Source organism: Lithobates pipiens, unplaced genomic scaffold (assembly GCF_037356315.1).
Source record: "Lithobates pipiens isolate NorthernLeopardFrog02 unplaced genomic scaffold, aLitPip1_a1.2 Scaffold_19, whole genome shotgun sequence".
NCBI lineage: Eukaryota > Metazoa > Chordata > Amphibia > Anura > Ranidae > Lithobates > Lithobates pipiens.
Window position 1 is genome coordinate 13,465,184 of NW_027507764.1, and position 232,800 is coordinate 13,697,983.

General features: G+C 52.0%; 98 non-coding genes across 98 annotated transcripts; all 98 read left to right on the forward strand.

The window, feature by feature from the left end:
- Positions 1 to 30,767: 30,767 nt before the first annotated feature.
- On the forward strand, positions 30,768 to 30,886 carry LOC143999475 (5S ribosomal RNA). The gene has a single exon (XR_013278017.1). It is a non-coding gene; the product is annotated as a 5S ribosomal RNA (ribosomal RNA).
- Positions 30,887 to 40,186: 9,300 nt separating this feature from the next.
- On the forward strand, positions 40,187 to 40,305 carry LOC143999557 (5S ribosomal RNA). Its single transcript, XR_013278028.1, has one exon. It is a non-coding gene; the product is annotated as a 5S ribosomal RNA (ribosomal RNA).
- A 9,076-nt stretch (positions 40,306 to 49,381) lies between these two features.
- LOC143999638 (5S ribosomal RNA) lies at positions 49,382 to 49,500 on the forward strand. Its single transcript, XR_013278101.1, has one exon. It is a non-coding gene; the product is annotated as a 5S ribosomal RNA (ribosomal RNA).
- Positions 49,501 to 51,695: 2,195 nt separating this feature from the next.
- LOC143999570 (5S ribosomal RNA) lies at positions 51,696 to 51,814 on the forward strand. Its single transcript, XR_013278040.1, has one exon. It is a non-coding gene; the product is annotated as a 5S ribosomal RNA (ribosomal RNA).
- A 1,697-nt stretch (positions 51,815 to 53,511) lies between these two features.
- LOC143999582 (5S ribosomal RNA) lies at positions 53,512 to 53,630 on the forward strand. The gene has a single exon (XR_013278051.1). It is a non-coding gene; the product is annotated as a 5S ribosomal RNA (ribosomal RNA).
- A 1,699-nt stretch (positions 53,631 to 55,329) lies between these two features.
- LOC143999595 (5S ribosomal RNA) lies at positions 55,330 to 55,448 on the forward strand. The gene has a single exon (XR_013278062.1). It is a non-coding gene; the product is annotated as a 5S ribosomal RNA (ribosomal RNA).
- A 1,693-nt stretch (positions 55,449 to 57,141) lies between these two features.
- Positions 57,142 to 57,260, forward strand: LOC143999608 (5S ribosomal RNA). The gene has a single exon (XR_013278073.1). It is a non-coding gene; the product is annotated as a 5S ribosomal RNA (ribosomal RNA).
- A 1,698-nt stretch (positions 57,261 to 58,958) lies between these two features.
- LOC143999573 (5S ribosomal RNA) lies at positions 58,959 to 59,077 on the forward strand. Its single transcript, XR_013278042.1, has one exon. It is a non-coding gene; the product is annotated as a 5S ribosomal RNA (ribosomal RNA).
- A 1,694-nt stretch (positions 59,078 to 60,771) lies between these two features.
- On the forward strand, positions 60,772 to 60,890 carry LOC143999620 (5S ribosomal RNA). Its single transcript, XR_013278084.1, has one exon. It is a non-coding gene; the product is annotated as a 5S ribosomal RNA (ribosomal RNA).
- Positions 60,891 to 62,581: 1,691 nt separating this feature from the next.
- Positions 62,582 to 62,700, forward strand: LOC143999632 (5S ribosomal RNA). Its single transcript, XR_013278095.1, has one exon. It is a non-coding gene; the product is annotated as a 5S ribosomal RNA (ribosomal RNA).
- A 1,694-nt stretch (positions 62,701 to 64,394) lies between these two features.
- LOC143999644 (5S ribosomal RNA) lies at positions 64,395 to 64,513 on the forward strand. The gene has a single exon (XR_013278106.1). It is a non-coding gene; the product is annotated as a 5S ribosomal RNA (ribosomal RNA).
- A 1,694-nt stretch (positions 64,514 to 66,207) lies between these two features.
- On the forward strand, positions 66,208 to 66,326 carry LOC143999656 (5S ribosomal RNA). Its single transcript, XR_013278117.1, has one exon. It is a non-coding gene; the product is annotated as a 5S ribosomal RNA (ribosomal RNA).
- A 1,691-nt stretch (positions 66,327 to 68,017) lies between these two features.
- On the forward strand, positions 68,018 to 68,136 carry LOC143999668 (5S ribosomal RNA). The gene has a single exon (XR_013278124.1). It is a non-coding gene; the product is annotated as a 5S ribosomal RNA (ribosomal RNA).
- Positions 68,137 to 69,830: 1,694 nt separating this feature from the next.
- On the forward strand, positions 69,831 to 69,949 carry LOC143999680 (5S ribosomal RNA). Its single transcript, XR_013278125.1, has one exon. It is a non-coding gene; the product is annotated as a 5S ribosomal RNA (ribosomal RNA).
- Positions 69,950 to 71,643: 1,694 nt separating this feature from the next.
- LOC143999693 (5S ribosomal RNA) lies at positions 71,644 to 71,762 on the forward strand. The gene has a single exon (XR_013278127.1). It is a non-coding gene; the product is annotated as a 5S ribosomal RNA (ribosomal RNA).
- A 1,694-nt stretch (positions 71,763 to 73,456) lies between these two features.
- LOC143999627 (5S ribosomal RNA) lies at positions 73,457 to 73,575 on the forward strand. The gene has a single exon (XR_013278091.1). It is a non-coding gene; the product is annotated as a 5S ribosomal RNA (ribosomal RNA).
- A 1,694-nt stretch (positions 73,576 to 75,269) lies between these two features.
- Positions 75,270 to 75,388, forward strand: LOC143999629 (5S ribosomal RNA). Its single transcript, XR_013278092.1, has one exon. It is a non-coding gene; the product is annotated as a 5S ribosomal RNA (ribosomal RNA).
- A 1,688-nt stretch (positions 75,389 to 77,076) lies between these two features.
- LOC143999580 (5S ribosomal RNA) lies at positions 77,077 to 77,195 on the forward strand. Its single transcript, XR_013278049.1, has one exon. It is a non-coding gene; the product is annotated as a 5S ribosomal RNA (ribosomal RNA).
- A 1,697-nt stretch (positions 77,196 to 78,892) lies between these two features.
- On the forward strand, positions 78,893 to 79,011 carry LOC143999577 (5S ribosomal RNA). Its single transcript, XR_013278046.1, has one exon. It is a non-coding gene; the product is annotated as a 5S ribosomal RNA (ribosomal RNA).
- Positions 79,012 to 80,755: 1,744 nt separating this feature from the next.
- On the forward strand, positions 80,756 to 80,874 carry LOC143999706 (5S ribosomal RNA). The gene has a single exon (XR_013278128.1). It is a non-coding gene; the product is annotated as a 5S ribosomal RNA (ribosomal RNA).
- A 1,691-nt stretch (positions 80,875 to 82,565) lies between these two features.
- LOC143999755 (5S ribosomal RNA) lies at positions 82,566 to 82,684 on the forward strand. The gene has a single exon (XR_013278134.1). It is a non-coding gene; the product is annotated as a 5S ribosomal RNA (ribosomal RNA).
- A 1,694-nt stretch (positions 82,685 to 84,378) lies between these two features.
- On the forward strand, positions 84,379 to 84,497 carry LOC143999872 (5S ribosomal RNA). Its single transcript, XR_013278187.1, has one exon. It is a non-coding gene; the product is annotated as a 5S ribosomal RNA (ribosomal RNA).
- Positions 84,498 to 86,185: 1,688 nt separating this feature from the next.
- On the forward strand, positions 86,186 to 86,304 carry LOC143999885 (5S ribosomal RNA). Its single transcript, XR_013278188.1, has one exon. It is a non-coding gene; the product is annotated as a 5S ribosomal RNA (ribosomal RNA).
- A 1,697-nt stretch (positions 86,305 to 88,001) lies between these two features.
- On the forward strand, positions 88,002 to 88,120 carry LOC143999897 (5S ribosomal RNA). Its single transcript, XR_013278189.1, has one exon. It is a non-coding gene; the product is annotated as a 5S ribosomal RNA (ribosomal RNA).
- A 1,744-nt stretch (positions 88,121 to 89,864) lies between these two features.
- Positions 89,865 to 89,983, forward strand: LOC143999909 (5S ribosomal RNA). The gene has a single exon (XR_013278190.1). It is a non-coding gene; the product is annotated as a 5S ribosomal RNA (ribosomal RNA).
- A 1,688-nt stretch (positions 89,984 to 91,671) lies between these two features.
- On the forward strand, positions 91,672 to 91,790 carry LOC143999921 (5S ribosomal RNA). The gene has a single exon (XR_013278191.1). It is a non-coding gene; the product is annotated as a 5S ribosomal RNA (ribosomal RNA).
- Positions 91,791 to 93,487: 1,697 nt separating this feature from the next.
- On the forward strand, positions 93,488 to 93,606 carry LOC143999933 (5S ribosomal RNA). Its single transcript, XR_013278192.1, has one exon. It is a non-coding gene; the product is annotated as a 5S ribosomal RNA (ribosomal RNA).
- Positions 93,607 to 95,350: 1,744 nt separating this feature from the next.
- Positions 95,351 to 95,469, forward strand: LOC143999945 (5S ribosomal RNA). Its single transcript, XR_013278193.1, has one exon. It is a non-coding gene; the product is annotated as a 5S ribosomal RNA (ribosomal RNA).
- Positions 95,470 to 97,160: 1,691 nt separating this feature from the next.
- On the forward strand, positions 97,161 to 97,279 carry LOC143999958 (5S ribosomal RNA). The gene has a single exon (XR_013278195.1). It is a non-coding gene; the product is annotated as a 5S ribosomal RNA (ribosomal RNA).
- Positions 97,280 to 98,973: 1,694 nt separating this feature from the next.
- LOC143999970 (5S ribosomal RNA) lies at positions 98,974 to 99,092 on the forward strand. The gene has a single exon (XR_013278196.1). It is a non-coding gene; the product is annotated as a 5S ribosomal RNA (ribosomal RNA).
- Positions 99,093 to 100,786: 1,694 nt separating this feature from the next.
- LOC143999983 (5S ribosomal RNA) lies at positions 100,787 to 100,905 on the forward strand. Its single transcript, XR_013278197.1, has one exon. It is a non-coding gene; the product is annotated as a 5S ribosomal RNA (ribosomal RNA).
- A 1,694-nt stretch (positions 100,906 to 102,599) lies between these two features.
- LOC143999995 (5S ribosomal RNA) lies at positions 102,600 to 102,718 on the forward strand. Its single transcript, XR_013278198.1, has one exon. It is a non-coding gene; the product is annotated as a 5S ribosomal RNA (ribosomal RNA).
- A 1,694-nt stretch (positions 102,719 to 104,412) lies between these two features.
- On the forward strand, positions 104,413 to 104,531 carry LOC143999633 (5S ribosomal RNA). The gene has a single exon (XR_013278096.1). It is a non-coding gene; the product is annotated as a 5S ribosomal RNA (ribosomal RNA).
- A 1,694-nt stretch (positions 104,532 to 106,225) lies between these two features.
- LOC144000007 (5S ribosomal RNA) lies at positions 106,226 to 106,344 on the forward strand. Its single transcript, XR_013278199.1, has one exon. It is a non-coding gene; the product is annotated as a 5S ribosomal RNA (ribosomal RNA).
- A 1,694-nt stretch (positions 106,345 to 108,038) lies between these two features.
- Positions 108,039 to 108,157, forward strand: LOC143999634 (5S ribosomal RNA). The gene has a single exon (XR_013278097.1). It is a non-coding gene; the product is annotated as a 5S ribosomal RNA (ribosomal RNA).
- Positions 108,158 to 109,845: 1,688 nt separating this feature from the next.
- Positions 109,846 to 109,964, forward strand: LOC144000019 (5S ribosomal RNA). The gene has a single exon (XR_013278200.1). It is a non-coding gene; the product is annotated as a 5S ribosomal RNA (ribosomal RNA).
- Positions 109,965 to 111,658: 1,694 nt separating this feature from the next.
- Positions 111,659 to 111,777, forward strand: LOC144000031 (5S ribosomal RNA). Its single transcript, XR_013278201.1, has one exon. It is a non-coding gene; the product is annotated as a 5S ribosomal RNA (ribosomal RNA).
- Positions 111,778 to 113,472: 1,695 nt separating this feature from the next.
- LOC144000043 (5S ribosomal RNA) lies at positions 113,473 to 113,591 on the forward strand. Its single transcript, XR_013278202.1, has one exon. It is a non-coding gene; the product is annotated as a 5S ribosomal RNA (ribosomal RNA).
- Positions 113,592 to 115,288: 1,697 nt separating this feature from the next.
- On the forward strand, positions 115,289 to 115,407 carry LOC143999687 (5S ribosomal RNA). The gene has a single exon (XR_013278126.1). It is a non-coding gene; the product is annotated as a 5S ribosomal RNA (ribosomal RNA).
- A 1,698-nt stretch (positions 115,408 to 117,105) lies between these two features.
- On the forward strand, positions 117,106 to 117,224 carry LOC143999574 (5S ribosomal RNA). The gene has a single exon (XR_013278043.1). It is a non-coding gene; the product is annotated as a 5S ribosomal RNA (ribosomal RNA).
- A 1,694-nt stretch (positions 117,225 to 118,918) lies between these two features.
- On the forward strand, positions 118,919 to 119,037 carry LOC144000056 (5S ribosomal RNA). The gene has a single exon (XR_013278203.1). It is a non-coding gene; the product is annotated as a 5S ribosomal RNA (ribosomal RNA).
- Positions 119,038 to 120,728: 1,691 nt separating this feature from the next.
- LOC143998492 (5S ribosomal RNA) lies at positions 120,729 to 120,847 on the forward strand. Its single transcript, XR_013277928.1, has one exon. It is a non-coding gene; the product is annotated as a 5S ribosomal RNA (ribosomal RNA).
- Positions 120,848 to 122,541: 1,694 nt separating this feature from the next.
- LOC144000068 (5S ribosomal RNA) lies at positions 122,542 to 122,660 on the forward strand. The gene has a single exon (XR_013278204.1). It is a non-coding gene; the product is annotated as a 5S ribosomal RNA (ribosomal RNA).
- A 1,694-nt stretch (positions 122,661 to 124,354) lies between these two features.
- LOC144000081 (5S ribosomal RNA) lies at positions 124,355 to 124,473 on the forward strand. The gene has a single exon (XR_013278206.1). It is a non-coding gene; the product is annotated as a 5S ribosomal RNA (ribosomal RNA).
- Positions 124,474 to 126,164: 1,691 nt separating this feature from the next.
- Positions 126,165 to 126,283, forward strand: LOC144000094 (5S ribosomal RNA). The gene has a single exon (XR_013278207.1). It is a non-coding gene; the product is annotated as a 5S ribosomal RNA (ribosomal RNA).
- Positions 126,284 to 127,977: 1,694 nt separating this feature from the next.
- On the forward strand, positions 127,978 to 128,096 carry LOC143999581 (5S ribosomal RNA). The gene has a single exon (XR_013278050.1). It is a non-coding gene; the product is annotated as a 5S ribosomal RNA (ribosomal RNA).
- A 1,694-nt stretch (positions 128,097 to 129,790) lies between these two features.
- On the forward strand, positions 129,791 to 129,909 carry LOC144000106 (5S ribosomal RNA). Its single transcript, XR_013278208.1, has one exon. It is a non-coding gene; the product is annotated as a 5S ribosomal RNA (ribosomal RNA).
- Positions 129,910 to 131,603: 1,694 nt separating this feature from the next.
- LOC144000118 (5S ribosomal RNA) lies at positions 131,604 to 131,722 on the forward strand. Its single transcript, XR_013278209.1, has one exon. It is a non-coding gene; the product is annotated as a 5S ribosomal RNA (ribosomal RNA).
- Positions 131,723 to 133,416: 1,694 nt separating this feature from the next.
- On the forward strand, positions 133,417 to 133,535 carry LOC143999630 (5S ribosomal RNA). Its single transcript, XR_013278093.1, has one exon. It is a non-coding gene; the product is annotated as a 5S ribosomal RNA (ribosomal RNA).
- A 1,694-nt stretch (positions 133,536 to 135,229) lies between these two features.
- LOC143999631 (5S ribosomal RNA) lies at positions 135,230 to 135,348 on the forward strand. Its single transcript, XR_013278094.1, has one exon. It is a non-coding gene; the product is annotated as a 5S ribosomal RNA (ribosomal RNA).
- Positions 135,349 to 137,036: 1,688 nt separating this feature from the next.
- On the forward strand, positions 137,037 to 137,155 carry LOC143999584 (5S ribosomal RNA). The gene has a single exon (XR_013278052.1). It is a non-coding gene; the product is annotated as a 5S ribosomal RNA (ribosomal RNA).
- Positions 137,156 to 138,852: 1,697 nt separating this feature from the next.
- On the forward strand, positions 138,853 to 138,971 carry LOC143999578 (5S ribosomal RNA). The gene has a single exon (XR_013278047.1). It is a non-coding gene; the product is annotated as a 5S ribosomal RNA (ribosomal RNA).
- Positions 138,972 to 140,715: 1,744 nt separating this feature from the next.
- On the forward strand, positions 140,716 to 140,834 carry LOC144000130 (5S ribosomal RNA). The gene has a single exon (XR_013278210.1). It is a non-coding gene; the product is annotated as a 5S ribosomal RNA (ribosomal RNA).
- Positions 140,835 to 142,525: 1,691 nt separating this feature from the next.
- LOC143998437 (5S ribosomal RNA) lies at positions 142,526 to 142,644 on the forward strand. The gene has a single exon (XR_013277923.1). It is a non-coding gene; the product is annotated as a 5S ribosomal RNA (ribosomal RNA).
- A 1,694-nt stretch (positions 142,645 to 144,338) lies between these two features.
- LOC143998449 (5S ribosomal RNA) lies at positions 144,339 to 144,457 on the forward strand. Its single transcript, XR_013277924.1, has one exon. It is a non-coding gene; the product is annotated as a 5S ribosomal RNA (ribosomal RNA).
- A 1,691-nt stretch (positions 144,458 to 146,148) lies between these two features.
- Positions 146,149 to 146,267, forward strand: LOC143998461 (5S ribosomal RNA). Its single transcript, XR_013277925.1, has one exon. It is a non-coding gene; the product is annotated as a 5S ribosomal RNA (ribosomal RNA).
- A 1,694-nt stretch (positions 146,268 to 147,961) lies between these two features.
- On the forward strand, positions 147,962 to 148,080 carry LOC143998473 (5S ribosomal RNA). Its single transcript, XR_013277926.1, has one exon. It is a non-coding gene; the product is annotated as a 5S ribosomal RNA (ribosomal RNA).
- Positions 148,081 to 149,768: 1,688 nt separating this feature from the next.
- On the forward strand, positions 149,769 to 149,887 carry LOC143998485 (5S ribosomal RNA). The gene has a single exon (XR_013277927.1). It is a non-coding gene; the product is annotated as a 5S ribosomal RNA (ribosomal RNA).
- A 1,697-nt stretch (positions 149,888 to 151,584) lies between these two features.
- On the forward strand, positions 151,585 to 151,703 carry LOC143998498 (5S ribosomal RNA). The gene has a single exon (XR_013277929.1). It is a non-coding gene; the product is annotated as a 5S ribosomal RNA (ribosomal RNA).
- Positions 151,704 to 153,447: 1,744 nt separating this feature from the next.
- Positions 153,448 to 153,566, forward strand: LOC143998511 (5S ribosomal RNA). Its single transcript, XR_013277930.1, has one exon. It is a non-coding gene; the product is annotated as a 5S ribosomal RNA (ribosomal RNA).
- Positions 153,567 to 155,257: 1,691 nt separating this feature from the next.
- Positions 155,258 to 155,376, forward strand: LOC143998523 (5S ribosomal RNA). The gene has a single exon (XR_013277931.1). It is a non-coding gene; the product is annotated as a 5S ribosomal RNA (ribosomal RNA).
- Positions 155,377 to 157,070: 1,694 nt separating this feature from the next.
- Positions 157,071 to 157,189, forward strand: LOC143998535 (5S ribosomal RNA). The gene has a single exon (XR_013277932.1). It is a non-coding gene; the product is annotated as a 5S ribosomal RNA (ribosomal RNA).
- A 1,694-nt stretch (positions 157,190 to 158,883) lies between these two features.
- LOC143998547 (5S ribosomal RNA) lies at positions 158,884 to 159,002 on the forward strand. The gene has a single exon (XR_013277933.1). It is a non-coding gene; the product is annotated as a 5S ribosomal RNA (ribosomal RNA).
- Positions 159,003 to 160,696: 1,694 nt separating this feature from the next.
- On the forward strand, positions 160,697 to 160,815 carry LOC143998559 (5S ribosomal RNA). Its single transcript, XR_013277934.1, has one exon. It is a non-coding gene; the product is annotated as a 5S ribosomal RNA (ribosomal RNA).
- A 1,694-nt stretch (positions 160,816 to 162,509) lies between these two features.
- LOC143999635 (5S ribosomal RNA) lies at positions 162,510 to 162,628 on the forward strand. Its single transcript, XR_013278098.1, has one exon. It is a non-coding gene; the product is annotated as a 5S ribosomal RNA (ribosomal RNA).
- Positions 162,629 to 164,316: 1,688 nt separating this feature from the next.
- On the forward strand, positions 164,317 to 164,435 carry LOC143998571 (5S ribosomal RNA). Its single transcript, XR_013277935.1, has one exon. It is a non-coding gene; the product is annotated as a 5S ribosomal RNA (ribosomal RNA).
- Positions 164,436 to 166,129: 1,694 nt separating this feature from the next.
- LOC143998583 (5S ribosomal RNA) lies at positions 166,130 to 166,248 on the forward strand. Its single transcript, XR_013277936.1, has one exon. It is a non-coding gene; the product is annotated as a 5S ribosomal RNA (ribosomal RNA).
- A 1,694-nt stretch (positions 166,249 to 167,942) lies between these two features.
- On the forward strand, positions 167,943 to 168,061 carry LOC143999597 (5S ribosomal RNA). Its single transcript, XR_013278064.1, has one exon. It is a non-coding gene; the product is annotated as a 5S ribosomal RNA (ribosomal RNA).
- A 1,697-nt stretch (positions 168,062 to 169,758) lies between these two features.
- Positions 169,759 to 169,877, forward strand: LOC143999952 (5S ribosomal RNA). Its single transcript, XR_013278194.1, has one exon. It is a non-coding gene; the product is annotated as a 5S ribosomal RNA (ribosomal RNA).
- Positions 169,878 to 171,565: 1,688 nt separating this feature from the next.
- LOC143998595 (5S ribosomal RNA) lies at positions 171,566 to 171,684 on the forward strand. Its single transcript, XR_013277937.1, has one exon. It is a non-coding gene; the product is annotated as a 5S ribosomal RNA (ribosomal RNA).
- A 1,697-nt stretch (positions 171,685 to 173,381) lies between these two features.
- On the forward strand, positions 173,382 to 173,500 carry LOC143998607 (5S ribosomal RNA). The gene has a single exon (XR_013277938.1). It is a non-coding gene; the product is annotated as a 5S ribosomal RNA (ribosomal RNA).
- Positions 173,501 to 175,194: 1,694 nt separating this feature from the next.
- Positions 175,195 to 175,313, forward strand: LOC143999598 (5S ribosomal RNA). Its single transcript, XR_013278065.1, has one exon. It is a non-coding gene; the product is annotated as a 5S ribosomal RNA (ribosomal RNA).
- A 1,697-nt stretch (positions 175,314 to 177,010) lies between these two features.
- On the forward strand, positions 177,011 to 177,129 carry LOC144000075 (5S ribosomal RNA). Its single transcript, XR_013278205.1, has one exon. It is a non-coding gene; the product is annotated as a 5S ribosomal RNA (ribosomal RNA).
- Positions 177,130 to 178,817: 1,688 nt separating this feature from the next.
- LOC143998621 (5S ribosomal RNA) lies at positions 178,818 to 178,936 on the forward strand. Its single transcript, XR_013277940.1, has one exon. It is a non-coding gene; the product is annotated as a 5S ribosomal RNA (ribosomal RNA).
- A 1,697-nt stretch (positions 178,937 to 180,633) lies between these two features.
- LOC143998633 (5S ribosomal RNA) lies at positions 180,634 to 180,752 on the forward strand. The gene has a single exon (XR_013277941.1). It is a non-coding gene; the product is annotated as a 5S ribosomal RNA (ribosomal RNA).
- Positions 180,753 to 182,440: 1,688 nt separating this feature from the next.
- LOC143998645 (5S ribosomal RNA) lies at positions 182,441 to 182,559 on the forward strand. The gene has a single exon (XR_013277942.1). It is a non-coding gene; the product is annotated as a 5S ribosomal RNA (ribosomal RNA).
- Positions 182,560 to 184,256: 1,697 nt separating this feature from the next.
- Positions 184,257 to 184,375, forward strand: LOC143999599 (5S ribosomal RNA). Its single transcript, XR_013278066.1, has one exon. It is a non-coding gene; the product is annotated as a 5S ribosomal RNA (ribosomal RNA).
- Positions 184,376 to 186,059: 1,684 nt separating this feature from the next.
- LOC143999585 (5S ribosomal RNA) lies at positions 186,060 to 186,178 on the forward strand. Its single transcript, XR_013278053.1, has one exon. It is a non-coding gene; the product is annotated as a 5S ribosomal RNA (ribosomal RNA).
- Positions 186,179 to 187,866: 1,688 nt separating this feature from the next.
- On the forward strand, positions 187,867 to 187,985 carry LOC143998657 (5S ribosomal RNA). The gene has a single exon (XR_013277943.1). It is a non-coding gene; the product is annotated as a 5S ribosomal RNA (ribosomal RNA).
- Positions 187,986 to 189,682: 1,697 nt separating this feature from the next.
- Positions 189,683 to 189,801, forward strand: LOC143999600 (5S ribosomal RNA). Its single transcript, XR_013278067.1, has one exon. It is a non-coding gene; the product is annotated as a 5S ribosomal RNA (ribosomal RNA).
- A 1,684-nt stretch (positions 189,802 to 191,485) lies between these two features.
- On the forward strand, positions 191,486 to 191,604 carry LOC143999586 (5S ribosomal RNA). The gene has a single exon (XR_013278054.1). It is a non-coding gene; the product is annotated as a 5S ribosomal RNA (ribosomal RNA).
- A 1,688-nt stretch (positions 191,605 to 193,292) lies between these two features.
- Positions 193,293 to 193,411, forward strand: LOC143999587 (5S ribosomal RNA). The gene has a single exon (XR_013278055.1). It is a non-coding gene; the product is annotated as a 5S ribosomal RNA (ribosomal RNA).
- A 1,744-nt stretch (positions 193,412 to 195,155) lies between these two features.
- On the forward strand, positions 195,156 to 195,274 carry LOC143998670 (5S ribosomal RNA). The gene has a single exon (XR_013277944.1). It is a non-coding gene; the product is annotated as a 5S ribosomal RNA (ribosomal RNA).
- A 1,694-nt stretch (positions 195,275 to 196,968) lies between these two features.
- Positions 196,969 to 197,087, forward strand: LOC143998682 (5S ribosomal RNA). Its single transcript, XR_013277945.1, has one exon. It is a non-coding gene; the product is annotated as a 5S ribosomal RNA (ribosomal RNA).
- Positions 197,088 to 198,782: 1,695 nt separating this feature from the next.
- LOC143998694 (5S ribosomal RNA) lies at positions 198,783 to 198,901 on the forward strand. The gene has a single exon (XR_013277946.1). It is a non-coding gene; the product is annotated as a 5S ribosomal RNA (ribosomal RNA).
- A 1,694-nt stretch (positions 198,902 to 200,595) lies between these two features.
- On the forward strand, positions 200,596 to 200,714 carry LOC143999622 (5S ribosomal RNA). The gene has a single exon (XR_013278086.1). It is a non-coding gene; the product is annotated as a 5S ribosomal RNA (ribosomal RNA).
- A 1,691-nt stretch (positions 200,715 to 202,405) lies between these two features.
- LOC143998706 (5S ribosomal RNA) lies at positions 202,406 to 202,524 on the forward strand. Its single transcript, XR_013277947.1, has one exon. It is a non-coding gene; the product is annotated as a 5S ribosomal RNA (ribosomal RNA).
- Positions 202,525 to 204,218: 1,694 nt separating this feature from the next.
- LOC143998718 (5S ribosomal RNA) lies at positions 204,219 to 204,337 on the forward strand. Its single transcript, XR_013277948.1, has one exon. It is a non-coding gene; the product is annotated as a 5S ribosomal RNA (ribosomal RNA).
- A 1,714-nt stretch (positions 204,338 to 206,051) lies between these two features.
- LOC143999601 (5S ribosomal RNA) lies at positions 206,052 to 206,170 on the forward strand. Its single transcript, XR_013278068.1, has one exon. It is a non-coding gene; the product is annotated as a 5S ribosomal RNA (ribosomal RNA).
- A 1,694-nt stretch (positions 206,171 to 207,864) lies between these two features.
- Positions 207,865 to 207,983, forward strand: LOC143998730 (5S ribosomal RNA). Its single transcript, XR_013277949.1, has one exon. It is a non-coding gene; the product is annotated as a 5S ribosomal RNA (ribosomal RNA).
- A 1,694-nt stretch (positions 207,984 to 209,677) lies between these two features.
- Positions 209,678 to 209,796, forward strand: LOC143998744 (5S ribosomal RNA). Its single transcript, XR_013277951.1, has one exon. It is a non-coding gene; the product is annotated as a 5S ribosomal RNA (ribosomal RNA).
- A 1,694-nt stretch (positions 209,797 to 211,490) lies between these two features.
- LOC143999228 (5S ribosomal RNA) lies at positions 211,491 to 211,609 on the forward strand. Its single transcript, XR_013277995.1, has one exon. It is a non-coding gene; the product is annotated as a 5S ribosomal RNA (ribosomal RNA).
- Positions 211,610 to 213,303: 1,694 nt separating this feature from the next.
- LOC143999623 (5S ribosomal RNA) lies at positions 213,304 to 213,422 on the forward strand. Its single transcript, XR_013278087.1, has one exon. It is a non-coding gene; the product is annotated as a 5S ribosomal RNA (ribosomal RNA).
- Positions 213,423 to 215,116: 1,694 nt separating this feature from the next.
- LOC143999352 (5S ribosomal RNA) lies at positions 215,117 to 215,235 on the forward strand. The gene has a single exon (XR_013278006.1). It is a non-coding gene; the product is annotated as a 5S ribosomal RNA (ribosomal RNA).
- Positions 215,236 to 216,929: 1,694 nt separating this feature from the next.
- Positions 216,930 to 217,048, forward strand: LOC143999624 (5S ribosomal RNA). Its single transcript, XR_013278088.1, has one exon. It is a non-coding gene; the product is annotated as a 5S ribosomal RNA (ribosomal RNA).
- Positions 217,049 to 218,739: 1,691 nt separating this feature from the next.
- Positions 218,740 to 218,858, forward strand: LOC143998756 (5S ribosomal RNA). The gene has a single exon (XR_013277952.1). It is a non-coding gene; the product is annotated as a 5S ribosomal RNA (ribosomal RNA).
- A 1,694-nt stretch (positions 218,859 to 220,552) lies between these two features.
- Positions 220,553 to 220,671, forward strand: LOC143999636 (5S ribosomal RNA). Its single transcript, XR_013278099.1, has one exon. It is a non-coding gene; the product is annotated as a 5S ribosomal RNA (ribosomal RNA).
- A 1,694-nt stretch (positions 220,672 to 222,365) lies between these two features.
- Positions 222,366 to 222,484, forward strand: LOC143998768 (5S ribosomal RNA). Its single transcript, XR_013277953.1, has one exon. It is a non-coding gene; the product is annotated as a 5S ribosomal RNA (ribosomal RNA).
- The last annotated feature ends 10,316 nt before the right edge of the window (positions 222,485 to 232,800 follow it).

Below are 232,800 nucleotides of genomic sequence, written 5' to 3' on the forward strand. Positions count from 1 at the left end.
TTGGTGATTCTTCACAAAAAATTAAAATTTTATATCTTTATGTTTGAAGCCTGAAATGTGGCAAAAGGTTGAAAAGTTCAAGGGGGCCGAATACTTTCGCAAGGCACTGTATCTTTTGTGGTTCCCGATTCTTGGGAATTTGTTGGGGGCCACAAAAGATGTACATGTCAAAATTACCAGGCAGGCCGTCCGAAACTGGAACGCGGGCTGCAATTGGCCCGTGGGCCCGACTTTGGACATGCCTGCACTAGAGGGATCATTAGAGGCAGATTTGTGTTGAGGGGGAATTTGGGGAGAAGATTATTTGTGCTAGGAGGGGGGATTTGGAGGGCGAGCATTAGTTCTGGCGAGGGGGATTTGGGGGTATGAGATGATTTGTGCTTGTGAGGCAGGATTTGTGCTAGCAGGGGGGAATTTAGGGGAGGAGGATCTGTTATAAGAAAAATTGAATGCCACACACATGATCGGAATTTTGGTTGGAAAAAACTGAGGGTTTTCCCGACGGAATTCTTGCATACACACGGTCACACCAAATTCCGTCCGCCAAGAACGCGGTGACGTACAGCACGTACGATGGGACTAGAAAAGGAAGTTAAATACCCAGTAGCCAATAGCTTCCATCTCCTAGTTGAATCTGAGCATGCGTGAGTTTTTGAGCGTCGGAATTGCACACACACGAGCGGAATTTCGGTCAGGAAAATTGAGAACCTGCTCTCAAATTTTTGCTGGCGGGAATTCGGCCAGCTAAATTTCGATGGAGCATACACACGGTCGCATTTTCCGATGAAAAGCTCTCATCGGTCTTTTGCTGGCCGAAATTCCGATCGTGTGTACATGGCATAAGGGGAATATTATTTGCATAGCTCCCAATTGTCCCTGATTTGGAGCAATGTCCCTCTGTCCCTCTTTCCTCCTCACTTGTCCCTCATTTTGGTCTGATCTATATAGTTGTATATAAAATGCACTTTTTAGCTTTCAAAAACAGTTTCGCAGCGCTAAACCTTTCATCTGATTTCTAAATTGCCGCATTTGTACATTAGGAATAGTAGTGGTAAAGAAAAATCCTTGTGGATTGAGTTAACCTTTTTTTTGGTTAATTATCCTTTAAGGGGGTGTGGCAGGGGGCGTGTCCTATGCCTACATACGTTTTTTAGTAGGTGTCCCTCATTCCCATCTCAAAATGTTGGGAGGTGTGGTGTTGTGCGAAGGAAGGTGGTGGGAGAAGTTAGGAGGGGAGAGGATTTGTGCTAGGGAGTTGGAATTTGGGGGGGCGGGGGAGAGGATTTGTTCCAAGAGGGGCAATTTAGTGGGGGGGGGGGGGGGCTTGAGCTAGGAGCTGAAATGCGTGTGCGGGAGGATTTGTGCTAGGAGGTGGAAACTTGGTACCCCCTTTGTCCTGGCCCTGGCACATTTTAAGATTTAAGGTGGCACAAACTATTAAGAAGTTGGAAAAGGCTGTAAATATCAAATGCCTGCAGGGTAAAGATTAAGGCACATTCATACAAGACAAGTTTCCATGGTATGAAACAAACAAGATACAATATCCGAAGAACTACAAATGGTTGTGGGTGACTCAAATGTTGACTTCAGTTATTGAGAAGGAAGTAAAGGTAAACGTTATAGCCGTGGGCCCACATCCAAGTCAGCTTACAGAATTTTCCCTCTTATTACTAGTGATGGCCGAACGGTTCGCCCGGCGGTCGTTTCGCGGCGAATTTCCGACTTTCGCCGTCCGCGGGTTCGAACGCCTTTTTCCGTCGTTCGCCCCGGCGGACTTACGTGTTTAATGTATACAAGAACTTTAACCTTTCGTGACACGTTTATCATGTGTTACAGGACAACCAATTGAGACATGACAGCTCATGGACACTTGGACATTCCCCCTAACCTATAAATACACCCGATCCGGTGGCCATTTTACATTCTTTCTTCTGTCACTGTAGGGAAAGGATCCTGTGTGGAGTAGGGACAGAGAAAACGCTAGCTATTTGGTACACAAAAGTTCTTTTCAGGACTGGTATAGGTGTTAGGTCAGCAGCCTGAGTTTCTTTTGTCAGTTTAGATAAAGGGACAGAGCGCTGTATGCTGCTATTTTAGGGACAGCTCAGCCAGATTAGTCTTTCTTCATCATCATCATCATCATCATCATTAGCTGTTACTATCAGGTCCACAAAAGAGCTGTTCCAGCTAATCGTTCCAGCCTACTCTTTTTTGCCAATTTGTATAGGGACAGGCAGGAAGCAGTGTGTCAGGCAGTGAGGATAATTTTAAAGACTTGCTGTTACTATTAGTTCCACAAAGGTTCTTTTCAGGACTGGTATCAGTGGTACGGTAATAGGCTTGTACACGTATAATATTCTTTCTTCCAAATATAGAAAGAATATTATACTTGACTGCTGCCCTTCTGCTGCAGTCTGCTAATCATTCACAACTCACTTGTTCCACAAAGCTCTTTATCAGGACTGGTAACTTGGTCTGTCTAGGGTGCTACGGTACATAGGCTTGGGTGCGGTACAGTCTGCTGTTCTGTAAGGACCGCTATCGGTCCACAATACATAGGGTTGCCGTGCACTACTGCTGACCGCTGCCCTATACTGCAGCAGTCCTTCATTGGTATAGGGACTGACGTACAGTCTGCTAATCACTAACACACAACCTGCTTGGTCCACAAAAGTTCTTATAAGGACTGGTAACTTGGTATAGGGTGCTACGGTACATAGGCCTGAGTGCGTTACAGTCTGCTGTTCTGTAAGGACCGCTATCGGTCCACAATACATAGGGTTGCCGTGCACTACTGCTGACCGCTGCCCTATACTGCAGCAGTCCTTCAGCGGTATAGGGACTGACGCACAGTCTGCTAAACACTAACACACAACCTGCTTGGTCCACAAAAGTTTTTATAAGGACTGGTAACTTGGTATAGGGTGCTACGGTACATAGGCCTGAGTGCAGTACAGTCTGCTGTTCTGTAAGGACCGCTATCGGTCCACAATACATAGGGTTGCCGTGCACTACTGCTGACCGCTGCCCTATACTGCAGCAGTCCTTCATTGGTATAGGGACTGACGTACAGTCTGCTAATCACTAACACACAACCTGCTTGGTCCACAAAAGTTCTTATAAGGACTGGTAACTTGGTATAGGGTGCTACGGTACATAGGCCTGAGTGCGTTACAGTCTGCTGTTCTGTAAGGACCGCTATCGGTCCACAATACATAGGGTTGCCGTGCACTACTGCTGACCGCTGCCCTATACTGCAGCAGTCCTTCATTGGTATAGGGACTGACGTACAGTCTGCTAATCACTAACACACAACCTGCTTGTTCCACAAAAGTTCTTATAAGGACTGGTAACTTGGTATAGGGTGCTACGGTACATAGGCCTGAGTGCGTTACAGTCTGCTGTTCTGTAAGGACCGCTATCGGTCCACAATACATAGGGTTGCCGTGCACTACTGCTGACCGCTGCCCTATACTGCAGCAGTCCTTCATTGGTATAGGGACTGACGTACAGTCTGCTAATCACTAACACACAACCTGCTTGGTCCACAAAAGTTCTTATAAGGACTGGTAACTTGGTATAGGGTGCTACGGTACATAGGCCTGAGTGCGTTACAGTCTGCTGTTCTGTAAGGACCGCTATCGGTCCACAATACATAGGGTTGCCGTGCACTACTGCTGACCGCTGCCCTATACTGCAGCAGTCCTTCAGCGGTATAGGGACTGACGCACAGTCTGCTAAACACTAACACACAACCTGCTTGGTCCACAAAAGTTTTTATAAGGACTGGTAACTTGGTATAGGGTGCTACGGTACATAGGCCTGAGTGCGTTACAGTCTGCTGTTCTGTAAGGACCGCTATCGGTCCACAATACATAGGGTTGCCGTGCACTACTGCTGACCGCTGCCCTATACTGCAGCAGTCCTTCATTGGTATAGGGACTGACGTACAGTCTGCTAATCACTAACACACAACCTGCTTGTTCCACAAAAGTTCTTATAAGGACTGGTAACTTGGTATAGGGTGCTACGGTACATAGGCCTGAGTGCGTTACAGTCTGCTGTTCTGTAAGGACCGCTATCGGTCCACAATACATAGGGTTGCCGTGCACTACTGCTGACCGCTGCCCTATACTGCAGCAGTCCTTCATTGGTATAGGGACTGACGTACAGTCTGCTAATCACTAACACACAACCTGCTTGTTCCACAAAAGTTCTTATAAGGACTGGTAACTTGGTATAGGGTGCTACGGTACATAGGCTTGAGTGCGGTACAGTCTGCTGTTCTGTAAGGACCGCTATCGGTCCACAATAGATAGGGTTGACGTGCACCACTGCTGACCGCTGCCCTATACTGCAGCAGTCCTTCAGCGGTATAGGGACTGACGTACAGTCTGCTAAACACTAATACACAACCTGCTTGGTCCACAAAAGTTCTTATAAGGACTGGTAACTTGGTATAGGGTGCTACGGTACATAGGCTTGAGTGCGGTACAGTCTGCTGTTCTGTAAGGACCGCTATCGGTCCACAATAGATAGGGTTGACGTGCACCACTGCTGACCGCTGCCCTATACTGCAGCAGTCCTTCAGCGGTATAGGGACTGACGCACAGTCTGCTAAACACTAACACACAACCTGCTTGGTCCACAAAAGTTTTTATAAGGACTGGTAACTTGGTATAGGGTGCTACGGTACATAGGCCTGAGTGCGTTACAGTCTGCTGTTCTGTAAGGACCGCTATCGGTCCACAATACATAGGGTTGCCGTGCACTACTGCTGACCGCTGCCCTATACTGCAGCAGTCCTTCATTGGTATAGGGACTGACGTACAGTCTGCTAATCACTAACACACAACCTGCTTGGTCCACAAAAGTTCTTATAAGGACTGGTAACTTGGTATAGGGTGCTACGGTACATAGGCTTGAGTGCGGTACAGTCTGCTGTTCTGTAAGGACCGCTATCGGTCCACAATAGATAGGGTTGACGTGCACCACTGCTGACCGCTGCCCTATACTGCAGCAGTCCTTCAGCGGTATAGGGACTGACGTACAGTCTGCTAAACACTAATACACAACCTGCTTGGTCCACAAAAGTTCTTATAAGGACTGGTAACTTGGTATAGGGTGCTACGGTACATAGGCTTGAGTGCGGTACAGTCTGCTGTTCTGTAAGGACCGCTATAGGTCCACAATAGATAGGGTTGACGTGCACCACTGCTGACCGCTCACCTATACTGCAGCAGTCCTTCAGCGGTATAGGGACTAAGAGTTTTGTCACAGGGTCATTTAAAAAATGACATGCAGAGGAAGAGGCAGGCCCTTCCGCAGGGGTGGTAGGGGTAGGGCAGGAGCAACAGGCTTGAGCCAAAGTGGGAAGTTGCAGAAGGTGCGTTCAATTACTTTAAAGGATGCACCAGACTTGGTTGAGTGGCTCGCTCAGCCTTACTCTTCTGCACCCTCCTCATCCTCTCGATCTGCACCCTCTTCTTCACTCTCTGCTATGTGCACCCCCAAAGACACTACCACCAACAACACGACCACCACCACCACCACCACATACCTTCCGCTTGAGTCACTGGAATTATTTTCCGATCCATATCAAGAGGACATTTCTGATGCGCAGCCACTCTTGGTATTGGATCAGGAAGAGGAGGTAGCAACAAGCGCTACTCAGCAGTCTGACGCCAGTACCCAGATCAGCCCAAGGAGGAGGTTGGTCCCCGGTGTTGCTGCCTACTCTACTTATAGCGGTGGGGAAGGTGACGTTGATGATGACGTGTCTAGTGATGTCACGTGGGTGCCCACAAGAGAGGAAGAGGAGGGGAGTTCAGAGGGAGATATGGACCAGCAGATAGGGAGGAGAAGCAGCAATGACTTACATTGCACAGCAGGGACAAAGCAGACTGCAAATGTATCAGGAGCGAGTCATCGACCATGTACGGTCACATCTGGCGCTCCCAGGACACCGGCACATGGCTCCGCAGTGTGGGCTTTTTTTAACGTGTCCGCTGCTGACAATAGCGTTGCCATCTGCAATCTTTGCAGTCAACGCGTTAGTCGCGGTAAGCCCAATACTCACCTAGGGACGACCGCCTTAAGAAGGCACATGAGCAGCCATCACCGAGCCCAGTGGGAGCAACGGAACACACAAAGCCACACTGCAGGCTCTCACCGTCCAGCCTCGTCTTCTACTTCTCCTTCTCCTCTCTCCTCACAATTGTCCTCCACTCCACCTTCCATCACGCCAAGCTCACATTTTTCTGCAAAAAGGCAGGCTTCCGTGGGCCTAATGTTTGAGCGTAAAAAAATGATGACGCCGGATAACCCTCTTGCCCAACGGTTGGCGGCTGGCTTGTCAGAACTCATAGCCCGCCAACTACTGCCATATAAACTGGTGGACTCGGAGGCCTTTCGCAAATTTGTGGCCATTGGAACACCACAATGGAAGGTCCCAGGAAGGAAGTATTTCTCAGAGAAGGGCATCCCAGAGCTATATGGCCATGTTCAGCGGCAAGTGAATGTATCTCTGGCACACAGTGTCGGTGCCAAGATACATCTGACCACAGACACGTGGTCTAGCAAACACGGGCAGGGAAGGTATATCAGTTTTACTGCCCACTGGGTGAACCTTCTGACGGCCGTCAAGCATGTAACCCGTGGCACCCGTGTAGATTTGGTTTTACCGCCACGGATTGCATGCAGGCCTGACTCTTCTTCTCCTCCTCCTACTCCATCCTCCTCCCTCTCCTCCTCAGCTGCCTCCTCCTTTTCCGCTGCTAGCGTCTCTTCCACTGCACCGCCCAAGCTCCCCAGAACCTATTCCACATGCCAGGTGAGACGTTGCCATGCCGTGCTGCGTCTGTTGTGCCTGGAAGCAAAGAGCCACACTGGCCCGGCACTCCTTTCAGCTTTGCGTTCACAGGCAGATGAGTGGCTAACACCGCTCAATTTGACAGTTGGTAAAGTGGTGTGTGACAACGGTGCCAATCTGCTTAGCGCATTGAAACAGGGCAAAATCACGCACGTGCCGTGCATGGCACACGTCTTAAACTTGGTCGTGCAGCGATTCCTTGTCAAATACCCTGGGGTCCAGGACATCTTGCGGCAGGCAAGGAAAATCTCGGCCCATTTCAGAAGATCTTACACGGCCATGGCTCGCCTTGCTGACATTCAGCGGCGACACCATCTGCCGGTCAGACGTCTTATTTGCGATTGCCCGACGCGATGGAACTCAACCTTCTATATGCTTGATAGGCTGCTCCAGCAGAAACGTGCAGTTAACGTCTACCTGTATGAACTCTGCGAAAGAAACGGTTCTGGGGAGCTGGGTTTTTTTTCACCGCGCCAGTGGCTGCTCATGCGCGACACATGCAGACTTCTGCGGCCATTTGAGGAGATCACCAAACTGGTCAGTCGCAGCCATGGCGCCATCAGTGACATGGTACCTTATGCCTTCTTTCTGGAGCGTGCATTGCGTCGTGTCATTGATCAGGCTGTGGAGGAGCAGGAGCGGGAAGATGAGGAAGTCGCAATGCTGGATGAATTCCCAGGGGGGGCTACTCTATCTGAGACAAGTCAACAACAGGAGTCTGATGAGGAGTCAGAGGAGGATGGTGCCGGGGCGGATGAGCAGGAGCAAGAAGAGCATGCTTTAAACCTTTCTGGGATCCCTGTTGTGCGAGGATGGGGAGAGGAGAATGAAGAGGACGACATTATCCTGGATGATGAGCAGGAGCCAGGCCACCACACCGCTTCCACTTTAGTGCAAATGGGGGCCTTCATGCTCCAGTGTTTTAATAGGGACCCCCGTATAAAAAGCATGAGGGTCAAGGACCAGTACTGGGTGGCAACGTACTTAGACCCCCGGTACAAACACAAAATGGCGGAAATGTTACCGCCGTCGCAGAGGGCTGTCAGAATGCAGCACTTCCAGGCCTTGCTTCGAGAAATGCTGCATTCTGCTTTTGCGTGCGCTGGCAGAGGAGCAATTCCCACTCCCAGAGAAGGATTTGCGGGTACCAATCCAACAGCGCCTGCAAGAAGAGGCCGGTTTGAAGATGTGTTGGTGACTTCGGATATGAGGTCATTCTTTCAGCCGACCCATCGACAGGTGTCATCCGGATCCAGCATCAGGGAACGCCTAGACCGTCAGGTGTCCGACTACATTGGGTTAACGGCCGATGTGGACGCTCTGAGGAGTGATGAACCCCTAGACTACTGGGTGGGCAGGCTTGACCTCTGGCCAGAGCTTGCCCAATTTGCAATCGAACTGTTGGCTTGCCCCTCATCCAGTGTCCTGTCCGAAAGGACGTTCAGCGCAGCAGGGGGGATTGTGACCGATAAGCGTACTCGCCTAGCTCACCACAGTGTTAACTACCTCACATTTCTAAAAATGAATGAGGCATGGATCTCGGAGGAATTCAACACATGTGATCAGTAGACCATGTATATGTCTATAAACAATTTTTGGAATCAAGCACACAGACCTTCTTAATTCATTTGGCTCACTTCCCTGACCCAAAAAAGCACACCGTACTATATGCCCCTACCCTCCTCTTTGAAGAGGTTGAGCGGTGTCATATTTCTACTGGGGCTGCTTATTATGAGGGGTTCCCACCATCCCTGTGCTGTGCTGACTTCCTCCTGGGTGTTCTTATTATGAGGGGCTCCCACCATCCCTGTGCTGTGCTGACTTCCTCCTGGGGGTTCTTATTATGAGGGGATCACACCATCCCTGTGCTGTGCTGACTTCCTCCTGGGGCTGCTTACGGTGCTGCTGTCAGCGCTGTATGTCACGGAGCTGCTGTCAGCGCTGTATGTCACGGAGCTGCTGTCAGCGCTGTATGTCACGGAGCTGCTGTCAGCGCTGTATGTCACGGAGCTGCTGTCAGCGCTGTATGTCACGGAGCTGCTGTCAGCGCTGTATGTCACGGAGCTGCTGTCAGCGCTGTATGTCACGGAGCTGCTGTCAGCGCTGTATGTCACGGAGCTGCTGTCAGCGCTGTATGTCACGGAGCTGCTGTCAGCGCTGTATGTCACGGAGCTGCTGTCAGCGCTGTATGTCACGGTGCTGCTGTCAGCGCTGTATGTCACGGAGCTGCTGTCAGCGCTGTATGTCACGGAGCTGCTGTCAGTGCTGTATGTCACGGAGCTGCTGTCAGCGCTGTATGTCACGGAGCTGCTGTCAGCGCTGTATGTCACGGAGCTGCTGTCAGCGCTGTATGTCACGGTGCTGCTGTCAGCGCTGTATGTCACGGAGCTGCTGTCAGCGCTGTATGTCACGGAGCTGCTGTCAGCGCTGTATGTCACGGAGCTGCTGTCAGCGCTGTATGTCACGGAGCTGCTGTCAGCGCTGTATGTCACGGAGCTGCTGTCAGCGCTGTATGTCACGGTGCTGATGTCAGTGCTCTGTATTACGGTGCTGCTGTCAGTGCTCTGTATCTCCTGCACCCTCTTGTTTGCCTACCCTGGTCCCTGACCTTCCCTCTCCTCCATTGCCTTCATTAGCTCCATAGTCCTGAATTGTCAGAACAATTTCCCAAATAAAAAAAAAATGCTTGTAGTTATCGATCCCAAATTCACCTCATACATGTATTATGCTATTGTCCAGGTGGTGGGACTACGTGCTACCCCCTAATAATTACCCCGTGGCCGCAAATTCGACCTAAAGGTTTGCGAAATTCGCCTCCCATTGAAGTCAATGGAGCCCGCGGCGAACGGTCGTTTTCGCGAACGTTTGTGTCCGTTCGCGTTTCGCGTTCGCGAAACGTCCCGTCGGAAGTTCGTCCATCACTACTTATTACCTGCCGAAAATTCCACGGATGAAGCACAAAAGAAACATTTGCATAATACGTGGATTAATGTTATCTAGTCATCTAGCGGAACGAATCATGGCTATGGTATTAACTGTACCGGCTATACCAATAACCCCACCCTTCCATCTAATGACCACACAAAACTGAAATGCAGTAAACTGGCCATAGCAACCGTTTTATTAACCAAATATGGATCTCAAATAAATTACCATAATAATTAGCATAATAATCTTTTCAAACATAACATCCAGTTTATTCACTAAAATGGAGCACAAGGTCCCAATAGGCATAAACCAGAACTGTACCTGCTAGTCACTTCTCAGGCCTCCAGTCGCGAAACCAACCGACTCAGAGACAACTAGCAGGTACCCATATACCAACTGGGAGCCGTACCTTAGACGAGTCCCTACACCAGGCTTTCTCAACCTTTTAAGCCTAGAGGAATCCAAAAATAATTTTCAGGTCTTGAGGAACCCTTACTAAAACCAATTTATCAGGGGTCAATAGAACAATGCCTCTTATACTGGTGGTCAATAGGAAGAATGTTCCCCTTAAAATAGTGCTCAGACTGCCACCCTTAACCACTTACAGACCGGACCATTTTGCTGGTCAAAGACCAGACCACTTTTTGCGATTCGGCACTGCGTCGCTTTAACTGACAATTGCGCGGTCGTGCGACGTGGCTCCCAAACAAAATTGACGTCCTTTTTTTCCCACAAATAGAGCTTTCTTTTGGTGGTATTTGATCACCCCTGCGGTTTTTATTTTTTGCGCTATAAACAAAAATAGAGCGACAATTTTGAAAAAAACGCATTATTTTTTACTTTTTGTTATAATAAATATCCCCCAAAAATATATAAAAAAAAAATTTTTCCCTCAGTTTAGGCCGATACGTATTCTTCTACATATTTTTGGTAAAAAAAAACGCAATAAGCGATTATTGATTGGTTTGCGCAAAAGTTATAGCGTTTACAAAATAGGGATAGTTTTATAGCATTTTTATTAATAATTTTTTATTTTTATTTTTTTACTAGTAATGGCGGCGATCAGCGATTTTTATTGTGACTGTGACATTGTGGGGGACCCATCGGACATTTTTGACACATTTTTGGGACCATTGTCATTTATACAGTAATCAGTGCTATATAAATGCAGTGATTCCTGTGTAAATGACACTGGCAGTGAAGGGGTTAACCAGTGGGTGGCAGTGTAGGGGTTAAGTGTTCCTAGGGGTGTTTTACTAACTTTGTGGGGGTTGGGCTTTCATTTAGTGAACACTGATCTCTGCTCCAATCACACCATTCAGCCGTCCCATGAGACGATCGCGGGTATGCCCGCAGCGATCGAGTCCGCGGGTCCCGCGACCGGACTCACGGGGGTCCCGACCAGCGCGGGAGCGCGCCGCCGCCGGCGCGCTCCCGATGGCAGGGTGACATTGAAGATGTACGCCAATATGCCTGCCCGTGCCATTCTGTCGACGTACATCGGCGTGCGCTGGTTGGGAAGTGGTTAACCAAGACTTTACAATGGCTTTAAACCATAACCACACTTCCCCCTCAGTGACCTCCAAACTTGAGGTATCTGCCATATCTTGGTGGATATCTTACTTCAATAATATTTTGGTGCTGATTTAATACCAGTTTTGGGTTTGAATGCCACAAACTTGTAGGGGTGGTACCAAGAAGTACGAGTCTGTATAAATGTATACAGGTTTACACAGCATTTCCTCCATTCAGCCGTCCCGTGAGACGATTGCGGGAATGCCCGCGGCGATCGAGTCCGCGGGTCCCGCGACCAGACTCACGCGGCGGCGCGCTCCCGATGGCAGGGCGGCATTGAATATTGGACGTACCTGTACGCCAATATGCCTGCCCGTGCCATTCTGTCGACGTACATCATCGTGCGCTGGTCGGAAACCGGTTAAAGACAGCTAAAAATATACTTTGTGTCACGCTGCTGGCTTTGCTAAGTGATGCTGAACCTTGAACTCTGTAGGCACCATCAAAAAGGTGGCTCATTAGCCACAGCTCAAGTAACCCCTAGCAACCTCTGGAGGAACCCCAGGGTTTCACGGAACCCTGGTTGAGAATGGTTGCCCTACACCATACCTTTTCGACGTGCCCATATGACCTAAAAGGACCTGGCACCCCGCCACCACCACTGAAACCTGAAACTTTAGGTTTGAGAGGACCTCCACACCCTCAGGGTCCTCTGGATACCCTCCTCCAAACCAAGACACCACATTTCGACCCTAACGGCATTCAAATGAACACCGTCCCCACGTAAATATCTCCACGGTTCAACCTCCAACTCGTGGCGTCGCACTGTCAAACTTCCATTGTGCATTAGGAATCTCGCCACCTCCCGATTCGCCTTAACCCTTGCCTTACTGATGCCTGCCACTGAACTAGCCAACCTCCATTGTGTACGAGCCACCATGTATGACCACACTATCAACAAGTGCAGGTAATCTATTTAAAGCCTCAGGAAATTAAATTAAACATCCCATAAGAGCTCCCTCATGGACCGCAGCCCTAAATCATTCACTCCAGCAAGCACCACTAACACATCGGGGGCTCTATCCAGCCGAGCATAGCGCTCAAACTCAGGAACTACGCTAATCCACAATAGACCAGGCATCCCAATCCAGCAGACAACTGCCTCCTCCCTGGGAATGCCCAATTGACGTCCGTCAGGCCAAACATCAGCTCTTCTTGCTCCGCAGTGGACATAGGAGTGGCCCAATATCCAGATCAAGCAGCAGCCCATCTCTGTAAAGAAAAAACAACAACGACACACAGAGAAGCAAGAACACCAAGCCAGCCTCCCCCTTAAGAAAATAGAGGGGACAGACAGGTCATCATACAGTCATAAACCCCACATCAATTAGCTTACTCATAACAACCGAGGATGAACATACGGGCAATAGGGTTCCCACCTACCAATTCGCCACAATGCCCCCTCACTCAAACCCCAGTGTGCAGCTTCCATTGCGGCCCCCAATGCAAAAGGAATGAGAAGCAAAGTCTAACGGACAAAGACCCAACACCCCAAACACCTCCTAAACAATGCCATGAATTGATACTGAGACAAAGCTGAACCATTCGTATGCAATGGTAGGGGTCCAACACTGCCTGGGCGCAACTCCAAAAAGCGGGAAACAAGCCGGCGGCCCGGTAACACCAAACAATTCCACCCGAACCCCCTGCCTGACTTGGTCGGTTTTGGACCTTCCTATCCAAAAAATCCCAGAACTACTGCTGCATTGCCAATGAAAAAGCCGTCTGAAACAAAAGGACCTAATATGACGATAAGCACACTTCCGGCAGCACCTGGAACAATGAGCCCAACAAGTCAAATGACACCGGACGGCGACCATCCACTGGCCGACACCCCTTGCGGTAACCCTTTACTGCTTGCCACACCAAAAAATCCTTAATCCCTGCGGCCCAACAACTTGAACACAAAAGCCTATTCAATACCTACACCAAAACTCCTGTCTCCACATTCCTACCTATGAAATACAACACCAAGAACCCCTCATCACTTTCACTTACTGTGCCTCCCACACCATGAAGCAGACAACCACTCCTCCCAGGTTTTTGAATACACCGACCAGGTAGCCTCACTAACCGATCGCCGAATCAGCGACCATCATGCAATCTGCCACAGCTGTGCTGGACAAGGTACTCCCAGTTGCGCTGCTCCCGGGGCCAACAATCAAAACTTGTCCCACTGAAACCGAGAAAGAGCATCAGCCAAGGAATTAGTGCACCCTGGACATGAACAGCATATACAAAAGCATTGCAACACAAACAAGCCAACACCAAATGCCTCAACAAACGCACAACCAGTGGTGATGACGCTGACACGCTATTAATAGCCTGCACGACAGACATATTATCGCAATTAAAATTAATTTTCTTGTTGCAGAACTGAGAACCTCAAAGCTCCACCATGGGCGTAAATAAGGGGGGGTCAAGGGTGTTCAAACCCCCCAGAGCATCCTAGCAAAAAGACAGGGTCCCTGCTGTTTAGCCTCAGAATCAGCACAGTAGAAGCAATCAGAGTTTCAGAGTGCAGCAGCCAGCCCCCCCTCTATTGTGTCCAATCCCCTCAGTTTAATAAGGGGTCCCCTGAAAAGTATTAAATTACTGCGAGGTCTCAGATGCCGGTGTTGTGACATATACAGTCCGGCCATCTAAAAGTGTCCGCCCCGTACTGCGCAGGTGCAGCGCTTGTGCAGTACGGAACAGGAGATTCTGAAAATCTCCGAAAATGAACAGCGCCTGCGCCGTGAGTGGAGGTGCAAGCCCCACCATCCAAGTGGACATAGGGCTGCACATATTAGAGGGCCCCTCGTGGGCTCGCTTCGCTCTCCACATTTCGTGCACAGCCTCGCTTCGCTCGGCTCTTTTTATTCTAACTCTATGTCCACTTGGATGGTGGGGCTAGAACCTGGACTCACGGGGCAGGCGCCGTTCATCTTCGGCTATTTTTGGAATCTGCTTGTCCTGTGTACTGCGCATGCGCAGTACACAGTGGATACTATCCGACGGGGGACACTATCCGACAGGACACCGGCAATTGACAGTGTATGGTTGAGGGAACTCCTACACTCTTCCTCAAGGTATCATATGACACAGCCGATGGGAGACTGGGGATGCAGAAGTTTTCCTGGCTCTGTGCCGTGTTGAATCTGAGGTCTGGTAAGTGGGGAGGCATATATTTTCTGTTTTGGGAAGGAGGAAGTGAGAATTCCAGCAAGGTGAGGGGTTAAGGAAAGGAGGGTGTGTTTGCTTTTGGAGAAGGGGGGAGTTTCTTGTAGAGAAGTTTACAAGGGGTGGTTAATGGCAGGGTTTTGTTTCTGGGAGGAGAGTTTGATTGGATGATGGGAGATTTTCTTCATAATTAGAAATCTCTGCTGGGGGCGAGGGTGTTGAATGACGGAGATATTTTTGCTTTGGGGAGTCGGTTTAGAGACAGAGGGTTTAAAGGGGTTGTAAAGCCTCGTGTTTTTTCACCTTAATGCATCCCCCCCAGCCTCCCCGTTTTACTTACCTGAGCCCTGAATTTCCTTTGGTGCGTCCCTGCCGTCCCTATCTCCATGTGTTCCTGGCTCTTGATTGGATAGATTGATAGCAGCGCAGCCATTGGCTCCCGCTGCTGTCAACAAATCCAATGACGCGGTCGCCGGAGGGGGTGGGGCCGGGTCCGGCATTCGTGTCTGAGGATGCAAATGCTGGACTCGGGAGCACCCCCGCAAGGTAACCCCCTCGGGAGAGTGATTCTCCAAGGGGATTATCTAATGCGGGGGGGAGCCACAAGAGCCGCCGAGGGACCCCAGAAATGGGTGTTCGGGGCCACTCTGTGCAAAACGAGCTGCAAGGCGGAGGTAAGTATAACATTTATAAAACATTATAAAAATAAAAAACGATCCTTTAGTATCACTTTAATTTTTGGGGGGATATTTGAGGGAGGGAGATATTTTACAACAATACTCAGTCATTAGTAGTACATACATTGTGATGACAAGTTGACAAGTGCCCCTTGACTTGATCATAAGTATTTCTGGGGGGGGGGGGGGGAGGTTTTTCGTACCCCATCATTGGTGTTCCAGGGGGGGTGGGTGGAATATTGCCCCATCATTGGTTTTCCTAGGGGGGAGGAATAGTGTCCCATTGGTGTTGCTGGGAGGGGGAGGATAGTGCCCCATTGATGTTCCTGGAGGCAGAGGGGGAAATAGTGGCCCATCATTGGTGTTCCCGGGAGGAATAGTGCTCCATCACTGGTGTTCCCAGGAATAATAGTGCTGCCCCATCATTTTCATTATTACTTTAAATAAACAAAAAAATTGCATATTATTTTTTTTTATGATTTTATCCAATTAATCCATTAATCAAAACAACAATCAGACAGTTCTTGGCACCAGTCCTCATGTACTGGAAATGGAGCGACTACAAAGAAGGGCAACAAAGCTAATAAAGAGTCTGGAGGATATTAGTTATGAGGAAAGGTTGAGCGCTGAACGTATTCTCTCTGGAGAAGAGACACTTGACTGGTGACCCCACAATATATAAATACCAGACTGGTGACCCCACAATAGGGAGAAAACTTTTTCGCAGAAGGAAGTTTAACAAGACTTATGACCACTCATTAAAATTCGAAGAAAAGAAGTTTAGCCTTAAACTTCATAAAGGATTCTTTACTGTAAGAGCAGCAAGGATGTGGAATTCCCTTCCACAGGCGGTGGTCTCAGCGGGGGGCATTGATCGTTTCAAGAAACTATTAGATAAGCACCTGAACGACCACAACATATAGGGATATACAATGTAATACTGACATATAATCACACACATAGGTTGGACTTGATGGACTTGTGTCTTTTTTTCAACTTCACCTACTATGTAACTAATTGATTATGAAAATAATCGCTAGTTGCAGCCCTAGTATGGAGTTTGCAGAGTTGGAGCGGTGAAGCAATTCTGATATTCCCTTTCACTTTTCTTTTCTTTTTGGCCAAAATCACATGCTGTCTGTCAATCTGGGCAACACTGACATCTATTGGCAATTTAGCATACTGCGGTTGCTCCTAATACTATATCTCCTGGGATGTTTAAAGTGGTTGTAAACCCTAATGCCCCATACACACGGTTGGACATTCCGACCACAAAATCTGTTTTTTCCAATGGATTTTGGCTGAAACTAGTCTTGCATACACACGGTCGCACAAAGTTGTCGGAAAATCTGATCGTTCGGAAAGTGGTGACGTACAAAACGTACGACGGGACTACGTAGAAGGTCAGTAGCCAAACGCTTTCGTCTCCAAATTTTTTCTGAGCACGCGTACCACTTTGTGCGTCGGAATTCTCTACGCACGATCGGAAAAAGTCTGATTGGATTTTGTTGTTGGAAAAAAATTTAGATCCAGCTCTTAAACTTTTTCCGTCCGAAATTCCGACGGAAACAGTCCAATAGAGCCCACACACGATCAGATCTTCCGACAATATAATCCGATCGGACTTTTTCCATCGGAATTTCCGACCGCGTGTACAGACCACTTTTCACTACAGGTAATAATATATAATAAGGGTGACCTGTAGCTACCGTGGATAGCTCTTAAATCTGTTCAGTTTAGGAGACACCCCCTGTATCACTATGTGCCGACGTCATCGGCACATGCACACTGAAGCCTCGGCTCGTTTGTGCTGTTGCTTCAGCTGATGCGCCGCTATCGGCAGCTCCCGCGCGCATGTGCAGGAGTGACGTCACCGCGGCTCCGGCCAATCACAGAGCCAGATCCCACGATACCCAGTGAAACAACTTTGGGAAACAAGTCACCGGGCAGAGCTGTGTACTAGGACCGCTGTGGGGGCTTCGATCTAAGGTGAGTATTTCATAATGAGCTAGTATGCGATGCACACTAGCTCATTGGGCCTTTGTCTTGCAGTTTTTTTTTTTTACAACCACTTTAAAGAGTAACTCCACTTTTGTTGAGAAAAAAAAAAATATTCCCCTCTGGGTGATCTATGTACATTGCAAGGATAATAACAACCTTTGTTGCAGATTCCGACCTATTGTTATTCTGAAGTAACCCCTGTGTGTTCCTCTGTGCCTCTGTGATGAGTGGGTCTAATGGGAGTGGTTTCATAATTATCTATCAGGTGTGCACCTGCAGGACACTGATGAGGAAAGCTGCTGGGCCTGCATCCCTTTAGACGTGTTCTTACTGGGAGTGAAATGAAATTTTTGTTGCAGGGGATGCCTGAAATCTGACTTGTATCTTAAGGCAGACTTCTGGGAAAATTGGCGAGCCAATCACACAAGCAGGAAATGATGTTTCTGGGGAGTGGTCAGTACACATTCTGTGTACAGAACAACTCCAGGTAGCCATATTGCAGTCTCAGAAAATTACAGCGGCTGCAGATTTAAAGGGGAAAAGTAATTTTTTAACAACATTTAATTACAATATGACTTGTATCGCAATTGTACACGCTATGCTATTTTTTCTTTATTTGCTATTCCCCCCCCCCCCCCCACAAAAGTGGAGTTACCCTTTAACCCTTTAACCTTTGACTTCCAGAAGATTTGTCCCCCTTCATGACCAGGCCATTTTTTTTTGCAATACGGCACTGGCGTTACTTTAATTGACAATTGCGCGGTCATGCATCTCTGTACCCAAATAAAATGTACTTTTTTTTTTTGCGCGATAAACCAAAAAGACAGACAATTTCGATTTTTTTTATTTATTTATTTATTTTTCTTTCTGCTATAAAACATATCCAATATAAAAAAATGTAGGCCAATATGTATTCTGCTAAATATTTTTTGGTAAAAAAAAAAAAAAAAGACAAGACGTGTATATTGATTGGCTTGCGCAGGTCAGTGGTGGAGCAGGACATGGTGTCTGTTATCCCACCAATGGTGTCACTGGCGGGTGCGCAGACGACCGCACATGATTTGGACATCGCGGTTTCCGGTTTTCCATCTACAGAGAGAAAACAAATGGAACAATCTTTAAACTTTAATATATTATCTTTCCTTGATGAAACCCGGAACCAGGACTATGTGACCTCTTAAAGCTTGAAGGAAATGCCGGTTATCGGCTCTCCTCACACTGACAGCGTATAATGAGAGGAGAGCCGATCAGCGGCATTTCCTCACAGGGGAGATCTGCACAGATGATCAGAGCAGCCCCAACAGTGCCCATCAGTGATGTCTATTAGTGCTTATCAGTGCCACCCATCAGTTCCACCCATCATTGCTCATCAGTGCCATCTATCAGTGTCATCAATCAGTGCCCATCAGTGCCGCCCATCAGTGCCGCCAATCAGTGCCCATCAGTGATGCCTATTAGTGCTTATCAGTGCCACCCATCAGTGCGGCCCACCATTGCTCATCAGTGCCGTCTATCAATGTCACCAATCAGTGCTCATCAGTGATGCCTGTTAGTGCTTATCAGTGCCACCCATCAGTGCCACCCATCATTGCTCATCAGTGCCGTCTATCAGTGTCACCAATCAGCACTCATCAGTGATGCCTATTAGTGCTTATCAGTGCCACCCATCAGTGCCGCCCATCATTGCTCATCAGTGCCATCTATCAGTGTCACCAATCAGTGCTAATCAGTGATGCTTATTAGTGCTTATCAGTGCCGCCCATCATTGCTCATCAGTGCCATCAATGCCGCCAATCAGTGCCCATCAGTGATGCCTATTAGTGCTTATCAGTGCCACCCATCATTGCTCATCAATGCCGTCTATCAGTGTCACCAATCAGTGCCCATCAGTGTCACCAATCAGCGCTCATCAGTGATGCTTATTAGTGCTTATCAGTGCCACCCTTCAGTGCCGCCCATCATTGCTCATCGGTGCCGTCTATCAGTGTCACCAATCAGTGCCCATGAGTGCCGCCAATCAGCGCTCAGTGATGCCTGTTAGTGCTTATCAGTGCCACCCATCGTTGTTCATCAGCGCGTCTATCAGTGTAGAAAATCAGTGCTCATCAGTGCCGCCAATCAGAGCCCATCAATGCTGCCAATCAGTGCCTATCAGTGATGCCAGCCAGTGTTGCATTTGAGTGCCTGCTCATTAGTGCAGCCTATCAGTGATATAGAGCATATGATCAACTGCAACTCCATTTTGTAATTTCCTCATCATTTTATAGTTCTTGCTTTTAAGGAATGTAAGTGCCTTATCTTACACTTCTTTCTTGTTAAAGTTTATTGGACTTTTTGCTTTAGCTAAGGTTTAATTAAAAAACCCCTCCACAGTATGAGTCACTGTAGATCCTCAGAAAGGCATCCTATGTCCTTGCAGATAGGTTATCTTTGTAAATTCCTTTCAGCTGCCTAAACTCACCATAAAAAATCTCTCTGTAGAAGCCTGGTTAACCCTTAGAGACTTAAGCCCCGTACACACGAGAGGACTTATGTCCGACAGACTTCCAAAGGAGTTCCGCCGGAGTTCCGCCGGAGTTCTGACAGACTTTTCGGCCGAACGGACTTGGCCACACACGATCACACTAAACTCCGACGGATTCGAACGTGATGACGTACGACCCGACTCGAATAAGGAAGTTCATAGCCAGTAGCCAATAGCTGCCCTAGCGTCGGTTTTAGTCCGTCGGAGTAGCATACACACGAGCGGATTTTTCGAAGGGGACCGGGTCCGGCGGAGTTCCGTCGGGAAAATTTGAAGCATGCTTCATTTCTAAAGTCCGTCAGACTTTTGCGAAGCTAAAGTCCGTTGCAGCCCACACACGATCGGATAGTCTGACGAACTCGGTCTGACGGACTTTGGATGTTGAAAAGTCCGCTCGTGTGTACGGGTCTTTAGGAGCAAGCTTACCCCTCCCCTCTTGTGTTGTAACTCACATATAATGTATAGTATCATTCTTAATAAAGAATTCAGGCTCACTTTGAACACGAAAGCTGCCTGTTGTGTGTGTGTCATTGGGTCTCCAGGATTCTGAAGGATCTCGTGGGCTACCAAGGAACAAAAGGGTGGTTGGCTGTCCAGTAATCTATCCTTTCAATCAGTGCCGCCCATCAGTGCCGCCCATCAGTGTTGCACAGCAGTGTTGCACAGCAGTGTTGCACAGCAGTGTTGCCCATCAGTTCTGTCAGTCAGTGCTGCCTTCAGGGCCTGCTCATCAGTGCAACCTATGAGTGCTCATCAGTGTGGCCCATCATTGCTGCCTATTTGTGCAGCCTATCATTGTACATAAGTACCGTCTATCTGTGCCCATGAGTGCCACCGATAAGTGTTCATCAGTGCCCATTGGTGCGGCCCATCAGTGCTGCCTATCTGTGCAACCTATCCGTGCACATAAGTGTCGTCTATATGTGCCCATGAGTGCCACCTATGAGTGCCCATCATTGCTGCCCATCAGTGCCCATTGGTGCGGCCCACCAGTGCTACCTATCTGTGCAGCCTATCCACGCACATAAGTGTCATCTATCTGTGCCCATGAGTGCCACCTATCAGTGCCCATTGGTGTCACCTATCAGTGCCCATCAGTGCTACATGCTAGGGACACGTGATCACCCTACTGGCCAATGCCACCAGACTTTTATGGGCCAATGTAAGGTGCTTTTTACATCAGTCTTAGATGCTTCTGAGGTCATTTAGAATTCACTGACAGGTGCATTGGACCTGCAGTTGACCTGCTTCAGCTGCATTTGCCTTCTCATAAGCTTGTATAGGGCAGTATTTTTCAGCCAGGGTGCTGCGGTGCACCTAAAAATTGGGCAAAAATTGTCAACAAGCCAGCTGGTTGATCAAACCTGTCCTTTTTTTTTTTTTTGCTACACAAAGCCACCGGTATTTTTTTCTGCAGCATTAAAACCTTGGTCACCTTGTGGGCGCCCCCCCCCTTTTTTCCCCTCCCAGTCAGCAGTGGAATCACGCTGGTTGCAAGAGGCAGATGAACCGAGAGAGAAGAGAAACGCTGGAATACCAGACAGTACCAGTGAGCAGGCATGTACTGGCCATTGGGACTACCGGGAGTTTCCCGGTGGGCCGATGGCTCAGTGGGCCACTCTGATGTAAGGGGGCTGCTGATTGGACACTCTGATGTAAGGGGGCTGGTAATGGGACACTCTGATGTAAGGGGGCTGGTAATGGGGCACTCTGATGTAAGGAGGTGCTGATGGGACACTCTGGTGTAAGGGGATTGCTGATGGGACACTCTGATGTAAGAGGGCTGCTGATGGGACACTCTGATGTACGGGGGGTGCTGATGGGACACTCTGATGTAAGGGGGCTGGTAATGGGACACTCTGATGTAAGGGGGCTGGTAATGGGACACTCTGATGTAAGGGAGCTGGTAATGGGACACTCTGATGTAAGGGGGTGCTGATGGGACACTCTGATGTAAGGGGGTGCTGATGGGACACTCTGATGTTAGGGGGTGCTGATGGGACACTCTGATGTAAGGGGGTGCTGATGGGACACTCTGATGTAAGGGGGTGCTGATGGGACACTCTGATGTAAGGGGGTGCTGATGGGACACTCTGATGTAAGGGGGTGCTGATGGGACACTCTGATGTAAGGGGGTGCTGATGGGACACTCTGATGTTAGGGGGTGCTGATGGGACACTCTGATGTTAAGGGGTGCTGATGGGACACTCTGATGTTAGGGGGTGCTGATGGGACACTCTGATGTTAGGGGGTGCTGATGGGACACTCTGATGTTAGGGGGTGCTGATGGGACACTCTGATGTTAGGGGGTGCTGATGGGACACTCTGATGTAAGGGGACTGATAATGGGACACTCTGATGTAAGGGGACTGATAATGGGACACTCTGATGTTAGGGGGTGCTGATGGGACACTCTGATGTAAGGGGACTGATAATGGGACACTCTGATGTAAGGGGACTGATAATGGGACACTCTGATGTTAAGGGGTGCTGATGGGACACTCAAAATGTAAGTGGGCCGGTCTGGATGAAATCCAGGGCCAAATTTCTGTCCCAGTCCAGCCCTGCCAGTGAGCAAAGGTGTATTTGCTTTGTAAAAAAAATAACTCACCTCTGATGTTGGGTGTCCTAGGTGTGTCAATGCTGCTGCGTAAAACTGTTTTTTTGCTTTATTTTTTAAAATTTTAGAATGGGGTGCAGAACTTTCAGGCTCCTTTCACACTTCCGTGTTTTGTAGTTGGATGCTAGACGCTCCAAAATGGTGGAGGACTGAAAAAAATCAATTATTCTCTATGGAGACGGTTCACCTGAAGCTCAAAAAGGTTCTGGAGCTCTTTTTGTACCGGATTTGCATGTTTTTGCTACGTTTTAATTCCCAGAGAAATTAATGAAAAACGCTGATTTATGTGTTTTTATGCGCATTTGGTCACACATGTTTGTGCAATATTGATATATTGGGATTGTTCGTCACATAATTTCAGCTAAACTGGTATGTGATACCATGAAAACCAACATCCTTTATGGTGTGTGATACCATGAAAACCAACATCCTTTATGGTGTGTGATACCATGAAAACCAACATCCTTTATGGTGTGTGATACCATGAAAACCAACATCCTTTATGGTGTGTGATACCATGAAAACCAACATTCTTTATGGTGTGTGATACCATGAAAACCAGCATCCTTCATGGTGTGTGATACCATGAAAACCAGCATCCTTTATGGTGTGTGATACCATGAAAACCAGCATCCTTTATGGTGTGTGATACCATGAAAACCAACATCCTTTATGGTGTGTGATATCATGAAAACCAACATCCTTTATGGTGTGTGATACCATGAAAACCAACATCCTTTATGGTGTGTGATACCATGAAAACCAACATCCTTCATGGTGTGTGATACCATGAAAACCAACATCCTTTATGGTGTGTGATATCATGAAAACCAACATCCTTTATGGTGTGTGATACCATGAAAACCAACATCCTTTATGGTGTGTGATACCATGAAAACCAACATCCATAGTTGCCAACAGTCCAGATTTTCCTGGGACAATCCCGATTTTTGGACCCTTGTCCCGATTTAAGCTTGTCCCGATTATTTTCCCGGGATTTTGCTTTTGTCCCAGGAAAATCGGGAATGTTTTGGTCTAAATTATATAAAAATCTCATCCAGCATAGACACCATAAGGTTCAGTAAGTGGTTTGTAGAACTACAAGAACCAGCATGACTTGTTTGCTCTATAACGACATTGCATCACCCAGCATGGTCTGGTCTCTAGTAGTGATGGGAAGTCCGGATCTTTAAAGTGAATCGGTTCATTTTGAACTGCTCACTGAAATGAAGCGATTCAATGAATCGATTCTTCGGGTCACTTGCTGAGTCTACTGACAAGCAAGTGAAGCGAAGCTCTGATTCAACCATTTTAAATGATTAGAATCAGAAGAGTGATTCACACAGAAGGTTGGCGGGTCCAGTGGGGAGGTTTACTTTGATTTAGTTGATTGGCGCAGAGCACAAGTCTATTGTTGTCAGATTAGCTCGGTGTCATGAATTTTGGTAACACACAAACAGCTGTGTTAGGCTGGGTTCACACTTGTGCGATGCGGGAACCCTGCGATTCCAATACGAGTTCCTGCATCGCACCCGACTCGCACAACAGTTCACAACGACATATGCGAACTGCTGGGGGGTGTCATACAATGTTAATGACACCCCCATTTCAGCTCGCATGTCGCACTGCAAAGTGTCAGTTTGGACATGAATCAGATCGCATGGGTGCCATGCGATCTGATTCTGGTGCGGACCAAAAAAAGGGTCCTGTGCAAGTTTAGTCCAAATGCGATACGATTTCAGCCATACTTATCTGTATGGCTGAAATCGCATTGCACGGACATCGCCTGTGATTTGCACTGCAGTGCAAATCGCATGCGATTTTGCACTATGCAGCAGTGTGAACTGGCCCTGAGCCTAGGTTTCCACAAAATTTGATGGATAGCAATGTTACCTTTGAAGTTGCCCCAGAATGCAGTTCACATGCACACAAACCCCGCTTTTCATTGAGGCTCTGTTTCCACTTGTGCAACTTGTCCTGCGACTTGGGACTGCAAAGTTGCATGACAAGAAGTACCCGATTTCCAATGAGTACCATTCATGTCTGTGCGACTTAAAGCGGGATTCCACCCTAAAGTGGAACCTCCGCTGATCGGATCCCTCCCCCCCTCCGGTGTCACAATTGGCACCTTTCAGGGGGGAGGGGGGTGGAGATACCTGTCAAAGACAGGTATTTACACCCACTTCCGGGCATAGACTCCCGTGGGAGTCTACGCCATTTCCTGTCCTGCCGCGCTGTCTGCTGGGACACACACGGGTCCCAGTGACAGCGCGGAGATTTCCTATTGCGCTGCGCGACTCGCGCATGCGCAGTAGGGAACTAGGAAGTAAAGCCGATTCGCTTCACTTCCTGATTCCCTCACCTAGAATGGTGACGGCAGCAGCCGAGAGCCGAGCGATCCAGCGATGTCGGCTGCCGGCATCGCTGGAACCCGGGACAGGTGAGTGTCCATTTATTAAAAGTCAGCAGCTGTAGTATTTATAGCTGCTGGCTTTTAATATTTTTTTTGTAGGTGGAATCCCTCTTTAAGGCTATTTTCACACTTGTGCGACTTGAAAGTCAAGTGCTTTTGCCATGATTTTTGCCACGACTTGAAGCAATGTCTGTGTAATCTTGAGGTCTCTGCCACAAGTCGCATCAAAGTCGGACAAAAGTAGTGCAAAAACTACTTTGAAGTCGCACAGATATGAACTGAACTCGTTGGAAATCATGGGGTGTGACTTGTCATGTGACTTTGCAGTCTCAAGTCGCAGGACAAGTCGCACGAGTGTGAAAGGGCCTTAGGCTGTCCGTACCACCTGATCACTGCTGCTACCTCATTGGCTAAGTGTATTGTTTTTACTGGTGGTGACTTGTGGTTCTTTCAGTGTAGTGTGTTCTAAAAACTGTTATGATTCTTTAACTCGGTAACTTGTATGATTCTTTAACTCGGTGTACTGTGTACTCCTGGCTCTTGTTTTAAAGTGGTTCTGCACCTAAAAAAAAAAAATATTAAAAGCCAGCAGCTACTACTAATATTGAAGCTGCTGACTTTTAATAAAATCACACTTACCTGTCCCAGGGTCCAGCGATGTCGGCGGCAGATGACGAGCGATCGCTCGTCTCTCTTCTGCCCCCGCCGCCATCCTCTGTCAGGGAATCGGGAAGTGAAGCATTGCGGCTTCACTGCCCGGTTCCCTACTGCGCATGCGCGAGTCGCGCTGCGCGTCTCTGCTGGTCCCCGCTGTGTCCTGGGAACTGTGTGTTTCCCTGAACACAAGGGGGAGGCGGGGCGTCTGCGGGGGTCTGTGGCGGTCTGCCCGGAAGTGGGTGCAGATACCTGGATTATTCAGGTAACTGCACCCCCCTCCCCCCTGAAAGGTGCCGATTGTGGCACCGGAGGGGGGGAGGGAACATATTAGCGGATCTTCCCCTTTAGGGTGAAGAACCGCTTTAAGTTTGTATCCAGTTCCTGGGTGTCGCTGTGCTTTGAGTCAGCTGATTGGTTGCAGGGAGGGGCGGAGCTCTCTCACTCTAGGATCATATTACCAGGCCTGCTCTGCTATGTACTGAGGTCATAGTGAAATGTTTCAAACGAATCAGTTCACTCAGATGAATCGATTCATCCAGAATATTGTTCTCTGAAACATTGCATTGCATTTTCTGGCTAAACGGATAGCTGCAGGATTGAAGGAAGATGGGTCCTGCTGTAGCTAAGAAAGAAGCCCACCCCTAACAACAAAAACAATGAAAGACAGGATTGGATAGCTACCCAGGAGAGCTCTGATTGGGGGGGGAGAGAGGAGGACACAGGAGGAGAGACAGGCTGGCATGGTGGCAGGCAGACAGAAAAAAAGTATCCCATGTGTTTATCTCTTGAGCACTTCCAGAGCCTGTGACTCTCCTAAGGAAGGTGCACACTTGAGAGGGGAGTTTGCAGTGTGTTATTCTGCCTGATTACTGAAGATGTGATAACAGTGCAGAGAAATCTAGAGACCAATTTCAGTGCTACAGCAATCATCATCATTATCCTGTTTGGTGGTTTCTGTGGCCTGTGTTGCTCCCATCACCGTCCAGTCAACTGAGACAGCAATCAATCTACCAATTGCTGGAAGGAAGATATATCAAGTGCATCTAATGGTGAGAGATCTTCTGCCATCCTTGTGTATGTGGATCTAGCTGCTAGGTCCTATTTACTGTTAATGCAGCTTTATCTGAAGGTGGATCTCCACATCTGTTAATCTTTGTGACACTTTGTGAAGATACCCCTTTCCATTCTGTGGATTACAAATATTACTTCACAAAAGTCTGAGTATTTAAACACAGGATTTAAGGGCGTGGCCTGAGCATGGAAGGGTAGAGACGTGCATCGCCTGAGCTCCCGGCCGTCTCTCACCTTAACGGACTACACTACAGCTGAATCGCACTATGCCCACCTCAAAAAAGAAGACCTCACAAAAACTCAGCAGAGCTACCCGACCGCCGTCCCCTGCATCGCTTTCGGGTGATATTGGGAGACTTTTTCATACCTCTCAACACCGCTCCTCAGGCCCCAATATGGCGGCGGAGCGCGCCCACGTGGACGCTGACCGGGCTACCTGCTCCTCGCCGGACCTCGACTCGGTGACCTCTCAGGCTTCCCTGCCTGCTCCGCAAATGGGGACACCCCTGGCGACCCACGGTCTGGCCCGGGACACTATGGAGACCCCCCGTTCAGCGCAGCCGGTTGATGCGGACCTCCGCCTGCTGCTGCAAGCTCTCCCCATGAGAGCAGACATCACCGCCTTGATAGATATGGTGGAAGAAGCTCACCGCCAGGAGATGGCTCTCGTCAGGGGGAAAGTGAAAGACCTGGCGAATAGGGTTGCTGGCGGCGAACATTCTCTGTCGGCCCTGGAGTTGCGGATGGAAGCCTCACAAGAAGCTCATATGGACATGCTCCTCACGCAGCAATTGAGGTTGGAGGAGATGGAAGACCGCAGCCGCAGAAACGACCTGCAGCTGCGGGGGTTGCCTGAAGCGACGGGAGCAGAGGATCTGGCGGACACGGTTGCTGCGATCTTCCGCAGTATCCTGGAAGTGGAACTACCGTCTCGACTGGAGTTTGACCGAGTGCACCGTGCTCTGGGCCCCAGGTCTGCAGACTTGACTCGGCCACGGGACGTAGTTTGTCGGCTGCACCATTATGGCCTTAAAGAGGAGGTTCTGCGGAAGTCCTGGGAGGCCCCTACCTTGGAATTTGACGGCGCAGAGGTGAAGATCCTCCCGGACATCTCCCGTGCCACCCTCCAGCGGCGTGCTTTACTGAAGCCCCTGCTGGACCTTGCACGCCGTTGTGGAGCTACATATCTTTGGGGCTACCCGCTTTCGGTGACGTTCCGCAAGGACCAGAGGACCTTCACTCTTCGTGCTGTGGAATCACTACCCGCTCTGTTCGGTTTCCTGGACGTGGAGCCCATCGTTGTCCCGAACTGGCTAGCGTCTCTGCCTCGTCCGCAAGGACAAGACCCAACCCGGGGGCGACGGAATGACTTTCCGCCCAGACAACAGCGACAACGCCGTAGACCCAGGGCACCCTCGGGGGAGGACTCCCGCAAACTTTAAGGTATCTTTTTCTTATTGATCTCTGGTCTGCTGCCCCCCCCCCTTCTCCTTCTCTGGCCATCACGTTGTCCTCACCACCGCCTCCGTCCTGTGTGATATACCGCTGTCCTACGTTGCGGCTGTGGCCTTTGTGGATGACCCCCCCCCCTTTTAGCTCCCTCTCAGCTACTTCCCTGGCCTCCCCTCCCCACCGTTGAGCCGTTGCTGGAGTCGCCTCATTGACTACCTACCTGGGAGGATGTTCTTCGTGCGACGGTTCGTCTCTCCACACCGGGTCGCAGGTTGGGTCAGGAATCACCACTTCTGTGCCACCTGAGAGGTGATGATCCCTCATACTGACGACCCTTCGTTAGGGAACATTACTTTTAACTGGCCCTGGGTTGGCACAGAGTAGGACTGCCTGCTAGACTCCGCTGCTGTATCGGCACTCCTCTACGTGCGGACTGGCTCCCCAATGCGATGTCCGACGGGTTCTCTATACCCTTTGGCAGGACCGCCTAAACTTTGTACACGAACGCTGCTGGGGTGTTACGCCGACCGGGCCGCCCGTGTGACCCGATCGGACGGGACCTGTCTTTGCACGACCGGTACTTGGAGCTCAGACGATCGGATGTACGCTAGCCCTTATATCTGCTGACTGACTATGGGACCTGCTTGCAATGTTCTCCGGGAGGAGGGAGGTGGGTTGTTCTTTGGAAACTCTTTATGGCTTGGGGTGGATGCATTGGGTCCGGTACCCCGGCGGGCGGCACACGCTGCTCATGCTGGGTGGGAGGTGTCCGGGGATGGGGGGGTTGGGGGACTGGGGGGGGGGGCGGCGGGTTGTATGTGCCCGGGTGGGCCTCTGGTTGCCCTACCCAGCTGCGGTATGACCTGTTGACCGCCTTCCCTGGGTTGCTGCTCCGTATTCTGTCCTTCGGCTCTGTTTGTAAGATTTATTTGCACTGTTGATTTTTGGTTTGGTTATTTATTTTTTATATTTCTGTTTTAAACTTTTGAGGTGTTCTGCATAGTGCCTTTGTGATCTACCAGAGGTGGGAGGCGGGCCTGTGGAGCTGGCTGCCTGGTTCCCTGTCAGTCTCGTCCCCATCATTAGGCTGGCATATTTCACCGGGGGGTACGGTTTGTTCCCCCGGGGAGACTATATGCTCTTATTTCTATTTTTAGGGAGTCAGGGGCACTAGGCCCACTCCCGTGTTACGGTTTCTCTGTTCTTCTTTTTCTCTCCTCCACTCAATTCTCCCCTCTTTTTTCCTATCTCTCTCTCTACCAGCATCTGTCTTCGGACTTTCTGGTCTCCATCTCTCCTTTCTTTCTCTCTGCTTATTCTCATCACATCCCTTCTTCTGATCCCTTTCCTTCTCCCCCCCCTCCCTGCCCCTCCCCCATCCCCACCCTCACCCCGCTCTGATCCCCCCTGAACCCTCCCTCCCTTCCTATTAGCCCCGTCTGCCCAAACCCGGTGTTCCCCCCCCCCTTTCTCTCCGATTTGGTGGTTACCCCCAATTTGACCATGTCGGTGTCACATGTGAAAGTTCTCTCCCTCAACGCGAAGGGCCTTAATACGCCCAAAAAGCGTCGCATTCTTTTAGCTGAACTAAGAAGGTTCCATGCAGATATTGCCTTTATCCAAGAGACACATTTTAAACCGACTGCACTACCATACCTACACAATAGACACTACCCGTGGACGTATCATTCGACCAACCCGCTAGCTAAATCCAAAGGGGTCTCCATACTCCTCTCTGGTAAACTCCCGTGGCGGTGCCAGGGGTCCCTGTTAGACCCCTCAGGCCGATATGTATTCCTTAAGGGGCTTCTTGGCCACGTACAGGTAACTTTGGCGGCTGTATACGCCCCTAACGAACTCCAAGCCACTTTTCTAGAGAGGACCATGGAAAAATTGCAGGAATTTAAAGTTGGGCAGTTGTTGCTGGGGGGTGACTTTAATGCCCCGCTGGTCCCGTCTGTGGACACTTCGTCTGGTCAGACCTCCATGCCGGTTGCACAGCTTAAACGCATTGCAAGGACGCTACATAACTCACAACTCATAGATATCTGGAGACTCCAACATTCGGGCGAGCGAGATTACACGTTTTACTCCCCCATGCACAAGCTCTATACCAGAATTGATTACTTCCTGATCCCCCACTCCCAACTGCATGCGGTTGAAAGCTCTTCCATAGGTGACAGGATGGTCTATATGGTTTAGGAGATATTTGCCCGAAAATGGGCACCGCTGTCTACGGCGCATGCGCCGTAGACAGCGACGCGCAGGCGCACTAAATGCGGCAAATCCAAGAATGGATTTGCCAAATTTGTCGACTCCCGTGCGCATGCGCGGGAGTGACGTCATCGCGGCTTCGCCGTATGGCAGCGGCGGAGCTGCGAGACGCGACTCCCGTGCGCATGCGCGGGAGTGACGTCATCGCGGTTGCGCCGCTGTGATTCGTCGGAGCTGCGAGACGCCACAAGCAACATGGATGCGGCGGACTACAGGGGACAGCGGCGACTTCGCTGGCTCCTGTGTCAGGTAAGTGACACATAATGAGCTACTATGCGATGCATAGTAGTCCATTATGCTTTACCTTTGCAGGGAAAGAGGAAGTAAACCCATCAGGGTTTACTTCCTCTTTAAAGAGGGAGGAAAGCAGCAGGAGGCAGGGACGGGCTTGAGGAGAGCAAGCGAGAGGAGAGACGACACGACAAAGTGCGGTGTGCTGCCATGCTTGTGAAAAGGCACAGCTGATTGTAGTAAAGTCAAGGAAAGGCGGAGCCAGGCTGCCGGTGACAAGTACAAGAAGCTTGAAAGAGACCATGAGCCTTGCCTACGGCCACACCACCCTGAATGCGCCCGCTCTCGTCTGATCTCGGAAGCTAAGCAGGGTCGGGCCTGGTTAGTACTTGGATGGGAGACCGCCTGGGAATACCAGGTGCTGTAGGCTTTTGCTTTTCTTCCACCAGGGGTCAGTCACTCTCCCATAATGCCTCTTTTTACATTCACTTTTACCCAAAGCGCTCTCCCTCTCTGCAAGCCCTCCTGCACACCTAGCTCCTACAAAATCACCCCTGCCCAACCAAGCCTACACTTTTTACAAGCCCACTTTCACAATCTTAGCCCTACTTTCAAAAATACACTTTCTTCTTTCTACCTCCCTCCCTCAGGAGATTGCCACGCATCCACTCCCTATGGCAGCAAGACAACGGCCAGACGCAACCCCCACCTAGCTAGCCCCCATCCTACATCCTGCTTAGGCTCCACGGCCCAGCCATTTTCCAGCACTCTCCTGAGACCTTTTGGTGCCATCACTCCTGCTCTTTAGTCGCCCTTGCGCCAACACATTCCACAGCGATCTCCAGGCTGGGGGACAGCACGGGAAACACGCACGCCGACTGCCAAAGCCAGAGAGAAGCCACAGAGCCGACCCCTCGTCAAACCGGCACCCTGAAGCGGCTAAGGTGTAGGCAGCAGGTTGCCTACAGGAGCGCGGTTTTAGTTAGCGGCTGCCCCAGGCTTGGAGGGAAAGAGGTAATGCGTGCGCTGCTGGTTTTTTTGGATCTAGCCTACCCACCGGTCATATAAATATAGGGGAAGGCTGCGTTTCGGGTGATCAGGCAGCACTTGCACGAGGCCAACTAGGGTTGCCACCTCATCCCTTTAAACCCAAACACATCTGAATTACACAGGTTCTGAGGCTAATTAAATGCAGATAAGGCAACAAGTGAGTTTAATTACCACCTTAATCAGCCAAAGAATCTGTGCAATTCAGATGCGTTTGGATTTATTTTTAAATATTTTTTATTGAAATTTTTAAGAATAGGTACAAAAATAGTAGTTGAATAGCAAAATAAAATATAAAGGAAAGTAGACATTTCGGTCGCCTCACACGTATATATAACTCAAACAATGCAATCATACAACTACTGCTGATTCCACACGTATGTTCCACAAAGAAACAGAAAATCACATAGGATTCATTACGTCAATCATAAATCAACATAAACATTAGCATAGCTAAGAGCTCTATTATTTTCAATAAACATACATTTTCAGAAACGGAAATCTGAAATAAATGAAAACACTCACTTTGCAGAATAAGGCCTGAACATGACTTATACATTAAACTTAGGCAGTTTTACCATATTTATCCCAAAGGGACCACTGGTCAAGGGCCCTCCTGTGATTGCCCTCCTTCCATGCCATTGTTTTTTCATATGCACATGAGTCTGTGACCAATTGTAAAACCTCTCTGATCATGGGGGGGGGATGTTGATTTCCAATGACGGGCAATAACCAACCGTGCAGCACATAATATATGCATGACTATAAATCGGCAGCTTCCTGGATAAATGTCGAGACCAACACTTAAAAGGGCTTGTGCGGCGGTCAGTTTGTTTAGTATACCTGTTACACCAGCTATCAGGTTTGATATTACCGCCCAGAAACTTCTTAAAGATAAACAAGACCAAACCATATGCTCCAGGTTACCTACTAAACCACACCCTCTCCAACAAAGATTATTCTGTTTTTTGTCGAATTTTGCAATTATATACGGAGTTTTGTACCACCTAAGCATTAGTTTTTGTGTTGTTTCTTTATAGTTTGCGCACTTTGTAAGTTTATTGTTGTATCTTATGGCTTGAAGCCATTGTTCTCGCGAGATGTTGGTTTTCAGGTCTGACTCCCATTGTTGAAACTGTCTAGGTATTTCTAAATATTTTTTACTATTGAGCAGGGTGTAAAAGCAGGAGATGCCTTTTTTCCTAAGGGGACCAGCTGCCCAAAGTTTGTGTATTTCCCAAGGAATATTAGTTACAGCAGAAGAAGACGTTCTCAGAGTATGTGAGATTCTAGCGAATGTCAAAAACTCTGCGGGCGGCAAAAAATATTCAGCTTGTAGGTGAGTAAAAGATTTTAGTGTCTGCTTATCATAAAGATCTGCTACAAAGAGAATCCCTGCCTTTTCCCAATTGTGGAGGTTCAAGTCTGTCATACTTAAAAGCAAAGAGCTGATGTGAATCTGTGGTGGAACATGTTTGACATAGGGATTTTTAACTTTCAAGAAGTAGACCCATGCGTTATGAGTAGCCTGAATCAAGGGGTGACTAACACAGTTAGGTAAGTGTGATATTGTTGTGGACCCCATGAGATTATGTATTGTCCCCTTCTGTACATAAGTTTGTTCAGCTCTGCACCAATGCATTGGGTCAGAAGAGTCATACCATGCCGCGGCTTGCGAAAGGATAGCCGCCGCATGGTAGTCCTTTAATAATGGGACTCCCATACCTCCTGCTTCCCTATGTTTTGTAAGTAAATTACGATGACATCTAGCCTTTTTACCGTCCCACAGGAAGTGAGACAAAGCAGTTTGCATTTTAGAATAAAATGAGGCTGGCACTTGGATAGGTGGATAAGTGTTCTAAAATAATATAATAATTTAGGAAGTAAAATCATCTTATATGTCGCTAATCTTCCTGACCAAGATAGGTAGAAATGTTTTAATTTCTCCATTTCTTGCGTGAATTCTGCAATTAAGGGTTCAAAATTGGCAAGGTAAAGTTGGGAAATATGTTTTGTAATGGAGATGCCCAAGTAAGGAAAGGAGTTCTCCACCCACGTAAATGGAAGAGAATTTTTCAATGCGAGTTCCATCTCCGGGGGCAAAGCCAAACCCAAAATATTGGATTTAGATTCGTTTACTTTGTAGTAGGAAATCGCATGAAATTGAGAAAGCATGTCTTGGATATATGTGAGTGACTGAGTAGGATTGGATAATGAGAGTATAATATCGTCCGCAAATAATGTGATAGTATGTTCTTCCCTTCCTATAGATATACCGCTAATTTGTGGATGTTGTCTAATTGCTTCCGCTAACGGTTCCATCATGAGCACAAAAATTAAAGGCGACAAGGGGCAACCTTGGCGCGTGCCGTTAGTTAATGGAAATGATTCAGAAAAAACACCCTCTGTGTATACCATGGCTGACGGATTCGAGTATAGTGCAGTGATGGCAGATTTGATTTGCCCCTTAACACCAAATTTATCGAGCACATTTGACATATAACCCCAGTGAATCCTGTCAAATGCCTTTTCGGCGTCTAATGACAGGAGAACAGAGGGTTGACTGGAAACGTTTGCACTGTGTATAATATTAAGAATACGTCTCGTAGCATCTGTGGACTGTCTGCCTTCTACAAATCCCACCTGATCCTGTTTGATAAGATGAGGGAGAACCTTTGCCATTCTATTTGCGATAAGTTTTGCATATAGCTTAACATCCGTATTTAATAGTGATATGGGTCTAAAATTTTGGGCACAGTTTGGTTCCTTTCCTGGTTTTGGTAGAGTAATAATTGTGGCTTGCAACATTTCTTCAGGAAAGGAGGCTAAGGAGGCAGCGTCCTGGAAGACCCTCTGAAGGTATGGGACCAATGTATCTTTGAATTGTTTATAATATTCGGGGGAATATCCATCTGGTCCTGGCGATTTGCCATTGGGAAGTCTAGCTATAGCGTCTTTAATCTCAAGCTCAGTAAATGGGGAATTTAGTATGTCCAAATCCTCAGGCTGAACCACCGGGAGTACGATATCCGTCAAGAAGGAATTAATTGAGGTCAGAGACGGTTGAACAACACTAGGGTCTTTTCCAATGTTGTATAAGGCCTCGTAATAATCTTTAAAAGTGTCAGCTTTGTCTTTAGGGTTAATGTATTTAATCTTGGTCTTGTGATGGGTTACAAATGGAATTTTTTGTCTGATAATTTTATCCTTCAGTTGGTTAGCTAATAGTTTGCCTGCTTTGTTACCGTGCATGTAAAAATTTGCTTTAAGTTTGTGTAAAGTTCTGGTATGTTGGGAAATTAGTAAGTTTCTGAGCTCCTCTCTCGCTTTATAGAGCTTGGAGCTGGTGTCCGCAGAAGGTGACAGCTTGTTTAAAGAGTCTAAACGATTAATTTCGTTCAGTAATTCTTCCAGACTATGCCTCCTTTTCCTCCGCAGGTCTGCACTATGTTTCAGCAAGATTCCCCTCATAAATGCCTTGTGAGATAACCATAGGGTGAATGGATTCACATCAGGTTTATCGTTAAAGTGAAAAAACTCCTTGATGGAGTTTTCCAAGTCCGATACAAGCGCTGGATCTGCAAACAGCAGGGTGTCATTACGCCATCTGTTTGCTCTAGTGGTAAACTGTTGAGTGCCCACCGTCACAGATACCGGCGCATGATCGGACCAGGAGATTTGACCTATGTCTGAACATGATATTTTTTGCAATAGGAACTTGTCCACTAAAAAAGTGTCTATTCTAGAGTATGACAAATGAACTTTCGAATAAAAGGAAAAATCTCTTTCATTAGAGTGCTGACATCTCCAGACATCAAACAGGTCATTTTTACACATAAAGTCGTTTAAGGAAGATCTAACCGCCCCTCCGCCCCCAGATCTAGACACATCCATCTGGGGGTCGGCAACGACGTTCAGATCCCCACAGAGTATCAGATGACCATACAAATGTAGTTTCACTTTTTTCCACAATTTGTGCAAAAAAGCTATCTGATGGCAGTTAGGTACATATGCATTGACAATAGTATAGGCGACTCCCCCTATCTCACACAACAAAATAATATACAGTGGTGTGAAAAAGTGTTTGCCCCCTTCCTCATTTCCTGTTCCTTTGCATGTTTGTCACACTTAAGTGTTTCGGAACATCAAACCAATTTAAACAATAGTCAAGGACAACACAAGTAAACACAAAATGCAATTTGTAAATGAAGGTGTTTATTATTAAAGGTGAAAAAAAATCCAAACCATCATGGCCCTGTGTGAAAAAGTGATTGCCCCCTAAACCTAATAACTGGTTGGGCCACCCTTAGCAGCAACAACTGCAACCAAGCGTTTGCGATAACGTGCAATGAGGCTTTTACAGCGTCCTGGAGGAATTTTGGCCCACTCATCTTTGCAGAATTGTCCTAATTCAGTTACATTAGAGGGTTTTCGAGCATGAACGGCCTTTTTAAGGTCATACCACAACATCTCAATAGGATTCAGGTCAGGACTTTGGCTAGGCCACTCCAAAGTCTTCATTTTGTTTTTCTTCAGCCATTCGGTGGTGGACTTGCTGGTGTGTTTAGGATCATTGTCCTGCTGCAGAACCCAAGTTGGTTTCAGCTTGAGTACACGAACAGATGGTCGGACATTCTCCTTCAGGATCTCTTGGTAGACAGCAGAATTCATAGTTCCTTTTATCACGGCAAGTCTTCCAGGTCCTGAAGCAGCAAAACAGCCCCAGACCATCACACTACCACCACCATATTTTACTGTTGGTATAATGTTCTTTTTCTGAAATGCAGTGTTCCTTCTACGCCAGATATACTTGGACACACACCTTCCAAAGAGTTCCACTTTTGTCTCATCGGTCCACAGAATGTTGTCCCAAAAGTCTTGGGGATCATCAAGATGTGTTGTGGAGAAATTGAGAGGAGCTTTGATGTTCTTTTTGCTCAGCAGTGGTTTTCTCCTTGGAACTCTGCCATGCAGGCCATTTTTGCCCAGTCTTTTCCTGATGGTGGAGGCATGAACGCTGACCTTAACTGAGGCAAGTGAGGCCTGCAGTTCCTTGGACGTTGTTGTGGGGTCTTTTGTGACCTCTTGGATGAGTCGTCGCTGCGCTCTTGGGGTAATTTTGGGCGGCCGGCCACTCCTGGGAAGGTTCACCACTGTTCCATGTCTTCGCCATTTGTGGATAATGGCTCTCACTGTGGTTCGCTGGATTCCCAAAGCTTTGGAAATGGCTTTATAACCCTTTCCAGACTGATAGATCTCAATTACTTTCTTTCTCAATTGTTCCTGAATTTCTTTGGGTCTCGGCATGATGTGTAGCTTTTAAGGATCTTCTGGTGGACCTTACTGTGTCAAGCAGCTCCTATTTAAGTGATGCCTTGATTGTGAACAGGTGTGGCAATAATCAGGCCTGGGTGTGGCTAGAGAAATTGAACTCAGGTGTGGACAACCACAGTTATAGTATGTTTTAACAAGGGGGGCAATCACTTTTTCACACAGGGCCATGATGGTTTGGATTTTTTTTCACCTTTAATAATAAACACCTTCATTTACAAATTGCATTTTGTGTTTACTTGTGTTGTCCTTGACTATTGTTTAAATTGGTTTGATGTTCCGAAACACTTAAGTGTGACAAACATGCAAAGGAACAGGAAATGAGGAAGGGGGCAAACACTTTTTCACACCACTGTACCTGCCCTCTTCATCACTGTAATGAGCTTTATATTTAAATTCTACTGACTGTTTGATTAAAATAGCTACTCCTTTTGATTTCGATTTTGCACAGGCTAGATAACAATTGGGAAATTGACTGTGAGACAGGAGAGGATGCCCTTTTTCTTTAAAATGAGTCTCTTGAAGACATAATATATCACACTTTTGAATCCTAGCTTCTTTCCACAGCATATGCCGTTTAAAGGGGATATTTAATCCATTAACATTCAGGGACGTGATTTTAAACGCCATTTTCTTACACAGGGCAGCAAAGCAAGCAAGAAAGCGGGTCTCTTGAATCTCAGGAAGGAAATATTAGGATTATCGTGAATCCAGTAATACCTTAGATGAAGCGAAAAAGAACAATATTAGTAGTAACAACAATGAGTCTTATCACCCTACTAGGAGGAGTGGCAAACCCAGGGGTACAATGTACCTACTCACGGTAATATTAAAATTTTGCCTTATGAGTATTCCGTCAGAAATGTCTTAGTAGACCAAAAAAGCACGATCCAGAAATGTTTGAAAAGGTAAAAGATGCGAAACAAAAGAAAAACTGAAGAACAGATTAAACACACAAATGTGCCTTAGCACTCAGAATAAAAAGATGCGATTTCTAACGAAATCTGAACAGGTATACTTCTGCTTTTCTCGGGGAAACGATGAACTTGACCATAACGCCGGTACAGCCCTCCGGAGCAGGAAAATGAGACAAAATTATGGGCACCAACTTGAAGCAAGTTCAGGTGTGGCGATCAGGGGTACGCTTACCGTCCATTACCTCTTGTTGAGTTTCGTTCTGACGAGGAACGATGTTCCACTTTTCTAACAACTGAATGGCTTCTTCCAGATTCGTGATCGTGTAGTCACGGTCTCCTCTCATCACCACCAATTTCGCCGGGTATCTCCAACGGTATGGAATTTTGTGATTCCTTAAAGGTTTAGTGATCGTCACCAAATTGTGTCTGCGCTGCATTGTATGAGCTGAAAGATCTGCAAAAAAAGAAAGTCCTTGCATGGTGTCGGGCATTTGAGTTGCATTTCTGGTCGCTGCCATAAATTTTTCTTTAACATGGAAATAATGGATACGGGCTATAGTATCTCTTGGAAGTTGTTCAGGAATGTGGCGGGGTTTCGGTAGCCTATGGATCCTGTCTATTATCAGCTCTTCTTCGGTTAACTCTGGCAGTGCATCTTTCATCACTTTGCATAAGAAGGATACCAGCTCCTGCGGCTTAACTGTTTCGGGGATCCCCCTTATCTTTACATTATTCCTTCTGGAGCGGTCCTCGAGGTCCGCGACCTTTGACTTCAGCCATAATGCCTCTTTTTACATTCACTTTTACCCAAAGCGCTCTCCCTCTCTGCAAGCTCTCCTGCACACCTAGCTCCTACAAAATCACCCCTGCCCAACCAAGCCTACACTTTTTACAAGCCCACTTATACAATCTCACCCCTTCTTTCAAAAATACACTTTCTTCTCTCTACCTCCCTCCCTCAGGAGATTGCCACGCATCCAGTCCCCTATAGCAGCAAAACAACGGCCAGGCGCAACCCCCACCTAGCTAGCCCCCATCCTACATCCTGCTTAGGCTCCACGGCCCAGCCATTTTCCAGCACTCTCCTGAGACCTTTTGGTGCCATCACTCCTGCTCTTTAGTCACCCTTGCGCCAACACATTCCACAGCGATCTCCAGGCTGGGGGACAGCACGGGAAACACGCACGCCGACTGCCAAAGCCAGAGAGAAGCCACAGAGCCGACCCCTCGTCAAACCGGCACCCTGAAGCGGCTAAGGTGTAGGCAGCAGGTTGCCTACAGGAGCGCGGTTTTAGTTAGCGGCTGCCCCAGGCTTGGAGGGAAAGAGGTAATGCGTGCGCTGCTGGTTTTTTTGGATCTAGCCTACCCACCGGTCATATAAATATAGGGGAAGGCTGCGTTTCGGGTGATCAGGCAGCACTTGCACGAGGCCAACTAGGGTTGCCACCTCATCCCTTTAAACCCAAACACATCTGAATTACACAGGTTCTGAGGCTAATTAAATGCAGATAAGGCAACAAGTGAGTTTAATTACCACCTTAATCAGCCAAAGAATCTGTGCAATTCAGATGCGTTTGGATTTAAAGGGATGAGATGGCAACTCAAAGGCCAATATGAACTGCTACCTTGTAGAGGTAATCCTGGGAAGCCAATCAGTGGTCGTTTGGGTCAGGATATGACCATTGTTCACGTTGAACTGTAATGGGCCAGACTTCTCAGTCAAGTTGCATCAAGTGTTCTAAGCCTTCTCTGAAGTCCTTGAAAGGGGTGTATCATGCATGTTGGTCTCCAGGCCTATTGAAAAGAAGTTGGGTGAGTAAGGCGGCACATGTGGGGTATGGAGCAACTCTACAGGAAAAGGTCTACCTAGTGGGCAAGTCAAGCAGTTGCTTGACTGCAGCCACTGGTGAGGCATGGTGCCTGGTATAGGTGAGGGGTCCTCCGGTAGCCAGGGGGGTAGATGTACTGGCTTCCTCCCCAGCAGTCAGCTTCCAGTAGCCAACGGAACAGAAGGCAGGTTCTGGAGATCCATGGGCTGGCCACCTGCTAGGAGAGCGAAGGCGTAAACAAGTGCAGGCATAAGGCCCCGCGCTACATGCAACCTGCTGCTCTTCTTCTTCCTGTGGTGCAAAGCCTTGTCAGCGAAAAGGGTTAAAGTCAGGCCAGGGGAAGCCAGAAAGGAGCCGTGGAAGCAAGGCTGAGGATGTGTGTGCATGAGAAGGTGCAGGCAGGAAGAGGTTAAAGAGGGAGCAAAGCAGCAGGAGGCAGGGACGGGCTTGAGGAGAGCAAGCGAGAGGAGAGACGAGACGACACGACAAAGTGGGGTGTGCTGCCATGCTTGTGAAAAGGCACAGCTGATTGTAGTAAAGTCAAGGAAAGGCGGAGCCAGGCTGCCGGTGACAAGTACAAGAAGCTTGAAAGAGACCATGAGCTTTGCCTACGGCCACACCACCCTGAATGCGCCCGCTCTCGTCTGATCTCGGAAGCTAAGCAGGGTCGGGCCTGGTTAGTACTTGGATGGGAGACCGCCTGGGAATACCAGGTGCTGTAGGCTTTTGCTTTTCTTCCACCAGGGGTCACTCTCCCATAATGCCTCTTTTTACATTCACTTTTGCCCAAAGCGCTCTCCCTCTCTGCAAGCCCTCCTGCACACCTACATCCTACAAAATCACCCCTGCACAACCAAGCCTACACTTTTTACAAGCCCACTTATACAATCTCACCCCTTCTTTCAAAAATACACTTTCTTCTCTCTACCTCCCTCCCTCAGGAGATTGCCACCCATCCAGTCCCCTATAGCAGCAAGACAACGGCCAGGCGCAACCCCCACCTAGCTAGCCCCCATCCTACATCCTGCTTAGGCTCCACGGCCCAGCCATTTTCCAGCACTCTCCTGAGACCTTTTGGTGCCATCACTCCTGCTCTTTAGTCGCCCTTGCGCCAACACATTCCACAGCGATCTCCAGGCTGGGGGACAGCACGGGAAACATGCACGCCGACTGCCAAAGCCAGAGAGAAGCCACAGAGCCGACCCCTCGTCAAACCGGCACCCTGAAGCGGCTAAGGTGTAGGCAGCAGGTTGCCTACAGGAGCGCGGTTTTAGTTAGCGGCTGCCCCAGGCTTGGAGGGAAAGAGGTAATGCGTGCGCTGCTGGTTTTTTTGGATCTAGCCTACCCACCGGTCATATAAATATAGGGGAAGGCTGCGTTTCGGGTGATCAGGCAGCACTTGCACGAGGCCAACTAGGGTTGCCACCTCATCCCTTTAAACCCAAACACATCTGAATTACACAGGTTCTGAGGCTAATTAAATGCAGATAAGGCAACAAGTGAGTTTAATTACCACCTTAATCAGCCAAAGAATCTGTGCAATTCAGATGCGTTTGGATTTAAAGGGATGAGATGGCAACTCAAAGGCCAACATGAACTGCTACCTTGTAGAGGTAATCCTGGGAAGCCAATCAGTGGTCGTTTGGGTCAGGATATGACCATTGTTCACGTTGAACTGTAATGGGCCAGACTTCTCAGTCAAGTTGCATCAAGTGTTCTAAGCCTTCTCTGAAGTCCTTGAAAGGGGTGCATCATGCATGTTGGTCTCCAGGCCTATTGAAAAGAAGTTGGGTGAGTAAGGCGGCACATGTGGGGTATGGAGCAACTCTACAGGAAAAGGTCTACCTAGTGGGCAAGTCAAGCAGTTGCTTGACTGCAGCCACTGGTGAGGCATGGTGCCTGGTATAGGTGAGGGGTCCTCCGGTAGCCAGGGGGGTAGATGTACTGGCTTCCTCCCCAGCAGTCAGCTTCCAGTAGCCAACGGAACAGAAGGCAGGTTCTGGAGATCCATGGGCTGGCCACCTGCTAGGAGAGCGAAGGCGTAAACAAGTGCAGGCATAAGGCCCCGCGCTACATGCAACCTGCTGCTCTTCTTCTTCCTGTGGTGCAAAGCCTTGTCAGCGGAAAGGGTTAAAGTCAGGCCAGGGGAAGCCAGAAAGGAGCCGTGGAAGCAAGGCTGAGGATGTGTGTGCGTGAGAAGGTGCAGGCAGGAAGAGGTTAAAGAGGGAGCAAAGCAGCAGGAGGCAGGGACGGGCTTGAGGAGAGCAAGCGAGAGGAGAGACGAGACGACACGACACGACAAAGTGGGGTGTTGTGAGGATCAAGGTATAAGAAAACCAAGATGGTTGACAGTATGTTTTACTAAATGCTTATCTTGTCTGTTTCATTCTCAGTATCTTAAAGACACATCATCCTTAAGTCCGGGTGGGTGCAGTCACGTACACATAAGAGGAAACCTTATCTTAAGGACCATCTGCCACATCAGCTCTAAAAGCAGAAGACGCCTAGAGAATTGCCTTTTATGGAAATTGTTGTTGTGTTTCAACATTCCTGAAGCCTGTCTTTTGTGTATATAAGAGACCTGTGTTAATAAAGAGTCTCAGAGTTGGGTGCAGTCTTCTGAGCAGAAATACTGAGAACTTCTTTCCGTGTCTCTTTGCTTAGATAAGAACTCTAATAATAATTGGGAAACGGTAACATAACTTGATGAGTAGGTGACTTGCTGTAGTCACACCTAACATTTTTGGCGCCCGAACAGGGACTCGCTGAAGAAACTACAAGAGGCGAACGAACATAAAGACGGAACGAAGAGGTCGGGCACATCAGGAACCACAGACAAAACCTGCGCAGGTAAGAAAAGCTTTATTTTCTTATAAACTCTGTGCTTCTTAGATTTGTGCCCACCTGATCTGTCTGAATTGTTCTTCAGGTAAAACCAACCTCTGTAGTAAGCGAGTCTTGAATTTAATATTTGACTTATGTTACCGTTGTTTCTTGTCTGTCTCCTTGTCATCTGTCTGTTGTGACTGAGATAAGCCCTGTTTGTATGGTGTGAATTGAAACATATATCATCCCAATGAGTAACGGAATGCGCCTTTAACTCGTAAGAGTACTTTGGGGGTCCGACACTTAAGTTTGATATACGCTTTTTGATTCATGAGCCTAAAAACGGGTTGAAAGTATAAGTCCTGACTACCTCGATAAAGCAGGAATAAGAAACGAATGCTGAGAGATTCCATGGTAATGGGAAGGGAATAAGGTCTCCACAAAGTCCGGAGATCTAGTTATATGTGTTTGGCCACCAAAAGGAATGCTTGTATATGTTGTAGCCATCAGTCTGGTCATAATATTTGTCAGTTGGCTAGCATATAAAGTAATTCGATTTCAGAAATCTCATCCAGGAGAGGTTTTTAGTATTTTGGCACCCTAGGAGGAGAAGGCAACGAGACACTTAGTAAGTGATCCAAACGTCACCTAGGCAAGACTGTCAAAATGGGCCAGACACATGGTAAACCCCAGGAGGAATCTCAGAAATGTTATGCTGTTAAAGACATAATTACAATGTTGTATGGGAAGGACAAGGCACAGGGCACGAATAGAGTTCTCAAGAAATTTGGAATGGATGGAGAAAATGGGCTAAGTGTAGAAGGTTGGGAGAATATAAAGAGAGACAGACAGGGAGAGGTCCTGCAGAACAGATGGGTATCACAAATACAATGTTTAATTAAGGTTTCCAACAGGGCTAAAGAGGAGGGATGGAAGTATTGTCATGAACAGGGTGGATGGGATATGAAGGTCCGACGCAAGAGTCTCCCTTCAGCTCCCGAGGATGGAGTAGAAACGGAAGGTACTCCACCTCCTTATAGCACTACCAAACCGGGTAATGAAAGACCAAAACTTTATCCTTCCTTAAGAGGAAGAGGATGGGTATGCCGAGTATGCGGTACCCAGAATACAGCCTGGGCACAGGAATGTGTACATTGCGGAGCTCAAAGACCAGAGCCCGTAGCTCCAGTCCACAGTCGGACTAGGGTAATACAAGTAAATAATCCAAATGCGGGTCAAGCAGGACAGCCACCTACAGTGACTCGACAAGTCGTTCTGAGGACATGGACACCTTGGTCGGCTGACACTCTTATGGCATTAATACAGAATGCTCCTGATCCCGTAGCAAAACCTGCCGCATTCTGTAGATTCGTGACACAATTACTAGACACACATGAAGCAGCTTGGCAAGATGGGGAAGATTTGTGTAGACATAAAATGACACTGACGATGTTTAATCAATTTATGAATGAAATTGCTCCACATAGACCACAAGGGGATCCAGCGGCAGATCCACCAGGAATACACCCCCGTCACATAGACTCTAGACCCCTGTTTATTAATCAGTTACGAGAATTTTGCCAAGGGAAACAGCAGGAAAGGGGTTCGACAGCGCCCATAAAACAGGCCCCAGGTCAGACTGTTACAGAATTTTACCTCAACATGGAAAGCATGATGGCTGACTAAGGTCTAGATTTAGCCTTACCCGTCACCATTAGGGCTTTCAATCGACAGTTTATGGAAGGACTAGTACCCCAAATAGGTGACAAATTGAAGGCATGTACTCCCGAATGGAGAGCCATATGGGACAGAGGAACATTGTTGCAGAAAGCACAAGGCATAGAGGCTGATTTAGCAGAAGCTAAACACAGAAGGACACCGGGAGTTAACACTGTTGCCCGGGTCAATGAAGGAGGGAATTCCTCCCGTAAACCTCTTACCTGTTATTACTGCAACAAGGTGGGACATATAAGAAGAAACTGTAGGAAAAGAATAAAGGACGAACAGGAAGGAAATACGGACAGAGACACGAGGGACAACAGACAGAGGCGTACCAACGATAGGGACGATCCGACAGCATGACTTGCCCCAGTCCTAGCTGAATCAGAGAATAAAATGCTCCACATGTTGATGAAGGTGGAAGGTAAACATATTCCTTGTTTAGTTGACACAGGAGCATCACGGAGCTTATTATCTGATTCAGTAGTCCCTCCACACATGACCTCCCGTGACACCATACCCATAAGTGGTTATGACGGTCTTTTGTCCGATGCCCCACTGACTAAACCTTTAAAAGTAAAAATAGGGAATGGCAACCACCTGACACTTGTGTATTGTTGCAATATGTAGATGACCTATTGTTATGTTGTCCGGATAACGATACTTGTTTAAAAGCCACTCTATCATTGTTACAATTCCTGGCTGAAAAAGGGTGCAAAGTGAATAGAACTAAGTTACAGGTATGCCAGAAAAAGGTTGTCTTTTTGGGCCACTGTATATCCCAGGGGACTCGACACCTCACTGAAGAACGAGTCCAGGCCATAAGACAAATGAATGTCCCACGCAACTTTAAGCAACTTCGTATGTTTCTGGGAATGGTATCATATTGTAGACAATGGATACCACATGCCAGTTCTCTGATGCAGCCATTATATGATTGCTTGAAAAATAGTACCCTATGTACTCACAGAAGCAGGTCATAAATCTTTTAGCACCTTAAAAAAGTTACTAATTTCGGCACCTGCGATCGGGATTCCTGACTATACCAAAACATTTCATTTGTACATTGCTGAAATCACGGGACACGCAACAGGGGTGTTGACACAACAACACATCAAACAAAGGCCGGTAGCATACTTCTCAGCGGCTCTCGATCCTGTCTCTAGAGGATCACCGTCCTGTGTACGAGCAGTCGCAGCAGTGTCAATTATCATTGACAAATCCTCAGAAATTGTCTTAGACAATCCTGTAGTGGTACATACCACACATGACATACACGCCATCTTGTCACAGGTTCAGCCAAAACACATATCAATGGAAAGGCAGCTGCGTCTGCAATGCACCTTGCTCCTACCTCCCAATGTTACCTTCCAGCGATGCACTTCTTTTAACTTAGCACAACTTTTACCCTTACAGACAGATTTGACAGGGGGGAGTAATGATGATAATGGTGAAGGCACAGCACAAGAAACTCAGGATTCTGACACACTTTCATTTCATGACATAACATCTGATGAACACGATTGTTTTCAACTCATGGAACAAGAGACCACGGGGTTCCCACATGTCACAGACACACCCATTGCAAATGCAGAACACACACTGTACATAGATGGTAGTAGATTTGCCGATGACAAAGGTAAATATCACACAGGTTATGCTGTGGTAACGGACACACAGGTAATTGAGGCAAAATCACTACCAGCACACATGTCTGCACAAGAAGCGGAACTAACAGCTTTAGAAAAAGCCTTAGAACACTTAGAGGAACAAGAAGGGAACGTTTACACTGATTCTGCATATGCCTACGGTGTGGCACATGATTATGGCCACATATGGAAAGCTAGAGGTTACCTTACAGCAGCAGGCACACCTGTTAAACATGGTGAAGGAATCAAAAGAGTCCTGAACAATCTTCAAAAAGTTAAAAGAGTAGCCATTATAAAGATAGCGGCACACACGAGCGCAAAAACAACTGAGGCAAAAGGAAACGCATTTGCAGATTTAGCTGCAAAGAAGGCAGCTCTAGGGGAAGTAAGCCCTGAGACCTTAGCCACGGTACAGGTGAGTATGCCCGAAACCACATGGCAGCAGCTGATCGAACTACAGGAACAAGCAGGGACTACTGAGAAGGACCGTTGGGTTAAGGAGGGAGCTGCACCAGGCCTTGACAATGTATGGAGAGAGGGAGAAAAAAATATGTCTACCCGCTTCTCTATACCCCGCAATGGCAGCGGCTGTCCACTTGCCCACTCATGTCAGCTCCAATTCTATGTATAGGATTGTAAGCCAAGGATGGCTAGCCCCTGGATTCAGTAGTACTGCAAGGAACTACTGTGCTGCATGCCAAATCTGTCTGTTAAATAACCCAGGACAGAGAGTGAAAACCCCACGTAAACATCAGGTCCGGGCCCAATATCCCTTTCAGAGACTGCAAATTGACTACATACAAATGCCCAAGAGCGGCCCTTTTGAATTTGTTCTCGTGTGCATCTGCCTATTTTCAGGCTGGCCAGAAAGTTATCCTGTGAAATCAGCTACGGCAAAAGCCACCGCCAAGAAACTGATTACTGAGCTGATACCTAGGTTTGGTCTCCCAGAAACAATAGAATCAGATAGGGGGACACATTTCACGGGAGAAATAATGCAAAATGTGATGGCAATGTTAGGGGTTCAACAAAGTTTTCACACCCCTTACCACCCACAGAGTTCAGGATCAGTAGAAAGAGTAAATGGGACAATAAAGCTAAAAATACAAAAAGCCATGCAAGAGTTAAATAAACCATGGCCTGAGTGTCTACCCTTAGCTTTGTTCTCTATTAGGTACACTCCAACAGGAAAAACCGGGTTATCCCCATATGAAATACTTTTTGGGAGTGTACCCAGATTAGGTTTATATTTTCCTCAAAGTATGCAATTGCAATGTGATAGTTTAACTACATATGTGATACAATTGCAACAGCGTCTAACTAAAATCCACAAGAGTGTGTATTCTTCTCTTCCAGACCCTAATTCTGTCACAGGTACTCACGACTTACAACCGGGAGACTATGTGTATGTAAAGAAACATACCAGGAAGACACTGGAACCAAGGTTCGAGGGTCCTTTCCAGGTGCTATTGACTACAGCAACCTCAGTGAAATTGGAAGGGAAACCTACCTGGATCCACGCTTCACACTGTAAAAAGGAGCCAGTTGGCAAATGACAACATGTATCTTTTTATTCTTTTTGTTTCAGTAATCCTGGCCAATAGTTTGGTTGCCTCACAGAATGAAATTCGCAAGGATGAAGGATTTTCTAAAAAAATGTTATTACTGAAGTTTAAATATGCTTATGCTCGGAAGTCAGGATATGAGAAATGTTGGGTTTGCAGTAAATTACACCCCAGCACGGCTAAAATACCACTGATGGCAGTTCCTATAAATTATACTGATCTTGCTAACAGTAGCATTAACATAATTGGAACAAATACCAGCAAGACAGTAATGTTTAAATCGAATGGCCTCGCCTTTCCCCCTGATTGGTGTTTCAACCTAGGGAACACAACGGGAGGAAATAGAGAATGCCAAGACAGCAAGTTTAACTTGTCCATTGTCGTATTAAATGGAAGCTTCTACCCCAGTAATACCAGTACACACCAGACATTATCTGACTTCCTCACTAACATTGTGGATAATAAGGTTAGGTGGTTAGTGTCCAACCTTTCCCTCTATGGATACACCTCTCGTTATAGAAATGATATCAGTTCAAGTCCAGTAGCCTTAGGAAACAATATATACATCTGTTGTGGGGATAAGTGTTATACCTGGATACCTAGAAGGGCTCAGGGATGGTGCTACCTCGCAAGTTTGGTACCAGTAATGGGAGTAGTGGGTGATGAACGAGGTGATCACCTACTAGAAGCTAGTATGCACCCCAGATATCCCCTCAGATATCGTAGCAAAAGAGAAATATTTTTAGAGCAGGACATGGCATGGGCTTGGTTCCCGTCCTGGACAGGATGGGGTATAGACTTAATGAAGCGACTAAATAACTATACTGGAATAATTAATGATATTTTGGAGAAAAACTCTGATGACATTACTAAGTTAAATCTAGAGACCAGAGCCATCACAAAACAAATAGAATTACATGAGTTAGCGATTGAAAGTATGAGTGCAGCATTAACAGGACTCTGTGAGACCACAGAAGACTATGAATGTTGTACTTGGATACATAACACCAGCATCGAAGTACCCGATTATTATGACATCATTGCACAACACCGCACAGAAGTAAAGGATCTACAGGAGAAGGCCCGTAATATTGGCCGTGACTGGGATCCTTTTGGTGGAACTTTTAGTTTCTCAGGGTTATTTTCTTGGTTCAAGAAGGCAGCAATGACGATTATAGTAGTGCTTATATTCATATTTCTCATTTATTTGTGTTTTAAGTTGTTTATGTGTTTTTGCAAGAAAGCCAAGGTAAATGCTGTAGAAAAGATGGAACTTTTGTAAGTTGATAAGTTGGATAAGATAGATGGATTTAGTTTCTTGACATCACCCATCTTTCAGAAAGGCCACTCTTCCTGAATTTTAGATGTTGGTACTATCCAGGGGGATGGGTGTATACCCCTCTGACAACTCGCGGTCAGGGAGAGTACTTTGGACATAGGCCGACTAGAACTTGTTCAGGTGGACCCAGGGTAAGAGGGAAGGGTGATGTCAAAGGGGGAAATTGTGAGGATCAAGGTATAAGAAAACCAAGATGGTTGACAGTATGTTTTACTAAATGCTTATCTTGTCTGTTTCATTCTCAGTATCTTAAAGACACATCATCCTTAAGTCCGGGTGGGTGCAGTCACGTACACATAAGAGGAAACCTTATCTTAAGGACCATCTGCCACATCAGCTCTAAAAGCAGAAGACGCCTAGAGAATTGCCTTTTATGGAAATTGTTGTTGTGTTTCAACATTCCTGAAGCCTGTCTTTTGTGTATATAAGAGACCTGTGTTAATAAAGAGTCTCAGAGTTGGGTGCAGTCTTCTGAGCAGAAATACTGAGAACTTCTTTCCGTGTCTCTTTGCTTAGATAAGAACTCTAATAATAATTGGGAAACGGTAACATAACTTGATGAGTAGGTGACTTGCTGTAGTCACACCTAACAGTGTGCTGCCATGCTTGTGAAAAGGCACAGCTGATTGTAGTAAAGTCAAGGAAAGGCGGAGCCAGGCTGCCGGTGACAAGTACAAGAAGCTTGAAAGAGACCATGAGCTTCGCCTACGGCCACACCACCCTGAATGAGCCCGCTCTCGTCTGATCTCGGAAGCTAAGCAGGGTCGGGCCTGGTTAGTACTTGGATGGGAGACCGCCTGGGAATACCAGGTGCTGTAGGCTTTTGCTTTTCTTCCACCAGGGGTCAGTCACTCTCCCATAATGCCTCTTTTTACATTCACTTTTACCCAAAGCGCTCTCCCTCTCTGCAAGCCCTCCTGCACACCTAGCTCCTACAAAATCACCCCTGCCCAACCAAGCCTACACTTTTTACAAGCCCACTTATACAATCTCACCCCTTCTTTCAAAATTACACTTTCTTCTCTCTACCTCCCTCCCTCAGGAGATTGCCACGCATCCAGTCCCCTATAGCAGCAAAACAACGGCCAGGCGCAACCCCCACCTAGCTAGCCCCCATCCTACATCCTGCTTAGGCTCCACGGCCCAGCCATTTTCCAGCACTCTCCTGAGACCTTTTGGTGCCATCACTCCTGCTCTTTAGTCGCCCTTGCGCCAACACATTCCACAGCGATCTCCAGGCTGGGGGACAGCACGGGAAACACGCACGCCGACTGCCAAAGCCAGAGAGAAGCCACAGAGCCGACCCCTCGTCAAACCGGCACCCTGAAGCGGCTAAGTTGTAGGCAGCAGGTTGCCTACAGGAGCGCGGTTTTAGTTAGCGGCTGCCCCAGGCTTGGAGGGAAAGAGGTAATGCGTGCGCTGCTGTTTTTTTTGGATCTAGCCTACCCACCGGTCATATAAATATAGGGGAAGGCTGCGTTTCGGGTGATCAGGCAGCACTTGCACGAGGCCAACTAGGGTTGCCACCTCATCCCTTTAAACCCAAACACATCTGAATTACACAGGTTCTGAGGCTAATTAAATGCAGATAAGGCAACAAGTGAGTTTAATTACCACCTTAATCAGCCAAAGAATCTGTGCAATTCAGATGCGTTTGGATTTAAAGGGATGAGATGGCAACTCAAAGGCCAATATGAACTGCTACCTTGTAGAGGTAATCCTGGGAAGCCAATCAGTGGTCGTTTGGGTCAGGATATGACCATTGTTCACGTTGAACTGTAATGGGCCAGACTTCTCAGTCAAGTTGCATCAAGTGTTCTAAGCCTTCTCTGAAGTCCTTGAAAGGGGTGCATCATGCATGTTGGTCTCCAGGCCTATTGAAAAGAAGTTGGGTGAGTAAGGCGGCACATGTGGGGTATGGAGCAACTCTAGAGGAAAAGGTCTACCTAGTGGGCAAGTCAAGCAGTTGCTTGACTGCAGCCACTGGTGAGGCATGGTGCCTGGTATAGGTGAGGGGTCCTCCGGTAGCCAGGGGGGTAGATGTACTGGCTTCCTCCCCAGCAGTCAGCTTCCAGTAGCCAACGGAACAGAAGGCAGGTTCTGGAGATCCATGGGCTGGCCACCTGCTAGGAGAGCGAAGGCGTAAACAAGTGCAGGCATAAGGCCCCTCGCTACATGCAACCTGCTGCTCTTCTTCTTCCTGTGGTGCAAAGCCTTGTCAGCGGAAAGGGTTAAAGTCAGGCCAGGGGAAGCCAGAAAGGAGCCGTGGAAGCAAGGCTGAGGATGTGGTGTGTGCGTGAGAAGGTGCAGGCAGGAAGAGGTTAAAGAGGGAGCAAAGCAGCAGGAGGCAGGGACGGGCTTGAGGAGAGCAAGCGAGAGGAGAGACGACACGACAAAGTGCGGTGTGCTGCCATGCTTGTGAAAAGGCACAGCTGATTGTAGTAAAGTCAAGGAAAGGCGGAGCCAGGCTGCCGGTGACAAGTACAAGAAGCTTGAAAGAGACTTCTTTTCAATAGGCCTGGAGACCAACATGCATGATGCACCCCTTTCAAGGACTTCAGAGAAGGCTTAGAACACTTGATGCAACTTGACTGAGAAGTCTGGCCCATTACAGTTCAACGTGAACAGGAGATTGCCACGCATCCAGTCCCCTATAGCAGCAAAACAACGGCCAGGCGCTACATGCAACCTGCTGCTCTTCTTCTTCCTGTGGTGCAAAGCCTTGTCAGCGAAAAGGGTTAAAGTCAGGCCAGGGGAAGCCAGAAAGGAGCCGTGGAAGCAAGGCTGAGGATGTGTGTGCGTGAGAAGGTGCCGGCAGGAAGAGGTTAAAGAGGGAGCAAAGAAGCAGGAGGCAGGGACGGGCTTGAGGAGAGCAAGCGAGAGGAGAGACGACACGACAAAGTGCGGTGTGTTGCCAGGCTTGTGAAAAGGCACAGCTGATTGTAGTAAAGTCAAGGAAAGGCGGAGCCAGGCTGCCGGTGACAAGTACAAGAAGCTTGAAAGAGACTATGAGCTTTGCCTACGGCCACACCACCCTGAATGCGCCCGCTCTCGTCTGATCTCGGAAGCTAAGCAGGGTCGGGCCTGGTTAGTACTTGGATGGGAGACCGCCTGGGAATACCAGGTGCTGTAGGCTTTTGCTTTTCTTCCACCAGGGGTCAGTCACTCTCCCATAATGCCTCTTTTTACATTCACTTTTACCCAAAGCGCTCTCCCTCTCTGCAAGCCCTCCTGCACACCTAGCTCCTACAAAATCACCCCTGCCCAACCAAGCCTACACTTTTTACAAGCCCACTTACACAATCTCACCCCTTCTTTCAAAAATACACTTTCTTCTCTCTACCTCCCTCCCTCAGGAGATTGCCACGCATCCAGTCCCCTATAGCAGCAAAACAACGGCCAGGCGCAACCCCCACCTAGCTAGCCCCCATCCTACATCCTGCTTAGGCTCCACGGCCCAGCCATTTTCCAGCACTCTCCTGAGACCTTTTGGTGCCATCACTCCTGCTCTTTAGTCGCCCTTGCGCCAACACATTCCACAGCGATCTCCAGGCTGGGGGACAGCACGGGAAACACGCACGCCGACTGCCAAAGCCAGAGAGAAGCCACAGAGCCGACCCCTCGTCAAACCGGCACCCTGAAGCGGCTAAGGTGTAGGCAGCAGGTTGCCTACAGGAGCGCGGTTTTAGTTAGCGGCTGCCCCAGGCTTGGAGGGAAAGAGGTAATGCGTGCGCTGCTGGTTTTTTTGGATCTAGCCTACCCACCGGTCATATAAATATAGGGGAAGGCTGCGTTTCGGGTGATCAGGCAGCACTTGCACGAGGCCAACTAGGGTTGCCACCTCATCCCTTTAAACCCAAACACATCTGAATTACACAGGTTCTGAGGCTAATTAAATGCAGATAAGGCAACAAGTGAGTTTAATTACCACCTTAATCGGCCAAAGAATCTGTGCAATTCAGATGCGTTTGGATTTAAAGGGATGAGATGGCAACTCAAAGGCCAACATGAACTGCTACCTTGTAGAGGTAATCCTGGGAAGCCAATCAGTGGTCGTTTGGGTCAGGATATGACCATTGTTCACGTTGAACTGTAATGGGCCAGACTTCTCAGTCAAGTTGCATCAAGTGTTCTAAGCCTTCTCTGAAGTCCTTGAAAGGGGTGCATCATGCATGTTGGTCTCCAGGCCTATTGAAAAGAAGTTGGGTGAGTAAGGCGGCACATGTGGGGTATGGAGCAACTCTAGAGGAAAAGGTCTACCTAGTGGGCAAGTCAAGCAGTTGCTTGACTGCAGCCACTGGTGAGGCATGGTGCCTGGTATAGGTGAGGGGTCCTCCGGTAGCCAGCGGGGTAGATGTACTGGCTTCCTCCCCAGCAGTCAGCTTCCAGTAGCCAACGGAACAGAAGGCAGGTTCTGGAGATCCATGGGCTGGCCACCTGCTAGGAGAGCGAAGGCGTAAACAAGTGCAGGCATAAGGCCCCGCGCTACATGCAACCTGCTGCTCTTCTTCTTCTTCTTCCTGTGGTGCAAAGCCTTGTCAGCGAAAAGGGTTAAAGTCAGGCCAGGGGAAGCCAGAAAGGAGCCGTGGAAGCAAGGCTGAGGATGTGGTGTGTGCGTGAGAAGGTGCAGGCAGGAAGAGGTTAAAGAGGGAGCAAAGCAGCAGGAGGCAGGGACGGGCTTGAGGAGAGCAAGCGAGAGGAGAGACGACACGACAAAGTGCCGTGTGCTGCCAGGCTTGTGAAAAGGCACAGCTGATTGCAGTAAAGTCAAGGAAAGGCGGAGCCAGGCTGCCGGTGACAAGTACAAGAAGCTTGAAAGAGACCATGAGCTTTGCCTACGGCCACACCACCCTGAATGCGCCCGCTCTCGTCTGATCTCGGAAGCTAAGCAGGGTCGGGCCTGGTTAGTACTTGGATGGGAGACCGCCTGGGAATACCAGGTGCTGTAGGCTTTTGCTTTTCTTCCACCAGGGGTCAGTCACTCTCCCATAATGCCTCTTTTTACATTCACTTTTACCCAAAGCGCTCTCCCTCTCTGCAAGCCCTCCTGCACACCTAGCTCCTACAAAATCACCCCTGCCCAACCAAGCCTACACTTTTTACAAGCCCACTTACACAATCTCACCCCTTCTTTCAAAAATACACTTTCTTCTCTCTACCTCCCTCCCTCCCTCAGGAGATTGCCACGCATCCAGTCCCCTATAGCAGCAAAACAACGGCCAGGCGCAACCCCCACCTAGCTAGCCCCCATCCTACATCCTGCTTAGGCTCCACGGCCCAGCCATTTTCCAGCACTCTCCTGAGACCTTTTGGTGCCATCACTCCTGCTCTTTAGTCGCCCTTGCGCCAACACATTCCACAGCGATCTCCAGGCTGGGGGACAGCACGGGAAACACGCACGCCGACTGCCAAAGCCAGAGAGAAGCCACAGAGCCGACCCCTCGTCAAACCGGCACCCTGAAGCGGCTAAGGTGTAGGCAGCAGGTTGCCTACAGGAGCGCGGTTTTAGTTAGCGGCTGCCCCAGGCTTGGAGGGAAAGAGGTAATGCGTGCGCTGCTGGTTTTTTTGGATCTAGCCTACCCACCGGTCATATAAATATAGGGGAAGGCTGGGTTTCGGGTGATCAGGCAGCACTTGCACGAGGCCAACTAGGGTTGCCACCTCATCCCTTTAAACCCAAACACATCTGAATTACACAGGTTCTGAGGCTAATTAAATGCAGATAAGGCAACAAGTGAGTTTAATTACCACCTTAATCAGCCAAAGAATCTGTGCAATTCAGATGCGTTTGGATTTAAAGGGATGAGATGGCAACTCAAAGGCCAACATGAACTGCTACCTTGTAGAGGTAATCCTGGGAAGCCAATCAGTGGTCGTTTGGGTCAGGATATGACCATTGTTCACGTTGAACTGTAATGGGCCAGACTTCTCAGTCAAGTTGCATCAAGTGTTCTAAGCCTTCTCTGAAGTCCTTGAAAGGGGTGCATCATGCATGTTGGTCTCCAGGCCTATTGAAAAGAAGTTGGGTGAGTAAGTCGGCACATGTGGGGTATGGAGCAACTCTACAGGAAAAGGTCTACCTAGTGGGCAAGTCAAGCAGTTGCTTGACTGCAGCCACTGGTGAGGCATGGTGCCTGGTATAGGTGAGGGGTCCTCCGGTAGCCAGGGGGGTAGATGTACTGGCTTCCTCCCCAGCAGTCAGCTTCCAGTAGCCAACGGAACAGAAGGCAGGTTCTGGAGATCCATGGGCTGGCCACCTGCTAGGAGAGCGAAGGCGTAAACAAGTGCAGGCATAAGGCCCCCGCGCTACATGCAACCTGCTGCTCTTCTTCTTCTTCCTGTGGTGCAAAGCCTTGTCAGCGAAAAGGGTTAAAGTCAGGCCAGGGGAAGCCAGAAAGGAGCCGTGGAAGCAAGGCTGAGGATGTGGTGTGTGCGTGAGAAGGTGCAGGCAGGAAGAGGTTAAAGAGGGAGCAAAGCAGCAGGAGGCAGGGACGGGCTTGAGGAGAGCAAGCGAGAGGAGAGACGACACGACAAAGTGCCGTGTGCTGCCAGGCTTGTGAAAAGGCACAGCTGATTGCAGTAAAGTCAAGGAAAGGCGGAGCCAGGCTGCCGGTGACAAGTACAAGAAGCTTGAAAGAGACCATGAGCTTTGCCTACGGCCACACCACCCTGAATGCGCCCGCTCTCGTCTGATCTCGGAAGCTAAGCAGGGTCGGGCCTGGTTAGTACTTGGATGGGAGACCGCCTGGGAATACCAGGTGCTGTAGGCTTTTGCTTTTCTTCCACCAGGGGTCAGTCACTCTCCCATAATGCCTCTTTTTACATTCACTTTTACCCAAAGCGCTCTCCCTCTCTGCAAGCCCTCCTGCACACCTAGCTCCTACAAAATCACCCCTGCCCAACCAAGCCTACACTTTTTACAAGCCCACTTACACAATCTCACCCCTTCTTTCAAAAATACACTTTCTTCTCTCTACCTCCCTCCCTCAGGAGATTGCCACGCATCCAGTCCCCTATAGCAGCAAAACAACGGCCAGGCGCAACCCCCACCTAGCTAGCCCCCATCCTACATCCTGCTTAGGCTCCACGGCCCAGCCATTTTCCAGCACTCTCCTGAGACCTTTTGGTGCCATCACTCCTGCTCTTTAGTCGCCCTTGCGCCAACACATTCCACAGCGATCTCCAGGCTGGGGGACAGCACGGGAAACACGCACGCCGACTGCCAAAGCCAGAGAGAAGCCACAGAGCCGACCCCTCGTCAAACCGGCACCCTGAAGCGGCTAAGGTGTAGGCAGCAGGTTGCCTACAGGAGCGCGGTTTTAGTTAGCGGCTGCCCCAGGCTTGGAGGGAAAGAGGTAATGCGTGCGCTGCTGGTTTTTTTGGATCTAGCCTACCCACCGGTCATATAAATATAGGGGAAGGCTGGGTTTCGGGTGATCAGGCAGCACTTGCACGAGGCCAACTAGGGTTGCCACCTCATCCCTTTAAACCCAAACACATCTGAATTACACAGGTTCTGAGGCTAATTAAATGCAGATAAGGCAACAAGTGAGTTTAATTACCACCTTAATCAGCCAAAGAATCTGTGCAATTCAGATGCGTTTGGATTTAAAGGGATGAGATGGCAACTCAAAGGCCAACATGAACTGCTACCTTGTAGAGGTAATCCTGGGAAGCCAATCAGTGGTCGTTTGGGTCAGGATATGACCATTGTTCACGTTGAACTGTAATGGGCCAGACTTCTCAGTCAAGTTGCATCAAGTGTTCTAAGCCTTCTCTGAAGTCCTTGAAAGGGGTGCATCATGCATGTTGGTCTCCAGGCCTATTGAAAAGAAGTTGGGTGAGTAAGGCGGCACATGTGGGGTATGGAGCAACTCTAGAGGAAAAGGTCTACCTAGTGGGCAAGTCAAGCAGTTGCTTGACTGCAGCCACTGGTGAGGCATGGTGCCTGGTATAGGTGAGGGGTCCTCCGGTAGCCAGGGGGTAGATGTACTGGCTTCCTCCCCAGCAGTCAGCTTCCAGTAGCCAACGGAACAGAAGGCAGGTTCTGGAGATCCATGGGCTGGCCACCTGCTAGGAGAGCGAAGGCGTAAACAAGTGCAGGCATAAGGCCCCGCGCTACATGCAACCTGCTGCTCTTCTTCTTCTTCCTGTGGTGCAAAGCCTTGTCAGCGAAAAGGGTTAAAGTCAGGCCAGGGGAAGCCAGAAAGGAGCCGTGGAAGCAAGGCTGAGGATGTGGTGTGTGCGTGAGAAGGTGCAGGCAGGAAGAGGTTAAAGAGGGAGCAAAGCAGCAGGAGGCAGGGACGGGCTTGAGGAGAGCAAGCGAGAGGAGAGACGACACGACAAAGTGCGGTCTGCTGCCATGCTTGTGAAAAGGCACAGCTGATTGTAGTAAAGTCAAGGAAAGGCGGAGCCAGGCTGCCGGTGACAAGTACAAGAAGCTTGAAAGAGACCATGAGCTTTGCCTACGGCCACACCACCCTGAATGCGCCCGCTCTCGTCTGATCTCGGAAGCTAAGCAGGGTCGGGCCTGGTTAGTACTTGGATGGGAGACCGCCTGGGAATACCAGGTGCTGTAGGCTTTTGCTTTTCTTCCACCAGGGGTCAGTCACTCTCCCATAATGCCTCTTTTTACATTCACTTTTACCCAAAGCGCTCTCCCTCTCTGCAAGCCCTCCTGCACACCTAGCTCCTACAAAATCACCCCTGCCCAACCAAGCCTACACTTTTTACAAGCCCACTTACACAATCTCACCCCTTCTTTCAAAAATACACTTTCTTCTCTCTACCTCCCTCCCTCCCTCAGGAGATTGCCACGCATCCAGTCCCCTATAGCAGCAAAACAACGGCCAGGCGCAACCCCCACCTAGCTAGCCCCCATCCTACATCCTGCTTAGGCTCCACGGCCCAGCCATTTTCCAGCACTCTCCTGAGACCTTTTGGTGCCATCACTCCTGCTCTTTAGTCGCCCTTGCGCCAACACATTCCACAGCGATCTCCAGGCTGGGGGACAGCACGGGAAACACGCACGCCGACTGCCAAAGCCAGAGAGAAGCCACAGAGCCGACCCCTCGTCAAACCGGCACCCTGAAGCGGCTAAGGTGTAGGCAGCAGGTTGCCTACAGGAGCGCGGTTTTAGTTAGCGGCTGCCCCAGGCTTGGAGGGAAAGAGGTAATGCGTGCGCTGCTGGTTTTTTTGGATCTAGCCTACCCACCGGTCATATAAATATAGGGGAAGGCTGCGTTTCGGGTGATCAGGCAGCACTTGCACGAGGCCAACTAGGGTTGCCACCTCATCCCTTTAAACCCAAACACATCTGAATTACACAGGTTCTGAGGCTAATTAAATGCAGATAAGGCAACAAGTGAGTTTAATTACCACCTTAATCAGCCAAAGAATCTGTGCAATTCAGATGCGTTTGGATTTAAAGGGATGAGATGGCAACTCAAAGGCCAACATGAACTGCTACCTTGTAGAGGTAATCCTGGGAAGCCAATCAGTGGTCGTTTGGGTCAGGATATGACCATTGTTCACGTTGAACTGTAATGGGCCAGACTTCTCAGTCAAGTTGCATCAAGTGTTCTAAGCCTTCTCTGAAGTCCTTGAAAGGGGTGCATCATGCATGTTGGTCTCCAGGCCTATTGAAAAGAAGTTGGGTGAGTAAGGCGGCACATGTGGGGTATGGAGCAGCTCTACAGGAAAAGGTCTACCTAGTGGGCAAGTCAAGCAGTTGCTTGACTGCAGCCACTGGTGAGGCATGGTGCCTGGTATAGGTGAGGGGTCCTCCGGTAGCCAGGGGGGTAGATGTACTGGCTTCCTCCCCAGCAGTCAGCTTCCAGTAGCCAACGGAACAGAAGGCAGGTTCTGGAGATCCATGGGCTGGCCACCTGCTAGGAGAGCGAAGGCGTAAACAAGTGCAGGCATAAGGCCCCGCGCTACATGCAACCTGCTGCTCTTCTTCTTCTTCCTGTGGTGCAAAGCCTTGTCAGCGAAAAGGGTTAAAGTCAGGCCAGGGGAAGCCAGAAAGGAGCCGTGGAAGCAAGGCTGAGGATGTGGTGTGTGCGTGAGAAGGTGCAGGCAGGAAGAGGTTAAAGAGGGAGCAAAGCAGCAGGAGGCAGGGACGGGCTTAAGGAGAGCAAGCGAGAGGAGAGACGACACGACAAAGTGCCGTGTGCTGCCATGCTTGTGAAAAGGCACAGCTGATTGTAGTAAAGTCAAGGAAAGGCGGAGCCAGGCTGCCGGTGACAAGTACAAGAAGCTTGAAAGAGACCATGAGCTTCGCCTACGGTCACACCACCCTGAATGCGCCCGCTCTCGTCTGATCTCGGAAGCTAAGCAGGGTCGGGCCTGGTTAGTACTTGGATGGGAGACCGCCTGGGAATACCAGGTGCTGTAGGCTTTTGCTTTTCTTCCACCAGGGGTCAGTCACTCTCCCATAACGCCTCTTTTTACATTCACTTTTACCCAAAGCGCTCTCCCTCTCTGCAAGCCCTCCTGCACACCTAGCTCCTACAAAATCACCCCTGCCCAACCAAGCCTACACTTTTTACAAGCCCACTTATACAATCTCACCCCTTCTTTCAAAAATACACTTTCTTCTCTCTACCTCCCTCCCTCAGGAGATTGCCACGCATCCAGTCCCCTATAGCAGCAAAACAACGGCCAGGCGCAACCCCCACCTAGCTAGCCCCCATCCTACATCCTGCTTAGGCTCCACGGCCCAGCCATTTTCCAGCACTCTCCTGAGACCTTTTGGTGCCATCACTCCTGCTCTTTAGTCGCCCTTGCGCCAACACATTCCACAGCGATCTCCAGGCTGGGGGACAGCACGGGAAACACGCACGCCGACTGCCAAAGCCAGAGAGAAGCCACAGAGCCGACCCCTCGTCAAACCGGCACCCTGAAGCGGCTAAGGTGTAGGCAGCAGGTTGCCTACAGGAGCGCGGTTTTAGTTAGCGGCTGCCCCAGGCTTGGAGGGAAAGAGGTAATGCGTGCGCTGCTGGTTTTTTTGGATCTAGCCTACCCACCGGTCATATAAATATAGGGGAAGGCTGGGTTTCGGGTGATCAGGCAGAACTTGCACGAGGCCAACTAGGGTTGCCACCTCATCCCTTTAAACCCAAACACATCTGAATTACACAGGTTCTGAGGCTAATTAAATGCAGATAAGGCAACAAGTGAGTTTAATTACCACCTTAATCAGCCAAAGAATCTGTGCAATTCAGATGCGTTTGGATTTAAAGGGATGAGATGGCAACTCAAAGGCCAATATGAACTGCTACCTTGTAGAGGTAATCCTGGGAAGCCAATCAGTGGTCGTTTGGGTCAGGATATGACCATTGTTCACGTTGAACTGTAATGGGCCAGACTTCTCAGTCAAGTTGCATCAAGTGTTCTAAGCCTTCTCTGAAGTCCTTGAAAGGGGTGCATCATGCATGTTGGTCTCCAGGCCTATTGAAAAGAAGTTGGGTGAGTAAGGCGGCACATGTGGGGTATGGAGCAACTCTAGAGGAAAAGGTCTACCTAGTGGGCAAGTCAAGCAGTTGCTTGACTGCAGCCACTGGTGAGGCATGGTGCCTGGTATAGGTGAGGGGTCCTCCGGTAGCCAGGGGGGTAGATGTACTGGCTTCCTCCCCAGCAGTCAGCTTCCAGTAGCCAACGGAACAGAAGGCAGGTTCTGGAGATCCATGGGCTGGCCACCTGCTAGGAGAGCGAAGGCGTAAACAAGTGCAGGCATAAGGCCCCGCGCTACATGCAACCTGCTGCTCTTCTTCTTCTTCCTGTGGTGCAAAGCCTTGTCAGCGAAAAGGGTTAAAGTCAGGCCAGGGGAAGCCAGAAAGGAGCCGTGGAAGCAAGGCTGAGGATGTGGTGTGTGCGTGAGAAGGTGCAGGCAGGAAGAGGTTAAAGAGGGAGCAAAGCAGCAGGAGGCAGGGACGGGCTTGAGGAGAGCAAGCGAGAGGAGAGACGACACGACAAAGTGCCGTGTGCTGCCATGCTTGTGAAAAGGCACAGCTGATTGTAGTAAAGTCAAGGAAAGGCGGAGCCAGGCTGCCGGTGACAAGTACAAGAAGCTTGAAAGAGACCATGAGCTTCGCCTACGGCCACACCACCCTGAATGCGCCCGCTCTCGTCTGATCTCGGAAGCTAAGCAGGGTCGGGCCTGGTTAGTACTTGGATGGGAGACCGCCTGGGAATACCAGGTGCTGTAGGCTTTTGCTTTTCTTCCACCAGGGGTCAGTCACTCTCCCATAACGCCTCTTTTTACATTCACTTTTACCCAAAGCGCTCTCCCTCTCTGCAAGCCCTCCTGCACACCTAGCTCCTACAAAATCACCCCTGCCCAACCAAGCCTACACTTTTTACAAGCCCACTTATACAATCTCACCCCTTCTTTCAAAAATACACTTTCTTCTCTCTACCTCCCTCCCTCAGGAGATTGCCACGCATCCAGTCCCCTATAGCAGCAAAACAACGGCCAGGCGCAACCCCCACCTAGCTAGCCCCCATCCTACATCCTGCTTAGGCTCCACGGCCCAGCCATTTTCCAGCACTCTCCTGAAACCTTTTGGTGCCATCACTCCTGCTCTTTAGTCGCCCTTGCGCCAACACATTCCACAGCGATCTCCAGGCTGGGGGACAGCACGGGAAACACGCACGCCGACTGCCAAAGCCAGAGAGAAGCCACAGAGCCGACCCCTCGTCAAACCGGCACCCTGAAGCGGCTAAGGTGTAGGCAGCAGGTTGCCTACAGGAGCGCGGTTTTAGTTAGCGGCTGCCCCAGGCTTGGAGGGAAAGAGGTAATGCGTGCGCTGCTGGTTTTTTTGGATCTAGCCTACCCACCGGTCATATAAATATAGGGGAAGGCTGCGTTTCGGGTGATCAGGCAGCATTTGCACGAGGCCAACTAGGGTTGCCACCTCATCCCTTTAAACCCAAACACATCTGAATTACACAGGTTCTGAGGCTAATTAAATGCAGATAAGGCAACAAGTGAGTTTAATTACCACCTTAATCAGCCAAAGAATCTGTGCAATTCAGATGCGTTTGGATTTAAAGGGATGAGATGGCAACTCAAAGGCCAATATGAACTGCTACCTTGTAGAGGTAATCCTGGGAAGCCAATCAGTGGCCGTTTGGGTCAGGATATGACCATTGTTCACGTTGAACTGTAATGGGCCAGACTTCTCAGTCAAGTTGCATCAAGTGTTCTAAGCCTTCTCTGAAGTCCTTGAAAGGGGTGCATCATGCATGTTGGTCTCCAGGCCTATTGAAAAGAAGTTGGGTGAGTAAGGCGGCACATGTGGGGTATGGAGCAGCTCTGCAGGAAAAGGTCTACCTAGTGGGCAAGTCAAGCAGTTGCTTGACTGCAGCCACTGGTGAGGCATGGTGCCTGGTATAGGTGAGGGGTCCTCCGGTAGCCAGGGGGGTAGATGTACTGGCTTCCTCCCCAGCAGTCAGCTTCCAGTAGCCAACGGAACAGAAGGCAGGTTCTGGAGATCCATGGGCTGGCCACCTGCTAGGAGAGCGAAGGCGTAAACAAGTGCAGGCATAAGGCCCCGCACTACATGCAACCTGCTGCTCTTCTTCTTCTTCCTGTGGTGCAAAGCCTTGTCAGCGAAAAGGGTTAAAGTCAGGCCAGGGGAAGCCAGAAAGGAGCCGTGGAAGCAAGGCTGAGGATGTGTGTGCGTGAGAAGGTGCAGGCAGGAAGAGGTTAAAGAGAGAGCAAAGCAGCAGGAGGCAGGGACGGGCTTGAGGAGAGCAAGCGAGAGGAGAGACGACACGACAAAGTGCCGTGTGCTGCCATGCTTGTGAAAAGGCACAGCTGATTGTAGTAAAGTCAAGGAAAGGCGGAGCCAGGCTGCCGGTGACAAGTACAAGAAGCTTGAAAGAGACCATGAGCTTTGCCTACGGCCACACCACCCTGAATGCGCCCGCTCTCGTCTGATCTCGGAAGCTAAGCAGGGTCGGGCCTGGTTAGTACTTGGATGGGAGACCGCCTGGGAATACCAGGTGCTGTAGGCTTTTGCTTTTCTTCCACCAGGGGTCAGTCACTCTCCCATAATGCCTCTTTTTACATTCACTTTTACCCAAAGCGCTCTCCCTCTCTGCAAGCCCTCCTGCACACCTAGCTCCTACAAAATCACCCCTGCCCAACCAAGCCTACACTTTTTACAAGCCCACTTACACAATCTCACCCCTTCTTTCAAAAATACACTTTCTTCTCTCTACCTCCCTCCCTCAGGAGATTGCCACGCATCCAGTCCCCTATAGCAGCAAAACAACGGCCAGGCGCAACCCCCACCTAGCTAGCCCCCATCCTACATCCTGCTTAGGCTCCACGGCCCAGCCATTTTCCAGCACTCTCCTGAGACCTTTTGGTGCCATCACTCCTGCTCTTTAGTCGCCCTTGCGCCAACACATTCCACAGCGATCTCCAGGCTGGGGGACAGCACGGGAAACACGCACGCCGACTGCCAAAGCCAGAGAGAAGCCACAGAGCCGACCCCTCGTCAAACCGGCACCCTGAAGCGGCTAAGGTGTAGGCAGCAGGTTGCCTACAGGAGCGCGGTTTTAGTTAGCGGCTGCCCCAGGCTTGGAGGGAAAGAGGTAATGCGTGCGCTGCTGGTTTTTTTGGATCTAGCCTACCCACCGGTCATATAAATATAGGGGAAGGCTGCGTTTCGGGTGATCAGGCAGCACTTGCACAAGGCCAACTAGGGTTGCCACCTCATCCCTTTAAACCCAAACACATCTGAATTACACAGGTTCTGAGGCTAATTAAATGCAGATAAGGCAACAAGTGAGTTTAATTACCACCTTAATCAGCCAAAGAATCTGTGCAATTCAGATGCGTTTGGATTTAAAGGGATGAGATGGCAACTCAAAGGCCAACATGAACTGCTACCTTGTAGAGGTAATCCTGGGAAGCCAATCAGTGGTCGTTTGGGTCAGGATATGACCATTGTTCACGTTGAACTGTAATGGGCCAGACTTCTCAGTCAAGTTGCATCAAGTGTTCTAAGCCTTCTCTGAAGTCCTTGAAAGGGGTGCATCATGCATGTTGGTCTCCAGGCCTATTGAAAAGAAGTTGGGTGAGTAAGGCGGCACATGTGGGGTATGGAGCAGCTCTACAGGAAAAGGTCTACCTAGTGGGCAAGTCAAGCAGTTGCTTGACTGCAGCCACTGGTGAGGCATGGTGCCTGGTATAGGTGAGGGGTCCTCCGGTAGCCAGGGGGGTAGATGTACTGGCTTCCTCCCCAGCAGTCAGCTTCCAGTAGCCAACGGAACAGAAGGCAGGTTCTGGAGATCCATGGGCTGGCCACCTGCTAGGAGAGCGAAGGCGTAAACAAGTGCAGGCATAAGGCCCCGCGCTACATGCAACCTGCTGCTCTTCTTCTTCTTCCTGTGGTGCAAAGCCTTGTCAGCGAAAAGGGTTAAAGTCAGGCCAGGGGAAGCCAGAAAGGAGCCGTGGAAGCAAGGCTGAGGATGTGGTGTGTGCGTGAGAAGGTGCAGGCAGGAAGAGGTTAAAGAGGGAGCAAAGCAGCAGGAGGCAGGGACGGGCTTGAGGAGAGCAAGCGAGAGGAGAGACGACACGACAAAGTGCCGTGTGCTGCCATGCTTGTGAAAAGGCACAGCTGATTGTAGTAAAGTCAAGGAAAGGCGGAGCCAGGCTGCCGGTGACAAGTACAAGAAGCTTGAAAGAGACCATGAGCTTTGCCTACGGCCACACCACCCTGAATGCGCCCGCTCTCGTCTGATCTCGGAAGCTAAGCAGGGTCGGGCCTGGTTAGTACTTGGATGGGAGACCGCCTGGGAATACCAGGTGCTGTAGGCTTTTGCTTTTCTTCCACCAGGGGTCAGTCACTCTCCCATAACGCCTCTTTTTACATTCACTTTTACCCAAAGCGCTCTCCCTCTCTGCAAGCCCTCCTGCACACCTAGCTCCTACAAAATCACCCCTGCCCAACCAAGCCTACACTTTTTACAAGCCCACTTATACAATCTCACCCCTTCTTTCAAAAATACACTTTCTTCTCTCTACCTCCCTCCCTCAGGAGATTGCCACGCATCCAGTCCCCTATAGCAGCAAAACAACGGCCAGGCGCAACCCCCACCTAGCTAGCCCCCATCCTACATCCTGCTTAGGCTCCACGGCCCAGCCATTTTCCAGCACTCTCCTGAGACCTTTTGGTGCCATCACTCCTGCTCTTTAGTCGCCCTTGCGCCAACACATTCCACAGCGATCTCCAGGCTGGGGGACAGCACGGGAAACACGCACGCCGACTGCCAAAGCCAGAGAGAAGCCACAGAGCCGACCCCTCGTCAAACCGGCACCCTGAAGCGGCTAAGGTGTAGGCAGCAGGTTGCCTACAGGAGCGCGGTTTTAGTTAGCGGCTGCCCCAGGCTTGGAGGGAAAGAGGTAATGCGTGCGCTGCTGGTTTTTTTGGATCTAGCCTACCCACCGGTCATATAAATATAGGGGAAGGCTGGGTTTCGGGTGATCAGGCAGAACTTGCACGAGGCCAACTAGGGTTGCCACCTCATCCCTTTAAACCCAAACACATCTGAATTACACAGGTTCTGAGGCTAATTAAATGCAGATAAGGCAACAAGTGAGTTTAATTACCACCTTAATCAGCCAAAGAATCTGTGCAATTCAGATGCGTTTGGATTTAAAGGGATGAGATGGCAACTCAAAGGCCAATATGAACTGCTACCTTGTAGAGGTAATCCTGGGAAGCCAATCAGTGGTCGTTTGGGTCAGGATATGACCATTGTTCACGTTGAACTGTAATGGGCCAGACTTCTCAGTCAAGTTGCATCAAGTGTTCTAAGCCTTCTCTGAAGTCCTTGAAAGGGGTGCATCATGCATGTTGGTCTCCAGGCCTATTGAAAAGAAGTTGGGTGAGTAAGGCGGCACATGTGGGGTATGGAGCAACTCTAGAGGAAAAGGTCTACCTAGTGGGCAAGTCAAGCAGTTGCTTGACTGCAGCCACTGGTGAGGCATGGTGCCTGGTATAGGTGAGGGGTCCTCCGGTAGCCAGGGGGGTAGATGTACTGGCTTCCTCCCCAGCAGTCAGCTTCCAGTAGCCAACGGAACAGAAGGCAGGTTCTGGAGATCCATGGGCTGGCCACCTGCTAGGAGAGCGAAGGCGTAAACAAGTGCAGGCATAAGGCCCCGCGCTACATGCAACCTGCTGCTCTTCTTCTTCTTCCTGTGGTGCAAAGCCTTGTCAGCGAAAAGGGTTAAAGTCAGGCCAGGGGAAGCCAGAAAGGAGCCGTGGAAGCAAGGCTGAGGATGTGGTGTGTGCGTGAGAAGGTGCAGGCAGGAAGAGGTTAAAGAGGGAGCAAAGCAGCAGGAGGCAGGGACGGGCTTGAGGAGAGCAAGCGAGAGGAGAGACGACACGACAAAGTGCCGTGTGCTGCCATGCTTGTGAAAAGGCACAGCTGATTGTAGTAAAGTCAAGGAAAGGCGGAGCCAGGCTGCCGGTGACAAGTACAAGAAGCTTGAAAGAGACCATGAGCTTCGCCTACGGCCACACCACCCTGAATGCGCCCGCTCTCGTCTGATCTCGGAAGCTAAGCAGGGTCGGGCCTGGTTAGTACTTGGATGGGAGACCGCCTGGGAATACCAGGTGCTGTAGGCTTTTGCTTTTCTTCCACCAGGGGTCAGTCACTCTCCCATAACGCCTCTTTTTACATTCACTTTTACCCAAAGCGCTCTCCCTCTCTGCAAGCCCTCCTGCACACCTAGCTCCTACAAAATCACCCCTGCCCAACCAAGCCTACACTTTTTACAAGCCCACTTATACAATCTCACCCCTTCTTTCAAAAATACACTTTCTTCTCTCTACCTCCCTCCCTCAGGAGATTGCCACGCATCCAGTCCCCTATAGCAGCAAAACAACGGCCAGGCGCAACCCCCACCTAGCTAGCCCCCATCCTACATCCTGCTTAGGCTCCACGGCCCAGCCATTTTCCAGCACTCTCCTGAAACCTTTTGGTGCCATCACTCCTGCTCTTTAGTCGCCCTTGCGCCAACACATTCCACAGCGATCTCCAGGCTGGGGGACAGCACGGGAAACACGCACGCCGACTGCCAAAGCCAGAGAGAAGCCACAGAGCCGACCCCTCGTCAAACCGGCACCCTGAAGCGGCTAAGGTGTAGGCAGCAGGTTGCCTACAGGAGCGCGGTTTTAGTTAGCGGCTGCCCCAGGCTTGGAGGGAAAGAGGTAATGCGTGCGCTGCTGGTTTTTTTGGATCTAGCCTACCCACCGGTCATATAAATATAGGGGAAGGCTGCGTTTCGGGTGATCAGGCAGCATTTGCACGAGGCCAACTAGGGTTGCCACCTCATCCCTTTAAACCCAAACACATCTGAATTACACAGGTTCTGAGGCTAATTAAATGCAGATAAGGCAACAAGTGAGTTTAATTACCACCTTAATCAGCCAAAGAATCTGTGCAATTCAGATGCGTTTGGATTTAAAGGGATGAGATGGCAACTCAAAGGCCAATATGAACTGCTACCTTGTAGAGGTAATCCTGGGAAGCCAATCAGTGGCCGTTTGGGTCAGGATATGACCATTGTTCACGTTGAACTGTAATGGGCCAGACTTCTCAGTCAAGTTGCATCAAGTGTTCTAAGCCTTCTCTGAAGTCCTTGAAAGGGGTGCATCATGCATGTTGGTCTCCAGGCCTATTGAAAAGAAGTTGGGTGAGTAAGGCGGCACATGTGGGGTATGGAGCAGCTCTACAGGAAAAGGTCTACCTAGTGGGCAAGTCAAGCAGTTGCTTGACTGCAGCCACTGGTGAGGCATGGTGCCTGGTATAGGTGAGGGGTCCTCCGGTAGCCAGGGGGGTAGATGTACTGGCTTCCTCCCCAGCAGTCAGCTTCCAGTAGCCAACGGAACAGAAGGCAGGTTCTGGAGATCCATGGGCTGGCCACCTGCTAGGAGAGCGAAGGCGTAAACAAGTGCAGGCATAAGGCCCCGCGCTACATGCAACCTGCTGCTCTTCTTCTTCTTCCTGTGGTGCAAAGCCTTGTCAGCGAAAAGGGTTAAAGTCAGGCCAGGGGAAGCCAGAAAGGAGCCGTGGAAGCAAGGCTGAGGATGTGTGTGCGTGAGAAGGTGCAGGCAGGAAGAGGTTAAAGAGAGAGCAAAGCAGCAGGAGGCAGGGACGGGCTTGAGGAGAGCAAGCGAGAGGAGAGACGACACGACAAAGTGCCGTGTGCTGCCATGCTTGTGAAAAGGCACAGCTGATTGTAGTAAAGTCAAGGAAAGGCGGAGCCAGGCTGCCGGTGACAAGTACAAGAAGCTTGAAAGAGACCATGAGCTTTGCCTACGGCCACACCACCCTGAATGCGCCCGCTCTCGTCTGATCTCGGAAGCTAAGCAGGGTCGGGCCTGGTTAGTACTTGGATGGGAGACCGCCTGGGAATACCAGGTGCTGTAGGCTTTTGCTTTTCTTCCACCAGGGGTCAGTCACTCTCCCATAATGCCTCTTTTTACATTCACTTTTACCCAAAGCGCTCTCCCTCTCTGCAAGCCCTCCTGCACACCTAGCTCCTACAAAATCACCCCTGCCCAACCAAGCCTACACTTTTTACAAGCCCACTTACACAATCTCACCCCTTCTTTCAAAAATACACTTTCTTCTCTCTACCTCCCTCCCTCAGGAGATTGCCACGCATCCAGTCCCCTATAGCAGCAAAACAACGGCCAGGCGCAACCCCCACCTAGCTAGCCCCCATCCTACATCCTGCTTAGGCTCCACGGCCCAGCCATTTTCCAGCACTCTCCTGAGACCTTTTGGTGCCATCACTCCTGCTCTTTAGTCGCCCTTGCGCCAACACATTCCACAGCGATCTCCAGGCTGGGGGACAGCACGGGAAACACGCACGCCGACTGCCAAAGCCAGAGAGAAGCCACAGAGCCGACCCCTCGTCAAACCGGCACCCTGAAGCGGCTAAGGTGTAGGCAGCAGGTTGCCTACAGGAGCGCGGTTTTAGTTAGCGGCTGCCCCAGGCTTGGAGGGAAAGAGGTAATGCGTGCGCTGCTGGTTTTTTTGGATCTAGCCTACCCACCGGTCATATAAATATAGGGGAAGGCTGCGTTTCGGGTGATCAGGCAGCACTTGCACGAGGCCAACTAGGGTTGCCACCTCATCCCTTTAAACCCAAACACATCTGAATTACACAGGTTCTGAGGCTAATTAAATGCAGATAAGGCAACAAGTGAGTTTAATTACCACCTTAATCAGCCAAAGAATCTGTGCAATTCAGATGCGTTTGGATTTAAAGGGATGAGATGGCAACTCAAAGGCCAACATGAACTGCTACCTTGTAGAGGTAATCCTGGGAAGCCAATCAGTGGTCGTTTGGGTCAGGATATGACCATTGTTCACGTTGAACTGTAATGGGCCAGACTTCTCAGTCAAGTTGCATCAAGTGTTCTAAGCCTTCTCTGAAGTCCTTGAAAGGGGTGCATCATGCATGTTGGTCTCCAGGCCTATTGAAAAGAAGTTGGGTGAGTAAGGCGGCACATGTGGGGTATGGAGCAGCTCTACAGGAAAAGGTCTACCTAGTGGGCAAGTCAAGCAGTTGCTTGACTGCAGCCACTGGTGAGGCATGGTGCCTGGTATAGGTGAGGGGTCCTCCGGTAGCCAGGGGGGTAGATGTACTGGCTTCCTCCCCAGCAGTCAGCTTCCAGTAGCCAACGGAACAGAAGGCAGGTTCTGGAGATCCATGGGCTGGCCACCTGCTAGGAGAGCGAAGGCGTAAACAAGTGCAGGCATAAGGCCCCGCGCTACATGCAACCTGCTGCTCTTCTTCTTCTTCCTGTGGTGCAAAGCCTTGTCAGCGAAAAGGGTTAAAGTCAGGCCAGGGGAAGCCAGAAAGGAGCCGTGGAAGCAAGGCTGAGGATGTGGTGTGTGCGTGAGAAGGTGCAGGCAGGAAGAGGTTAAAGAGGGAGCAAAGCAGCAGGAGGCAGGGACGGGCTTGAGGAGAGCAAGCGAGAGGAGAGACGACACGACAAAGTGCCGTGTGCTGCCATGCTTGTGAAAAGGCACAGCTGATTGTAGTAAAGTCAAGGAAAGGCGGAGCCAGGCTGCCGGTGACAAGTACAAGAAGCTTGAAAGAGACCATGAGCTTCGCCTACGGCCACACCACCCTGAATGCGCCCGCTCTCGTCTGATCTCGGAAGCTAAGCAGGGTCGGGCCTGGTTAGTACTTGGATGGGAGACCGCCTGGGAATACCAGGTGCTGTAGGCTTTTGCTTTTCTTCCACCAGGGGTCAGTCACTCTCCCATAACGCCTCTTTTTACATTCACTTTTACCCAAAGCGCTCTCCCTCTCTGCAAGCCCTCCTGCACACCTAGCTCCTACAAAATCACCCCTGCCCAACCAAGCCTACACTTTTTACAAGCCCACTTATACAATCTCACCCCTTCTTTCAAAAATACACTTTCTTCTCTCTACCTCCCTCCCTCAGGAGATTGCCACGCATCCAGTCCCCTATAGCAGCAAAACAACGGCCAGGCGCAACCCCCACCTAGCTAGCCCCCATCCTACATCCTGCTTAGGCTCCACGGCCCAGCCATTTTCCAGCACTCTCCTGAGACCTTTTGGTGCCATCACTCCTGCTCTTTAGTCGCCCTTGCGCCAACACATTCCACAGCGATCTCCAGGCTGGGGGACAGCACGGGAAACACGCACGCCGACTGCCAAAGCCAGAGAGAAGCCACAGAGCCGACCCCTCGTCAAACCGGCACCCTGAAGCGGCTAAGGTGTAGGCAGCAGGTTGCCTACAGGAGCGCGGTTTTAGTTAGCGGCTGCCCCAGGCTTGGAGGGAAAGAGGTAATGCGTGCGCTGCTGGTTTTTTTGGATCTAGCCTACCCACCGGTCATATAAATATAGGGGAAGGCTGCGTTTCGGGTGATCAGGCAGCATTTGCACGAGGCCAACTAGGGTTGCCACCTCATCCCTTTAAACCCAAACACATCTGAATTACACAGGTTCTGAGGCTAATTAAATGCAGATAAGGCAACAAGTGAGTTTAATTACCACCTTAATCAGCCAAAGAATCTGTGCAATTCAGATGCGTTTGGATTTAAAGGGATGAGATGGCAACTCAAAGGCCAATATGAACTGCTACCTTGTAGAGGTAATCCTGGGAAGCCAATCAGTGGTCGTTTGGGTCAGGATATGACCATTGTTCACGTTGAACTGTAATGGGCCAGACTTCTCAGTCAAGTTGCATCAAGTGTTCTAAGCCTTCTCTGAAGTCCTTGAAAGGGGTGCATCATGCATGTTGGTCTCCAGGCCTATTGAAAAGAAGTTGGGTGAGTAAGGCGGCACATGTGGGGTATGGAGCAGCTCTACAGGAAAAGGTCTACCTAGTGGGCAAGTCAAGCAGTTGCTTGACTGCAGCCACTGGTGAGGCATGGTGCCTGGTATAGGTGAGGGGTCCTCCGGTAGCCAGGGGGGTAGATGTACTGGCTTCCTCCCCAGCAGTCAGCTTCCAGTAGCCAACGGAACAGAAGGCAGGTTCTGGAGATCCATGGGCTGGCCACCTGCTAGGAGAGCGAAGGCGTAAACAAGTGCAGGCATAAGGCCCCGCGCTACATGCAACCTGCTGCTCTTCTTCTTCTTCCTGTGGTGCAAAGCCTTGTCAGCGAAAAGGGTTAAAGTCAGGCCAGGGGAAGCCAGAAAGGAGCCGTGGAAGCAAGGCTGAGGATGTGGTGTGTGCGTGAGAAGGTGCAGGCAGGAAGAGGTTAAAGAGGGAGCAAAGCAGCAGGAGGCAGGGACGGGCTTGAGGAGAGCAAGCGAGAGGAGAGACGACACGACAAAGTGCGGTGTGCTGCCATGCTTGTGAAAATGCACAGCTGATTGTAGTAAAGTCAAGGAAAGGCGGAGCCAGGCTGCCGGTGACAAGTACAAGAAGCTTGAAAGACACCATGAGCTTCGCCTACGGCCACACCACCCTGAATGCGCCCGCTCTCGTCTGATCTCGGAAGCTAAGCAGGGTCGGGCCTGGTTAGTACTTGGATGGGAGACCGCCTGGGAATACCAGGTGCTGTAGGCTTTTGCTTTTCTTCCACCAGGGGTCAGTCACTCTCCCATAACGCCTCTTTTTACATTCACTTTTACCCAAAGCGCTCTCCCTCTCTGCAAGCCCTCCTGCACACCTAGCTCCTACAAAATCACCCCTGCCCAACCAAGCCTACACTTTTTACAAGCCCACTTATACAATCTCACCCCTTCTTTCAAAAATACACTTTCTTCTCTCTACCTCCCTCCCTCAGGAGATTGCCACGCATCCAGTCCCCTATAGCAGCAAAACAACGGCCAGGCGCAACCCCCACCTAGCTAGCCCCCATCCTACATCCTGCTTAGGCTCCACGGCCCAGCCATTTTCCAGCACTCTCCTGAAACCTTTTGGTGCCATCACTCCTGCTCTTTAGTCGCCCTTGCGCCAACACATTCCACAGCGATCTCCAGGCTGGGGGACAGCACGGGAAACACGCACGCCGACTGCCAAAGCCAGAGAGAAGCCACAGAGCCGACCCCTCGTCAAACCGGCACCCTGAAGCGGCTAAGGTGTAGGCAGCAGGTTGCCTACAGGAGCGCGGTTTTAGTTAGCGGCTGCCCCAGGCTTGGAGGGAAAGAGGTAATGCGTGCGCTGCTGGTTTTTTTGGATCTAGCCTACCCACCGGTCATATAAATATAGGGGAAGGCTGGGTTTCGGGTGATCAGGCAGCATTTGCACGAGGCCAACTAGGGTTGCCACCTCATCCCTTTAAACCCAAACACATCTGAATTACACAGGTTCTGAGGCTAATTAAATGCAGATAAGGCAACAAGTGAGTTTAATTACCACCTTAATCAGCCAAAGAATCTGTGCAATTCAGATGCGTTTGGATTTAAAGGGATGAGATGGCAACTCAAAGGCCAATATGAACTGCTACCTTGTAGAGGTAATCCTGGGAAGCCAATCAGTGGTCGTTTGGGTCAGGATATGACCATTGTTCACGTTGAACTGTAATGGGCCAGACTTCTCAGTCAAGTTGCATCAAGTGTTCTAAGCCTTCTCTGAAGTCCTTGAAAGGGGTGCATCATGCATGTTGGTCTCCAGGCCTATTGAAAAGAAGTTGGGTGAGTAAGGCGGCACATGTGGGGTATGGAGCAACTCTAGAGGAAAAGGTCTACCTAGTGGGCAAGTCAAGCAGTTGCTTGACTGCAGCCACTGGTGAGGCATGGTGCCTGGTATAGGTGAGGGGTCCTCCGGTAGCCAGGGGGGTAGATGTACTGGCTTCCTCCCCAGCAGTCAGCTTCCAGTAGCCAACGGAACAGAAGGCAGGTTCTGGAGATCCATGGGCTGGCCACCTGCTAGGAGAGCGAAGGCGTAAACAAGTGCAGGCATAAGGCCCCGCGCTACATGCAACCTGCTGCTCTTCTTCTTCTTCCTGTGGTGCAAAGCCTTGTCAGCGAAAAGGGTTAAAGTCAGGCCAGGGGAAGCCAGAAAGGAGCCGTGGAAGCAAGGCTGAGGATGTGGTGTGTGCGTGAGAAGGTGCAGGCAGGAAGAGGTTAAAGAGGGAGCAAAGCAGCAGGAGGCAGGGACGGGCTTGAGGAGAGCAAGCGAGAGGAGAGACGACACGACAAAGTGCCGTGTGCTGCCATGCTTGTGAAAAGGCACAGCTGATTGTAGTAAAGTCAAGGAAAGGCGGAGCCAGGCTGCCGGTGACAAGTACAAGAAGCTTGAAAGAGACCATGAGCTTCGCCTACGGCCACACCACCCTGAATGCGCCCGCTCTCGTCTGATCTCGGAAGCTAAGCACGGTCGGGCCTGGTTAGTACTTGGATGGGAGACCGCCTGGGAATACCAGGTGCTGTAGGCTTTTGCTTTTCTTCCACCAGGGGTCAGTCACTCTCCCATAACGCCTCTTTTTACATTCACTTTTACCCAAAGCGCTCTCCCTCTCTGCAAGCCCTCCTGCACACCTAGCTCCTACAAAATCACCCCTGCCCAACCAAGCCTACACTTTTTACAAGCCCACTTATACAATCTCACCCCTTCTTTCAAAAATACACTTTCTTCTCTCTACCTCCCTCCCTCAGGAGATTGCCACGCATCCAGTCCCCTATAGCAGCAAAACAACGGCCAGGCGCAACCCCCACCTAGCTAGCCCCCATCCTACATCCTGCTTAGGCTCCACGGCCCAGCCATTTTCCAGCACTCTCCTGAGACCTTTTGGTGCCATCACTCCTGCTCTTTAGTCGCCCTTGCGCCAACACATTCCACAGCGATCTCCAGGCTGGGGGACAGCACGGGAAACACGCACGCCGACTGCCAAAGCCAGAGAGAAGCCACAGAGCCGACCCCTCGTCAAACCGGCACCCTGAAGCGGCTAAGGTGTAGGCAGCAGGTTGCCTACAGGAGCGCGGTTTTAGTTAGCGGCTGCCCCAGGCTTGGAGGGAAAGAGGTAATGCGTGCGCTGCTGGTTTTTTTGGATCTAGCCTACCCACCGGTCATATAAATATAGGGGAAGGCTGGGTTTCGGGTGATCAGGCAGAACTTGCACGAGGCCAACTAGGGTTGCCACCTCATCCCTTTAAACCCAAACACATCTGAATTACACAGGTTCTGAGGCTAATTAAATGCAGATAAGGCAACAAGTGAGTTTAATTACCACCTTAATCAGCCAAAGAATCTGTGCAATTCAGATGCGTTTGGATTTAAAGGGATGAGATGGCAACTCAAAGGCCAATATGAACTGCTACCTTGTAGAGGTAATCCTGGGAAGCCAATCAGTGGTCGTTTGGGTCAGGATATGACCATTGTTCACGTTGAACTGTAATGGGCCAGACTTCTCAGTCAAGTTGCATCAAGTGTTCTAAGCCTTCTCTGAAGTCCTTGAAAGGGGTGCATCATGCATGTTGGTCTCCAGGCCTATTGAAAAGAAGTTGGGTGAGTAAGGCGGCACATGTGGGGTATGGAGCAACTCTAGAGGAAAAGGTCTACCTAGTGGGCAAGTCAAGCAGTTGCTTGACTGCAGCCACTGGTGAGGCATGGTGCCTGGTATAGGTGAGGGGTCCTCCGGTAGCCAGGGGGGTAGATGTACTGGCTTCCTCCCCAGCAGTCAGCTTCCAGTAGCCAACGGAACAGAAGGCAGGTTCTGGAGATCCATGGGCTGGCCACCTGCTAGGAGAGCGAAGGCGTAAACAAGTGCAGGCATAAGGCCCCGCGCTACATGCAACCTGCTGCTCTTCTTCTTCTTCCTGTGGTGCAAAGCCTTGTCAGCGAAAAGGGTTAAAGTCAGGCCAGGGGAAGCCAGAAAGGAGCCGTGGAAGCAAGGCTGAGGATGTGGTGTGTGCGTGAGAAGGTGCAGGCAGGAAGAGGTTAAAGAGGGAGCAAAGCAGCAGGAGGCAGGGACGGGCTTGAGGAGAGCAAGCGAGAGGAGAGACGACACGACAAAGTGCCGTGTGCTGCCATGCTTGTGAAAAGGCACAGCTGATTGTAGTAAAGTCAAGGAAAGGCGGAGCCAGGCTGCCGGTGACGAGTACAAGAAGCTTGAAAGAGACCATGAGCTTTGCCTACGGCCACACCACCCTGAATGCGCCCGCTCTCGTCTGATCTCGGAAGCTAAGCACGGTCGGGCCTGGTTAGTACTTGGATGGGAGACCGCCTGGGAATACCAGGTGCTGTAGGCTTTTGCTTTTCTTCCACCAGGGGTCAGTCACTCTCCCATAACGCCTCTTTTTACATTCACTTTTACCCAAAGCGCTCTCCCTCTCTGCAAGCCCTCCTGCACACCTAGCTCCTACAAAATCACCCCTGCCCAACCAAGCCTACACTTTTTACAAGCCCACTTATACAATCTCACCCCTTCTTTCAAAAATACACTTTCTTCTCTCTACCTCCCTCCCTCAGGAGATTGCCACGCATCCAGTCCCCTATAGCAGCAAAACAACGGCCAGGCGCAACCCCCACCTAGCTAGCCCCCATCCTACATCCTGCTTAGGCTCCACGGCCCAGCCATTTTCCAGCACTCTCCTGAGACCTTTTGGTGCCATCACTCCTGCTCTTTAGTCGCCCTTGCGCCAACACATTCCACAGCGATCTCCAGGCTGGGGGACAGCACGGGAAACACGCACGCCGACTGCCAAAGCCAGAGAGAAGCCACAGAGCCGACCCCTCGTCAAACCGGCACCCTGAAGCGGCTAAGGTGTAGGCAGCAGGTTGCCTACAGGAGCGCGGTTTTAGTTAGCGGCTGCCCCAGGCTTGGAGGGAAAGAGGTAATGCGTGCGCTGCTGGTTTTTTTGGATCTAGCCTACCCACCGGTCATATAAATATAGGGGAAGGCTGGGTTTCGGGTGATCAGGCAGCACTTGCACGAGGCCAACTAGGGTTGCCACCTCATCCCTTTAAACCCAAACACATCTGAATTACACAGGTTCTGAGGCTAATTAAATGCAGATAAGGCAACAAGTGAGTTTAATTACCACCTTAATCAGCCAAAGAATCTGTGCAAGTCAGATGCGTTTGGATTTAAAGGGATGAGATGGCAACTCAAAGGCCAATATGAACTGCTACCTTGTAGAGGTAATCCTGGGAAGCCAATCAGTGGTCGTTTGGGTCAGGATATGACCATTGTTCACGTTGAACTGTAATGGGCCAGACTTCTCAGTCAAGTTGCATCAAGTGTTCTAAGCCTTCTCTGAAGTCCTTGAAAGGGGTGCATCATGCATGTTGGTCTCCAGGCCTATTGAAAAGAAGTTGGGTGAGTAAGGCGGCACATGTGGGGTATGGAGCAACTCTAGAGGAAAAGGTCTACCTAGTGGGCAAGTCAAGCAGTTGCTTGACTGCAGCCACTGGTGAGGCATGGTGCCTGGTATAGGTGAGGGGTCCTCCGGTAGCCAGGGGGGTAGATGTACTGGCTTCCTCCCCAGCAGTCAGCTTCCAGTAGCCAACGGAACAGAAGGCAGGTTCTGGAGATCCATGGGCTGGCCACCTGCTAGGAGAGCGAAGGCGTAAACAAGTGCAGGCATAAGGCCCCGCGCTACATGCAACCTGCTGCTCTTCTTCTTCCTGTGGTGCAAAGCCTTGTCAGCGAAAAGGGTTAAAGTCAGGCCAGGGGAAGCCAGAAAGGAGCCGTGGAAGCAAGGCTGAGGATGTGTGTGTGTGAGAAGGTGCAGGCAGGAAGAGGTTAAAGAGGGAGCAAAGCAGCAGGAGGCAGGGACGGGCTTGAGGAGAGCAAGCGAGAGGAGAGACGACACGACAAAGTGCGGTGTGCTGCCAGGCTTGTGAAAAGGCACAGCTGATTGTAGTAAAGTCAAGGAAAGGCGGAGCCAGGCTGCCGGTGACAAGTACAAGAAGCTTGAAAGAGACCATGAGATTTGCCTATGGCCACACCACCCTGAATGCGCCCGCTCTCGTCTGATCTCGGAAGCTAAGCAGGGTCGGGCCTGGTTAGTACTTGGATGGGAGACCGCCTGGGAATACCAGGTGCTGTAGGCTTTTGCTTTTCTTCCACCAGGGGTCAGTCACTCTCCCATAATGCCTCTTTTTACATTCACTTTTACCCAAAGCGCTCTCCCTCTCTGCAAGCCCTCCTGCACACCTAGCTCCTACAAAATCACCCCTGCCCAACCAAGCCTACACTTTTTACAAGCCCACTTACACAATCTCACCCCTTCTTTCAAAAATACACTTTCTTCTCTCTACCTCCCTCCCTCAGGAGATTGCCACGCATCCAGTCCCCTATAGCAGCAAAACAACGGCCAGGCGCAACCCCCACCTAGCTAGCCCCCATCCTACATCCTGCTTAGGCTCCACGGCCCAGCCATTTTCCAGCACTCTCCTGAGACCTTTTGGTGCCATCACTCCTGCTCTTTAGTCGCCCTTGCGCCAACACATTCCACAGCGATCTCCAGGCTGGGGGACAGCACGGGAAACACGCACGCCGACTGCCAAAGCCAGAGAGAAGCCACAGAGCCGATCCCTCGTCAAACCGGCACCCTGAAGCGGCTAAGGTGTAGGCAGCAGGTTGCCTACAGGAGCGCGGTTTTAGTTAGCGGCTGCCCCAGGCTTGGAGGGAAAGAGGTAATGCGTGCGCTGCTGGTTTTTTTGGATCTAGCCTACCCACCGGTCATATAAATATAGGGGAAGGCTGCGTTTCGGGTGATCAGACAGCACTTGCACGAGGCCAACTAGGGTTGCCACCTCATCCCTTTAAACCCAAACACATCTGAATTACACAGGTTCTGAGGCTAATTAAATGCAGATAAGGCAACAAGTGAGTTTAATTACCACCTTAATCAGCCAAAGAATCTGTGCAAGTCAGATGCGTTTGGATTTAAAGGGATGAGATGGCAACTCAAAGGCCAATATGAACTGCTACCTTGTAGAGGTAATCCTGGGAAGCCAATCAGTGGTCGTTTGGGTCAGGATATGACCATTGTTCACGTTGAACTGTAATGGGCCAGACTTCTCAGTCAAGTTGCATCAAGTGTTCTAAGCCTTCTCTGAAGTCCTTGAAAGGGGTGCATCATGCATGTTGGTCTCCAGGCCTATTGAAAAGAAGTTGGGTGAGTAAGGCGGCACATGTGGGGTATGGAGCAACTCTAGAGGAAAAGGTCTACCTAGTGGGCAAGTCAAGCAGTTGCTTGACTGCAGCCACTGGTGAGGCATGGTGCCTGGTATAGGTGAGGGGTCCTCCGGTAGCCAGCGGGGTAGATGTACTGGCTTCCTCCCCAGCAGTCAGCTTCCAGTAGCCAACGGAAAAGAAGGCAGGTTCTGGAGATCCATGGGCTGGCCACCTGCTAGGAGAGCGAAGGCGTAAACAAGTGCAGGCATAAGGCCCCGCGCTACATGCAACCTGCTGCTCTTCTTCTTCTTCTTCCTGTGGTGCAAAGCCTTGTCAGCGAAAAGGGTTAAAGTCGGGCCAGGGGAAGCCAGAAAGGAGCCGTGGAAGCAAGGCTGAGGATGTGGTGTGTGCGTGAGAAGGTGCAGGCAGGAAGAGGTTAAAGAGGGAGCAAAGCAGCAGGAGGCAGGGACGGGCTTGAGGAGAGCAAGCGAGAGGAGAGACGACACGACAAAGTGCGGTGTGCTGCCAGGCTTGTGAAAAGGCACAGCTGATTGTAGTAAAGTCAAGGAAAGGCGGAGCCAGGCTGCCGGTGACAAGTACAAGAAGCTTGAACGAGACCATGAGCTTTGTCTACGGCCACACCACCCTGAATGCGCCCGCTCTCGTCTGATCTCGGAAGCTAAGCAGGGTCGGGCCTGGTTAGTACTTGGATGGGAGACCGCCTGGGAATACCAGGTGCTGTAGGCTTTTGCTTTTCTTCCACCAGGGGTCAGTCACTCTCCCATAATGCCTCTTTTTACATTCACTTTTACCCAAAGCGCTCTCCCTCTCTGCAAGCCCTCCTGCACACCTACATCCTACAAAATCACCCCTGCCCAACCAACCCTCCTGCACACCTAGCTCCTACAAAATCACCCCTGCCCAACCAAACCTACACTTTTTACAAGCCCACTTACACAATCTCACCCCTTCTTTCAAAAATACACTTTCTTCTCTCTACCTCCCTCCCTCCCTCAGGAGATTGCCACGCATCCAGTCCCCTATAGCAGCAAAACAACGGCCAGGCGCAACCCCCACCTAGCTAGCCCCCATCCTACATCCTGCTTAGGCTCCACGGCCCAGCCATTTTCCAGCACTCTCCTGAGACCTTTTGGTGCCATCACTCCTGCTCTTTAGTCGCCCTTGCGCCAACACATTCCACAGCGATCTCCAGGCTGGGGGACAGCACGGGAAACACGCACGCCGACTGCCAAAGCCAGAGAGAAGCCACAGAGCCGACCCCTCGTCAAACCGGCACCCTGAAGCGGCTAAGGTGTAGGCAGCAGGTTGCCTACAGGAGCGCGGTTTTAGTTAGCGGCTGCCCCAGGCTTGGAGGGAAAGAGGTAATGCGTGCGCTGCTGGTTTTTTTGGATCTAGCCTACCCACCGGTCATATAAATATAGGGGAAGGCTGGGTTTCGGGTGATCAGGCAGAACTTGCACGAGGCCAACTAGGGTTGCCACCTCATCCCTTTAAACCCAAACACATCTGAATTACACAGGTTCTGAGGCTAATTAAATGCAGATAAGGCAACAAGTGAGTTTAATTACCACCTTAATCAGCCAAAGAATCTGTGCAATTCAGATGCGTTTGGATTTAAAGGGATGAGATGGCAACTCAAAGGCCAATATGAACTGCTACCTTGTAGAGGTAATCCTGGGAAGCCAATCAGTGGTCGTTTGGGTCAGGATATGACCATTGTTCACGTTGAACTGTAATGGGCCAGACTTCTCAGTCAAGTTGCATCAAGTGTTCTAAGCCTTCTCTGAAGTCCTTGAAAGGGGTGCATCATGCATGTTGGTCTCCAGGCCTATTGAAAAGAAGTTGGGTGAGTAAGGCGGCACATGTGGGGTATGGAGCAACTCTAGAGGAAAAGGTCTACCTAGTGGGCAAGTCAAGCAGTTGCTTGACTGCAGCCACTGGTGAGGCATGGTGCCTGGTATAGGTGAGGGGTCCTCCGGTAGCCAGCGGGGTAGATGTACTGGCTTCCTCCCCAGCAGTCAGCTTCCAGTAGCCAACGGAAAAGAAGGCAGGTTCTGGAGATCCATGGGCTGGCCACCTGCTAGGAGAGCGAAGGCGTAAACAAGTGCAGGCATAAGGCCCCGCGCTACATGCAACCTGCTGCTCTTCTTCTTCTTCCTGTGGTGCAAAGCCTTGTCAGCGAAAAGGGTTAAAGTCAGGCCAGGGGAAGCCAGAAAGGAGCCGTGGAAGCAAGGCTGAGGATGTGGTGTGTGCGTGAGAAGGTGCAGGCAGGAAGAGGTTAAAGAGGGAGCAAAGCAGCAGGAGGCAGGGACGGGCTTGAGGAGAGCAAGCGAGAGGAGAGACGACACGACAAAGTGCCGTGTGCTGCCATGCTTGTGAAAAGGCACAGCTGATTGTAGTAAAGTCAAGGAAAGGCGGAGCCAGGCTGCCGGTGACAAGTACAAGAAGCTTGAAAGAGACCATGAGCTTTGCCTACGGCCACACCACCCTGAATGCGCCCGCTCTCGTCTGATCTCGGAAGCTAAGCAGGGTCGGGCCTGGTTAGTACTTGGATGGGAGACCGCCTGGGAATACCAGGTGCTGTAGGCTTTTGCTTTTCTTCCACCAGGGGTCAGTCACTCTCCCATAACGCCTCTTTTTACATTCACTTTTACCCAAAGCGCTCTCCCTCTCTGCAAGCCCTCCTGCACACCTAGCTCCTACAAAATCACCCCTGCCCAACCAAGCCTACACTTTTTACAAGCCCACTTATACAATCTCACCCCTTCTTTCAAAAATACACTTTCTTCTCTCTACCTCCCTCCCTCAGGAGATTGCCACGCATCCAGTCCCCTATAGCAGCAAAACAACGGCCAGGCGCAACCCCCACCTAGCTAGCCCCCATCCTACATCCTGCTTAGGCTCCACGGCCCAGCCATTTTCCAGCACTCTCCTGAAACCTTTTGGTGCCATCACTCCTGCTCTTTAGTCGCCCTTGCGCCAACACATTCCACAGCGATCTCCAGGCTGGGGGACAGCACGGGAAACACGCACGCCGACTGCCAAAGCCAGAGAGAAGCCACAGAGCCGACCCCTCGTCAAACCGGCACCCTGAAGCGGCTAAGGTGTAGGCAGCAGGTTGCCTACAGGAGCGCGGTTTTAGTTAGCGGCTGCCCCAGGCTTGGAGGGAAAGAGGTAATGCGTGCGCTGCTGGTTTTTTTGGATCTAGCCTACCCACCGGTCATATAAATATAGGGGAAGGCTGCGTTTCGGGTGATCAGGCAGCATTTGCACGAGGCCAACTAGGGTTGCCACCTCATCCCTTTAAACCCAAACACATCTGAATTACACAGGTTCTGAGGCTAATTAAATGCAGATAAGGCAACAAGTGAGTTTAATTACCACCTTAATCAGCCAAAGAATCTGTGCAATTCAGATGCGTTTGGATTTAAAGGGATGAGATGGCAACTCAAAGGCCAATATGAACTGCTACCTTGTAGAGGTAATCCTGGGAAGCCAATCAGTGGCCGTTTGGGTCAGGATATGACCATTGTTCACGTTGAACTGTAATGGGCCAGACTTCTCAGTCAAGTTGCATCAAGTGTTCTAAGCCTTCTCTGAAGTCCTTGAAAGGGGTGCATCATGCATGTTGGTCTCCAGGCCTATTGAAAAGAAGTTGGGTGAGTAAGGCGGCACATGTGGGGTATGGAGCAGCTCTACAGGAAAAGGTCTACCTAGTGGGCAAGTCAAGCAGTTGCTTGACTGCAGCCACTGGTGAGGCATGGTGCCTGGTATAGGTGAGGGGTCCTCCGGTAGCCAGGGGGGTAGATGTACTGGCTTCCTCCCCAGCAGTCAGCTTCCAGTAGCCAACGGAACAGAAGGCAGGTTCTGGAGATCCATGGGCTGGCCACCTGCTAGGAGAGCGAAGGCGTAAACAAGTGCAGGCATAAGGCCCCGCGCTACATGCAACCTGCTGCTCTTCTTCTTCTTCCTGTGGTGCAAAGCCTTGTCAGCGAAAAGGGTTAAAGTCAGGCCAGGGGAAGCCAGAAAGGAGCCGTGGAAGCAAGGCTGAGGATGTGTGTGCGTGAGAAGGTGCAGGCAGGAAGAGGTTAAAGAGAGAGCAAAGCAGCAGGAGGCAGGGACGGGCTTGAGGAGAGCAAGCGAGAGGAGAGACGACACGACAAAGTGCGGTGTGCTGCCATGCTTGTGAAAAGGCACAGCTGATTGTAGTAAAGTCAAGGAAAGGCGGAGCCAGGCTGCCGGTGACAAGTACAAGAAGCTTGAAAGAGACCATGAGCTTTGCCTACGGCCACACCACCCTGAATGCGCCCGCTCTCGTCTGATCTCGGAAGCTAAGCAGGGTCGGGCCTGGTTAGTACTTGGATGGGAGACCGCCTGGGAATACCAGGTGCTGTAGGCTTTTGCTTTTCTTCCACCAGGGGTCAGTCACTCTCCCATAATGCCTCTTTTTACATTCACTTTTACCCAAAGCGCTCTCCCTCTCTGCAAGCCCTCCTGCACACCTAGCTCCTACAAAATCACCCCTGCCCAACCAAGCCTACACTTTTTACAAGCCCACTTACACAATCTCACCCCTTCTTTCAAAAATACACTTTCTTCTCTCTACCTCCCTCCCTCAGGAGATTGCCACGCATCCAGTCCCCTATAGCAGCAAAACAACGGCCAGGCGCAACCCCCACCTAGCTAGCCCCCATCCTACATCCTGCTTAGGCTCCACGGCCCAGCCATTTTCCAGCACTCTCCTGAGACCTTTTGGTGCCATCACTCCTGCTCTTTAGTCGCCCTTGCGCCAACACATTCCACAGCGATCTCCAGGCTGGGGGACAGCACGGGAAACACGCACGCCGACTGCCAAAGCCAGAGAGAAGCCACAGAGCCGACCCCTCGTCAAACCGGCACCCTGAAGCGGCTAAGGTGTAGGCAGCAGGTTGCCTACAGGAGCGCGGTTTTAGTTAGCGGCTGCCCCAGGCTTGGAGGGAAAGAGGTAATGCGTGCGCTGCTGGTTTTTTTGGATCTAGCCTACCCACCGGTCATATAAATATAGGGGAAGGCTGCGTTTCGGGTGATCAGGCAGCACTTGCACGAGGCCAACTAGGGTTGCCACCTCATCCCTTTAAACCCAAACACATCTGAATTACACAGGTTCTGAGGCTAATTAAATGCAGATAAGGCAACAAGTGAGTTTAATTACCACCTTAATCAGCCAAAGAATCTGTGCAATTCAGATGCGTTTGGATTTAAAGGGATGAGATGGCAACTCAAAGGCCAACATGAACTGCTACCTTGTAGAGGTAATCCTGGGAAGCCAATCAGTGGTCGTTTGGGTCAGGATATGACCATTGTTCACGTTGAACTGTAATGGGCCAGACTTCTCAGTCAAGTTGCATCAAGTGTTCTAAGCCTTCTCTGAAGTCCTTGAAAGGGGTGCATCATGCATGTTGGTCTCCAGGCCTATTGAAAAGAAGTTGGGTGAGTAAGGCGGCACATGTGGGGTATGGAGCAGCTCTACAGGAAAAGGTCTACCTAGTGGGCAAGTCAAGCAGTTGCTTGACTGCAGCCACTGGTGAGGCATGGTGCCTGGTATAGGTGAGGGGTCCTCCGGTAGCCAGGGGGGTAGATGTACTGGCTTCCTCCCCAGCAGTCAGCTTCCAGTAGCCAACGGAACAGAAGGCAGGTTCTGGAGATCCATGGGCTGGCCACCTGCTAGGAGAGCGAAGGCGTAAACAAGTGCAGGCATAAGGCCCCGCGCTACATGCAACCTGCTGCTCTTCTTCTTCTTCCTGTGGTGCAAAGCCTTGTCAGCGAAAAGGGTTAAAGTCAGGCCAGGGGAAGCCAGAAAGGAGCCGTGGAAGCAAGGCTGAGGATGTGGTGTGTGCGTGAGAAGGTGCAGGCAGGAAGAGGTTAAAGAGGGAGCAAAGCAGCAGGAGGCAGGGACGGGCTTGAGGAGAGCAAGCGAGAGGAGAGACGACACGACAAAGTGCGGTATGCTGCCATGCTTGTGAAAAGGCACAGCTGATTGTAGTAAAGTCAAGGAAAGGTGGAGCCAGGCTGCCGGTGACAAGTACAAGAAGCTTGAAAGAGACCATGAGCTTCGCCTACGGCCACACCACCCTGAATGCGCCCGCTCTCGTCTGATCTCGGAAGCTAAGCAGGGTCGGGCCTGGTTAGTACTTGGATGGGAGACCGCCTGGGAATACCAGGTGCTGTAGGCTTTTGCTTTTCTTCCACCAGGGGTCAGTCACTCTCCCATAACGCCTCTTTTTACATTCACTTTTACCCAAAGCGCTCTCCCTCTCTGCAAGCCCTCCTGCACACCTAGCTCCTACAAAATCACCCCTGCCCAACCAAGCCTACACTTTTTACAAGCCCACTTATACAATCTCACCCCTTCTTTCAAAAATACACTTTCTTCTCTCTACCTCCCTCCCTCAGGAGATTGCCACGCATCCAGTCCCCTATAGCAGCAAAACAACGGCCAGGCGCAACCCCCACCTAGCTAGCCCCCATCCTACATCCTGCTTAGGCTCCACGGCCCAGCCATTTTCCAGCACTCTCCTGAAACCTTTTGGTGCCATCACTCCTGCTCTTTAGTCGCCCTTGCGCCAACACATTCCACAGCGATCTCCAGGCTGGGGGACAGCACGGGAAACACGCACGCCGACTGCCAAAGCCAGAGAGAAGCCACAGAGCCGACCCCTCGTCAAACCGGCACCCTGAAGCGGCTAAGGTGTAGGCAGCAGGTTGCCTACAGGAGCGCGGTTTTAGTTAGCGGCTGCCCCAGGCTTGGAGGGAAAGAGGTAATGCGTGCGCTGCTGGTTTTTTTGGATCTAGCCTACCCACCGGTCATATAAATATAGGGGAAGGCTGCGTTTCGGGTGATCAGGCAGCATTTGCACGAGGCCAACTAGGGTTGCCACCTCATCCCTTTAAACCCAAACACATCTGAATTACACAGGTTCTGAGGCTAATTAAATGCAGATAAGGCAACAAGTGAGTTTAATTACCACCTTAATCAGCCAAAGAATCTGTGCAATTCAGATGCGTTTGGATTTAAAGGGATGAGATGGCAACTCAAAGGCCAATATGAACTGCTACCTTGTAGAGGTAATCCTGGGAAGCCAATCAGTGGCCGTTTGGGTCAGGATATGACCATTGTTCACGTTGAACTGTAATGGGCCAGACTTCTCAGTCAAGTTGCATCAAGTGTTCTAAGCCTTCTCTGAAGTCCTTGAAAGGGGTGCATCATGCATGTTGGTCTCCAGGCCTATTGAAAAGAAGTTGGGTGAGTAAGGCGGCACATGTGGGGTATGGAGCAACTCTAGAGGAAAAGGTCTACCTAGTGGGCAAGTCAAGCAGTTGCTTGACTGCAGCCACTGGTGAGGCATGGTGCCTGGTATAGGTGAGGGGTCCTCCGGTAGCCAGCGGGGTAGATGTACTGGCTTCCTCCCCAGCAGTCAGCTTCCAGTAGCCAACGGAACAGAAGGCAGGTTCTGGAGATCCATGGGCTGGCCACCTGCTAGGAGAGCGAAGGCGTAAACAAGTGCAGGCATAAGGCCCCGCGCTACATGCAACCTGCTGCTCTTCTTCTTCCTGTGGTGCAAAGCCTTGTCAGCGAAAAGGGTTAAAGTCAGGCCAGGGGAAGCCAGAAAGGAGCCGTGGAAGCAAGGCTGAGGATGTGTGTGTGTGAGAAGGTGCAGGCAGGAAGAGGTTAAAGAGGGAGCAAAGCAGCAGGAGGCAGGGACGGGCTTGAGGAGAGCAAGCGAGAGGAGAGACGACACGACAAAGTGCCGTGTGCTGCCATGCTTGTGAAAAGGCACAGCTGATTGTAGTAAAGTCAAGGAAAGGCGGAGCCAGGCTGCCGGTGACAAGTACAAGAAGCTTGAAAGAGACCATGAGCTTCGCCTACGGCCACACCACCCTGAATGCGCCCGCTCTCGTCTGATCTCGGAAGCTAAGCAGGGTCGGGCCTGGTTAGTACTTGGATGGGAGACCGCCTGGGAATACCAGGTGCTGTAGGCTTTTGCTTTTCTTCCACCAGGGGTCAGTCACTCTCCCATAACGCCTCTTTTTACATTCACTTTTACCCAAAGCGCTCTCCCTCTCTGCAAGCCCTCCTGCACACCTAGCTCCTACAAAATCACCCCTGCCCAACCAAGCCTACACTTTTTACAAGCCCACTTATACAATCTCACCCCTTCTTTCAAAAATACACTTTCTTCTCTCTACCTCCCTCCCTCAGGAGATTGCCACGCATCCAGTCCCCTATAGCAGCAAAACAACGGCCAGGCGCAACCCCCACCTAGCTAGCCCCCATCCTACATCCTGCTTAGGCTCCACGGCCCAGCCATTTTCCAGCACTCTCCTGAGACCTTTTGGTGCCATCACTCCTGCTCTTTAGTCGCCCTTGCGCCAACACATTCCACAGCGATCTCCAGGCTGGGGGACAGCACGGGAAACACGCACGCCGACTGCCAAAGCCAGAGAGAAGCCACAGAGCCGACCCCTCGTCAAACCGGCACCCTGAAGCGGCTAAGGTGTAGGCAGCAGGTTGCCTACAGGAGCGCGGTTTTAGTTAGCGGCTGCCCCAGGCTTGGAGGGAAAGAGGTAATGCGTGCGCTGCTGGTTTTTTTGGATCTAGCCTACCCACCGGTCATATAAATATAGGGGAAGGCTGCGTTTCGGGTGATCAGGCAGCACTTGCACGAGGCCAACTAGGGTTGCCACCTCATCCCTTTAAACCCAAACACATCTGAATTACACAGGTTCTGAGGCTAATTAAATGCAGATAAGGCAACAAGTGAGTTTAATTACCACCTTAATCAGCCAAAGAATCTGTGCAATTCAGATGCGTTTGGATTTAAAGGGATGAGATGGCAACTCAAAGGCCAACATGAACTGCTACCTTGTAGAGGTAATCCTGGGAAGCCAATCAGTGGTCGTTTGGGTCAGGATATGACCATTGTTCACGTTGAACTGTAATGGGCCAGACTTCTCAGTCAAGTTGCATCAAGTGTTCTAAGCCTTCTCTGAAGTCCTTGAAAGGGGTGCATCATGCATGTTGGTCTCCAGGCCAATTGAAAGGAAGTTGGGTGAGTAAGGCGGCACATGTGGGGTATGGAGCAGCTCTACAGGAAAAGGTCTACCTAGTGGGCAAGTCAAGCAGTTGCTTGACTGCAGCCACTGGTGAGGCATGGTGCCTGGTATAGGTGAGGGGTCCTCCGGTAGCCAGGGGGGTAGATGTACTGGCTTCCTCCCCAGCAGTCAGCTTCCAGTAGCCAACGGAACAGAAGGCAGGTTCTGGAGATCCATGGGCTGGCCACCTGCTAGGAGAGCGAAGGCGTAAACAAGTGCAGGCATAAGGCCCCGCGCTACATGCAACCTGCTGCTCTTCTTCTTCTTCTTCCTGTGGTGCAAAGCCTTGTCAGCGAAAAGGGTTAAAGTCGGGCCAGGGGAAGCCAGAAAGGAGCCGTGGAAGCAAGGCTGAGGATGTGGTGTGTGCGTGAGAAGGTGCAGGCAGGAAGAGGTTAAAGAGGGAGCAAAGCAGCAGGAGGCAGGGACGGGCTTGAGGAGAGCAAGCGAGAGGAGAGACGACACGACAAAGTGCGGTGTGCTGCCAGGCTTGTGAAAAGGCACAGCTGATTGTAGTAAAGTCAAGGAAAGGCGGAGCCAGGCTGCCGGTGACAAGTACAAGAAGCTTGAACGAGACCATGAGCTTTGCCTACGGCCACACCACCCTGAATGCGCCCGCTCTCGTCTGATCTCGGAAGCTAAGCAGGGTCGGGCCTGGTTAGTACTTGGATGGGAGACCGCCTGGGAATACCAGGTGCTGTAGGCTTTTGCTTTTCTTCCACCAGGGGTCAGTCACTCTCCCATAATGCCTCTTTTTACATTCACTTTTACCCAAAGCGCTCTCCCTCTCTGCAAGCCCTCCTGCACACCTAGCTCCTACAAAATCACCCCTGCCCAACCAACCCTCCTGCACACCTAGCTCCTACAAAATCACCCCTGCCCAACCAAGCCTACACTTTTTACAAGCCCACTTACACAATCTCACCCCTTCTTTCAAAAATACACTTTCTTCTCTCTACCTCCCTCCCTCCCTCAGGAGATTGCCACGCATCCAGTCCCCTATAGCAGCAAAACAACGGCCAGGCGCAACCCCCACCTAGCTAGCCCCCATCCTACATCCTGCTTAGGCTCCACGGCCCAGCCATTTTCCAGCACTCTCCTGAGACCTTTTGGTGCCATCACTCCTGCTCTTTAGTCGCCCTTGCGCCAACACATTCCACAGCGATCTCCAGGCTGGGGGACAGCACGGGAAACACGCACGCCGACTGCCAAAGCCAGAGAGAAGCCACAGAGCCGACCCCTCGTCAAACCGGCACCCTGAAGCGGCTAAGGTGTAGGCAGCAGGTTGCCTACAGGAGCGCGGTTTTAGTTAGCGGCTGCCCCAGGCTTGGAGGGAAAGAGGTAATGCGTGCGCTGCTGGTTTTTTTGGATCTAGCCTACCCACCGGTCATATAAATATAGGGGAAGGCTGGGTTTCGGGTGATCAGGCAGAACTTGCACGAGGCCAACTAGGGTTGCCACCTCATCCCTTTAAACCCAAACACATCTGAATTACACAGGTTCTGAGGCTAATTAAATGCAGATAAGGCAACAAGTGAGTTTAATTACCACCTTAATCAGCCAAAGAATCTGTGCAAGTCAGATGCGTTTGGATTTAAAGGGATGAGATGGCAACTCAAAGGCCAATATGAACTGCTACCTTGTAGAGGTAATCCTGGGAAGCCAATCAGTGGTCGTTTGGGTCAGGATATGACCATTGTTCACGTTGAACTGTAATGGGCCAGACTTCTCAGTCAAGTTGCATCAAGTGTTCTAAGCCTTCTCTGAAGTCCTTGAAAGGGGTGCATCATGCATGTTGGTCTCCAGGCCTATTGAAAAGAAGTTGGGTGAGTAAGGCGGCACATGTGGGGTATGGAGCAACTCTAGAGGAAAAGGTCTACCTAGTGGGCAAGTCAAGCAGTTGCTTGACTGCAGCCACTGGTGAGGCATGGTGCCTGGTATAGGTGAGGGGTCCTCCGGTAGCCAGCGGGGTAGATGTACTGGCTTCCTCCCCAGCAGTCAGCTTCCAGTAGCCAACGGAAAAGAAGGCAGGTTCTGGAGATCCATGGGCTGGCCACCTGCTAGGAGAGCGAAGGCGTAAACAAGTGCAGGCATAAGGCCCCGCGCTACATGCAACCTGCTGCTCTTCTTCTTCTTCCTGTGGTGCAAAGCCTTGTCAGCGAAAAGGGTTAAAGTCAGGCCAGGGGAAGCCAGAAAGGAGCCGTGGAAGCAAGGCTGAGGATGTGGTGTGTGCGTGAGAAGGTGCAGGCAGGAAGAGGTTAAAGAGGGAGCAAAGCAGCAGGAGGCAGGGACGGGCTTGAGGAGAGCAAGCGAGAGGAGAGACGACACGACAAAGTGCCGTGTGCTGCCATGCTTGTGAAAAGGCACAGCTGATTGTAGTAAAGTCAAGGAAAGGCGGAGCCAGGCTGCCGGTGACAAGTACAAGAAGCTTGAAAGAGACCATGAGCTTTGCCTACGGCCACACCACCCTGAATGCGCCCGCTCTCGTCTGATCTCGGAAGCTAAGCAGGGTCGGGCCTGGTTAGTACTTGGATGGGAGACCGCCTGGGAATACCAGGTGCTGTAGGCTTTTGCTTTTCTTCCACCAGGGGTCAGTCACTCTCCCATAACGCCTCTTTTTACATTCACTTTTACCCAAAGCGCTCTCCCTCTCTGCAAGCCCTCCTGCACACCTAGCTCCTACAAAATCACCCCTGCCCAACCAAGCCTACACTTTTTACAAGCCCACTTATACAATCTCACCCCTTCTTTCAAAAATACACTTTCTTCTCTCTACCTCCCTCCCTCAGGAGATTGCCACGCATCCAGTCCCCTATAGCAGCAAAACAACGGCCAGGCGCAACCCCCACCTAGCTAGCCCCCATCCTACATCCTGCTTAGGCTCCACGGCCCAGCCATTTTCCAGCACTCTCCTGAAACCTTTTGGTGCCATCACTCCTGCTCTTTAGTCGCCCTTGCGCCAACACATTCCACAGCGATCTCCAGGCTGGGGGACAGCACGGGAAACACGCACGCCGACTGCCAAAGCCAGAGAGAAGCCACAGAGCCGACCCCTCGTCAAACCGGCACCCTGAAGCGGCTAAGGTGTAGGCAGCAGGTTGCCTACAGGAGCGCGGTTTTAGTTAGCGGCTGCCCCAGGCTTGGAGGGAAAGAGGTAATGCGTGCGCTGCTGGTTTTTTTGGATCTAGCCTACCCACCGGTCATATAAATATAGGGGAAGGCTGCGTTTCGGGTGATCAGGCAGCATTTGCACGAGGCCAACTAGGGTTGCCACCTCATCCCTTTAAACCCAAACACATCTGAATTACACAGGTTCTGAGGCTAATTAAATGCAGATAAGGCAACAAGTGAGTTTAATTACCACCTTAATCAGCCAAAGAATCTGTGCAATTCAGATGCGTTTGGATTTAAAGGGATGAGATGGCAACTCAAAGGCCAATATGAACTGCTACCTTGTAGAGGTAATCCTGGGAAGCCAATCAGTGGCCGTTTGGGTCAGGATATGACCATTGTTCACGTTGAACTGTAATGGGCCAGACTTCTCAGTCAAGTTGCATCAAGTGTTCTAAGCCTTCTCTGAAGTCCTTGAAAGGGGTGCATCATGCATGTTGGTCTCCAGGCCTATTGAAAAGAAGTTGGGTGAGTAAGGCGGCACATGTGGGGTATGGAGCAACTCTAGAGGAAAAGGTCTACCTAGTGGGCAAGTCAAGCAGTTGCTTGACTGCAGCCACTGGTGAGGCATGGTGCCTGGTATAGGTGAGGGGTCCTCCGGTAGCCAGCGGGGTAGATGTACTGGCTTCCTCCCCAGCAGTCAGCTTCCAGTAGCCAACGGAACAGAAGGCAGGTTCTGGAGATCCATGGGCTGGCCACCTGCTAGGAGAGCGAAGGCGTAAACAAGTGCAGGCATAAGGCCCCGCGCTACATGCAACCTGCTGCTCTTCTTCTTCCTGTGGTGCAAAGCCTTGTCAGCGAAAAGGGTTAAAGTCAGGCCAGGGGAAGCCAGAAAGGAGCCGTGGAAGCAAGGCTGAGGATGTGTGTGTGTGAGAAGGTGCAGGCAGGAAGAGGTTAAAGAGGGAGCAAAGCAGCAGGAGGCAGGGACGGGCTTGAGGAGAGCAAGCGAGAGGAGAGACGACACGACAAAGTGCCGTGTGCTGCCATGCTTGTGAAAAGGCACAGCTGATTGTAGTAAAGTCAAGGAAAGGCGGAGCCAGGCTGCCGGTGACAAGTACAAGAAGCTTGAAAGAGACCATGAGCTTCGCCTACGGCCACACCACCCTGAATGCGCCCGCTCTCGTCTGATCTCGGAAGCTAAGCAGGGTCGGGCCTGGTTAGTACTTGGATGGGAGACCGCCTGGGAATACCAGGTGCTGTAGGCTTTTGCTTTTCTTCCACCAGGGGTCAGTCACTCTCCCATAACGCCTCTTTTTACATTCACTTTTACCCAAAGCGCTCTCCCTCTCTGCAAGCCCTCCTGCACACCTAGCTCCTACAAAATCACCCCTGCCCAACCAAGCCTACACTTTTTACAAGCCCACTTATACAATCTCACCCCTTCTTTCAAAAATACACTTTCTTCTCTCTACCTCCCTCCCTCAGGAGATTGCCACGCATCCAGTCCCCTATAGCAGCAAAACAACGGCCAGGCGCAACCCCCACCTAGCTAGCCCCCATCCTACATCCTGCTTAGGCTCCACGGCCCAGCCATTTTCCAGCACTCTCCTGAGACCTTTTGGTGCCATCACTCCTGCTCTTTAGTCGCCCTTGCGCCAACACATTCCACAGCGATCTCCAGGCTGGGGGACAGCACGGGAAACACGCACGCCGACTGCCAAAGCCAGAGAGAAGCCACAGAGCCGACCCCTCGTCAAACCGGCACCCTGAAGCGGCTAAGGTGTAGGCAGCAGGTTGCCTACAGGAGCGCGGTTTTAGTTAGCGGCTGCCCCAGGCTTGGAGGGAAAGAGGTAATGCGTGCGCTGCTGGTTTTTTTGGATCTAGCCTACCCACCGGTCATATAAATATAGGGGAAGGCTGCGTTTCGGGTGATCAGGCAGCACTTGCACGAGGCCAACTAGGGTTGCCACCTCATCCCTTTAAACCCAAACACATCTGAATTACACAGGTTCTGAGGCTAATTAAATGCAGATAAGGCAACAAGTGAGTTTAATTACCACCTTAATCAGCCAAAGAATCTGTGCAATTCAGATGCGTTTGGATTTAAAGGGATGAGATGGCAACTCAAAGGCCAACATGAACTGCTACCTTGTAGAGGTAATCCTGGGAAGCCAATCAGTGGTCGTTTGGGTCAGGATATGACCATTGTTCACGTTGAACTGTAATGGGCCAGACTTCTCAGTCAAGTTGCATCAAGTGTTCTAAGCCTTCTCTGAAGTCCTTGAAAGGGGTGCATCATGCATGTTGGTCTCCAGGCCAATTGAAAGGAAGTTGGGTGAGTAAGGCGGCACATGTGGGGTATGGAGCAGCTCTACAGGAAAAGGTCTACCTAGTGGGCAAGTCAAGCAGTTGCTTGACTGCAGCCACTGGTGAGGCATGGTGCCTGGTATAGGTGAGGGGTCCTCCGGTAGCCAGGGGGGTAGATGTACTGGCTTCCTCCCCAGCAGTCAGCTTCCAGTAGCCAACGGAACAGAAGGCAGGTTCTGGAGATCCATGGGCTGGCCACCTGCTAGGAGAGCGAAGGCGTAAACAAGTGCAGGCATAAGGCCCCGCGCTACATGCAACCTGCTGCTCTTCTTCTTCTTCTTCCTGTGGTGCAAAGCCTTGTCAGCGAAAAGGGTTAAAGTCGGGCCAGGGGAAGCCAGAAAGGAGCCGTGGAAGCAAGGCTGAGGATGTGGTGTGTGCGTGAGAAGGTGCAGGCAGGAAGAGGTTAAAGAGGGAGCAAAGCAGCAGGAGGCAGGGACGGGCTTGAGGAGAGCAAGCGAGAGGAGAGACGACACGACAAAGTGCGGTGTGCTGCCAGGCTTGTGAAAAGGCACAGCTGATTGTAGTAAAGTCAAGGAAAGGCGGAGCCAGGCTGCCGGTGACAAGTACAAGAAGCTTGAACGAGACCATGAGCTTTGCCTACGGCCACACCACCCTGAATGCGCCCGCTCTCGTCTGATCTCGGAAGCTAAGCAGGGTCGGGCCTGGTTAGTACTTGGATGGGAGACCGCCTGGGAATACCAGGTGCTGTAGGCTTTTGCTTTTCTTCCACCAGGGGTCAGTCACTCTCCCATAATGCCTCTTTTTACATTCACTTTTACCCAAAGCGCTCTCCCTCTCTGCAAGCCCTCCTGCACACCTAGCTCCTACAAAATCACCCCTGCCCAACCAACCCTCCTGCACACCTAGCTCCTACAAAATCACCCCTGCCCAACCAAGCCTACACTTTTTACAAGCCCACTTACACAATCTCACCCCTTCTTTCAAAAATACACTTTCTTCTCTCTACCTCCCTCCCTCCCTCAGGAGATTGCCACGCATCCAGTCCCCTATAGCAGCAAAACAACGGCCAGGCGCAACCCCCACCTAGCTAGCCCCCATCCTACATCCTGCTTAGGCTCCACGGCCCAGCCATTTTCCAGCACTCTCCTGAGACCTTTTGGTGCCATCACTCCTGCTCTTTAGTCGCCCTTGCGCCAACACATTCCACAGCGATCTCCAGGCTGGGGGACAGCACGGGAAACACGCACGCCGACTGCCAAAGCCAGAGAGAAGCCACAGAGCCGACCCCTCGTCAAACCGGCACCCTGAAGCGGCTAAGGTGTAGGCAGCAGGTTGCCTACAGGAGCGCGGTTTTAGTTAGCGGCTGCCCCAGGCTTGGAGGGAAAGAGGTAATGCGTGCGCTGCTGGTTTTTTTGGATCTAGCCTACCCACCGGTCATATAAATATAGGGGAAGGCTGGGTTTCGGGTGATCAGGCAGAACTTGCACGAGGCCAACTAGGGTTGCCACCTCATCCCTTTAAACCCAAACACATCTGAATTACACAGGTTCTGAGGCTAATTAAATGCAGATAAGGCAACAAGTGAGTTTAATTACCACCTTAATCAGCCAAAGAATCTGTGCAAGTCAGATGCGTTTGGATTTAAAGGGATGAGATGGCAACTCAAAGGCCAATATGAACTGCTACCTTGTAGAGGTAATCCTGGGAAGCCAATCAGTGGTCGTTTGGGTCAGGATATGACCATTGTTCACGTTGAACTGTAATGGGCCAGACTTCTCAGTCAAGTTGCATCAAGTGTTCTAAGCCTTCTCTGAAGTCCTTGAAAGGGGTGCATCATGCATGTTGGTCTCCAGGCCTATTGAAAAGAAGTTGGGTGAGTAAGGCGGCACATGTGGGGTATGGAGCAACTCTAGAGGAAAAGGTCTACCTAGTGGGCAAGTCAAGCAGTTGCTTGACTGCAGCCACTGGTGAGGCATGGTGCCTGGTATAGGTGAGGGGTCCTCCGGTAGCCAGCGGGGTAGATGTACTGGCTTCCTCCCCAGCAGTCAGCTTCCAGTAGCCAACGGAAAAGAAGGCAGGTTCTGGAGATCCATGGGCTGGCCACCTGCTAGGAGAGCGAAGGCGTAAACAAGTGCAGGCATAAGGCCCCGCGCTACATGCAACCTGCTGCTCTTCTTCTTCTTCCTGTGGTGCAAAGCCTTGTCAGCGAAAAGGGTTAAAGTCAGGCCAGGGGAAGCCAGAAAGGAGCCGTGGAAGCAAGGCTGAGGATGTGGTGTGTGCGTGAGAAGGTGCAGGCAGGAAGAGGTTAAAGAGGGAGCAAAGCAGCAGGAGGCAGGGACGGGCTTGAGGAGAGCAAGCGAGAGGAGAGACGACACGACAAAGTGCCGTGTGCTGCCATGCTTGTGAAAAGGCACAGCTGATTGTAGTAAAGTCAAGGAAAGGCGGAGCCAGGCTGCCGGTGACAAGTACAAGAAGCTTGAAAGAGACCATGAGCTTTGCCTACGGCCACACCACCCTGAATGCGCCCGCTCTCGTCTGATCTCGGAAGCTAAGCAGGGTCGGGCCTGGTTAGTACTTGGATGGGAGACCGCCTGGGAATACCAGGTGCTGTAGGCTTTTGCTTTTCTTCCACCAGGGGTCAGTCACTCTCCCATAACGCCTCTTTTTACATTCACTTTTACCCAAAGCGCTCTCCCTCTCTGCAAGCCCTCCTGCACACCTAGCTCCTACAAAATCACCCCTGCCCAACCAAGCCTACACTTTTTACAAGCCCACTTATACAATCTCACCCCTTCTTTCAAAAATACACTTTCTTCTCTCTACCTCCCTCCCTCAGGAGATTGCCACGCATCCAGTCCCCTATAGCAGCAAAACAACGGCCAGGCGCAACCCCCACCTAGCTAGCCCCCATCCTACATCCTGCTTAGGCTCCACGGCCCAGCCATTTTCCAGCACTCTCCTGAAACCTTTTGGTGCCATCACTCCTGCTCTTTAGTCGCCCTTGCGCCAACACATTCCACAGCGATCTCCAGGCTGGGGGACAGCACGGGAAACACGCACGCCGACTGCCAAAGCCAGAGAGAAGCCACAGAGCCGACCCCTCGTCAAACCGGCACCCTGAAGCGGCTAAGGTGTAGGCAGCAGGTTGCCTACAGGAGCGCGGTTTTAGTTAGCGGCTGCCCCAGGCTTGGAGGGAAAGAGGTAATGCGTGCGCTGCTGGTTTTTTTGGATCTAGCCTACCCACCGGTCATATAAATATAGGGGAAGGCTGCGTTTCGGGTGATCAGGCAGCATTTGCACGAGGCCAACTAGGGTTGCCACCTCATCCCTTTAAACCCAAACACATCTGAATTACACAGGTTCTGAGGCTAATTAAATGCAGATAAGGCAACAAGTGAGTTTAATTACCACCTTAATCAGCCAAAGAATCTGTGCAATTCAGATGCGTTTGGATTTAAAGGGATGAGATGGCAACTCAAAGGCCAATATGAACTGCTACCTTGTAGAGGTAATCCTGGGAAGCCAATCAGTGGCCGTTTGGGTCAGGATATGACCATTGTTCACGTTGAACTGTAATGGGCCAGACTTCTCAGTCAAGTTGCATCAAGTGTTCTAAGCCTTCTCTGAAGTCCTTGAAAGGGGTGCATCATGCATGTTGGTCTCCAGGCCTATTGAAAAGAAGTTGGGTGAGTAAGGCGGCACATGTGGGGTATGGAGCAGCTCTACAGGAAAAGGTCTACCTAGTGGGCAAGTCAAGCAGTTGCTTGACTGCAGCCACTGGTGAGGCATGGTGCCTGGTATAGGTGAGGGGTCCTCCGGTAGCCAGGGGGGTAGATGTACTGGCTTCCTCCCCAGCAGTCAGCTTCCAGTAGCCAACGGAACAGAAGGCAGGTTCTGGAGATCCATGGGCTGGCCACCTGCTAGGAGAGCGAAGGCGTAAACAAGTGCAGGCATAAGGCCCCGCGCTACATGCAACCTGCTGCTCTTCTTCTTCTTCCTGTGGTGCAAAGCCTTGTCAGCGAAAAGGGTTAAAGTCAGGCCAGGGGAAGCCAGAAAGGAGCCGTGGAAGCAAGGCTGAGGATGTGTGTGCGTGAGAAGGTGCAGGCAGGAAGAGGTTAAAGAGAGAGCAAAGCAGCAGGAGGCAGGGACGGGCTTGAGGAGAGCAAGCGAGAGGAGAGACGACACGACAAAGTGCGGTGTGCTGCCATGCTTGTGAAAAGGCACAGCTGATTGTAGTAAAGTCAAGGAAAGGCGGAGCCAGGCTGCCGGTGACAAGTACAAGAAGCTTGAAAGAGACCATGAGCTTTGCCTACGGCCACACCACCCTGAATGCGCCCGCTCTCGTCTGATCTCGGAAGCTAAGCAGGGTCGGGCCTGGTTAGTACTTGGATGGGAGACCGCCTGGGAATACCAGGTGCTGTAGGCTTTTGCTTTTCTTCCACCAGGGGTCAGTCACTCTCCCATAATGCCTCTTTTTACATTCACTTTTACCCAAAGCGCTCTCCCTCTCTGCAAGCCCTCCTGCACACCTAGCTCCTACAAAATCACCCCTGCCCAACCAAGCCTACACTTTTTACAAGCCCACTTACACAATCTCACCCCTTCTTTCAAAAATACACTTTCTTCTCTCTACCTCCCTCCCTCAGGAGATTGCCACGCATCCAGTCCCCTATAGCAGCAAAACAACGGCCAGGCGCAACCCCCACCTAGCTAGCCCCCATCCTACATCCTGCTTAGGCTCCACGGCCCAGCCATTTTCCAGCACTCTCCTGAGACCTTTTGGTGCCATCACTCCTGCTCTTTAGTCGCCCTTGCGCCAACACATTCCACAGCGATCTCCAGGCTGGGGGACAGCACGGGAAACACGCACGCCGACTGCCAAAGCCAGAGAGAAGCCACAGAGCCGACCCCTCGTCAAACCGGCACCCTGAAGCGGCTAAGGTGTAGGCAGCAGGTTGCCTACAGGAGCGCGGTTTTAGTTAGCGGCTGCCCCAGGCTTGGAGGGAAAGAGGTAATGCGTGCGCTGCTGGTTTTTTTGGATCTAGCCTACCCACCGGTCATATAAATATAGGGGAAGGCTGCGTTTCGGGTGATCAGGCAGCACTTGCACGAGGCCAACTAGGGTTGCCACCTCATCCCTTTAAACCCAAACACATCTGAATTACACAGGTTCTGAGGCTAATTAAATGCAGATAAGGCAACAAGTGAGTTTAATTACCACCTTAATCAGCCAAAGAATCTGTGCAATTCAGATGCGTTTGGATTTAAAGGGATGAGATGGCAACTCAAAGGCCAACATGAACTGCTACCTTGTAGAGGTAATCCTGGGAAGCCAATCAGTGGTCGTTTGGGTCAGGATATGACCATTGTTCACGTTGAACTGTAATGGGCCAGACTTCTCAGTCAAGTTGCATCAAGTGTTCTAAGCCTTCTCTGAAGTCCTTGAAAGGGGTGCATCATGCATGTTGGTCTCCAGGCCTATTGAAAAGAAGTTGGGTGAGTAAGGCGGCACATGTGGGGTATGGAGCAGCTCTACAGGAAAAGGTCTACCTAGTGGGCAAGTCAAGCAGTTGCTTGACTGCAGCCACTGGTGAGGCATGGTGCCTGGTATAGGTGAGGGGTCCTCCGGTAGCCAGGGGGGTAGATGTACTGGCTTCCTCCCCAGCAGTCAGCTTCCAGTAGCCAACGGAACAGAAGGCAGGTTCTGGAGATCCATGGGCTGGCCACCTGCTAGGAGAGCGAAGGCGTAAACAAGTGCAGGCATAAGGCCCCGCGCTACATGCAACCTGCTGCTCTTCTTCTTCTTCCTGTGGTGCAAAGCCTTGTCAGCGAAAAGGGTTAAAGTCAGGCCAGGGGAAGCCAGAAAGGAGCCGTGGAAGCAAGGCTGAGGATGTGGTGTGTGCGTGAGAAGGTGCAGGCAGGAAGAGGTTAAAGAGGGAGCAAAGCAGCAGGAGGCAGGGACGGGCTTGAGGAGAGCAAGCGAGAGGAGAGACGACACGACAAAGTGCGGTATGCTGCCATGCTTGTGAAAAGGCACAGCTGATTGTAGTAAAGTCAAGGAAAGGCGGAGCCAGGCTGCCGGTGACAAGTACAAGAAGCTTGAAAGAGACCATGAGCTTCGCCTACGGCCACACCACCCTGAATGCGCCCGCTCTCGTCTGATCTCGGAAGCTAAGCAGGGTCGGGCCTGGTTAGTACTTGGATGGGAGACCGCCTGGGAATACCAGGTGCTGTAGGCTTTTGCTTTTCTTCCACCAGGGGTCAGTCACTCTCCCATAACGCCTCTTTTTACATTCACTTTTACCCAAAGCGCTCTCCCTCTCTGCAAGCCCTCCTGCACACCTAGCTCCTACAAAATCACCCCTGCCCAACCAAGCCTACACTTTTTACAAGCCCACTTATACAATCTCACCCCTTCTTTCAAAAATACACTTTCTTCTCTCTACCTCCCTCCCTCAGGAGATTGCCACGCATCCAGTCCCCTATAGCAGCAAAACAACGGCCAGGCGCAACCCCCACCTAGCTAGCCCCCATCCTACATCCTGCTTAGGCTCCACGGCCCAGCCATTTTCCAGCACTCTCCTGAGACCTTTTGGTGCCATCACTCCTGCTCTTTAGTCGCCCTTGCGCCAACACATTCCACAGCGATCTCCAGGCTGGGGGACAGCACGGGAAACACGCACGCCGACTGCCAAAGCCAGAGAGAAGCCACAGAGCCGACCCCTCGTCAAACCGGCACCCTGAAGCGGCTAAGGTGTAGGCAGCAGGTTGCCTACAGGAGCGCGGTTTTAGTTAGCGGCTGCCCCAGGCTTGGAGGGAAAGAGGTAATGCGTGCGCTGCTGGTTTTTTTGGATCTAGCCTACCCACCGGTCATATAAATATAGGGGAAGGCTGCGTTTCGGGTGATCAGGCAGCATTTGCACGAGGCCAACTAGGGTTGCCACCTCATCCCTTTAAACCCAAACACATCTGAATTACACAGGTTCTGAGGCTAATTAAATGCAGATAAGGCAACAAGTGAGTTTAATTACCACCTTAATCAGCCAAAGAATCTGTGCAATTCAGATGCGTTTGGATTTAAAGGGATGAGATGGCAACTCAAAGGCCAATATGAACTGCTACCTTGTAGAGGTAATCCTGGGAAGCCAATCAGTGGTCGTTTGGGTCAGGATATGACCATTGTTCACGTTGAACTGTAATGGGCCAGACTTCTCAGTCAAGTTGCATCAAGTGTTCTAAGCCTTCTCTGAAGTCCTTGAAAGGGGTGCATCATGCATGTTGGTCTCCAGGCCTATTGAAAAGAAGTTGGGTGAGTAAGGCGGCACATGTGGGGTATGGAGCAGCTCTACAGGAAAAGGTCTACCTAGTGGGCAAGTCAAGCAGTTGCTTGACTGCAGCCACTGGTGAGGCATGGTGCCTGGTATAGGTGAGAGGTCCTCCGGTAGCCAGGGGGGTAGATGTACTGGCTTCCTCCCCAGCAGTCAGCTTCCAGTAGCCAACGGAACAGAAGGCAGGTTCTGGAGATCCATGGGCTGGCCACCTGCTAGGAGAGCGAAGGCGTAAACAAGTGCAGGCATAAGGCCCCGCGCTACATGCAACCTGCTGCTCTTCTTCTTCTTCCTGTGGTGCAAAGCCTTGTCAGCGAAAAGGGTTAAAGTCAGGCCAGGGGAAGCCAGAAAGGAGCCGTGGAAGCAAGGCTGAGGATGTGGTGTGTGCGTGAGAAGGTGCAGGCAGGAAGAGGTTAAAGAGGGAGCAAAGCAGCAGGAGGCAGGGACGGGCTTGAGGAGAGCAAGCGAGAGGAGAGACGACACGACAAAGTGCGGTGTGCTGCCATGCTTGTGAAAAGGCACAGCTGATTGTAGTAAAGTCAAGGAAAGGCGGAGCCAGGCTGCCGGTGACAAGTACAAGAAGCTTGAAAGAGACCATGAGCTTTGCCTACGGCCACACCACCCTGAATGCGCCCGCTCTCGTCTGATCTCGGAAGCTAAGCAGGGTCGGGCCTGGTTAGTACTTGGATGGGAGACCGCCTGGGAATACCAGGTGCTGTAGGCTTTTGCTTTTCTTCCACCAGGGGTCAGTCACTCTCCCATAACGCCTCTTTTTACATTCACTTTTACCCAAAGCGCTCTCCCTCTCTGCAAGCCCTCCTGCACACCTAGCTCCTACAAAATCACCCCTGCCCAACCAAGCCTACACTTTTTACAAGCCCACTTATACAATCTCACCCCTTCTTTCAAAAATACACTTTCTTCTCTCTACCTCCCTCCCTCAGGAGATTGCCACGCATCCAGTCCCCTATAGCAGCAAAACAACGGCCAGGCGCAACCCCCACCTAGCTAGCCCCCATCCTACATCCTGCTTAGGCTCCACGGCCCAGCCATTTTCCAGCACTCTCCTGAAACCTTTTGGTGCCATCACTCCTGCTCTTTAGTCGCCCTTGCGCCAACACATTCCACAGCGATCTCCAGGCTGGGGGACAGCACGGGAAACACGCACGCCGACTGCCAAAGCCAGAGAGAAGCCACAGAGCCGACCCCTCGTCAAACCGGCACCCTGAAGCGGCTAAGGTGTAGGCAGCAGGTTGCCTACAGGAGCGCGGTTTTAGTTAGCGGCTGCCCCAGGCTTGGAGGGAAAGAGGTAATGCGTGCGCTGCTGGTTTTTTTGGATCTAGCCTACCCACCGGTCATATAAATATAGGGGAAGGCTGGGTTTCGGGTGATCAGGCAGCATTTGCACGAGGCCAACTAGGGTTGCCACCTCATCCCTTTAAACCCAAACACATCTGAATTACACAGGTTCTGAGGCTAATTAAATGCAGATAAGGCAACAAGTGAGTTTAATTACCACCTTAATCAGCCAAAGAATCTGTGCAATTCAGATGCGTTTGGATTTAAAGGGATGAGATGGCAACTCAAAGGCCAATATGAACTGCTACCTTGTAGAGGTAATCCTGGGAAGCCAATCAGTGGTCGTTTGGGTCAGGATATGACCATTGTTCACGTTGAACTGTAATGGGCCAGACTTCTCAGTCAAGTTGCATCAAGTGTTCTAAGCCTTCTCTGAAGTCCTTGAAAGGGGTGCATCATGCATGTTGGTCTCCAGGCCTATTGAAAAGAAGTTGGGTGAGTAAGGCGGCACATGTGGGGTATGGAGCAACTCTAGAGGAAAAGGTCTACCTAGTGGGCAAGTCAAGCAGTTGCTTGACTGCAGCCACTGGTGAGGCATGGTGCCTGGTATAGGTGAGGGGTCCTCCGGTAGCCAGGGGGGTAGATGTACTGGCTTCCTCCCCAGCAGTCAGCTTCCAGTAGCCAACGGAACAGAAGGCAGGTTCTGGAGATCCATGGGCTGGCCACCTGCTAGGAGAGCGAAGGCGTAAACAAGTGCAGGCATAAGGCCCCGCGCTACATGCAACCTGCTGCTCTTCTTCTTCTTCCTGTGGTGCAAAGCCTTGTCAGCGAAAAGGGTTAAAGTCAGGCCAGGGGAAGCCAGAAAGGAGCCGTGGAAGCAAGGCTGAGGATGTGGTGTGTGCGTGAGAAGGTGCAGGCAGGAAGAGGTTAAAGAGGGAGCAAAGCAGCAGGAGGCAGGGACGGGCTTGAGGAGAGCAAGCGAGAGGAGAGACGACACGACAAAGTGCCGTGTGCTGCCATGCTTGTGAAAAGGCACAGCTGATTGTAGTAAAGTCAAGGAAAGGCGGAGCCAGGCTGCCGGTGACAAGTACAAGAAGCTTGAAAGAGACCATGAGCTTCGCCTACGGCCACACCACCCTGAATGCGCCCGCTCTCGTCTGATCTCGGAAGCTAAGCAGGGTCGGGCCTGGTTAGTACTTGGATGGGAGACCGCCTGGGAATACCAGGTGCTGTAGGCTTTTGCTTTTCTTCCACCAGGGGTCAGTCACTCTCCCATAATGCCTCTTTTTACATTCACTTTTACCCAAAGCGCTCTCCCTCTCTGCAAGCCCTCCTGCACACCTAGCTCCTACAAAATCACCCCTGCCCAACCAAGCCTACACTTTTTACAAGCCCACTTATACAATCTCACCCCTTCTTTCAAAAATACACTTTCTTCTCTCTACCTCCCTCCCTCAGGAGATTGCCACGCATCCAGTCCCCTATAGCAGCAAAACAACGGCCAGGCGCAACCCCCACCTAGCTAGCCCCCATCCTACATCCTGCTTAGGCTCCACGGCCCAGCCATTTTCCAGCACTCTCCTGAGACCTTTTGGTGCCATCACTCCTGCTCTTTAGTCGCCCTTGCGCCAACACATTCCACAGCGATCTCCAGGCTGGGGGACAGCATGGGAAACACGCACGCCGACTGCCAAAGCCAGAGAGAAGCCACAGAGCCGACCCCTCGTCAAACCGGCACCCTGAAGCGGCTAAGGTGTAGGCAGCAGGTTGCCTACAGGAGCGCGGTTTTAGTTAGCGGCTGCCCCAGGCTTGGAGGGAAAGAGGTAATGCGTGCGCTGCTGGTTTTTTTGGATCTAGCCTACCCACCGGTCATATAAATATAGGGGAAGGCTGGGTTTCGGGTGATCAGGCAGAACTTGCACGAGGCCAACTAGGGTTGCCACCTCATCCCTTTAAACCCAAACACATCTGAATTACACAGGTTCTGAGGCTAATTAAATGCAGATAAGGCAACAAGTGAGTTTAATTACCACCTTAATCAGCCAAAGAATCTGTGCAATTCAGATGCGTTTGGATTTAAAGGGATGAGATGGCAACTCAAAGGCCAATATGAACTGCTACCTTGTAGAGGTAATCCTGGGAAGCCAATCAGTGGTCGTTTGGGTCAGGATATGACCATTGTTCACGTTGAACTGTAATGGGCCAGACTTCTCAGTCAAGTTGCATCAAGTGTTCTAAGCCTTCTCTGAAGTCCTTGAAAGGGGTGCATCATGCATGTTGGTCTCCAGGCCTATTGAAAAGAAGTTGGGTGAGTAAGGCGGCACATGTGGGGTATGGAGCAACTCTAGAGGAAAAGGTCTACCTAGTGGGCAAGTCAAGCAGTTGCTTGACTGCAGCCACTGGTGAGGCATGGTGCCTGGTATAGGTGAGGGGTCCTCCGGTAGCCAGGGGGGTAGATGTACTGGCTTCCTCCCCAGCAGTCAGCTTCCAGTAGCCAACGGAACAGAAGGCAGGTTCTGGAGATCCATGGGCTGGCCACCTGCTAGGAGAGCGAAGGCGTAAACAAGTGCAGGCATAAGGCCCCGCGCTACATGCAACCTGCTGCTCTTCTTCTTCTTCCTGTGGTGCAAAGCCTTGTCAGCGAAAAGGGTTAAAGTCAGGCCAGGGGAAGCCAGAAAGGAGCCGTGGAAGCAAGGCTGAGGATGTGGTGTGTGCGTGAGAAGGTGCAGGCAGGAAGAGGTTAAAGAGGGAGCAAAGCAGCAGGAGGCAGGGACGGGCTTGAGGAGAGCAAGCGAGAGGAGAGACGACACGACAAAGTGCCGTGTGCTGCCATGCTTGTGAAAAGGCACAGCTGATTGTAGTAAAGTCAAGGAAAGGCGGAGCCAGGCTGCCGGTGACAAGTACAAGAAGCTTGAAAGAGACCATGAGCTTTGCCTACGGCCACACCACCCTGAATGCGCCCGCTCTCGTCTGATCTCGGAAGCTAAGCCGGGTCGGGCCTGGTTAGTACTTGGATGGGAGACCGCCTGGGAATACCAGGTGCTGTAGGCTTTTGCTTTTCTTCCACCAGGGGTCAGTCACTCTCCCATAATGCCTCTTTTTACATTCACTTTTACCCAAAGCGCTCTCCCTCTCTGCAAGCCCTCCTGCACACCTAGCTCCTACAAAATCACCCCTGCCCAACCAAGCCTACACTTTTTACAAGCCCACTTACACAATCTCACCCCTTCTTTCAAAAATACACTTTCTTCTCTCTACCTCCCTCCCTCAGGAGATTGCCACGCATCCAGTCCCCTATAGCAGCAAAACAACGGCCAGGCGCAACCCCCACCTAGCTAGCCCCCATCCTACATCCTGCTTAGGCTCCACGGCCCAGCCATTTTCCAGCACTCTCCTGAGACCTTTTGGTGCCATCACTCCTGCTCTTTAGTCGCCCTTGCGCCAACACATTCCACAGCGATCTCCAGGCTGGGGGACAGCACGGGAAACACGCACGCCGACTGCCAAAGCCAGAGAGAAGCCACAGAGCCGATCCCTCGTCAAACCGGCACCCTGAAGCGGCTAAGGTGTAGGCAGCAGGTTGCCTACAGGAGCGCGGTTTTAGTTAGCGGCTGCCCCAGGCTTGGAGGGAAAGAGGTAATGCGTGCGCTGCTGGTTTTTTTGGATCTAGCCTACCCACCGGTCATATAAATATAGGGGAAGGCTGGGTTTCGGGTGATCAGGCAGCATTTGCACGAGGCCAACTAGGGTTGCCACCTCATCCCTTTAAACCCAAACACATCTGAATTACACAGGTTCTGAGGCTAATTAAATGCAGATAAGGCAACAAGTGAGTTTAATTACCACCTTAATCAGCCAAAGAATCTGTGCAATTCAGATGCGTTTGGATTTAAAGGGATGAGATGGCAACTCAAAGGCCAATATGAACTGCTACCTTGTAGAGGTAATCCTGGGAAGCCAATCAGTGGTCGTTTGGGTCAGGATATGACCATTGTTCACGTTGAACTGTAATGGGCCAGACTTCTCAGTCAAGTTGCATCAAGTGTTCTAAGCCTTCTCTGAAGTCCTTGAAAGGGGTGCATCATGCATGTTGGTCTCCAGGCCTATTGAAAAGAAGTTGGGTGAGTAAGGCGGCACATGTGGGGTATGGAGCAACTCTAGAGGAAAAGGTCTACCTAGTGGGCAAGTCAAGCAGTTGCTTGACTGCAGCCACTGGTGAGGCATGGTGCCTGGTATAGGTGAGGGGTCCTCCGGTAGCCAGGGGGGTAGATGTACTGGCTTCCTCCCCAGCAGTCAGCTTCCAGTAGCCAACGGAACAGAAGGCAGGTTCTGGAGATCCATGGGCTGGCCACCTGCTAGGAGAGCGAAGGCGTAAACAAGTGCAGGCATAAGGCCCCGCGCTACATGCAACCTGCTGCTCTTCTTCTTCTTCCTGTGGTGCAAAGCCTTGTCAGCGAAAAGGGTTAAAGTCAGGCCAGGGGAAGCCAGAAAGGAGCCGTGGAAGCAAGGCTGAGGATGTGGTGTGTGCGTGAGAAGGTGCAGGCAGGAAGAGGTTAAAGAGGGAGCAAAGCAGCAGGAGGCAGGGACGGGCTTGAGGAGAGCAAGCGAGAGGAGAGACGACACGACAAAGTGCCGTGTGCTGCCATGCTTGTGAAAAGGCACAGCTGATTGTAGTAAAGTCAAGGAAAGGCGGAGCCAGGCTGCCGGTGACAAGTACAAGAAGCTTGAAAGAGACCATGAGCTTCGCCTACGGCCACACCACCCTGAATGCGCCCGCTCTCGTCTGATCTCGGAAGCTAAGCAGGGTCGGGCCTGGTTAGTACTTGGATGGGAGACCGCCTGGGAATACCAGGTGCTGTAGGCTTTTGCTTTTCTTCCACCAGGGGTCAGTCACTCTCCCATAATGCCTCTTTTTACATTCACTTTTACCCAAAGCGCTCTCCCTCTCTGCAAGCCCTCCTGCACACCTAGCTCCTACAAAATCACCCCTGCCCAACCAAGCCTACACTTTTTACAAGCCCACTTATACAATCTCACCCCTTCTTTCAAAAATACACTTTCTTCTCTCTACCTCCCTCCCTCAGGAGATTGCCACGCATCCAGTCCCCTATAGCAGCAAAACAACGGCCAGGCGCAACCCCCACCTAGCTAGCCCCCATCCTACATCCTGCTTAGGCTCCACGGCCCAGCCATTTTCCAGCACTCTCCTGAGACCTTTTGGTGCCATCACTCCTGCTCTTTAGTCGCCCTTGCGCCAACACATTCCACAGCGATCTCCAGGCTGGGGGACAGCATGGGAAACACGCACGCCGACTGCCAAAGCCAGAGAGAAGCCACAGAGCCGACCCCTCGTCAAACCGGCACCCTGAAGCGGCTAAGGTGTAGGCAGCAGGTTGCCTACAGGAGCGCGGTTTTAGTTAGCGGCTGCCCCAGGCTTGGAGGGAAAGAGGTAATGCGTGCGCTGCTGGTTTTTTTGGATCTAGCCTACCCACCGGTCATATAAATATAGGGGAAGGCTGGGTTTCGGGTGATCAGGCAGAACTTGCACGAGGCCAACTAGGGTTGCCACCTCATCCCTTTAAACCCAAACACATCTGAATTACACAGGTTCTGAGGCTAATTAAATGCAGATAAGGCAACAAGTGAGTTTAATTACCACCTTAATCAGCCAAAGAATCTGTGCAATTCAGATGCGTTTGGATTTAAAGGGATGAGATGGCAACTCAAAGGCCAATATGAACTGCTACCTTGTAGAGGTAATCCTGGGAAGCCAATCAGTGGTCGTTTGGGTCAGGATATGACCATTGTTCACGTTGAACTGTAATGGGCCAGACTTCTCAGTCAAGTTGCATCAAGTGTTCTAAGCCTTCTCTGAAGTCCTTGAAAGGGGTGCATCATGCATGTTGGTCTCCAGGCCTATTGAAAAGAAGTTGGGTGAGTAAGGCGGCACATGTGGGGTATGGAGCAACTCTAGAGGAAAAGGTCTACCTAGTGGGCAAGTCAAGCAGTTGCTTGACTGCAGCCACTGGTGAGGCATGGTGCCTGGTATAGGTGAGGGGTCCTCCGGTAGCCAGGGGGGTAGATGTACTGGCTTCCTCCCCAGCAGTCAGCTTCCAGTAGCCAACGGAACAGAAGGCAGGTTCTGGAGATCCATGGGCTGGCCACCTGCTAGGAGAGCGAAGGCGTAAACAAGTGCAGGCATAAGGCCCCGCGCTACATGCAACCTGCTGCTCTTCTTCTTCTTCCTGTGGTGCAAAGCCTTGTCAGCGAAAAGGGTTAAAGTCAGGCCAGGGGAAGCCAGAAAGGAGCCGTGGAAGCAAGGCTGAGGATGTGGTGTGTGCGTGAGAAGGTGCAGGCAGGAAGAGGTTAAAGAGGGAGCAAAGCAGCAGGAGGCAGGGACGGGCTTGAGGAGAGCAAGCGAGAGGAGAGACGACACGACAAAGTGCCGTGTGCTGCCATGCTTGTGAAAAGGCACAGCTGATTGTAGTAAAGTCAAGGAAAGGCGGAGCCAGGCTGCCGGTGACAAGTACAAGAAGCTTGAAAGAGACCATGAGCTTTGCCTACGGCCACACCACCCTGAATGCGCCCGCTCTCGTCTGATCTCGGAAGCTAAGCCGGGTCGGGCCTGGTTAGTACTTGGATGGGAGACCGCCTGGGAATACCAGGTGCTGTAGGCTTTTGCTTTTCTTCCACCAGGGGTCAGTCACTCTCCCATAATGCCTCTTTTTACATTCACTTTTACCCAAAGCGCTCTCCCTCTCTGCAAGCCCTCCTGCACACCTAGCTCCTACAAAATCACCCCTGCCCAACCAAGCCTACACTTTTTACAAGCCCACTTACACAATCTCACCCCTTCTTTCAAAAATACACTTTCTTCTCTCTACCTCCCTCCCTCAGGAGATTGCCACGCATCCAGTCCCCTATAGCAGCAAAACAACGGCCAGGCGCAACCCCCACCTAGCTAGCCCCCATCCTACATCCTGCTTAGGCTCCACGGCCCAGCCATTTTCCAGCACTCTCCTGAGACCTTTTGGTGCCATCACTCCTGCTCTTTAGTCGCCCTTGCGCCAACACATTCCACAGCGATCTCCAGGCTGGGGGACAGCACGGGAAACACGCACGCCGACTGCCAAAGCCAGAGAGAAGCCACAGAGCCGATCCCTCGTCAAACCGGCACCCTGAAGCGGCTAAGGTGTAGGCAGCAGGTTGCCTACAGGAGCGCGGTTTTAGTTAGCGGCTGCCCCAGGCTTGGAGGGAAAGAGGTAATGCGTGCGCTGCTGGTTTTTTTGGATCTAGCCTACCCACCGGTCATATAAATATAGGGGAAGGCTGCGTTTCGGGTGATCAGACAGCACTTGCACGAGGCCAACTAGGGTTGCCACCTCATCCCTTTAAACCCAAACACATCTGAATTACACAGGTTCTGAGGCTAATTAAATGCAGATAAGGCAACAAGTGAGTTTAATTACCACCTTAATCAGCCAAAGAATCTGTGCAAGTCAGATGCGTTTGGATTTAAAGGGATGAGATGGCAACTCAAAGGCCAATATGAACTGCTACCTTGTAGAGGTAATCCTGGGAAGCCAATCAGTGGTCGTTTGGGTCAGGATATGACCATTGTTCACGTTGAACTGTAATGGGCCAGACTTCTCAGTCAAGTTGCATCAAGTGTTCTAAGCCTTCTCTGAAGTCCTTGAAAGGGGTGCATCATGCATGTTGGTCTCCAGGCCTATTGAAAAGAAGTTGGGTGAGTAAGGCGGCACATGTGGGGTATGGAGCAACTCTAGAGGAAAAGGTCTACCTAGTGGGCAAGTCAAGCAGTTGCTTGACTGCAGCCACTGGTGAGGCATGGTGCCTGGTATAGGTGAGGGGTCCTCCGGTAGCCAGCGGGGTAGATGTACTGGCTTCCTCCCCAGCAGTCAGCTTCCAGTAGCCAACGGAACAGAAGGCAGGTTCTGGAGATCCATGGGCTGGCCACCTGCTAGGAGAGCGAAGGCGTAAACAAGTGCAGGCATAAGGCCCCGCGCTACATGCAACCTGCTGCTCTTCTTCTTCCTGTGGTGCAAAGCCTTGTCAGCGAAAAGGGTTAAAGTCAGGCCAGGGGAAGCCAGAAAGGAGCCGTGGAAGCAAGGCTGAGGATGTGTGTGTGTGAGAAGGTGCAGGCAGGAAGAGGTTAAAGAGGGAGCAAAGCAGCAGGAGGCAGGGACGGGCTTGAGGAGAGCAAGCGAGAGGAGAGACGACACGACAAAGTGCCGTGTGCTGCCATGCTTGTGAAAAGGCACAGCTGATTGTAGTAAAGTCAAGGAAAGGCGGAGCCAGGCTGCCGGTGACAAGTACAAGAAGCTTGAAAGAGACCATGAGCTTCGCCTACGGCCACACCACCCTGAATGCGCCCGCTCTCGTCTGATCTCGGAAGCTAAGCAGGGTCGGGCCTGGTTAGTACTTGGATGGGAGACCGCCTGGGAATACCAGGTGCTGTAGGCTTTTGCTTTTCTTCCACCAGGGGTCAGTCACTCTCCCATAACGCCTCTTTTTACATTCACTTTTACCCAAAGCGCTCTCCCTCTCTGCAAGCCCTCCTGCACACCTAGCTCCTACAAAATCACCCCTGCCCAACCAAGCCTACACTTTTTACAAGCCCACTTACACAATCTCACCCCTTCTTTCAAAAATACACTTTCTTCTCTCTACCTCCCTCCCTCAGGAGATTGCCACGCATCCAGTCCCCTATAGCAGCAAAACAACGGCCAGGCGCAACCCCCACCTAGCTAGCCCCCATCCTACATCCTGCTTAGGCTCCACGGCCCAGCCATTTTCCAGCACTCTCCTGAGACCTTTTGGTGCCATCACTCCTGCTCTTTAGTCGCCCTTGCGCCAACACATTCCACAGCGATCTCCAGGCTGGGGGACAGCACGGGAAACACGCACGCCGACTGCCAAAGCCAGAGAGAAGCCACAGAGCCGACCCCTCGTCAAACCGGCACCCTGAAGCGGCTAAGGTGTAGGCAGCAGGTTGCCTACAGGAGCGCGGTTTTAGTTAGCGGCTGCCCCAGGCTTGGAGGGAAAGAGGTAATGCGTGCGCTGCTGGTTTTTTTGGATCTAGCCTACCCACCGGTCATATAAATATAGGGGAAGGCTGCGTTTCGGGTGATCAGGCAGCATTTGCACGAGGCCAACTAGGGTTGCCACCTCATCCCTTTAAACCCAAACACATCTGAATTACACAGGTTCTGAGGCTAATTAAATGCAGATAAGGCAACAAGTGAGTTTAATTACCACCTTAATCAGCCAAAGAATCTGTGCAATTCAGATGTGTTTGGATTTAAAGGGATGAGATGGCAACTCAAAGGCCAATATGAACTGCTACCTTGTAGAGGTAATCCTGGGAAGCCAATCAGTGGTCGTTTGGGTCAGGATATGACCATTGTTCACGTTGAACTGTAATGGGCCAGACTTCTCAGTCAAGTTGCATCAAGTGTTCTAAGCCTTCTCTGAAGTCCTTGAAAGGGGTGCATCATGCATGTTGGTCTCCAGGCCTATTGAAAAGAAGTTGGGTGAGTAAGGCGGCACATGTGGGGTATGGAGCAGCTCTACAGGAAAAGGTCTACCTAGTGGGCAAGTCAAGCAGTTGCTTGACTGCAGCCACTGGTGAGGCATGGTGCCTGGTATAGGTGAGGGGTTCTCCGGTAGCCAGGGGGGTAGATGTACTGGCTTCCTCCCCAGCAGTCAGCTTCCAGTAGCCAACGGAACAGAAGGCAGGTTCTGGAGATCCATGGGCTGGCCACCTGCTAGGAGAGCGAAGGCGTAAACAAGTGCAGGCATAAGGCCCCGCGCTACATGCAACCTGCTGCTCTTCTTCTTCTTCCTGTGGTGCAAAGCCTTGTCAGCGAAAAGGGTTAAAGTCAGGCCAGGGGAAGCCAGAAAGGAGCCGTGGAAGCAAGGCTGAGGATGTGGTGTGTGCGTGAGAAGGTGCAGGCAGGAAGAGGTTAAAGAGGGAGCAAAGCAGCAGGAGGCAGGGACGGGCTTGAGGAGAGCAAGCGAGAGGAGAGACGACACGACAAAGTGCCGTGTGCTGCCATGCTTGTGAAAAGGCACAGCTGATTGTAGTAAAGTCAAGGAAAGGCGGAGCCAGGCTGCCGGTGACAAGTACAAGAAGCTTGAAAGAGACCATGAGCTTCGCCTACGGCCACACCACCCTGAATGCGCCCGCTCTCGTCTGATCTCGGAAGCTAAGCAGGGTCGGGCCTGGTTAGTACTTGGATGGGAGACCGCCTGGGAATACCAGGTGCTGTAGGCTTTTGCTTTTCTTCCACCAGGGGTCAGTCACTCTCCCATAACGCCTCTTTTTACATTCACTTTTACCCAAAGCGCTCTCCCTCTCTGCAAGCCCTCCTGCACACCTAGCTCCTACAAAATCACCCCTGCCCAACCAAGCCTACACTTTTTACAAGCCCACTTACACAATCTCACCCCTTCTTTCAAAAATACACTTTCTTCTCTCTACCTCCCTCCCTCAGGAGATTGCCACGCATCCAGTCCCCTATAGCAGCAAAACAACGGCCAGGCGCAACCCCCACCTAGCTAGCCCCCATCCTACATCCTGCTTAGGCTCCACGGCCCAGCCATTTTCCAGCACTCTCCTGAGACCTTTTGGTGCCATCACTCCTGCTCTTTAGTCGCCCTTGCGCCAACACATTCCACAGCGATCTCCAGGCTGGGGGACAGCACGGGAAACACGCACGCCGACTGCCAAAGCCAGAGAGAAGCCACAGAGCCGACCCCTCGTCAAACCGGCACCCTGAAGCGGCTAAGGTGTAGGCAGCAGGTTGCCTACAGGAGCGCGGTTTTAGTTAGCGGCTGCCCCAGGCTTGGAGGGAAAGAGGTAATGCGTGCGCTGCTGGTTTTTTTGGATCTAGCCTACCCACCGGTCATATAAATATAGGGGAAGGCTGGGTTTCGGGTGATCAGGCAGAACTTGCACGAGGCCAACTAGGGTTGCCACCTCATCCCTTTAAACCCAAACACATCTGAATTACACAGGTTCTGAGGCTAATTAAATGCAGATAAGGCAACAAGTGAGTTTAATTACCACCTTAATCAGCCAAAGAATCTGTGCAATTCAGATGCGTTTGGATTTAAAGGGATGAGATGGCAACTCAAAGGCCAATATGAACTGCTACCTTGTAGAGGTAATCCTGGGAAGCCAATCAGTGGTCGTTTGGGTCAGGATATGACCATTGTTCACGTTGAACTGTAATGGGCCAGACTTCTCAGTCAAGTTGCATCAAGTGTTCTAAGCCTTCTCTGAAGTCCTTGAAAGGGGTGCATCATGCATGTTGGTCTCCAGGCCTATTGAAAAGAAGTTGGGTGAGTAAGGCGGCACATGTGGGGTATGGAGCAGCTCTACAGGAAAAGGTCTACCTAGTGGGCAAGTCAAGCAGTTGCTTGACTGCAGCCACTGGTGAGGCATGGTGCCTGGTATAGGTGAGGGGTCCTCCGGTAGCCAGGGGGGTAGATGTACTGGCTTCCTCCCCAGCAGTCAGCTTCCAGTAGCCAACGGAACAGAAGGCAGGTTCTGGAGATCCATGGGCTGGCCACCTGCTAGGAGAGCGAAGGCGTAAACAAGTGCAGGCATAAGGCCCCCGCGCTACATGCAACCTGCTGCTCTTCTTCTTCTTCCTGTGGTGCAAAGCCTTGTCAGCGAAAAGGGTTAAAGTCAGGCCAGGGGAAGCCAGAAAGGAGCCGTGGAAGCAAGGCTGAGGATGTGGTGTGTGCGTGAGAAGGTGCAGGCAGGAAGAGGTTAAAGAGGGAGCAAAGCAGCAGGAGGCAGGGACGGGCTTGAGGAGAGCAAGCGAGAGGAGAGACGACACGACAAAGTGCCGTGTGCTGCCAGGCTTGTGAAAAGGCACAGCTGATTGCAGTAAAGTCAAGGAAAGGCGGAGCCAGGCTGCCGGTGACAAGTACAAGAAGCTTGAAAGAGACCATGAGCTTTGCCTACGGCCACACCACCCTGAATGCGCCCGCTCTCGTCTGATCTCGGAAGCTAAGCAGGGTCGGGCCTGGTTAGTACTTGGATGGGAGACCGCCTGGGAATACCAGGTGCTGTAGGCTTTTGCTTTTCTTCCACCAGGGGTCAGTCACTCTCCCATAATGCCTCTTTTTACATTCACTTTTACCCAAAGCGCTCTCCCTCTCTGCAAGCCCTCCTGCACACCTAGCTCCTACAAAATCACCCCTGCCCAACCAAGCCTACACTTTTTACAAGCCCACTTACACAATCTCACCCCTTCTTTCAAAAATACACTTTCTTCTCTCTACCTCCCTCCCTCAGGAGATTGCCACGCATCCAGTCCCCTATAGCAGCAAAACAACGGCCAGGCGCAACCCCCACCTAGCTAGCCCCCATCCTACATCCTGCTTAGGCTCCACGGCCCAGCCATTTTCCAGCACTCTCCTGAGACCTTTTGGTGCCATCACTCCTGCTCTTTAGTCGCCCTTGCGCCAACACATTCCACAGCGATCTCCAGGCTGGGGGACAGCACGGGAAACACGCACGCCGACTGCCAAAGCCAGAGAGAAGCCACAGAGCCGACCCCTCGTCAAACCGGCACCCTGAAGCGGCTAAGGTGTAGGCAGCAGGTTGCCTACAGGAGCGCGGTTTTAGTTAGCGGCTGCCCCAGGCTTGGAGGGAAAGAGGTAATGCGTGCGCTGCTGGTTTTTTTGGATCTAGCCTACCCACCGGTCATATAAATATAGGGGAAGGCTGGGTTTCGGGTGATCAGGCAGCACTTGCACGAGGCCAACTAGGGTTGCCACCTCATCCCTTTAAACCCAAACACATCTGAATTACACAGGTTCTGAGGCTAATTAAATGCAGATAAGGCAACAAGTGAGTTTAATTACCACCTTAATCAGCCAAAGAATCTGTGCAAGTCAGATGCGTTTGGATTTAAAGGGATGAGATGGCAACTCAAAGGCCAATATGAACTGCTACCTTGTAGAGGTAATCCTGGGAAGCCAATCAGTGGTCGTTTGGGTCAGGATATGACCATTGTTCACGTTGAACTGTAATGGGCCAGACTTCTCAGTCAAGTTGCATCAAGTGTTCTAAGCCTTCTCTGAAGTCCTTGAAAGGGGTGCATCATGCATGTTGGTCTCCAGGCCTATTGAAAAGAAGTTGGGTGAGTAAGGCGGCACATGTGGGGTATGGAGCAACTCTAGAGGAAAAGGTCTACCTAGTGGGCAAGTCAAGCAGTTGCTTGACTGCAGCCACTGGTGAGGCATGGTGCCTGGTATAGGTGAGGGGTCCTCCGGTAGCCAGGGGGGTAGATGTACTGGCTTCCTCCCCAGCAGTCAGCTTCCAGTAGCCAACGGAACAGAAGGCAGGTTCTGGAGATCCATGGGCTGGCCACCTGCTAGGAGAGCGAAGGCGTAAACAAGTGCAGGCATAAGGCCCCGCGCTACATGCAACCTGCTGCTCTTCTTCTTCTTCTTCCTGTGGTGCAAAGCCTTGTCAGCGAAAAGGGTTAAAGTCAGGCCAGGGGAAGCCAGAAAGGAGCCGTGGAAGCAAGGCTGAGGATGTGGTGTGTGCGTGAGAAGGTGCAGGCAGGAAGAGGTTAAAGAGGGAGCAAAGCAGCAGGAGGCAGGGACGGGCTTGAGGAGAGCAAGCGAGAGGAGAGACGACACGACAAAGTGCCGTGTGCTGCCATGCTTGTGAAAAGGCACAGCTGATTGTAGTAAAGTCAAGGAAAGGCGGAGCCAGGCTGCCGGTGACAAGTACAAGAAGCTTGAAAGAGACCATGAGCTTTGCCTACGGCCACACCACCCTGAATGCACCCGCTCTCGTCTGATCTCGGAAGCTAAGCAGGGTCGGGCCTGGTTAGTACTTGGATGGGAGACCGCCTGGGAATACCAGGTGCTGTAGGCTTTTGCTTTTCTTCCACCAGGGGTCAGTCACTCTCCCATAATGCCTCTTTTTACATTCACTTTTACCCAAAGCGCTCTCCCTCTCTGCAAGCCCTCCTGCACACCTAGCTCCTACAAAATCACCCCTGCCCAACCAAGCCTACACTTTTTACAAGCCCACTTACACAATCTCACCCCTTCTTTCAAAAATACACTTTCTTCTCTCTACCTCCCTCCCTCCCTCAGGAGATTGCCACGCATCCAGTCCCCTATAGCAGCAAAACAACGGCCAGGCGCAACCCCCACCTAGCTAGCCCCCATCCTACATCCTGCTTAGGCTCCACGGCCCAGCCATTTTCCAGCACTCTCCTGAGACCTTTTGGTGCCATCACTCCTGCTCTTTAGTCGCCCTTGCGCCAACACATTCCACAGCGATCTCCAGGCTGGGGGACAGCACGGGAAACACGCACGCCGACTGCCAAAGCCAGAGAGAAGCCACAGAGCCGACCCCTCGTCAAACCGGCACCCTGAAGCGGCTAAGGTGTAGGCAGCAGGTTGCCTACAGGAGCGCGGTTTTAGTTAGCGGCTGCCCCAGGCTTGGAGGGAAAGAGGTAATGCGTGCGCTGCTGGTTTTTTTGGATCTAGCCTACCCACCGGTCATATAAATATAGGGGAAGGCTGCGTTTCGGGTGATCAGGCAGCACTTGCACGAGGCCAACTAGGGTTGCCACCTCATCCCTTTAAACCCAAACACATCTGAATTACACAGGTTCTGAGGCTAATTAAATGCAGATAAGGCAACAAGTGAGTTTAATTACCACCTTAATCAGCCAAAGAATCTGTGCAATTCAGATGCGTTTGGATTTAAAGGGATGAGATGGCAACTCAAAGGCCAACATGAACTGCTACCTTGTAGAGGTAATCCTGGGAAGCCAATCAGTGGTCGTTTGGGTCAGGATATGACCATTGTTCACGTTGAACTGTAATGGGCCAGACTTCTCAGTCAAGTTGCATCAAGTGTTCTAAGCCTTCTCTGAAGTCCTTGAAAGGGGTGCATCATGCATGTTGGTCTCCAGGCCTATTGAAAAGAAGTTGGGTGAGTAAGGCGGCACATGTGGGGTATGGAGCAGCTCTACAGGAAAAGGTCTACCTAGTGGGCAAGTCAAGCAGTTGCTTGACTGCAGCCACTGGTGAGGCATGGTGCCTGGTATAGGTGAGGGGTCCTCCGGTAGCCAGGGGGGTAGATGTACTGGCTTCCTCCCCAGCAGTCAGCTTCCAGTAGCCAACGGAACAGAAGGCAGGTTCTGGAGATCCATGGGCTGGCCACCTGCTAGGAGAGCGAAGGCGTAAACAAGTGCAGGCATAAGGCCCCGTGCTACATGCAACCTGCTGCTCTTCTTCTTCTTCCTGTGGTGCAAAGCCTTGTCAGCGAAAAGGGTTAAAGTCAGGCCAGGGGAAGCCAGAAAGGAGCCGTGGAAGCAAGGCTGAGGATGTGGTGTGTGCGTGAGAAGGTGCAGGCAGGAAGAGGTTAAAGAGGGAGCAAAGCAGCAGGAGGCAGGGACGGGCTTAAGGAGAGCAAGCGAGAGGAGAGACGACACGACAAAGTGCCGTGTGCTGCCATGCTTGTGAAAAGGCACAGCTGATTGTAGTAAAGTCAAGGAAAGGCGGAGCCAGGCTGCCGGTGACAAGTACAAGAAGCTTGAAAGAGACCATGAGCTTCGCCTACGGTCACACCACCCTGAATGCGCCCGCTCTCGTCTGATCTCGGAAGCTAAGCAGGGTCGGGCCTGGTTAGTACTTGGATGGGAGACCGCCTGGGAATACCAGGTGCTGTAGGCTTTTGCTTTTCTTCCACCAGGGGTCAGTCACTCTCCCATAACGCCTCTTTTTACATTCACTTTTACCCAAAGCGCTCTCCCTCTCTGCAAGCCCTCCTGCACACCTAGCTCCTACAAAATCACCCCTGCCCAACCAAGCCTACACTTTTTACAAGCCCACTTATACAATCTCACCCCTTCTTTCAAAAATACACTTTCTTCTCTCTACCTCCCTCCCTCAGGAGATTGCCACGCATCCAGTCCCCTATAGCAGCAAAACAACGGCCAGGCGCAACCCCCACCTAGCTAGCCCCCATCCTACATCCTGCTTAGGCTCCACGGCCCAGCCATTTTCCAGCACTCTCCTGAGACCTTTTGGTGCCATCACTCCTGCTCTTTAGTCGCCCTTGCGCCAACACATTCCACAGCGATCTCCAGGCTGGGGGACAGCACGGGAAACACGCACGCCGACTGCCAAAGCCAGAGAGAAGCCACAGAGCCGACCCCTCGTCAAACCGGCACCCTGAAGCGGCTAAGGTGTAGGCAGCAGGTTGCCTACAGGAGCGCGGTTTTAGTTAGCGGCTGCCCCAGGCTTGGAGGGAAAGAGGTAATGCGTGCGCTGCTGGTTTTTTTGGATCTAGCCTACCCACCGGTCATATAAATATAGGGGAAGGCTGGGTTTCGGGTGATCAGGCAGAACTTGCACGAGGCCAACTAGGGTTGCCACCTCATCCCTTTAAACCCAAACACATCTGAATTACACAGGTTCTGAGGCTAATTAAATGCAGATAAGGCAACAAGTGAGTTTAATTACCACCTTAATCAGCCAAAGAATCTGTGCAATTCAGATGCGTTTGGATTTAAAGGGATGAGATGGCAACTCAAAGGCCAATATGAACTGCTACCTTGTAGAGGTAATCCTGGGAAGCCAATCAGTGGTCGTTTGGGTCAGGATATGACCATTGTTCACGTTGAACTGTAATGGGCCAGACTTCTCAGTCAAGTTGCATCAAGTGTTCTAAGCCTTCTCTGAAGTCCTTGAAAGGGGTGCATCATGCATGTTGGTCTCCAGGCCTATTGAAAAGAAGTTGGGTGAGTAAGGCGGCACATGTGGGGTATGGAGCAACTCTAGAGGAAAAGGTCTACCTAGTGGGCAAGTCAAGCAGTTGCTTGACTGCAGCCACTGGTGAGGCATGGTGCCTGGTATAGGTGAGGGGTCCTCCGGTAGCCAGGGGGGTAGATGTACTGGCTTCCTCCCCAGCAGTCAGCTTCCAGTAGCCAACGGAACAGAAGGCAGGTTCTGGAGATCCATGGGCTGGCCACCTGCTAGGAGAGCGAAGGCGTAAACAAGTGCAGGCATAAGGCCCCGCGCTACATGCAACCTGCTGCTCTTCTTCTTCTTCCTGTGGTGCAAAGCCTTGTCAGCGAAAAGGGTTAAAGTCAGGCCAGGGGAAGCCAGAAAGGAGCCGTGGAAGCAAGGCTGAGGATGTGGTGTGTGCGTGAGAAGGTGCAGGCAGGAAGAGGTTAAAGAGGGAGCAAAGCAGCAGGAGGCAGGGACGGGCTTGAGGAGAGCAAGCGAGAGGAGAGACGACACGACAAAGTGCCGTGTGCTGCCATGCTTGTGAAAAGGCACAGCTGATTGTAGTAAAGTCAAGGAAAGGCGGAGCCAGGCTGCCGGTGACAAGTACAAGAAGCTTGAAAGAGACCATGAGCTTCGCCTACGGCCACACCACCCTGAATGCGCCCGCTCTCGTCTGATCTCGGAAGCTAAGCAGGGTCGGGCCTGGTTAGTACTTGGATGGGAGACCGCCTGGGAATACCAGGTGCTGTAGGCTTTTGCTTTTCTTCCACCAGGGGTCAGTCACTCTCCCATAACGCCTCTTTTTACATTCACTTTTACCCAAAGCGCTCTCCCTCTCTGCAAGCCCTCCTGCACACCTAGCTCCTACAAAATCACCCCTGCCCAACCAAGCCTACACTTTTTACAAGCCCACTTATACAATCTCACCCCTTCTTTCAAAAATACACTTTCTTCTCTCTACCTCCCTCCCTCAGGAGATTGCCACGCATCCAGTCCCCTATAGCAGCAAAACAACGGCCAGGCGCAACCCCCACCTAGCTAGCCCCCATCCTACATCCTGCTTAGGCTCCACGGCCCAGCCATTTTCCAGCACTCTCCTGAAACCTTTTGGTGCCATCACTCCTGCTCTTTAGTCGCCCTTGCGCCAACACATTCCACAGCGATCTCCAGGCTGGGGGACAGCACGGGAAACACGCACGCCGACTGCCAAAGCCAGAGAGAAGCCACAGAGCCGACCCCTCGTCAAACCGGCACCCTGAAGCGGCTAAGGTGTAGGCAGCAGGTTGCCTACAGGAGCGCGGTTTTAGTTAGCGGCTGCCCCAGGCTTGGAGGGAAAGAGGTAATGCGTGCGCTGCTGGTTTTTTTGGATCTAGCCTACCCACCGGTCATATAAATATAGGGGAAGGCTGCGTTTCGGGTGATCAGGCAGCATTTGCACGAGGCCAACTAGGGTTGCCACCTCATCCCTTTAAACCCAAACACATCTGAATTACACAGGTTCTGAGGCTAATTAAATGCAGATAAGGCAACAAGTGAGTTTAATTACCACCTTAATCAGCCAAAGAATCTGTGCAATTCAGATGCGTTTGGATTTAAAGGGATGAGATGGCAACTCAAAGGCCAATATGAACTGCTACCTTGTAGAGGTAATCCTGGGAAGCCAATCAGTGGCCGTTTGGGTCAGGATATGACCATTGTTCACGTTGAACTGTAATGGGCCAGACTTCTCAGTCAAGTTGCATCAAGTGTTCTAAGCCTTCTCTGAAGTCCTTGAAAGGGGTGCATCATGCATGTTGGTCTCCAGGCCTATTGAAAAGAAGTTGGGTGAGTAAGGCGGCACATGTGGGGTATGGAGCAGCTCTGCAGGAAAAGGTCTACCTAGTGGGCAAGTCAAGCAGTTGCTTGACTGCAGCCACTGGTGAGGCATGGTGCCTGGTATAGGTGAGGGGTCCTCCGGTAGCCAGGGGGGTAGATGTACTGGCTTCCTCCCCAGCAGTCAGCTTCCAGTAGCCAACGGAACAGAAGGCAGGTTCTGGAGATCCATGGGCTGGCCACCTGCTAGGAGAGCGAAGGCGTAAACAAGTGCAGGCATAAGGCCCCGCGCTACATGCAACCTGCTGCTCTTCTTCTTCTTCCTGTGGTGCAAAGCCTTGTCAGCGAAAAGGGTTAAAGTCAGGCCAGGGGAAGCCAGAAAGGAGCCGTGGAAGCAAGGCTGAGGATGTGTGTGCGTGAGAAGGTGCAGGCAGGAAGAGGTTAAAGAGAGAGCAAAGCAGCAGGAGGCAGGGACGGGCTTGAGGAGAGCAAGCGAGAGGAGAGACGACACGACAAAGTGCCGTGTGCTGCCATGCTTGTGAAAAGGCACAGCTGATTGTAGTAAAGTCAAGGAAAGGCGGAGCCAGGCTGCCGGTGACAAGTACAAGAAGCTTGAAAGAGACCATGAGCTTTGCCTACGGCCACACCACCCTGAATGCGCCCGCTCTCATCTGATCTCGGAAGCTAAGCAGGGTCGGGCCTGGTTAGTACTTGGATGGGAGACCGCCTGGGAATACCAGGTGCTGTAGGCTTTTGCTTTTCTTCCACCAGGGGTCAGTCACTCTCCCATAATGCCTCTTTTTACATTCACTTTTACCCAAAGCGCTCTCCCTCTCTGCAAGCCCTCCTGCACACCTAGCTCCTACAAAATCACCCCTGCCCAACCAAGCCTACACTTTTTACAAGCCCACTTACACAATCTCACCCCTTCTTTCAAAAATACACTTTCTTCTCTCTACCTCCCTCCCTCAGGAGATTGCCACGCATCCAGTCCCCTATAGCAGCAAAACAACGGCCAGGCGCAACCCCCACCTAGCTAGCCCCCATCCTACATCCTGCTTAGGCTCCACGGCCCAGCCATTTTCCAGCACTCTCCTGAGACCTTTTGGTGCCATCACTCCTGCTCTTTAGTCGCCCTTGCGCCAACACATTCCACAGCGATCTCCAGGCTGGGGGACAGCACGGGAAACACGCACGCCGACTGCCAAAGCCAGAGAGAAGCCACAGAGCCGACCCCTCGTCAAACCGGCACCCTGAAGCGGCTAAGGTGTAGGCAGCAGGTTGCCTACAGGAGCGCGGTTTTAGTTAGCGGCTGCCCCAGGCTTGGAGGGAAAGAGGTAATGCGTGCGCTGCTGGTTTTTTTGGATCTAGCCTACCCACCGGTCATATAAATATAGGGGAAGGCTGCGTTTCGGGTGATCAGGCAGCACTTGCACGAGGCCAACTAGGGTTGCCACCTCATCCCTTTAAACCCAAACACATCTGAATTACACAGGTTCTGAGGCTAATTAAATGCAGATAAGGCAACAAGTGAGTTTAATTACCACCTTAATCAGCCAAAGAATCTGTGCAATTCAGATGCGTTTGGATTTAAAGGGATGAGATGGCAACTCAAAGGCCAACATGAACTGCTACCTTGTAGAGGTAATCCTGGGAAGCCAATCAGTGGTCGTTTGGGTCAGGATATGACCATTGTTCACGTTGAACTGTAATGGGCCAGACTTCTCAGTCAAGTTGCATCAAGTGTTCTAAGCCTTCTCTGAAGTCCTTGAAAGGGGTGCATCATGCATGTTGGTCTCCAGGCCTATTGAAAAGAAGTTGGGTGAGTAAGGCGGCACATGTGGGGTATGGAGCAGCTCTACAGGAAAAGGTCTACCTAGTGGGCAAGTCAAGCAGTTGCTTGACTGCAGCCACTGGTGAGGCATGGTGCCTGGTATAGGTGAGGGGTCCTCCGGTAGCCAGGGGGGTAGATGTACTGGCTTCCTCCCCAGCAGTCAGCTTCCAGTAGCCAACGGAACAGAAGGCAGGTTCTGGAGATCCATGGGCTGGCCACCTGCTAGGAGAGCGAAGGCGTAAACAAGTGCAGGCATAAGGCCCCGCGCTACATGCAACCTGCTGCTCTTCTTCTTCTTCCTGTGGTGCAAAGCCTTGTCAGCGAAAAGGGTTAAAGTCAGGCCAGGGGAAGCCAGAAAGGAGCCGTGGAAGCAAGGCTGAGGATGTGGTGTGTGCGTGAGAAGGTGCAGGCAGGAAGAGGTTAAAGAGGGAGCAAAGCAGCAGGAGGCAGGGACGGGCTTGAGGAGAGCAAGCGAGAGGAGAGACGACACGACAAAGTGCCGTGTGCTGCCATGCTTGTGAAAAGGCACAGCTGATTGTAGTAAAGTCAAGGAAAGGCGGAGCCAGGCTGCCGGTGACAAGTACAAGAAGCTTGAAAGAGACCATGAGCTTCGCCTACGGCCACACCACCCTGAATGCGCCCGCTCTCGTCTGATCTCGGAAGCTAAGCAGGGTCGGGCCTGGTTAGTACTTGGATGGGAGACCGCCTGGGAATACCAGGTGCTGTAGGCTTTTGCTTTTCTTCCACCAGGGGTCAGTCACTCTCCCATAACGCCTCTTTTTACATTCACTTTTACCCAAAGCGCTCTCCCTCTCTGCAAGCCCTCCTGCACACCTAGCTCCTACAAAATCACCCCTGCCCAACCAAGCCTACACTTTTTACAAGCCCACTTATACAATCTCACCCCTTCTTTCAAAAATACACTTTCTTCTCTCTACCTCCCTCCCTCAGGAGATTGCCACGCATCCAGTCCCCTATAGCAGCAAAACAACGGCCAGGCGCAACCCCCACCTAGCTAGCCCCCATCCTACATCCTGCTTAGGCTCCACGGCCCAGCCATTTTCCAGCACTCTCCTGAGACCTTTTGGTGCCATCACTCCTGCTCTTTAGTCGCCCTTGCGCCAACACATTCCACAGCGATCTCCAGGCTGGGGGACAGCACGGGAAACACGCACGCCGACTGCCAAAGCCAGAGAGAAGCCACAGAGCCGACCCCTCGTCAAACCGGCACCCTGAAGCGGCTAAGGTGTAGGCAGCAGGTTGCCTACAGGAGCGCGGTTTTAGTTAGCGGCTGCCCCAGGCTTGGAGGGAAAGAGGTAATGCGTGCGCTGCTGGTTTTTTTGGATCTAGCCTACCCACCGGTCATATAAATATAGGGGAAGGCTGGGTTTCGGGTGATCAGGCAGAACTTGCACGAGGCCAACTAGGGTTGCCACCTCATCCCTTTAAACCCAAACACATCTGAATTACACAGGTTCTGAGGCTAATTAAATGCAGATAAGGCAACAAGTGAGTTTAATTACCACCTTAATCAGCCAAAGAATCTGTGCAATTCAGATGCGTTTGGATTTAAAGGGATGAGATGGCAACTCAAAGGCCAATATGAACTGCTACCTTGTAGAGGTAATCCTGGGAAGCCAATCAGTGGTCGTTTGGGTCAGGATATGACCATTGTTCACGTTGAACTGTAATGGGCCAGACTTCTCAGTCAAGTTGCATCAAGTGTTCTAAGCCTTCTCTGAAGTCCTTGAAAGGGGTGCATCATGCATGTTGGTCTCCAGGCCTATTGAAAAGAAGTTGGGTGAGTAAGGCGGCACATGTGGGGTATGGAGCAACTCTAGAGGAAAAGGTCTACCTAGTGGGCAAGTCAAGCAGTTGCTTGACTGCAGCCACTGGTGAGGCATGGTGCCTGGTATAGGTGAGGGGTCCTCCGGTAGCCAGGGGGGTAGATGTACTGGCTTCCTCCCCAGCAGTCAGCTTCCAGTAGCCAACGGAACAGAAGGCAGGTTCTGGAGATCCATGGGCTGGCCACCTGCTAGGAGAGCGAAGGCGTAAACAAGTGCAGGCATAAGGCCCCGCGCTACATGCAACCTGCTGCTCTTCTTCTTCTTCCTGTGGTGCAAAGCCTTGTCAGCGAAAAGGGTTAAAGTCAGGCCAGGGGAAGCCAGAAAGGAGCCGTGGAAGCAAGGCTGAGGATGTGGTGTGTGCGTGAGAAGGTGCAGGCAGGAAGAGGTTAAAGAGGGAGCAAAGCAGCAGGAGGCAGGGACGGGCTTGAGGAGAGCAAGCGAGAGGAGAGACGACACGACAAAGTGCCGTGTGCTGCCATGCTTGTGAAAAGGCACAGCTGATTGTAGTAAAGTCAAGGAAAGGCGGAGCCAGGCTGCCGGTGACAAGTACAAGAAGCTTGAAAGAGACCATGAGCTTCGCCTACGGCCACACCACCCTGAATGCGCCCGCTCTCGTCTGATCTCGGAAGCTAAGCAGGGTCGGGCCTGGTTAGTACTTGGATGGGAGACCGCCTGGGAATACCAGGTGCTGTAGGCTTTTGCTTTTCTTCCACCAGGGGTCAGTCACTCTCCCATAACGCCTCTTTTTACATTCACTTTTACCCAAAGCGCTCTCCCTCTCTGCAAGCCCTCCTGCACACCTAGCTCCTACAAAATCACCCCTGCCCAACCAAGCCTACACTTTTTACAAGCCCACTTATACAATCTCACCCCTTCTTTCAAAAATACACTTTCTTCTCTCTACCTCCCTCCCTCAGGAGATTGCCACGCATCCAGTCCCCTATAGCAGCAAAACAACGGCCAGGCGCAACCCCCACCTAGCTAGCCCCCATCCTACATCCTGCTTAGGCTCCACGGCCCAGCCATTTTCCAGCACTCTCCTGAAACCTTTTGGTGCCATCACTCCTGCTCTTTAGTCGCCCTTGCGCCAACACATTCCACAGCGATCTCCAGGCTGGGGGACAGCACGGGAAACACGCACGCCGACTGCCAAAGCCAGAGAGAAGCCACAGAGCCGACCCCTCGTCAAACCGGCACCCTGAAGCGGCTAAGGTGTAGGCAGCAGGTTGCCTACAGGAGCGCGGTTTTAGTTAGCGGCTGCCCCAGGCTTGGAGGGAAAGAGGTAATGCGTGCGCTGCTGGTTTTTTTGGATCTAGCCTACCCACCGGTCATATAAATATAGGGGAAGGCTGCGTTTCGGGTGATCAGGCAGCATTTGCACGAGGCCAACTAGGGTTGCCACCTCATCCCTTTAAACCCAAACACATCTGAATTACACAGGTTCTGAGGCTAATTAAATGCAGATAAGGCAACAAGTGAGTTTAATTACCACCTTAATCAGCCAAAGAATCTGTGCAATTCAGATGCGTTTGGATTTAAAGGGATGAGATGGCAACTCAAAGGCCAATATGAACTGCTACCTTGTAGAGGTAATCCTGGGAAGCCAATCAGTGGCCGTTTGGGTCAGGATATGACCATTGTTCACGTTGAACTGTAATGGGCCAGACTTCTCAGTCAAGTTGCATCAAGTGTTCTAAGCCTTCTCTGAAGTCCTTGAAAGGGGTGCATCATGCATGTTGGTCTCCAGGCCTATTGAAAAGAAGTTGGGTGAGTAAGGCGGCACATGTGGGGTATGGAGCAGCTCTACAGGAAAAGGTCTACCTAGTGGGCAAGTCAAGCAGTTGCTTGACTGCAGCCACTGGTGAGGCATGGTGCCTGGTATAGGTGAGGGGTCCTCCGGTAGCCAGGGGGGTAGATGTACTGGCTTCCTCCCCAGCAGTCAGCTTCCAGTAGCCAACGGAACAGAAGGCAGGTTCTGGAGATCCATGGGCTGGCCACCTGCTAGGAGAGCGAAGGCGTAAACAAGTGCAGGCATAAGGCCCCGCGCTACATGCAACCTGCTGCTCTTCTTCTTCTTCCTGTGGTGCAAAGCCTTGTCAGCGAAAAGGGTTAAAGTCAGGCCAGGGGAAGCCAGAAAGGAGCCGTGGAAGCAAGGCTGAGGATGTGTGTGCGTGAGAAGGTGCAGGCAGGAAGAGGTTAAAGAGAGAGCAAAGCAGCAGGAGGCAGGGACGGGCTTGAGGAGAGCAAGCGAGAGGAGAGACGACACGACAAAGTGCGGTGTGCTGCCATGCTTGTGAAAAGGCACAGCTGATTGTAGTAAAGTCAAGGAAAGGCGGAGCCAGGCTGCCGGTGACAAGTACAAGAAGCTTGAAAGAGACCATGAGCTTTGCCTACGGCCACACCACCCTGAATGCGCCCGCTCTCGTCTGATCTCGGAAGCTAAGCAGGGTCGGGCCTGGTTAGTACTTGGATGGGAGACCGCCTGGGAATACCAGGTGCTGTAGGCTTTTGCTTTTCTTCCACCAGGGGTCAGTCACTCTCCCATAATGCCTCTTTTTACATTCACTTTTACCCAAAGCGCTCTCCCTCTCTGCAAGCCCTCCTGCACACCTAGCTCCTACAAAATCACCCCTGCCCAACCAAGCCTACACTTTTTACAAGCCCACTTACACAATCTCACCCCTTCTTTCAAAAATACACTTTCTTCTCTCTACCTCCCTCCCTCAGGAGATTGCCACGCATCCAGTCCCCTATAGCAGCAAAACAACGGCCAGGCGCAACCCCCACCTAGCTAGCCCCCATCCTACATCCTGCTTAGGCTCCACGGCCCAGCCATTTTCCAGCACTCTCCTGAGACCTTTTGGTGCCATCACTCCTGCTCTTTAGTCGCCCTTGCGCCAACACATTCCACAGCGATCTCCAGGCTGGGGGACAGCACGGGAAACACGCACGCCGACTGCCAAAGCCAGAGAGAAGCCACAGAGCCGACCCCTCGTCAAACCGGCACCCTGAAGCGGCTAAGGTGTAGGCAGCAGGTTGCCTACAGGAGCGCGGTTTTAGTTAGCGGCTGCCCCAGGCTTGGAGGGAAAGAGGTAATGCGTGCGCTGCTGGTTTTTTTGGATCTAGCCTACCCACCGGTCATATAAATATAGGGGAAGGCTGCGTTTCGGGTGATCAGGCAGCACTTGCACGAGGCCAACTAGGGTTGCCACCTCATCCCTTTAAACCCAAACACATCTGAATTACACAGGTTCTGAGGCTAATTAAATGCAGATAAGGCAACAAGTGAGTTTAATTACCACCTTAATCAGCCAAAGAATCTGTGCAATTCAGATGCGTTTGGATTTAAAGGGATGAGATGGCAACTCAAAGGCCAACATGAACTGCTACCTTGTAGAGGTAATCCTGGGAAGCCAATCAGTGGTCGTTTGGGTCAGGATATGACCATTGTTCACGTTGAACTGTAATGGGCCAGACTTCTCAGTCAAGTTGCATCAAGTGTTCTAAGCCTTCTCTGAAGTCCTTGAAAGGGGTGCATCATGCATGTTGGTCTCCAGGCCTATTGAAAAGAAGTTGGGTGAGTAAGGCGGCACATGTGGGGTATGGAGCAGCTCTACAGGAAAAGGTCTACCTAGTGGGCAAGTCAAGCAGTTGCTTGACTGCAGCCACTGGTGAGGCATGGTGCCTGGTATAGGTGAGGGGTCCTCCGGTAGCCAGGGGGGTAGATGTACTGGCTTCCTCCCCAGCAGTCAGCTTCCAGTAGCCAACGGAACAGAAGGCAGGTTCTGGAGATCCATGGGCTGGCCACCTGCTAGGAGAGCGAAGGCGTAAACAAGTGCAGGCATAAGGCCCCGCGCTACATGCAACCTGCTGCTCTTCTTCTTCTTCCTGTGGTGCAAAGCCTTGTCAGCGAAAAGGGTTAAAGTCAGGCCAGGGGAAGCCAGAAAGGAGCCGTGGAAGCAAGGCTGAGGATGTGGTGTGTGCGTGAGAAGGTGCAGGCAGGAAGAGGTTAAAGAGGGAGCAAAGCAGCAGGAGGCAGGGACGGGCTTGAGGAGAGCAAGCGAGAGGAGAGACGACACGACAAAGTGCCGTGTGCTGCCATGCTTGTGAAAAGGCACAGCTGATTGTAGTAAAGTCAAGGAAAGGCGGAGCCAGGCTGCCGGTGACAAGTACAAGAAGCTTGAAAGAGACCATGAGCTTCGCCTATGGCCACACCACCCTGAATGCGCCCGCTCTCGTCTGATCTCGGAAGCTAAGCAGGGTCGGGCCTGGTTAGTACTTGGATGGGAGACCGCCTGGGAATACCAGGTGCTGTAGGCTTTTGCTTTTCTTCCACCAGGGGTCAGTCACTCTCCCATAACGCCTCTTTTTACATTCACTTTTACCCAAAGCGCTCTCCCTCTCTGCAAGCCCTCCTGCACACCTAGCTCCTACAAAATCACCCCTGCCCAACCAAGCCTACACTTTTTACAAGCCCACTTATACAATCTCACCCCTTCTTTCAAAAATACACTTTCTTCTCTCTACCTCCCTCCCTCAGGAGATTGCCACGCATCCAGTCCCCTATAGCAGCAAAACAACGGCCAGGCGCAACCCCCACCTAGCTAGCCCCCATCCTACATCCTGCTTAGGCTCCACGGCCCAGCCATTTTCCAGCACTCTCCTGAGACCTTTTGGTGCCATCACTCCTGCTCTTTAGTCGCCCTTGCGCCAACACATTCCACAGCGATCTCCAGGCTGGGGGACAGCACGGGAAACACGCACGCCGACTGCCAAAGCCAGAGAGAAGCCACAGAGCCGACCCCTCGTCAAACCGGCACCCTGAAGCGGCTAAGGTGTAGGCAGCAGGTTGCCTACAGGAGCGCGGTTTTAGTTAGCGGCTGCCCCAGGCTTGGAGGGAAAGAGGTAATGCGTGCGCTGCTGGTTTTTTTGGATCTAGCCTACCCACCGGTCATATAAATATAGGGGAAGGCTGGGTTTCGGGTGATCAGGCAGAACTTGCACGAGGCCAACTAGGGTTGCCACCTCATCCCTTTAAACCCAAACACATCTGAATTACACAGGTTCTGAGGCTAATTAAATGCAGATAAGGCAACAAGTGAGTTTAATTACCACCTTAATCAGCCAAAGAATCTGTGCAATTCAGATGCGTTTGGATTTAAAGGGATGAGATGGCAACTCAAAGGCCAATATGAACTGCTACCTTGTAGAGGTAATCCTGGGAAGCCAATCAGTGGTCGTTTGGGTCAGGATATGACCATTGTTCACGTTGAACTGTAATGGGCCAGACTTCTCAGTCAAGTTGCATCAAGTGTTCTAAGCCTTCTCTGAAGTCCTTGAAAGGGGTGCATCATGCATGTTGGTCTCCAGGCCTATTGAAAAGAAGTTGGGTGAGTAAGGCGGCACATGTGGGGTATGGAGCAACTCTAGAGGAAAAGGTCTACCTAGTGGGCAAGTCAAGCAGTTGCTTGACTGCAGCCACTGGTGAGGCATGGTGCCTGGTATAGGTGAGGGGTCCTCCGGTAGCCAGGGGGGTAGATGTACTGGCTTCCTCCCCAGCAGTCAGCTTCCAGTAGCCAACGGAACAGAAGGCAGGTTCTGGAGATCCATGGGCTGGCCACCTGCTAGGAGAGCGAAGGCGTAAACAAGTGCAGGCATAAGGCCCCGCGCTACATGCAACCTGCTGCTCTTCTTCTTCTTCCTGTGGTGCAAAGCCTTGTCAGCGAAAAGGGTTAAAGTCAGGCCAGGGGAAGCCAGAAAGGAGCCGTGGAAGCAAGGCTGAGGATGTGGTGTGTGCGTGAGAAGGTGCAGGCAGGAAGAGGTTAAAGAGGGAGCAAAGCAGCAGGAGGCAGGGACGGGCTTGAGGAGAGCAAGCGAGAGGAGAGACGACACGACAAAGTGCCGTGTGCTGCCATGCTTGTGAAAAGGCACAGCTGATTGTAGTAAAGTCAAGGAAAGGCGGAGCCAGGCTGCCGGTGACAAGTACAAGAAGCTTGAAAGAGACCATGAGCTTCGCCTACGGCCACACCACCCTGAATGCGCCCGCTCTCGTCTGATCTCGGAAGCTAAGCAGGGTCGGGCCTGGTTAGTACTTGGATGGGAGACCGCCTGGGAATACCAGGTGCTGTAGGCTTTTGCTTTTCTTCCACCAGGGGTCAGTCACTCTCCCATAACGCCTCTTTTTACATTCACTTTTACCCAAAGCGCTCTCCCTCTCTGCAAGCCCTCCTGCACACCTAGCTCCTACAAAATCACCCCTGCCCAACCAAGCCTACACTTTTTACAAGCCCACTTATACAATCTCACCCCTTCTTTCAAAAATACACTTTCTTCTCTCTACCTCCCTCCCTCAGGAGATTGCCACGCATCCAGTCCCCTATAGCAGCAAAACAACGGCCAGGCGCAACCCCCACCTAGCTAGCCCCCATCCTACATCCTGCTTAGGCTCCACGGCCCAGCCATTTTCCAGCACTCTCCTGAGACCTTTTGGTGCCATCACTCCTGCTCTTTAGTCGCCCTTGCGCCAACACATTCCACAGCGATCTCCAGGCTGGGGGACAGCACGGGAAACACGCACGCCGACTGCCAAAGCCAGAGAGAAGCCACAGAGCCGACCCCTCGTCAAACCGGCACCCTGAAGCGGCTAAGGTGTAGGCAGCAGGTTGCCTACAGGAGCGCGGTTTTAGTTAGCGGCTGCCCCAGGCTTGGAGGGAAAGAGGTAATGCGTGCGCTGCTGGTTTTTTTGGATCTAGCCTACCCACCGGTCATATAAATATAGGGGAAGGCTGCGTTTCGGGTGATCAGGCAGCATTTGCACGAGGCCAACTAGGGTTGCCACCTCATCCCTTTAAACCCAAACACATCTGAATTACACAGGTTCTGAGGCTAATTAAATGCAGATAAGGCAACAAGTGAGTTTAATTACCACCTTAATCAGCCAAAGAATCTGTGCAATTCAGATGCGTTTGGATTTAAAGGGATGAGATGGCAACTCAAAGGCCAATATGAACTGCTACCTTGTAGAGGTAATCCTGGGAAGCCAATCAGTGGTCGTTTGGGTCAGGATATGACCATTGTTCACGTTGAACTGTAATGGGCCAGACTTCTCAGTCAAGTTGCATCAAGTGTTCTAAGCCTTCTCTGAAGTCCTTGAAAGGGGTGCATCATGCATGTTGGTCTCCAGGCCTATTGAAAAGAAGTTGGGTGAGTAAGGCGGCACATGTGGGGTATGGAGCAGCTCTACAGGAAAAGGTCTACCTAGTGGGCAAGTCAAGCAGTTGCTTGACTGCAGCCACTGGTGAGGCATGGTGCCTGGTATAGGTGAGGGGTCCTCCGGTAGCCAGGGGGGTAGATGTACTGGCTTCCTCCCCAGCAGTCAGCTTCCAGTAGCCAACGGAACAGAAGGCAGGTTCTGGAGATCCATGGGCTGGCCACCTGCTAGGAGAGCGAAGGCGTAAACAAGTGCAGGCATAAGGCCCCGCGCTACATGCAACCTGCTGCTCTTCTTCTTCTTCCTGTGGTGCAAAGCCTTGTCAGCGAAAAGGGTTAAAGTCAGGCCAGGGGAAGCCAGAAAGGAGCCGTGGAAGCAAGGCTGAGGATGTGGTGTGTGCGTGAGAAGGTGCAGGCAGGAAGAGGTTAAAGAGGGAGCAAAGCAGCAGGAGGCAGGGACGGGCTTGAGGAGAGCAAGCGAGAGGAGAGACGACACGACAAAGTGCGGTGTGCTGCCATGCTTGTGAAAATGCACAGCTGATTGTAGTAAAGTCAAGGAAAGGCGGAGCCAGGCTGCCGGTGACAAGTACAAGAAGCTTGAAAGACACCATGAGCTTCGCCTACGGCCACACCACCCTGAATGCGCCCGCTCTCGTCTGATCTCGGAAGCTAAGCAGGGTCGGGCCTGGTTAGTACTTGGATGGGAGACCGCCTGGGAATACCAGGTGCTGTAGGCTTTTGCTTTTCTTCCACCAGGGGTCAGTCACTCTCCCATAACGCCTCTTTTTACATTCACTTTTACCCAAAGCGCTCTCCCTCTCTGCAAGCCCTCCTGCACACCTAGCTCCTACAAAATCACCCCTGCCCAACCAAGCCTACACTTTTTACAAGCCCACTTATACAATCTCACCCCTTCTTTCAAAAATACACTTTCTTCTCTCTACCTCCCTCCCTCAGGAGATTGCCACGCATCCAGTCCCCTATAGCAGCAAAACAACGGCCAGGCGCAACCCCCACCTAGCTAGCCCCCATCCTACATCCTGCTTAGGCTCCACGGCCCAGCCATTTTCCAGCACTCTCCTGAAACCTTTTGGTGCCATCACTCCTGCTCTTTAGTCGCCCTTGCGCCAACACATTCCACAGCGATCTCCAGGCTGGGGGACAGCACGGGAAACACGCACGCCGACTGCCAAAGCCAGAGAGAAGCCACAGAGCCGACCCCTCGTCAAACCGGCACCCTGAAGCGGCTAAGGTGTAGGCAGCAGGTTGCCTACAGGAGCGCGGTTTTAGTTAGCGGCTGCCCCAGGCTTGGAGGGAAAGAGGTAATGCGTGCGCTGCTGGTTTTTTTGGATCTAGCCTACCCACCGGTCATATAAATATAGGGGAAGGCTGGGTTTCGGGTGATCAGGCAGCATTTGCACGAGGCCAACTAGGGTTGCCACCTCATCCCTTTAAACCCAAACACATCTGAATTACACAGGTTCTGAGGCTAATTAAATGCAGATAAGGCAACAAGTGAGTTTAATTACCACCTTAATCAGCCAAAGAATCTGTGCAATTCAGATGCGTTTGGATTTAAAGGGATGAGATGGCAACTCAAAGGCCAATATGAACTGCTACCTTGTAGAGGTAATCCTGGGAAGCCAATCAGTGGTCGTTTGGGTCAGGATATGACCATTGTTCACGTTGAACTGTAATGGGCCAGACTTCTCAGTCAAGTTGCATCAAGTGTTCTAAGCCTTCTCTGAAGTCCTTGAAAGGGGTGCATCATGCATGTTGGTCTCCAGGCCTATTGAAAAGAAGTTGGGTGAGTAAGGCGGCACATGTGGGGTATGGAGCAACTCTAGAGGAAAAGGTCTACCTAGTGGGCAAGTCAAGCAGTTGCTTGACTGCAGCCACTGGTGAGGCATGGTGCCTGGTATAGGTGAGGGGTCCTCCGGTAGCCAGGGGGGTAGATGTACTGGCTTCCTCCCCAGCAGTCAGCTTCCAGTAGCCAACGGAACAGAAGGCAGGTTCTGGAGATCCATGGGCTGGCCACCTGCTAGGAGAGCGAAGGCGTAAACAAGTGCAGGCATAAGGCCCCGCGCTACATGCAACCTGCTGCTCTTCTTCTTCTTCCTGTGGTGCAAAGCCTTGTCAGCGAAAAGGGTTAAAGTCAGGCCAGGGGAAGCCAGAAAGGAGCCGTGGAAGCAAGGCTGAGGATGTGGTGTGTGCGTGAGAAGGTGCAGGCAGGAAGAGGTTAAAGAGGGAGCAAAGCAGCAGGAGGCAGGGACGGGCTTGAGGAGAGCAAGCGAGAGGAGAGACGACACGACAAAGTGCCGTGTGCTGCCATGCTTGTGAAAAGGCACAGCTGATTGTAGTAAAGTCAAGGAAAGGCGGAGCCAGGCTGCCGGTGACAAGTACAAGAAGCTTGAAAGAGACCATGAGCTTCGCCTACGGCCACACCACCCTGAATGCGCCCGCTCTCGTCTGATCTCGGAAGCTAAGCACGGTCGGGCCTGGTTAGTACTTGGATGGGAGACCGCCTGGGAATACCAGGTGCTGTAGGCTTTTGCTTTTCTTCCACCAGGGGTCAGTCACTCTCCCATAACGCCTCTTTTTACATTCACTTTTACCCAAAGCGCTCTCCCTCTCTGCAAGCCCTCCTGCACACCTAGCTCCTACAAAATCACCCCTGCCCAACCAAGCCTACACTTTTTACAAGCCCACTTATACAATCTCACCCCTTCTTTCAAAAATACACTTTCTTCTCTCTACCTCCCTCCCTCAGGAGATTGCCACGCATCCAGTCCCCTATAGCAGCAAAACAACGGCCAGGCGCAACCCCCACCTAGCTAGCCCCCATCCTACATCCTGCTTAGGCTCCACGGCCCAGCCATTTTCCAGCACTCTCCTGAGACCTTTTGGTGCCATCACTCCTGCTCTTTAGTCGCCCTTGCGCCAACACATTCCACAGCGATCTCCAGGCTGGGGGACAGCACGGGAAACACGCACGCCGACTGCCAAAGCCAGAGAGAAGCCACAGAGCCGACCCCTCGTCAAACCGGCACCCTGAAGCGGCTAAGGTGTAGGCAGCAGGTTGCCTACAGGAGCGCGGTTTTAGTTAGCGGCTGCCCCAGGCTTGGAGGGAAAGAGGTAATGCGTGCGCTGCTGGTTTTTTTGGATCTAGCCTACCCACCGGTCATATAAATATAGGGGAAGGCTGGGTTTCGGGTGATCAGGCAGAACTTGCACGAGGCCAACTAGGGTTGCCACCTCATCCCTTTAAACCCAAACACATCTGAATTACACAGGTTCTGAGGCTAATTAAATGCAGATAAGGCAACAAGTGAGTTTAATTACCACCTTAATCAGCCAAAGAATCTGTGCAATTCAGATGCGTTTGGATTTAAAGGGATGAGATGGCAACTCAAAGGCCAATATGAACTGCTACCTTGTAGAGGTAATCCTGGGAAGCCAATCAGTGGTCGTTTGGGTCAGGATATGACCATTGTTCACGTTGAACTGTAATGGGCCAGACTTCTCAGTCAAGTTGCATCAAGTGTTCTAAGCCTTCTCTGAAGTCCTTGAAAGGGGTGCATCATGCATGTTGGTCTCCAGGCCTATTGAAAAGAAGTTGGGTGAGTAAGGCGGCACATGTGGGGTATGGAGCAACTCTAGAGGAAAAGGTCTACCTAGTGGGCAAGTCAAGCAGTTGCTTGACTGCAGCCACTGGTGAGGCATGGTGCCTGGTATAGGTGAGGGGTCCTCCGGTAGCCAGGGGGGTAGATGTACTGGCTTCCTCCCCAGCAGTCAGCTTCCAGTAGCCAACGGAACAGAAGGCAGGTTCTGGAGATCCATGGGCTGGCCACCTGCTAGGAGAGCGAAGGCGTAAACAAGTGCAGGCATAAGGCCCCGCGCTACATGCAACCTGCTGCTCTTCTTCTTCTTCCTGTGGTGCAAAGCCTTGTCAGCGAAAAGGGTTAAAGTCAGGCCAGGGGAAGCCAGAAAGGAGCCGTGGAAGCAAGGCTGAGGATGTGGTGTGTGCGTGAGAAGGTGCAGGCAGGAAGAGGTTAAAGAGGGAGCAAAGCAGCAGGAGGCAGGGACGGGCTTGAGGAGAGCAAGCGAGAGGAGAGACGACACGACAAAGTGCCGTGTGCTGCCATGCTTGTGAAAAGGCACAGCTGATTGTAGTAAAGTCAAGGAAAGGCGGAGCCAGGCTGCCGGTGACGAGTACAAGAAGCTTGAAAGAGACCATGAGCTTTGCCTACGGCCACACCACCCTGAATGCGCCCGCTCTCGTCTGATCTCGGAAGCTAAGCACGGTCGGGCCTGGTTAGTACTTGGATGGGAGACCGCCTGGGAATACCAGGTGCTGTAGGCTTTTGCTTTTCTTCCACCAGGGGTCAGTCACTCTCCCATAACGCCTCTTTTTACATTCACTTTTACCCAAAGCGCTCTCCCTCTCTGCAAGCCCTCCTGCACACCTAGCTCCTACAAAATCACCCCTGCCCAACCAAGCCTACACTTTTTACAAGCCCACTTATACAATCTCACCCCTTCTTTCAAAAATACACTTTCTTCTCTCTACCTCCCTCCCTCAGGAGATTGCCACGCATCCAGTCCCCTATAGCAGCAAAACAACGGCCAGGCGCAACCCCCACCTAGCTAGCCCCCATCCTACATCCTGCTTAGGCTCCACGGCCCAGCCATTTTCCAGCACTCTCCTGAGACCTTTTGGTGCCATCACTCCTGCTCTTTAGTCGCCCTTGCGCCAACACATTCCACAGCGATCTCCAGGCTGGGGGACAGCACGGGAAACACGCACGCCGACTGCCAAAGCCAGAGAGAAGCCACAGAGCCGACCCCTCGTCAAACCGGCACCCTGAAGCGGCTAAGGTGTAGGCAGCAGGTTGCCTACAGGAGCGCGGTTTTAGTTAGCGGCTGCCCCAGGCTTGGAGGGAAAGAGGTAATGCGTGCGCTGCTGGTTTTTTTGGATCTAGCCTACCCACCGGTCATATAAATATAGGGGAAGGCTGGGTTTCGGGTGATCAGGCAGCACTTGCACGAGGCCAACTAGGGTTGCCACCTCATCCCTTTAAACCCAAACACATCTGAATTACACAGGTTCTGAGGCTAATTAAATGCAGATAAGGCAACAAGTGAGTTTAATTACCACCTTAATCAGCCAAAGAATCTGTGCAAGTCAGATGCGTTTGGATTTAAAGGGATGAGATGGCAACTCAAAGGCCAATATGAACTGCTACCTTGTAGAGGTAATCCTGGGAAGCCAATCAGTGGTCGTTTGGGTCAGGATATGACCATTGTTCACGTTGAACTGTAATGGGCCAGACTTCTCAGTCAAGTTGCATCAAGTGTTCTAAGCCTTCTCTGAAGTCCTTGAAAGGGGTGCATCATGCATGTTGGTCTCCAGGCCTATTGAAAAGAAGTTGGGTGAGTAAGGCGGCACATGTGGGGTATGGAGCAACTCTAGAGGAAAAGGTCTACCTAGTGGGCAAGTCAAGCAGTTGCTTGACTGCAGCCACTGGTGAGGCATGGTGCCTGGTATAGGTGAGGGGTCCTCCGGTAGCCAGGGGGGTAGATGTACTGGCTTCCTCCCCAGCAGTCAGCTTCCAGTAGCCAACGGAACAGAAGGCAGGTTCTGGAGATCCATGGGCTGGCCACCTGCTAGGAGAGCGAAGGCGTAAACAAGTGCAGGCATAAGGCCCCGCGCTACATGCAACCTGCTGCTCTTCTTCTTCCTGTGGTGCAAAGCCTTGTCAGCGAAAAGGGTTAAAGTCAGGCCAGGGGAAGCCAGAAAGGAGCCGTGGAAGCAAGGCTGAGGATGTGTGTGTGTGAGAAGGTGCAGGCAGGAAGAGGTTAAAGAGGGAGCAAAGCAGCAGGAGGCAGGGACGGGCTTGAGGAGAGCAAGCGAGAGGAGAGACGACACGACAAAGTGCGGTGTGCTGCCAGGCTTGTGAAAAGGCACAGCTGATTGTAGTAAAGTCAAGGAAAGGCGGAGCCAGGCTGCCGGTGACAAGTACAAGAAGCTTGAAAGAGACCATGAGATTTGCCTATGGCCACACCACCCTGAATGCGCCCGCTCTCGTCTGATCTCGGAAGCTAAGCAGGGTCGGGCCTGGTTAGTACTTGGATGGGAGACCGCCTGGGAATACCAGGTGCTGTAGGCTTTTGCTTTTCTTCCACCAGGGGTCAGTCACTCTCCCATAATGCCTCTTTTTACATTCACTTTTACCCAAAGCGCTCTCCCTCTCTGCAAGCCCTCCTGCACACCTAGCTCCTACAAAATCACCCCTGCCCAACCAAGCCTACACTTTTTACAAGCCCACTTACACAATCTCACCCCTTCTTTCAAAAATACACTTTCTTCTCTCTACCTCCCTCCCTCAGGAGATTGCCACGCATCCAGTCCCCTATAGCAGCAAAACAACGGCCAGGCGCAACCCCCACCTAGCTAGCCCCCATCCTACATCCTGCTTAGGCTCCACGGCCCAGCCATTTTCCAGCACTCTCCTGAGACCTTTTGGTGCCATCACTCCTGCTCTTTAGTCGCCCTTGCGCCAACACATTCCACAGCGATCTCCAGGCTGGGGGACAGCACGGGAAACACGCACGCCGACTGCCAAAGCCAGAGAGAAGCCACAGAGCCGATCCCTCGTCAAACCGGCACCCTGAAGCGGCTAAGGTGTAGGCAGCAGGTTGCCTACAGGAGCGCGGTTTTAGTTAGCGGCTGCCCCAGGCTTGGAGGGAAAGAGGTAATGCGTGCGCTGCTGGTTTTTTTGGATCTAGCCTACCCACCGGTCATATAAATATAGGGGAAGGCTGCGTTTCGGGTGATCAGACAGCACTTGCACGAGGCCAACTAGGGTTGCCACCTCATCCCTTTAAACCCAAACACATCTGAATTACACAGGTTCTGAGGCTAATTAAATGCAGATAAGGCAACAAGTGAGTTTAATTACCACCTTAATCAGCCAAAGAATCTGTGCAAGTCAGATGCGTTTGGATTTAAAGGGATGAGATGGCAACTCAAAGGCCAATATGAACTGCTACCTTGTAGAGGTAATCCTGGGAAGCCAATCAGTGGTCGTTTGGGTCAGGATATGACCATTGTTCACGTTGAACTGTAATGGGCCAGACTTCTCAGTCAAGTTGCATCAAGTGTTCTAAGCCTTCTCTGAAGTCCTTGAAAGGGGTGCATCATGCATGTTGGTCTCCAGGCCTATTGAAAAGAAGTTGGGTGAGTAAGGCGGCACATGTGGGGTATGGAGCAACTCTAGAGGAAAAGGTCTACCTAGTGGGCAAGTCAAGCAGTTGCTTGACTGCAGCCACTGGTGAGGCATGGTGCCTGGTATAGGTGAGGGGTCCTCCGGTAGCCAGCGGGGTAGATGTACTGGCTTCCTCCCCAGCAGTCAGCTTCCAGTAGCCAACGGAAAAGAAGGCAGGTTCTGGAGATCCATGGGCTGGCCACCTGCTAGGAGAGCGAAGGCGTAAACAAGTGCAGGCATAAGGCCCCGCGCTACATGCAACCTGCTGCTCTTCTTCTTCTTCTTCCTGTGGTGCAAAGCCTTGTCAGCGAAAAGGGTTAAAGTCGGGCCAGGGGAAGCCAGAAAGGAGCCGTGGAAGCAAGGCTGAGGATGTGGTGTGTGCGTGAGAAGGTGCAGGCAGGAAGAGGTTAAAGAGGGAGCAAAGCAGCAGGAGGCAGGGACGGGCTTGAGGAGAGCAAGCGAGAGGAGAGACGACACGACAAAGTGCGGTGTGCTGCCAGGCTTGTGAAAAGGCACAGCTGATTGTAGTAAAGTCAAGGAAAGGCGGAGCCAGGCTGCCGGTGACAAGTACAAGAAGCTTGAACGAGACCATGAGCTTTGTCTACGGCCACACCACCCTGAATGCGCCCGCTCTCGTCTGATCTCGGAAGCTAAGCAGGGTCGGGCCTGGTTAGTACTTGGATGGGAGACCGCCTGGGAATACCAGGTGCTGTAGGCTTTTGCTTTTCTTCCACCAGGGGTCAGTCACTCTCCCATAATGCCTCTTTTTACATTCACTTTTACCCAAAGCGCTCTCCCTCTCTGCAAGCCCTCCTGCACACCTACATCCTACAAAATCACCCCTGCCCAACCAACCCTCCTGCACACCTAGCTCCTACAAAATCACCCCTGCCCAACCAAACCTACACTTTTTACAAGCCCACTTACACAATCTCACCCCTTCTTTCAAAAATACACTTTCTTCTCTCTACCTCCCTCCCTCCCTCAGGAGATTGCCACGCATCCAGTCCCCTATAGCAGCAAAACAACGGCCAGGCGCAACCCCCACCTAGCTAGCCCCCATCCTACATCCTGCTTAGGCTCCACGGCCCAGCCATTTTCCAGCACTCTCCTGAGACCTTTTGGTGCCATCACTCCTGCTCTTTAGTCGCCCTTGCGCCAACACATTCCACAGCGATCTCCAGGCTGGGGGACAGCACGGGAAACACGCACGCCGACTGCCAAAGCCAGAGAGAAGCCACAGAGCCGACCCCTCGTCAAACCGGCACCCTGAAGCGGCTAAGGTGTAGGCAGCAGGTTGCCTACAGGAGCGCGGTTTTAGTTAGCGGCTGCCCCAGGCTTGGAGGGAAAGAGGTAATGCGTGCGCTGCTGGTTTTTTTGGATCTAGCCTACCCACCGGTCATATAAATATAGGGGAAGGCTGGGTTTCGGGTGATCAGGCAGAACTTGCACGAGGCCAACTAGGGTTGCCACCTCATCCCTTTAAACCCAAACACATCTGAATTACACAGGTTCTGAGGCTAATTAAATGCAGATAAGGCAACAAGTGAGTTTAATTACCACCTTAATCAGCCAAAGAATCTGTGCAATTCAGATGCGTTTGGATTTAAAGGGATGAGATGGCAACTCAAAGGCCAATATGAACTGCTACCTTGTAGAGGTAATCCTGGGAAGCCAATCAGTGGTCGTTTGGGTCAGGATATGACCATTGTTCACGTTGAACTGTAATGGGCCAGACTTCTCAGTCAAGTTGCATCAAGTGTTCTAAGCCTTCTCTGAAGTCCTTGAAAGGGGTGCATCATGCATGTTGGTCTCCAGGCCTATTGAAAAGAAGTTGGGTGAGTAAGGCGGCACATGTGGGGTATGGAGCAACTCTAGAGGAAAAGGTCTACCTAGTGGGCAAGTCAAGCAGTTGCTTGACTGCAGCCACTGGTGAGGCATGGTGCCTGGTATAGGTGAGGGGTCCTCCGGTAGCCAGCGGGGTAGATGTACTGGCTTCCTCCCCAGCAGTCAGCTTCCAGTAGCCAACGGAAAAGAAGGCAGGTTCTGGAGATCCATGGGCTGGCCACCTGCTAGGAGAGCGAAGGCGTAAACAAGTGCAGGCATAAGGCCCCGCGCTACATGCAACCTGCTGCTCTTCTTCTTCTTCCTGTGGTGCAAAGCCTTGTCAGCGAAAAGGGTTAAAGTCAGGCCAGGGGAAGCCAGAAAGGAGCCGTGGAAGCAAGGCTGAGGATGTGGTGTGTGCGTGAGAAGGTGCAGGCAGGAAGAGGTTAAAGAGGGAGCAAAGCAGCAGGAGGCAGGGACGGGCTTGAGGAGAGCAAGCGAGAGGAGAGACGACACGACAAAGTGCCGTGTGCTGCCATGCTTGTGAAAAGGCACAGCTGATTGTAGTAAAGTCAAGGAAAGGCGGAGCCAGGCTGCCGGTGACAAGTACAAGAAGCTTGAAAGAGACCATGAGCTTTGCCTACGGCCACACCACCCTGAATGCGCCCGCTCTCGTCTGATCTCGGAAGCTAAGCAGGGTCGGGCCTGGTTAGTACTTGGATGGGAGACCGCCTGGGAATACCAGGTGCTGTAGGCTTTTGCTTTTCTTCCACCAGGGGTCAGTCACTCTCCCATAACGCCTCTTTTTACATTCACTTTTACCCAAAGCGCTCTCCCTCTCTGCAAGCCCTCCTGCACACCTAGCTCCTACAAAATCACCCCTGCCCAACCAAGCCTACACTTTTTACAAGCCCACTTATACAATCTCACCCCTTCTTTCAAAAATACACTTTCTTCTCTCTACCTCCCTCCCTCAGGAGATTGCCACGCATCCAGTCCCCTATAGCAGCAAAACAACGGCCAGGCGCAACCCCCACCTAGCTAGCCCCCATCCTACATCCTGCTTAGGCTCCACGGCCCAGCCATTTTCCAGCACTCTCCTGAAACCTTTTGGTGCCATCACTCCTGCTCTTTAGTCGCCCTTGCGCCAACACATTCCACAGCGATCTCCAGGCTGGGGGACAGCACGGGAAACACGCACGCCGACTGCCAAAGCCAGAGAGAAGCCACAGAGCCGACCCCTCGTCAAACCGGCACCCTGAAGCGGCTAAGGTGTAGGCAGCAGGTTGCCTACAGGAGCGCGGTTTTAGTTAGCGGCTGCCCCAGGCTTGGAGGGAAAGAGGTAATGCGTGCGCTGCTGGTTTTTTTGGATCTAGCCTACCCACCGGTCATATAAATATAGGGGAAGGCTGCGTTTCGGGTGATCAGGCAGCATTTGCACGAGGCCAACTAGGGTTGCCACCTCATCCCTTTAAACCCAAACACATCTGAATTACACAGGTTCTGAGGCTAATTAAATGCAGATAAGGCAACAAGTGAGTTTAATTACCACCTTAATCAGCCAAAGAATCTGTGCAATTCAGATGCGTTTGGATTTAAAGGGATGAGATGGCAACTCAAAGGCCAATATGAACTGCTACCTTGTAGAGGTAATCCTGGGAAGCCAATCAGTGGCCGTTTGGGTCAGGATATGACCATTGTTCACGTTGAACTGTAATGGGCCAGACTTCTCAGTCAAGTTGCATCAAGTGTTCTAAGCCTTCTCTGAAGTCCTTGAAAGGGGTGCATCATGCATGTTGGTCTCCAGGCCTATTGAAAAGAAGTTGGGTGAGTAAGGCGGCACATGTGGGGTATGGAGCAGCTCTACAGGAAAAGGTCTACCTAGTGGGCAAGTCAAGCAGTTGCTTGACTGCAGCCACTGGTGAGGCATGGTGCCTGGTATAGGTGAGGGGTCCTCCGGTAGCCAGGGGGGTAGATGTACTGGCTTCCTCCCCAGCAGTCAGCTTCCAGTAGCCAACGGAACAGAAGGCAGGTTCTGGAGATCCATGGGCTGGCCACCTGCTAGGAGAGCGAAGGCGTAAACAAGTGCAGGCATAAGGCCCCGCGCTACATGCAACCTGCTGCTCTTCTTCTTCTTCCTGTGGTGCAAAGCCTTGTCAGCGAAAAGGGTTAAAGTCAGGCCAGGGGAAGCCAGAAAGGAGCCGTGGAAGCAAGGCTGAGGATGTGTGTGCGTGAGAAGGTGCAGGCAGGAAGAGGTTAAAGAGAGAGCAAAGCAGCAGGAGGCAGGGACGGGCTTGAGGAGAGCAAGCGAGAGGAGAGACGACACGACAAAGTGCGGTGTGCTGCCATGCTTGTGAAAAGGCACAGCTGATTGTAGTAAAGTCAAGGAAAGGCGGAGCCAGGCTGCCGGTGACAAGTACAAGAAGCTTGAAAGAGACCATGAGCTTTGCCTACGGCCACACCACCCTGAATGCGCCCGCTCTCGTCTGATCTCGGAAGCTAAGCAGGGTCGGGCCTGGTTAGTACTTGGATGGGAGACCGCCTGGGAATACCAGGTGCTGTAGGCTTTTGCTTTTCTTCCACCAGGGGTCAGTCACTCTCCCATAATGCCTCTTTTTACATTCACTTTTACCCAAAGCGCTCTCCCTCTCTGCAAGCCCTCCTGCACACCTAGCTCCTACAAAATCACCCCTGCCCAACCAAGCCTACACTTTTTACAAGCCCACTTACACAATCTCACCCCTTCTTTCAAAAATACACTTTCTTCTCTCTACCTCCCTCCCTCAGGAGATTGCCACGCATCCAGTCCCCTATAGCAGCAAAACAACGGCCAGGCGCAACCCCCACCTAGCTAGCCCCCATCCTACATCCTGCTTAGGCTCCACGGCCCAGCCATTTTCCAGCACTCTCCTGAGACCTTTTGGTGCCATCACTCCTGCTCTTTAGTCGCCCTTGCGCCAACACATTCCACAGCGATCTCCAGGCTGGGGGACAGCACGGGAAACACGCACGCCGACTGCCAAAGCCAGAGAGAAGCCACAGAGCCGACCCCTCGTCAAACCGGCACCCTGAAGCGGCTAAGGTGTAGGCAGCAGGTTGCCTACAGGAGCGCGGTTTTAGTTAGCGGCTGCCCCAGGCTTGGAGGGAAAGAGGTAATGCGTGCGCTGCTGGTTTTTTTGGATCTAGCCTACCCACCGGTCATATAAATATAGGGGAAGGCTGCGTTTCGGGTGATCAGGCAGCACTTGCACGAGGCCAACTAGGGTTGCCACCTCATCCCTTTAAACCCAAACACATCTGAATTACACAGGTTCTGAGGCTAATTAAATGCAGATAAGGCAACAAGTGAGTTTAATTACCACCTTAATCAGCCAAAGAATCTGTGCAATTCAGATGCGTTTGGATTTAAAGGGATGAGATGGCAACTCAAAGGCCAACATGAACTGCTACCTTGTAGAGGTAATCCTGGGAAGCCAATCAGTGGTCGTTTGGGTCAGGATATGACCATTGTTCACGTTGAACTGTAATGGGCCAGACTTCTCAGTCAAGTTGCATCAAGTGTTCTAAGCCTTCTCTGAAGTCCTTGAAAGGGGTGCATCATGCATGTTGGTCTCCAGGCCTATTGAAAAGAAGTTGGGTGAGTAAGGCGGCACATGTGGGGTATGGAGCAGCTCTACAGGAAAAGGTCTACCTAGTGGGCAAGTCAAGCAGTTGCTTGACTGCAGCCACTGGTGAGGCATGGTGCCTGGTATAGGTGAGGGGTCCTCCGGTAGCCAGGGGGGTAGATGTACTGGCTTCCTCCCCAGCAGTCAGCTTCCAGTAGCCAACGGAACAGAAGGCAGGTTCTGGAGATCCATGGGCTGGCCACCTGCTAGGAGAGCGAAGGCGTAAACAAGTGCAGGCATAAGGCCCCGCGCTACATGCAACCTGCTGCTCTTCTTCTTCTTCCTGTGGTGCAAAGCCTTGTCAGCGAAAAGGGTTAAAGTCAGGCCAGGGGAAGCCAGAAAGGAGCCGTGGAAGCAAGGCTGAGGATGTGGTGTGTGCGTGAGAAGGTGCAGGCAGGAAGAGGTTAAAGAGGGAGCAAAGCAGCAGGAGGCAGGGACGGGCTTGAGGAGAGCAAGCGAGAGGAGAGACGACACGACAAAGTGCGGTATGCTGCCATGCTTGTGAAAAGGCACAGCTGATTGTAGTAAAGTCAAGGAAAGGTGGAGCCAGGCTGCCGGTGACAAGTACAAGAAGCTTGAAAGAGACCATGAGCTTCGCCTACGGCCACACCACCCTGAATGCGCCCGCTCTCGTCTGATCTCGGAAGCTAAGCAGGGTCGGGCCTGGTTAGTACTTGGATGGGAGACCGCCTGGGAATACCAGGTGCTGTAGGCTTTTGCTTTTCTTCCACCAGGGGTCAGTCACTCTCCCATAACGCCTCTTTTTACATTCACTTTTACCCAAAGCGCTCTCCCTCTCTGCAAGCCCTCCTGCACACCTAGCTCCTACAAAATCACCCCTGCCCAACCAAGCCTACACTTTTTACAAGCCCACTTATACAATCTCACCCCTTCTTTCAAAAATACACTTTCTTCTCTCTACCTCCCTCCCTCAGGAGATTGCCACGCATCCAGTCCCCTATAGCAGCAAAACAACGGCCAGGCGCAACCCCCACCTAGCTAGCCCCCATCCTACATCCTGCTTAGGCTCCACGGCCCAGCCATTTTCCAGCACTCTCCTGAAACCTTTTGGTGCCATCACTCCTGCTCTTTAGTCGCCCTTGCGCCAACACATTCCACAGCGATCTCCAGGCTGGGGGACAGCACGGGAAACACGCACGCCGACTGCCAAAGCCAGAGAGAAGCCACAGAGCCGACCCCTCGTCAAACCGGCACCCTGAAGCGGCTAAGGTGTAGGCAGCAGGTTGCCTACAGGAGCGCGGTTTTAGTTAGCGGCTGCCCCAGGCTTGGAGGGAAAGAGGTAATGCGTGCGCTGCTGGTTTTTTTGGATCTAGCCTACCCACCGGTCATATAAATATAGGGGAAGGCTGCGTTTCGGGTGATCAGGCAGCATTTGCACGAGGCCAACTAGGGTTGCCACCTCATCCCTTTAAACCCAAACACATCTGAATTACACAGGTTCTGAGGCTAATTAAATGCAGATAAGGCAACAAGTGAGTTTAATTACCACCTTAATCAGCCAAAGAATCTGTGCAATTCAGATGCGTTTGGATTTAAAGGGATGAGATGGCAACTCAAAGGCCAATATGAACTGCTACCTTGTAGAGGTAATCCTGGGAAGCCAATCAGTGGCCGTTTGGGTCAGGATATGACCATTGTTCACGTTGAACTGTAATGGGCCAGACTTCTCAGTCAAGTTGCATCAAGTGTTCTAAGCCTTCTCTGAAGTCCTTGAAAGGGGTGCATCATGCATGTTGGTCTCCAGGCCTATTGAAAAGAAGTTGGGTGAGTAAGGCGGCACATGTGGGGTATGGAGCAGCTCTACAGGAAAAGGTCTACCTAGTGGGCAAGTCAAGCAGTTGCTTGACTGCAGCCACTGGTGAGGCATGGTGCCTGGTATAGGTGAGGGGTCCTCCGGTAGCCAGGGGGGTAGATGTACTGGCTTCCTCCCCAGCAGTCAGCTTCCAGTAGCCAACGGAACAGAAGGCAGGTTCTGGAGATCCATGGGCTGGCCACCTGCTAGGAGAGCGAAGGCGTAAACAAGTGCAGGCATAAGGCCCCGCGCTACATGCAACCTGCTGCTCTTCTTCTTCTTCCTGTGGTGCAAAGCCTTGTCAGCGAAAAGGGTTAAAGTCAGGCCAGGGGAAGCCAGAAAGGAGCCGTGGAAGCAAGGCTGAGGATGTGTGTGCGTGAGAAGGTGCAGGCAGGAAGAGGTTAAAGAGAGAGCAAAGCAGCAGGAGGCAGGGACGGGCTTGAGGAGAGCAAGCGAGAGGAGAGACGACACGACAAAGTGCGGTGTGCTGCCATGCTTGTGAAAAGGCACAGCTGATTGTAGTAAAGTCAAGGAAAGGCGGAGCCAGGCTGCCGGTGACAAGTACAAGAAGCTTGAAAGAGACCATGAGCTTTGCCTACGGCCACACCACCCTGAATGCGCCCGCTCTCGTCTGATCTCGGAAGCTAAGCAGGGTCGGGCCTGGTTAGTACTTGGATGGGAGACCGCCTGGGAATACCAGGTGCTGTAGGCTTTTGCTTTTCTTCCACCAGGGGTCAGTCACTCTCCCATAATGCCTCTTTTTACATTCACTTTTACCCAAAGCGCTCTCCCTCTCTGCAAGCCCTCCTGCACACCTAGCTCCTACAAAATCACCCCTGCCCAACCAAGCCTACACTTTTTACAAGCCCACTTACACAATCTCACCCCTTCTTTCAAAAATACACTTTCTTCTCTCTACCTCCCTCCCTCAGGAGATTGCCACGCATCCAGTCCCCTATAGCAGCAAAACAACGGCCAGGCGCAACCCCCACCTAGCTAGCCCCCATCCTACATCCTGCTTAGGCTCCACGGCCCAGCCATTTTCCAGCACTCTCCTGAGACCTTTTGGTGCCATCACTCCTGCTCTTTAGTCGCCCTTGCGCCAACACATTCCACAGCGATCTCCAGGCTGGGGGACAGCACGGGAAACACGCACGCCGACTGCCAAAGCCAGAGAGAAGCCACAGAGCCGACCCCTCGTCAAACCGGCACCCTGAAGCGGCTAAGGTGTAGGCAGCAGGTTGCCTACAGGAGCGCGGTTTTAGTTAGCGGCTGCCCCAGGCTTGGAGGGAAAGAGGTAATGCGTGCGCTGCTGGTTTTTTTGGATCTAGCCTACCCACCGGTCATATAAATATAGGGGAAGGCTGCGTTTCGGGTGATCAGGCAGCACTTGCACGAGGCCAACTAGGGTTGCCACCTCATCCCTTTAAACCCAAACACATCTGAATTACACAGGTTCTGAGGCTAATTAAATGCAGATAAGGCAACAAGTGAGTTTAATTACCACCTTAATCAGCCAAAGAATCTGTGCAATTCAGATGCGTTTGGATTTAAAGGGATGAGATGGCAACTCAAAGGCCAACATGAACTGCTACCTTGTAGAGGTAATCCTGGGAAGCCAATCAGTGGTCGTTTGGGTCAGGATATGACCATTGTTCACGTTGAACTGTAATGGGCCAGACTTCTCAGTCAAGTTGCATCAAGTGTTCTAAGCCTTCTCTGAAGTCCTTGAAAGGGGTGCATCATGCATGTTGGTCTCCAGGCCTATTGAAAAGAAGTTGGGTGAGTAAGGCGGCACATGTGGGGTATGGAGCAGCTCTACAGGAAAAGGTCTACCTAGTGGGCAAGTCAAGCAGTTGCTTGACTGCAGCCACTGGTGAGGCATGGTGCCTGGTATAGGTGAGGGGTCCTCCGGTAGCCAGGGGGGTAGATGTACTGGCTTCCTCCCCAGCAGTCAGCTTCCAGTAGCCAACGGAACAGAAGGCAGGTTCTGGAGATCCATGGGCTGGCCACCTGCTAGGAGAGCGAAGGCGTAAACAAGTGCAGGCATAAGGCCCCGCGCTACATGCAACCTGCTGCTCTTCTTCTTCTTCCTGTGGTGCAAAGCCTTGTCAGCGAAAAGGGTTAAAGTCAGGCCAGGGGAAGCCAGAAAGGAGCCGTGGAAGCAAGGCTGAGGATGTGGTGTGTGCGTGAGAAGGTGCAGGCAGGAAGAGGTTAAAGAGGGAGCAAAGCAGCAGGAGGCAGGGACGGGCTTGAGGAGAGCAAGCGAGAGGAGAGACGACACGACAAAGTGCGGTATGCTGCCATGCTTGTGAAAAGGCACAGCTGATTGTAGTAAAGTCAAGGAAAGGTGGAGCCAGGCTGCCGGTGACAAGTACAAGAAGCTTGAAAGAGACCATGAGCTTCGCCTACGGCCACACCACCCTGAATGCGCCCGCTCTCGTCTGATCTCGGAAGCTAAGCAGGGTCGGGCCTGGTTAGTACTTGGATGGGAGACCGCCTGGGAATACCAGGTGCTGTAGGCTTTTGCTTTTCTTCCACCAGGGGTCAGTCACTCTCCCATAACGCCTCTTTTTACATTCACTTTTACCCAAAGCGCTCTCCCTCTCTGCAAGCCCTCCTGCACACCTAGCTCCTACAAAATCACCCCTGCCCAACCAAGCCTACACTTTTTACAAGCCCACTTATACAATCTCACCCCTTCTTTCAAAAATACACTTTCTTCTCTCTACCTCCCTCCCTCAGGAGATTGCCACGCATCCAGTCCCCTATAGCAGCAAAACAACGGCCAGGCGCAACCCCCACCTAGCTAGCCCCCATCCTACATCCTGCTTAGGCTCCACGGCCCAGCCATTTTCCAGCACTCTCCTGAAACCTTTTGGTGCCATCACTCCTGCTCTTTAGTCGCCCTTGCGCCAACACATTCCACAGCGATCTCCAGGCTGGGGGACAGCACGGGAAACACGCACGCCGACTGCCAAAGCCAGAGAGAAGCCACAGAGCCGACCCCTCGTCAAACCGGCACCCTGAAGCGGCTAAGGTGTAGGCAGCAGGTTGCCTACAGGAGCGCGGTTTTAGTTAGCGGCTGCCCCAGGCTTGGAGGGAAAGAGGTAATGCGTGCGCTGCTGGTTTTTTTGGATCTAGCCTACCCACCGGTCATATAAATATAGGGGAAGGCTGCGTTTCGGGTGATCAGGCAGCATTTGCACGAGGCCAACTAGGGTTGCCACCTCATCCCTTTAAACCCAAACACATCTGAATTACACAGGTTCTGAGGCTAATTAAATGCAGATAAGGCAACAAGTGAGTTTAATTACCACCTTAATCAGCCAAAGAATCTGTGCAATTCAGATGCGTTTGGATTTAAAGGGATGAGATGGCAACTCAAAGGCCAATATGAACTGCTACCTTGTAGAGGTAATCCTGGGAAGCCAATCAGTGGCCGTTTGGGTCAGGATATGACCATTGTTCACGTTGAACTGTAATGGGCCAGACTTCTCAGTCAAGTTGCATCAAGTGTTCTAAGCCTTCTCTGAAGTCCTTGAAAGGGGTGCATCATGCATGTTGGTCTCCAGGCCTATTGAAAAGAAGTTGGGTGAGTAAGGCGGCACATGTGGGGTATGGAGCAACTCTAGAGGAAAAGGTCTACCTAGTGGGCAAGTCAAGCAGTTGCTTGACTGCAGCCACTGGTGAGGCATGGTGCCTGGTATAGGTGAGGGGTCCTCCGGTAGCCAGCGGGGTAGATGTACTGGCTTCCTCCCCAGCAGTCAGCTTCCAGTAGCCAACGGAACAGAAGGCAGGTTCTGGAGATCCATGGGCTGGCCACCTGCTAGGAGAGCGAAGGCGTAAACAAGTGCAGGCATAAGGCCCCGCGCTACATGCAACCTGCTGCTCTTCTTCTTCCTGTGGTGCAAAGCCTTGTCAGCGAAAAGGGTTAAAGTCAGGCCAGGGGAAGCCAGAAAGGAGCCGTGGAAGCAAGGCTGAGGATGTGTGTGTGTGAGAAGGTGCAGGCAGGAAGAGGTTAAAGAGGGAGCAAAGCAGCAGGAGGCAGGGACGGGCTTGAGGAGAGCAAGCGAGAGGAGAGACGACACGACAAAGTGCCGTGTGCTGCCATGCTTGTGAAAAGGCACAGCTGATTGTAGTAAAGTCAAGGAAAGGCGGAGCCAGGCTGCCGGTGACAAGTACAAGAAGCTTGAAAGAGACCATGAGCTTCGCCTACGGCCACACCACCCTGAATGCGCCCGCTCTCGTCTGATCTCGGAAGCTAAGCAGGGTCGGGCCTGGTTAGTACTTGGATGGGAGACCGCCTGGGAATACCAGGTGCTGTAGGCTTTTGCTTTTCTTCCACCAGGGGTCAGTCACTCTCCCATAACGCCTCTTTTTACATTCACTTTTACCCAAAGCGCTCTCCCTCTCTGCAAGCCCTCCTGCACACCTAGCTCCTACAAAATCACCCCTGCCCAACCAAGCCTACACTTTTTACAAGCCCACTTATACAATCTCACCCCTTCTTTCAAAAATACACTTTCTTCTCTCTACCTCCCTCCCTCAGGAGATTGCCACGCATCCAGTCCCCTATAGCAGCAAAACAACGGCCAGGCGCAACCCCCACCTAGCTAGCCCCCATCCTACATCCTGCTTAGGCTCCACGGCCCAGCCATTTTCCAGCACTCTCCTGAGACCTTTTGGTGCCATCACTCCTGCTCTTTAGTCGCCCTTGCGCCAACACATTCCACAGCGATCTCCAGGCTGGGGGACAGCACGGGAAACACGCACGCCGACTGCCAAAGCCAGAGAGAAGCCACAGAGCCGACCCCTCGTCAAACCGGCACCCTGAAGCGGCTAAGGTGTAGGCAGCAGGTTGCCTACAGGAGCGCGGTTTTAGTTAGCGGCTGCCCCAGGCTTGGAGGGAAAGAGGTAATGCGTGCGCTGCTGGTTTTTTTGGATCTAGCCTACCCACCGGTCATATAAATATAGGGGAAGGCTGCGTTTCGGGTGATCAGGCAGCACTTGCACGAGGCCAACTAGGGTTGCCACCTCATCCCTTTAAACCCAAACACATCTGAATTACACAGGTTCTGAGGCTAATTAAATGCAGATAAGGCAACAAGTGAGTTTAATTACCACCTTAATCAGCCAAAGAATCTGTGCAATTCAGATGCGTTTGGATTTAAAGGGATGAGATGGCAACTCAAAGGCCAACATGAACTGCTACCTTGTAGAGGTAATCCTGGGAAGCCAATCAGTGGTCGTTTGGGTCAGGATATGACCATTGTTCACGTTGAACTGTAATGGGCCAGACTTCTCAGTCAAGTTGCATCAAGTGTTCTAAGCCTTCTCTGAAGTCCTTGAAAGGGGTGCATCATGCATGTTGGTCTCCAGGCCAATTGAAAGGAAGTTGGGTGAGTAAGGCGGCACATGTGGGGTATGGAGCAGCTCTACAGGAAAAGGTCTACCTAGTGGGCAAGTCAAGCAGTTGCTTGACTGCAGCCACTGGTGAGGCATGGTGCCTGGTATAGGTGAGGGGTCCTCCGGTAGCCAGGGGGGTAGATGTACTGGCTTCCTCCCCAGCAGTCAGCTTCCAGTAGCCAACGGAACAGAAGGCAGGTTCTGGAGATCCATGGGCTGGCCACCTGCTAGGAGAGCGAAGGCGTAAACAAGTGCAGGCATAAGGCCCCGCGCTACATGCAACCTGCTGCTCTTCTTCTTCTTCTTCCTGTGGTGCAAAGCCTTGTCAGCGAAAAGGGTTAAAGTCGGGCCAGGGGAAGCCAGAAAGGAGCCGTGGAAGCAAGGCTGAGGATGTGGTGTGTGCGTGAGAAGGTGCAGGCAGGAAGAGGTTAAAGAGGGAGCAAAGCAGCAGGAGGCAGGGACGGGCTTGAGGAGAGCAAGCGAGAGGAGAGACGACACGACAAAGTGCGGTGTGCTGCCAGGCTTGTGAAAAGGCACAGCTGATTGTAGTAAAGTCAAGGAAAGGCGGAGCCAGGCTGCCGGTGACAAGTACAAGAAGCTTGAACGAGACCATGAGCTTTGCCTACGGCCACACCACCCTGAATGCGCCCGCTCTCGTCTGATCTCGGAAGCTAAGCAGGGTCGGGCCTGGTTAGTACTTGGATGGGAGACCGCCTGGGAATACCAGGTGCTGTAGGCTTTTGCTTTTCTTCCACCAGGGGTCAGTCACTCTCCCATAATGCCTCTTTTTACATTCACTTTTACCCAAAGCGCTCTCCCTCTCTGCAAGCCCTCCTGCACACCTAGCTCCTACAAAATCACCCCTGCCCAACCAACCCTCCTGCACACCTAGCTCCTACAAAATCACCCCTGCCCAACCAAGCCTACACTTTTTACAAGCCCACTTACACAATCTCACCCCTTCTTTCAAAAATACACTTTCTTCTCTCTACCTCCCTCCCTCCCTCAGGAGATTGCCACGCATCCAGTCCCCTATAGCAGCAAAACAACGGCCAGGCGCAACCCCCACCTAGCTAGCCCCCATCCTACATCCTGCTTAGGCTCCACGGCCCAGCCATTTTCCAGCACTCTCCTGAGACCTTTTGGTGCCATCACTCCTGCTCTTTAGTCGCCCTTGCGCCAACACATTCCACAGCGATCTCCAGGCTGGGGGACAGCACGGGAAACACGCACGCCGACTGCCAAAGCCAGAGAGAAGCCACAGAGCCGACCCCTCGTCAAACCGGCACCCTGAAGCGGCTAAGGTGTAGGCAGCAGGTTGCCTACAGGAGCGCGGTTTTAGTTAGCGGCTGCCCCAGGCTTGGAGGGAAAGAGGTAATGCGTGCGCTGCTGGTTTTTTTGGATCTAGCCTACCCACCGGTCATATAAATATAGGGGAAGGCTGGGTTTCGGGTGATCAGGCAGAACTTGCACGAGGCCAACTAGGGTTGCCACCTCATCCCTTTAAACCCAAACACATCTGAATTACACAGGTTCTGAGGCTAATTAAATGCAGATAAGGCAACAAGTGAGTTTAATTACCACCTTAATCAGCCAAAGAATCTGTGCAAGTCAGATGCGTTTGGATTTAAAGGGATGAGATGGCAACTCAAAGGCCAATATGAACTGCTACCTTGTAGAGGTAATCCTGGGAAGCCAATCAGTGGTCGTTTGGGTCAGGATATGACCATTGTTCACGTTGAACTGTAATGGGCCAGACTTCTCAGTCAAGTTGCATCAAGTGTTCTAAGCCTTCTCTGAAGTCCTTGAAAGGGGTGCATCATGCATGTTGGTCTCCAGGCCTATTGAAAAGAAGTTGGGTGAGTAAGGCGGCACATGTGGGGTATGGAGCAACTCTAGAGGAAAAGGTCTACCTAGTGGGCAAGTCAAGCAGTTGCTTGACTGCAGCCACTGGTGAGGCATGGTGCCTGGTATAGGTGAGGGGTCCTCCGGTAGCCAGCGGGGTAGATGTACTGGCTTCCTCCCCAGCAGTCAGCTTCCAGTAGCCAACGGAAAAGAAGGCAGGTTCTGGAGATCCATGGGCTGGCCACCTGCTAGGAGAGCGAAGGCGTAAACAAGTGCAGGCATAAGGCCCCGCGCTACATGCAACCTGCTGCTCTTCTTCTTCTTCCTGTGGTGCAAAGCCTTGTCAGCGAAAAGGGTTAAAGTCAGGCCAGGGGAAGCCAGAAAGGAGCCGTGGAAGCAAGGCTGAGGATGTGGTGTGTGCGTGAGAAGGTGCAGGCAGGAAGAGGTTAAAGAGGGAGCAAAGCAGCAGGAGGCAGGGACGGGCTTGAGGAGAGCAAGCGAGAGGAGAGACGACACGACAAAGTGCCGTGTGCTGCCATGCTTGTGAAAAGGCACAGCTGATTGTAGTAAAGTCAAGGAAAGGCGGAGCCAGGCTGCCGGTGACAAGTACAAGAAGCTTGAAAGAGACCATGAGCTTTGCCTACGGCCACACCACCCTGAATGCGCCCGCTCTCGTCTGATCTCGGAAGCTAAGCAGGGTCGGGCCTGGTTAGTACTTGGATGGGAGACCGCCTGGGAATACCAGGTGCTGTAGGCTTTTGCTTTTCTTCCACCAGGGGTCAGTCACTCTCCCATAACGCCTCTTTTTACATTCACTTTTACCCAAAGCGCTCTCCCTCTCTGCAAGCCCTCCTGCACACCTAGCTCCTACAAAATCACCCCTGCCCAACCAAGCCTACACTTTTTACAAGCCCACTTATACAATCTCACCCCTTCTTTCAAAAATACACTTTCTTCTCTCTACCTCCCTCCCTCAGGAGATTGCCACGCATCCAGTCCCCTATAGCAGCAAAACAACGGCCAGGCGCAACCCCCACCTAGCTAGCCCCCATCCTACATCCTGCTTAGGCTCCACGGCCCAGCCATTTTCCAGCACTCTCCTGAAACCTTTTGGTGCCATCACTCCTGCTCTTTAGTCGCCCTTGCGCCAACACATTCCACAGCGATCTCCAGGCTGGGGGACAGCACGGGAAACACGCACGCCGACTGCCAAAGCCAGAGAGAAGCCACAGAGCCGACCCCTCGTCAAACCGGCACCCTGAAGCGGCTAAGGTGTAGGCAGCAGGTTGCCTACAGGAGCGCGGTTTTAGTTAGCGGCTGCCCCAGGCTTGGAGGGAAAGAGGTAATGCGTGCGCTGCTGGTTTTTTTGGATCTAGCCTACCCACCGGTCATATAAATATAGGGGAAGGCTGCGTTTCGGGTGATCAGGCAGCATTTGCACGAGGCCAACTAGGGTTGCCACCTCATCCCTTTAAACCCAAACACATCTGAATTACACAGGTTCTGAGGCTAATTAAATGCAGATAAGGCAACAAGTGAGTTTAATTACCACCTTAATCAGCCAAAGAATCTGTGCAATTCAGATGCGTTTGGATTTAAAGGGATGAGATGGCAACTCAAAGGCCAATATGAACTGCTACCTTGTAGAGGTAATCCTGGGAAGCCAATCAGTGGCCGTTTGGGTCAGGATATGACCATTGTTCACGTTGAACTGTAATGGGCCAGACTTCTCAGTCAAGTTGCATCAAGTGTTCTAAGCCTTCTCTGAAGTCCTTGAAAGGGGTGCATCATGCATGTTGGTCTCCAGGCCTATTGAAAAGAAGTTGGGTGAGTAAGGCGGCACATGTGGGGTATGGAGCAGCTCTACAGGAAAAGGTCTACCTAGTGGGCAAGTCAAGCAGTTGCTTGACTGCAGCCACTGGTGAGGCATGGTGCCTGGTATAGGTGAGGGGTCCTCCGGTAGCCAGGGGGGTAGATGTACTGGCTTCCTCCCCAGCAGTCAGCTTCCAGTAGCCAACGGAACAGAAGGCAGGTTCTGGAGATCCATGGGCTGGCCACCTGCTAGGAGAGCGAAGGCGTAAACAAGTGCAGGCATAAGGCCCCGCGCTACATGCAACCTGCTGCTCTTCTTCTTCTTCCTGTGGTGCAAAGCCTTGTCAGCGAAAAGGGTTAAAGTCAGGCCAGGGGAAGCCAGAAAGGAGCCGTGGAAGCAAGGCTGAGGATGTGTGTGCGTGAGAAGGTGCAGGCAGGAAGAGGTTAAAGAGAGAGCAAAGCAGCAGGAGGCAGGGACGGGCTTGAGGAGAGCAAGCGAGAGGAGAGACGACACGACAAAGTGCGGTGTGCTGCCATGCTTGTGAAAAGGCACAGCTGATTGTAGTAAAGTCAAGGAAAGGCGGAGCCAGGCTGCCGGTGACAAGTACAAGAAGCTTGAAAGAGACCATGAGCTTCGCCTACGGCCACACCACCCTGAATGCGCCCGCTCTCGTCTGATCTCGGAAGCTAAGCAGGGTCGGGCCTGGTTAGTACTTGGATGGGAGACCGCCTGGGAATACCAGGTGCTGTAGGCTTTTGCTTTTCTTCCACCAGGGGTCAGTCACTCTCCCATAATGCCTCTTTTTACATTCACTTTTACCCAAAGCGCTCTCCCTCTCTGCAAGCCCTCCTGCACACCTAGCTCCTACAAAATCACCCCTGCCCAACCAAGCCTACACTTTTTACAAGCCCACTTACACAATCTCACCCCTTCTTTCAAAAATACACTTTCTTCTCTCTACCTCCCTCCCTCAGGAGATTGCCACGCATCCAGTCCCCTATAGCAGCAAAACAACGGCCAGGCGCAACCCCCACCTAGCTAGCCCCCATCCTACATCCTGCTTAGGCTCCACGGCCCAGCCATTTTCCAGCACTCTCCTGAGACCTTTTGGTGCCATCACTCCTGCTCTTTAGTCGCCCTTGCGCCAACACATTCCACAGCGATCTCCAGGCTGGGGGACAGCACGGGAAACACGCACGCCGACTGCCAAAGCCAGAGAGAAGCCACAGAGCCGACCCCTCGTCAAACCGGCACCCTGAAGCGGCTAAGGTGTAGGCAGCAGGTTGCCTACAGGAGCGCGGTTTTAGTTAGCGGCTGCCCCAGGCTTGGAGGGAAAGAGGTAATGCGTGCGCTGCTGGTTTTTTTGGATCTAGCCTACCCACCGGTCATATAAATATAGGGGAAGGCTGCGTTTCGGGTGATCAGGCAGCACTTGCACGAGGCCAACTAGGGTTGCCACCTCATCCCTTTAAACCCAAACACATCTGAATTACACAGGTTCTGAGGCTAATTAAATGCAGATAAGGCAACAAGTGAGTTTAATTACCACCTTAATCAGCCAAAGAATCTGTGCAATTCAGATGCGTTTGGATTTAAAGGGATGAGATGGCAACTCAAAGGCCAACATGAACTGCTACCTTGTAGAGGTAATCCTGGGAAGCCAATCAGTGGTCGTTTGGGTCAGGATATGACCATTGTTCACGTTGAACTGTAATGGGCCAGACTTCTCAGTCAAGTTGCATCAAGTGTTCTAAGCCTTCTCTGAAGTCCTTGAAAGGGGTGCATCATGCATGTTGGTCTCCAGGCCTATTGAAAAGAAGTTGGGTGAGTAAGGCGGCACATGTGGGGTATGGAGCAGCTCTACAGGAAAAGGTCTACCTAGTGGGCAAGTCAAGCAGTTGCTTGACTGCAGCCACTGGTGAGGCATGGTGCCTGGTATAGGTGAGGGGTCCTCCGGTAGCCAGGGGGGTAGATGTACTGGCTTCCTCCCCAGCAGTCAGCTTCCAGTAGCCAACGGAACAGAAGGCAGGTTCTGGAGATCCATGGGCTGGCCACCTGCTAGGAGAGCGAAGGCGTAAACAAGTGCAGGCATAAGGCCCCGCGCTACATGCAACCTGCTGCTCTTCTTCTTCTTCCTGTGGTGCAAAGCCTTGTCAGCGAAAAGGGTTAAAGTCAGGCCAGGGGAAGCCAGAAAGGAGCCGTGGAAGCAAGGCTGAGGATGTGGTGTGTGCGTGAGAAGGTGCAGGCAGGAAGAGGTTAAAGAGGGAGCAAAGCAGCAGGAGGCAGGGACGGGCTTGAGGAGAGCAAGCGAGAGGAGAGACGACACGACAAAGTGCGGTATGCTGCCATGCTTGTGAAAAGGCACAGCTGATTGTAGTAAAGTCAAGGAAAGGCGGAGCCAGGCTGCCGGTGACAAGTACAAGAAGCTTGAAAGAGACCATGAGCTTCGCCTACGGCCACACCACCCTGAATGCGCCCGCTCTCGTCTGATCTCGGAAGCTAAGCAGGGTCGGGCCTGGTTAGTACTTGGATGGGAGACCGCCTGGGAATACCAGGTGCTGTAGGCTTTTGCTTTTCTTCCACCAGGGGTCAGTCACTCTCCCATAACGCCTCTTTTTACATTCACTTTTACCCAAAGCGCTCTCCCTCTCTGCAAGCCCTCCTGCACACCTAGCTCCTACAAAATCACCCCTGCCCAACCAAGCCTACACTTTTTACAAGCCCACTTATACAATCTCACCCCTTCTTTCAAAAATACACTTTCTTCTCTCTACCTCCCTCCCTCAGGAGATTGCCACGCATCCAGTCCCCTATAGCAGCAAAACAACGGCCAGGCGCAACCCCCACCTAGCTAGCCCCCATCCTACATCCTGCTTAGGCTCCACGGCCCAGCCATTTTCCAGCACTCTCCTGAGACCTTTTGGTGCCATCACTCCTGCTCTTTAGTCGCCCTTGCGCCAACACATTCCACAGCGATCTCCAGGCTGGGGGACAGCACGGGAAACACGCACGCCGACTGCCAAAGCCAGAGAGAAGCCACAGAGCCGACCCCTCGTCAAACCGGCACCCTGAAGCGGCTAAGGTGTAGGCAGCAGGTTGCCTACAGGAGCGCGGTTTTAGTTAGCGGCTGCCCCAGGCTTGGAGGGAAAGAGGTAATGCGTGCGCTGCTGGTTTTTTTGGATCTAGCCTACCCACCGGTCATATAAATATAGGGGAAGGCTGCGTTTCGGGTGATCAGGCAGCATTTGCACGAGGCCAACTAGGGTTGCCACCTCATCCCTTTAAACCCAAACACATCTGAATTACACAGGTTCTGAGGCTAATTAAATGCAGATAAGGCAACAAGTGAGTTTAATTACCACCTTAATCAGCCAAAGAATCTGTGCAATTCAGATGCGTTTGGATTTAAAGGGATGAGATGGCAACTCAAAGGCCAATATGAACTGCTACCTTGTAGAGGTAATCCTGGGAAGCCAATCAGTGGTCGTTTGGGTCAGGATATGACCATTGTTCACGTTGAACTGTAATGGGCCAGACTTCTCAGTCAAGTTGCATCAAGTGTTCTAAGCCTTCTCTGAAGTCCTTGAAAGGGGTGCATCATGCATGTTGGTCTCCAGGCCTATTGAAAAGAAGTTGGGTGAGTAAGGCGGCACATGTGGGGTATGGAGCAGCTCTACAGGAAAAGGTCTACCTAGTGGGCAAGTCAAGCAGTTGCTTGACTGCAGCCACTGGTGAGGCATGGTGCCTGGTATAGGTGAGAGGTCCTCCGGTAGCCAGGGGGGTAGATGTACTGGCTTCCTCCCCAGCAGTCAGCTTCCAGTAGCCAACGGAACAGAAGGCAGGTTCTGGAGATCCATGGGCTGGCCACCTGCTAGGAGAGCGAAGGCGTAAACAAGTGCAGGCATAAGGCCCCGCGCTACATGCAACCTGCTGCTCTTCTTCTTCTTCCTGTGGTGCAAAGCCTTGTCAGCGAAAAGGGTTAAAGTCAGGCCAGGGGAAGCCAGAAAGGAGCCGTGGAAGCAAGGCTGAGGATGTGGTGTGTGCGTGAGAAGGTGCAGGCAGGAAGAGGTTAAAGAGGGAGCAAAGCAGCAGGAGGCAGGGACGGGCTTGAGGAGAGCAAGCGAGAGGAGAGACGACACGACAAAGTGCGGTGTGCTGCCATGCTTGTGAAAAGGCACAGCTGATTGTAGTAAAGTCAAGGAAAGGCGGAGCCAGGCTGCCGGTGACAAGTACAAGAAGCTTGAAAGAGACCATGAGCTTTGCCTACGGCCACACCACCCTGAATGCGCCCGCTCTCGTCTGATCTCGGAAGCTAAGCAGGGTCGGGCCTGGTTAGTACTTGGATGGGAGACCGCCTGGGAATACCAGGTGCTGTAGGCTTTTGCTTTTCTTCCACCAGGGGTCAGTCACTCTCCCATAACGCCTCTTTTTACATTCACTTTTACCCAAAGCGCTCTCCCTCTCTGCAAGCCCTCCTGCACACCTAGCTCCTACAAAATCACCCCTGCCCAACCAAGCCTACACTTTTTACAAGCCCACTTATACAATCTCACCCCTTCTTTCAAAAATACACTTTCTTCTCTCTACCTCCCTCCCTCAGGAGATTGCCACGCATCCAGTCCCCTATAGCAGCAAAACAACGGCCAGGCGCAACCCCCACCTAGCTAGCCCCCATCCTACATCCTGCTTAGGCTCCACGGCCCAGCCATTTTCCAGCACTCTCCTGAAACCTTTTGGTGCCATCACTCCTGCTCTTTAGTCGCCCTTGCGCCAACACATTCCACAGCGATCTCCAGGCTGGGGGACAGCACGGGAAACACGCACGCCGACTGCCAAAGCCAGAGAGAAGCCACAGAGCCGACCCCTCGTCAAACCGGCACCCTGAAGCGGCTAAGGTGTAGGCAGCAGGTTGCCTACAGGAGCGCGGTTTTAGTTAGCGGCTGCCCCAGGCTTGGAGGGAAAGAGGTAATGCGTGCGCTGCTGGTTTTTTTGGATCTAGCCTACCCACCGGTCATATAAATATAGGGGAAGGCTGGGTTTCGGGTGATCAGGCAGCATTTGCACGAGGCCAACTAGGGTTGCCACCTCATCCCTTTAAACCCAAACACATCTGAATTACACAGGTTCTGAGGCTAATTAAATGCAGATAAGGCAACAAGTGAGTTTAATTACCACCTTAATCAGCCAAAGAATCTGTGCAATTCAGATGCGTTTGGATTTAAAGGGATGAGATGGCAACTCAAAGGCCAATATGAACTGCTACCTTGTAGAGGTAATCCTGGGAAGCCAATCAGTGGTCGTTTGGGTCAGGATATGACCATTGTTCACGTTGAACTGTAATGGGCCAGACTTCTCAGTCAAGTTGCATCAAGTGTTCTAAGCCTTCTCTGAAGTCCTTGAAAGGGGTGCATCATGCATGTTGGTCTCCAGGCCTATTGAAAAGAAGTTGGGTGAGTAAGGCGGCACATGTGGGGTATGGAGCAACTCTAGAGGAAAAGGTCTACCTAGTGGGCAAGTCAAGCAGTTGCTTGACTGCAGCCACTGGTGAGGCATGGTGCCTGGTATAGGTGAGGGGTCCTCCGGTAGCCAGGGGGGTAGATGTACTGGCTTCCTCCCCAGCAGTCAGCTTCCAGTAGCCAACGGAACAGAAGGCAGGTTCTGGAGATCCATGGGCTGGCCACCTGCTAGGAGAGCGAAGGCGTAAACAAGTGCAGGCATAAGGCCCCGCGCTACATGCAACCTGCTGCTCTTCTTCTTCTTCCTGTGGTGCAAAGCCTTGTCAGCGAAAAGGGTTAAAGTCAGGCCAGGGGAAGCCAGAAAGGAGCCGTGGAAGCAAGGCTGAGGATGTGGTGTGTGCGTGAGAAGGTGCAGGCAGGAAGAGGTTAAAGAGGGAGCAAAGCAGCAGGAGGCAGGGACGGGCTTGAGGAGAGCAAGCGAGAGGAGAGACGACACGACAAAGTGCCGTGTGCTGCCATGCTTGTGAAAAGGCACAGCTGATTGTAGTAAAGTCAAGGAAAGGCGGAGCCAGGCTGCCGGTGACAAGTACAAGAAGCTTGAAAGAGACCATGAGCTTCGCCTACGGCCACACCACCCTGAATGCGCCCGCTCTCGTCTGATCTCGGAAGCTAAGCAGGGTCGGGCCTGGTTAGTACTTGGATGGGAGACCGCCTGGGAATACCAGGTGCTGTAGGCTTTTGCTTTTCTTCCACCAGGGGTCAGTCACTCTCCCATAATGCCTCTTTTTACATTCACTTTTACCCAAAGCGCTCTCCCTCTCTGCAAGCCCTCCTGCACACCTAGCTCCTACAAAATCACCCCTGCCCAACCAAGCCTACACTTTTTACAAGCCCACTTATACAATCTCACCCCTTCTTTCAAAAATACACTTTCTTCTCTCTACCTCCCTCCCTCAGGAGATTGCCACGCATCCAGTCCCCTATAGCAGCAAAACAACGGCCAGGCGCAACCCCCACCTAGCTAGCCCCCATCCTACATCCTGCTTAGGCTCCACGGCCCAGCCATTTTCCAGCACTCTCCTGAGACCTTTTGGTGCCATCACTCCTGCTCTTTAGTCGCCCTTGCGCCAACACATTCCACAGCGATCTCCAGGCTGGGGGACAGCACGGGAAACACGCACGCCGACTGCCAAAGCCAGAGAGAAGCCACAGAGCCGACCCCTCGTCAAACCGGCACCCTGAAGCGGCTAAGGTGTAGGCAGCAGGTTGCCTACAGGAGCGCGGTTTTAGTTAGCGGCTGCCCCAGGCTTGGAGGGAAAGAGGTAATGCGTGCGCTGCTGGTTTTTTTGGATCTAGCCTACCCACCGGTCATATAAATATAGGGGAAGGCTGGGTTTCGGGTGATCAGGCAGAACTTGCACGAGGCCAACTAGGGTTGCCACCTCATCCCTTTAAACCCAAACACATCTGAATTACACAGGTTCTGAGGCTAATTAAATGCAGATAAGGCAACAAGTGAGTTTAATTACCACCTTAATCAGCCAAAGAATCTGTGCAATTCAGATGCGTTTGGATTTAAAGGGATGAGATGGCAACTCAAAGGCCAATATGAACTGCTACCTTGTAGAGGTAATCCTGGGAAGCCAATCAGTGGTCGTTTGGGTCAGGATATGACCATTGTTCACGTTGAACTGTAATGGGCCAGACTTCTCAGTCAAGTTGCATCAAGTGTTCTAAGCCTTCTCTGAAGTCCTTGAAAGGGGTGCATCATGCATGTTGGTCTCCAGGCCTATTGAAAAGAAGTTGGGTGAGTAAGGCGGCACATGTGGGGTATGGAGCAACTCTAGAGGAAAAGGTCTACCTAGTGGGCAAGTCAAGCAGTTGCTTGACTGCAGCCACTGGTGAGGCATGGTGCCTGGTATAGGTGAGGGGTCCTCCGGTAGCCAGGGGGGTAGATGTACTGGCTTCCTCCCCAGCAGTCAGCTTCCAGTAGCCAACGGAACAGAAGGCAGGTTCTGGAGATCCATGGGCTGGCCACCTGCTAGGAGAGCGAAGGCGTAAACAAGTGCAGGCATAAGGCCCCGCGCTACATGCAACCTGCTGCTCTTCTTCTTCTTCCTGTGGTGCAAAGCCTTGTCAGCGAAAAGGGTTAAAGTCAGGCCAGGGGAAGCCAGAAAGGAGCCGTGGAAGCAAGGCTGAGGATGTGGTGTGTGCGTGAGAAGGTGCAGGCAGGAAGAGGTTAAAGAGGGAGCAAAGCAGCAGGAGGCAGGGACGGGCTTGAGGAGAGCAAGCGAGAGGAGAGACGACACGACAAAGTGCCGTGTGCTGCCATGCTTGTGAAAAGGCACAGCTGATTGTAGTAAAGTCAAGGAAAGGCGGAGCCAGGCTGCCGGTGACAAGTACAAGAAGCTTGAAAGAGACCATGAGCTTTGCCTACGGCCACACCACCCTGAATGCGCCCGCTCTCGTCTGATCTCGGAAGCTAAGCCGGGTCGGGCCTGGTTAGTACTTGGATGGGAGACCGCCTGGGAATACCAGGTGCTGTAGGCTTTTGCTTTTCTTCCACCAGGGGTCAGTCACTCTCCCATAATGCCTCTTTTTACATTCACTTTTACCCAAAGCGCTCTCCCTCTCTGCAAGCCCTCCTGCACACCTAGCTCCTACAAAATCACCCCTGCCCAACCAAGCCTACACTTTTTACAAGCCCACTTACACAATCTCACCCCTTCTTTCAAAAATACACTTTCTTCTCTCTACCTCCCTCCCTCAGGAGATTGCCACGCATCCAGTCCCCTATAGCAGCAAAACAACGGCCAGGCGCAACCCCCACCTAGCTAGCCCCCATCCTACATCCTGCTTAGGCTCCACGGCCCAGCCATTTTCCAGCACTCTCCTGAGACCTTTTGGTGCCATCACTCCTGCTCTTTAGTCGCCCTTGCGCCAACACATTCCACAGCGATCTCCAGGCTGGGGGACAGCACGGGAAACACGCACGCCGACTGCCAAAGCCAGAGAGAAGCCACAGAGCCGATCCCTCGTCAAACCGGCACCCTGAAGCGGCTAAGGTGTAGGCAGCAGGTTGCCTACAGGAGCGCGGTTTTAGTTAGCGGCTGCCCCAGGCTTGGAGGGAAAGAGGTAATGCGTGCGCTGCTGGTTTTTTTGGATCTAGCCTACCCACCGGTCATATAAATATAGGGGAAGGCTGCGTTTCGGGTGATCAGACAGCACTTGCACGAGGCCAACTAGGGTTGCCACCTCATCCCTTTAAACCCAAACACATCTGAATTACACAGGTTCTGAGGCTAATTAAATGCAGATAAGGCAACAAGTGAGTTTAATTACCACCTTAATCAGCCAAAGAATCTGTGCAAGTCAGATGCGTTTGGATTTAAAGGGATGAGATGGCAACTCAAAGGCCAATATGAACTGCTACCTTGTAGAGGTAATCCTGGGAAGCCAATCAGTGGTCGTTTGGGTCAGGATATGACCATTGTTCACGTTGAACTGTAATGGGCCAGACTTCTCAGTCAAGTTGCATCAAGTGTTCTAAGCCTTCTCTGAAGTCCTTGAAAGGGGTGCATCATGCATGTTGGTCTCCAGGCCTATTGAAAAGAAGTTGGGTGAGTAAGGCGGCACATGTGGGGTATGGAGCAACTCTAGAGGAAAAGGTCTACCTAGTGGGCAAGTCAAGCAGTTGCTTGACTGCAGCCACTGGTGAGGCATGGTGCCTGGTATAGGTGAGGGGTCCTCCGGTAGCCAGCGGGGTAGATGTACTGGCTTCCTCCCCAGCAGTCAGCTTCCAGTAGCCAACGGAACAGAAGGCAGGTTCTGGAGATCCATGGGCTGGCCACCTGCTAGGAGAGCGAAGGCGTAAACAAGTGCAGGCATAAGGCCCCGCGCTACATGCAACCTGCTGCTCTTCTTCTTCCTGTGGTGCAAAGCCTTGTCAGCGAAAAGGGTTAAAGTCAGGCCAGGGGAAGCCAGAAAGGAGCCGTGGAAGCAAGGCTGAGGATGTGTGTGTGTGAGAAGGTGCAGGCAGGAAGAGGTTAAAGAGGGAGCAAAGCAGCAGGAGGCAGGGACGGGCTTGAGGAGAGCAAGCGAGAGGAGAGACGACACGACAAAGTGCCGTGTGCTGCCATGCTTGTGAAAAGGCACAGCTGATTGTAGTAAAGTCAAGGAAAGGCGGAGCCAGGCTGCCGGTGACAAGTACAAGAAGCTTGAAAGAGACCATGAGCTTCGCCTACGGCCACACCACCCTGAATGCGCCCGCTCTCGTCTGATCTCGGAAGCTAAGCAGGGTCGGGCCTGGTTAGTACTTGGATGGGAGACCGCCTGGGAATACCAGGTGCTGTAGGCTTTTGCTTTTCTTCCACCAGGGGTCAGTCACTCTCCCATAACGCCTCTTTTTACATTCACTTTTACCCAAAGCGCTCTCCCTCTCTGCAAGCCCTCCTGCACACCTAGCTCCTACAAAATCACCCCTGCCCAACCAAGCCTACACTTTTTACAAGCCCACTTACACAATCTCACCCCTTCTTTCAAAAATACACTTTCTTCTCTCTACCTCCCTCCCTCAGGAGATTGCCACGCATCCAGTCCCCTATAGCAGCAAAACAACGGCCAGGCGCAACCCCCACCTAGCTAGCCCCCATCCTACATCCTGCTTAGGCTCCACGGCCCAGCCATTTTCCAGCACTCTCCTGAGACCTTTTGGTGCCATCACTCCTGCTCTTTAGTCGCCCTTGCGCCAACACATTCCACAGCGATCTCCAGGCTGGGGGACAGCACGGGAAACACGCACGCCGACTGCCAAAGCCAGAGAGAAGCCACAGAGCCGACCCCTCGTCAAACCGGCACCCTGAAGCGGCTAAGGTGTAGGCAGCAGGTTGCCTACAGGAGCGCGGTTTTAGTTAGCGGCTGCCCCAGGCTTGGAGGGAAAGAGGTAATGCGTGCGCTGCTGGTTTTTTTGGATCTAGCCTACCCACCGGTCATATAAATATAGGGGAAGGCTGCGTTTCGGGTGATCAGGCAGCATTTGCACGAGGCCAACTAGGGTTGCCACCTCATCCCTTTAAACCCAAACACATCTGAATTACACAGGTTCTGAGGCTAATTAAATGCAGATAAGGCAACAAGTGAGTTTAATTACCACCTTAATCAGCCAAAGAATCTGTGCAATTCAGATGTGTTTGGATTTAAAGGGATGAGATGGCAACTCAAAGGCCAATATGAACTGCTACCTTGTAGAGGTAATCCTGGGAAGCCAATCAGTGGTCGTTTGGGTCAGGATATGACCATTGTTCACGTTGAACTGTAATGGGCCAGACTTCTCAGTCAAGTTGCATCAAGTGTTCTAAGCCTTCTCTGAAGTCCTTGAAAGGGGTGCATCATGCATGTTGGTCTCCAGGCCTATTGAAAAGAAGTTGGGTGAGTAAGGCGGCACATGTGGGGTATGGAGCAGCTCTACAGGAAAAGGTCTACCTAGTGGGCAAGTCAAGCAGTTGCTTGACTGCAGCCACTGGTGAGGCATGGTGCCTGGTATAGGTGAGGGGTTCTCCGGTAGCCAGGGGGGTAGATGTACTGGCTTCCTCCCCAGCAGTCAGCTTCCAGTAGCCAACGGAACAGAAGGCAGGTTCTGGAGATCCATGGGCTGGCCACCTGCTAGGAGAGCGAAGGCGTAAACAAGTGCAGGCATAAGGCCCCGCGCTACATGCAACCTGCTGCTCTTCTTCTTCTTCCTGTGGTGCAAAGCCTTGTCAGCGAAAAGGGTTAAAGTCAGGCCAGGGGAAGCCAGAAAGGAGCCGTGGAAGCAAGGCTGAGGATGTGGTGTGTGCGTGAGAAGGTGCAGGCAGGAAGAGGTTAAAGAGGGAGCAAAGCAGCAGGAGGCAGGGACGGGCTTGAGGAGAGCAAGCGAGAGGAGAGACGACACGACAAAGTGCGGTGTGCTGCCATGCTTGTGAAAAGGCACAGCTGATTGTAGTAAAGTCAAGGAAAGGCGGAGCCAGGCTGCCGGTGACAAGTACAAGAAGCTTGAAAGAGACCATGAGCTTCGCCTACGGCCACACCACCCTGAATGCGCCCGCTCTCGTCTGATCTCGGAAGCTAAGCAGGGTCGGGCCTGGTTAGTACTTGGATGGGAGACCGCCTGGGAATACCAGGTGCTGTAGGCTTTTGCTTTTCTTCCACCAGGGGTCAGTCACTCTCCCATAACGCCTCTTTTTACATTCACTTTTACCCAAAGCGCTCTCCCTCTCTGCAAGCCCTCCTGCACACCTAGCTCCTACAAAATCACCCCTGCCCAACCAAGCCTACACTTTTTACAAGCCCACTTACACAATCTCACCCCTTCTTTCAAAAATACACTTTCTTCTCTCTACCTCCCTCCCTCAGGAGATTGCCACGCATCCAGTCCCCTATAGCAGCAAAACAACGGCCAGGCGCAACCCCCACCTAGCTAGCCCCCATCCTACATCCTGCTTAGGCTCCACGGCCCAGCCATTTTCCAGCACTCTCCTGAGACCTTTTGGTGCCATCACTCCTGCTCTTTAGTCGCCCTTGCGCCAACACATTCCACAGCGATCTCCAGGCTGGGGGACAGCACGGGAAACACGCACGCCGACTGCCAAAGCCAGAGAGAAGCCACAGAGCCGACCCCTCGTCAAACCGGCACCCTGAAGCGGCTAAGGTGTAGGCAGCAGGTTGCCTACAGGAGCGCGGTTTTAGTTAGCGGCTGCCCCAGGCTTGGAGGGAAAGAGGTAATGCGTGCGCTGCTGGTTTTTTTGGATCTAGCCTACCCACCGGTCATATAAATATAGGGGAAGGCTGGGTTTCGGGTGATCAGGCAGAACTTGCACGAGGCCAACTAGGGTTGCCACCTCATCCCTTTAAACCCAAACACATCTGAATTACACAGGTTCTGAGGCTAATTAAATGCAGATAAGGCAACAAGTGAGTTTAATTACCACCTTAATCAGCCAAAGAATCTGTGCAATTCAGATGCGTTTGGATTTAAAGGGATGAGATGGCAACTCAAAGGCCAATATGAACTGCTACCTTGTAGAGGTAATCCTGGGAAGCCAATCAGTGGTCGTTTGGGTCAGGATATGACCATTGTTCACGTTGAACTGTAATGGGCCAGACTTCTCAGTCAAGTTGCATCAAGTGTTCTAAGCCTTCTCTGAAGTCCTTGAAAGGGGTGCATCATGCATGTTGGTCTCCAGGCCTATTGAAAAGAAGTTGGGTGAGTAAGGCGGCACATGTGGGGTATGGAGCAGCTCTACAGGAAAAGGTCTACCTAGTGGGCAAGTCAAGCAGTTGCTTGACTGCAGCCACTGGTGAGGCATGGTGCCTGGTATAGGTGAGGGGTCCTCCGGTAGCCAGGGGGGTAGATGTACTGGCTTCCTCCCCAGCAGTCAGCTTCCAGTAGCCAACGGAACAGAAGGCAGGTTCTGGAGATCCATGGGCTGGCCACCTGCTAGGAGAGCGAAGGCGTAAACAAGTGCAGGCATAAGGCCCCGCGCTACATGCAACCTGCTGCTCTTCTTCTTCTTCCTGTGGTGCAAAGCCTTGTCAGCGAAAAGGGTTAAAGTCAGGCCAGGGGAAGCCAGAAAGGAGCCGTGGAAGCAAGGCTGAGGATGTGGTGTGTGCGTGAGAAGGTGCAGGCAGGAAGAGGTTAAAGAGGGAGCAAAGCAGCAGGAGGCAGGGACGGGCTTGAGGAGAGCAAGCGAGAGGAGAGACGACACGACAAAGTGCCGTGTGCTGCCATGCTTGTGAAAAGGCACAGCTGATTGTAGTAAAGTCAAGGAAAGGCGGAGCCAGGCTGCCGGTGACAAGTACAAGAAGCTTGAAAGAGACCATGAGCTTCGCCTACGGCCACACCACCCTGAATGCGCCCGCTCTCGTCTGATCTCGGAAGCTAAGCAGGGTCGGGCTTGGTTAGTACTTGGATGGGAGACCGCCTGGGAATACCAGGTGCTGTAGGCTTTTGCTTTTCTTCCACCAGGGGTCAGTCACTCTCCCATAACGCCTCTTTTTACATTCACTTTTACCCAAAGCGCTCTCCCTCTCTGCAAGCCCTCCTGCACACCTAGCTCCTACAAAATCACCCCTGCCCAACCAAGCCTACACTTTTTACAAGCCCACTTATACAATCTCACCCCTTCTTTCAAAAATACACTTTCTTCTCTCTACCTCCATCCCTCAGGAGATTGCCACGCATCCAGTCCCCTATAGCAGCAAAACAACGGCCAGGCGCAACCCCCACCTAGCTAGCCCCCATCCTACATCCTGCTTAGGCTCCACGGCCCAGCCATTTTCCAGCACTCTCCTGAGACCTTTTGGTGCCATCACTCCTGCTCTTTAGTCGCCCTTGCGCCAACACATTCCACAGCGATCTCCAGGCTGGGGGACAGCACGGGAAACACGCACGCCGACTGCCAAAGCCAGAGAGAAGCCACAGAGCCGACCCCTCGTCAAACCGGCACCCTGAAGCGGCTAAGGTGTAGGCAGCAGGTTGCCTACAGGAGCGCGGTTTTAGTTAGCGGCTGCCCCAGGCTTGGAGGGAAAGAGGTAATGCGTGCGCTGCTGGTTTTTTTGGATCTAGCCTACCCACCGGTCATATAAATATAGGGGAAGGCTGGGTTTCGGGTGATCAGGCAGCACTTGCACGAGGCCAACTAGGGTTGCCACCTCATCCCTTTAAACCCAAACACATCTGAATTACACAGGTTCTGAGGCTAATTAAATGCAGATAAGGCAACAAGTGAGTTTAATTACCACCTTAATCAGCCAAAGAATCTGTGCAAGTCAGATGCGTTTGGATTTAAAGGGATGAGATGGCAACTCAAAGGCCAATATGAACTGCTACCTTGTAGAGGTAATCCTGGGAAGCCAATCAGTGGTCGTTTGGGTCAGGATATGACCATTGTTCACGTTGAACTGTAATGGGCCAGACTTCTCAGTCAAGTTGCATCAAGTGTTCTAAGCCTTCTCTGAAGTCCTTGAAAGGGGTGCATCATGCATGTTGGTCTCCAGGCCTATTGAAAAGAAGTTGGGTGAGTAAGGCGGCACATGTGGGGTATGGAGCAACTCTAGAGGAAAAGGTCTACCTAGTGGGCAAGTCAAGCAGTTGCTTGACTGCAGCCACTGGTGAGGCATGGTGCCTGGTATAGGTGAGGGGTCCTCCGGTAGCCAGGGGGGTAGATGTACTGGCTTCCTCCCCAGCAGTCAGCTTCCAGTAGCCAACGGAACAGAAGGCAGGTTCTGGAGATCCATGGGCTGGCCACCTGCTAGGAGAGCGAAGGCGTAAACAAGTGCAGGCATAAGGCCCCGCGCTACATGCAACCTGCTGCTCTTCTTCTTCTTCTTCCTGTGGTGCAAAGCCTTGTCAGCGAAAAGGGTTAAAGTCAGGCCAGGGGAAGCCAGAAAGGAGCCGTGGAAGCAAGGCTGAGGATGTGGTGTGTGCGTGAGAAGGTGCAGGCAGGAAGAGGTTAAAGAGGGAGCAAAGCAGCAGGAGGCAGGGACGGGCTTGAGGAGAGCAAGCGAGAGGAGAGACGACACGACAAAGTGCCGTGTGCTGCCATGCTTGTGAAAAGGCACAGCTGATTGTAGTAAAGTCAAGGAAAGGCGGAGCCAGGCTGCCGGTGACAAGTACAAGAAGCTTGAAAGAGACCATGAGCTTTGCCTACGGCCACACCACCCTGAATGCACCCGCTCTCGTCTGATCTCGGAAGCTAAGCAGGGTCGGGCCTGGTTAGTACTTGGATGGGAGACCGCCTGGGAATACCAGGTGCTGTAGGCTTTTGCTTTTCTTCCACCAGGGGTCAGTCACTCTCCCATAATGCCTCTTTTTACATTCACTTTTACCCAAAGCGCTCTCCCTCTCTGCAAGCCCTCCTGCACACCTAGCTCCTACAAAATCACCCCTGCCCAACCAAGCCTACACTTTTTACAAGCCCACTTACACAATCTCACCCCTTCTTTCAAAAATACACTTTCTTCTCTCTACCTCCCTCCCTCAGGAGATTGCCACGCATCCAGTCCCCTATAGCAGCAAAACAACGGCCAGGCACAACCCCCACCTAGCTAGCCCCCATCCTACATCCTGCTTAGGCTCCACGGCCCAGCCATTTTCCAGCACTCTCCTGAGACCTTTTGGTGCCATCACTCCTGCTCTTTAGTCGCCCTTGCGCCAACACATTCCACAGCGATCTCCAGGCTGGGGGACAGCACGGGAAACACGCACGCCGACTGCCAAAGCCAGAGAGAAGCCACAGAGCCGACCCCTCGTCAAACCGGCACCCTGAAGCGGCTAAGGTGTAGGCAGCAGGTTGCCTACAGGAGCGCGGTTTTAGTTAGCGGCTGCCCCAGGCTTGGAGGGAAAGAGGTAATGCGTGCGCTGCTGGTTTTTTTGGATCTAGCCTACCCACCGGTCATATAAATATAGGGGAAGGCTGCGTTTCGGGTGATCAGGCAGCATTTGCACGAGGCCAACTAGGGTTGCCACCTCATCCCTTTAAACCCAAACACATCTGAATTACACAGGTTCTGAGGCTAATTAAATGCAGATAAGGCAACAAGTGAGTTTAATTACCACCTTAATCAGCCAAAGAATCTGTGCAATTCAGATGTGTTTGGATTTAAAGGGATGAGATGGCAACTCAAAGGCCAATATGAACTGCTACCTTGTAGAGGTAATCCTGGGAAGCCAATCAGTGGTCGTTTGGGTCAGGATATGACCATTGTTCACGTTGAACTGTAATGGGCCAGACTTCTCAGTCAAGTTGCATCAAGTGTTCTAAGCCTTCTCTGAAGTCCTTGAAAGGGGTGCATCATGCATGTTGGTCTCCAGGCCTATTGAAAAGAAGTTGGGTGAGTAAGGCGGCACATGTGGGGTATGGAGCAACTCTAGAGGAAAAGGTCTACCTAGTGGGCAAGTCAAGCAGTTGCTTGACTGCAGCCACTGGTGAGGCATGGTGCCTGGTATAGGTGAGGGGTCCTCCGGTAGCCAGCGGGGTAGATGTACTGGCTTCCTCCCCAGCAGTCAGCTTCCAGTAGCCAACGGAACAGAAGGCAGGTTCTGGAGATCCATGGGCTGGCCACCTGCTAGGAGAGCGAAGGCGTAAACAAGTGCAGGCATAAGGCCCCGCGCTACATGCAACCTGCTGCTCTTCTTCTTCCTGTGGTGCAAAGCCTTGTCAGCGAAAAGGGTTAAAGTCAGGCCAGGGGAAGCCAGAAAGGAGCCGTGGAAGCAAGGCTGAGGATGTGTGTGTGTGAGAAGGTGCAGGCAGGAAGAGGTTAAAGAGGGAGCAAAGCAGCAGGAGGCAGGGACGGGCTTGAGGAGAGCAAGCGAGAGGAGAGACGACACGACAAAGTGCCGTGTGCTGCCATGCTTGTGAAAAGGCACAGCTGATTGTAGTAAAGTCAAGGAAAGGCGGAGCCAGGCTGCCGGTGACAAGTACAAGAAGCTTGAAAGAGACCATGAGCTTCGCCTACGGCCACACCACCCTGAATGCGCCCGCTCTCGTCTGATCTCGGAAGCTAAGCAGGGTCGGGCCTGGTTAGTACTTGGATGGGAGACCGCCTGGGAATACCAGGTGCTGTAGGCTTTTGCTTTTCTTCCACCAGGGGTCAGTCACTCTCCCATAACGCCTCTTTTTACATTCACTTTTACCCAAAGCGCTCTCCCTCTCTGCAAGCCCTCCTGCACACCTAGCTCCTACAAAATCACCCCTGCCCAACCAAGCCTACACTTTTTACAAGCCCACTTATACAATCTCACCCCTTCTTTCAAAAATACACTTTCTTCTCTCTACCTCCCTCCCTCAGGAGATTGCCACGCATCCAGTCCCCTATAGCAGCAAAACAACGGCCAGGCGCAACCCCCACCTAGCTAGCCCCCATCCTACATCCTGCTTAGGCTCCACGGCCCAGCCATTTTCCAGCACTCTCCTGAGACCTTTTGGTGCCATCACTCCTGCTCTTTAGTCGCCCTTGCGCCAACACATTCCACAGCGATCTCCAGGCTGGGGGACAGCACGGGAAACACGCACGCCGACTGCCAAAGCCAGAGAGAAGCCACAGAGCCGACCCCTCGTCAAACCGGCACCCTGAAGCGGCTAAGGTGTAGGCAGCAGGTTGCCTACAGGAGCGCGGTTTTAGTTAGCGGCTGCCCCAGGCTTGGAGGGAAAGAGGTAATGCGTGCGCTGCTGGTTTTTTTGGATCTAGCCTACCCACCGGTCATATAAATATAGGGGAAGGCTGGGTTTCGGGTGATCAGGCAGAACTTGCACGAGGCCAACTAGGGTTGCCACCTCATCCCTTTAAACCCAAACACATCTGAATTACACAGGTTCTGAGGCTAATTAAATGCAGATAAGGCAACAAGTGAGTTTAATTACCACCTTAATCAGCCAAAGAATCTGTGCAATTCAGATGCGTTTGGATTTAAAGGGATGAGATGGCAACTCAAAGGCCAACATGAACTGCTACCTTGTAGAGGTAATCCTGGGAAGCCAATCAGTGGTCGTTTGGGTCAGGATATGACCATTGTTCACGTTGAACTGTAATGGGCCAGACTTCTCAGTCAAGTTGCATCAAGTGTTCTAAGCCTTCTCTGAAGTCCTTGAAAGGGGTGCATCATGCATGTTGGTCTCCAGGCCAATTGAAAAGAAGTTGGGTGAGTAAGGCGGCACATGTGGGGTATGGAGCAGCTCTACAGGAAAAGGTCTACCTAGTGGGCAAGTCAAGCAGTTGCTTGACTGCAGCCACTGGTGAGGCATGGTGCCTGGTATAGGTGAGGGGTCCTCCGGTAGCCAGGGGGGTAGATGTACTGGCTTCCTCCCCAGCAGTCAGCTTCCAGTAGCCAACGGAACAGAAGGCAGGTTCTGGAGATCCATGGGCTGGCCACCTGCTAGGAGAGCGAAGGCGTAAACAAGTGCAGGCATAAGGCCCCGCGCTACATGCAACCTGCTGCTCTTCTTCTTCTTCTTCCTGTGGTGCAAAGCCTTGTCAGCGAAAAGGGTTAAAGTCGGGCCAGGGGAAGCCAGAAAGGAGCCGTGGAAGCAAGGCTGAGGATGTGGTGTGTGCGTGAGAAGGTGCAGGCAGGAAGAGGTTAAAGAGGGAGCAAAGCAGCAGGAGGCAGGGACGGGCTTGAGGAGAGCAAGCGAGAGGAGAGACGACACGACAAAGTGCGGTGTGCTGCCATGCTTGTGAAAAGGCACAGCTGATTGTAGTAAAGTCAAGGAAAGGCGGAGCCAGGCTGCCGGTGACAAGTACAAGAAGCTTGAAAGAGACCATGAGCTTCGCCTACGGCCACACCACCCTGAATGCGCCCGCTCTCGTCTGATCTCGGAAGCTAAGCAGGGTCGGGCCTGGTTAGTACTTGGATGGGAGACCGCCTGGGAATACCAGGTGCTGTAGGCTTTTGCTTTTCTTCCACCAGGGGTCAGTCACTCTCCCATAACGCCTCTTTTTACATTCACTTTTACCCAAAGCGCTCTCCCTCTCTGCAAGCCCTCCTGCACACCTAGCTCCTACAAAATCACCCCTGCCCAACCAAGCCTACACTTTTTACAAGCCCACTTACACAATCTCACCCCTTCTTTCAAAAATACACTTTCTTCTCTCTACCTCCCTCCCTCAGGAGATTGCCACGCATCCAGTCCCCTATAGCAGCAAAACAACGGCCAGGCGCAACCCCCACCTAGCTAGCCCCCATCCTACATCCTGCTTAGGCTCCACGGCCCAGCCATTTTCCAGCACTCTCCTGAGACCTTTTGGTGCCATCACTCCTGCTCTTTAGTCGCCCTTGCGCCAACACATTCCACAGCGATCTCCAGGCTGGGGGACAGCACGGGAAACACGCACGCCGACTGCCAAAGCCAGAGAGAAGCCACAGAGCCGACCCCTCGTCAAACCGGCACCCTGAAGCGGCTAAGGTGTAGGCAGCAGGTTGCCTACAGGAGCGCGGTTTTAGTTAGCGGCTGCCCCAGGCTTGGAGGGAAAGAGGTAATGCGTGCGCTGCTGGTTTTTTTGGATCTAGCCTACCCACCGGTCATATAAATATAGGGGAAGGCTGGGTTTCGGGTGATCAGGCAGCACTTGCACGAGGCCAACTAGGGTTGCCACCTCATCCCTTTAAACCCAAACACATCTGAATTACACAGGTTCTGAGGCTAATTAAATGCAGATAAGGCAACAAGTGAGTTTAATTACCACCTTAATCAGCCAAAGAATCTGTGCAATTCAGATGCGTTTGGATTTAAAGGGATGAGATGGCAACTCAAAGGCCAATATGAACTGCTACCTTGTAGAGGTAATCCTGGGAAGCCAATCAGTGGTCGTTTGGGTCAGGATATGACCATTGTTCACGTTGAACTGTAATGGGCCAGACTTCTCAGTCAAGTTGCATCAAGTGTTCTAAGCCTTCTCTGAAGTCCTTGAAAGGGGTGCATCATGCATGTTGGTCTCCAGGCCTATTGAAAAGAAGTTGGGTGAGTAAGGCGGCACATGTGGGGTATGGAGCAGCTCTACAGGAAAAGGTCTACCTAGTGGGCAAGTCAAGCAGTTGCTTGACTGCAGCCACTGGTGAGGCATGGTGCCTGGTATAGGTGAGGGGTCCTCCGGTAGCCAGGGGGGTAGATGTACTGGCTTCCTCCCCAGCAGTCAGCTTCCAGTAGCCAACGGAACAGAAGGCAGGTTCTGGAGATCCATGGGCTGGCCACCTGCTAGGAGAGCGAAGGCGTAAACAAGTGCAGGCATAAGGCCCCGCGCTACATGCAACCTGCTGCTCTTCTTCTTCTTCCTGTGGTGCAAAGCCTTGTCAGCGAAAAGGGTTAAAGTCAGGCCAGGGGAAGCCAGAAAGGAGCCGTGGAAGCAAGGCTGAGGATGTGGTGTGTGCGTGAGAAGGTGCAGGCAGGAAGAGGTTAAAGAGGGAGCAAAGCAGCAGGAGGCAGGGACGGGCTTGAGGAGAGCAAGCGAGAGGAGAGACGACACGACAAAGTGCCGTGTGCTGCCATGCTTGTGAAAAGGCACAGCTGATTGTAGTAAAGTCAAGGAAAGGCGGAGCCAGGCTGCCGGTGACAAGTACAAGAAGCTTGAAAGAGACCATGAGCTTCGCCTACGGCCACACCACCCTGAATGCGCCCGCTCTCGTCTGATCTCGGAAGCTAAGCAGGGTCGGGCTTGGTTAGTACTTGGATGGGAGACCGCCTGGGAATACCAGGTGCTGTAGGCTTTTGCTTTTCTTCCACCAGGGGTCAGTCACTCTCCCATAACGCCTCTTTTTACATTCACTTTTACCCAAAGCGCTCTCCCTCTCTGCAAGCCCTCCTGCACACCTAGCTCCTACAAAATCACCCCTGCCCAACCAAGCCTACACTTTTTACAAGCCCACTTATACAATCTCACCCCTTCTTTCAAAAATACACTTTCTTCTCTCTACCTCCATCCCTCAGGAGATTGCCACGCATCCAGTCCCCTATAGCAGCAAAACAACGGCCAGGCGCAACCCCCACCTAGCTAGCCCCCATCCTACATCCTGCTTAGGCTCCACGGCCCAGCCATTTTCCAGCACTCTCCTGAGACCTTTTGGTGCCATCACTCCTGCTCTTTAGTCGCCCTTGCGCCAACACATTCCACAGCGATCTCCAGGCTGGGGGACAGCACGGGAAACACGCACGCCGACTGCCAAAGCCAGAGAGAAGCCACAGAGCCGACCCCTCGTCAAACCGGCACCCTGAAGCGGCTAAGGTGTAGGCAGCAGGTTGCCTACAGGAGCGCGGTTTTAGTTAGCGGCTGCCCCAGGCTTGGAGGGAAAGAGGTAATGCGTGCGCTGCTGGTTTTTTTGGATCTAGCCTACCCACCGGTCATATAAATATAGGGGAAGGCTGGGTTTCGGGTGATCAGGCAGCACTTGCACGAGGCCAACTAGGGTTGCCACCTCATCCCTTTAAACCCAAACACATCTGAATTACACAGGTTCTGAGGCTAATTAAATGCAGATAAGGCAACAAGTGAGTTTAATTACCACCTTAATCAGCCAAAGAATCTGTGCAAGTCAGATGCGTTTGGATTTAAAGGGATGAGATGGCAACTCAAAGGCCAATATGAACTGCTACCTTGTAGAGGTAATCCTGGGAAGCCAATCAGTGGTCGTTTGGGTCAGGATATGACCATTGTTCACGTTGAACTGTAATGGGCCAGACTTCTCAGTCAAGTTGCATCAAGTGTTCTAAGCCTTCTCTGAAGTCCTTGAAAGGGGTGCATCATGCATGTTGGTCTCCAGGCCTATTGAAAAGAAGTTGGGTGAGTAAGGCGGCACATGTGGGGTATGGAGCAACTCTAGAGGAAAAGGTCTACCTAGTGGGCAAGTCAAGCAGTTGCTTGACTGCAGCCACTGGTGAGGCATGGTGCCTGGTATAGGTGAGGGGTCCTCCGGTAGCCAGGGGGGTAGATGTACTGGCTTCCTCCCCAGCAGTCAGCTTCCAGTAGCCAACGGAACAGAAGGCAGGTTCTGGAGATCCATGGGCTGGCCACCTGCTAGGAGAGCGAAGGCGTAAACAAGTGCAGGCATAAGGCCCCGCGCTACATGCAACCTGCTGCTCTTCTTCTTCTTCTTCCTGTGGTGCAAAGCCTTGTCAGCGAAAAGGGTTAAAGTCAGGCCAGGGGAAGCCAGAAAGGAGCCGTGGAAGCAAGGCTGAGGATGTGGTGTGTGCGTGAGAAGGTGCAGGCAGGAAGAGGTTAAAGAGGGAGCAAAGCAGCAGGAGGCAGGGACGGGCTTGAGGAGAGCAAGCGAGAGGAGAGACGACACGACAAAGTGCCGTGTGCTGCCATGCTTGTGAAAAGGCACAGCTGATTGTAGTAAAGTCAAGGAAAGGCGGAGCCAGGCTGCCGGTGACAAGTACAAGAAGCTTGAAAGAGACCATGAGCTTTGCCTACAGCCACACCACCCTGAATGCACCCGCTCTCGTCTGATCTCGGAAGCTAAGCAGGGTCGGGCCTGGTTAGTACTTGGATGGGAGACCGCCTGGGAATACCAGGTGCTGTAGGCTTTTGCTTTTCTTCCACCAGGGGTCAGTCACTCTCCCATAATGCCTCTTTTTACATTCACTTTTACCCAAAGCGCTCTCCCTCTCTGCAAGCCCTCCTGCACACCTAGCTCCTACAAAATCACCCCTGCCCAACCAAGCCTACACTTTTTACAAGCCCACTTACACAATCTCACCCCTTCTTTCAAAAATACACTTTCTTCTCTCTACCTCCCTCCCTCAGGAGATTGCCACGCATCCAGTCCCCTATAGCAGCAAAACAACGGCCAGGCACAACCCCCACCTAGCTAGCCCCCATCCTACATCCTGCTTAGGCTCCACGGCCCAGCCATTTTCCAGCACTCTCCTGAGACCTTTTGGTGCCATCACTCCTGCTCTTTAGTCGCCCTTGCGCCAACACATTCCACAGCGATCTCCAGGCTGGGGGACAGCACGGGAAACACGCACGCCGACTGCCAAAGCCAGAGAGAAGCCACAGAGCCGACCCCTCGTCAAACCGGCACCCTGAAGCGGCTAAGGTGTAGGCAGCAGGTTGCCTACAGGAGCGCGGTTTTAGTTAGCGGCTGCCCCAGGCTTGGAGGGAAAGAGGTAATGCGTGCGCTGCTGGTTTTTTTGGATCTAGCCTACCCACCGGTCATATAAATATAGGGGAAGGCTGCGTTTCGGGTGATCAGGCAGCATTTGCACGAGGCCAACTAGGGTTGCCACCTCATCCCTTTAAACCCAAACACATCTGAATTACACAGGTTCTGAGGCTAATTAAATGCAGATAAGGCAACAAGTGAGTTTAATTACCACCTTAATCAGCCAAAGAATCTGTGCAATTCAGATGTGTTTGGATTTAAAGGGATGAGATGGCAACTCAAAGGCCAATATGAACTGCTACCTTGTAGAGGTAATCCTGGGAAGCCAATCAGTGGTCGTTTGGGTCAGGATATGACCATTGTTCACGTTGAACTGTAATGGGCCAGACTTCTCAGTCAAGTTGCATCAAGTGTTCTAAGCCTTCTCTGAAGTCCTTGAAAGGGGTGCATCATGCATGTTGGTCTCCAGGCCTATTGAAAAGAAGTTGGGTGAGTAAGGCGGCACATGTGGGGTATGGAGCAACTCTAGAGGAAAAGGTCTACCTAGTGGGCAAGTCAAGCAGTTGCTTGACTGCAGCCACTGGTGAGGCATGGTGCCTGGTATAGGTGAGGGGTCCTCCGGTAGCCAGCGGGGTAGATGTACTGGCTTCCTCCCCAGCAGTCAGCTTCCAGTAGCCAACGGAACAGAAGGCAGGTTCTGGAGATCCATGGGCTGGCCACCTGCTAGGAGAGCGAAGGCGTAAACAAGTGCAGGCATAAGGCCCCGCGCTACATGCAACCTGCTGCTCTTCTTCTTCCTGTGGTGCAAAGCCTTGTCAGCGAAAAGGGTTAAAGTCAGGCCAGGGGAAGCCAGAAAGGAGCCGTGGAAGCAAGGCTGAGGATGTGTGTGTGTGAGAAGGTGCAGGCAGGAAGAGGTTAAAGAGGGAGCAAAGCAGCAGGAGGCAGGGACGGGCTTGAGGAGAGCAAGCGAGAGGAGAGACGACACGACAAAGTGCGGTGTGCTGCCATGCTTGTGAAAAGGCACAGCTGATTGTAGTAAAGTCAAGGAAAGGCGGAGCCAGGCTGCCGGTGACAAGTACAAGAAGCTTGAAAGAGACCATGAGCTTCGCCTACGGCCACACCACCCTGAATGCGCCCGCTCTCGTCTGATCTCGGAAGCTAAGCAGGGTCGGGCCTGGTTAGTACTTGGATGGGAGACCGCCTGGGAATACCAGGTGCTGTAGGCTTTTGCTTTTCTTCCACCAGGGGTCAGTCACTCTCCCATAACGCCTCTTTTTACATTCACTTTTACCCAAAGCGCTCTCCCTCTCTGCAAGCCCTCCTGCACACCTAGCTCCTACAAAATCACCCCTGCCCAACCAAGCCTACACTTTTTACAAGCCCACTTATACAATCTCACCCCTTCTTTCAAAAATACACTTTCTTCTCTCTACCTCCCTCCCTCAGGAGATTGCCACGCATCCAGTCCCCTATAGCAGCAAAACAACGGCCAGGCGCAACCCCCACCTAGCTAGCCCCCATCCTACATCCTGCTTAGGCTCCACGGCCCAGCCATTTTCCAGCACTCTCCTGAGACCTTTTGGTGCCATCACTCCTGCTCTTTAGTCGCCCTTGCGCCAACACATTCCACAGCGATCTCCAGGCTGGGGGACAGCACGGGAAACACGCACGCCGACTGCCAAAGCCAGAGAGAAGCCACAGAGCCGACCCCTCGTCAAACCGGCACCCTGAAGCGGCTAAGGTGTAGGCAGCAGGTTGCCTACAGGAGCGCGGTTTTAGTTAGCGGCTGCCCCAGGCTTGGAGGGAAAGAGGTAATGCGTGCGCTGCTGGTTTTTTTGGATCTAGCCTACCCACCGGTCATATAAATATAGGGGAAGGCTGGGTTTCGGGTGATCAGGCAGAACTTGCACGAGGCCAACTAGGGTTGCCACCTCATCCCTTTAAACCCAAACACATCTGAATTACACAGGTTCTGAGGCTAATTAAATGCAGATAAGGCAACAAGTGAGTTTAATTACCACCTTAATCAGCCAAAGAATCTGTGCAATTCAGATGCGTTTGGATTTAAAGGGATGAGATGGCAACTCAAAGGCCAACATGAACTGCTACCTTGTAGAGGTAATCCTGGGAAGCCAATCAGTGGTCGTTTGGGTCAGGATATGACCATTGTTCACGTTGAACTGTAATGGGCCAGACTTCTCAGTCAAGTTGCATCAAGTGTTCTAAGCCTTCTCTGAAGTCCTTGAAAGGGGTGCATCATGCATGTTGGTCTCCAGGCCAATTGAAAAGAAGTTGGGTGAGTAAGGCGGCACATGTGGGGTATGGAGCAGCTCTACAGGAAAAGGTCTACCTAGTGGGCAAGTCAAGCAGTTGCTTGACTGCAGCCACTGGTGAGGCATGGTGCCTGGTATAGGTGAGGGGTCCTCCGGTAGCCAGGGGGGTAGATGTACTGGCTTCCTCCCCAGCAGTCAGCTTCCAGTAGCCAACGGAACAGAAGGCAGGTTCTGGAGATCCATGGGCTGGCCACCTGCTAGGAGAGCGAAGGCGTAAACAAGTGCAGGCATAAGGCCCCGCGCTACATGCAACCTGCTGCTCTTCTTCTTCTTCTTCCTGTGGTGCAAAGCCTTGTCAGCGAAAAGGGTTAAAGTCGGGCCAGGGGAAGCCAGAAAGGAGCCGTGGAAGCAAGGCTGAGGATGTGGTGTGTGCGTGAGAAGGTGCAGGCAGGAAGAGGTTAAAGAGGGAGCAAAGCAGCAGGAGGCAGGGACGGGCTTGAGGAGAGCAAGCGAGAGGAGAGACGACACGACAAAGTGCGGTGTGCTGCCATGCTTGTGAAAAGGCACAGCTGATTGTAGTAAAGTCAAGGAAAGGCGGAGCCAGGCTGCCGGTGACAAGTACAAGAAGCTTGAAAGAGACCATGAGCTTCGCCTACGGCCACACCACCCTGAATGCGCCCGCTCTCGTCTGATCTCGGAAGCTAAGCAGGGTCGGGCCTGGTTAGTACTTGGATGGGAGACCGCCTGGGAATACCAGGTGCTGTAGGCTTTTGCTTTTCTTCCACCAGGGGTCAGTCACTCTCCCATAACGCCTCTTTTTACATTCACTTTTACCCAAAGCGCTCTCCCTCTCTGCAAGCCCTCCTGCACACCTAGCTCCTACAAAATCACCCCTGCCCAACCAAGCCTACACTTTTTACAAGCCCACTTATACAATCTCACCCCTTCTTTCAAAAATACACTTTCTTCTCTCTACCTCCCTCCCTCAGGAGATTGCCACGCATCCAGTCCCCTATAGCAGCAAAACAACGGCCAGGCGCAACCCCCACCTAGCTAGCCCCCATCCTACATCCTGCTTAGGCTCCACGGCCCAGCCATTTTCCAGCACTCTCCTGAGACCTTTTGGTGCCATCACTCCTGCTCTTTAGTCGCCCTTGCGCCAACACATTCCACAGCGATCTCCAGGCTGGGGGACAGCACGGGAAACACGCACGCCGACTGCCAAAGCCAGAGAGAAGCCACAGAGCCGACCCCTCGTCAAACCGGCACCCTGAAGCGGCTAAGGTGTAGGCAGCAGGTTGCCTACAGGAGCGCGGTTTTAGTTAGCGGCTGCCCCAGGCTTGGAGGGAAAGAGGTAATGCGTGCGCTGCTGGTTTTTTTGGATCTAGCCTACCCACCGGTCATATAAATATAGGGGAAGGCTGCGTTTCGGGTGATCAGGCAGCATTTGCATGAGGCCAACTAGGGTTGCCACCTCATCCCTTTAAACCCAAACACATCTGAATTACACAGGTTCTGAGGCTAATTAAATGCAGATAAGGCAACAAGTGAGTTTAATTACCACCTTAATCAGCCAAAGAATCTGTGCAATTCAGATGTGTTTGGATTTAAAGGGATGAGATGGCAACTCAAAGGCCAATATGAACTGCTACCTTGTAGAGGTAATCCTGGGAAGCCAATCAGTGGTCGTTTGGGTCAGGATATGACCATTGTTCACGTTGAACTGTAATGGGCCAGACTTCTCAGTCAAGTTGCATCAAGTGTTCTAAGCCTTCTCTGAAGTCCTTGAAAGGGGTGCATCATGCATGTTGGTCTCCAGGCCTATTGAAAAGAAGTTGGGTGAGTAAGGCGGCACATGTGGGGTATGGAGCAGCTCTACAGGAAAAGGTCTACCTAGTGGGCAAGTCAAGCAGTTGCTTGACTGCAGCCACTGGTGAGGCATGGTGCCTGGTATAGGTGAGGGATCCTCCGGTAGCCAGGGGGGTAGATGTACTGGCTTCCTCCCCAGCAGTCAGCTTCCAGTAGCCAACGGAACAGAAGGCAGGTTCTGGAGATCCATGGGCTGGCCACCTGCTAGGAGAGCGAAGGCGTAAACAAGTGCAGGCATAAGGCCCCGCGCTGCATGCAACCTGCTGCTCTTCTTCTTCCTGTGGTGCAAAGCCTTGTCAGCGAAAAGGGTTAAAGTCAGGCCAGGGGAAGCCAGAAAGGAGCCGTGGAAGCAAGGCTGAGGATGTGTGTGCGTGAGAAGGTGCAGGCAGGAAGAGGTTAAAGAGAGAGCAAAGCAGCAGGAGGCAGGGACGGGCTTGAGGAGAGCAAGCGAGAGGAGAGACGACACGACAAAGTGGGGTGTGCTGCCATGCTTGTGAAAAGGCACAGCTGATTGTAGTAAAGTCAAGGAAAGGCGGAGCCAGGCTGCCGGTGACAAGTACAAGAAGCTTGAAAGAGACCATGAGCTTTGCCTACGGCCACACCACCCTGAATGCGCCCGCTCTCGTCTGATCTCGGAAGCTAAGCAGGGTCGGGCCTGGTTAGTACTTGGATGGGAGACCGCCTGGGAATACCAGGTGCTGTAGGCTTTTGCTTTTCTTCCACCAGGGGTCAGTCACTCTCCCATAACGCCTCTTTTTACATTCACTTTTACCCAAAGCGCTCTCCCTCTCTGCAAGCCCTCCTGCACACCTAGCTCCTACAAAATCACCCCTGCCCAACCAAGCCTACACTTTTTACAAGCCCACTTATACAATCTCACCCCTTCTTTCAAAAATACACTTTCTTCTCTCTACCTCCATCCCTCAGGAGATTGCCACGCATCCAGTCCCCTATAGCAGCAAAACAACGGCCAGGCGCAACCCCCACCTAGCTAGCCCCCATCCTACATCCTGCTTAGGCTCCACGGCCCAGCCATTTTCCAGCACTCTCCTGAGACCTTTTGGTGCCATCACTCCTGCTCTTTAGTCGCCCTTGCGCCAACACATTCCACAGCGATCTCCAGGCTGGGGGACAGCACGGGAAACACGCACGCCGACTGCCAAAGCCAGAGAGAAGCCACAGAGCCGACCCCTCGTCAAACCGGCACCCTGAAGCGGCTAAGGTGTAGGCAGCAGGTTGCCTACAGGAGCGCGGTTTTAGTTAGCGGCTGCCCCAGGCTTGGAGGGAAAGAGGTAATGCGTGCGCTGCTGGTTTTTTTGGATCTAGCCTACCCACCGGTCATATAAATATAGGGGAAGGCTGGGTTTCGGGTGATCAGGCAGCACTTGCACGAGGCCAACTAGGGTTGCCACCTCATCCCTTTAAACCCAAACACATCTGAATTACACAGGTTCTGAGGCTAATTAAATGCAGATAAGGCAACAAGTGAGTTTAATTACCACCTTAATCAGCCAAAGAATCTGTGCAAGTCAGATGCGTTTGGATTTAAAGGGATGAGATGGCAACTCAAAGGCCAATATGAACTGCTACCTTGTAGAGGTAATCCTGGGAAGCCAATCAGTGGTCGTTTGGGTCAGGATATGACCATTGTTCACGTTGAACTGTAATGGGCCAGACTTCTCAGTCAAGTTGCATCAAGTGTTCTAAGCCTTCTCTGAAGTCCTTGAAAGGGGTGCATCATGCATGTTGGTCTCCAGGCCTATTGAAAAGAAGTTGGGTGAGTAAGGCGGCACATGTGGGGTATGGAGCAACTCTAGAGGAAAAGGTCTACCTAGTGGGCAAGTCAAGCAGTTGCTTGACTGCAGCCACTGGTGAGGCATGGTGCCTGGTATAGGTGAGGGGTCCTCCGGTAGCCAGGGGGGTAGATGTACTGGCTTCCTCCCCAGCAGTCAGCTTCCAGTAGCCAACGGAACAGAAGGCAGGTTCTGGAGATCCATGGGCTGGCCACCTGCTAGGAGAGCGAAGGCGTAAACAAGTGCAGGCATAAGGCCCCACGCTACATGCAACCTGCTGCTCTTCTTCTTCTTCTTCCTGTGGTGCAAAGCCTTGTCAGCGAAAAGGGTTAAAGTCAGGCCAGGGGAAGCCAGAAAGGAGCCGTGGAAGCAAGGCTGAGGATGTGGTGTGTGCGTGAGAAGGTGCAGGCAGGAAGAGGTTAAAGAGGGAGCAAAGCAGCAGGAGGCAGGGACGGGCTTGAGGAGAGCAAGCGAGAGGAGAGACGACACGACAAAGTGCCGTGTGCTGCCATGCTTGTGAAAAGGCACAGCTGATTGTAGTAAAGTCAAGGAAAGGCGGAGCCAGGCTGCCGGTGACAAGTACAAGAAGCTTGAAAGAGACCATGAGCTTCGCCTACGGCCACACCACCCTGAATGCGCCCGCTCTCGTCTGATCTCGGAAGCTAAGCAGGGTCGGGCTTGGTTAGTACTTGGATGGGAGACCGCCTGGGAATACCAGGTGCTGTAGGCTTTTGCTTTTCTTCCACCAGGGGTCACTCTCCCATAATGCCTCTTTTTACATTCACTTTTACCCAAAGCGCTCTCCCTCTCTGCAAGCCCTCCTGCACACCTAGCTCCTACAAAATCACCCCTGCCCAACCAAGCCTACACTTTTTACAAGCCCACTTACACAATCTCACCCCTTCTTTCAAAAATACACTTTCTTCTCTCTACCTCCCTCCCTCAGGAGATTGCCACGCATCCAGTCCCCTATAGCAGCAAAACAACGGCCAGGCGCAACCCCCACCTAGCTAGCCCCCATCCTACATCCTGCTTAGGCTCCACGGCCCAGCCATTTTCCAGCACTCTCCTGAGACCTTTTGGTGCCATCACTCCTGCTCTTTAGTCGCCCTTGCGCCAACACATTCCACAGCGATCTCCAGGCTGGGGGACAGCACGGGAAACACGCACGCCGACTGCCAAAGCCAGAGAGAAGCCACAGAGCCGACCCCTCGTCAAACCGGCACCCTGAAGCGGCTAAGGTGTAGGCAGCAGGTTGCCTACAGGAGCGCGGTTTTAGTTAGCGGCTGCCCCAGGCTTGGAGGGAAAGAGGTAATGCGTGCGCTGCTGGTTTTTTTGGATCTAGCCTACCCACCGGTCATATAAATATAGGGGAAGGCTGCGTTTCGGGTGATCAGGCAGCACTTGCACGAGGCCAACTAGGGTTGCCACCTCATCCCTTTAAACCCAAACACATCTGAATTACACAGGTTCTGAGGCTAATTAAATGCAGATAAGGCAACAAGTGAGTTTAATTACCACCTTAATCAGCCAAAGAATCTGTGCAATTCAGATGCGTTTGGATTTAAAGGGATGAGATGGCAACTCAAAGGCCAACATGAACTGCTACCTTGTAGAGGTAATCCTGGGAAGCCAATCAGTGGTCGTTTGGGTCAGGATATGACCATTGTTCACGTTGAACTGTAATGGGCCAGACTTCTCAGTCAAGTTGCATCAAGTGTTCTAAGCCTTCTCTGAAGTCCTTGAAAGGGGTGCATCATGCATGTTGGTCTCCAGGCCTATTGAAAAGAAGTTGGGTGAGTAAGGCGGCACATGTGGGGTATGGAGCAGCTCTACAGGAAAAGGTCTACCTAGTGGGCAAGTCAAGCAGTTGCTTGACTGCAGCCACTGGTGAGGCATGGTGCCTGGTATAGGTGAGGGGTCCTCCGGTAGCCAGGGGGGTAGATGTACTGGCTTCCTCCCCAGCAGTCAGCTTCCAGTAGCCAACGGAACAGAAGGCAGGTTCTGGAGATCCATGGGCTGGCCACCTGCTAGGAGAGCGAAGGCGTAAACAAGTGCAGGCATAAGGCCCCGCGCTACATGCAACCTGCTGCTCTTCTTCTTCCTGTGGTGCAAAGCCTTGTCAGCGAAAAGGGTTAAAGTCAGGCCAGGGGAAGCCAGAAAGGAGCCGTGGAAGCAAGGCTGAGGATGTGTGTGTGTGAGAAGGTGCAGGCAGGAAGAGGTTAAAGAGGGAGCAAAGCAGCAGGAGGCAGGGACGGGCTTGAGGAGAGCAAGCGAGAGGAGAGACGACACGACAAAGTGCGGTGTGCTGCCATGCTTGTGAAAAGGCACAGCTGATTGTAGTAAAGTCAAGGAAAGGCGGAGCCAGGCTGCCGGTGACAAGTACAAGAAGCTTGAAAGAGACCATGAGCTTTGCCTATGGCCACACCACCCTGAATGCGCCCGCTCTCGTCTGATCTCGGAAGCTAAGCAGGGTCGGGCCTGGTTAGTACTTGGATGGGAGACCGCCTGGGAATACCAGGTGCTGTAGGCTTTTGCTTTTCTTCCACCAGGGGTCAGTCACTCTCCCATAACGCCTCTTTTTACATTCACTTTTACCCAAAGCGCTCTTCCTCTCTGCAAGCCCTCCTGCACACCTAGCTCCTACAAAATCACCCCTGCCCAACCAAGCCTACACTTTTTACAAGCCCACTTACACAATCTCACCCCTTCTTTCAAAAATACACTTTCTTCTCTCTACCTCCCTCCCTCAGGAGATTGCCACGCATCCAGTCCCCTATAGCAGCAAAACAACGGCCAGGCGCAACCCCCACCTAGCTAGCCCCCATCCTACATCCTGCTTAGGCTCCACGGCCCAGCCATTTTCCAGCACTCTCCTGAGACCTTTTGGTGCCATCACTCCTGCTCTTTAGTCGCCCTTGCGCCAACACATTCCACAGCGATCTCCAGGCTGGGGGACAGCACGGGAAACACGCACGCCGACTGCCAAAGCCAGAGAGAAGCCACAGAGCCGACCCCTCGTCAAACCGGCACCCTGAAGCGGCTAAGGTGTAGGCAGCAGGTTGCCTACAGGAGCGCGGTTTTAGTTAGCGGCTGCCCCAGGCTTGGAGGGAAAGAGGTAATGCGTGCGCTGCTGGTTTTTTTGGATCTAGCCTACCCACCGGTCATATAAATATAGGGGAAGGCTGCGTTTCGGGTGATCAGGCAGCATTTGCATGAGGCCAACTAGGGTTGCCACCTCATCCCTTTAAACCCAAACACATCTGAATTACACAGGTTCTGAGGCTAATTAAATGCAGATAAGGCAACAAGTGAGTTTAATTACCACCTTAATCAGCCAAAGAATCTGTGCAATTCAGATGTGTTTGGATTTAAAGGGATGAGATGGCAACTCAAAGGCCAATATGAACTGCTACCTTGTAGAGGTAATCCTGGGAAGCCAATCAGTGGTCGTTTGGGTCAGGATATGACCATTGTTCACGTTGAACTGTAATGGGCCAGACTTCTCAGTCAAGTTGCATCAAGTGTTCTAAGCCTTCTCTGAAGTCCTTGAAAGGGGTGCATCATGCATGTTGGTCTCCAGGCCTATTGAAAAGAAGTTGGGTGAGTAAGGCGGCACATGTGGGGTATGGAGCAGCTCTACAGGAAAAGGTCTACCTAGTGGGCAAGTCAAGCAGTTGCTTGACTGCAGCCACTGGTGAGGCATGGTGCCTGGTATAGGTGAGGGATCCTCCGGTAGCCAGGGGGGTAGATGTACTGGCTTCCTCCCCAGCAGTCAGCTTCCAGTAGCCAACGGAACAGAAGGCAGGTTCTGGAGATCCATGGGCTGGCCACCTGCTAGGAGAGCGAAGGCGTAAACAAGTGCAGGCATAAGGCCCCGCGCTGCATGCAACCTGCTGCTCTTCTTCTTCCTGTGGTGCAAAGCCTTGTCAGCGAAAAGGGTTAAAGTCAGGCCAGGGGAAGCCAGAAAGGAGCCGTGGAAGCAAGGCTGAGGATGTGTGTGCGTGAGAAGGTGCAGGCAGGAAGAGGTTAAAGAGAGAGCAAAGCAGCAGGAGGCAGGGACGGGCTTGAGGAGAGCAAGCGAGAGGAGAGACGACACGACAAAGTGGGGTGTGCTGCCATGCTTGTGAAAAGGCACAGCTGATTGTAGTAAAGTCAAGGAAAGGCGGAGCCAGGCTGCCGGTGACAAGTACAAGAAGCTTGAAAGAGACCATGAGCTTTGCCTACGGCCACACCACCCTGAATGCGCCCGCTCTCGTCTGATCTCGGAAGCTAAGCAGGGTCGGGCCTGGTTAGTACTTGGATGGGAGACCGCCTGGGAATACCAGGTGCTGTAGGCTTTTGCTTTTCTTCCACCAGGGGTCAGTCACTCTCCCATAACGCCTCTTTTTACATTCACTTTTACCCAAAGCGCTCTCCCTCTCTGCAAGCCCTCCTGCACACCTAGCTCCTACAAAATCACCCCTGCCCAACCAAGCCTACACTTTTTACAAGCCCACTTATACAATCTCACCCCTTCTTTCAAAAATACACTTTCTTCTCTCTACCTCCATCCCTCAGGAGATTGCCACGCATCCAGTCCCCTATAGCAGCAAAACAACGGCCAGGCGCAACCCCCACCTAGCTAGCCCCCATCCTACATCCTGCTTAGGCTCCACGGCCCAGCCATTTTCCAGCACTCTCCTGAGACCTTTTGGTGCCATCACTCCTGCTCTTTAGTCGCCCTTGCGCCAACACATTCCACAGCGATCTCCAGGCTGGGGGACAGCACGGGAAACACGCACGCCGACTGCCAAAGCCAGAGAGAAGCCACAGAGCCGACCCCTCGTCAAACCGGCACCCTGAAGCGGCTAAGGTGTAGGCAGCAGGTTGCCTACAGGAGCGCGGTTTTAGTTAGCGGCTGCCCCAGGCTTGGAGGGAAAGAGGTAATGCGTGCGCTGCTGGTTTTTTTGGATCTAGCCTACCCACCGGTCATATAAATATAGGGGAAGGCTGGGTTTCGGGTGATCAGGCAGCACTTGCACGAGGCCAACTAGGGTTGCCACCTCATCCCTTTAAACCCAAACACATCTGAATTACACAGGTTCTGAGGCTAATTAAATGCAGATAAGGCAACAAGTGAGTTTAATTACCACCTTAATCAGCCAAAGAATCTGTGCAAGTCAGATGCGTTTGGATTTAAAGGGATGAGATGGCAACTCAAAGGCCAATATGAACTGCTACCTTGTAGAGGTAATCCTGGGAAGCCAATCAGTGGTCGTTTGGGTCAGGATATGACCATTGTTCACGTTGAACTGTAATGGGCCAGACTTCTCAGTCAAGTTGCATCAAGTGTTCTAAGCCTTCTCTGAAGTCCTTGAAAGGGGTGCATCATGCATGTTGGTCTCCAGGCCTATTGAAAAGAAGTTGGGTGAGTAAGGCGGCACATGTGGGGTATGGAGCAACTCTAGAGGAAAAGGTCTACCTAGTGGGCAAGTCAAGCAGTTGCTTGACTGCAGCCACTGGTGAGGCATGGTGCCTGGTATAGGTGAGGGGTCCTCCGGTAGCCAGGGGGGTAGATGTACTGGCTTCCTCCCCAGCAGTCAGCTTCCAGTAGCCAACGGAACAGAAGGCAGGTTCTGGAGATCCATGGGCTGGCCACCTGCTAGGAGAGCGAAGGCGTAAACAAGTGCAGGCATAAGGCCCCACGCTACATGCAACCTGCTGCTCTTCTTCTTCTTCTTCCTGTGGTGCAAAGCCTTGTCAGCGAAAAGGGTTAAAGTCAGGCCAGGGGAAGCCAGAAAGGAGCCGTGGAAGCAAGGCTGAGGATGTGGTGTGTGCGTGAGAAGGTGCAGGCAGGAAGAGGTTAAAGAGGGAGCAAAGCAGCAGGAGGCAGGGACGGGCTTGAGGAGAGCAAGCGAGAGGAGAGACGACACGACAAAGTGCCGTGTGCTGCCATGCTTGTGAAAAGGCACAGCTGATTGTAGTAAAGTCAAGGAAAGGCGGAGCCAGGCTGCCGGTGACAAGTACAAGAAGCTTGAAAGAGACCATGAGCTTCGCCTACGGCCACACCACCCTGAATGCGCCCGCTCTCGTCTGATCTCGGAAGCTAAGCAGGGTCGGGCTTGGTTAGTACTTGGATGGGAGACCGCCTGGGAATACCAGGTGCTGTAGGCTTTTGCTTTTCTTCCACCAGGGGTCACTCTCCCATAATGCCTCTTTTTACATTCACTTTTACCCAAAGCGCTCTCCCTCTCTGCAAGCCCTCCTGCACACCTAGCTCCTACAAAATCACCCCTGCCCAACCAAGCCTACACTTTTTACAAGCCCACTTACACAATCTCACCCCTTCTTTCAAAAATACACTTTCTTCTCTCTACCTCCCTCCCTCAGGAGATTGCCACGCATCCAGTCCCCTATAGCAGCAAAACAACGGCCAGGCGCAACCCCCACCTAGCTAGCCCCCATCCTACATCCTGCTTAGGCTCCACGGCCCAGCCATTTTCCAGCACTCTCCTGAGACCTTTTGGTGCCATCACTCCTGCTCTTTAGTCGCCCTTGCGCCAACACATTCCACAGCGATCTCCAGGCTGGGGGACAGCACGGGAAACACGCACGCCGACTGCCAAAGCCAGAGAGAAGCCACAGAGCCGACCCCTCGTCAAACCGGCACCCTGAAGCGGCTAAGGTGTAGGCAGCAGGTTGCCTACAGGAGCGCGGTTTTAGTTAGCGGCTGCCCCAGGCTTGGAGGGAAAGAGGTAATGCGTGCGCTGCTGGTTTTTTTGGATCTAGCCTACCCACCGGTCATATAAATATAGGGGAAGGCTGCGTTTCGGGTGATCAGGCAGCACTTGCACGAGGCCAACTAGGGTTGCCACCTCATCCCTTTAAACCCAAACACATCTGAATTACACAGGTTCTGAGGCTAATTAAATGCAGATAAGGCAACAAGTGAGTTTAATTACCACCTTAATCAGCCAAAGAATCTGTGCAATTCAGATGCGTTTGGATTTAAAGGGATGAGATGGCAACTCAAAGGCCAACATGAACTGCTACCTTGTAGAGGTAATCCTGGGAAGCCAATCAGTGGTCGTTTGGGTCAGGATATGACCATTGTTCACGTTGAACTGTAATGGGCCAGACTTCTCAGTCAAGTTGCATCAAGTGTTCTAAGCCTTCTCTGAAGTCCTTGAAAGGGGTGCATCATGCATGTTGGTCTCCAGGCCTATTGAAAAGAAGTTGGGTGAGTAAGGCGGCACATGTGGGGTATGGAGCAGCTCTACAGGAAAAGGTCTACCTAGTGGGCAAGTCAAGCAGTTGCTTGACTGCAGCCACTGGTGAGGCATGGTGCCTGGTATAGGTGAGGGGTCCTCCGGTAGCCAGGGGGGTAGATGTACTGGCTTCCTCCCCAGCAGTCAGCTTCCAGTAGCCAACGGAACAGAAGGCAGGTTCTGGAGATCCATGGGCTGGCCACCTGCTAGGAGAGCGAAGGCGTAAACAAGTGCAGGCATAAGGCCCCGCGCTACATGCAACCTGCTGCTCTTCTTCTTCCTGTGGTGCAAAGCCTTGTCAGCGAAAAGGGTTAAAGTCAGGCCAGGGGAAGCCAGAAAGGAGCCGTGGAAGCAAGGCTGAGGATGTGTGTGTGTGAGAAGGTGCAGGCAGGAAGAGGTTAAAGAGGGAGCAAAGCAGCAGGAGGCAGGGACGGGCTTGAGGAGAGCAAGCGAGAGGAGAGACGACACGACAAAGTGCCGTGTGCTGCCATGCTTGTGAAAAGGCACAGCTGATTGTAGTAAAGTCAAGGAAAGGCGGAGCCAGGCTGCCGGTGACAAGTACAAGAAGCTTGAAAGAGACCATGAGCTTTGCCTATGGCCACACCACCCTGAATGCGCCCGCTCTCGTCTGATCTCGGAAGCTAAGCAGGGTCGGGCCTGGTTAGTACTTGGATGGGAGACCGCCTGGGAATACCAGGTGCTGTAGGCTTTTGCTTTTCTTCCACCAGGGGTCAGTCACTCTCCCATAACGCCTCTTTTTACATTCACTTTTACCCAAAGCGCTCTTCCTCTCTGCAAGCCCTCCTGCACACCTAGCTCCTACAAAATCACCCCTGCCCAACCAAGCCTACACTTTTTACAAGCCCACTTACACAATCTCACCCCTTCTTTCAAAAATACACTTTCTTCTCTCTACCTCCCTCCCTCAGGAGATTGCCACGCATCCAGTCCCCTATAGCAGCAAAACAACGGCCAGGCGCAACCCCCACCTAGCTAGCCCCCATCCAACATCCTGCTTAGGCTCCACGGCCCAGCCATTTTCCAGCACTCTCCTGAGACCTTTTGGTGCCATCACTCCTGCTCTTTAGTCGCCCTTGCGCCAACACATTCCACAGCGATCTCCAGGCTGGGGGACAGCATGGGAAACACGCACGCCGACTGCCAAAGCCAGAGAGAAGCCACAGAGCCGACCCCTCGTCAAACCGGCACCCTGAAGCGGCTAAGGTGTAGGCAGCAGGTTGCCTACAGGAGCGCGGTTTTAGTTAGCGGCTGCCCCAGGCTTGGAGGGAAAGAGGTAATGCGTGCGCTGCTGGTTTTTTTGGATCTAGCCTACCCACCGGTCATATAAATATAGGGGAAGGCTGGGTTTCGGGTGATCAGGCAGCACTTGCACGAGGCCAACTAGGGTTGCCACCTCATCCCTTTAAACCCAAACACATCTGAATTACACAGGTTCTGAGGCTAATTAAATGCAGATAAGGCAACAAGTGAGTTTAATTACCACCTTAATCAGCCAAAGAATCTGTGCAATTCAGATGTGTTTGGATTTAAAGGGATGAGATGGCAACTCAAAGGCCAATATGAACTGCTACCTTGTAGAGGTAATCCTGGGAAGCCAATCAGTGGTCGTTTGGGTCAGGATATGACCATTGTTCACGTTGAACTGTAATGGGCCAGACTTCTCAGTCAAGTTGCATCAAGTGTTCTAAGCCTTCTCTGAAGTCCTTGAAAGGGGTGCATCATGCATGTTGGTCTCCAGGCCTATTGAAAAGAAGTTGGGTGAGTAAGGCGGCACATGTGGGGTATGGAGCAGCTCTACAGGAAAAGGTCTACCTAGTGGGCAAGTCAAGCAGTTGCTTGACTGCAGCCACTGGTGAGGCATGGTGCCTGGTATAGGTGAGGGATCCTCCGGTAGCCAGGGGGGTAGATGTACTGGCTTCCTCCCCAGCAGTCAGCTTCCAGTAGCCAACGGAACAGAAGGCAGGTTCTGGAGATCCATGGGCTGGCCACCTGCTAGGAGAGCGAAGGCGTAAACAAGTGCAGGCATAAGGCCCCGCGCTGCATGCAACCTGCTGCTCTTCTTCTTCCTGTGGTGCAAAGCCTTGTCAGCGAAAAGGGTTAAAGTCAGGCCAGGGGAAGCCAGAAAGGAGCCGTGGAAGCAAGGCTGAGGATGTGTGTGCGTGAGAAGGTGCAGGCAGGAAGAGGTTAAAGAGAGAGCAAAGCAGCAGGAGGCAGGGACGGGCTTGAGGAGAGCAAGCGAGAGGAGAGACGACACGACAAAGTGGGGTGTGCTGCCATGCTTGTGAAAAGGCACAGCTGATTGTAGTAAAGTCAAGGAAAGGCGGAGCCAGGCTGCCGGTGACAAGTACAAGAAGCTTGAAAGAGACCATGAGCTTTGCCTATGGCCACACCACCCTGAATGCGCCCGCTCTCGTCTGATCTCGGAAGCTAAGCAGGGTCGGGCCTGGTTAGTACTTGGATGGGAGACCGCCTGGGAATACCAGGTGCTGTAGGCTTTTGCTTTTCTTCCACCAGGGGTCAGTCACTCTCCCATAATGCCTCTTTTTACATTCACTTTTACCCAAAGCGCTCTCCCTCTCTGCAAGCCCTCCTGCACACCTAGCTCCTACAAAATCACCCCTGCCCAACCAACCCTCCTGCACACCTAGCTCCTACAAAATCACCCCTGCCCAACCAAGCCTACACTTTTTACAAGCCCACTTACACAATCTCACCCCTTCTTTCAAAAATACACTTTCTTCTCTCTACCTCCCTCCCTCCCTCAGGAGATTGCCACGCATCCAGTCCCCTATAGCAGCAAAACAACGGCCAGGCGCAACCCCCACCTAGCTAGCCCCCATCCTACATCCTGCTTAGGCTCCACGGCCCAGCCATTTTCCAGCACTCTCCTGAGACCTTTTGGTGCCATCACTCCTGCTCTTTAGTCGCCCTTGCGCCAACACATTCCACAGCGATCTCCAGGCTGGGGGACAGCACGGGAAACACGCACGCCGACTGCCAAAGCCAGAGAGAAGCCACAGAGCCGACCCCTCGTCAAACCGGCACCCTGAAGCGGCTAAGGTGTAGGCAGCAGGTTGCCTACAGGAGCGCGGTTTTAGTTAGCGGCTGCCCCAGGCTTGGAGGGAAAGAGGTAATGCGTGCGCTGCTGGTTTTTTTGGATCTAGCCTACCCACCGGTCATATAAATATAGGGGAAGGCTGGGTTTCGGGTGATCAGGCAGAACTTGCACGAGGCCAACTAGGGTTGCCACCTCATCCCTTTAAACCCAAACACATCTGAATTACACAGGTTCTGAGGCTAATTAAATGCAGATAAGGCAACAAGTGAGTTTAATTACCACCTTAATCAGCCAAAGAATCTGTGCAATTCAGATGCATTTGGATTTAAAGGGATGAGATGGCAACTCAAAGGCCAATATGAACTGCTACCTTGTAGAGGTAATCCTGGGAAGCCAATCAGTGGTCGTTTGGGTCAGGATATGACCATTGTTCACGTTGAACTGTAATGGGCCAGACTTCTCAGTCAAGTTGCATCAAGTGTTCTAAGCCTTCTCTGAAGTCCTTGAAAGGGGTGCATCATGCATGTTGGTCTCCAGGCCTATTGAAAAGAAGTTGGGTGAGTAAGGCGGCACATGTGGGGTATGGAGCAACTCTAGAGGAAAAGGTCTACCTAGTGGGCAAGTCAAGCAGTTGCTTGACTGCAGCCACTGGTGAGGCATGGTGCCTGGTATAGGTGAGGGATCCTCCGGTAGCCAGGGGGGTAGATGTACTGGCTTCCTCCCCAGCAGTCAGCTTCCAGTAGCCAACGGAACAGAAGGCAGGTTCTGGAGATCCATGGGCTGGCCACCTGCTAGGAGAGCGAAGGCGTAAACAAGTGCAGGCATAAGGCCCCGCGCTACATGCAACCTGCTGCTCTTCTTCTTCTTCCTGTGGTGCAAAGCCTTGTCAGCGAAAAGGGTTAAAGTCAGGCCAGGGGAAGCCAGAAAGGAGCCGTGGAAGCAAGGCTGAGGATGTGGTGTGTGCGTGAGAAGGTGCAGGCAGGAAGAGGTTAAAGAGGGAGCAAAGCAGCAGGAGGCAGGGACGGGCTTGAGGAGAGCAAGCGAGAGGAGAGACGACACGACAAAGTGCCGTGTGCTGCCATGCTTGTGAAAAGGCACAGCTGATTGTAGTAAAGTCAAGGAAAGGCGGAGCCAGGCTGCCGGTGACAAGTACAAGAAGCTTGAAAGAGACCATGAGCTTTGCCTACGGCCACACCACCCTGAATGCGCCCGCTCTCGTCTGATCTCGGAAGCTAAGCAGGGTCGGGCCTGGTTAGTACTTGGATGGGAGACCGCCTGGGAATACCAGGTGCTGTAGGCTTTTGCTTTTCTTCCACCAGGGGTCAGTCACTCTCCCATAATGCCTCTTTTTACATTCACTTTTACCCAAAGCGCTCTCCCTCTCTGCAAGCCCTCCTGCACACCTAGCTCCTACAAAATCACCCCTGCCCAACCAAGCCTACACTTTTTACAAGCCCACTTACACAATCTCACCCCTTCTTTCAAAAATACACTTTCTTCTCTCTACCTCCCTCCCTCAGGAGATTGCCACGCATCCAGTCCCCTATAGCAGCAAAACAACGGCCAGGCGCAACCCCCACCTAGCTAGCCCCCATCCTACATCCTGCTTAGGCTCCACGGCCCAGCCATTTTCCAGCACTCTCCTGAGACCTTTTGGTGCCATCACTCCTGCTCTTTAGTCGCCCTTGCGCCAACACATTCCACAGCGATCTCCAGGCTGGGGGACAGCACGGGAAACACGCACGCCGACTGCCAAAGCCAGAGAGAAGCCACAGAGCCGACCCCTCGTCAAACCGGCACCCTGAAGCGGCTAAGGTGTAGGCAGCAGGTTGCCTACAGGAGCGCGGTTTTAGTTAGCGGCTGCCCCAGGCTTGGAGGGAAAGAGGTAATGCGTGCGCTGCTGGTTTTTTTGGATCTAGCCTACCCACCGGTCATATAAATATAGGGGAAGGCTGGGTTTCGGGTGATCAGGCAGAACTTGCACGAGGCCAACTAGGGTTGCCACCTCATCCCTTTAAACCCAAACACATCTGAATTACACAGGTTCTGAGGCTAATTAAATGCAGATAAGGCAACAAGTGAGTTTAATTACCACCTTAATCAGCCAAAGAATCTGTGCAATTCAGATGCATTTGGATTTAAAGGGATGAGATGGCAACTCAAAGGCCAATATGAACTGCTACCTTGTAGAGGTAATCCTGGGAAGCCAATCAGTGGTCGTTTGGGTCAGGATATGACCATTGTTCACGTTGAACTGTAATGGGCCAGACTTCTCAGTCAAGTTGCATCAAGTGTTCTAAGCCTTCTCTGAAGTCCTTGAAAGGGGTGCATCATGCATGTTGGTCTCCAGGCCTATTGAAAAGAAGTTGGGTGAGTAAGGCGGCACATGTGGGGTATGGAGCAACTCTAGAGGAAAAGGTCTACCTAGTGGGCAAGTCAAGCAGTTGCTTGACTGCAGCCACTGGTGAGGCATGGTGCCTGGTATAGGTGAGGGATCCTCCGGTAGCCAGGGGGGTAGATGTACTGGCTTCCTCCCCAGCAGTCAGCTTCCAGTAGCCAACGGAACAGAAGGCAGGTTCTGGAGATCCATGGGCTGGCCACCTGCTAGGAGAGCGAAGGCGTAAACAAGTGCAGGCATAAGGCCCCGCGCTACATGCAACCTGCTGCTCTTCTTCTTCTTCCTGTGGTGCAAAGCCTTGTCAGCGAAAAGGGTTAAAGTCAGGCCAGGGGAAGCCAGAAAGGAGCCGTGGAAGCAAGGCTGAGGATGTGGTGTGTGCGTGAGAAGGTGCAGGCAGGAAGAGGTTAAAGAGGGAGCAAAGCAGCAGGAGGCAGGGACGGGCTTGAGGAGAGCAAGCGAGAGGAGAGACGACACGACAAAGTGCCGTGTGCTGCCATGCTTGTGAAAAGGCACAGCTGATTGTAGTAAAGTCAAGGAAAGGCGGAGCCAGGCTGCCGGTGACAAGTACAAGAAGCTTGAAAGAGACCATGAGCTTTGCCTACGGCCACACCACCCTGAATGCGCCCGCTCTCGTCTGATCTCGGAAGCTAAGCAGGGTCGGGCCTGGTTAGTACTTGGATGGGAGACCGCCTGGGAATACCAGGTGCTGTAGGCTTTTGCTTTTCTTCCACCAGGGGTCAGTCACTCTCCCATAATGCCTCTTTTTACATTCACTTTTACCCAAAGCGCTCTCCCTCTCTGCAAGCCCTCCTGCACACCTAGCTCCTACAAAATCACCCCTGCCCAACCAAGCCTACACTTTTTACAAGCCCACTTACACAATCTCACCCCTTCTTTCAAAAATACACTTTCTTCTCTCTACCTCCCTCCCTCAGGAGATTGCCACGCATCCAGTCCCCTATAGCAGCAAAACAACGGCCAGGCGCAACCCCCACCTAGCTAGCCCCCATCCTACATCCTGCTTAGGCTCCACGGCCCAGCCATTTTCCAGCACTCTCCTGAGACCTTTTGGTGCCATCACTCCTGCTCTTTAGTCGCCCTTGCGCCAACACATTCCACAGCGATCTCCAGGCTGGGGGACAGCACGGGAAACACGCACGCCGACTGCCAAAGCCAGAGAGAAGCCACAGAGCCGACCCCTCGTCAAACCGGCACCCTGAAGCGGCTAAGGTGTAGGCAGCAGGTTGCCTACAGGAGCGCGGTTTTAGTTAGCGGCTGCCCCAGGCTTGGAGGGAAAGAGGTAATGCGTGCGCTGCTGGTTTTTTTGGATCTAGCCTACCCACCGGTCATATAAATATAGGGGAAGGCTGCGTTTCGGGTGATCAGGCAGCACTTGCACGAGGCCAACTAGGGTTGCCACCTCATCCCTTTAAACCCAAACACATCTGAATTACACAGGTTCTGAGGCTAATTAAATGCAGATAAGGCAACAAGTGAGTTTAATTACCACCTTAATCAGCCAAAGAATCTGTGCAATTCAGATGCGTTTGGATTTAAAGGGATGAGATGGCAACTCAAAGGCCAATATGAACTGCTACCTTGTAGAGGTAATCCTGGGAAGCCAATCAGTGGTCGTTTGGGTCAGGATATGACCATTGTTCACGTTGAACTGTAATGGGCCAGACTTCTCAGTCAAGTTGCATCAAGTGTTCTAAGCCTTCTCTGAAGTCCTTGAAAGGGGTGCATCATGCATGTTGGTCTCCAGGCCTATTGAAAAGAAGTTGGGTGAGTAAGGCGGCACATGTGGGGTATGGAGCAACTCTAGAGGAAAAGGTCTACCTAGTGGGCAAGTCAAGCAGTTGCTTGACTGCAGCCACTGGTGAGGCATGGTGCCTGGTATAGGTGAGGGGTCCTCCGGTAGCCAGCGGGGTAGATGTACTGGCTTCCTCCCCAGCAGTCAGCTTCCAGTAGCCAACGGAACAGAAGGCAGGTTCTGGAGATCCATGGGCTGGCCACCTGCTAGGAGAGCGAAGGCGTAAACAAGTGCAGGCATAAGGCCCCGCGCTACATGCAACCTGCTGCTCTTCTTCTTCCTGTGGTGCAAAGCCTTGTCAGCGAAAAGGGTTAAAGTCAGGCCAGGGGAAGCCAGAAAGGAGCCGTGGAAGCAAGGCTGAGGATGTGTGTGTGTGTGAGAAGGTGCAGGCAGGAAGAGGTTAAAGAGGGAGCAAAGCAGCAGGAGGCAGGGACGGGCTTGAGGAGAGCAAGCGAGAGGAGAGACGACACGACACGACAAAGTGCCGTGTGCTGCCATGCTTGTGAAAAGGCACAGCTGATTGTAGTAAAGTCAAGGAAAGGCGGAGCCAGGCTGCCGGTGACAAGTACAAGAAGCTTGAAAGAGACCATGAGCTTTGCCTACGGCCACACCACCCTGAATGCGCCCGCTCTCGTCTGATCTCGGAAGCTAAGCAGGGTCGGGCCTGGTTAGTACTTGGATGGGAGACCGCCTGGGAATACCAGGTGCTGTAGGCTTTTGCTTTTCTTCCACCAGGGGTCAGTCACTCTCCCATAACGCCTCTTTTTACATTCACTTTTACCCAAAGCGCTCTTCCTCTCTGCAAGCCCTCCTGCACACCTAGCTCCTACAAAATCACCCCTGCCCAACCAAGCCTACACTTTTTACAAGCCCACTTACACAATCTCACCCCTTCTTTCAAAAATACACTTTCTTCTCTCTACCTCCCTCCCTCAGGAGATTGCCACGCATCCAGTCCCCTATAGCAGCAAAACAACGGCCAGGCGCAACCCCCACCTAGCTAGCCCCCATCCAACATCCTGCTTAGGCTCCACGGCCCAGCCATTTTCCAGCACTCTCCTGAGACCTTTTGGTGCCATCACTCCTGCTCTTTAGTCGCCCTTGCGCCAACACATTCCACAGCGATCTCCAGGCTGGGGGACAGCACGGGAAACACGCACGCCGACTGCCAAAGCCAGAGAGAAGCCACAGAGCCGACCCCTCGTCAAACCGGCACCCTGAAGCGGCTAAGGTGTAGGCAGCAGGTTGCCTACAGGAGCGCGGTTTTAGTTAGCGGCTGCCCCAGGCTTGGAGGGAAAGAGGTAATGCGTGCGCTGCTGGTTTTTTTGGATCTAGCCTACCCACCGGTCATATAAATATAGGGGAAGGCTGGGTTTCGGGTGATCAGGCAGCACTTGCACGAGGCCAACTAGGGTTGCCACCTCATCCCTTTAAACCCAAACACATCTGAATTACACAGGTTCTGAGGCTAATTAAATGCAGATAAGGCAACAAGTGAGTTTAATTACCACCTTAATCAGCCAAAGAATCTGTGCAATTCAGATGTGTTTGGATTTAAAGGGATGAGATGGCAACTCAAAGGCCAATATGAACTGCTACCTTGTAGAGGTAATCCTGGGAAGCCAATCAGTGGTCGTTTGGGTCAGGATATGACCATTGTTCACGTTGAACTGTAATGGGCCAGACTTCTCAGTCAAGTTGCATCAAGTGTTCTAAGCCTTCTCTGAAGTCCTTGAAAGGGGTGCATCATGCATGTTGGTCTCCAGGCCTATTGAAAAGAAGTTGGGTGAGTAAGGCGGCACATGTGGGGTATGGAGCAGCTCTACAGGAAAAGGTCTACCTAGTGGGCAAGTCAAGCAGTTGCTTGACTGCAGCCACTGGTGAGGCATGGTGCCTGTTATAGGTGAGGGGTCCTCCGGTAGCCAGGGGGGTAGATGTACTGGCTTCCTCCCCAGCAGTCAGCTTCCAGTAGCCAACGGAACAGAAGGCAGGTTCTGGAGATCCATGGGCTGGCCACCTGCTAGGAGAGCGAAGGCGTAAACAAGTGCAGGCATAAGGCCCCGCGCTACATGCAACCTGCTGCTCTTCTTCTTCTTCCTGTGGTGCAAAGCCTTGTCAGCGAAAAGGGTTAAAGTCAGGCCAGGGGAAGCCAGAAAGGAGCCGTGGAAGCAAGGCTGAGGATGTGGTGTGTGCGTGAGAAGGTGCAGGCAGGAAGAGGTTAAAGAGGGAGCAAAGCAGCAGGAGGCAGGGACGGGCTTGAGGAGAGCAAGCGAGAGGAGAGACGACACGACAAAGTGCCGTGTGCTGCCATGCTTGTGAAAAGGCACAGCTGATTGTAGTAAAGTCAAGGAAAGGCGGAGCCAGGCTGCCGGTGACAAGTACAAGAAGCTTGAAAGAGACCATGAGCTTCGCCTACGGCCACACCACCCTGAATGCGCCCGCTCTCGTCTGATCTTGGAAGCTAAGCAGGGTCGGGCCTGGTTAGTACTTGGATGGGAGACCGCCTGGGAATACCAGGTGCTGTAGGCTTTTGCTTTTCTTCCACCAGGGGTCAGTCACTCTCCCATAATGCCTCTTTTTACATTCACTTTTACCCAAAGCGCTCTCCCTCTCTGCAAGCCCTCCTGCACACCTACATCCTACAAAATCACCCCTGCCCAACCAAGCCTACACTTTTTACAAGCCCACTTATACAATCTCACCCCTTCTTTCAAAAATACACTTTCTTCTCTCTACCTCCCTCCCTCAGGAGATTGCCACGCATCCAGTCCCCTATAGCAGCAAAACAACGGCCAGGCGCAACCCCCACCTAGCTAGCCCCCATCCTACATCCTGCTTAGGCTCCACGGCCCAGCCATTTTCCAGCACTCTCCTGAGACCTTTTGGTGCCATCACTCCTGCTCTTTAGTCGCCCTTGCGCCAACACATTCCACAGCGATCTCCAGGCTGGGGGACAGCACGGGAAACACGCACGCCGACTGCCAAAGCCAGAGAGAAGCCACAGAGCCGACCCCTCGTCAAACCGGCACCCTGAAGCGGCTAAGGTGTAGGCAGCAGGTTGCCTACAGGAGCGCGGTTTTAGTTAGCGGCTGCCCCAGGCTTGGAGGGAAAGAGGTAATGCGTGCGCTGCTGGTTTTTTTGGATCTAGCCTACCCACCGGTCATATAAATATAGGGGAAGGCTGCGTTTCGGGTGATCAGGCAGCATTTGCACGAGGCCAACTAGGGTTGCCACCTCATCCCTTTAAACCCAAACACATCTGAATTACACAGGTTCTGAGGCTAATTAAATGCAGATAAGGCAACAAGTGAGTTTAATTACCACCTTAATCAGCCAAAGAATCTGTGCAATTCAGATGCGTTTGGATTTAAAGGGATGAGATGGCAACTCAAAGGCCAATATGAACTGCTACCTTGTAGAGGTAATCCTGGGAAGCCAATCAGTGGTCGTTTGGGTCAGGATATGACCATTGTTCACGTTGAACTGTAATGGGCCAGACTTCTCAGTCAAGTTGCATCAAGTGTTCTAAGCCTTCTCTGAAGTCCTTGAAAGGGGTGCATCATGCATGTTGGTCTCCAGGCCTATTGAAAAGAAGTTGGGTGAGTAAGGCGGCACATGTGGGGTATGGAGCAACTCTACAGGAAAAGGTCTACCTAGTGGGCAAGTCAAGCAGTTGCTTGACTGCAGCCACTGGTGAGGCATGGTGCCTGGTATAGGTGAGGGGTCCTCCGGTAGCCAGGGGGGTAGATGTACTGGCTTCCTCCCCAGCAGTCAGCTTCCAGTAGCCAACGGAACAGAAGGCAGGTTCTGGAGATCCATGGGCTGGCCACCTGCTAGGAGAGCGAAGGCGTAAACAAGTGCAGGCATAAGGCCCCGCGCTACATGCAACCTGCTGCTCTTCTTCTTCCTGTGGTGCAAAGCCTTGTCAGCGAAAAGGGTTAAAGTCAGGCCAGGGGAAGCCAGAAAGGAGCCGTGGAAGCAAGGCTGAGGATGTGGTGTGTGCGTGAGAAGGTGCAGGCAGGAAGAGGTTAAAGAGGGAGCAAAGCAGCAGGAGGCAGGGACGGGCTTGAGGAGAGCAAGCGAGAGGAGAGACGACACGACAAAGTGCGGTGTGCTGCCATGCTTGTGAAAAGGCACAGCTGATTGTAGTAAAGTCAAGGAAAGGCGGAGCCAGGCTGCCGGTGACAAGTACAAGAAGCTTGAAAGAGACCATGAGCTTCGCCTACGGCCACACCACCCTGAATGCGCCCGCTCTCGTCTGATCTCGGAAGCTAAGCAGGGTCGGGCCTGGTTAGTACTTGGATGGGAGACCGCCTGGGAATACCAGGTGCTGTAGGCTTTTGCTTTTCTTCCACCAGGGGTCAGTCACTCTCCCATAATGCCTCTTTTTACATTCACTTTTACCCAAAGCGCTCTCCCTCTCTGCAAGCCCTCCTGCACACCTACATCCTACAAAATCACCCCTGCCCAACCAAGCCTACACTTTTTACAAGCCCACTTATACAATCTCACCCCTTCTTTCAAAAATACACTTTCTTCTCTCTACCTCCCTCCCTCAGGAGATTGCCACGCATCCAGTCCCCTATAGCAGCAAAACAACGGCCAGGCGCAACCCCCACCTAGCTAGCCCCCATCCTACATCCTGCTTAGGCTCCACGGCCCAGCCATTTTCCAGCACTCTCCTGAGACCTTTTGGTGCCATCACTCCTGCTCTTTAGTCGCCCTTGCGCCAACACATTCCACAGCGATCTCCAGGCTGGGGGACAGCAGGGGAAACACGCACGCCGACTGCCAAAGCCAGAGAGAAGCCACAGAGCCGACCCCTCGTCAAACCGGCACCCTGAAGCGGCTAAGGTGTAGGCAGCAGGTTGCCTACAGGAGCGCGGTTTTAGTTAGCGGCTGCCCCAGGCTTGGAGGGAAAGAGGTAATGCGTGCGCTGCTGGTTTTTTTGGATCTAGCCTACCCACCGGTCATATAAATATAGGGGAAGGCTGCGTTTCGGGTGATCAGGCAGCATTTGCACGAGGCCAACTAGGGTTGCCACCTCATCCCTTTAAACCCAAACACATCTGAATTACACAGGTTCTGAGGCTAATTAAATGCAGATAAGGCAACAAGTGAGTTTAATTACCACCTTAATCAGCCAAAGAATCTGTGCAATTCAGATGCGTTTGGATTTAAAGGGATGAGATGGCAACTCAAAGGCCAATATGAACTGCTACCTTGTAGAGGTAATCCTGGGAAGCCAATCAGTGGTCGTTTGGGTCAGGATATGACCATTGTTCACGTTGAACTGTAATGGGCCAGACTTCTCAGTCAAGTTGCATCAAGTGTTCTAAGCCTTCTCTGAAGTCCTTGAAAGGGGTGCATCATGCATGTTGGTCTCCAGGCCTATTGAAAAGAAGTTGGGTGAGTAAGGCGGCACATGTGGGGTATGGAGCAACTCTACAGGAAAAGGTCTACCTAGTGGGCAAGTCAAGCAGTTGCTTGACTGCAGCCACTGGTGAGGCATGGTGCCTGGTATAGGTGAGGGGTCCTCCGGTAGCCAGGGGGGTAGATGTACTGGCTTCCTCCCCAGCAGTCAGCTTCCAGTAGCCAACGGAACAGAAGGCAGGTTCTGGAGATCCATGGGCTGGCCACCTGCTAGGAGAGCGAAGGCGTAAACAAGTGCAGGCATAAGGCCCCGCGCTACATGCAACCTGCTGCTCTTCTTCTTCTTCCTGTGGTGCAAAGCCTTGTCAGCGAAAAGGGTTAAAGTCAGGCCAGGGGAAGCCAGAAAGGAGCCGTGGAAGCAAGGCTGAGGATGTGGTGTGTGCGTGAGAAGGTGCAGGCAGGAAGAGGTTAAAGAGGGAGCAAAGCAGCAGGAGGCAGGGACGGGCTTGAGGAGAGCAAGCGAGAGGAGAGACGACACGACAAAGTGCGGTGTGCTGCCATGCTTGTGAAAAGGCACAGCTGATTGTAGTAAAGTCAAGGAAAGGCGGAGCCAGGCTGCCGGTGACAAGTACAAGAAGCTTGAAAGAGACCATGAGCTTCGCCTACGGCCACACCACCCTGAATGCGCCCGCTCTCGTCTGATCTCGGAAGCTAAGCAGGGTCGGGCCTGGTTAGTACTTGGATGGGAGACCGCCTGGGAATACCAGGTGCTGTAGGCTTTTGCTTTTCTTCCACCAGGGGTCAGTCACTCTCCCATAATGCCTCTTTTTACATTCACTTTTACCCAAAGCGCTCTCCCTCTCTGCAAGCCCTCCTGCACACCTACATCCTACAAAATCACCCCTGCCCAACCAAGCCTACACTTTTTACAAGCCCACTTATACAATCTCACCCCTTCTTTCAAAAATACACTTTCTTCTCTCTACCTCCCTCCCTCAGGAGATTGCCACGCATCCAGTCCCCTATAGCAGCAAAACAACGGCCAGGCGCAACCCCCACCTAGCTAGCCCCCATCCTACATCCTGCTTAGGCTCCACGGCCCAGCCATTTTCCAGCACTCTCCTGAGACCTTTTGGTGCCATCACTCCTGCTCTTTAGTCGCCCTTGCGCCAACACATTCCACAGCGATCTCCAGGCTGGGGGACAGCAGGGGAAACACGCACGCCGACTGCCAAAGCCAGAGAGAAGCCACAGAGCCGACCCCTCGTCAAACCGGCACCCTGAAGCGGCTAAGGTGTAGGCAGCAGGTTGCCTACAGGAGCGCGGTTTTAGTTAGCGGCTGCCCCAGGCTTGGAGGGAAAGAGGTAATGCGTGCGCTGCTGGTTTTTTTGGATCTAGCCTACCCACCGGTCATATAAATATAGGGGAAGGCTGCGTTTCGGGTGATCAGGCAGCATTTCGGGTGATCAGGCAGCATTTGCACGAGGCCAACTAGGGTTGCCACCTCATCCCTTTAAACCCAAACACATCTGAATTACACAGGTTCTGAGGCTAATTAAATGCAGATAAGGCAACAAGTGAGTTTAATTACCACCTTAATCAGCCAAAGAATCTGTGCAATTCAGATGCGTTTGGATTTAAAGGGATGAGATGGCAACTCAAAGGCCAATATGAACTGCTACCTTGTAGAGGTAATCCTGGGAAGCCAATCAGTGGTCGTTTGGGTCAGGATATGACCATTGTTCACGTTGAACTGTAATGGGCCAGACTTCTCAGTCAAGTTGCATCAAGTGTTCTAAGCCTTCTCTGAAGTCCTTGAAAGGGGTGCATCATGCATGTTGGTCTCCAGGCCTATTGAAAAGAAGTTGGCTGAGTAAGGCGGCACATGTGGGGTATGGAGCAACTCTACAGGAAAAGGTCTACCTAGTGGGCAAGTCAAGCAGTTGCTTGACTGCAGCCACTGGTGAGGCATGGTGCCTGGTATAGGTGAGGGGTCCTCCGGTAGCCAGGGGGGTAGATGTACTGGCTTCCTCCCCAGCAGTCAGCTTCCAGTAGCCAACGGAACAGAAGGCAGGTTCTGGAGATCCATGGGCTGGCCACCTGCTAGGAGAGCGAAGGCGTAAACAAGTGCAGGCATAAGGCCCCGCGCTACATGCAACCTGCTGCTCTTCTTCTTCTTCCTGTGGTGCAAAGCCTTGTCAGCGAAAAGGGTTAAAGTCAGGCCAGGGGAAGCCAGAAAGGAGCCGTGGAAGCAAGGCTGAGGATGTGGTGTGTGCGTGAGAAGGTGCAGGCAGGAAGAGGTTAAAGAGGGAGCAAAGCAGCAGGAGGCAGGGACGGGCTTGAGGAGAGCAAGCGAGAGGAGAGACGACACGACAAAGTGCCGTGTGCTGCCATGCTTGTGAAAAGGCACAGCTGATTGTAGTAAAGTCAAGGAAAGGCGGAGCCAGGCTGCCGGTGACAAGTACAAGAAGCTTGAAAGAGACCATGAGCTTCGCCTACGGCCACACCACCCTGAATGCGCCCGCTCTCGTCTGATCTCGGAAGCTAAGCAGGGTCGGGCTTGGTTAGTACTTGGATGGGAGACCGCCTGGGAATACCAGGTGCTGTAGGCTTTTGCTTTTCTTCCACCAGGGGTCAGTCACTCTCCCATAACGCCTCTTTTTACATTCACTTTTACCCAAAGCGCTCTCCCTCTCTGCAAGCCCTCCTGCACACCTAGCTCCTACAAAATCACCCCTGCCCAACCAAGCCTACACTTTTTACAAGCCCACTTATACAATCTCACCCCTTCTTTCAAAAATACACTTTCTTCTCTCTACCTCCATCCCTCAGGAGATTGCCACGCATCCAGTCCCCTATAGCAGCAAAACAACGGCCAGGCGCAACCCCCACCTAGCTAGCCCCCATCCTACATCCTGCTTAGGCTCCACGGCCCAGCCATTTTCCAGCACTCTCCTGAGACCTTTTGGTGCCATCACTCCTGCTCTTTAGTCGCCCTTGCGCCAACACATTCCACAGCGATCTCCAGGCTGGGGGACAGCAGGGGAAACACGCACGCCGACTGCCAAAGCCAGAGAGAAGCCACAGAGCCGACCCCTCGTCAAACCGGCACCCTGAAGCGGCTAAGGTGTAGGCAGCAGGTTGCCTACAGGAGCGCGGTTTTAGTTAGCGGCTGCCCCAGGCTTGGAGGGAAAGAGGTAATGCGTGCGCTGCTGGTTTTTTTGGATCTAGCCTACCCACCGGTCATATAAATATAGGGGAAGGCTGCGTTTCGGGTGATCAGGCAGCATTTGCACGAGGCCAACTAGGGTTGCCACCTCATCCCTTTAAACCCAAACACATCTGAATTACACAGGTTCTGAGGCTAATTAAATGCAGATAAGGCAACAAGTGAGTTTAATTACCACCTTAATCAGCCAAAGAATCTGTGCAATTCAGATGCGTTTGGATTTAAAGGGATGAGATGGCAACTCAAAGGCCAATATGAACTGCTACCTTGTAGAGGTAATCCTGGGAAGCCAATCAGTGGTCGTTTGGGTCAGGATATGACCATTGTTCACGTTGAACTGTAATGGGCCAGACTTCTCAGTCAAGTTGCATCAAGTGTTCTAAGCCTTCTCTGAAGTCCTTGAAAGGGGTGCATCATGCATGTTGGTCTCCAGGCCTATTGAAAAGAAGTTGGCTGAGTAAGGCGGCACATGTGGGGTATGGAGCAACTCTACAGGAAAAGGTCTACCTAGTGGGCAAGTCAAGCAGTTGCTTGACTGCAGCCACTGGTGAGGCATGGTGCCTGGTATAGGTGAGGGGTCCTCCGGTAGCCAGGGGGGTAGATGTACTGGCTTCCTCCCCAGCAGTCAGCTTCCAGTAGCCAACGGAACAGAAGGCAGGTTCTGGAGATCCATGGGCTGGCCACCTGCTAGGAGAGCGAAGGCGTAAACAAGTGCAGGCATAAGGCCCCGCGCTACATGCAACCTGCTGCTCTTCTTCTTCTTCCTGTGGTGCAAAGCCTTGTCAGCGAAAAGGGTTAAAGTCAGGCCAGGGGAAGCCAGAAAGGAGCCGTGGAAGCAAGGCTGAGGATGTGGTGTGTGCGTGAGAAGGTGCAGGCAGGAAGAGGTTAAAGAGGGAGCAAAGCAGCAGGAGGCAGGGACGGGCTTGAGGAGAGCAAGCGAGAGGAGAGACGACACGACAAAGTGCGGTGTGCTGCCATGCTTGTGAAAAGGCACAGCTGATTGTAGTAAAGTCAAGGAAAGGCGGAGCCAGGCTGCCGGTGACAAGTACAAGAAGCTTGAAAGAGACCATGAGCTTCGCCTACGGCCACACCACCCTGAATGCGCCCGCTCTCGTCTGATCTCGGAAGCTAAGCAGGGTCGGGCCTGGTTAGTACTTGGATGGGAGACCGCCTGGGAATACCAGGTGCTGTAGGCTTTTGCTTTTCTTCCACCAGGGGTCAGTCACTCTCCCATAATGCCTCTTTTTACATTCACTTTTACCCAAAGCGCTCTCCCTCTCTGCAAGCCCTCCTGCACACCTAGCTCCTACAAAATCACCCCTGCCCAACCAAGCCTACACTTTTTACAAGCCCACTTATACAATCTCACCCCTTCTTTCAAAAATACACTTTCTTCTCTCTACCTCCCTCCCTCAGGAGATTGCCACGCATCCAGTCCCCTATAGCAGCAAAACAACGGCCAGGCGCAACCCCCACCTAGCTAGCCCCCATCCTACATCCTGCTTAGGCTCCACGGCCCAGCCATTTTCCAGCACTCTCCTGAGACCTTTTGGTGCCATCACTCCTGCTCTTTAGTCGCCCTTGCGCCAACACATTCCACAGCGATCTCCAGGCTGGGGGACAGCAGGGGAAACACGCACGCCGACTGCCAAAGCCAGAGAGAAGCCACAGAGCCGACCCCTCGTCAAACCGGCACCCTGAAGCGGCTAAGGTGTAGGCAGCAGGTTGCCTACAGGAGCGCGGTTTTAGTTAGCGGCTGCCCCAGGCTTGGAGGGAAAGAGGTAATGCGTGCGCTGCTGGTTTTTTTGGATCTAGCCTACCCACCGGTCATATAAATATAGGGGAAGGCTGCGTTTCGGGTGATCAGGCAGCATTTGCACGAGGCCAACTAGGGTTGCCACCTCATCCCTTTAAACCCAAACACATCTGAATTACACAGGTTCTGAGGCTAATTAAATGCAGATAAGGCAACAAGTGAGTTTAATTACCACCTTAATCAGCCAAAGAATCTGTGCAATTCAGATGCGTTTGGATTTAAAGGGATGAGATGGCAACTCAAAGGCCAATATGAACTGCTACCTTGTAGAGGTAATCCTGGGAAGCCAATCAGTGGTCGTTTGGGTCAGGATATGACCATTGTTCACGTTGAACTGTAATGGGCCAGACTTCTCAGTCAAGTTGCATCAAGTGTTCTAAGCCTTCTCTGAAGTCCTTGAAAGGGGTGCATCATGCATGTTGGTCTCCAGGCCTATTGAAAAGAAGTTGGCTGAGTAAGGCGGCACATGTGGGGTATGGAGCAACTCTACAGGAAAAGGTCTACCTAGTGGGCAAGTCAAGCAGTTGCTTGACTGCAGCCACTGGTGAGGCATGGTGCCTGGTATAGGTGAGGGGTCCTCCGGTAGCCAGGGGGGTAGATGTACTGGCTTCCTCCCCAGCAGTCAGCTTCCAGTAGCCAACGGAACAGAAGGCAGGTTCTGGAGATCCATGGGCTGGCCACCTGCTAGGAGAGCGAAGGCGTAAACAAGTGCAGGCATAAGGCCCCGCGCTACATGCAACCTGCTGCTCTTCTTCTTCTTCCTGTGGTGCAAAGCCTTGTCAGCGAAAAGGGTTAAAGTCAGGCCAGGGGAAGCCAGAAAGGAGCCGTGGAAGCAAGGCTGAGGATGTGGTGTGTGCGTGAGAAGGTGCAGGCAGGAAGAGGTTAAAGAGGGAGCAAAGCAGCAGGAGGCAGGGACGGGCTTGAGGAGAGCAAGCGAGAGGAGAGACGACACGACAAAGTGCGGTGTGCTGCCATGCTTGTGAAAAGGCACAGCTGATTGTAGTAAAGTCAAGGAAAGGCGGAGCCAGGCTGCCGGTGACAAGTACAAGAAGCTTGAAAGAGACCATGAGCTTCGCCTACGGCCACACCACCCTGAATGCGCCCGCTCTCGTCTGATCTCGGAAGCTAAGCAGGGTCGGGCCTGGTTAGTACTTGGATGGGAGACCGCCTGGGAATACCAGGTGCTGTAGGCTTTTGCTTTTCTTCCACCAGGGGTCAGTCACTCTCCCATAATGCCTCTTTTTACATTCACTTTTACCCAAAGCGCTCTCCCTCTCTGCAAGCCCTCCTGCACACCTACATCCTACAAAATCACCCCTGCCCAACCAAGCCTACACTTTTTACAAGCCCACTTATACAATCTCACCCCTTCTTTCAAAAATACACTTTCTTCTCTCTACCTCCCTCCCTCAGGAGATTGCCACGCATCCAGTCCCCTATAGCAGCAAAACAACGGCCAGGCGCAACCCCCACCTAGCTAGCCCCCATCCTACATCCTGCTTAGGCTCCACGGCCCAGCCATTTTCCAGCACTCTCCTGAGACCTTTTGGTGCCATCACTCCTGCTCTTTAGTCGCCCTTGCGCCAACACATTCCACAGCGATCTCCAGGCTGGGGGACAGCAGGGGAAACACGCACGCCGACTGCCAAAGCCAGAGAGAAGCCACAGAGCCGACCCCTCGTCAAACCGGCACCCTGAAGCGGCTAAGGTGTAGGCAGCAGGTTGCCTACAGGAGCGCGGTTTTAGTTAGCGGCTGCCCCAGGCTTGGAGGGAAAGAGGTAATGCGTGCGCTGCTGGTTTTTTTGGATCTAGCCTACCCACCGGTCATATAAATATAGGGGAAGGCTGCGTTTCGGGTGATCAGGCAGCATTTGCACGAGGCCAACTAGGGTTGCCACCTCATCCCTTTAAACCCAAACACATCTGAATTACACAGGTTCTGAGGCTAATTAAATGCAGATAAGGCAACAAGTGAGTTTAATTACCACCTTAATCAGCCAAAGAATCTGTGCAATTCAGATGCGTTTGGATTTAAAGGGATGAGATGGCAACTCAAAGGCCAATATGAACTGCTACCTTGTAGAGGTAATCCTGGGAAGCCAATCAGTGGTCGTTTGGGTCAGGATATGACCATTGTTCACGTTGAACTGTAATGGGCCAGACTTCTCAGTCAAGTTGCATCAAGTGTTCTAAGCCTTCTCTGAAGTCCTTGAAAGGGGTGCATCATGCATGTTGGTCTCCAGGCCTATTGAAAAGAAGTTGGGTGAGTAAGGCGGCACATGTGGGGTATGGAGCAACTCTACAGGAAAAGGTCTACCTAGTGGGCAAGTCAAGCAGTTGCTTGACTGCAGCCACTGGTGAGGCATGGTGCCTGGTATAGGTGAGGGGTCCTCCGGTAGCCAGGGGGGTAGATGTACTGGCTTCCTCCCCAGCAGTCAGCTTCCAGTAGCCAACGGAACAGAAGGCAGGTTCTGGAGATCCATGGGCTGGCCACCTGCTAGGAGAGCGAAGGCGTAAACAAGTGCAGGCATAAGGCCCCGCGCTACATGCAACCTGCTGCTCTTCTTCTTCTTCCTGTGGTGCAAAGCCTTGTCAGCGAAAAGGGTTAAAGTCAGGCCAGGGGAAGCCAGAAAGGAGCCGTGGAAGCAAGGCTGAGGATGTGGTGTGTGCGTGAGAAGGTGCAGGCAGGAAGAGGTTAAAGAGGGAGCAAAGCAGCAGGAGGCAGGGACGGGCTTGAGGAGAGCAAGCGAGAGGAGAGACGACACGACAAAGTGCGGTGTGCTGCCATGCTTGTGAAAAGGCACAGCTGATTGTAGTAAAGTCAAGGAAAGGCGGAGCCAGGCTGCCGGTGACAAGTACAAGAAGCTTGAAAGAGACTATGAGCTTCGCCTACGGCCACACCACCCTGAATGCGCCCGCTCTCGTCTGATCTCGGAAGCTAAGCAGGGTCGGGCCTGGTTAGTACTTGGATGGGAGACCGCCTGGGAATACCAGGTGCTGTAGGCCTTTGCTTTTCTTCCACCAGGGGTCAGTCACTCTCCCATAATGCCTCTTTTTACATTCACTTTTACCCAAAGCGCTCTCCCTCTCTGCAAGCCCTCCTGCACACCTACATCCTACAAAATCACCCCTGCCCAACCAAGCCTACACTTTTTACAAGCCCACTTATACAATCTCACCCCTTCTTTCAAAAATACACTTTCTTCTCTCTACCTCCCTCCCTCAGGAGATTGCCACGCATCCAGTCCCCTATAGCAGCAAAACAACGGCCAGGCGCAACCCCCACCTAGCTAGCCCCCATCCTACATCCTGCTTAGGCTCCACGGCCCAGCCATTTTCCAGCACTCTCCTGAGACCTTTTGGTGCCATCACTCCTGCTCTTTAGTCGCCCTTGCGCCAACACATTCCACAGCGATCTCCAGGCTGGGGGACAGCACGGGAAACACGCACGCCGACTGCCAAAGCCAGAGAGAAGCCACAGAGCCGACCCCTCGTCAAACCGGCACCCTGAAGCGGCTAAGGTGTAGGCAGCAGGTTGCCTACAGGAGCGCGGTTTTAGTTAGCGGCTGCCCCAGGCTTGGAGGGAAAGAGGTAATGCGTGCGCTGCTGGTTTTTTTGGATCTAGCCTACCCACCGGTCATATAAATATAGGGGAAGGCTGGGTTTCGGGTGATCAGGCAGCACTTGCACGAGGCCAACTAGGGTTGCCACCTCATCCCTTTAAACCCAAACACATCTGAATTACACAGGTTCTGAGGCTAATTAAATGCAGATAAGGCAACAAGTGAGTTTAATTACCACCTTAATCAGCCAAAGAATCTGTGCAATTCAGATGTGTTTGGATTTAAAGGGATGAGATGGCAACTCAAAGGCCAATATGAACTGCTACCTTGTAGAGGTAATCCTGGGAAGCCAATCAGTGGTCGTTTGGGTCAGGATATGACCATTGTTCACGTTGAACTGTAATGGGCCAGACTTCTCAGTCAAGTTGCATCAAGTGTTCTAAGCCTTCTCTGAAGTCCTTGAAAGGGGTGCATCATGCATGTTGGTCTCCAGGCCTATTGAAAAGAAGTTGGGTGAGTAAGGCGGCACATGTGGGGTATGGAGCAGCTCTACAGGAAAAGGTCTACCTAGTGGGCAAGTCAAGCAGTTGCTTGACTGCAGCCACTGGTGAGGCATGGTGCCTGTTATAGGTGAGGGGTCCTCCGGTAGCCAGGGGGGTAGATGTACTGGCTTCCTCCCCAGCAGTCAGCTTCCAGTAGCCAACGGAACAGAAGGCAGGTTCTGGAGATCCATGGGCTGGCCACCTGCTAGGAGAGCGAAGGCGTAAACAAGTGCAGGCATAAGGCCCCGCGCTACATGCAACCTGCTGCTCTTCTTCTTCTTCCTGTGGTGCAAAGCCTTGTCAGCGAAAAGGGTTAAAGTCAGGCCAGGGGAAGCCAGAAAGGAGCCGTGGAAGCAAGGCTGAGGATGTGGTGTGTGCGTGAGAAGGTGCAGGCAGGAAGAGGTTAAAGAGGGAGCAAAGCAGCAGGAGGCAGGGACGGGCTTGAGGAGAGCAAGCGAGAGGAGAGACGACACGACAAAGTGCGGTGTGCTGCCATGCTTGTGAAAAGGCACAGCTGATTGTAGTAAAGTCAAGGAAAGGCGGAGCCAGGCTGCCGGTGACAAGTACAAGAAGCTTGAAAGAGACCATGAGCTTCGCCTACGGCCACACCACCCTGAATGCGCCCGCTCTCGTCTGATCTTGGAAGCTAAGCAGGGTCGGGCCTGGTTAGTACTTGGATGGGAGACCGCCTGGGAATACCAGGTGCTGTAGGCTTTTGCTTTTCTTCCACCAGGGGTCAGTCACTCTCCCATAATGCCTCTTTTTACATTCACTTTTACCCAAAGCGCTCTCCCTCTCTGCAAGCCCTCCTGCACACCTACATCCTACAAAATCACCCCTGCCCAACCAAGCCTACACTTTTTACAAGCCCACTTATACAATCTCACCCCTTCTTTCAAAAATACACTTTCTTCTCTCTACCTCCCTCCCTCAGGAGATTGCCACGCATCCAGTCCCCTATAGCAGCAAAACAACGGCCAGGCGCAACCCCCACCTAGCTAGCCCCCATCCTACATCCTGCTTAGGCTCCACGGCCCAGCCATTTTCCAGCACTCTCCTGAGACCTTTTGGTGCCATCACTCCTGCTCTTTAGTCGCCCTTGCGCCAACACATTCCACAGCGATCTCCAGGCTGGGGGACAGCACGGGAAACACGCACGCCGACTGCCAAAGCCAGAGAGAAGCCACAGAGCCGACCCCTCGTCAAACCGGCACCCTGAAGCGGCTAAGGTGTAGGCAGCAGGTTGCCTACAGGAGCGCGGTTTTAGTTAGCGGCTGCCCCAGGCTTGGAGGGAAAGAGGTAATGCGTGCGCTGCTGTTTTTTTTGGATCTAGCCTACCCACCGGTCATATAAATATAGGGGAAGGCTGCGTTTCGGGTGATCAGGCAGCACTTGCACGAGGCCAACTAGGGTTGCCACCTCATCCCTTTAAACCCAAACACATCTGAATTACACAGGTTCTGAGGCTAATTAAATGCAGATAAGGCAACAAGTGAGTTTAATTACCACCTTAATCAGCCAAAGAATCTGTGCAATTCAGATGCGTTTGGATTTAAAGGGATGAGATGGCAACTCAAAGGCCAACATGAACTGCTACCTTGTAGAGGTAATCCTGGGAAGCCAATCAGTGGTCGTTTGGGTCAGGATATGACCATTGTTCACGTTGAACTGTAATGGGCCAGACTTCTCAGTCAAGTTGCATCAAGTGTTCTAAGCCTTCTCTGAAGTCCTTGAAAGGGGTGCATCATGCATGTTGGTCTCCAGGCCTATTGAAAAGAAGTTGGGTGAGTAAGGCGGCACATGTGGGGTATGGAGCAGCTCTACAGGAAAAGGTCTACCTAGTGGGCAAGTCAAGCAGTTGCTTGACTGCAGCCACTGGTGAGGCATGGTGCCTGGTATAGGTGAGGGGTCCTCCGGTAGCCAGGGGGGTAGATGTACTGGCTTCCTCCCCAGCAGTCAGCTTCCAGTAGCCAACGGAACAGAAGGCAGGTTCTGGAGATCCATGGGCTGGCCACCTGCTAGGAGAGCGAAGGCGTAAACAAGTGCAGGCATAAGGCCCCGCGCTACATGCAACCTGCTGCTCTTCTTCTTCTTCCTGTGGTGCAAAGCCTTGTCAGCGAAAAGGGTTAAAGTCAGGCCAGGGGAAGCCAGAAAGGAGCCGTGGAAGCAAGGCTGAGGATGTGGTGTGTGCGTGAGAAGGTGCAGGCAGGAAGAGGTTAAAGAGGGAGCAAAGCAGCAGGAGGCAGGGACGGGCTTGAGGAGAGCAAGCGAGAGGAGAGACGACACGACAAAGTGCGGTGTGCTGCCATGCTTGTGAAAAGGCACAGCTGATTGTAGTAAAGTCAAGGAAAGGCGGAGCCAGGCTGCCGGTGACAAGTACAAGAAGCTTGAAAGAGACTATGAGCTTCGCCTACGGCCACACCACCCTGAATGCGCCCGCTCTCGTCTGATCTCGGAAGCTAAGCAGGGTCGGGCCTGGTTAGTACTTGGATGGGAGACCGCCTGGGAATACCAGGTGCTGTAGGCCTTTGCTTTTCTTCCACCAGGGGTCAGTCACTCTCCCATAATGCCTCTTTTTACATTCACTTTTACCCAAAGCGCTCTCCCTCTCTGCAAGCCCTCCTGCACACCTACATCCTACAAAATCACCCCTGCCCAACCAAGCCTACACTTTTTACAAGCCCACTTATACAATCTCACCCCTTCTTTCAAAAATACACTTTCTTCTCTCTACCTCCCTCCCTCAGGAGATTGCCACGCATCCAGTCCCCTATAGCAGCAAAACAACGGCCAGGCGCAACCCCCACCTAGCTAGCCCCCATCCTACATCCTGCTTAGGCTCCACGGCCCAGCCATTTTCCAGCACTCTCCTGAGACCTTTTGGTGCCATCACTCCTGCTCTTTAGTCGCCCTTGCGCCAACACATTCCACAGCGATCTCCAGGCTGGGGGACAGCACGGGAAACACGCACGCCGACTGCCAAAGCCAGAGAGAAGCCACAGAGCCGACCCCTCGTCAAACCGGCACCCTGAAGCGGCTAAGGTGTAGGCAGCAGGTTGCCTACAGGAGCGCGGTTTTAGTTAGCGGCTGCCCCAGGCTTGGAGGGAAAGAGGTAATGCGTGCGCTGCTGGTTTTTTTGGATCTAGCCTACCCACCGGTCATATAAATATAGGGGAAGGCTGGGTTTCGGGTGATCAGGCAGCACTTGCACGAGGCCAACTAGGGTTGCCACCTCATCCCTTTAAACCCAAACACATCTGAATTACACAGGTTCTGAGGCTAATTAAATGCAGATAAGGCAACAAGTGAGTTTAATTACCACCTTAATCAGCCAAAGAATCTGTGCAATTCAGATGTGTTTGGATTTAAAGGGATGAGATGGCAACTCAAAGGCCAATATGAACTGCTACCTTGTAGAGGTAATCCTGGGAAGCCAATCAGTGGTCGTTTGGGTCAGGATATGACCATTGTTCACGTTGAACTGTAATGGGCCAGACTTCTCAGTCAAGTTGCATCAAGTGTTCTAAGCCTTCTCTGAAGTCCTTGAAAGGGGTGCATCATGCATGTTGGTCTCCAGGCCTATTGAAAAGAAGTTGGGTGAGTAAGGCGGCACATGTGGGGTATGGAGCAGCTCTACAGGAAAAGGTCTACCTAGTGGGCAAGTCAAGCAGTTGCTTGACTGCAGCCACTGGTGAGGCATGGTGCCTGTTATAGGTGAGGGGTCCTCCGGTAGCCAGGGGGGTAGATGTACTGGCTTCCTCCCCAGCAGTCAGCTTCCAGTAGCCAACGGAACAGAAGGCAGGTTCTGGAGATCCATGGGCTGGCCACCTGCTAGGAGAGCGAAGGCGTAAACAAGTGCAGGCATAAGGCCCCGCGCTACATGCAACCTGCTGCTCTTCTTCTTCTTCCTGTGGTGCAAAGCCTTGTCAGCGAAAAGGGTTAAAGTCAGGCCAGGGGAAGCCAGAAAGGAGCCGTGGAAGCAAGGCTGAGGATGTGGTGTGTGCGTGAGAAGGTGCAGGCAGGAAGAGGTTAAAGAGGGAGCAAAGCAGCAGGAGGCAGGGACGGGCTTGAGGAGAGCAAGCGAGAGGAGAGACGACACGACAAAGTGCGGTGTGCTGCCATGCTTGTGAAAAGGCACAGCTGATTGTAGTAAAGTCAAGGAAAGGCGGAGCCAGGCTGCCGGTGACAAGTACAAGAAGCTTGAAAGAGACCATGAGCTTCGCCTACGGCCACACCACCCTGAATGCGCCCGCTCTCGTCTGATCTTGGAAGCTAAGCAGGGTCGGGCCTGGTTAGTACTTGGATGGGAGACCGCCTGGGAATACCAGGTGCTGTAGGCTTTTGCTTTTCTTCCACCAGGGGTCAGTCACTCTCCCATAATGCCTCTTTTTACATTCACTTTTACCCAAAGCGCTCTCCCTCTCTGCAAGCCCTCCTGCACACCTACATCCTACAAAATCACCCCTGCCCAACCAAGCCTACACTTTTTACAAGCCCACTTATACAATCTCACCCCTTCTTTCAAAAATACACTTTCTTCTCTCTACCTCCCTCCCTCAGGAGATTGCCACGCATCCAGTCCCCTATAGCAGCAAAACAACGGCCAGGCGCAACCCCCACCTAGCTAGCCCCCATCCTACATCCTGCTTAGGCTCCACGGCCCAGCCATTTTCCAGCACTCTCCTGAGACCTTTTGGTGCCATCACTCCTGCTCTTTAGTCGCCCTTGCGCCAACACATTCCACAGCGATCTCCAGGCTGGGGGACAGCAGGGGAAACACGCACGCCGACTGCCAAAGCCAGAGAGAAGCCACAGAGCCGACCCCTCGTCAAACCGGCACCCTGAAGCGGCTAAGGTGTAGGCAGCAGGTTGCCTACAGGAGCGCGGTTTTAGTTAGCGGCTGCCCCAGGCTTGGAGGGAAAGAGGTAATGCGTGCGCTGCTGGTTTTTTTGGATCTAGCCTACCCACCGGTCATATAAATATAGGGGAAGGCTGCGTTTCGGGTGATCAGGCAGCATTTGCACGAGGCCAACTAGGGTTGCCACCTCATCCCTTTAAACCCAAACACATCTGAATTACACAGGTTCTGAGGCTAATTAAATGCAGATAAGGCAACAAGTGAGTTTAATTACCACCTTAATCAGCCAAAGAATCTGTGCAATTCAGATGCGTTTGGATTTAAAGGGATGAGATGGCAACTCAAAGGCCAATATGAACTGCTACCTTGTAGAGGTAATCCTGGGAAGCCAATCAGTGGTCGTTTGGGTCAGGATATGACCATTGTTCACGTTGAACTGTAATGGGCCAGACTTCTCAGTCAAGTTGCATCAAGTGTTCTAAGCCTTCTCTGAAGTCCTTGAAAGGGGTGCATCATGCATGTTGGTCTCCAGGCCTATTGAAAAGAAGTTGGGTGAGTAAGGCGGCACATGTGGGGTATGGAGCAACTCTACAGGAAAAGGTCTACCTAGTGGGCAAGTCAAGCAGTTGCTTGACTGCAGCCACTGGTGAGGCATGGTGCCTGGTATAGGTGAGGGGTCCTCCGGTAGCCAGGGGGGTAGATGTACTGGCTTCCTCCCCAGCAGTCAGCTTCCAGTAGCCAACGGAACAGAAGGCAGGTTCTGGAGATCCATGGGCTGGCCACCTGCTAGGAGAGCGAAGGCGTAAACAAGTGCAGGCATAAGGCCCCGCGCTACATGCAACCTGCTGCTCTTCTTCTTCCTGTGGTGCAAAGCCTTGTCAGCGAAAAGGGTTAAAGTCAGGCCAGGGGAAGCCAGAAAGGAGCCGTGGAAGCAAGGCTGAGGATGTGGTGTGTGCGTGAGAAGGTGCAGGCAGGAAGAGGTTAAAGAGGGAGCAAAGCAGCAGGAGGCAGGGACGGGCTTGAGGAGAGCAAGCGAGAGGAGAGACGACACGACAAAGTGCGGTGTGCTGCCATGCTTGTGAAAAGGCACAGCTGATTGTAGTAAAGTCAAGGAAAGGCGGAGCCAGGCTGCCGGTGACAAGTACAAGAAGCTTGAAAGAGACCATGAGCTTCGCCTACGGCCACACCACCCTGAATGCGCCCGCTCTCGTCTGATCTCGGAAGCTAAGCAGGGTCGGGCCTGGTTAGTACTTGGATGGGAGACCGCCTGGGAATACCAGGTGCTGTAGGCTTTTGCTTTTCTTCCACCAGGGGTCAGTCACTCTCCCATAATGCCTCTTTTTACATTCACTTTTACCCAAAGCGCTCTCCCTCTCTGCAAGCCCTCCTGCACACCTACATCCTACAAAATCACCCCTGCCCAACCAAGCCTACACTTTTTACAAGCCCACTTATACAATCTCACCCCTTCTTTCAAAAATACACTTTCTTCTCTCTACCTCCCTCCCTCAGGAGATTGCCACGCATCCAGTCCCCTATAGCAGCAAAACAACGGCCAGGCGCAACCCCCACCTAGCTAGCCCCCATCCTACATCCTGCTTAGGCTCCACGGCCCAGCCATTTTCCAGCACTCTCCTGAGACCTTTTGGTGCCATCACTCCTGCTCTTTAGTCGCCCTTGCGCCAACACATTCCACAGCGATCTCCAGGCTGGGGGACAGCAGGGGAAACACGCACGCCGACTGCCAAAGCCAGAGAGAAGCCACAGAGCCGACCCCTCGTCAAACCGGCACCCTGAAGCGGCTAAGGTGTAGGCAGCAGGTTGCCTACAGGAGCGCGGTTTTAGTTAGCGGCTGCCCCAGGCTTGGAGGGAAAGAGGTAATGCGTGCGCTGCTGGTTTTTTTGGATCTAGCCTACCCACCGGTCATATAAATATAGGGGAAGGCTGGGTTTCGGGTGATCAGGCAGCACTTGCACGAGGCCAACTAGGGTTGCCACCTCATCCCTTTAAACCCAAACACATCTGAATTACACAGGTTCTGAGGCTAATTAAATGCAGATAAGGCAACAAGTGAGTTTAATTACCACCTTAATCAGCCAAAGAATCTGTGCAATTCAGATGTGTTTGGATTTAAAGGGATGAGATGGCAACTCAAAGGCCAATATGAACTGCTACCTTGTAGAGGTAATCCTGGGAAGCCAATCAGTGGTCGTTTGGGTCAGGATATGACCATTGTTCACGTTGAACTGTAATGGGCCAGACTTCTCAGTCAAGTTGCATCAAGTGTTCTAAGCCTTCTCTGAAGTCCTTGAAAGGGGTGCATCATGCATGTTGGTCTCCAGGCCTATTGAAAAGAAGTTGGGTGAGTAAGGCGGCACATGTGGGGTATGGAGCAGCTCTACAGGAAAAGGTCTACCTAGTGGGCAAGTCAAGCAGTTGCTTGACTGCAGCCACTGGTGAGGCATGGTGCCTGTTATAGGTGAGGGGTCCTCCGGTAGCCAGGGGGGTAGATGTACTGGCTTCCTCCCCAGCAGTCAGCTTCCAGTAGCCAACGGAACAGAAGGCAGGTTCTGGAGATCCATGGGCTGGCCACCTGCTAGGAGAGCGAAGGCGTAAACAAGTGCAGGCATAAGGCCCCGCGCTACATGCAACCTGCTGCTCTTCTTCTTCTTCCTGTGGTGCAAAGCCTTGTCAGCGAAAAGGGTTAAAGTCAGGCCAGGGGAAGCCAGAAAGGAGCCGTGGAAGCAAGGCTGAGGATGTGGTGTGTGCGTGAGAAGGTGCAGGCAGGAAGAGGTTAAAGAGGGAGCAAAGCAGCAGGAGGCAGGGACGGGCTTGAGGAGAGCAAGCGAGAGGAGAGACGACACGACAAAGTGCGGTGTGCTGCCATGCTTGTGAAAAGGCACAGCTGATTGTAGTAAAGTCAAGGAAAGGCGGAGCCAGGCTGCCGGTGACAAGTACAAGAAGCTTGAAAGAGACCATGAGCCTTGCCTACGGCCACACCACCCTGAATGCGCCCGCTCTTGTCTGATCTCGGAAGCTAAGCAGGGTCGGGCCTGGTTAGTACTTGGATGGGAGACCGCCTGGGAATACCAGGTGCTGTAGGCTTTTGCTTTTCTTCCACCAGGGGTCAGTCACTCTCCCATAATGCCTCTTTTTACATTCACTTTTACCCAAAGCGCTCTCCCTCTCTGCAAGCCCTCCTGCACACCTACATCCTACAAAATCACCCCTGCCCAACCAAGCCTACACTTTTTACAAGCCCACTTATACAATCTCACCCCTTCTTTCAAAAATACACTTTCTTCTCTCTACCTCCCTCCCTCAGGAGATTGCCACGCATCCAGTCCCCTATAGCAGCAAAACAACGGCCAGGCGCAACCCCCACCTAGCTAGCCCCCATCCTACATCCTGCTTAGGCTCCACGGCCCAGCCATTTTCCAGCACTCTCCTGAGACCTTTTGGTGCCATCACTCCTGCTCTTTAGTCGCCCTTGCGCCAACACATTCCACAGCGATCTCCAGGCTGGGGGACAGCACGGGAAACACGCACGCCGACTGCCAAAGCCAGAGAGAAGCCACAGAGCCGACCCCTCGTCAAACCGGCACCCTGAAGCGGCTAAGGTGTAGGCAGCAGGTTGCCTACAGGAGCGCGGTTTTAGTTAGCGGCTGCCCCAGGCTTGGAGGGAAAGAGGTAATGCGTGCGCTGCTGGTTTTTTTGGATCTAGCCTACCCACCGGTCATATAAATATAGGGGAAGGCTGCGTTTCGGGTGATCAGGCAGCATTTGCACGAGGCCAACTAGGGTTGCCACCTCATCCCTTTAAACCCAAACACATCTGAATTACACAGGTTCTGAGGCTAATTAAATGCAGATAAGGCAACAAGTGAGTTTAATTACCACCTTAATCAGCCAAAGAATCTGTGCAATTCAGATGCGTTTGGATTTAAAGGGATGAGATGGCAACTCAAAGGCCAATATGAACTGCTACCTTGTAGAGGTAATCCTGGGAAGCCAATCAGTGGTCGTTTGGGTCAGGATATGACCATTGTTCACGTTGAACTGTAATGGGCCAGACTTCTCAGTCAAGTTGCATCAAGTGTTCTAAGCCTTCTCTGAAGTCCTTGAAAGGGGTGCATCATGCATGTTGGTCTCCAGGCCTATTGAAAAGAAGTTGGGTGAGTAAGGCGGCACATGTGGGGTATGGAGCAACTCTACAGGAAAAGGTCTACCTAGTGGGCAAGTCAAGCAGTTGCTTGACTGCAGCCACTGGTGAGGCATGGTGCCTGGTATAGGTGAGGGGTCCTCCGGTAGCCAGGGGGGTAGATGTACTGGCTTCCTCCCCAGCAGTCAGCTTCCAGTAGCCAACGGAACAGAAGGCAGGTTCTGGAGATCCATGGGCTGGCCACCTGCTAGGAGAGCGAAGGCGTAAACAAGTGCAGGCATAAGGCCCCGCGCTACATGCAACCTGCTGCTCTTCTTCTTCTTCCTGTGGTGCAAAGCCTTGTCAGCGAAAAGGGTTAAAGTCAGGCCAGGGGAAGCCAGAAAGGAGCCGTGGAAGCAAGGCTGAGGATGTGGTGTGTGCGTGAGAAGGTGCAGGCAGGAAGAGGTTAAAGAGGGAGCAAAGCAGCAGGAGGCAGGGACGGGCTTGAGGAGAGCAAGCGAGAGGAGAGACGACACGACAAAGTGCGGTGTGCTGCCATGCTTGTGAAAAGGCACAGCTGATTGTAGTAAAGTCAAGGAAAGGCGGAGCCAGGCTGCCGGTGACAAGTACAAGAAGCTTGAAAGAGACCATGAGCCTTGCCTACGGCCACACCACCCTGAATGCGCCCGCTCTCGTCTGATCTCGGAAGCTAAGCAGGGTCGGGCCTGGTTAGTACTTGGATGGGAGACCGCCTGGGAATACCAGGTGCTGTAGGCTTTTGCTTTTCTTCCACCAGGGGTCAGTCACTCTCCCATAATGCCTCTTTTTACATTCACTTTTACCCAAAGCGCTCTCCCTCTCTGCAAGCCCTCCTGCACACCTACATCCTACAAAATCACCCCTGCCCAACCAAGCCTACACTTTTTACAAGCCCACTTATACAATCTCACCCCTTCTTTCAAAAATACACTTTCTTCTCTCTACCTCCCTCCCTCAGGAGATTGCCACGCATCCAGTCCCCTATAGCAGCAAAACAACGGCCAGGCGCAACCCCCACCTAGCTAGCCCCCATCCTACATCCTGCTTAGGCTCCACGGCCATTTTCCAGCACTCTCCTGAGACCTTTTGGTGCCATCACTCCTGCTCTTTAGTCGCCCTTGCGCCAACACATTCCACAGCGATCTCCAGGCTGGGGGACAGCAGGGGAAACACGCACGCCGACTGCCAAAGCCAGAGAGAAGCCACAGAGCCGACCCCTCGTCAAACCGGCACCCTGAAGCGGCTAAGGTGTAGGCAGCAGGTTGCCTACAGGAGCGCGGTTTTAGTTAGCGGCTGCCCCAGGCTTGGAGGGAAAGAGGTAATGCGTGCGCTGCTGGTTTTTTTGGATCTAGCCTACCCACCGGTCATATAAATATAGGGGAAGGCTGCGTTTCGGGTGATCAGGCAGCACTTGCACGAGGCCAACTAGGGTTGCCACCTCATCCCTTTAAACCCAAACACATCTGAATTACACAGGTTCTGAGGCTAATTAAATGCAGATAAGGCAACAAGTGAGTTTAATTACCACCTTAATCAGCCAAAGAATCTGTGCAATTCAGATGTGTTTGGATTTAAAGGGATGAGATGGCAACTCAAAGGCCAATATGAACTGCTACCTTGTAGAGGTAATCCTGGGAAGCCAATCAGTGGTCGTTTGGGTCAGGATATGACCATTGTTCACGTTGAACTGTAATGGGCCAGACTTCTCAGTCAAGTTGCATCAAGTGTTCTAAGCCTTCTCTGAAGTCCTTGAAAGGGGTGCATCATGCATGTTGGTCTCCAGGCCTATTGAAAAGAAGTTGGGTGAGTAAGGCGGCACATGTGGGGTATGGAGCAGCTCTACAGGAAAAGGTCTACCTAGTGGGCAAGTCAAGCAGTTGCTTGACTGCAGCCACTGGTGAGGCATGGTGCCTGGTATAGGTGAGGGGTCCTCCGGTAGCCAGGGGGGTAGATGTACTGGCTTCCTCCCCAGCAGTCAGCTTCCAGTAGCCAACGGAACAGAAGGCAGGTTCTGGAGATCCATGGGCTGGCCACCTGCTAGGAGAGCGAAGGCGTAAACAAGTGCAGGCATAAGGCCCCGCGCTACATGCAACCTGCTGCTCTTCTTCTTCTTCCTGTGGTGCAAAGCCTTGTCAGTGAAAAGGGTTAAAGTCAGGCCAGGGGAAGCCAGAAAGGAGCCGTGGAAGCAAGGCTGAGGATGTGGTGTGTGCGTGAGAAGGTGCAGGCAGGAAGAGGTTAAAGAGGGAGCAAAGCAGCAGGAGGCAGGGACGGGCTTGAGGAGAGCAAGCGAGAGGAGAGACGACACGACAAAGTGCGGTGTGCTGCCATGCTTGTGAAAAGGCACAGCTGATTGTAGTAAAGTCAAGGAAAGGCGGAGCCAGGCTGCCGGTGACAAGTACAAGAAGCTTGAAAGAGACCATGAGCTTCGCCTACGGCCACACCACCCTGAATGCGCCCGCTCTCGTCTGATCTCGGAAGCTAAGCAGGGTCGGGCCTGGTTAGTAGTGATGGACGAACTTCCGACGGGACGTTTCGCGAACGCGAAACGCGAACGGACACAAACGTTCGCGAAAACGACCGTTCGCCGCGGGCTCCATTGACTTCAATGGGAGGCGAATTTCGCAAACCTTTAGGTCGAATTTGCGGCCACGGGGTAATTATTAGGGGGTAGCACGTAGTCCCACCACCTGGACAATAGCATAATACATGTATGAGGTGAATTTGGGATCGATAACTACAAGCATTTTTTTTTTATTTGGGAAATTGTTCTGACAATTCAGGACTATGGAGCTAATGAAGGCAATGGAGGAGAGGGAAGGTCAGGGACCAGGGTAGGCAAACAAGAGGGTGCAGGAGATACAGAGCACTGACAGCAGCACCGTAATACAGAGCACTGACATCAGCACCGTGACATACAGCGCTGACAGCAGCTCCGTGACATACAGCGCTGACAGCAGCTCCGTGACATACAGCGCTGACAGCAGCTCCGTGACATACAGCGCTGACAGCAGCTCCGTGACATACAGCGCTGACAGCAGCTCCGTGACATACAGCGCTGACAGCAGCACCGTGACATACAGCGCTGACAGCAGCTCCGTGACATACAGCGCTGACAGCAGCTCCGTGACATACAGCGCTGACAGCAGCTCCGTGACATACAGCACTGACAGCAGCTCCGTGACATACAGCGCTGACAGCAGCTCCGTGACATACAGCGCTGACAGCAGCACCGTGACATACAGCGCTGACAGCAGCTCCGTGACATACAGCGCTGACAGCAGCTCCGTGACATACAGCGCTGACAGCAGCTCCGTGACATACAGCGCTGACAGCAGCTCCGTGACATACAGCGCTGACAGCAGCTCCGTGACATACAGCGCTGACAGCAGCTCCGTGACATACAGCGCTGACAGCAGCTCCGTGACATACAGCGCTGACAGCAGCTCCGTGACATACAGCGCTGACAGCAGCTCCGTGACATACAGCGCTGACAGCAGCTCCGTGACATACAGCGCTGACAGCAGCTCCGTGACATACAGCGCTGACAGCAGCTCCGTGACATACAGCGCTGACAGCAGCACCGTGACATACAGCGCTGACAGCAGCTCCGTGACATACAGCGCTGACAGCAGCTCCGTGACATACAGCGCTGACAGCAGCTCCGTGACATACAGCACTGACAGCAGCTCCGTGACATACAGCGCTGACAGCAGCTCCGTGACATACAGCGCTGACAGCAGCACCGTGACATACAGCGCTGACAGCAGCTCCGTGACATACAGCGCTGACAGCAGCTCCGTGACATACAGCGCTGACAGCAGCTCCGTGACATACAGCGCTGACAGCAGCTCCGTGACATACAGCGCTGACAGCAGCTCCGTGACATACAGCGCTGACAGCAGCTCCGTGACATACAGCGCTGACAGCAGCTCCGTGACATACAGCGCTGACAGCAGCTCCGTGACATACAGCGCTGACAGCAGCTCCGTGACATACAGCGCTGACAGCAGCTCCGTGACATACAGCGCTGACAGCAGCACCGTAAGCAGCCCCAGGAGGAAGTCAGCACAGCACAGGGATGGTGTGATCCCCTCATAATAAGAACCCCCAGGAGGAAGTCAGCACAGCACAGGGATGGTGGGAGCCCCTCATAATAAGAACACCCAGGAGGAAGTCAGCACAGCACAGGGATGGTGGGAACCCCTCATAATAAGCAGCCCCAGTAGAAATATGACACCGCTCAACCTCTTCAAAGAGGAGGGTAGGGGCATATAGTACGGTGTGCTTTTTTGGGTCAGGGAAGTGAGCCAAATGAATTAAGAAGGTCTGTGTGCTTGATTCCAAAAATTGTTTATAGACATATACATGGTCTACTGATCACATGTGTTGAATTCCTCCGAGATCCATGCCTCATTCATTTTTAGAAATGTGAGGTAGTTAACACTGTGGTGAGCTAGGCGAGTACGCTTATCGGTCACAATCCCCCCTGCTGCGCTGAACGTCCTTTCGGACAGGACACTGGATGAGGGGCAAGCCAACAGTTCGATTGCAAATTGGGCAAGCTCTGGCCAGAGGTCAAGCCTGCCCACCCAGTAGTCTAGGGGTTCATCACTCCTCAGAGCGTCCACATCGGCCGTTAACCCAATGTAGTCGGACACCTGACGGTCTAGGCGTTCCCTGATGCTGGATCCGGATGACACCTGTCGATGGGTCGGCTGAAAGAATGACCTCATATCCGAAGTCACCAACACATCTTCAAACCGGCCTCTTCTTGCAGGCGCTGTTGGATTGGTACCCGCAAATCCTTCTCTGGGAGTGGGAATTGCTCCTCTGCCAGCGCACGCAAAAGCAGAATGCAGCATTTCTCGAAGCAAGGCCTGGAAGTGCTGCATTCTGACAGCCCTCTGCGACGGCGGTAACATTTCCGCCATTTTGTGTTTGTACCGGGGGTCTAAGTACGTTGCCACCCAGTACTGGTCCTTGACCCTCATGCTTTTTATACGGGGGTCCCTATTAAAACACTGGAGCATGAAGGCCCCCATTTGCACTAAAGTGGAAGCGGTGTGGTGGCCTGGCTCCTGCTCATCATCCAGGATAATGTCGTCCTCTTCATTCTCCTCTCCCCATCCTCGCACAACAGGGATCCCAGAAAGGTTTAAAGCATGCTCTTCTTGCTCCTGCTCATCCGCCCCGGCACCATCCTCCTCTGACTCCTCATCAGACTCCTGTTGTTGACTTGTCTCAGATAGAGTAGCCCCCCCTGGGAATTCATCCAGCATTGCGACTTCCTCATCTTCCCGCTCCTGCTCCTCCACAGCCTGATCAATGACACGACGCAATGCACGCTCCAGAAAGAAGGCATAAGGTACCATGTCACTGATGGCGCCATGGCTGCGACTGACCAGTTTGGTGATCTCCTCAAATGGCCGCAGAAGTCTGCATGTGTCGCGCATGAGCAGCCACTGGCGCGGTGAAAAAAAACCCAGCTCCCCAGAACCGTTTCTTTCGCAGAGTTCATACAGGTAGACGTTAACTGCACGTTTCTGCTGGAGCAGCCTATCAAGCATATAGAAGGTTGAGTTCCATCGCGTCGGGCAATCGCAAATAAGACGTCTGACCGGCAGATGGTGTCGCCGCTGAATGTCAGCAAGGCGAGCCATGGCCGTGTAAGATCTTCTGAAATGGGCCGAGATTTTCCTTGCCTGCCGCAAGATGTCCTGGACCCCAGGGTATTTGACAAGGAATCGCTGCACGACCAAGTTTAAGACGTGTGCCATGCACGGCACGTGCGTGATTTTGCCCTGTTTCAATGCGCTAAGCAGATTGGCACCGTTGTCACACACCACTTTACCAACTGTCAAATTGAGCGGTGTTAGCCACTCATCTGCCTGTGAACGCAAAGCTGAAAGGAGTGCCGGGCCAGTGTGGCTCTTTGCTTCCAGGCACAACAGACGCAGCACGGCATGGCAACGTCTCACCTGGCATGTGGAATAGGTTCTGGGGAGCTTGGGCGGTGCAGTGGAAGAGACGCTAGCAGCGGAAAAGGAGGAGGCAGCTGAGGAGGAGAGGGAGGAGGATGGAGTAGGAGGAGGAGAAGAAGAGTCAGGCCTGCATGCAATCCGTGGCGGTAAAACCAAATCTACACGGGTGCCACGGGTTACATGCTTGACGGCCGTCAGAAGGTTCACCCAGTGGGCAGTAAAACTGATATACCTTCCCTGCCCGTGTTTGCTAGACCACGTGTCTGTGGTCAGATGTATCTTGGCACCGACACTGTGTGCCAGAGATACATTCACTTGCCGCTGAACATGGCCATATAGCTCTGGGATGCCCTTCTCTGAGAAATACTTCCTTCCTGGGACCTTCCATTGTGGTGTTCCAATGGCCACAAATTTGCGAAAGGCCTCCGAGTCCACCAGTTTATATGGCAGTAGTTGGCGGGCTATGAGTTCTGACAAGCCAGCCGCCAACCGTTGGGCAAGAGGGTTATCCGGCGTCATCATTTTTTTACGCTCAAACATTAGGCCCACGGAAGCCTGCCTTTTTGCAGAAAAATGTGAGCTTGGCGTGATGGAAGGTGGAGTGGAGGACAATTGTGAGGAGAGAGGAGAAGGAGAAGTAGAAGACGAGGCTGGACGGTGAGAGCCTGCAGTGTGGCTTTGTGTGTTCCGTTGCTCCCACTGGGCTCGGTGATGGCTGCTCATGTGCCTTCTTAAGGCGGTCGTCCCTAGGTGAGTATTGGGCTTACCGCGACTAACGCGTTGACTGCAAAGATTGCAGATGGCAACGCTATTGTCAGCAGCGGACACGTTAAAAAAAGCCCACACTGCGGAGCCATGTGCCGGTGTCCTGGGAGCGCCAGATGTGACCGTACATGGTCGATGACTCGCTCCTGATACATTTGCAGTCTGCTTTGTCCCTGCTGTGCAATGTAAGTCATTGCTGCTTCTCCTCCCTATCTGCTGGTCCATATCTCCCTCTGAACTCCCCTCCTCTTCCTCTCTTGTGGGCACCCACGTGACATCACTAGACACGTCATCATCAACGTCACCTTCCCCACCGCTATAAGTAGAGTAGGCAGCAACACCGGGGACCAACCTCCTCCTTGGGCTGATCTGGGTACTGGCGTCAGACTGCTGAGTAGCGCTTGTTGCTACCTCCTCTTCCTGATCCAATACCAAGAGTGGCTGCGCATCAGAAATGTCCTCTTGATATGGATCGGAAAATAATTCCAGTGACTCAAGCGGAAGGTATGTGGTGGTGGTGGTGGTGGTCGTGTTGTTGGTGGTAGTGTCTTTGGGGGTGCACATAGCAGAGAGTGAAGAAGAGGGTGCAGATCGAGAGGATGAGGAGGGTGCAGAAGAGTAAGGCTGAGCGAGCCACTCAACCAAGTCTGGTGCATCCTTTAAAGTAATTGAACGCACCTTCTGCAACTTCCCACTTTGGCTCAAGCCTGTTGCTCCTGCCCTACCCCTACCACCCCTGCGGAAGGGCCTGCCTCTTCCTCTGCATGTCATTTTTTAAATGACCCTGTGACAAAACTCTTAGTCCCTATACCGCTGAAGGACTGCTGCAGTATAGGTGAGCGGTCAGCAGTGGTGCACGTCAACCCTATCTATTGTGGACCTATAGCGGTCCTTACAGAACAGCAGACTGTACCGCACTCAAGCCTATGTACCGTAGCACCCTATACCAAGTTACCAGTCCTTATAAGAACTTTTGTGGACCAAGCAGGTTGTGTATTAGTGTTTAGCAGACTGTACGTCAGTCCCTATACCGCTGAAGGACTGCTGCAGTATAGGGCAGCGGTCAGCAGTGGTGCACGTCAACCCTATCTATTGTGGACCGATAGCGGTCCTTACAGAACAGCAGACTGTACCGCACTCAAGCCTATGTACCGTAGCACCCTATACCAAGTTACCAGTCCTTATAAGAACTTTTGTGGACCAAGCAGGTTGTGTGTTAGTGTTTAGCAGACTGTGCGTCAGTCCCTATACCGCTGAAGGACTGCTGCAGTATAGGGCAGCGGTCAGCAGTAGTGCACGGCAACCCTATGTATTGTGGACCGATAGCGGTCCTTACAGAACAGCAGACTGTAACGCACTCAGGCCTATGTACCGTAGCACCCTATACCAAGTTACCAGTCCTTATAAGAACTTTTGTGGACCAAGCAGGTTGTGTGTTAGTGATTAGCAGACTGTACGTCAGTCCCTATACCAATGAAGGACTGCTGCAGTATAGGGCAGCGGTCAGCAGTAGTGCACGGCAACCCTATGTATTGTGGACCGATAGCGGTCCTTACAGAACAGCAGACTGTAACGCACTCAGGCCTATGTACCGTAGCACCCTATACCAAGTTACCAGTCCTTATAAAAACTTTTGTGGACCAAGCAGGTTGTGTGTTAGTGTTTAGCAGACTGTGCGTCAGTCCCTATACCGCTGAAGGACTGCTGCAGTATAGGGCAGCGGTCAGCAGTGGTGCACGTCAACCCTATCTATTGTGGACCGATAGCGGTCCTTACAGAACAGCAGACTGTACCGCACTCAAGCCTATGTACCGTAGCACCCTATACCAAGTTACCAGTCCTTATAAGAACTTTTGTGGACCAAGCAGGTTGTGTATTAGTGTTTAGCAGACTGTACGTCAGTCCCTATACCGCTGAAGGACTGCTGCAGTATAGGGCAGCGGTCAGCAGTAGTGCACGGCAACCCTATGTATTGTGGACCGATAGCGGTCCTTACAGAACAGCAGACTGTACTGCACTCAGGCCTATGTACCGTAGCACCCTATACCAAGTTACCAGTCCTTATAAAAACTTTTGTGGACCAAGCAGGTTGTGTGTTAGTGTTTAGCAGACTGTGCGTCAGTCCCTATACCGCTGAAGGACTGCTGCAGTATAGGGCAGCGGTCAGCAGTAGTGCACGGCAACCCTATGTATTGTGGACCGATAGCGGTCCTTACAGAACAGCAGACTGTAACGCACTCAGGCCTATGTACCGTAGCACCCTATACCAAGTTACCAGTCCTTATAAGAACTTTTGTGGACCAAGCAGGTTGTGTGTTAGTGATTAGCAGACTGTACGTCAGTCCCTATACCAATGAAGGACTGCTGCAGTATAGGGCAGCGGTCAGCAGTAGTGCACGGCAACCCTATGTATTGTGGACCGATAGCGGTCCTTACAGAACAGCAGACTGTACCGCACCCAAGCCTATGTACCGTAGCACCCTAGACAGACCAAGTTACCAGTCCTGATAAAGAGCTTTGTGGAACAAGTGAGTTGTGAATGATTAGCAGACTGCAGCAGAAGGGCAGCAGTCAAGTATAATATTCTTTCTATATTTGGAAGAAAGAATATTATACGTGTACAAGCCTATTACCGTACCACTGATACCAGTCCTGAAAAGAACCTTTGTGGAACTAATAGTAACAGCAAGTCTTTAAAATTATCCTCACTGCCTGACACACTGCTTCCTGCCTGTCCCTATACAAATTGGCAAAAAAGAGTAGGCTGGAACGATTAGCTGGAACAGCTCTTTTGTGGACCTGATAGTAACAGCTAATGATGATGATGATGATGATGATGAAGAAAGACTAATCTGGCTGAGCTGTCCCTAAAATAGCAGCATACAGCGCTCTGTCCCTTTATCTAAACTGACAAAAGAAACTCAGGCTGCTGACCTAACACCTATACCAGTCCTGAAAAGAACTTTTGTGTACCAAATAGCTAGCGTTTTCTCTGTCCCTACTCCACACAGGATCCTTTCCCTACAGTGACAGAAGAAAGAATGTAAAATGGCCACCGGATCGGGTGTATTTATAGGTTAGGGGGAATGTCCAAGTGTCCATGAGCTGTCATGTCTCAATTGGTTGTCCTGTAACACATGATAAACGTGTCACGAAAGGTTAAAGTTCTTGTATACATTAAACACGTAAGTCCGCCGGGGCGAACGACGGAAAAAGGCGTTCGAACCCGCGGACGGCGAAAGTCGGAAATTCGCCGCGAAACGACCGCCGGGCGAACCGTTCGGCCATCACTACTGGTTAGTACTTGGATGGGAGACCGCCTGGGAATACCAGGTGCTGTAGGCTTTTGCTTTTCTTCCACCAGGGGTCAGTCACTCTCCCATAATGCCTCTTTTTACATTCACTTTTACCCAAAGCGCTCTCCCTCTCTGCAAGCCCTCCTGCACACCTAGCTCCTACAAAATCACCCCTGCCCAACCAAGCCTACACTTTTTACAAGCCCACTTATACAATCTCACCCCTTCTTTCAAAAATACACTTTCTTCTCTCTACCTCCCTCCCTCAGGAGATTGCCACGCATCCAGTCCCCTATAGCAGCAAAACAACGGCCAGGCGCAACCCCCACCTAGCTAGCCCCCATCCTACATCCTGCTTAGGCTCCACGGCCCAGCCATTTTCCAGCACTCTCCTGAGACCTTTTGGTGCCATCACTCCTGCTCTTTAGTCGCCCTTGCGCCAACACATTCCACAGCGATCTCCAGGCTGGGGGACAGCACGGGAAACACGCACGCCGACTGCCAAAGCCAGAGAGAAGCCACAGAGCCGACCCCTCGTCAAACCGGCACCCTGAAGCGGCTAAGGTGTAGGCAGCAGGTTGCCTACAGGAGCGCGGTTTTAGTTAGCGGCTGCCCCAGGCTTGGAGGGAAAGAGGTAATGCGTGCGCTGCTGGTTTTTTTGGATCTAGCCTACCCACCGGTCATATAAATATAGGGGAAGGCTGCGTTTCGGGTGATCAGGCAGCACTTGCACGAGGCCAACTAGGGTTGCCACCTCATCCCTTTAAACCCAAACACATCTGAATTACACAGGTTCTGAGGCTAATTAAATGCAGATAAGGCAACAAGTGAGTTTAATTACCACCTTAATCAGCCAAAGAATCTGTGCAATTCAGATGCGTTTGGATTTAAAGGGATGAGATGGCAACTCAAAGGCCAACATGAACTGCTACCTTGTAGAGGTAATCCTGGGAAGCCAATCAGTGGTCGTTTGGGTCAGGATATGACCATTGTTCACGTTGAACTGTAATGG